Source organism: Ranitomeya variabilis, chromosome 2 (genome assembly GCF_051348905.1).
Source record: "Ranitomeya variabilis isolate aRanVar5 chromosome 2, aRanVar5.hap1, whole genome shotgun sequence".
Lineage (NCBI taxonomy): Eukaryota > Metazoa > Chordata > Amphibia > Anura > Dendrobatidae > Ranitomeya > Ranitomeya variabilis.
Window position 1 is genome coordinate 1100744833 of NC_135233.1, and position 241761 is coordinate 1100986593.

At 48.0% G+C, this 241761-nt stretch overlaps 4 protein-coding genes across 6 annotated transcripts; all 4 read right to left on the minus strand.

Annotated features, from left to right (window-relative positions):
* Positions 1-12031: 12031 nt before the first annotated feature.
* Positions 12032-19756, minus strand: LOC143808801 (uncharacterized). The gene is made up of 4 exons (XM_077291844.1): positions 19348-19756; positions 16261-16355; positions 15282-15382; positions 12032-13735 (listed from the first exon to the last, which is right to left on the minus strand). Exons 2-4 carry the CDS (start codon positions 16320-16322, stop codon positions 12777-12779), a joined length of 1122 nt encoding a protein of 373 aa, XP_077147959.1. The 5' UTR covers positions 16323-16355; positions 19348-19756; the 3' UTR covers positions 12032-12776.
* A 24282-nt stretch (positions 19757-44038) lies between these two features.
* On the minus strand, positions 44039-59312 carry LOC143804081 (olfactory receptor 2D3-like). The gene is made up of 2 exons (XM_077281818.1): positions 58348-59312; positions 44039-44594 (listed from the first exon to the last, which is right to left on the minus strand). Exons 1-2 carry the CDS (start codon positions 59310-59312, stop codon positions 44039-44041), a joined length of 1521 nt encoding a protein of 506 aa, XP_077137933.1.
* Positions 59313-76217: 16905 nt separating this feature from the next.
* LOC143804083 (olfactory receptor 10A7-like) lies at positions 76218-77147 on the minus strand. The gene has a single exon (XM_077281819.1). The coding sequence runs from the start codon at positions 77145-77147 to the stop codon at positions 76218-76220; it is 930 nt and encodes a 309-aa protein (XP_077137934.1).
* Positions 77148-99489: 22342 nt separating this feature from the next.
* On the minus strand, positions 99490-210562 carry ASXL2 (ASXL transcriptional regulator 2). Of its 3 annotated transcripts, none has more exons than XM_077291845.1 (11): positions 210387-210562; positions 146708-146790; positions 146506-146614; positions 137827-137980; positions 118396-118520; positions 116785-116920; positions 112868-113031; positions 108549-108645; positions 105342-105447; positions 104472-105081; positions 99490-103979 (listed from the first exon to the last, which is right to left on the minus strand). In XM_077291845.1, exons 1-11 carry the CDS (start codon positions 210465-210467, stop codon positions 101829-101831), a joined length of 3816 nt encoding a protein of 1271 aa, XP_077147960.1. In that variant the 5' UTR covers positions 210468-210562; the 3' UTR covers positions 99490-101828. The 3 variants fall into 3 exon arrangements, with proteins under 3 accessions (XP_077147960.1, XP_077147961.1, XP_077147962.1); XM_077291846.1 differs by having other exon boundaries at positions 118405-118520; positions 210387-210561; XM_077291847.1 differs by lacking the exons at positions 146506-146614; positions 146708-146790.
* Between the last annotated feature and the right edge of the window lie 31199 nt (positions 210563-241761).

Here is a 241761-nt window from a genome sequence, read left to right on the forward strand (position 1 = left end):
GATGGGTACCTGAGCTGACTGCCTAGTGTGAACACTTAGCACAAATCTTGTGCTAAGAATCTCATGTGTTTTTTCATAAATTTCACAAGCCATTATGCTGTTCACATTTCATATATTGCACATTTCCTTGCCTTAGCACAGTAAAATTGAGTGCAGCCATTATCTATTTGCTATGTAAGACTTCTGGTTATGCACCAGTTCAGACTAGATGGCTGTTCGGTCAGTTTTCCTATATTTACTATGTAATGCTTTTTCTGACTTGAACGCCCCACCCTTCACCATGCTGTGATTTTAACTACATCCAGACACAGTTGGTTCTGAGCTTCCTATAAAAGCAGGCTTTACCATGTTATTAGCCATAGGTAAGTGTTCACACTAGGCAGTCAGCTCAGGTACCCATCCGTTTTGAGATTACCTTGACGTTTGGTGGATGGGCTCACAACTTTTGGCCAAATCTTGTGCTAAGAATCTCATGTGTTTTTTCATAAATTTCCCAAGCCATTATGCTATTCACATTTCATGTATCGCACATTTCCTTGCCTTAGCACAGTAAATTTTGAGGGCAGCCATTGATCTATTTGCTATATGACTTTTTTTGGTTATGCACCAGTTCAGACTAGATTGCTGTTCGGTCAGTTTTCTTATATTTACTATGTACTATTTTTTCTGACTTGAACGCCCGCCCTTCACCATGCTGTGATTTTAATTACATTCAGACACAGTTGGTTCTGAGCTTCCTATAAAAGCAGGCTTTACCATGTTATTAGCCATAGGTAAGTGTTCACACTAGGCAGACAGGTTAGTTACCCATCCGTTTTGAGATTACCTTGACGTTTGGTGGATGGGCTCACAACTTTTGGCCAAATCTTGTGCTAAGAATCTCATGTGTTTTTTCATAAATTTCCCAAGCCATTATGCTGTTCACATTTCATGTATTACACATTTCCTTGCCTTAGCACAGTAAATTTTGAGTGCAGCCATTGATCTATTTGCTATATGACTTTTTTTTGGTTATGCACCAGTTCAGATTAGATTGCTGTTCGGTCAGTTTTCTTATATTTACATTATGCAGTAGAGCAGGGAAAATCAATCTCCCTGCTTTACCGTCCGGCCGCTATGGGGCCCCTGAGCAGGTGGGGCCCAGTGCCAGCAGTGGGTCCACCGCCCATCATCACAGGTTCAGCTGTATCGGCTGGATGCCGATACTGATGACCGCATTGATGAGAGAAGGAGCGCTATGCTCCCTCTCCCATCATCCCCCTACGAGCATCTGATGTCACCGACGCTGACACTCACAGGGGTCATGATGACGTCACTTCCCAGCGTCTGAGGTCTGGAGGTGTGTAGGAGCTCGGAGCAGCGTAGGAACCAGGAGAAAGAGAGGTGAGTATTCATTTATTTATTTTTATGGGGGCTGCCTTATACTACAGAGTCTGCCTATGGGGGGGCTCCCTTATACTACAAGAGTCTGCCTATGGGGGCAGCCTTATACTACAGAGTCTGCTTATAGGGGCTGCCTTATACTACAGAGTCTGCCTATGGGGGTATTCCTTATATTACAGAGTCTGCCTGTGGGGGCAGCCTTATACTACAGAGTCTGCTTATAGGGGCTGCCTTATACTACAGAGTCTGCCTATGGGGGCTTCCTTATACTACAGAGTCTGCCTGTGGGGGCTGCCTTATACTACAGAGTCTGCCTATGAGGGGATTCCTTATACTAGAGTCTGCCTATGGGGGGCTGCCTTATACTACAGAGTCTGCCTATGGGGGCTGCCTTGTGCTATTGTGTCTGCCTATGGGGGCTGCCTTGTGCTATAGGGTCTGCCCATAGGGGCTGCCTTGTGCTATAGTGTCTGCCTATGGGGGCTGCCTTGTGCTATAGTCTGCCTATGGGGGTTGCCTTGTGCTATAGTCTGCCTATGGGGGCTGCCTTATACTACAGAGTCTGCCTATGGGGCTGCCTTGTGCTATAGTGTCTGCCTATGGGGACTGCCTTGTGCTATATAGTCTGCCTATGGGGGGCTGCCTTGTGCTATAGAGTCTGCCTATGGGGGGCTGCCTTGTGCTATAGAGTCTGCCTATGGGGGCTGCCTTATACTACAGAGTCTGCCTATGGGGCTGCCTTGTGCTATAGAGTCTGCTTATGGGGGCTGCCTTATACTACAGAGTCTTCCTATGGGGGCTGCCTTATACTACAGTCGGCCCATTGAGGGCTGCCTTATACTGCAGAGTCTGCCTATGGGGGCTGCCTTATACTATACAGAATCTGCCTATGGGGGGCTGCCTTACACTGCAGAGTCTGCCTATGAGGGTTGCCTTATACTATATAGTCTGCCTATGGGGGCTGCCTTATACTATAGTTTGCCTATGGGGGCTGCCTTATACTATAGAGCCTGTCTATGGGGGCTGCCTTATACTACAGTCTGTCTATTGGAACTGCCTAATACTATTCAGCATCTGCCTATGGGGACTTCCTTATTCTATACAGTCTGCCTATGGGGGCTGCCTTATACTATAGAGCCTGCCTATGGGGGCTGCCTTATACTAGTCTGCCTTTGGGGGGTGCATTATACTATAGTGTCTGCCTAAGGGGGGCTTCCTTATACTACAGAGTCTGCCTATGGGGGCTGCCTTATACTAGAGTCTGCCTATGGGGGCTGCCTTATGCTATAGAGTCTGCCTATGGGGGTGCATTATACTATATTGAGGACTACCTGGTGCATTATACTATATGGAGGCTATCTAGGGGGCCATCATACAGTATGGAGATTACAGTGTGGGAGTCATTATACAGTGTTGGAGCCATGATATAGTTTGGGGGCTACTAAGGAGTCAGTATACTGTGTGGGTGGTACTATACAGTGAGGGGGCATTATAATGTGTATAAGAGAGCATCATACTGTGTATAGGGGAGCTGTACAGGGGGGAGACTCGGGACATTATTAAATGTAAAGTGGGCACTTATTGTTATAGGGGAACTCAGGCTACTGTGACTGTCAAAGGGGCACACAGGGCATTATTACATTCTAGGGGACAAAATATGGGCACTGTTTTCTAGAACACTTGCACCCAGCATATAATCCTAGAGGTTTTCTTCACCATCTAGAGGCACATAGAAACACACAGCAGGTTCAGTAATAGGGACACATACGGCAGCAGAGGCTCAGTATTGGGGTATCAGGTGCAGCAATAGGGACACATACGGCAGCAGCGGCTCAGTATTGGGGTATCAGGGGCAGTAATAGGGACACATACGGCAGCAGCAGCTCAGTATTGAGGTATCAGGGGCAGTAATAGGGACACATGCGGCAGCAGCGGCTCAGTATTGGGGTATCAGGTGCAGTAATTGGGACACATACGGCAGCAGCAGCTCAGTATTGGGGTATCAGGGGCAGTAATAGGGACACATATGGCAGCAGTGGCTCAGTATTGGGGTATCAGGGGCAGTAATAGGGACACATACGGCAGCAGCGGCTCAGTATTGGGGTATCAGGTGCAGTAATAGGGACACATACGGCAGCAGCGGCTCAGTATTGGGGTATCAGGTGCAGTAATAGGGACACATACGGCAGCAGCGGCTCAGTATCGGGGTATCAGGTGCAGTAATATGGACACATATGGCACCAGCGGCTCAGTATTGGGGTATCAGGGGCAGTAATGGGGACACATACGGCAGCAGCGGCTCAGCATTGGGGTATCAGGTGCAGTAATAAGGACACATACGGCAGCAGCGGCTCAGTATTGGGGTATCAGGGGCAGTAATGGGGACACATACGGCAGCAGCAGCTCAGTATTGGGGTATCAGGTGCAGTAATAAGGACACATACGGCAGCAGCGGCTCAGTATTGGGGTATCAGGGGCAGTAATGGGGACACATACGGCAGCAGCGGCTCAGTATTGGGGTATCAGGTGCAGTAATAGGGACACATACGGCAGCAGCTCAGTATTGAGGTATCAGGGGCAGTAATAGGGACACATACGGTAGCAGCGGCTCAGTATTGTGGTATCAGGGGCAGTAATAAGGACACATACGGCAGCAGCAGCTCAGTATTGGGGTATCAGGTGCAGTAATAAGGACACATACGGCAGCAGCGGCTCAGTATTGGGGTATCAGGTGCAGTAATAGGGACACATACGGCAGCAGCGGCTCAGTATTGGGGTATCAGGGGCAGTAATAGGGACACATACAGCAGCAGCAGCTCAGTATTGGGGTATCAGGGGCAGTAATAGGGACACATACGGCAGCAGCAGCTCAGTATTGGGGTATCAGGGGCAGTAATAGGGACACATATGGCAGCAGAGGCTCAGTATTGGGGTATCAGGGGCAGTAATAGGGACACATATGGCAGCAGCGGCTCAGTATTGGGATATCAGCAGGATGAGGAGTTTGGCAGGTTGGGAATAGATGGTGATGGCTGGATTATGAGAAGTGTAATGTGTCTTTGTTGTATTCTCTGCAGACGAGTCCTGGGTGGGAGAAGTTGTCATGTCGGTCTGGGCCAGATGGAAAAGATGGGAAAATTGAACGATTCCATCAGAAAGGATGTCAGCGGTAAGTCATTATCTGTAACTGTGCTGTGATCTCTTATATGTTCTGTAGGACTGGTATCTACCACTGACCATATGGCGGTAATATCCATGTTGGTCTTCATATAGAGATTATCTTCAGTAACAGCGCGGTCATCTGCTGAGGTTCTCCTCCACTATTAGGGTACGTCACCGAGTTGTAATCAAGGTTACCTGGTTAGGGGTCCACTAAGAAGCTTTGCCCCCCCCCCCCCCCCCCCACCTGAACCAAAACCCTAGCTACGCTTCTGGCCCTAACAGATCCATAGCAATCCGCTCAAAATATACCTTTAATAGGCAGAGGAACCCATCGACTATGGAAATTTGCTGTAGGACCGGTCGTATGACATTCTGGGCACGACTCACAAAACCTCTGAACCTCGGCATAAAACCTGCGTCAAAAGAACCACTACAGAATACGCTCGAGTTAATTTAGCTCTTAAGTACCTCCTCGCGGTGTGATTGGGGCACTGCCAGCTGGATTTATTTTTTAGTTGAGGTTTTTGTCAACCCTATATTACAATTCCTGGTTTACTGTCATATGAGGAAAAACTGCCTCAGCCTCAGGTTGCTGTGCCCATTTATCATTATTACCCATCCCCATCCCTTGGATAATGTGGGGTCCTGGAGCTGAGCTGTCCCAAAAGTACCCCGAGATACTTCCAGCTCCAGAATTGATGTGGTCTCCTCAACCTCTCCTGCCAAGACATCTAGACGAAACCTATCGGATTACATTCTTTCACTATGATGGGGTGACCCCTACGGCAGGTATCCCTAACTCGGGATCTTCGGGTTCAGTGCCCGGTTGTAAGTTTACCTTGGGAAGGTTAGTTTTGCTCTCCCATAATGACTAGTGATGAGCAAATATACTCGTTACTCGAGATTTCTAAAGCATGCTCGGCGGTCCTCCGAGTATTTTTTAGTGCTCGGAGTTTTAGTTTTTCTTGCTGCAGCTGAATGATTTATATCTGTTAGCCAGCATAAGTAAATGTGGGGGTTGCCTGGTTGCTAGGCATGCTTGAGAAATCTCGAGTAACGAGTATATTCGCTCATCACTAATAAGGACCAGAACAGGGGCAAGTCTCTTCCCAAATCAGTCCTGTAAAGAAGGGTCTTCATCCATCCCATTATATGTTTAATCTCCCCATACAGGGTGGAAAAGATAACCTCCGCCATCGGATACTCTCGGAGATTCCCATGTTGACACACAACCCCGGTTTCCCGACCATTGGGGTTTTCCCTGGCAACCAATGACCTAAGGAGTAGGGTCCCTAGGCTCCCCAAGTCCAAGAGAGTCTCTCCCTGGTACCTGTTTATGTGTACTTGCACAGATGGTGTTCTCTTTGTATGGTGTCTGCGTCCACGGTGCAGACAGTCTGGGCATTCATAGAAACTCATAAAGTAATTCCGCATTCCATGGGCACAGCAGTCAGGGGGCAGTAGACAGCCACATGCCCAGGCCCTTGGCACCACCATCACCTTCTAGCAGAGGCTCCTCTGGTCTGCAAGATTGGTTTAGGGGATACTGGGCTCCTCGCCTCAGTTTTGGCACAGTTTGGTCTAACACCAGCCAAGAGTCCCAGGCTTCTGGGCTTGTAGTGCCCGCGTGATACTCCCAGTGGTTCAGGGTCCCATACGAAGTTCTGGGTGGCCACATCACGCTCCATCAGGCTAACCACCTGATCTAGGTTGCCCAAGTCCCTTTGCCTCACCCAGCGCTGTATTGCTACTGGCAGAGTTCACATCAACTGGTCGACTACTAGCCTCTCTACTATCTGGGCTGTGCTGAAGGTTGCAGGCTGGATCTATTTTTTTACTAACTGCAATAATTCATACTCCTAAGACCCAGCGTGTCAGGTCTCCACAAAGGACCACTAGTACACTCATTGCACCAGTACATACGTGTTAACCACAGGTAAGGATCTCACCTTTGAGTTTCCCATAGTTTTGGGCACCCTCCCGGATGAGGTCAAAGTAAGACTTCTGGACGACTCCCACCAGGAACGGTACCACTATTTCGGCCCTATGGAAAATTGGCAACTCTCCTACCTCGCTGTGTGTTCAAACACGATCAGGAAAGCTTCCATGTCATCCTCCGGATCCATCTTTCTCAGGGTTGACCTGACTTTGTGCCAGGCCTCAGGACGAACCGGGGTCAGTGGTGGGGGCGTCTTCCTTCAGCTTTGCAATCTGTTGACAAATCAGGTTTCTTGGCTGCTGCTGGTCCAGCTGTTGCTGCAGCTGCTGTTGGTTCTGCTCCTGCAGCTGCTGTTGGTTCTGCTCCTGCCGCTGCTGTTGGTACTGCTCCTGCTGTTGCCGCTGCTGTTGGTATTGCTCCTGCTGTTGCTGCAGCTGTTGGCACTGCTCCTGTTATTGCCGCTGCTGTTGGTACTACTCCTGCTGTTGCTTCTGCTTCTGTAGGTACCGCTCCTGCTGTTTCCGCAGGTTGGTACTGCTCCTGTTGTTGCCGCTGCTGTTGGTACTACTCCTGCTGTTGCTGCTGCTTCTGTAGGTACTGCTCCTGCTGTTGCCGCTGCTGTTGGTACTGCTCCTGCTGTTGCCGCTGCTGTCGGTACTGCTCCTGCTGTTGGTACTGCTCCTGCTGTTGCTGCTGCTGTTGGTACTGCTCCTGTTGTTGCCGCTGCTGTTGGTACTGCTTCTGTAGGTACTGCTCCTGCTGTTGCTGCTGCTGTTGGTACTGCTCCTGCTGTTGCTGCTTCTGTAGGTACTGCTCCTGCTGTTGTCGTTGAAACTGCAGCTGCTCCTGCTGTTGCAGGAAGAAGGCAACGAAAAAAAACAAAAGGGAGAAAAAAATATACTGGCCAAGGGTCGCATGTGAAATACAGAACTGGTCCCCCAGAGTGACCAACTCTTTGAGCAGCTGATTTACACACGTATAGATCAGGGTCCTATACTGCCAACCCCCCCTGGGCAATCACTGATAGAATTGACCTTGTACGATTATTTAATTTTTTTTATATCTTTATCAAGGATAAAATTCCCGTCCAATATTTGGAGAAAGGCATTTTCTCCTGATAAGACGTCCGACCCGTGTAGACAAAACGCTGAACAAGGTACGGAACAGAATAACAACAATCTCATTGATAAGCCGGCGGCGGTAATCGGCATTTGTAGGGTTTTCTGTCTGGTATACTGTAGTGGAATCACATCGTACATACATGATACACAGCATATCACCCCATGTTCACAGGAACTGGAGGACACTGACCGAACACGGCAAAAGGAGACAAAGTCCAAGACCAAGTCTAGCTGAACTTACACATTAAATGGAGAGAAGTATGTGCTTCTTCCTCCAGGAGCTTTTCTAACCTCTGTTTAATATGGCCCCTCTGCATTCTATCAGATGCAGAAAGAGAGGTGTGATCCGTCACTGCACAGTGCTGCAGCTTTACACCACTCCATCCGATGCTCGGCGTTGTGCTTGGTGATGTACGGCTGCATGCAGCTGTTCAGCCATGAAGCTCACGGCGGGGGTGCAGTGTTTGTGCAGAGGAGGTCTGAACTCTGCAGTTATGGGGTCCTCAAGGCGGTGGTGACTTTTCTGCCCCTCAGCACCTGGCCCCTCGCTCTGTAACATTACAGGGTCTCCATTTCGTGGCTGAGTTGCTGCGGTTCCTTCCACTTCTCAGTAATATCACTCATAGGTGATGGGGGAAGAATCAGGAGGAAGAAATGTCATGGACAGACTTGTTACCCCGGTGGCTCCTATTACAGGACCGTGCTGGGATCAGTGAGCTCCACACCACCGGCCGCTCTGTCACGTTAGTAATGGCGGCATATGGGGACCTGAGGTTATATACAGTGGGTGGCCAGGACGCAGAAGTTATACACTAGAGGGCGAGGGGCCAGATGTTATATACTGGGGGCAGGAAACGCGAGGGGCTATACGTTCCACAACAGAGGATAAGAGGCCGGATGTTATACACAGGGGAGAGTGTGGGTCCGGATGTTATACAAGGGGGGGCGTGGGGCCGGATGTTATACACAGGGGGAGTGTGGGGCCGGATGATATACACAGGGGGGAGTGTGGGGCCAGATATTATACACGGGGGGAGTGAAGGGCCAGATATTATACACGGGGGGAGTGAAGGGCCAGATATTATACAAGGGGGCAGTGTGGGGCCAGATATTATACACGGGGGGCGTGGGGCCAGATGTTATACACAGGGGGGAGTGTGGGGCCGGATGTTATACACGGGGGGGCATGGGGCCGGATGTTATACACAGGGGGGCGTGGGGCCGGATGTTATACACAGTGGAGGGGGGAGTGTGGGGCCAGATATTATACTCAGGGGGAGTGGGGCCGGATGTTATACACAGTGGAGGGGGAGTGTGGGGCCAGATGTTATACACGGGGGAGTGTGGGGCCAGATATTATACATGGGGGGGCAGTGTGGGGCCAGATATTATACTCGGAGGGGAAGGTGGGGCCGGATGTTATGCACAGGGGGGAGTGTGGGGCAGGATATTGTACATGAGGGGCGTGGGGATGAATGTTATACACAGGGGGAGTGTGGGGCTGGATGTTATACACAGGGGGGAGTGTGGGGCAGGATATTGTACATGAGGGGCGTGGGGATGGATTTTATACACAGGGGGAGTGTGGGGCTGGATGTTATACACAGGGGGGGAGTGTGGGGCAGGATGTTATACACGAGGGGAGGGGCTGTATTGGAACTGAAGGCTAAAACTGGAATTCAGTTATTAAGATGTGCGGCCCAACACTTTCTCCACATCATGTGTCACGAGTCCCAATAATCTGCAGGACGTCTCGCTCTTGGGTGGGCAGCGTCTCTCCATACAGGAGCGGTAGAGCGATCGGAGGTTAGTACAAGATCAGTGCAAATTATAGAATCTAGATACCGCATTCAGGCATTGCATATTATATACAGTCATGGCCGAAAGTCACTGGCACCCTTGAAAATGTTCCAGAAAATGCGCAGCATGTGATGCTCGTTCAAACTCACCTGTGGCAAATAACAGGTGGAAGCAAAAGGATTTGCCTTTTTTTTCCCAATACACAAAAAGGAAACAATCATATGTGCAACAAAACATGGAGAAATGTGATAATGTTCTGAGAGAAATACTTCATTTTCTGGAACAATTTGAAGGGTGCCAACACTTTTGGCCATGACTATGTATAAGGCAGTGCCACCAGGAACGTCGGTGTAGTCCTTGCTTCACTAGAGTCACAGCAACCTCTGTGACGCTTTACTGGGGCATCCCCACAATTTAAAGTTACCCCCAATCTATAGGATAGAAGATAACATACTGAATGTCAGAGGCCTACCGATGACCCCTAATGATCCCGAGACCATAACTCTGGATCCTGAGAATGGGGTTCTGCGGAACTTGCATTGTTGGGTATAGCGGAGTGCTGTACTCCGTCTGTTTGATGTACCCATGGACCATGAATGGAGTGGAGGTTAAACTTGTGCACCTCTCAAAATGGGGATCCACAGAACCCCATTATCGCGATCGCTGGGGGTCACATTGCTTAGACATCCAGAGATAAGCAAGTTCCCCAATGCAATATGATTTCCAGACCAGTTGGGGATCTCCTGTCCCCAACTCAACAGTATCATGGGCATGTGGTACGGGCACAAAAATGCAGAATTCATATATGATGCTTCATTTCTCAGGATAATCGTTAATAACGAGGCAACTCCACCTGTTAATCTCTGATATATCAGCGCTGATCAGTACTCTCTCAGGAGTACAGATGTGATAACCTTCGGTCCGATTGTACCACAATCACTATGTGCACGGCGATATCATGTAAAACAGTATCATTGAACATACAATATGTTTTATTCTGCTTTTCATTTTACCAAGTGTCTGCCTGCAGTATTGGAGGCAGAAACACGAACAGTGATCACAGGCTGCATTGTTATCTGGAGGATTTTCTCTGCCTAAAAACTCATGTTTTAGTATGTCTTATATGTCAGATGAAGGATAAAGAACGACCAATTAATAGTTACTCATAGAACTTTTGTACATATACTACAAAGATATAATAAAAGCCATAACTTCTGCTCTGCCAGCGACACACAGTCTCAAAGGACAGAATCACGATTGACCCACGTAATCCTAGTCTACAGCTGCCCTGGTTTATATGTATGGGACCTTCCTCTACTGCCCTGGACACAAGCAATAGAATAGATTTTTACGATGCTGTTGATTCCTATTGTAAGTTTCGGCATTGAGAGATATTTTCCAGCTCGAGTCCTCATGGTTATCAATGGGTTTCTGGTGCCTGAACTGAACTTTGAAGTTAAGTTCTGACGGATACCAGAACCCGAACTTCCATAGGTCCACTTATCCCTAATTATAAGTTAAATGCAGAAAAAAAAAAGAAGTTATTAAGCCATTTTATTTTATGCCATAAGTGACAATAAATGCTAATATATATCATCAAATTATGACTGTGAAAAAGAATGCTATTGAGGTTATTAGGCTGAAGAAATCCTCTCATAAAGAATACAGCCTGTGATCACTATTAGTGTTTCTGCCTCCAATACAGAAAGTCCCGAGTTTGAGACCTGGTAAAAGAAAATAATTAGTAAAATTTATATGTATAGGATCAGTTCCTGAGCACTGTCAGACCCTTCCCCAAATACCCCATGCAGGAGAAATGACACCACAAGGAAAAAAGAGGCAGTGTCCTAAGTAAGAAAATCACACATGACATTAACTCAAAGACCTTGACCTTTCTGGACGTTGATGCTCGCCCTGTCTCTGCGGACCACCCTCCGGAGCAAGATCCTCTTGAATTTTGCTGGGTAAGTAGGACCTTGTGCATAGCAATAACCCAAAAAGAAATACTTTACTGGATGCTAAACTACCAAGGATTCTAAAAGTCATCAAATTTGTTTATATTTTTCCAAAATGGTTACAATCTATCGAATCTGAATCTTGGGGAATTTGCCTCAACAGCCGCCATTTTGCTGGATTTATGTGACTCGGAAGGTGATAAAAACCATAAAATATAATACTCGCCTATCCCCTCATGGGTTCCTGCAGTTTCCCACACACTCATCATGACGTCAGAACATGGATTGAAGTCTCGCTTGGCAAAGTGCAGAGGAAACTTGCACCGCAGCAAAGAGAAATCCAGAGGAGAACCGGAATGAGGGGCAAGGCGAGTACGACAATTTATTATTTGTCAACTTTGCTTTAAAAAATTGTAAAAAAAAAAAAAATCGGCTCATTCGATTTGCCGAAACAAAAACTCAATGCAAATTTGGTTTCCCTATTGAAATTTGAGCAAATATGCCAAATTTGAATATTGGCCGATTGGCTCATCTCTAAAAATGACTAAAATCGCATTTTACATTTTGTAAGGAAATATCTTCCTAAACTCACCCTGTGCATTAGCTATTTACATCTCGATATGAACCAAATCTGACGATCCAGTACTACGTCAGGCCCAGTGCACAAGCTCTTCTCAGTGTGTACACAGCTCTTTATTGTTGATCACAAACATACAGCAAGTAAATCTTCTACAGAAATTGTTCTAGAGCTGAAGATTAACCTGGGTGCAATCAGTCACGTGTGCCATCAGTGCTCATGTGAGGTAAAGGGGGCAAAAGACCCCCATACAAAGTCCGTGGAAAAGGTTGACCTTATTTTGATAAGGACGAGGTGGGTCGTTGTGTGGTTAGTCTTGTACCCCAAGTTCTACCCTACTAACACTCTAGTACCCCAACTGTGAATGTTAGTTCTAGACTACAACTAGAAGTTCCAAAAAGAACCAAAAAAAAATAAGAAAGCCCTTCTTGGGTCTTGACTGCCACCTTGAGGAGCATCGATCAGACTGACCTCAAGCTCAAACGTGTTCCAGAACCCAATGTGCCAAAACTATAAATGGGAGTCACTAGCTAATTATCCTAAAGGAACTGCACAAAGATCCTCTGAAGAAGAACATCAAACACCAGGACTGCCCAACTGTAAAAATAACGCATGCTGCATCCATCGTGTTACTTCAAAAATTGGAACATCACGAAGTTTCAGTCTTGAGTTTGGTCAAATTCATCCTTCTGTCTCCATACTTAGACTTGTGCCTTCAGGTCAAGACTGAGATAAGAACCACAAATATGTAATGACGAAGATTCTAAGCATCGAAGAAGATTTCCATCCTTCAGCCACCTAAAAGGTTGGAGAAACTGAACGAAGGGCCACCAAGGACATTAATTTATGAGGACACATGAGTGACTGGTGTAACTATCCCTATTACTAAAGTTTCTCCCGCAGCCTCCACATAGAAAAGTCTTAGTTTCCGAATGCATCTTCTCATGTGTCAAGCAACTTGGGGCACTGCAGAACTCTTTCCCACATATAACACAGGCATGGGTCTCATCTTCAGTATGGACACTCTGGTGCAAAAGAAGACTAGAATTGCTGCTGAAACATTTCCCGCACTGGGAACAGATGTATGGCTCCTCTCTCTGGTGGACATTTTGTTGGAAACCCTTCTCATATTCCGTACAAGCGAGGAGCTTTTCTTTGGAGTGCACTGTCCGGTGGACCTCCAGCTCAGAGTTATGGGTGAAGGACATGCCACAATAATCGCATACATACGGCTTCTCTTCCATGTGGGTTTTCATGTGAGTAGCAAGGTTGGAACTTTGACTAAAGCAATTTCCACATATGTTACAAGTGTAGGGTCTTTCTCCGGTGTGGGTTCGTTTATGTCTGGTTAGTTGGGACTGGAGCCTAAACCGCTTGTGGCATACAGTACAAGACCATGGTTGCCTTTCCTCATGGGCTTGCTTATGGAGATTGTACGCCGTCAAGTCTTGAAAAACTTCCCCACACTCCGTACAGGTCAGACTGCTGTCCTCCGAGTGGTTCCTCTGGTGTTTCCGATACCCTGATCGGGTGAAGAAGGTTTTGTCGCATTTATTACATTTGTAGATAGTCTCTGTCATCAACGTAATGTTCCCTGCGGAATCAATGGTACTTCTTTCTCTGGCTATCGACTTCTCGGGAGAGGACCTATCAGAACTTTGTACTCGGTCGCGTGGCTTGTAAGATCTTCTTCCGCGTTTGCTCACCATGTGTCGCAGATCGGATTGAGCTTGAAAATTTGATTGGTGGTTGATGGGTTTGACATCTTCATAGAGATCGATACAGCTTACTTCTTCATCTGCTGGGAAGAAATATGTCGAAGGGTGTCAGAAACAGGTGAGAAATGGACGCAACATAGAAATCCTAATGGTAGATTAATACTCAAAGTTTTTTATATAGAAACACACTAAAAAAATAAATTTGCAGAAATGATTTACTATGATTCCATTAAAGTAGTATTGAGTCTCCAGAGATTCCCTAGATTGGTGATAATTGTTAGATTGGTTTGGGTCCTCCTCTTGGGAACACAACCGATTTGTGCCCCCGTTCTATCTTGGTGTTCAAGACCACGGCTAGAAGGAAAGGAAAGAAGAAGCAGATCAGACACTTGAGATATTGACCAAGAAACCTGAGGGCAATGCCATAGAGTGCTGTAGACTTCACATGAGTAACATATCAGCTTCTCTTTGCTGCAAGAGACCCATGGGAAGAACAGATACGCAAGTCACCTATTCTTGTGATAGCTGGTTGTGACGACACATTTATTCTTAAAGACTTTTTATTTCAGTAGGCCCCGGGACATGAGCTAGAGTTCATATGAGAATGAAAGTTGACTTGTTTAATGGCTGCTGATTAAGATATTGTATCTATCCTAGTATTGTTCTACTGTCCTTGGGAAACAAAGGCACAGGATAATTGAACAGTGTTTGTTAATATGTTGATAACCCATTGGTGCTCTGCAAATATGAAGGACAATATATTCATGTTGTTTGCACACTCCAGCAGTGAGGGATGGCCTCTTACCACCTTCCCCCTAGCATGTGGTGGAATGCCTAAATGAAGTTGTGACCTATAAAAAGGAGGATCTGCTTGTGTTCAGAAAGCCTACATTACAGTAACCATGGCATTATGGCTCCAACTGAAGAAATACAAGCTGCCTCATTGACCATCACTGAACCCTCAAAGTCGTTTAGAGAATCCAGGTTGGGACAATCAAGTCACCTGGCCTCATACATCAATGGACTGTCAGATTCCTAAGCTTGTCGTTACCTCCTCTCGGTAGGTGCTCGACAAAAGTGGGGTGCCACTGCTGGGGTTAGTCGGCCCTGGAAGCCCCAATGTTGCAGCTGCTCTAATCCCGGTGAGCCAGCAGAAGGGTGAGACTCCGTAATGTGCACCATCTTGGGTATTTGCTGGCACTATTCTACGTGTTATTGTTTTTTGCTGGTTTAATAAATTATTGCCACGCTGTTTTACCCTCACCCTGTGTTGTTTGAGTAGGATTATGCCGACAGTAAAAGGAGAGCGGGAGTTCAGTGAGACGATCCCTGGTCCATGCGGTCTCAAGCCAGACTAGAGCACCCGCTGACCATCGTGTCTGCACAGTGGTGCTTCTCAACTATGTTTCCTACATCGATCCACCAATTATCACCAATCTGGTAGCTAGATGAAAATTTATGGAGACTGATATTCCACCTATTATTCGTAACTGGGCTCACTGATTTTTTCAAATGTGACAGTCACAGGAACGTTATGGTAGATTATGGCTACCACCTGTACTCCTATGCACCTGGGTAGTATGAAATCGAGTGACCAAAGACTAAATTCTGATCCGGTGGACCCACCTGAACTGTATGTTCTTTTGATAGACCTCCCGTGTGCATAGACATCCCAGACATCTTCTCCTTTATAATCACTCAGATGATCCAAGTCTTCAGGACCCAACCTTACACAAAGGAAGACAAGAGTCAATGAGAGGAGGAAAAGGATGGATTCCGAAGAAGACAGGGATGGACCAAACCAAATTTTATAGCTAGGATGACAAAGGCCGAGAAGAAAATGGATTGTAGGATGATTAATTGTGGTGGAACCATGAAGAATCATGGAGGATCTGACAGTGCAGGATCTCCAGGATGGGTTGTCTAGCTGAGTTCTCTTGGTGCCGGCCTTCACGTAATTAATACCCGATTATCTCATTTATGATCATCAGGCTGAGAAGATGTTCAGAACTTTGTACAACTACTTTCGTTCCCATTTTTACAACCTCTCCATATAAAACAGAGTTCTCACTCTGAAGATTCCCACACAAACATTGACCAAACCCACGGATTTTGGTAACCGTACGTAAAAGGGTGCCCCTGATGTCAGATGGGAAAAAAATGATCAAACATGTCGCATTACAACCTGCCCAATCCTTTAGTTTTCCAGCAAATAAACAGCCACCCAAAATGGGACAGTGGGGTCTCACAGTGGTGGAGAGGAGAATGTGGGATTATGGAAGAGCGGCCTCTATAGCACTACTCCTGGGCACCATGAATAGCATTGGTATGGGGGCACAGTGACCATCTATGGTGTGGGGTCATGGCGGCATACAGAGTTATGGGGGCACAGTCACTGACAATGGTATGGGGTCATGGCGGCTTACAGTGTTATGGGGGCACAGTCACTGACAATGGTATGGGGTCATGGCGGCTTACAGTGTTATGGGGGCACAGTCACTGACAGTGTTATGGAGACTCGGCAGCAGACCTCGGCATGAGGACATGTTATGGGCTGGTTGACGGATCTTCTTGGTGACGTCACTGTATATAGAGGAATAGTTACCAGCAGACGTCGGAGTCCGAGGAGTTCTCGTCGTGGATGACGTAGTGCGACGCTCCGGCCATGCTCCTGCCAGATCACCGTCACACACAGGAAGCCTAAAGACAGCAGAGTATAAAAGAGCAGCCGGACCCCCAAATAGTGACCCCCAAACCCAACAATACTGGCAGCAAGAGAGCAGAGAAATCCAAATAATCCACCATCACCAGGAAGTATAGAGTCTGCCGAGAGGTAAACCCACCGAGCCCTAGACCCCCAGGGACGGCATTATCACCTCGATGCTCTCTAGACCTCCAGGGACGGCATCATCACCCGATGCTCTCTAGAACCCCAGGGACGGCATTATCACCCCGATGCTCTGTAGACCTCCAGGGACGGCATTATCACCCCGATGTTCTCTAGACCCCCAGGGACGGCATTATCACCCCGATGCTCTGTAGACCCTCAGAGGGATGGCATTATCACCCCGATGCTCTCTAGACCCCTAGGGACAGCATTATCACCCCGATGCTCTGTAGACCTCCAGGGACGGCATTATCACCCCGATGCTCTGTAGACCCCCAGGGATACCATCATCACCACGATGCTCTGTAGACCCCCAAGAACGGCATCATCACCCCGATGCTCTCTAGACCCCCAGGGACGGCATTATCACCCTGATGCTCTGTAGACCCCCAGGGACGGCATCATCATCCCGATGCTCTATAGACCCCCAGGGACGGCATTATCACCCCGATGCTCTATAGACCCCCAGGGATGGCATTATCACCCCGATGCTCTATAGACCCCCAGGGACGGCATTATCACCCTGATGCTCTGTAGACCCCCAGGGACGGCATCATCATCCCGATGCTCTATAGACCCCCAGGGACGGCATCATCACCCCGATGCTCTATAGACCCCCAGGGACGGCATTATCACCCCGATGCTCTATAGACCCCCAGGGACAGAATTATCACCCCGATGCTCTCTAGACCCCCAGGGACGGCATTATCACCCCGATGTTCTCTAGACCCCCAGGGACGGCATCATCACCCCGATGCGCTCTAGACCCCCAGGGACGGCATCATCACCCCGATGCGCTCTAGACCCCCAGGGACGGCATCATCACCCCGATGCTCACTAGACCCCCAGGGACGACATCACCCCGATGCTCTGTAGACCCCCAGGGACGGCATTATCACCCCGATGCTCTATAGACCCCCAGGGACGGCATTATCACCCTGATGCTCTGTAGACCCCCAGGGACGGCATCATCATCCCGATGCTCTATAGACCCCCAGGGACGGCATCATCACCCCGATGCTCTATAGACCCCCAGGGACGGCATTATCACCCCGATGCTCTATAGACCCCCAGGGACGGCATTATCACCCCGATGCTCTATAGACCCCCAGGGACGGCATCATCATCCCGATGCTCTATAGACCCCCAGGGACGGCATCATCACCCCGATGCGCTCTAGACCCCCAGGGACGGCATCATCACCCCGATGCGCTCTAGACCCCCAGGGACGGCATCATCACCCCGATGCTCTATAGACCCCCAGGGACGGCATCATCACCCCGATGCTCACTAGACCCCCAGGGACGACATCACCCCGATGCTCTGTAGACCCCCAGGGACGGCATTATCACCCCGATGCTCTATAGACCCCCAGGGACGGCATTATCACCCTGATGCTCTGTAGACCCCCAGGGACGGCATCATCATCCCGATGCTCTATAGACCCCCAGGGACGGCATCATCACCCCGATGCTCTATAGACCCCCAGGGACGGCATTATCACCCCGATGCTCTATAGACCCCCAGGGACGGCATTATCACCCCGATGCTCTATAGACCCCCAGGGACGGCATTATCACCCCGATGCTCTGTAGACCCCCAGGGACGGCATCATCACCCCGATGCTCTATAGACCCCCAGGGACGGCATTATCACCCCGATGCTCTATAGACCCCCAGGGACGGCATTATCACCCCGATGCTCTATAGACCCCCAGGGACGGCATTATCACCCTGATGCTCTGTAGACCCCCAGGGACGGCATTATCACCCTGATGCTCTGTAGACCCCCAGGGACGGCATCATCATCCCGATGCTCTATAGACCACCAGGGACGGCATCATCACCCCGATGCTCTATAGACCCCCAGGGACGGCATCATCACCCCGATGCTCTATAGACCCCCAGGGACGGCATTATCACCCCGATGCTCTATAGACCCCCAGGGACGGCATCATCACCCCGATGCGCTCTAGACCCCCAGGGACGGCATCATCACCCCGATGCGCTCTAGACCCCCAGGGACGACATCACCCCGATGCTCTGTAGACCCCCAGGGACGGCATCATCACCCCGATGCGGCGACACTCGACGGTAATTCTGGTTTTTCCCTTATTTTTACCGCGCAGGTTATTTCATCTGATAGTTTCAGGCCTCGGGCTTTACCAGACACGACGATACCGAATACTTTGGTTTTGGGAGCGGGAAGCTTTTCACACTTTTGTTTTACTTTTTAATAATTTTTTAAAACTTTTTTACAAAATTTTAACTTATTTTTTTTAATAATTCGGGATGTTTTTTCTTACCGGCTTCTCTAAAGGAGGGAAAAAATCTGCAAATGTGATAAAAAAACACAAAAAAAATGTGAGAGAAAGAGGATGAATATGGATAATGAGGGAATCGGCGCCGGCGCTCTGTGTCACGGGGACGAGGCTCCTCACAGCTACAAACAGCCACTAATGTGGCACAAATCTGCGCTTCCCATAGATTTGTGTGGAGGAGGATCTGTGTGCAGGTGACTGCACAAAACTACAACTCCCAGCATGCCCCGACACCTAGGACTGCAGACCCCTGTATGGACCTGCATGTATCAATGCACAAAACCGACCACCTGAAAACTGTGCACCCCCCAAATAATGAGAGTAACTGACATCTGGGCATAATGAACAGATCGCTCAGCCCCCATACTCGGGACCCCGCACCTGCCCCCCAGACCTGCCCTCTCCTCCGGACCTGCCCTCCCCTCCGGACCTGCACTGGTTAATCCCCCTCCCCAGTCTGCAGGGAGCCCATCCCCCTCACTTACAGTGCAGACCCTCATCACAGGCTGGGGGTGCAGGGCTCCTGGGTATCTGGGGGTCCCCCGAGTCCGCAGACAGATCCTGAATGGTGCATGTGTCAGGAAAGGAAGGAGCAGCCAACCCAGGAACCAGATCCCAAACAATGGCTCCCGACCGCGGCATTCTGGGAAATGTAGTCTCGTGTGATCAGCAGGAGGAGGCAGGGATCAGCGTCAGGTCACAGCAGCTCCGATCTCTGCTCCCTCTGATCTCTGCGGCTCGGGGGTCTCTGCTCCTCCTGATCTCTGCTCCTCCTGATCACTCCGGCTCCCCCCGATCTCTGCGGCTCCTCCTGATCACTCCGGCTCCCCCCGATCTCTGCGGCTCCTCCTGATCACTCCGGCTCCCCCCGATCTCTGCGGCTCCCCCCGATCTCTGTGCGCTCCCCCCGATCTCTGCGGCTCCCCCCGATCTCTGCTGCTCCTCCTGATCACTCCGGCTCTCCCCGATCTCTGCGGCTCCTCCTGATCACTCCGGCTCCCCCCGATCTCTGCTCCTCCTGATCACTCCGGCTCCCTCTGATTTCTGCGGCTCCCCCCGATCTCTGCTCCCTCTGATCTCTGCTCCCCCCGATCTCTGCTCCTCCTGATCTCTGCTCCCTCTGATCTCTGCGGCTCGGGGGTCTCTGCTCCTCCTGATCACTCCGGCTCCCCCCCATCTCTGCGGCTCCCCCCGATCTCTGCTCCTCCTGATCACTCCGGCTCCCTCTGATCTCTGCGGCTCCCCCCGATCTCTGCTCCCCCCGATCTCTGCTCCCTCTGATCTCTGCTCCTCCTGATCTCTGCTCCCTCTGATCTCTGCGGATCGGGGGTCTCTGCTCCTCCTGATCACTCCGGCTCCCCCCGATCTCTGCGGCTCCCCCCGATCTCTGCTGCTCCTCCTGATCACTCCGGCTCCCCCCGATCTCTGCGGCTCCCCCCGATCTCTGCTGCTCCTGATCTCTGCTCCCTCTGATCTCTGCGGCTCGCCCCGATCTCTGCTCCTCCTGATCACTCCGGCTCCCCCGATCTCTGCGGTTCCCCCCGATCTCTGCTGCTCCTCCTGATCACTCCGGCTCCTCCGATCTCTGCGGCTCCCCCCGATCTCTGCTGCTCCTCCTGATCACTCCGGCTCCCCCGATCTCTGCGGCTCCCCCCGATCTCTGCTGCTCCTCCTGATCACTCCGGCTCCCCCGATCTCTGCGGCTCCCCCCGATCTCTGCTGCTCCTCCTGATCACTACGGCTCCCCCCGATCTCTGCTCCCTCTGATCTCTGCGGCTCGGGGGTCTCTGCTCCTCCTGATCACTCCGGCTCCCACCGATCTCTGCGGCTCCTCCTTATCACTCCGGCTCCCCCCGATATCTGCGGCTCCCCCCTATCTCTGCTGCTCCTCCTGATCACTCCGGCTCCCCCTGATCTCTGCGGCTCCCCCCTATCTCTGCTGCTCCTCCTGATCTCTGCGGCTCCCCCCGATCTCTGCGGCTCCCCCCGATCTCTGCTGCTCCTCCTGATCACTCCGGCTCCCCCCGATCTCTGCTCCTCCTGATCACTCCGGCTCCCCCCGATCTCTGCGGCTCCCCCCTATCTCTGCTGCTCCTCCTGATCACTCCGGCTCCCCCCGATCTCTGCGGCTCCCCCCGATCTCTGCTGCTCCTCCTGATCACTCCGGCTCCCCCGATCTCTGCGGTTCCCTCTGATCTCTGCTCCCTCTGATCTCTGCGGCCCCCCCGATCTCTTCTCCTCCTGATCACTCCGGCTCCCCCCGATCTCTGCGGCTCCCTCTGATCTCTGCGGCTCCCCCGATCTCTGCTCCTCCTGATCACTCCGGCTCATCCTGCTTATCTTATGGGACTAGTCCGAGCTGTGAATCATCAATGGAATAAAAGTCATTGGTCACCAGAGGAAAAGTTCTGTAACTTCATAGGAAACTGTCTGTACAATCCGCAAAATATCAAGCTATGGACTGTGAATAATGAAATCCCCTCCAGCCCCGATCATATACAGCTGAGGGATCGTTACAATGTGTCAGTCTGAAATCTGCCGCTAACGTATGATTGTCTAGACTGGACGCAATTGTAACAAACCCTCACCTGTGAAAGGAAAAATTCATAGAATTTTTGCATTTTCATTTTTCCATTCCTTTCTTCCAAAAGTCCTTTCTTGTAACTTGTAACCTGGAGTTTGAACCTTGTAGCTTGAGGATTGGAGTTCATGGCTTGGAGTTTGTGGTTTGTAGCTTGGAGTTTGAACCTTGTGGTGTGTAGCTTGGAGTTTGTGTTTTGTAGCTTTTGTTTTAGAGTTTGTAGCTTGGAGTTTGTAGCTTGTGGTTTGAAGCTTGGAGTTTCAAGCTTGTGTTTTAGAGTTTGAAGCTTGTGTTTTGAGTTTGAAGCTTGTGTTTTGGAGTTTGTAGCTTGGAGTTTGAGTATTATAGTTAGTGGCTTGTGGTTTGTAGCTTGGAGTTTGTAGCTTGTGTTTTGGAGTTTGTAGCTTGGAGTTTGTAGCTTGTGTTTTGGAGTTTGTAGCTTGCAGTTTGTGTTTTGTAGCTTGTGTTTTGAAGTTTGTGGCTTGAAGCTTGTGGTTTGTAGCTTGTGGTTTGTAGCTTGTAGCTTGTGTTTTGTAGCTTGTGTTTTGAAGTTTGTGGCTTGAAGCTTGGAGTTTGTAGCTTGTGTTTTGGAGTTTGTAGCTTGCAGTTTGTGTTTTGTAGCTTGTGGTTTGAAGCTTGGAGTTTGTGGCTTGAAGCTTGTGGTTTGTAGCTTGGAGTTTGTAGCTTAGAATTTGTAGCTTGTGTTTTGGAGTTTGTAGCTTGCAGTTTTTGTTTTGTAGCTTGTGTTTTGAAGATTGTAGCTTGGAGTTTGTAGCTTGTGGTTTGCAGCTTTGAGTTTCTGTTTTGTAACTAGTAGCTTGTGTTTTAGAGTTTGAAGCTTGGAGTTTGAAGCTTGCGTTTTGGAGTTTGTAGCTTGGAGTTTGTGTTTTGCAGCTAGTAGCTTGTGTTTTGGAGTTTGTAGCTTGGTGTTTGAGTCTTGTAGTTAGTGGCTTGGAGTTTGTAGCTTGGAATTTGTAGCTTGTGTTTTGGAGTTTGCAGCTTGGAGTTTGTAGCTTGGAGTTTGTAGCTTGCAGTTTGTAGCTTGGAGTTTGCAGCTTGGAGTTTGTAGCTTGCAGTTTGTGTTTTGTAGCTTGTGTTTTGAAGTTTGAAGCTTGGAGTTTCTAGCTTGGTGTCAGGAATCCCACCGTGCTGCCACCAATATGTCACGAATCGGGGTGACCTTTGGCCAGCACCCGGCTATCACGTGCAGGGGGCTTATCTTAGTTATCCCACCACTGCTACAATGTGATGAAAACACAAACAAGGCTATTGACCTTTACCGCAGGGGCTTATTTTAGTTATCTCACTGCTGCTACAATATCACGAACTGCAGGGATTTATGTATATCCCGCTTTCCAGTTCCACTTCGGAACTTGCAGCTCTCCGGCGCCTCCCTTATCCTCAGGTCAGTCAGGGAACTACACCTTGGATAATTAGTTGCTGGATGGGCCGCTTCACTGTGGACTGGCTAGCAGGCATGCTGCAGCGAGGGAATTATAAATGCTCAGGTCGCAGCCAGACAATAGCTTATAAAACCCCGCTCCTGCGCTGCCAGCGGCACCCACCTAGCCCAGAACACACTTTGCTGCCACCAGCTCAGATTTCTCACAGAGAGGGTTTCAGAGCCAACCCAAATTAGTAGCGTAACTACTTCAGGCACGTGAAAAGTCGCATAGAGCATGAAGAAGACGAACTAGTAGTTATATATTTTACTCCGAAAAGATAGACCTTTTGTAAACACTGCCTATTAAGATTTTACAGTATGAGACAAAGTATATACAAGGCAATCACAAAATAAACAGAGATTAAAACAGAAAATTAACGCTTACATGTGCTCAGATCATCCTAGCCAACCATGCTGGTGGGCGGAGCCAAATATCCCAGTTCATCAAGGAGTCTGGATAGTGTGAAATCCCAGGCAAGAAAGAATGCTGGACTCACTGGCAGTAACTTATACTGGTAGGCTGTGACATCACTAAAGGGGCTGGTTTACCTGCACCTTCCCCTCTCCTCAAAGATACAGATTTTACCAGCAATACTTATAACTCTCATATCTTGGCTTCAGAAAATGGCAGAGTCACAGCACACCCATCAGTCATCTTATATTAAAATTTCCTTTCTAACGATACCGCACTTGGACTAGTTGTTCCACACGGTTCAGGAGAAATCCGCACTTTGTACTCGTTGTGTTTAGCTGCTCGCGCTTACAGTGATTGACAGATCTACCGATGGGAATTCGCAATATGTACTCCTTATTTTCCTAGCCAATTCGGTGGCCAATATCTCACTATAATAGAACAAAGAACCTCTTGTGTTTTGAGAGAGACTATACAAGTTTTAGCTGGTACTAGATGGGAGGAGGGAGAAATGAGCAATGTAGGGAGATCGGCTTGCAGCTAGAAGCCATAAACATTCCTGAGGTGGGAGGGTATGAGGTTTAGGATTCACACACACACAGCAGCAAAAGCAAAGAGAGAAGGGGGGGTCAGAGCCCACAGTGAGCGTGATAACAGGGAAAATGAAAAGTCCCACTCCATTTTATACATTATCGTGACACCTCCTTCTTTTGGGTGTGAGCTACGGAGGCAGGACCTCTCGGTGCTCCTCGATGCACACCTCAGCAGGTACACCCCAGCGGGACAACCCATGTGCATTGCCAGGCTCTGGCTTTATGGTCTTCCCACCTACCCGGTGCCTCAGGTTGTGGACCTCACTCATGCCCATCTGGCACTTTCTGGGTTTGATAGTCAGTCTGGCTCGGTGAATTCGCCTGAGCACCTCCTCGAGATGCTGCAGGTGTTCATCCCAGGAGGAACTGAAGATGGCAATGTCATCCAAGTACGCCACCGTGTACTTCTCCAGTCCCTGAAGCAGGTGGTTGACCATCCTCTGGAAAGTGTAAAGGGCATTCGACCATGGACTCGTACAGTCCAAAGGGTGTTATAAAGGCAGACTTCTCCTGCACCTCGGGGCTCAGGTGAATCTGCCAGTATCCTCGACTCAGATCCATTACGGTCAGATATTCTGCGCCAGCTAACCTCTCAAGCAGCTCCTCAATGCGCAGCATTGGGTGCGCGTCAGAGGCTGTGATGGCATTGAGCCCCCTGTAGTCCACACAGAACCGGGTGGTCCGATCCTTGTTGGGCATGAGAACTACAGGTGAGGCCCACGCGCTCTTTGACCGTTGAATCACCTCCAGCTGTAACATCTCATCGATCTCTTGGCGCATAACCTGCTGCACCTGGTCGGAGATTCGTTAGGGTGTTCACCGTAGTGGGGCATAATTCCCGGTGTCCACCTCGTGGACCGCTCAGTCCTTCCAGGTCGGTTGGAGAACACGCCCCGGAAGGGTTCCAGCTTGGTCCGCAACTGCAATCGCTGGGGTTCGGTTAGTGAGGCGCTTCCACGTCTTCAATGGACCCAATGGCCTTGGCTTGGGCCAGCATGTCCAGGAGGGGGTCTTCCTCCCCGTCTTCGGGCAGGCTGCTGACCGGTAGGATGAAAGGTTCACGTTCGTGATGTTCCTTCATCATGTTGACGTGAAAGGTCTTTCGCCTACCCCGAGCATGATGAAGCGTGACCACGTAGGTGAGTGGATTGAGCTGTTGGTGGACGACGTATGGGCCTTCCCAGGCAGCCTGAAGCTTATCCTTCGTGCCCACACCTTTTGACCCACGTGGTAGGTCCGCTCCAGGGCGTTCTGGTGGTACCAGTGCTTCTGATCAGCCTGAGCCTGCGTCATGTTGTCATGCACCAACTTTGTCAAGGTCTGCATCTTGTCACGGAAGCGCATGATATACTCCACTATGGAAACTTCAGAAGGGTTCAGCTCCTCTTCCCAGGATTCCCTCACCAACCCCAAGGGGTCCCGGGACTTGCCTGCCGTACAGGAGCTCAAAGGGGGAGAACCCTGTCGAGAACTGCGGAACCTCTTGGTAAGTAAACAGCAGGTGTGGGAGGTACTGCTTCCAGTCGCACCCTTGGGTCTCAACCAGCATGCGTAACATCTGTTTGAGGGTACCATTTAAGCGCTCACACAAGCCATTGGTCTGTGAGTGATACGCACTCGATACCAGACGCTTCACCTTCATTTTCTTGCAGAGAGCCTCCATTAGGCGAGACATGAATTGGGTTCCTTGATCGGTAAGCATCTCCCTGGGAAATCCTACACGTGAAAAGATAGCCAACAATGCATCCGCCACCTTATCTGCCCTAGTTGAGGACAGAGCCACTGCCTCCGGGTACCGGGTAGCATAGTCTATCCCAGTAAGGATGTATTGCTTTCCAGGGCTGCTGGGGACGGCCAGCGGGCCCCCAATGTCCACCGCGATCCTCTGGAAAGGCTTCTCTATCACTGGCAAAGGGATCAGGGGAGCCTTAAGAGCAGGCCCCGCCTTCCCCACTCTTTGACAGGAGCGGCAGTAGTTTGACACATCTGTCCCCATCTTGGGATAATAGAAGTGTTGAGACAGCCGGGCCTTAGTTTTGCTGATCCACAAGTATCCAGCGAGCAGGATCTCATGTGCAATCTGCAACAACTCACTCTGGGATTGCTGCGGGACGACCAGCTGTCTTTCCCTCAACCACTCTTTTTGCAATTTTCTGGGTACTGTCTCACGGTAAACAACCTCCATCGTTCCCAGAACACCCTCTCCTTATCAGTCACGGAGGTGGGCGTCTCGACAAGTTGTCTCAAATTCTCTAGGCTCGCATCTGCACACAGAGCGGCCTGACACTCCTGGCTAGGGGAAGCCAGAAGCGACGTCAGGGTCCTTTCCCCACGGGAACCCTCTGCGACCTGCTCTGGGTCCACCTCTGGTTCAGTCACAATGATGACTGAGGAGTGTCCAGAAGGCAGACTGTTATCTGCGTTCCGGCACTCTGACTGCGGGTGACAGCAGCTACGTAGGCTGTCTCTCCGGGGATTTCCACAGACCCATCAGCCAGCGCTGCTATGGGTGCTACCTCCCCATCCACCCCCATTACCTCAGGAGCATTGCTACTTATGGTCCAGTTACCTTCCTCTGTGGCACTGGTCAATTGCATGGCATCACCTTCCTGACGGTTCCCATGCACCTCCCCATTTCCTTGAGCACCGACGCTTGCTCCTGTTAGGGGTTCCTCAGCCATCCCACCCTGCTGAGTGACGTGGCTGAGCACTCCTGCACCTGTGGACACATCAACTTTTGCAGAGAAATGGTTATCAGGTTCAGTTGGCACATTTACATCATTTTTAGCATCATTCCTAGGGAAAAAATGGTTATCAGATGCATCATTACTAGATAAAGCATGGTCAGGTAACACATGCGATTTCCCATTATCATCATCATCATTCGATCGGGGAGGAGAGTCAGGGACATAGTATGCAACCATCCTCCCCAAATCAGTCCCCAATAAAACATCAGTGGGCAAGTTATTGGACAGCCCCAGTTCCTTCACCCCACTCCCGGCACCCTGATCAATGAAAACCCGGGCCATCGGCAAGGGACAGTTGATGCCCCCAATCCCGGTGACAGTTAGGGTTTTCTCCGGAATGATCTCTTCAGGGGCTGCCAGTTCGGGTCGGATGAGGGTCCATTCAGCCTCGGTGTCCTTGAGGCCTGTAGCGACATGGCCCCCCCTGGTGACGTGCTGTACGTTGTCACATACCCTCCCAACGACCCCACCCACCAAAAGAACTGCTGAGTTAGGCCCTGGGGCCTTGGCTGGGGGGTTCCTCTGCTTGTCTGGACAGTAGGGACTGATATGACCAGTCCATTTGCAAACAAAACACTGGCGGTCGGTGGTAGGTCTGGTGCTGTTGGCAACGAGGACAGGGTCTCTGTTGTGTTGGCTGGCAGGGGCACTGGTGTTGGTTGCTGGCTTACCCCCTCTCCAGCTGGCGGTGACTGGCTTCCGCACTTCCGATTTACGGTTGGCCTCATAGGCATCTGCAATCTGCTCTGCTTTTGTCACGTCTTTAGGTTCTCTGTCCACCAAGAAGTAGAAAGAACAGCGCTCCAACCGGGTTGCTTGAAAAAGGCCGGATGTTCGGCCGAAACGTTGCTATTTTATCATGGCTGGAATAAAGACTCTCTTTTTTGGATAATAGCACCCGGTTGGAGCGCTGTTCTTTCTACTTCTTGATATACGTTTTCCCAGGAGGGTTCCCTGGACCTGGAACGAGCGCCCCCAAATAGTGAGTGCTGTTGGTCGACCTGTATATTATTTAGGTTCTCTGTCCATCACGAACTGTTGCACCTCAGCTGGGCAAAGATGTAGGAACTGGTCTTTGATCATCAGGACCCGCAGCTGTGCAAAGGTAGTCACTGACAGTCCTTGGGTCCACTGGTCAAAGTGGGTCCCGAGTCCATGTGCCACATCGCTGAAACTGTCGTGTGGGCCACGTTGGAGGTTCCGGAACTTTCTATGGTAAACCTCTGGTGTAAGCTGGTACTTGGCTATCAGGGCCTGCTTGATGGCCTCATAGCCACCATCCTGTTCTGGCAAGAGAGCAGCAACCGCCTCCAGAGCTTTGCCTTTTAGCCCTGGGGTCAGGTATCGGGCCCATTGGTCCCCAGGCAGCCAGTACTGTCTGCAGGCTTTCTCAAAGGCCCGCAGGAAAGTGTCCAAGTCCCCATCCTTTTCCATTACAGGAAAGTGCTCTGGCCAGGGTTTAGGGGTTGGAGCACTGTTGGGCTCGCCGCTGGACTGGGACGAACCCTGCACTTGGAGTCGGGCTAACTGCAGCTGGTACTCCCACTCCGCTTGCCACTCGGCTTGGGCCTCCCGCCAGGCTCTCTCAGCCTCCTGCTCGGCTCGTTGGGCCTCTCTTTCAGCTTGGGCTTCCTGCCGGTATTGCTGAGTCAGCTGCAGACATCCATCACGGTCGTCAGCGGGGAGTTGTTCCAAGGCCATCAGCAGGTGGGGGTCCAATTCGCCCTGGTTGCTAGTAGGGCCGGCATTCAGTGGTTGGACCTCGGCTGCAGCACCGTTTTTGCTTGTGCTGGCTTCTGCGGCCTCTGGGCTCTGAGGCCAGGCTTGGTCTGCTTCGAATTGCACGATTTCCGTGACCGTTTCAGCCTTGGATTTTCCACGGGAGTTCAGGCCATGGTACGTGCATGCCCCAACAAGAGTGTCCTGCTTCTGATGCGCGTACCAGGCTTCTCCTTTTGCAGCCATGGTTGCCAAATAAAAGATAGGATAGAAAAACAAAGAGAAAGGGAAGGGATAATTACCAGTACACACAATTGTCTCAAGACTAATAAACACTGAGTTTGTTCTCCAAACTTATTTGCGCAGAGTTCTAGCAAGAACTTAGCAAGTTTTTAGTGAGGAATGATTGCTCAAACCAGATCACTAATGCTCTATGATCCCACCGCTCTGCTACCAATATGTCAGGAATCCCACCGTGCAGACACCAATATGTCACGAATCGGGGTGACCTTTGGCCAGCACCCGGCTATCACATGTGCAGGGGGCTTATCTTAGTTATCCCTCCACTGCTACAATGTGATGAAAACACAAACAAGGCTATTGACCTATCAATTTACCGCAGGGGCTTATTTTAGTTATCCCAGCGATGGAACGGGGTTTTATAAGCTATTGTCTGGCTGCGGCCTGAGCATTTATAATTCCCTTGTTGCAGCGTGCCTGCTAGCCATTCCACAGTGAAGCGGCCCATCCGGCAACTAATTAGGTGTAGCTCTCTAACAGACCTGAGGGTAAGGGGGGCGCCGGAGAGCTGCAAGTTCCGAAGCGGAACTGGAAAGCGGGATATACATAAATCCCTGCAGTTCATGATATTGTAGCAGCAGTGGGATAACTAAAATAAGCCCCTGCGGTAAAGGTCAATAGCCTTGTTTGTGTTTTCATCACATTGTAACAGTGGTGGGATAACTAAGGTAAGCCCCCTGCACATGTGGTAGCTGTGTGCTGGTCACAGTTCATCCCCGATTCGTGACATATTGGTGGCAGCGGTGGGATCATAGAGCATTAGTGATTTGGTTTGAGCAATCATTCCTCTCACTAAAACTGGCACGGTTCTTTCCAAGGACCCTGCAGCAATAGTTTGGAGAACGAACTCAGTGTTTATTAGTCCCGAGACAATTGTGTGTACTGGTAATTATCCCCTTCCCTTCTCTTTGTTTTTCTGTCCTATCTTTTATTTGGCAACCATGGCTGCAATGGGAGAAGAATGGTATAAGCAGCTTAAGAAGGAAGCTCTTATTGCCCTTTGCGGGGTGTGGCTGATCGACGCCACAAACAAAAACAAACACCAACTGATCGCGGCTCTGGTGCAACAGGAAAACGGCCAGAGCCCAGCAGGAGCAGAACTCGGCCCAAACAGAGGTGGTGCTGCAGCTGAGGTCCAACCACTGAATGCCGGCCCTACTAGCAACCAGGGCGAATTGGACCCCCACCTGCTGACGGACTTGGAATAACTCCCCGCTGACGACCGTGATGGGCGCCTGCACCTGGTTCAGCAATACCAGCAGGAAGCCCAAGCTGAGAGAGAGGCCCAGTGAGCACGGCGGGTGGCCCAAGCTGAGCGGCAAGCGGAGCGGGAGTACCCGCTGCAGTTAGCCCGACTCCAAGTGCAGGGGTCGTTCCAGTTCAGCGGCGAGCCTAACTGCGCTCAGACCCCTAAACCCTGGCCAGAGCACTTTCCTGTGATGGAAAAGGACTGGGACTTGGACATTTTCATGAGGGCCATTGAGAAAGCCTGCAGACAGTACCGGCTGCCTGCGGACCAATGGGCCTGATTCCTGACCCCAGGGCTAAGAGGCAAAGCTCTGGAGGCGTTTGCTGCTCTCCTGCCAGAACAGGATGGTGGCTATGAGGCCATTAAGCAGGCCCTGATAACCAAGTACCAGCTTACACCTGAGGTTTACCGTAGAAAGTTCCGGAACCTCCAACTTGGCCCACACGACAGTTACAGTGATGTGGCGCATGGACTCGGGACCCACTTTGACCAGTGGACCCAAGAACTGTCAGTGACCACCTTTGCACAGCTGCGAGACCTGATGATCAAAGACCATTTCTTACATCTTTGCCCAGCTGAGGTGCGACAGTTTGTGATGGACAGAGAGCCCAAAGACGTGACTAAAGTAGAGCAGATTGCCGATACCTATGAGGCCAACCGTAAATCGGAGGCGTGGAACCAAGTCACCGCCAGCTGGAGAGGGGGTAAGCCACCAACCAACACCAGTGCCCCTGCCAGCCAACATAACAGAGGCCCTGTCCTCGTTGCCAACAGCACCAGACCTAAAACCAACTGCCACTGTTTTGTTTGCAAACGGACTGGTCATATCAGTCCCTACTGTCCAGACAAGCAGAGGAACCCCCCAGCCAAGGCCCCAGGGCCTAACTCAGCAGTTCTTTTGGTGGTTGGGGTGGTTTGGAGGGTATGTGACAATGTGCAGAATGTCACCGTGGGGGGCCATGTCGCTACAGGCCTCAAGGTCACGGGGGCTGAACAGACCCTCATCCGACCCGAACTGGCGGCCCCTGAAGAGATCATTCCGGGGAAAACCCTAACTGTCATCGGGATTGGGGGCATCAGCTGTCCCTTGCCAATGGCCGCCCGGGTTTATATAGATTGGGGTGCTGGGAGTGGGGTGAAGGAAGTGGGGGTCTCTGCAAACCTGCCCACTGATGTTTTGTTGGGGACTGATTTGGGGAGGATGGTTGCATACTACATCCCTGACACCCCTCCCCAATCTTATAATAATGGTAATGCTAACCCTGATGATGATGAGGATGATGATGGAAAATTGAATGTGTTACCTGACAATGCTTTATTGAGTAATGATGCATCTGATAACCATTTTTTCCCTAGGAATGATGATGAAAATGATGTAAATGTGCCAACTGAACCTGATAACCATTTTTCTGCAAAGTTTGATGTGTCCACAGGTGCAGGAGTGCTCAGCCACATCACTCCGCGTGGTGGGATGTGTTATGACCTGGTGGTTAGGAGCACCCGAAGTGACCTGATGGTTAAAATAGAAAACCTGGGACAAGCTCTGAGGAAGTGGTAACTCTACTGACCGCAATCCCTAATCCTATCACACACACTAGAAATAGCCGTGGAGCGTACCTAACTCTCCCTAGACGCCTCTTCACAGCCTAAGCCTAAGAGCTAACTACCCCTAAAGATAGAAATAGTAGCCTACCTTGCCTCAGAGAAATTCCCCAAAGTAAAGGTAGCCCCCCACAAATATTAACTGTGAGTTAAGAGGGAAGTGACAAACACAGGAATGAAACAGATTTTAGCAAAGGAGGCCGAATCTTCTCTAGAAAGACAGAGGATAGGAAAGGGAACTATGCGGTCAGTATAAAAAACTACAAAAACCACGCAGAGTGTGCAAAAAGACCTACACACCGACTCACGGTGTGGAGGTGCAGCTCTGCACCCCCAGAGCTTCCAGCTAGCAAGGAAATATCATAATAGCAGGCTGGACTGAAACATAGCATGTACTGAAAAATATATTCAAAAACCAATGAACAGCAAATGACTAGCAAGGACTTAGCTTCTGCTGGAGTAGTCAGGTCATCTGAGAATTCCAAGAGAGATCTGAACCAGTACTGAGACATTGACAGCTGGCATGAACTAACGACCTGGGCAGAGTTAAATAGGGAAGCGAGCAGAAGCAATAAACGAGGGCAGCTGAGAAAGCCAACCTCAAAGATCAGCAGTTCCACTCAAAGCCACCAGAGGGTGTCCAAGGACAGAACTCACCAAAGTACCATTCACGACCACAGGAGGGAGCCCAAGAACGGAATTCACAACAGGGATGGCTGAGGAACCCCTAACAGGAGCAAGCGTCGATGCTCAAGAAAATGGGGAGGTGCATGGTAACCGTCAGGAAGGTGATGCCATGCAATTGACCAGTGCCACAGAGGAAGGTAACTGGACCATAAGTAGCACTGCTCCTGAGGTAATGGGGATGGATGTGGAGGTAGCACCCATAGCAGCGCCGGCTGATGGGTCTGTGGAAATCCTCGGGGAGACAGCCTACGTAACTGCTGTCACCCGCAGTCAGAGAGCCCGAAACGCACATAACGTTCTGCCTTCCAGACCCTCCTCAGTCATCATTGTGACTGAACCAGAGTTGGACCCAGAGCAGGCCCCAGAGGGTTCCCGTGGGGAAGGGACCCTGACATCGCTTCTGGCTTTCCCTAGCCAGAAGTTTCAGGCCGCTCTCCGCGCAGATGCGAGCCTAGAGAATTTGAGACAACTTGCCGAGACGCCCTCCTCTGTGACTGATAAGGAGAGGGTGTTCGGGGAACGAGGGAGGTTGTACCGGGAGACAGTACCCGGAAAATCGCCAAAAGAGTGGTTGAGGGAAAGACAGCTGGTAGTCCCGCAGCAATCCTGGAGTGAGTTGTTGCGGATTGCCCATGAGATCCCGCTCGCTGGACACTTGGGGATCAGCAAAACTAAGGCCCGGCTGTCTCAACACTTCTATTGGCCCAAGATGGGGACAGATGTGTCAAACTACTGCCGCTCCTGTGTCACCTGTCAAAGAGTGGGGAAGGCGGGGCCTGCTCTTAAGGCTCCCCTGATCCCTTTGCCAGTGATAGAGAAGCCTTTCCAGAGGATTGCGGTGGACATTGTGGGCCCGCTGGCCATCCCCAACAGATCTGGAAAGCAATACATCCTTACTGTGGTAGACTACGCTACTCCGTACCCAGAAGCAGTAGCTCTGTCATCAACTAGTGCAGATAAGGTGGCGGATGCACTGGTGGATATCATTTCATGTGTAGGATTTCCCAGGGAGATGCTTACTGATCAAGGGACACAATTCATGTCTCGCCTAACGGAGGCTCTCTGTAAGAGAATTCAGGTGAAGCGTCTGGTATCGAGTGCGTATCACCCACAGACCAATGGCTTGTGTGAGCGCTTCAATGGTACCCTCAAACAGATGCTACGCATGCTGGTTGAGAACCAAGGGCGCGACTGGGAGCGGTACCTCCTACACCTCCTGTTCTCTTACCGAGAGGTTCCGCAGGCCTCGACGGGGTTCTCCCCCTTCGAGCTCCTGTACAGCAGGCGAGTCCGGGGACCGCTTGGGTTGGTATGGGAATCCTGTGAAGAGGAGCCAAACCCTTCTAAAGTGTCCATAGTAGAGTATGTCATGCGCTTCCGTGACAAGATGCAGACCTTGACGCGGTTGGTACATGACAACATGATGCAGGCTCAGGCTGACCAGAAGCACTGTTACGACCAGAACGCCCAGGAGCGTACCTACCACATGGGTCAAAAGATGTGGGTGATGGTCCCCTTACCAAAGGATAAGCTTCAGGCAGCCTGGGAAGGCCCATATGTTGTCCACCAGCAGCTCAACCCGGGCACCTACGTGGTCACGCTTGACCACGCTTGGGTAGGCGAAAGGCCTTTCACATCAACATGGTGTGAAGGCTCATCACAAATGTGAACCTTTCGTCCTAACGGTCTGCAGCCTGATCGAAGATGGGGTGAAAGATCCCTTCCTGAACATGCTGGCTCAAGCAAAGGCCAGTGGGTCCATTGAGGACGTGGAGGTAAGCGTCTCGCTAAACCGAACCCCAGCCGTTGCAGTTGCAGACCAAGCTGGAACCTTTCCGGGCCGTGTTCTTCAACCGACCTGGAAGGACTGAGTTAGCGGTCCACGAGGTGAACACTGGGAATCATGCCCCACTACGGCGCACACCCTATCGAATCTCCGACGTGGTGCAGCATGTTATGCACCAGGAGACTGATGAGATGTTACAGCAGGGGTTGATTCAGTGGTCAAAGAGCGCATGGGCCTCACTTGTAGTCTTCGTGCCAAAGAAGTATCAGACCACCCGATTCTGCGTGGACTACAGGGGGCTCAATGCCATCACAGCCTCTGATGTGCACCCATTGCCACACATCGAGGAGCTGCTTGAGAGGTTAGCTGGCGCAGAATATCTGACCATAATGGATCTGAGCCGAGGATACTGGCAGATTCCCCTGAGCCTTGAGGCGCAGGAGAAGTCTGCCTTTATCACACCCTTTGGACTGTATAAGTCCACGGTCATGCCCTTCGGCATGAAGAATGCCCTTGCCACTTTCTAGCGGATGGTCAACCACCTGCTTCAGGGACTGGAGAAGTACGCGGTGGCGTACTTGGATGACATTGCCATCTTTAGTTCCTCCTGCAGCATCTCGAGGAGGTGTGTAATAATTATAGGGGATAATTCAGGAGACTCTTTGCATGGAACAAGACAACAGGACACAGTTTTATAAGTGGTAAAGTTTATATTATCACACGGTGATTCAAGCAGGTGCAGAGAGAAACTCAAGTCCACAACACTTGGTGCAAATAATAAACGCAGCTTAGCAGTCAATAGGAAACTTCAGAGGTAGATGCAAACAAACGGAAAGTCTATGAAGCACAGTTATTCTTGAGGAAACTTGACACGAATAGATCCTTGACTTAGTCCAGACACAGATAGATATGCTATTAGGTAGTTCAAATCATATCTTAGCTCAACCAGGAAGGCCTGGTTAATAGTCTCAGGTTTTGCAGAGCAGAAACAGCTTACATGTCCAGCAAATGCAGATGGAAGTAACACGAGCAGCAGATGAAGGAGGATTACTGAACACTGGTGTATGCAGCAGGAACTCAGAGCAGAGTGGCAGGATCTCCAACACAGGTTCACAGGAGCAGGTGCAAGTGCAAGGCCAGGGAGTAATCAGGAGCTGGATGCAAAGCAGAATAATCTAGCACAGACTGAAGGCTGGGGTGGAGTTTTATAGCAGGAAGACAAGTGCACATGAGACCAAAGACGCCATGTTGGAAAAGGGCAGTAATGCACAAAAGGTAATAAAAAATGTTCAGAGTCCTGACATTACTCCCTCCTTAGAAGCGGCCTCAGGACGATCCTGGACCTAGTTTCTCAGGGAATCTCTGATGAAAACGAGAAATCTTTTGTTGGGCATTGATGTTTTCCACAGGTTCCCAAGAGTCTTCCTCAGGGGGATATCCCTGCCATCTTATCAGATTTTGGAGCCGATTCCTGCGAATCCTGGAATCAATAATTTCCTCCACCACAAATTGTTTTTGCCCATCAATCACCACAGGCTGCGGAGGTGGCACAACACGTCCCTGGAAGGTATTAGGAGATACAGGCTTTAGTAAAGATACATGAAAAACTGGGTGTACCTTCATTGTCCTAGGCAGCTTCAGCCGGCAGGCCACAGAGCTCACAATACCGTTGATCTTGAAAGGGCCAATGAATTTCTGTCCAAGCTTTTGTGAAGGAACATTTAACTTCAGATTCTTAGTTGCTAACCACACGGAATCTCCTACCTTGAACATGGGTGCAGGTTTACGGAATCTATCAGCCGATCTCTTATAACGTTCTTGAGCCGTGGTCAGGGATTCCTTCAGAACCTCCAGATTTTGTCTCATCGCAGTCAGCCTTTCCTCCACTGCTGGAACCGGAGAATTAATTGGAGACCTAGGTAAAATACACGGATGATAACCCAGATTGGCAAAGAAAGGTGTAAATTTAGTGGAGGCGCTCTGAGAATTATTATATGAAAATTCGGCTAACGGCAGCAACTCCAACCAATCATCCTGGAGATGGCTGACATAGCATCTTAGATATTGTTCCAGCGTCTGGTTGGTACGCTCAGTCTGACCATTTGTCTGGGGATTTTAAGCAGAAGAGAGACAGACATTAATATTGAGTGCAGAGCAAAACCCCTTCCAGAATCTTGAAGTGAACTGTACTCCACGGTCAGAGATGATCTCATCCGGCACCCCATGCAACCGAAAGACATTCTGTATAACCAAGTTCACTGTATCTTTAGCAGAGGGGAGACCGGTGCATGGAATAAAATGAGCAGCCTTAGTCACGCGATCAACTACCACCATGATTGTATTCATGCCCCCCGATGTAGGCAGCTCCACAATAAAGTCCATTGATATAGACCCCCAAGGGTGGGATGGAACAGGTAATGGTTGTAGAAGACCCGTAGGTGCCACATGAGGAGTCTTGTAACGGGTTCATACCTCGCAAGAGAGAACATAGTCCTTGGTATCCTTCAGGCAAGTTGCCCACCAGAAGAATCGGCTCAGGAACTCTTGTGTCTTCTGTACCCCCCTGTGACCAGCCAACTTGGAGTCATGTACCAACTTGAGGATCTGCAGACGGACGACCTCTGGGACGTAGATACGTCGATCTCTGAACCACATGCCACCCTTAAAGATAAGATTAATATCCACAGGTGGGTTGGCCAGAAATACATCACCTTCATAGGCCTCCCTGCACTCCTTCCACAAGTCCTGATCGTGGATAACTCCGATGAAATTGGTATAAGGTAGAATGGTCTTGGATGGGGCTCCAGGTACGGAATCCGCAGCATGGGTTCGGGATAAAGCATCAGCCTTCCCATTACGAGAACCTGGACGGTATGAGATAACAAAGTTAAATTAATTTAAGAATAAGTTCCAACGAGCCTGACGAGGAGAAAGACATCTAGTGTATCTAAGGAACTCTAGATTGCGATGGTCAGTTAGCACTATGATCTGTTGTGCAGCTCCTTGCACATGATGCCTCCATTCTTTGAAAGCCGCAATAATAGCCAGCAATTCCTTGTCTCCCACGTCGTAATTCTTCTCTGCTGAGGTTAGTCTATGGGAAAAGAAAGCACAAGGATGTAGCAGACCCTTCTCTCCAGTTCTTTGGGAGAGAATAGCCCCCAAAGCATTATCAGAAGCGTCCACCTCCACAATGAAAGGAAGTGTTGGATCTGGGTGTATCAACAGCGGTGCTGATGTGAAACAGATCTTCAGCCGATCAAAAGCTTCTTGAGCCTGTGATGACCACTTAAAGGGCTTTTCCTTCTTTGTCAAGGAAGTAATGGGATGGACAATATCAGAAAAATTTCGAATGAAGCGTCTGTAGAAATTTGTAAAACCAATAAAACGTTGGACCTCCTTAACATTCTTGGGTACCGGCCAGTCAAGGATAGCCTGAATCTTACCAGATTCCATGTTCAGCCCCTGGGGAGAGATGATATAACCCAAGAACTGTATCTCAGAACGATGGAACTTGCATTTCTCCGGCTTGATATACAGTTGGTTCTCTTTCAGATGTCTTAAAACAGTTTTGACATGTTCTTCATGTTCCTGTAGAGAGTCAGAAAAGATTAGTATATCGTCCAAATAGATCACCACAAACTGGTCCAACAAATCTCTGAAGATGTCATTAACAAGGTGTTGAAATGCTGCAGGGGCGTTACAAAGCCCGAAGGGCATCACAAGAGATTCAAAGTGTCCATACCGGCATCTGAATGCTGTCTTCCACTCATCCCCTGGACAAATACGCACCAAATTATAAGCCCCACGAAGATCCAGCTTAGAGAACACCTTAGCATGGCGGACTCTTTCCAGTAATTCGGGAATCAGAGGCAAAGGGTAACGGTTTCGTACGATTACCTTATTGAGTTCCCGATAGTCAACACAGGGTCTCAGGGTCCCATCCTTCTTCTTTACAAAAAAAATGGGTGCCCCTGCAGGTGAGGAAGAAGGACGTATGAAGCCTTTGGCCAGATTTTCATCAATATACTCCTTTAAGGCTTGAAGCTCAGGTGCCTCCAAAGGATATACGTGACCAAAAGGAATATCTGCTCCAGGAAGCAACTCAATAGAACAGTCATAATGCCTGTGTGGAGGAAGTTGATCTGCATTCTTCTTGTCACAGAGGTCAGAGAACTCTTTATATGCTGGAGGTAAAGAAGATACCTGTACATGTGGTTCCGTAGCCGTGGACTCAGGGACAGCTTCTGTTAACGCTGAGTTGCTCCTTGTTGGAAAGATAATCTCCTTTGTCTCCCAGTTGATAATTGGGTTCTGAGAACGCAACCAAGGAATGCCTAAAATCACAGGAAAATGAGGAGAAGAAATTAGCAAGAAAGAAAGTTGCTCCTGATGATTAGGCTCCAACAAAATTTCAAGGGGTACGGTCTCCTGATCCACAGGCCCAGAGATTAAAGGTGACCCATCCACTGTTTCCATGGTAATTGGAGAGGCTCTTTGATGAATTTTAATACCATGTTCCTTGGCAAATGCGATATCCATGAAATTGCCACCTGCACCAGAGTCAATCATAGCTGAACTGGAAATCCACTTTCCTGAACACAGGATCTTAATAGGGACAGAACAGTGAGAGTTCTTTTCCTTCAGCTCCTTGGGGTGTGAAGTCATAGAAAGTGAATGGAATACAGTGTTTAAAGGCAGGCTACATTCAGAGATGTCAGATTCATGATCACAGTTGTCATACTCCCCCACTTTCCGAGATGTTTTACCTGCAATCTCTTTGGAAGGAAGGGAAAAGTTAGAAATAAGGTTATATGCAGCAAATTTCTCCTGCCTACGCTCAGTAAGGCGAATGTCTATGCGCACACAATGCTGTATAAATGTCTCTAGTTCTTGTGTTGACTCTGAGCGAGCTAGTTCATCTTTTATAATACCAGACAGACCCCTTTTAAAAATAGGCAATTGTGCATAACTGTCCCAATTGGTATCTACCGCCAATCTCCTGAATTCAGTGGCATACTCAATAACAGAACGTTTAGCCTGGCGTAAAGACAACAAAGCAGATTCAGCATTTGCACGGCGATTAGGGTCATCAAACATTAATGCCATAGTGGCCAAGAAATCATCCAAGTCATTTAACCGTGGGTCACGAGACTCAATCATCAGATTCGCCCAGGCGAGCGCTCGTGAGGTCAGTAGCATTATTACACACAATACTTTGGATCTATCAGTAGGAAAACAGTCATCACGCACATCAAAATATAGCATACATTGATTCACAAAGCCACAAAATTTGTCGCGATCACTATTAAATCTGAATGGGGGCAACTTAGGTGGGCTAGCTGGTGGCGGTTGCTCAGAGGGTAAAGTCACTTGTGCAGCTATTTGCGTGCTTATGTCCTGAAAAGCCCGTCCATACTGGGACTCTATGCCAGCAAGTTTGTTTTCCTGGGCTGCCATGCGATTGCTTAAGTCCTGCAAAGTTTGTCCAAACACTTGTTGTGTTCAAAGCTTCCAAACTTCTTTTGCAGACCTTCCACATCTTTCTGCAGTGATCTAATTATGGAAAACACCTGCTCTAATCTGCTCTCTGCAGTCATTGTTCCAGCAGTCTCCTTTTTTTTATGGCTAGATTATCCTGTAATAATTATAGGGGATAATTCAGGAGACTCTTTGCTTGGAACAAGACAACAGGACACAGTTTTATAAGTGGTAAAGTTTATATCATCACACGGTGATTCAAGCAGGTGCAGAGAGAAACTCAAGTCCACAACACTTGGTGCAAATAATAAACGCAGCTTAGCAGTCAATAGGAAACTTCAGAGGTAGATGCAAACAAACGGAAAGTCTATGAAGCACAGTTATTCTTGAGGAAACTTGACACGAATAGATCCTTGACTTAGTCCAGACACAGATAGATATGCTATTAGGCAGTTCAAATCATACCTTAGCTCAACCAGGGAGGCCTGGTTAATAGTCTCAGGTGTTGCAGAGCAGAAACAGCTTACATGTCCAGCAAATGCAGATGGAAGTAACACGAGCAGCAGATGAAGGAGGATTACTGAACACTGGTGTATGCAGCAGGAACTCAGAGCAGAGTGGCAGGATCTCCAACACAGGTTCACAGGAGCAGGTGCAGGTGCAAGGCCAGGGAGTAATCAGGAGCTGGATGCAAAGCAGAATAATCTAGCACAAACTGAAGGCTGGGGTGGAGTTTTATAGCAGGAAGACAAGTGCACATGAGACCAAAGACGTCATGTTGGAAAAGGGCAGTAATGCACAAAAGGTAAGAAATGTTCAGAGTCCTGACAAGGTGCTCAGGGGAATTCAACGAGCCGGACTGACTATCAAGCCGGGAAAGTGCCAGATGGGCATGAGTGAGGTCCACTACCTGGGGCACCAGGTAGGCATGGGCACTCTAAAGCCAGAGCCTGAGAAAGTGGAAGTGATCGTGAACTGGCCCACCCCCAGGACCAAGAAACAGGTGATGTCCTTCCTGGGCACTGCAGGGTACTATAGGCGCTTCGTACAGAACTATAGTAGCCTGGCAAAACCCTTGACGGACCTCACCAGGAAGAAGCTATCCCACATCGTCAACTGGACCGACGGCTGTGAGGGGGCCTTCCAGGCATTGAAAACAGCACTGTGCAATGCCCCTGTGCCAAAGAAGGATCGGACCACCCTGTTCTGCGTGGACTACAGGGAGCTCAATGCCATCACAGCCTCTGATGTGCACCCAATGCCACACATCGAGGAGCTGCTTGAGAGGTTAGCTGGCGCAGAATATCTGACCATAATGGATCTGAGTCGAGGATACTGGCAGATTCCCCTGAGCCCCGAGGCACAGGGGAAGTCCGCCTTTATCACACACTTTGGACTGTATAAGTCCACGGTCATGCGCTTTGGCATGAAGAATGCCCCTGCCACTTTCCAGCGGATGGTCAACCACCTGCTTCAGGGACTGGAGAAGTACGCGGTGACGTACTTGGATGGCATTGCCATCTTCAGTTCCTCCTGGGATGAACATCTGCAGCATCTCAAGGAGGTGCTCAGGCAAATTCAATGAGCTGGACTGACTATCAAGCCGGGAAAGTGCCAGATGGGCATGAGTGAGGTCAACTACCTGGGGCACCGGGTAGGCACGGGCACCCTAAAACCAGAGCCTGAGAAAGTGGAAGCGATCGTGAACTGGCCCACTCCAGGACCAAGAAACAGGTGATGTCCTTCCTGGGCACTGCAGGGTACTATAGGCGCTTCGTTCAGCACTATAGTAGCCTGGCAAAACTCTTGACGGACCTCACCAGGAAGAAGCTACCCCACATTGTCAACTGGACTGACGGTTGTGAGGGGGCCTTCCAGGTGTTGAAAACAGCACTGTGCAATGCCCCTGTGTTGAAAGCAGTCGACAGTATTCGACCATTCTTGGTGCAGACCGACGCCAGCAAGTTTGGGCTCGGTACTATGCTCAGCCAAGTTGACTCGGAGGACCAAGAGCACCCCATGTTGTACCTGAGCCGTAAACTTCTGCTGAGGGAAGTGGCCTACTCCACCGTCGAAAAGGAGTGCCTGGACATAGTCTGGGCCCTGCAATGCTTGAAGCCCTACTTGTACGGTCGCACCTTTACTGTGGTGACTGACCACAACTCTCTGCGCTGGCTACAAGCCATGTGTGGGACCAACGGAAGGTTGCTGTGCTGGAGCCTTGCCCTCCAGCAGTTTGACTTCACCATCGAACACAAAACAGGCAGGGAGCATGGCATTGCGGATGGGTTATCCCGCCGGGGTGATCTGTTGTGAATTCCGTTCTCGGGCTCCCTCCTGTGGTCGTGAATGGTACTTTGGTGAGTTCTGTCCTTGGAAACCCTCTGGTGGCTTTAAGTGGAACTGCTGATCTTTGAGGTTGGCTTTCTCAGCTGCCCTCGTTTATTGCTGCTGCTGGCTTCCCTATTAAACTCTGCCCAGGTCGTTAGTTCATGCCAGCTGTCAATGTCTCAGTACTGGTTCAGATCTCTCTTGGATTTCTCAGATGACCTGTCTACTCCAGCAGAAGCTAAGTCCTCGCTAGTCCGCTTGCTGTTCATTGGTTTTTGAATATATTTCTCAGTACATGCTATGTTTCTAGTCCAGCTTGCTATTATGATATTTCCTTGCTAGCTGGAAGCTCTGGGGGTGCAGAGCTGCACCTCCACACCGTGAGTCAGTGTGGAGGTCTTTTTGCACACTCTGCGTGGTTTTTGTAGTTTTTAATACTGACCGCATAGTTCCCTTTCCTATCCTCTGTCTGTCTAAAGAAGATTCGGCCTCCTTTGCTAAAATCTGTTTCATTCCTGTGTTTGTTACTTCCTCTTAACTCACAGTCAATATTTGTGGGGGGCTACCTTTACTTTGGGGAATTTCTCTGAGGCAAGGTAGGCTGCTATTTCTATCTTTAGGGGTAGTTAATTCTTAGGCTGTGAAGAGGCGTCTAGGGAGAGTTAGGTACGCTCCACGGCTATTTCTAGTGTGTGTGATAGGATTAGGGATTGCGGTCAGTAGAGTTACCACTTCCTCAGAGCTTGTCCCAGGTTTTTCCATTTTAACCATCAGGTCATTTCGGGTGCTCCTAACCACCAGGTCCATAACAGTGATCCTGCTGAAGTGCGCATGGTGGACTACCAAGAGGTTCTGCCTCCGTGGCGCACACCAGATGGGGAGGTGTGACGATAATGTATAATATGATTTTTATTTTCACTTGTTATCACACACGCTGTGGGCTAGTCTGACCCCCCTCTCTTAGCTTCTTCTTCTCTGTGTGTGTGTGAATCCCAAACTTCTCATTCCCTCCTCCCAAAAGAATGTTTATGGCCCCTGCAGCTGCAGTAGACAATTCTCCGATCTAGTACCAGCTGAAGCTGGTATAGTCTCTCGCAAGAGACATGAGGTTCTTTGTTCTATTATAGTGAGATATTGGGCCACCGATTTGGGCTAGGAAAATAAGGAGTACATATTGCAAATTTCCATTGGTAAATCTGTCAATCACTGTAAGCGCTAGCAGCTAAACGCAACGAGTAGAAAGTGCTGATTTCTCCTGAACCGTGTGAAACAACTAGTCCGAGTGAAGTATCATTAGAAAGCTAATTCCAATATAAGTTGAGTGATGTGCATGGCGTTAGTCTGCTAGGTTCACATTCCAAGTTATGAGAATTATAGGTATTGCTGGTAAGTCTGTAGCTCGGAGGAAAGGGGAGGACGAGTGTAAATCAAACCCCGTTAGTGATGTCACAAGCCTGCAAGTATAAGTAACTGCACTCAACCCAGCCCTCACTCTTGCCTGGGACTTCACACCAAGAAGACTCCCTGATCAACTGGGACATTTGGCTCTGCCCCCAGCAAGGTTAGCTGAAATGATCTAAGCAAATGTGAGTTTTATCCTTCTTTAATCCCTGTTTATTTTATAATTGCTGTACATACTTTAAATTGTCTCATATTGTAAAATCTTTATATACCTTTTGTAAACACTGCCTACTTTTTGGAGTAAACTATAAAACTGCTAGTTCATCTTTTCCATGTTCAATGCAAATTTTTCACGTACCTGAAGTTAATTATGCTACTAATTTGAGTTGGCTCTGAACCCCTCTGTGGAGAAATCTGAGCTGGTGGCAGAGAAGTGTGTTCTGGGCTAGGCAGGTGAGCTGGCAGCAACAGAACTGGGTTTTATAAGCTATTGTCTGGCTGCCCCCTGAGCATTTATAATTCCCTTGCTGCAGCATGCCTGCTAGCCAGTCCACAGTGAAGCGGCTTATCCGGCGACTAATTATCCTAGGTGTAGTTCCCTTACTGACCTGAGAGTAAGGGGGTGCCGGAGAGCTGCAAGCTCCGAAGCGGAACTGGAAAGCCGGATATACATAAATCTCTGCTGTTCGTGATATATTGTAGCAGCAGTGGGATAACTAAAATAAGCCCCTGCGGTAAATTGATAGGTCAATAGCCTTGCTTGTGTTTTCATCACATTGTAGCAGTAGTGGGATAACAAAGATAAGCCCCCTTCACATGTGGTAGCCATGTGCTGGTCAAAGTTCATCCCCGATTCGTGACAAGTAGCTTGTGTTTTGGAGTTTGAAACTTGGAATTTGAAGCTTGTGTTTTGGAGTTTGAAGCTTGCATTTTGGAGTTTGCAGCTTGGAGCTTGTGTTTTGGAGTTTGAAGCTTGGAGTTTGTAACTTGAAGTTTGTAGCTTGGAGTTTGTAGCTTGGAGTTTGAAGCTTGTGTTTTGTAGCTTGTGTTTTGGAGTTTGAAGCTTGGAGGTTGAAGCTTGGAAGTTGTAGCTTGGAGTTTGAAGCTTGAAGTTTGTAGCTTGGAGTTTGTAGGTTGGAGTTTGTAGCTTGGAGTTTGTGTTTTGTAGCTAGTAGCTTGTGTTTTGGAGTTTATAGCTTGGAGTTTGAGGCTTGTAGTTAGTGGTTTGGAGTTAGTGGCTTGGAGTTTGTAGCTTGTGGTTTGCAGCTTGGAGTTTGTGTTTTGTAGCTTGTGTTTTGGAGTTTGTAGCTTGGAGTTTGCAGCTTGTGGTTTGCAGTTTGGAGTTTGAAGCTTGGAGTTTGTAGCTTGGAATTTGAAGCTTGGAGTTTGTAGCTTGGAGCTTGTGTTTTAGAGTTTATAGCTTGGAGTTTAAGGCTTGGAGTTTGTGGCTTGCAATTTGTGTTTTGTAGCTTGTGTTTTGGAGTTTGAAGCTTGGAGGTTGTAACTTGGAGTTTGTAGCTTGGAGTTTGAAGCTTGGAGTTTGAAGCTTGGAGTTTGTGTTTTGGACCTAGCAGCTTGTGTTTTGGAGTTTGTAGCTTGGAGTTTGTAACTTGGAGTTTGAAGCTTGGAATTTGTAGCTTGGAATTTGTAGCTTGGAGTTTGAGGCTTGGAGTTTGTAGCTTGGAGCTTGTGTTTTGGAGTTTGTAGCTTGGAGTTTAAGGCTTGGAGTTTGTGTTTTGTAGCTAGTAGCTTGTGTTTTGGAGTTTGTGGCTTGGAGTACGAGGCTTGTAGTTAGTGGCCTGGAGTTTGTAGCTTGGCGTTTGTAGCTTGTATTTTGGAGATTGAAGCTTGGAGTTTGTAGCTTAGCGTTTGTAGCTTGGAGTTTGAAGCTTGGAGTTTGTAGCTTGGAGTTTGAATCTGGGAGTTTGTGTTTTGTAGCTTTTGTTCTGGAGTTTATAGCTTGGAGTTTGTAACTTGTGGTTTGCAGCTTGGAGTTTGTGTTTTGTAGCTTGTGTTTTGGAATTTGAAGCTTGGAGGTTGCAGCTTGGAGTTTGAGGCTTGTAGTTAGTGGCTTGGAGTTTGTTTTGGAGTTTGAAGCTTGGAGTTTGTGTTTAGCAGCATTTGTTTTGAAGTTTGTAGCTTGGAGTTTGTAGCTTGTGGTTTGCAGCTTGGAGTTTGTGTTTTGTAGCTTGTATTTTGGAGTTTGAAGCTTGGAGTTTGTGTTTTGCAGCTAGTAGCTTGTGTTTTGGAGTTTGGAGCTTGGAGTTTGTGACTTGCGGTTTGCGGCTTGGAGTTTGTAGCTTGGAGTTTGAAGCTTGTGGTTTGGAGTTTGAAGCTTGGAGTTTGTAACGTTGTAACTTGTAGTTGGTAACTTGTAGCTCGTAGATTGCAAGTTGTAGCTAGCAGTATGTAGCTTGTAGTTAGTATTTAGTAGCTTGTATTTTGTAGCTTGTAGTTTGTAGCTTGTGTTTTGTATTTTGTAGCTTGTGTTTTGTAGTTTGTAGCTTGCGTTTTGTAGTTTGTAGCTTGCGTTTTGTAGTTTGTAGCTTGCGTTTTGTAGCGTATAGCTTGTATTTTGCAGCTTGTGTTTTGTAGCTTGTGTTTTGTAAAATGGTATCAATAAAAACGTCTGCTCAGTGCACAAAAAGTAAGTACTGAAAAAGCCTTTGGCAGAATTGACTAAATTATTTTTGCAATTTGTGTACCATTTGCCTTACATGGATCTACATGCTAAGTGTATCCGTCTATTACTGATAGCAGAATGAGTCAACTGAGCATCCATCAGGGAAGCTCATATTAATGGAACTCACCAGTTTCTCTGCTACATCCCATCTCTGGTCTGTAAGTCTTCTGTCGAGTGCAGTGAATTTGATTTGACATTGTAGGGCCTAGTCCGTGCAGAAGAAGCCAGAATCTGGAGAATAACTCCTCAGTATACAGAAGAAGACCACCCTTCCAGAGTGTGGAAAGACAAGAGCTGGGAGAACATCATTAATTTTTTATAATCAGGAATAATTAACACAAGGGTGAATTTTTTTTGTAAAATTTGGGGCAAATTCAATTAGCTCATTTCTAAGAGTCCACAATTCAGATGCAGATGGAAAATGTGACTATGTCCTGGGGATGTCCTCCTTACAGCTTTCTGGGGGTGTCCTCTTTACTGTGTCCTGGCGATGTCCTCTTTACTGAGTCCAGGGGGTGCCCTCTTTACTGCATCCTGGGGGTGTCCTCTTTACTGCATCCTGGGGGTGCTGTCATGGTTCCCAATGGCAGGGACTCAGGCAAAAACGGACTAGCTCTAGGAATGATGGAATCTCAGATGACCGCGACGCTGAACCTAACACGAAACTAATAGTAGCCAGAGGGTGTGCCTACGATTATCCCTAGACACCTCGCACCAGCCGGAGATCTAGTTACCCCCTAGTAGAGGAATACACAGACCTGGCTTGCCTCCAGGGAAACCCCAAAAGTGATAGTAGCCCCCCACATATAATAACGGTTAGGTAAGAGGAAAACACGTACGCAGTATGAATATAGATTCAGCAAAGAGAGGCCCTCTGACTAGATAGCAGAAAATACAAAAGAGGACTTCGCGGTCACCTCAAAACCCTAAACAGCCATCCTGAAATTACTTTAACTCCGTTATCAACTCATGACACTGGAGTAGTAATTTCAGATCACTAGAGCTTCCAGCAGCAAGAGAAATATAAATGCATGCTGGACAAACAAACACAAAAAATGCCAAAGATCCAACTTAGCTGAATTGCAGACTTGGAGCAGGTAACAAGCAACAGAGGTGCTCTGGTAACATTGATTGCCGGCACTAGAATGACTGAGAAGCCAGACTAAATAGGAAACTCCCAGTTTCCTGATGGGAACAGGTGCAAGACAAAAGTCAGCCAGTACCACCAGTAACCACCAGAGGGAGCCCAAAAACAGAATTCACAACAGTACCCCCCCCTTAAGGAGGGGGCAACGAACCCTCATGAGAACCACCAGGGCGATCTGGATGCGCCCTATGAAAGGCGCGAACCAAATCAGAGGCATGAACATCGGAGGCAGTCACCCAAGAATTATCCTCCTGACCGTATCCCTTCCATTTAACCAAATATTGAAGTCTCCGTCTGGAAACGCGAGAGTCCAAAATCTTCTCCACAACATACTCCAATTCACCCTCCACCAGCACAGGAGCAGGAGGCTCAACAGAAGGAACAACCGGTACCTCGTACCTCCGCAACAACGACCGATGGAAGGCATTATGAATGGTGAAAGATGCTGGTAGGTCCAAACGAAAAGATACAGGATTAAGAATCTCCAAAATCTTATAAGGACCTATGAACCGAGGTTTAAACTTAGGAGAAGAGACCTTCATAGGGACAAAACGAGAAGATAACCACACCAAGTCCCCAACGCGGAGATGATGACCCACACAACGATGACGATTAGCAAACTGCTGAGTCTTCTCCTGAGACAACTTCAAATTGTCCACCACATGACTCCAAATCCGGTGCAGTCTATCCACCACCGTGTCCACTCCAGGGCAATCCGAAGATTCCACCTGGCCAGATGAAAAACGAGGGTGAAACCCTGAATTGCAAAAGAAAGGAGAAACCAGAGTGGCAGAACTGGCCCGATTATTGAGGGCAAACTCTGCCAACGGCAAAAAGGCGACCCAATCATCCTGATCAGCAGACACAAAACACCTCAAATAAGTCTCCAAGGTCTGATTAGTTCGCTCCGTCTGGCCATTAGTCTGAGGATGGAATGCAGACGAAAAAGACAAATCAATGCCCATCCTGGCACAGAACGCTCGCCAGAACCTAGACACAAATTGAGACCCCCTGTCAGAAACGATGTTTTCCGGGATACCATGTAAACGAACCACATTCTGAAAAAATAAAGGAACCAACTCAGATGAAGAAGGAAATTTGGGCAAGGGTACCAAATGAACCATCTTAGAAAAACGGTCACACACCACCCAAATGACGGACATTTTCTGAGAAACCGGGAGGTCCGAGATAAAGTCCATAGAGATGTGCGTCCACGGCCTCTTCGGAATAGGCAAGGACAACAACAATCCACTAGCCCGAGAACAGCAAGGCTTGGCCCGAGCACAAACATCACAAGACTGTACAAAGGCACGCACATCCCGAGACAGGGAAGGCCACCAGAAGGACCTGGCCACCAAATCTCTGGTACCAAAAATTCCAGGGTGACCTGCCAACACAGAAGAATGAACCTCCGAGATGACTCTACTGGTCCATTCATCTGGAACAAACAGTCTCCCAGGCGGACAACGATCAGGCCTATCAGTCTGAAACTCCTGCAAAGCACGTCGCAAGTCTGGGGAGACAGCAGACAAAATCACCCCATCCTTAAGGATACCCGTAGGCTCAGAATCACCAGAGGAGTCAGGCTCAAAACTCCTAGAAAGGGCATCTGCCTTCACATTTTTTGAACCCGGCAAGTATGAAACCACAAAATTAAACCGGGAGAAAAACAACGACCAGCGCGCCTGTCTAGGATTCAGACGCCTGGCAGACTCAAGGTAAATCAGATTCTTGTGATCAGTCAAGACCACCACCTGATGTCTAGCAACCTCAAGCCAATGACGCCACTCCTCAAATGCCCACTTCATAGCCAAGAGCTCCCGATTACCGACATCATAATTTCGCTCGGCGGGCGAAAACTTTCGAGAGAAGAATGCACATGGTCTCATCACTGAGCAATCGGGACTTCTCTGCGACAAAACCGTCCCCGCTCCAATCTCGGAAGCATCAACCTCGACCTGAAAAGGGAGCGAAACATCAGGCTGGCGCAACACAGGGGCGGAAGAAAAGCGGCGCTTAAGCTCCCGAAAGGCCTCCACAGCCGCAGAGGACCAATTGGCAACATCAGCACCCTTCTTAGTCAAATCAGTCAGAGGTTTAGCAACACTTGAAAACCCAGTTATAAATCGACGATAGAAATTAGCAAAGCCCAAGAACTTCTGAAGACTCTTCAGGGAAGTAGGCTGCGTCCAATCACAAATAGCCCGAACCTTGACAGGATCCATCTCAACAGAAGAAGGGGAAAAAATATACCCCAAAAAGGAGATCTTCTGAACCCCAAAAATACACTTTGAACCCTTTACAAACAAAGAATTGGCCCGCAAAATCTGAAAAACCTTCCTAACCTGTTGAACATGCGACTCCCAGTCATCCGAAAAAATCAAAATATCATCCAAATACACAATCATAAATTTATCCAGGTATTTACGGAAAATATCGTGCATAAAGGACTGAAAGACTGAAGGAGCATTAGAAAGACCAAAAGGCATTACCAAATACTCAAAATGGCCCTCGGGCGTATTAAATGCAGTTTTCCACTCATCTCCCTGCTTAATCCGCACCAAATTATACGCACCCCGAAGATCAATCTTAGAGAACCACTTTGCCCCTTTAATACGAGCAAATAAATCAGTCAATAGTGGCAAAGGATACTGGTATTTGACTGTAATCTTATTCAACAGGCGATAATCAATACAGGGCCTCAGGGAGCCATCTTTTTTACCCACGAAAAAAAAACCTGCTCCTAAAGGGGATGAGGATGGACGGATATGTCCCTTTTCCAAGGACTCCTTAATATACTCCCGCATAGCAGCATGCTCAGGCACAGACAGATTAAACAAACGACCCTTGGGAAACTTGCTGCCCGGAATCAAGTCTATAGCACAATCGCAATCCCGGTGAGGGGGGAGAGAACTAAGTTTGGGCTCCTCAAAAACATCACAATAGTCAGACAAAAATGCCGGAATTTCAGAGGGAGTAGATGAAGCAATGGAAACCAAAGGTACTTCCCCATGAGCCCCCTGACATCCCCAGCTTAACACAGACATTGTTTTCCAGTCAAGGGCTGGATTATGAGTTTGCAACCATGGCAATCCAAGCACTAAGACATCATGCAAGTTATGCAACACAAGGAAGCGAATCACCTCCCGATGGTCAGGAATCATACACATAGTCACTTGTGTCCAGAACTGTGGTTTATTCCTAGCCAATGGTGTGGAGTCGATACCCTTGAGAGGGATAGGAACTTCCAAAGGCTCTAGGCTAAACCCACAGCGTCTGGCAAAGGACAAATCCATAAGACTCAAGGAAGCGCCAGAATCCACATAGGCATCCACAGTAATAGATGATAATGAACAGAGCAAAGTTACAGACAAAATAAACTTAGACTGTAAAGTGCCAATTGCAAAAGACTTATCAACCTTTTTTGTGCGTTTAGAGCATGCTGATATAACATGAGCAGAATCACCACAGTAGAAGCACAACCCATTTTTACGCCTATAATTCTGCCATTCACTTCTGGACAGAATTCTATCACATTGCATAATCTCCGGTGTCTGCTCAGAAGACACCGCCAAATGGTGCACAGGTTTGCGCTCCCGTAAACGCCGATCAATCTGAATAGCCATAGTCATGGATTCATTCAGACCTGTGGGCGTAGGAAACCCCACCATGACATCTTTAACGGCGTCAGAGAGACCTTCTCTGAAATTCGCCGCCAGGGCGCACTCATTCCACTGAGTAAGCACAGACCATTTTCGAAATTTTTGACAATATATTTCAGCTTCATCATGCCCTTGAGAGAGGGCTATCAAGGCCTTTTCAGCCTGAATCTCCAAATTAGGTTCCTCATAGAGCAACCCCAGTGCCAGAAAAAACGCATCCACATTGAGCAGCGCAGGATCCCCTGGTGCCAATGCAAATGCCCAATTCTGGGGGTCACCCCGCAACAAGGAAATCACAATTTTAACCTGCTGAGCGGAGTCTCCAGCGGAGCGAGATCTCAGAGAAAGATACAATTTACAATTGTGCTTAAAATTCAAAAAACGAGATCTATCTCCAGAAAAGAACTCAGGTATAGGAATCTTGGGTTCTGACATAGGAGCATGTATAACATAGTCTTGGATATTTTGAACCTTAGAAGCAAGAGCACTCAGGCCTGTAGCTAAACTCTGGATATCCATTTCTCAATAGCTGAGATCTGAGCCATTCAGGGGTTAAGAGGAGAGAAAAAAGCAGCAGATTGCAATTATGGCTAGACAGAACTTCTGAGTAAAAAAAAAAAAAAAAAAGTGTCAGAAACTTCTTCTTTTCTCTCTTTCTTCAGCCAATACCTTTAATACATTTAGGGCCGGCAATACTGTCATGGTTCCCAATGGCAGGGACTCAGGCAAAAACGGACTAGCTCTAGGAATGATGGAATCTCAGATGACCGCGACGCTGAACCTAACACGCAACTAATAGTAGCCAGGGGGTGTGCCTACGATTATCCCTAGACACCTCGCACCAGCCGGAGATCTAGTTACCCCCTAGTAGAGGAATACACAGACCTGGCTTGCCTCCAGGGAAACCCCAAAAGTGATAGTAGCCCCCCACATATAATAACGGTTAGGTAAGAGGAAAACACGTACGCAGTATGAATATAGATTCAGCAAAGAGAGGTCCTCTGACTAGATAGCAGAAAATACAAAAGAGGACTTCGCGGTCACCTCAAAACCCTAAACAGCCATCCTGAAATTACTTTAACTCCGTTATCAACTCATGACACCAGAGTAGTAATTTCAGATCACTAGAGCTTCCAGCAGCAAGAGAAATATAAATGCATGCTGGACAAACAAACACAAAAAATGCCAAAGATCCAACTTAGCTGAATTGCAGACTTGGAGCAGGTAGCAAGCAACAGAGGTGCTCTGGTAACATTGATTGCCGGCACTAGAATGACTGAGAAGCCAGACTAAATAGGAAACTCCCAGTTTCCTGATGGGAACAGGTGCAAGACAAAAGTCAGCCAGTACCACTAGTAACCACCAGAGGGAGCCCAAAAACAGAATTCACAACAGGGTGCCCTCTTTACAGCGTCCTGGGGATGTATTCTTTACTGCGTCCAGGGGATGTCCTCTTTACTGCATCCTGGGGATGTCCCCTTTACTGCGTCTAGCGGATGTCCTCCTTACTTGGTCCTGGGGATGTGTCATGATCTCTGCAGGCAGAGATCATAGCAAGCCTATAGAGGGACAAGCTCTCGGAAGATGGAACTATACTGACCATGAACTAAGCCTGCCGCGCAACTAGAAATAGCCAGGTAGCATTTCCTATTTATCGCTAGATGCCCAGCTCTGGCCTAAGACCTAAATAGCTAGCAGAGGGAAATATAAGACCTGGCTCACCTCTAGAGAAATATTCCAAAGAAGACAGTAGCCCCCCACATATAATGACGGTGAGTTCAGATGAAACAACAAACGCAGCAGGAAAATAGTCTTAGCAAATTTGAGGTCCGCTTACTAGATAGCAGAAGACAGATAGTATACTTTCATGGTCAGCAGAAAAACACTAACAAAACACCATCCAGAGATTACCTTAAACTCTGGCATTAACTCATAACGCCAGAGTAGCAATCCCTGATCAACGAGAGCTTTCCAGACACAGTAACAAAACTTCAGCTGTGAACTGGAACAAATAGGCAAAACGAAACATGGACAAAAGTCCAACTTATCTAGTAGTTGTCTAGAAGCAGGAACAAGCACTGAGAGGCATCAGATAACATTGTTGACCGGCAAGAAACCACCAGAGAAATGAGCTTAAATAGCGACACCCACTACTGATGGAACCAGGTGAAACAGGAAAGAGGATGACAAGTCCAATTCCACAAGCGGCCACCGGGGGAGCCCAGAATCCAAATTCACAACAGTACCCCCCCCTCAAGGAGGGGGCACCGAACCCTCACCAGATCCACCAGGGCGACCAGGATGAGCCCTATGGAAGGCACGAACAAGATCAGAAGCATGAACATCAGATGCATTGACCCAAGAATTATCCTCCTGGCCGTAACCCTTCCAGTTGACCAGATACTGGAGTCTCCGTCTGGAAACACGAGAGTCCAAAATTTTCTCCACAACGTACTCCAACTCACCCTCAACCAACACCGGAGCAGGAGGCTCAACTGAAGGTACAACAGGTACCTCATACCTGCGCAATAACGACCGATGAAAAACGTTATGAATGGAAAAGGACGCAGGGAGGTCCAAACGGAAAGAAACAGGATTAAGAATCTCCAATATACTATAAGGGCCGATGAACCGAGGTTTAAACTTAGGAGAAGAGACCCTCATAGGGACAAAACGAGAAGACAACCACACCAAATCTCCAACACAAAGCCGAGAACCAACACGACGATGACGGTTGGCAAAACGCTGAGTCTTCTCCTGGGACAACTTCAAATTGTCCATAACCTGCCCCCAGATGTGATGCAATCTCTCCACCACCGCATCCACTCCAGGACAATCCGAGGATTCCACCTGACCGGAGGAAAATCGAGGGTGAAACCCCGAATTACAGAAAAACGGGGACACCAAGGTGGAAGAGCTGGCCCGATTATTGAGGGCGAACTCTGCCAATGGCAAAAAAGCAACCCAATCATCCTGGTCAGCAGAGACAAAACACCTCAGATATGTCTCCAGGGTCTGATTAGTCCGCTCGGTCTGGCCATTAGTCTGAGGGTGAAAAGCAGATGAAAAAGACAAATCTATGCCCATCCTAGCACAGAATGCCCGCCAAAATCTAGACACAAATTGGGTACCTCTGTCAGAAACAATATTCTCAGGAATACCGTGCAATCGGACAACATTCTGAAAAAACAGAGGAACCAACTCAGAAGAAGAAGGCAACTTGGGCAGAGGAACCAAATGGACCATTTTAGAGAAACGGTCACAGACCACCCAGACGACAGACATCTTCTGGGAAACAGGCAGATCTGAAATAAAATCCATCGAGATGTGTGTCCAAGGCCTCTTAGGAATAGGCAAGGGCAACAGCAGTCCGCTAGCCCGAGAACTACAAGACTTGGCCCGAGCACAAACGTCACATGACTGCACAAAGACTCGCACATCTCGTGACAGGGAAGGCCACCAGAAGGATCTTGCCACCAAATCCCTGGTACCAAAAATTCCGGGATGACCTGCCAATGCAGAAGAATGTACCTCAGAGATGACTCTACTGGTCCAATCATCCGGAACAAACAGTCTATCAGGCGGACAACGATCCGGTCTATCCGCCTGAAACTCTTGCAAGGACCGCCGCAGATCAGGAGAAACGGCCGACAAAATTACTCCCTCCCTAAGGATACCTGTGGGTTCAGAATTACCAGGAGAGTCCGGGTCAAAACTCCTAGAAAGGGCATCTGCCTTAACATTCTTAGAACCCGGTAGGTATGACACCACAAAATTAAAGCGAGAAAAAAATAAAGACCAGCGCGCCTGTCTAGGATTCAGGCGCCTGGCAGTCTCAAGATAAATCAAATTTTTGTGGTCAGTCAATACCACCACCTGATGCTTAGCCCCCTCTAGCCAATGGCGCCACTCCTCAAACGCCCACTTCATGGCCAAAAGCTCCCGATTCCCAACATCATAATTCCGCTCTGCGGGCGAAAATTTGCGAGAAAAGAAGGCACAAGGCCTAATGACGGAGCAGTCGGAACCTTTCTGCGACAACACTGCCCCAGCTCCGATCTCCGAAGCGTCAACCTCAACCTGAAAAGGCAGATTCACATCAGGCTGACGCAACACAGGGGCAGAGGCAAAACGGTGCTTAAGCTCCTGAAAGGCCTCTACAGCATGAGGGGACCAATTAGCAACATCAGCGCCTTGTCTGGTCAAATCAGTCAGTGGTTTAACGACATCCGAAAAACCAGCAATAAATCGGCGGTAAAAGTTGGCAAAGCCCAAAAATCTCTGAAGACCCTTAAGAGAGGAGGGCTGAGTCCAGTCACAAATAGCTTGCACCTTGACGGGATCCATCTCAATGGAAGAGGGAGAAAAAATATACCCCAAAAAGGAAATTTTCTGGACCCCAAAAACGCACTTAGACCCCTTCACACATAAAGAATTAGACCGCAGAACCTGAAAAACTCTCCTGACCTGCTGGACATGAGAGTCCCAGTCATCAGAAAAAATCAGAATATCATCCAGATATATTATCATAAATTTATCCAGAAAATCGCGGAAAATATCATGCATAAAAGACTGGAAAACTGAAGGGGCATTAGAAAGACCAAAAGGCATGACCAAATACTCAAAGTGGCCCTCGGGCGTATTAAATGCGGTCTTCCACTCATCCCCCTGCCTGATCCGCACCAAATTATACGCCCCACGAAGATCAATTTTAGAGAACCACTTAGCACCCTCTATACGAGCAAACAAATCAGTAAGCAATGGCAATGGGTATTGATACTTAACAGTGATCTTATTCAGAAGCCGATAATCAATACATGGTCTCAAAGAGCCGTCTTTTTTTGAGACAAAGAAAAACCCAGCTCCCAAGGGAGAAGAAGATGGACGAATATGTCCCTTTTCCAAAGACTCCTTTATATATTCCCGCATAGCAGCATGTTCCGGCACAGACAGATTAAACAAACGACCCTTTGAATATTTGCAACCCGGTATCAAATCTATGGCACAATCGCACTCACGGTGCGGAGGTAACGACCCAAGCTTGGGTTCGTCAAAGACGTCTTGATAATCAGAGAGGAACTCAGGGACTTCAGAGGGAATGGACGACGAAATAGAAACCAAAGGTAAGTCCCCATGAATACCCTTACATCCCCAGCTCAACACAGACATTGCTCTCCAGTCCAAGACTGGATTGTGAGACTGCAACCATGGCAATCCCAGTACCAAATCGTCATGTAAATTATAGAGCACCAGGAAACGAATAATCTCCTGGTGATCCGGATTGATACGCATGGTTACTTGTGTCCAGTATTGTGGTTTATTATTAGCCAATGGGGTGGAGTCAATTCCCTTCAGAGGAATAAGAGTCTCCAAAGGCTCTAAATCAAAACCACAACGATTGGCAAAGGACCAATCCATAAGACTCAGAGCGGCGCCAGAGTCAACATAGGCGTCCGTGACAATGGATGACAAAGAGCAAATCAGGGTTACAGACAAAATAAACTTAGACTGAATGGTGCCAATGGAAACAGACTTATCACGCTTCTTTGTACGCCTAGAGCATGCTGATATAACATGAGTAGAATCCCCACAATAGAAGCACAATCCATTCTTCCGTCTAAAATTCTGTCGCTCGCTCCTGGACAGAATTCTATCACACTGCATACTTTCTGGCGTCTTTTCCATAGACACCGCCAGATGGTGCACCGGTTTGCGCTCCCGCAGACGCCTATCAATCTGAATAGCCATTGTCATGGACTCATTCAGACCTGCAGGCACAGGGAACCCCACCATAACATCCTTAACGGCATCAGAGAGACCTTCTCTGAAAGTTGCCGCCAAGGCGCACTCATTCCACTGAGTAAGCACAGACCATTTACGGAATTTTTGGCAGTAAACTTCAGCTTCGTCTTGCCCCTGAGATAGTGCCATCAAAGTTTTTTCTGCCTGAAGTTCCAAATGAGGTTCCTCATAAAGCAAGCCAAAGGCCAGAAAAAACGCATCCACATCGCGCAACGCAGGATCCCCTGCTGGCAATGAGAAGGCCCAATCTTGAGGGTCACCCCTGAGCAAGGAAATCACAATCCTAACCTGCTGAGCAGGGTCTCCAGCTGAACGAGACTTCAGGGACAAATAAAGCTTACAATTATTTCGGAAATTCTGGAAGCTAGCTCTATTCCCTGTGAAGAACTCCGGCAAAGGAATTCTCGGCTCAGATACCGGAGCATGTACCACAAAATCTTGTAAATTTTGTACTTTCGTGATGAGATTATTCAAACCCGCAGTTACACTCTGAAGATCCATTATTGTCAGGTGCACACAGAGTCATACAGAGATTAGGAGGAGAGAGAGAAAAAAGACTGCAGCAAGGCAAACTGGAGGAAAAAAAAAAAAAAAATTCCAGCAGACTTCTTATAACTCTCCTTTCTCAACCTGGGTCTTTAACACTTTATTGGCCGGTCAAACTGTCATGATCTCTGCAGGCAGAGATCATAGCAAGCCTATAGAGGGACAAGCTCTCGGAAGATGGAACTATACTGACCATGAACTAAGCCTGCCGCGCAACTAGAAATAGCCAGGTAGCATTTCCTATTTATCGCTAGATGCCCAGCTCTGGCCTAAGACCTAAATAGCTAGCAGAGGGAAATATAAGACCTGGCTCACCTCTAGAGAAATATTCCAAAGAAGACAGTAGCCCCCCACATATAATGACGGTGAGTTCAGATGAAACAACAAACGCAGCAGGAAAATAGTCTTAGCAAATTTGAGGTCCGCTTACTAGATAGCAGAAGACAGATAGTATACTTTCATGGTCAGCAGAAAAACACTAACAAAACACCATCCAGAGATTACCTTAAACTCTGGCATTAACTCATAACGCCAGAGTAGCAATCCCTGATCAACGAGAGCTTTCCAGACACAGTAACAAAACTTCAGCTGTGAACTGGAACAAATAGGCAAAACGAAACATGGACAAAAGTCCAACTTATCTAGTAGTTGTCTAGAAGCAGGAACAAGCACTGAGAGGCATCAGATAACATTGTTGACCGGCAAGAAACCACCAGAGAAATGAGCTTAAATAGCGACACCCACTACTGATGGAACCAGGTGAAACAGGAAAGAGGATGACAAGTCCAATTCCACAAGCGGCCACCGGGGGAGCCCAGAATCCAAATTCACAACAGGGATGTCCTCCTTACTTGGCCCTGTGGAAGTCCTCTTTACTGCATCCAGGGGATGTCCTCTTTGCTGCGTCCTGGGGTGTCCTCTTTACTGCATTCTGGGGATGTCCTCTTTACTGTGTCCAGGGGATATCCTCTTTACTGTTTGCAGGGGATGTCCTCTTTACTGCGTCTAGGGGATGTACTCTTTATTTCGTCCAGGGGATGTCCTCTTTACTGCGTCCTGGGGATGTCCTCTTTACTGCGTCCTGGGGATGTCTTCTTTACTGCATCCAGGGGATGTCCTCCTTACTACAAAGAGAATGTAGGATGACTGTCCCACCCTCGTGGTTAGTCAAACGTCTTGAGAAACAATGGAGTTGCTGCAAGTCTGGAGGATATTTAATACTAAGTCAATAGATGGCCAAAACATGACCATATGGACTTCATCCATCAACCCCCAAGGATTATGGGATCCTCCATCATCGTCAACATCTCACCGAGGTAGTTTACAAGGTCTTACCAGCCGCCCCACGGCTCGCTGCACATCCTTATTCCTCAGACTGTAGATGACAGGGTTTAACATTGGGGTGATGACCGTGTAGAAAACCGCCACCATCTTGTCTGTATCTTCGGTGGCTAAGCTCTTGGGTCGAATGTACATGAACATAGCTGTCCCGTAGAATATGGTCACCACCACTAAATGAGAAATACATGTAGAAAAGGCTTTGTATCGTCCAGAATGGATTCGGACAATGGAGACAAAAATCCTGAAATAGGAAATCATGATTAAACTAAGGGGGACACAGAGCAGCACGGTGCTCCCCACCAGCTTGACAATGTTATTGATGTAGATATCGGTGCAGGAGAGTTGTAGTAACAGTGGGACCTCACAGAAGAAGTGGTTGATTATGTTAGGACCACAGTAGGTGAGGCGATAAGTGAAATACATGTCCATGGATGAGATGATGCAACCGGTCACCCATGAAGCACCGATCATCCAGACGCACACAATGCTATTCATAATCGCATTGTATCGTAGAGGGTCACATATAGCAACAAAGCGATCGTAAGCCATGAAGGCCAGAAGAATACACTCCGTCTCCCCCAACCAAAGGTAAAAATAGACCTGCAGGGCACAGCCCATGAAGGAAATGGTCTTCTCCAACACAAGAAAGTTGACCAACATCTTGGGAACGATGATGGTTGTGTAGAAGATGTCCGAAAAGGACAGGCTGGACAGAAAGTAATACATGGAGTTGTGGAGGCGCGAGTCTGTTCTTACGGAAAGGATGAGACAAAGGTTAGCTACCAGAGTGAATGCGTAGATGATCAGGAAGATGTGGAAGAGTAAGACTTGGATTGAAGGGTCAGTAGAGAGGCCGAAGAGGATGAACTCTGTTACTGTGCTAGAGTTCCGAGGATATATGGTGAATATCGCCAAACTGTGGGAAAATATCAACATTTTTAAAATAAATATATATGAAATATCAGCATTTTAAGGATTATTAAAAGTGGGTTTCAAAAGCATTGATGGCTTCCATGACTTTTTTAAATGACTTTTTTTCATCAGTATTTACAAAAGAAAATCCCATGGCAGCCAATATGACTAGTGATAAAAATTCCCCATTAAATGTCACCTGCTTAACCCAGCAGGAAGTACAGCGGCGTCTAAAAATAACTAAAATTGACAAATCTCCGGGCCCGGATGGGATACACCCCCGAGTACTGCAGGAACTAAGTACAGTCATTGATAGACCATTATTTTTAATCTTTAAAGAGTCCATAATAACAGGGTCTGTACCACAGGACTGGCGTATAGCAAATGTGGTGCCAATATTCAAAAAAGGGGCAAAAACTGAACTCGGTAATTATAGGCCAGTAAGTTTAACCTCTACTGTGGGTAAAATCCTGGAGGGCATTCTAAGGGATGCTATACTGGAGTATCTGAAGAGGAATAACCTCATGACCCAGTATCAGCACGGGTTTACTAGGGACCGCTCATGTCAGACTAATTTGATCAGCTTCTATGAAGAGGTAAGTTCCGGACTGGACCAAGGGAACCCAGTGGACGTAGTGTATATGGACTTTTCCAAAGCTTTTGATACGGTGCCACACAAAAGGTTGATACATAAAATGAGAGTAATGGGGATAGGGGAAAATATGTGTAAGTGGGTTGAGAGCTGGCTCAGGGATAGGAAACAAAGGGTGGTTATTAATGGAGCACACTCGGACTGGGTCGCGGTTAGTAGTGGGGTACCACAGGGGTCAGTATTGGGCCCTCTTCTTTTTAACATATTTATTAATGACCTTGTAGGGGGCATTCAGAGTAGAATTTCAATATTTGCAGATGACACTAAACTCTGTAGGGTAATCAATACAGGGGAGGACAATTTTATATTACAGGATGATTTATGTAAACTAGAAGCTTGGGCTGATAAATGGCAAATGAGTTTTAATGGGGATAAATGTAAGGTCATGCACTTGGGTAGAAGTAATAAGATGTATAACTATGTGCTTAATTCTAAAACTCTGGGCAAAACCATCAATGAAAAAGACCTGGGTGTATGGGTGGATGACAGACTCATATTCAGTGGCCAGTGTCAGGCAGCTGCTACAAAGGCAAATAAAATAATGGGATGTATTAAAAGAGGCATAGATGCTCATGAGGAGAACATAATTTTACCTCTATACAAGTCACTAGTTCGACCACACTTAGAATACTGTGCACAGTTCTGGTCTCCGGTGTATAAGAAAGACATAGCTGAACTGGAGCGGGTGCAGAGAAGAGCGACCAAGGTTATTAGAGGACTGGGGGGTCTGCAATACCAAGATAGGTTATTACACTTGGGGCTATTTAGTTTGGAAAAACGAAGACTAAGGGGTGATCTTATTTTAATGTATAAATATATGAGGGGACAGTACAAAGACCTTTCTGATGATCTTTTTAATCATAGACCTGAGACAGGGACAAGGGGGCATCCTCTACGTCTGGAGGAAAGAAGGTTTAAGCATAATAACAGACGCGGATTCTTTACTGTAAGAGCAGTGAGACTATGGAACTCTCTGCCGTATGATGTTGTAATGAGTGATTCATTAATTAAATTTAAGAGGGGACTGGATACCTTTCTGGAAAAGTATAATATTACAGGGTATATACACTAGATTCCTTGATAAGGCGTTGATCCAGGGAACTAGTCTGATTGCCGTATGTGGAGTCGGGAAGGAATTTTTTTCCCCATGGTGGAGTTACTCTTTGCCACATGGGTTTTTTTTTGCCTTCCTCTGGATCAACATGTTAGGGCATGTTAGGTTAGGCTATGGGTTGAACTAGATGGACTTAAAGTCTTCCTTCAACCTCAATAACTATGTAACTATGTAACTATGACAGAAACGGCAAAATTCACACTTCTAAGCCTAAACGTCTCTCCACGCAATGGAGGATTATGGTCGAGCCTCAGGAAAGATGCAGGCCTCGGCATTGCATGGGGAACCACATTATCTGAAGATCAGCGATCTCTTATGTGCAGGCCAGAGTGAAGAGGTGGCCGTTATCCAAAATGTCCCTATTTGGAGAAGCCGAGAGTTGGCGGCTTCATTCCTGGTGGCCTGTAATGGGCTTGTACTGGTGATAGATGCAGTTCCCAGTGGGGTAAGGTTCATGTATCAGTTATTTATGGCAGATCCTGTTGACAACGATAATGAGTGGGATTAATCATTGTGTTCCTGGGTTATCCCTGGAGGCCTCGAGTGGCTTATTCCTTAATACGTAGTTTCTCCAATGTCCTAATGTGATGAAGGGTTTGGTAGTGAGATAATTTATCGTTGATGGTCCACGTTGGTCATACAGTGGTGCTTGAAAGTTTCTGAAGCTTGGAGAACTTTGAACTTTTTCTGCGTAAATCTAACCTAAAACTTCATCAAATGTTCACATCAGTCTTGAAAGCGGATAAAGAACCAAATTAATCAAACAAGTCAACGATGTTAGACTTTGGGGTTTTTTTTATATTGAGGGAAATGATCCAATTTTACATCTTTGACTGACAAAAGTATGTCACCCTTTGCTTTCAGTTTGACCTCTTTGTGCAGCAAGCATCCAAATGTTTGGCGGCATGGTGGCTCAGTGGTTAACACTGCAGTCTTGCAGCGTTGGAGTCCTGGGTTCAAATCCCTCAAAGCGGCAAGGAGTTTGTATGTTCTCGCTGTGTTTGCTCCCACACTCCAAACACATACTGATAAGGAATCTGGATTGTGAGCCCCAATGGGGACAGTGATGATGTCTGTAAAGTTGATTTATGATGATGATGGTGCTATAAAAGTGAGTGAAAAACAAATATTTCTGGCAATTGCGGTTTATTCCTGCACATCAGCTTATAGGAATTTTAGCCCAATCCTCCCTATGTTGGTAATTTCTCCATGAACTGCTTCTGTCAGATCGTTCCACAATATTTCTATATAGGATTAACCCCTTAATCCCCAGAGCTTTTTTCGGTTTTGCGTTTTTGTTTTTTGCTCCCCTCCTTCCCAGATCTATAACTTTTTTATTTTTCCCTCAATATGGCCATGTGAGGGCTTATTTTTGAGGGAAGAGTTGTACTTTTGAACGACACTTTGTTTTACCATGTTGTGTACTAGAAAATGGGAAAAAAATTCCAAGTGCGGTGAAATTGCAAAAAAAAGCAATCCCACACTTGGTTTTTGTTTGGCTTTTTTGCTAGGTTCACTAAACGCTAAAACTGACCTGCCATTATGATTCTCCAGGTCATTACGAGTTCATGGACACCAAACATGTCTAGGTTCTTTTTTACTTAAGTGGTGACAAAAATTCCAAACTTTGCTAAAAAAAAAAAAAAATTGCGCCATTTTCCGATACCCGTAGCGTCTCCATTTTTCATAATCTTAGGTGAGGGCTTATTTTTTGCGTGCCGAGCTGATATTTTTAATGATACCATTTTGGTGCAGATACGTTCTTTTGATCACCCGTTATTGCATTTTAATGCAATGTTGTGGCGACCAAAAAAACCCCCGTAATTCTGGCATTTCAAATTTTTTTCTTGCTACGCCATTTAGCGATCAGGTTAATCCTTTTTCTTTATTGATAGATTGGGCGAGTCTGAACGTGGCGATACCAAATAGGTGTATGTTTCATTTTTTTTATTGTTTACTTTGAATGGGGCGAAAGGGGGTTGATATGAACTTTTATATTTTTTTTAATTTTTTTCATATTTTTAAAAACTTTTTTTTTACTTTTGCCATAGTTCAATAGTCTCCATGGGATAATAGAAGCTGGGACAACTTGATTGGTTCTGCTACATAGAGGCGATGTTCAGATCGCCTCTATATAGCAGAATTACAGCATTGCTATGAGCACCGATCACTGGGTGGCGCTCACAGCAATTCGGCATCAACAACCATAGAGGTCTCAAAGAGACCTCTAGATGTCATGCTGATGCGCCGATGACCCCCAATCACGTGATGGGGTCACCTATGCACGCATTTCCGGCCCAATGGCCTGAAGCGCTTGTTAAATGTCGCTGTCAGCGACATTTAACTAGTTAATAGGTGCGGGTGGATCGCGATTCCACCCGCGCCTATTGCGGGCACATGTCAGCTGTTCAAAACAGCTGACATGTCCTGGCTTTGATGCGGGCTCACCGCCGGAGCCCATATCAAAGCAGGGGTTCTGCCATCGGACGTAGTATCCCATTCGAGGTCATAAAGGGGTTAAGGTCCTGACTGTGGCTCGGCCCTTCCAGAACTTTATCTTCATTCTTTGTAAAGATTATTTTGTAGAACGACTTGTGGCTTTGGGTCATTGGTTTGTTGCAGGACTTCTGTTCTCTTGAGACAGATCTCAATTTCCCTTGGATTTTCTGGTATAATTCAGACTTTAGCTGAGAGCCGTCTGGCCCAGATACAGCAAAACCTCACAATCCACAATACCAACACCAAGATCACAAATGTATGAGGTTTTATGTTGTAATTCAGTTTTCTTTCTTTCTTCAAACAAAACACGTCTCATAAAAACCAAAAGCTCTATTTTGGTCTCATCTATCCTAAAACATTGTTCCAGTAGCCTTCTGGCTTGTCCAGATGTGATCTTTAGCAAATTGAAGATTCTGAACAATGCTCTTTATGGAGAGCAGTGACTTTCTCCTTGCTTTTCTTCCATGTGCACAAATATTGTTCAGTGTCCCACTGATGATGGAGACTAACACTAGCTAATGTAAAAAAAAAAAGCCTTTAGTCACTTAGAGGTGACCTTGGGCTCCTTTGTGACCTTGCAGAGTACTATAAGGCCATGTGCACACGTTCAGGATTTTTAGCGTTTTTTTCGCTATAAAAACGTGATAAAAACGCGAAAAAAACGCTAACATATGCCTCCTATTATTTACAGTGTATTTCGCATTTTTTGTGCAAATGTTGCGATTTTTTCCGCGAAAAAATCGCATCGCGGAAAAAAAAGCAACATGTTCATTAAAAATGCGGAATTGCAGGGATTCCGCACACCTAGGAGTCTGTTGTGATTTTGCTTTTTGCTCCCTCTAGTGGTCATTAGTGATTTGACTCTGGAGCTTCTGTCTTTTCCTATATCCTCACCTGGGCCGTTAGTTCAGGGGCGTTGCTATATAAGCTCCCTGGACCTTCAGTTCAATGCCTGGCATCGTTGAAATCAGAGCTAATCTGTTGTGCTCTTGTCCTATGATCCTGGTTCCTGTATTTCAAGCTAAGTCTGCTTCCTTGCTTTTTGCTTTTGTTTTGTTTGGTATTTTTGTCCAGCTTGTTCCAATCTGTATCCTGACCTTTGCTGGAAGCTCTAGGGGGCTGGTGTTCTCCCCCCGGACCGTTAGACGGTTCGGGGGTTCTTGAATCTCCAGCGTGGATTTTTATAGGGTTTTTGTTGACCAGATAAGTTATCTTGCTATATTCTGCTATTAGTAAGCTGGCCTCTCTTTGCTGAACCTGGTTCATTTCTGTGTTTGTCATTTCCTCTTACCTCACCGTTATTATTTGTGGGCATTGGCTGATATTGATGCGTTTTTTCTGGCGCTCGGTTTACTTTATGAGGAACCCAATCTTGAGATTCAGGCAGAGAAAGCCTTGCTGGCTATGTCTCAGGGCCAGGACGAGGCTGAGGTGTATTGCCAAAAATTTCGGAAATGGTCCGTGCTGACACATTGGAACGAGTGTGCACTGGCCGCTAATTTTAGAAATGGCCTTTCTGAGGCCATTAAGAATGTTATGGTGGGTTTTCCTATTCCCACAGGTCTGAATGATACCATGTCCCTGGCTATTCAAATTGACCGGCGGTTGCGGGAGCGCAAAACCGCAAATTCCCTCATGTTGTTGTCTGAACAGACACCTGATGTGATGCAATGTGATAGAAAAACCGCAAATTCCCTCATGGTGTTGTCTGAACGGACACCTGATTTGATGCAATGTGATAGAATCTTGACTAGAAATGAGAGGAAAATTCATAGACGCCGGAATGGCTTGTGCTACTACTGTGGTGATTCTACACATGTTATCTCAGCATGCTCTAAACGTATATCTAAGGTTGTTAGTCCTGTCACCGTTGGTAATTTGCATCCTAAGTTTATTCTGTCTGTAACTTTGATTTGCTCACTGTCATCTTATCCTGTCATGGCGTTTGTAGATTCAGGTGCTGCCCTGAGTCTTATGGATCTCTCATTTGCTAAGCGCTGTGGTTTTATTCTTGAACCATTAGAAAATCCTATCCCTCTTAGGGGTATTGATGCTACGCCATTAGCAGAAAATAAACCGCAGTATTGGACACAGGTTACCATGTGCATGACTCCTGAACACCGCGAGGTGATACGTTTCCTGGTTTTACATAAAATGCATGATTTGGTTGTTTTGGGGCTGCCATGGTTACAGACCCATAATCCAGTCCTTGACTGGAAGGCTATGTCAGTGTCTAGTTGGGGCTGTCGTGGTATTCATGAGGATTCCCTGCCTGTGTCTATTGCTTCTTCTACGCCTTCGGAAGTTCCGGAGTATTTGTCTGATTATCAGGATGTCTTTAGCGAGTCCAGGTCCAGTGCATTGCCTCCTCATAGGGAATGTGACTGTGCAATAGATTTGATTCCAGGCAGTAAATTTCCTAAGGGAAGACTGTTTAATCTGTCGATACCTGAACATACCGCTATGCGTTCATATATCAAGGAGTCTCTGGAGAAAGGACACATCCGTCCGTCTTCTTCCCCTCTTGGTGCGGGATTCTTTTTTGTGGCTAAAAAGGACGGATCTTTGAGGCCTTGTATTGACTATCGGCTTTTAAATAAGATCACTGTCAAATTTCAGTATCCTTTGCCGCTGTTGTCTGACTTGTTTGCCCGGATTAAAGGTGCCAAGTGGTTTACCAAGATAGACCTTCGTGGTGCGTACAACCTTGTGCGCATTAAGCAAGGGGATGAATGGAAAACCGCATTCAATACGCCCGAAGATCATTTTGAGTACTTGGTGATGCCTTTTGGGCTCTCTAATGCCCCTTCAGTTTTTCAGTCCTTTATGCATGACATTTTCCGGAACTATCTGGATAAATTTTTGATCGTTTATCTGGATGATATTCTGGTTTTTTCTGATAATTGGGACTCGCATGTGGAGCAGGTCAGGATGGTCTTTAAAATTTTGCGTTAAAATTCTTTGTTTGTCAAGGGCTCAAAGTGTCTTTTTGGTGTACAGAAGGTTCCCTTTTTGGGGTTCATTTTTTCCCCTTCTGCTGTGGAGATGGACCCAGTCAAGGTCCGAGCTATTCTTGATTGGACTCAGCCCTCGTCAGTTAAGAGTCTTCAGAAGTTCTTGGGTTTCGCTAACTTCTACCGTCGTTTTATCGCTAACTTTTCTAGCATTGTGAAACCTTTGACGGATATGACCAAGAAGGGCTCCGATGTGGTTAATTGGGCTCCTGCTGCCGTGGAGGCTTTCCAGGAGTTGAAGCGCCGGTTTACTTCAGCGCCTGTTTTGTGCCAGCCTGACATCTCACTTCCTTTTCAGGTTGAGGTGGATGCTTCAGAGATTGGAGCAGGGGCCGTTTTGTCGCAGAGAGGCCCTGGTTGCTCTGTTATGAGACCTTGCGCCTTTTTCTCTAGGAAGTTTTCGCCTGCGGAGCGAAATTATGATGTGGGCAATCGGGAGTTGTTGGCCATGAAATGGGCATTTGAGGAGTGGCGTCATTGGCTCGAGGGTGCTAAGCATCGTGTGGTGGTCTTGACTGATCACAAAAATCTGATGTATCTCGAGTCTGCTAAACGCCTGAATCCTAGACAGGCCCGCTGGTCATTGTTTTTCTCCCGTTTTGACTTTGTTGTCTCGTATTTACCAGGTTCAAAAAATGTGAAGGCCGATGCTCTTTCCAGGAGCTTTGTGCCTGATGCTCCTGGAGTCGCTGAACCTGTTGGTATTCTTAAGGATGGTATTATCTTGTCAGCTATTTCTCCAGATCTGTGACGTGTGTTGCAGAGATTTCAGGCTGATAGGCCTGATTCTTGTCCACCTGACAGACTGTTTGTGCCTGATAAGTGGACCAGCAGAGTCATTTCCGAGGTTCATTCCTCGGTGTTGGCAGGTCACCCAGGAATTTTTGGCACCAGAGATCTGGTGGCCAGATCCTTTTGGTGGCCTTCCTTGTCTAGGGATGTGCGGTAATTTGTACAGTCCTGTGGGACTTGTGCTCGAGCTAAGCCTTGCTGTTCTCGTGCCAGCGGGTTGCTCTTGCCCTTGCCTGTCCCTAAGAGACCTTGGACACATATCTCCATGGATTTCATTTCTGATCTTCCGGTGTCTCAAGGCATGTCTGTTATCTGGGTGATATGTGATCGCTTCTCCAAGATGGTCCATTTGGTTCCTTTGCCTAAGCTGCCTTCCTCTTCCGATCTGGTTCCTGTGTTTTTCCAGAACGTGGTTCGTTTGCACGGCATCCCTGAGAATATTGTGTCAGACAGAGGATCCCAGTTCGTTTCCAGATTCTGGCGATCCTTTTGTAGTAGGATGGGCATTGACTTGTCGTTTTCGTCTGCTTTCCATCCTCAGACTAATGGACAGACGGAGCGAACTAATCAGACTTTGGAGGCTTATTTGAGGTGTTTTGTCTCTGCTGATCAGGACGATTGGGTGACCTTCTTGCCGTTGGCTGAGTTTGCCCTTAATAATCGGGCTAGTTCCGCCACCTTGGTTTCGCCGTTTTTCTGCAACTCTGGTTTCCACCCTCGTTTTTCTTCGGGTCATGTGGAACCTTCTGACTGCCCTGGGGTGGATTCTGTGGTGGATAGGTTGCAGCGGATCTGGAATCTTGTGGTGGACAACTTGAAGTTGTCACAGGAGAGGGCTCAGCGCTTTGCAAACCGCCGCCGCGGTGTGGGTCCCCGACTACGTGTTGGGGATTTGGTGTGGCTTTCTTCCCGCTTTGTTCCTATGAAGGTTTCCTCTCCCAAATTTAAACCTCGTTTTATTGGTCCTTACAAGATATTGGAAATCCTTAATCCTGTATCCTTTCGCCTGGATCTTCCTGTGTCGTTTGCTATCCACAACGTGTTTCATAGGTCCTTGTTGCGGCGGTACGTTGTGCCTGTGGTTCCTTCTGCTGAGACTCCTGCTCCTTTGTTGGTCGAGGGCGAGTTGGAGTACGTGGTGGAGAAGATCTTGGATTCTCGTCTCTCCAGGCGGAGGCTTCAGTACCTGGTCAAGTGGAAGGGCTATGGTCAGGAAGATAATTCCTGGGTGGTCGCCTCTGATGTTCATGCGGCCGATTTAGTTCGTGCCTTTCACGCCGCTCGTCCTGATCGCCCTGGTGGTCGTGGTGAGGGTTCGGTGACCCCTCACTAAGGGGGGGGTACTGTTGTGATTTTGCTTTTTGCTCCCTCTAGTGGTCATTAGTGATTTGACTCTGGAGCTTCTGTCTTTTCCTATATCCTCACCTGGGCCGTTAGTTCAGGGGCGTTGCTATATAAGCTCCCTGGACCTTCAGTTCAATGCCTGGCATCGTTGAAATCAGAGCTAATCTGTTGTGCTCTTGTCCTATGATCCTGGTTCCTGTATTTCAAGCTAAGTCTGCTTCCTTGCTTTTTGCTTTTGTTTTGTTTGGTATTTTTGTCCAGCTTGTTCCAATCTGTATCCTGACCTTTGCTGGAAGCTCTAGGGGGCTGGTGTTCTCCCCCTCGACCGTTAGACGGTTCGGGGGTTCTTGAATCTCCAGCGTGGATTTTTATAGGGTTTTTGTTGACCAGATAAGTTATCTTGCTATATTCTGCTATTAGTAAGCTGGCCTCTCTTTGCTGAACCTGGTTCATTTCTGTGTTTGTCATTTCCTCTTACCTCACCGTTATTATTTGTGGGGGGCTTGTATCTTGCTTTGGGGTCCCTTTCTCTGGAGGCAAGAGAGGTCTTTGTTTTCTTCTCCTAGGGGTAGTTAGATTCTCCGGCTGGCGCGAGTCATCTAGCGATCACCGTAGGCATGATCCCCGGCTACTTCTAGTGTTGGCGTTAGGAGTAGCTATTTGGTCAACCCAGTTACCACAGCCCTATGAGCTGGATTTTTGAATCTCGCAGACTTACACGTTCCTCTGAGACCCTGTCCACTGGGGTCATAACAGGAGTCCATTGATCTGCTTACTTCCCGCACGGGCTGTGCCCACCATGCGGGAAGTAAGCAGATTATTTGCGGTTGGTACCCAGGGTCGAGGAGAGGAGACTCTCCTCCACGCACTGGGCACCATATAATTGGTCAAAAAATAAGAATTAAAATAAAAAATAGTCCTATACTCACCCTCGATGTCTTCCCGCAGTGTTCCCGCCTCACCGCTGCACGCTGCCGTTCGGTTCCTGTAGCTGGTGTGCGGTGAAGGACCCTGCCGATGACGTCACGGTCCTGTGATTGGTCGAGACCGGTCATGTGACCGCTCACGTGACCGTGACGTCATGGAAGGTCCTGCGCGCACACCATCTATACGGAACGGACGCCGGTGAGGTGATCAGCTGTCTGCGGGTGAGTATAAGCATTTTTTTTATTTTTTTTATTATTTTTAAACATTCTATCTTTTACTATAGATGCTGCAAAAGCAGCATCTATAGTAAAAAGTTGGTCACACTTGTCAAACGCTATGTTTGACAAGTGTGACCAACCTGTCAGTCAGTTTTCCAAGCGATGCTACAGATCGCTTGGAAAACTTTAGCATTCTGCAAGCTAATTACGCTTGCAGAATGCTAAAAAAACGCGAAAAAAACGGAAAAAAAACGCAAAAAAAAAATGCGGATTTCTTGCAGAAAATTTCCGGTTTTCTTCAGGAAATTTCTGCAAGAAATCCGGACGTGTGCACATACCCTAAACCTTGCTCAGATCAGATCAGAGTGATCTTTATGGCTAACCACTCTTTGGGAGGGTAACATTGCTCTTGAATCTTCTCCACTTACAATCTGATTGTGATTTGTGGAGTCCAAACTTTCCAGAGATGGCTCTGTAACCTCTTCCAGCATCAACAACTCTTCTGAGGTTCCCAGAAATCTCCTTTGTTCATGCCATGATACACTTTCACAGACATGTTGTAAAGATCAGACTATGATAAATTCCACCTCTTTAAATCAAACAGGTCACCCACTCACACCCGATTACAATCAATGGGATGACAAATATCAAGCTCTAACTTCACCTTCATTATCTGTTAATCGTAAAGGTTCACATACTTTTGACACATATACATATGATAGCAGTTCATTTTCCTCCTAAAAATGTCTCCTTTGTTAGCTTTGGTTAGGTATCTACTTCTAGGACTTGTGTGAAAATTTGATGTAGTAAAATTTAGGGAGCAATAAGAAAATTCTGCAGGATTCAAACTTTCAAACACAGCTGTAAATTAATATCTATCCCCCGCTCCTGACTGAAGGCCAATATACGGTAATTTTATTTCCCATCATTAGTTGTTTGTTTGAGATTTTACTTTTTGTCCTGCAGCTTTTGACCCAGAATACGACCAGTCGCCTCTCCAGCCCTTCGTTACGATATTTACCCGACTTCTGCTCAGTGAAAAATGTGTAACTCGGCTCCCAGTCCCCATATATAATACCGTGGGTCTGCCTACTTGGTCCAGTGACCCCCCCCCTGGGACAAGAACCATGGTGTCACCACTACAGGTTCCATCTACTCTCCAGAGCTATATGCACTATTTTTTGAGGTACATATAAGATACCAAAATAAAATGATTTTGCAGTTTTGTCACATCGACTTTTTTTTATCAGAGGAACCTTAGTACTGGATTTCTCGTTGGAGCAAAAACTAGTCATTTTCTTTGGAAAGAAGCCTAAAACGATGTCCTATTGGCGTTTTCCTTTAGGGACGTTTTTCAGATAATTTTTGGACCTTGGGTCAACAACCTAAAATCTTAGTAAAGGCACTTACGTAAAGAAAACATGAACTGGTCCCACACAGGAAAAAATACAAATATCGTTCCTCATCCAGGTTTAGGCGTAGTCTCTTTGGAGCTTTTTCTGGATGAGTTTCCACCAGTGCTATCTTGTCAGAAGTTCTCAGTTTCTTTACATTCCTTGGTTTGTGTTGTATCAGTTTTCTCTCCAGTATATAACATCCTGCAGACTGTGATCTAACTCCCAACCTTCTCATTACTGGTGGCACGGAGCAGCTTCTACACTTCAGAGACTAAATCACTGGTGGCACCAAGATTCTAGGTCATTACGTCTTGTTGAGCCTCAGAGTATTTTTCTTATAGTCATTAATTTTAAGTGTAATAGGACAGATGGTATGCAGAAATGTTAGATCATCACTGGAAACATAACATCTTCTAAGGATGACCTTAACCTACGGCCAATATTGGGACACTGTAACGAGATAAGGATATGGTGCCATGGTTTAGATACTCAAATTGTGGTACCTCCTACAAGACCGGTATGGTGGGCTCTCTTGCTTCTTGATGCCCCATGATCAGCTATTAACTGGTGCCTGCCCGGGTGTCCAATGAGCAAGCAAAGTTAACTTCAGATTTCGAAAGAGTGAGCAAGTTCATCTGGTCATGTTGGTAAAAGTATCCAGTGATGGACACATGGAATTAGAGCATGGAAGTTACCGTTTTTTTTTCATTCCATGAGATGACGGACATATATGTGGCATAACTTTTGGTGAGTATCATAGATGTCTAGAATTTCGGATACGCAATAATGCCATTGTTGACACAAAAAAATTTGATGTTAATGTATGGAAACCATTGTTGCCCAAAGAAAAAGAGATGCAAAGTTGTAATAGTGGTCATCACACATGACACGGTGTCTGACACCATTGTTGATTATCGTGCTTCCAGTAATCCACAGACCTGAATAGGCTCGGGTCTTCGTTGCCCTCACGTTGGCCACACCGGCACCGCTTACTTCACGCAATCTTACACCGATGTCTCAATCTCTCACGCGGACCTTAACTTCTGCCTCTTCAACCCAGACTGTGCTGCCAATTGCTGAGTTTCTGGGACCCTGCTCTTAAATGCAGCCTCAACTTGTACGTTCACTCCAAAATTTCATAAAGTAGACAGGGCCACTATACATTAATTTCTTCATCTAGACCAGCCTAATTCAGGACTTTGCTTGCAGGCCATGACATCGGCCAGCTTTGCAACCTGTCATTTTAGGTTTTTTTTTTATAGTTTCTACTGACATAAGAGATTTTCCTAACAAACTATACTCTGCTACGTAGAGGCTGCCACGAAAGGTGGTGAGCTCTCTTTCAATGGAAGTATTCAAACAGAAGCTGGACAGACATCTGTCTGGGATAATTTAGTGAGTCCTGCATTGAGCAGGGGGTTGAACACGATGACCCAGGAGGTCCCTTCCAATTGTAACATTCTATGAAACCGGTTATGATCTGGTGGCCTAAGAGCAGCATGAGACGTACTCTGGAGAAGGTGGTACCTGTACTGACCGCAGACCCTGAACTTAACACCGCAACTAGAAGTAGCCGTGGAATGTACCTAGCACTCCCTGGACATCTCGACACAGCCGGAGGACTAATTACCCCTAGAGATAGAAAAGGGAAAACTATCTTGCCTCAGAGAAAATTCCTAAAGGACAGACAGCCCCCCACAAATATTGACTGTGAGAGGAGAGGGAAAAAACATACACAGACTGAAATGAGAATTTAGCAAAGGAGGCCACTTCTAGCTAAATAGAAAGGACAGGACAGAGTACTATGCGGTCAGTATTAAAACACTAGAAAATATCCACCACAGAAAATACAAAAACTCCACAGCTAACTAAAGATATGGAGGGTATATCTGCATCTCCAGAGATACCAGCTTGGCTAAACAAATCCTTATACAGACCAAGCTGGGCAAGACAAAAAACATGGAAAAGAACTGAACAATAAGGCCACAGCATGTGGACAGCAAAAAAACTCAAGGCCAGAACTTATCTTTGTTGAAAAGAACTGCAAAGCAGGAGAGACCAGGCAGAGATGTGAATCCTCCAGGAACAATGGACAACTGGCACTGACTAAAGGGTGAAGCAAGACTAAATAGCCCAGTCAGATTTGCAGAAAGTGAACACACCTGATAAATGCTGCGATTCAGAGACAGCAGCGCTACCACTTACAACCACCGGAGGGAGCCCAAGAGCAGAATTCACAACAGCAACCTTCAACTCTAATCCACCACTGGTTCTTCAAAGGGAATATTATTTCATGCAGGCCTAGGAGACCCTGAACAGCTAAGCCCAAGATTGATGGTATACTCACCAACCGTGAAAATGTACATCAAAAACTTGCAGACCTTACTCTTCCATGATCTGACTATGTCAGCCCTCCTTGGAGTCTTTGTTAGCTCAACAGTTGTTCTCGTACTTTGGCAGGTATCAAAAGACTGACTGTTACTTCCAAACAGAATACTGGTCTGAACAGGTGCATACGAAGAGCAGCAATCTCCATACATAACTAACAAATAAAGTTGTTCTAGCATGCAAACATTAAATATATCAAATTGGATTGGCATTACTGCTCTAGAAAATAGGAAAAAACGAAGATACTTAATGCGCAGTTTGGCCAATTCATCCACGCCCTACAGCCGCGGCAAGGCAATCTTCTTTTGCTGGGAACCTAATCTAATGTGAATCCTCTCCTGGACTGAGAGCCTACATTTAAAACATTTCCTGCTGTGATCACTATAGGCTGATGGTGGTGGTGGCCCAACAGCTGACCTGACAAACAAAACATTTATATGGCACAACATACAATGGCATGTAAAAAATATTTTTATCTTTTACATTTAAAGATTACAAAAAAGAAAAATGGGCCAATGCAAAAGTTTGGGCACCCCCTTTTTCAAGTATCACAGCTTGTAAACTCTTTTTGTAACCAAAAAAATAATTTTTCAATTCTTGTTTGAGGGATTTTCCTCCATTCTTCCTTGGAGAATTCCTCCAGTTCTGTGAGATTCCTTGGGCTTCTTGCATCCTCTGCTATTTTGAGGTCTCGCCACAGATTTTCAATGAGGTTCAGATCAGGGGACTGTGAGGGCCATTGCAAAACCTTCAGCTTGTGCCTTTTGAGGTCATCTATTGTGGATTCTGGCGTGTGTTATGAATCATTCTCCATTTGTAGAAGCCATCTTCTCTTCACCTTCACCTTTTTTTTACTGATGGTTATGTTTGCATCAAGAATTTGTTGAAATTTAACTGAATCCATTCTTCCCTCTACCTGTGAAATGTTCCCCGTGCCATTGGCTGTAACACAACCCCAAATCATGATTGATCCACCCCCATGCTCAATGGTTGGCGAGATGTTCTTTTTCTGAATTTCTGTGCCCTTTTTTCTCTGCACATATCTTTGATCATTGTGACCAAACAGATCTATTTTACCCTCATCGGTCCACAAGACTTGTTTCCAAAATTCATCAGGCTTGTTTAGATGTTCTTTTGCATACTTCAGATGCTCAACTTTATGGTGAGGATGCAGGCGAGGTTTTCTTCTGATGACTTTTCCATGAAGGCCATATTTGTGCAGATGTTTCTGAACAGTAGAACAATGTACCACAACTTCAGAGCCTGCTAAATCTTTCTTAAGGTCTTTTGCAGTTAAGCAGGGGATCTGATTTGCCTCTCTAGCAATCCTACAACCAGCTCTCACTGAAATTTTGCTTGGTCTTCCAGACCTTATCTTGACCTCAATTGTTCCTGATAATGGCCATTTCTTAATTACATTTCGTACTGAGGAAAGGGAAACTTTAAAATGCTTTGCTATCTTCTTATAGCCTTCCCCTGCTTTGTGGGCTTCCACCATTCTCAGAGTGCTAGGCAGTTGCTTAGAAGAACCCATGGCTGCTGTTTTTGGCACGAGGTTAGAGGAGGCTGGGTTTTTATAAAGCTGGGAAATTTCATCACCTGGCCTTTCCCAACGATGATAGTGAACAAGTCATAACCATAGCAGGCTAATTAAGGTAGGTCTGAAACCTTGATCAAAGTTATCTGAACACATAAATCTCCAAGGGTGCCCAAACTTGTGCATGAGCCCATTATCCTTTTTGTAATTTTTAAAATGTAAAAAATGATATTTTTTGCCTAAAATACAAAGGAAATGTGTCATCTTTTACTTGATGCTTTTTAGAGATCATTCCATTTCAACTTGCTTAACTGTTCACAATAAGAGTAATTTTGACCAGGGGTGCCAAAATTTTACATGCCACTGTATGTATATAGCATACCCAGTCAACGTTAACTCCTTACAGGAATAGGCCATAATAACTCATACATGGGCAATCTACAGGCTGCAAATAAACGGGGATCTCATTTTTGCCTATTATTGCTATTTGACTAATTCATTTCATTGCCGCGCACAATAGGTAACGTAGAATGGAAATACCATATGGTGTTTGTGGGTTCAATTTAGAAAATAAAGGCTTGGTGTGCAATCGTATGTCGCCCAAATAAATGCTAAATGTGCAATATTCTTACTTATATTTGGCTGGTAAGGTGAATGGACTGGTTGGCTTATATTTTGGGAAGCGTTTCTGATTTGTGGTGGCCTGAATACAAGGTCGTGTTTACACATCCAGGTGTCATGGTCTTTAGTTTATGGACTATCTACCTCCCGACCCAAATTCAGTCAGGAGACCCTCAGTCAGTCCATACATCGAGGTCATTACTCAGGCTGTGGCATAGGCATGTGTGAATCTGACCTAAGTAGGAAGGGCTACCTCAAAAGGACCAAGACCACCAACAGTACCGGAAAGACTTGTCCAGTCTGTGATTGGTTCCAAGCATAGTTCGCGAAAATCATTGAACCAGACTAGGATTACACAAGAGTCAGAGCCATTTCTAGCTAAAGTAAACCTTTAATGAACCAGAAGCATCGACTATGGGTCCGGCCTTACAGAACAGAGATACATTTCTTAATCTGTCTCAGAGCTCTTTGTACATCCTTATTTCTCAGACTGTATATCAAAGGGTTTAACATGGGGGTAACAACCGTGTAGAAGACAGACACCAGCTTGTCGGTTACCTCTGTGGATGAATACCTGGGCCTCATGTACATGAATGTAGCTGTCCCGTAGAAGATGATGACCACGGTAATGTGTGACACACATGTGGAGATGGCCTTGTGCTTTCGAGAACCGATTTTAACAAGAACTACAAAAATCTGCACGTAAGAAAAAAGAATAAGACATACGGGAACGATGAGCAAGATGGAGCTTCCTACCAAGGTTACAATGTTATTAACGGAGATGTCACTGCAGGACAACTGGAGCAATGATGGAGCTTCACAGAAGAAGTGGTCGATGGTGACAGGGCCACAGAATCTCAACTGATACATAAAGTACATATCCGAGGAGGAAATGATACAACCGACGACCCAGGAGACACTGATCATCCTGACACAAGACATCGTGTTCATAATCAAGCTGTAATGTAAGGGTTGACAGATGGCAACATATCGGTCATAAGCCATGAAGGCCAACAGGATGCACTCAGTTTCCCCCATAAACAGGTAGAAATAAACCTGAAGAAGGCACCCAGCGAAGGAGATGTTTTTGGAAGACAAGGCAATGTTCACCAACATCTTAGGAACGATAATTGAGGTGTAACAGATGTCAAGGATGGAAAGATTTGAAAGAAAGAAGTACATGGAGTGGTGAAGACGACTATCTATTCTTACCGCCACAACGAGGAGGAAATTCCCAAGAACAGTCGACAAGTAGAGCAGTAAAAATAAGTGGAACAAAAGCACTTGGATCTTTGGATTTTCTGACAGTCCAAGGAGGATGAATTCATCAGTCCTGGTCTTGTTGACAATTTCCATGCCAGTTAACGTTAGAAATGGAAAGAAACAGCTAAGAGATCAGAATCGTGCAAGGACTGAGGTCTGTATTTTGTACATGTATTTTTTTCATCTTTGTTTCCCAGATGACGACTCAACAACAGATCAAATTTCCCAACAATGGTCCAAGTTTGTTTTTTTCCCCCAAACAACGCAATTAAATTATTTATTCCTACAATGTAGAACATTTACAAGTAAGTTTGTTTTAAGAACCCCAAACTACTAAAAAAAAAACCAAGTAGATCAGCCGGTTACAGTCATCGATACTGAAAGCATTCAACTGTTCATCTTGCCAATTTAAAAAAAATACGCAGGTTTTTAATGTTTTTGCTTAGTTTATAATTGTAGTCATTGGCTTCTTCTCTATTTTTATACTTTCAGTTAATTAAGTTAATATTGAAGCTATAATAAGAATCTGCATTTTTGGTAGATTGAAACCTCCAAGATTTAGGAAGGTTATATTGTACTCAAGTTATAATAAAATTCTGCGAGGCTCAAGTGCAACACTGCTGAAAGTGAGATATGAGGCATTACGGTTAAAAAGTTTTAGATGGGTGGAAAAAATGCTTGGAAATAAAAATTATTTCAAAAATAGAAGTTTTAATAGATTATTAATATTAAGTAACAAAATGCAAAGTGAATGAACAAAAGAGAAATCTAAGTTCCATCAGCCTTTAGTGATGCCTCATCATCTACATCGCTTATTCTCAATCACTGGATCATAGTTTTTGAAGGAACTCGGCTGAAGGTTGTGCCAAGCATCTTGGAGACCTGACCCCAGATCTTCTGTGTATGAGGCTTGTGCGGATCCTTCAGACTCTTCATGAGATCCCAGACAGACGGGATGATGTGAGATCCGGGCTCTGTGGGGCTGAATCATTACTTCTCGGAATTCACTTGTTTTTAATGATGTTGGCTGGACGTTTGGGGGTTGTTGTCCGGCTGCAGAATAAATTTGGAGCCGCTGAGACACCTGCTTATGGTATCACATGATGGGTACAGTGTCTCCTGGATTTCTCAGCACTGAGAAAACCTACTGAATGACCATAGATGCAGTGCTCAGCCAAGGAAACTTAGTGTGGCAGATGAAGGACACGTCACTTCCCTTCGAAACCAGATGATGTCCATCAGTGCCATCTGCTCTAAACTGGCAGCAACCAGTGGGACCAGCTACACCTATATATTGTTCTGAAAAGCCTTGCCAGAAGTGGTCTTTTTGGAAGAATTTAGGCCAAACATCTTAATTTCAACAAGAAAACAAGACTATGAGGAGACAGAAGGATTCTGTACAAACCTCATTCACAGATCTGGGGTCAGTTCTCCAAGATGTTTGGCACAACCTCCTGCTGAGATCCTTTAAAAATTGACTTATAAGATGTGATGAAGACAATGGGTGGACACCAGATATTGATGATGGAGGAAACAGGAGCTCATCAGATCAAATGCTGATCATGGAGGTGACGAGTGGTCACCAGATACTGATGATGGCGGTGACGGGAGGTCACCACATACTGATGATGGAGGGGATGGGTGGTCACCAGATACGGATGATGGAGGGGATGGGTGGTCACCAGATACTGATGATGGAGGTGACGAGGGGTCACCAGATACTGATGATGGAAGTGACGAGTGGTCACGAGATACTGATGATGGAGGTGACAGGAGGTCACCAGCTACTGATGATGGAGGTAATGGTGGGCACCAGATACGGATGATGGAGGAGATGGGCAGTCACCAGATACTGATGATGGAGGTGACGAGTTGTCAACAGATACTGATGATGGAGGTGACAGGAGGTCACCAGCTACTGATGATGGAGGTGACGGGTGGTCACCAGATACTGATGATGGAGGTGATGAGGGGTCACCAGATACTGATGATGGAGGTGACGAGTGGTCACCAGCTACTGATGGTGCAGGTGATGGGAGGTCACCAGATACTGATGATGGAGGTAATGGTGGGCACCAGATATGGATGATGGAGGAGATGGGCAGTTGTAGCGCCCCCACTGTCGCAGGGCCGAGGGGTACCCGGTACCGGGCCTCTGAGTCTCTGTTCTGGGGTTGTCACGGTGGCTAGGCCCGGTCCGTGACCCTGCTGAGGGGCGTACAATAAAGGTGGAGGGAATGGTGATGATGTTGTGGTGGTGCGGTGCAGGTCGCAGTAAATAACGAGGACACCAGGTTGCAGTCTCTTTACCGAAGGTCCCAGGATCCTCAGTCCGGAATACGGTTAACCGGGCTGCGCAAGTCCGGCCGGTCCGATGGCACCTCCAGAGTTCCCTTTGCAGGTGGAAATCTGTGCCTACCTTCTAGCGCTTGTGTGTTGTGGTCCTCCCCTGCTGTGCTTACGGGATAGTCCCCACAACTGTTGTGTCTGTTTCTGAAGTTCCCTCACAACTCGATTATGATGTTCCTCTTCGTCCCCCAGATGATATGGCTAGGACGCACCCGTATGACGGGTAGGCTCGGAGTTCTTCCGGGACCCTAGCGTCGCCCCTCTCCTGTTGTTGCCCCCTGTGTCTTCGTAGGTGATTTGTGTGAGACAGCCCGCCTATAGCTGACTGTCCTGCCGTAGGTTTGAAGTATTGCTTGGAGCCTAGTACTTCCTCGGCGTTCCGGCCACCGGCTACGCGCCTCAGTAGGATGTTGCCTCGTCTTACAGCACGACTCCTACTGGTATTACTCCTTGTTGCGTTGATCTCGTTTCTCACTCAGCACAATATACCTCACTTCTTGTCCTTTCTTAGGGTACCGCCGCGATCGAGTGCAGGCGCGGTCCCGTAACGTTCTCTCTGTTCGCTAGGCCTCTGTCAGGATCCCACCCCTGACAGGGACCCCCCCTGAGTCTCTCCCCGCAACACCCTCTGCCACAGGGTGCTGCCTGTTCGATTCCCAGTCAGCTTCTGTCTAACTTTCTGCCTAACCCCCAGTTTTACCAGATTGTGAGGAGTGGCCTAATACATAGCGCCCTTAGCTCCCCCTGGAGACCAGACTGTGAAGTGTATTGGTGACTGTGATACCTGGTCAGAAGAACTCCTTCAGTGCCATCAGACGTACCATAGCCCCCCTTAGCGGCGGAGCATCAGTACTGCAATGACCAGGACTCTGGGGCGCTGCACGGTCACCAGATACTGATGATGGAGGTGACGAGTTGTCAACAGATACTAATGATGGAGGTGACAGGAGGTCACCAGCTACTGATGATGGAGGTGACGAGTAGTCACCAGCTACTGATGGTGGAGGTGATAGGTCACCAGATACTGATGATGGAGGGGATGGCGGGCACCAGATGCGGATGATGGAGGGGATGGCGGGCACCAGATATGGATGATGGAGGGAATGAGCGGTCACCAGATACTGATGATGGAGGTGACGAGTGGTCACCAGGCACTGATGATGGAGGTGACAGGAGGTCACCAGCTACTCATGATGGTGACGGGAGGTCACCAGATACTGATGCTGGAGGTGATGGCGGGCACCAAATACTTATGATGGAGGTGACGGGCGGTTCCCAGATAGTGATGATGGAGGTGATGGTGGTCACCAGATTCTGATGGGGGAGATGGGTGGTCACCAGATACTGATGATGGAGGAGACGGGCGGTCCCCAGATAGTGATGATGGAGGTGATGGTGGTCACCAGATTCTGATGGGGGAGATGGATGTCACCAGATACTGATGATGGAGGAGACGGGCGGTCCCCAGATAGTGATGATGGAGGTGATGGTGGTCACCAGATTCTGATGGGGAGATGGGTGGTCACCAGATACTAATGATGGAGGCTACGAGCGGTCACCAGATACTGATAATGAAGGTTACTTGCGGTCACCAGATTCTGATAATGGAGGCCATGGCGGTCACCAGCTACTGATGGGATTTACATTTCTCATTTGTTCATTGACTATGAAAATAGTCTTACTTTGCAGCTCATTTCTACACCTGGCTAAAATGTTTGCACAGCACTGTATACACAGAACTCTTATTCTGAAGAGTTACAAAAGAAATGGAGAAAGATCAGTGCAAGGAACTAGAGACTCCATATATGCCCAACAAAAGAAAACATGTATAAATGAACAGTTACATTACAAATATCCGCCTTATGTTTCTTGCAGAGACACATGGACCGCCTGAAGTTTGGGACAAGCCCCGAGTCACTACTCATGAGTTTTATTTGGTAGATCTTCACTTTGAGCACTTACTATATATATTAACCATTTATCTTTAGCAGATTAACGATCTTATATGTGGCACTTTACTGACACCGCCGCCCCGATATAAAACAGCCAAAATTCAGATCAGTCGATTATCCTTTTTCAAGACAAACCGTAATTTTACTACCATAGCTCATTTAATACTTAAGTTACAAAACAATATTCATTCAAAAAAAATTTGCCATTTAATTTGTCAAAATTTTATTTTTTTGCATTTTTGAAAATGAAAGGTAAATTAATAAAAAATAAAAAAAAGCCTCCTTTTAAATTCAAAGTTTAATGACGAAAATATTCACAATTTCCTTACTAGTAAAGATCAGTAAAATGATCATTCTTATTTTAAAAAGTCATTTATTTAGAAATTGATATTCTATAATAAATAGGCAATATTTAAAAATTCTAATATCAAAAATGTTAAATAAATGCTAAATAATGAAAGAATACAGGAATTTTTCATAACGTTATTAGGATTAGATTTCATTTTAGTTACTATAACACTGACATTTTTAGTGTAAAATATCCCAATCTTTCACGACACATTTAAAGTTTTCTAAATCCCTGAAAAAATGTCAAAACCAATTTTAAAAATTTGCAATATATATCTTAAAAATAAATAATGCTAAATCTAAGAAAATAATAGAGAATAACGTCCATACAGATGGCGGAGACTCGCCTCATAGATTATTTAGAATTTCCTGCAACTCTACAAATGGGAGATTCTGTATCAGTGTTTGGAGGTTTTCTCCAGTAAACCGCGTCTTATATCACCTTTCTACTGATTGTACAAAACATCCAGATTATTGCTGCAATTCCCAATATGGAAGAAAATTAATTTCCAGAGATTTCATTAAAAAATAAGCAAATAACTAACAAGATCCCTGAAGAATTGTGAATGGAGATGGTTCCTAAAGAGTAGAAGACTTGCCTGAAAAGTTTTTTTTGTTACTAAATATGTGTTTGAACATACAACTTTAAATTTTTTGGGGAAAAAAAATCCTCTTCCAGATCGGCCCTCTTCTACTTTAATGTTTCAGATCATAAAGATAACGAATCAACCTCTGTATCCCCCACGTTTGGCTCAGGAGGTGCACCAAACCGGTGTATCCTCCATACTGGCTCATATGGAGCACCAGACCTTTATATCCCCCAATATTGGCCCATGAGACGCACCAGACCTTTATATGCCCAGTATTGGCTCAGGAGGTGCACCAAACCTTTATATGCCCAGTATTGGCTCAGGAGGTGCACCAAACCTTTATATGCCCAGTATTGGCTCAGGAGGTGCACCAAACCTTTATATGCCCAGTATTGGCTCAGGAGGTGCACCAAACCTTTATATGCCCAGTATTGGCTCAGGAGGTGCACCAAACCTTTATATGCCCAGTATTGGCTCAGGAGGTGCACCAAATCTTTATATGCCCAGTATTGGCTCAGGAGGTGCACCAAACCTTTATATGCCCAGTATTGGCTCAGGAGGTGCAGCAAACCTTTATATGCCCAGTATTGGCTCAGGAGGTGCACCAAACCTTTATATGCCCAGTATTGGCTCAGGAGGTGCACCAAACCTTTATATGCCCAGTATTGGCTCAGGAGGTGCACCAAACCTTTATATGCCCAGTATTGGCTCAGGAGGTGCACCAAACCTTTATATGCCCAGTATTGGTTCAGGAGGTGCACCAAACCTTTGTATCCCCGAATATTAGCCCATGAGGTGCGCCAATACTCAGCTGAACAGCTGGGCCAGGCTGCGATGTTTTATAGACGCAAATGGAAGAGTGAAGACTTGAAGCAGTCAACTGGACCTCATCTTTATTTGACACTCACTCATTGAGGAGAATAATACAGGTCGGTATTTTTTTTTAGTATGGTCCATTAGTGCCCATGTTAATCCAACTTTCTAACTAAATGTTATAAAAAAAATTGCAGCCTTATTTCTACTGAGCTTCTCAGTTGTTTACCACTGACTCATGTAAACATTAGAGCTGCAGCTCGGTCCGTACAGGACTCATCCCCCAGAACATTATTCGGAGTCCGACGGACACAAGACTTGGTCATAAATAGCAGTATATTCTCATTCTCATTTAAAAGGAAACTTTACTAAAGTTAAAAGGACACAATTTCTTTGCTTTGAAGAAAACCTCTTAGCTCGTTCAGAAAAATTGGACACAGTAGGACCTCCGAAGGTGATAATCAAAGAAGGCTGAAGATACTATGTCTAAGAACAATCTTCATGGCATCAGGATTAAGCCAGGATTACAATATGGTGGGAAGCTAAATGAGCTCATGGAGGATGAATAGGAAGGAAAATAAGAAGTAGAAGAGTCTACTATGGGCTCATATGTTTTGGGGGCTTAGTATGGTCTGCATGAGAATTCCTTTCAAAAGGATTTTTCATTCTAGAATTCATTTCGGACGATCCAGTCATGATTCTAGGCAAAGTTCTCAAAACAGGAATGAAAGTTCCCATGAAAGTAAAAAAAAGTCTACAGTTCTGGAATTCCGACCCTCAGGGAAATTATGTATGATCATGAACATATTCACGACCTGAACAAATCCATTGTACATTTCCAGGAAGAATTGCTATATACAGTGCCTTGCGAAAGTATTCTGCTCCCTGGAACTTTTCCACCTTTTCCCACATATCAGGCTTCAAACATAAAGATACCAAATGTAAATTTTTGGTGAAGAATCAACAAGTGGAACACAATTGTGAAGTGGAACGAAAGTTATTGGTTATTTTAAATTTTTGGGGAAATTCAAAAACTGAAAAGTGGGGCGGACAACAGGGACGGACAGGGTGGAGAAATGAAGAGGAAACGCCACCCATCGGACCGGTAAAAACTCATTTAAATATCCCACCAATTTGAGGTGACAGGTTCCCTTTAAAAGGTATCAACTACTGAGGACTCTCATTTCTAAATATTTTTCAGGTAGAATTGCGTCATTCAGTTCTAGCTGTTCAATGAACAATCCTTACCTGCACGTGCCCATTACTTCAAGAGTCTCCTTTCCTGCATGTGCCCATTACTCCATGGGTCTCCTTAACTGCATGTGTCCATTGCTTCAGCGGTCTTACCTTCGTGTGCCCATTACTCCTGGAGTCTCCTTACCTTCATGTGCAAATTACTTCAGGGGTCTCCTTACCTGCATGTGCCCATTACTTCAGTGGTATCCTTACCTGCATGTGGCCATTATTTCAGGGGTCTCCTTACCTGCATGTGCCTATTACTTCAGGGGTCTCCTTACCTGCACATTCCCATTACTTCAGGGGTCTCTTTTCCTGCACGTGCCCTTTACTTCAGGGGTCTTCTTTCCTGTGTGTGCCCATTACTTCTGGGGTCTTCTTACCTGCGTGTGCCCATTACTTCTGGGGCCTTTTTACCTGTGTGTGCCCATTACTTCTGGGGTCTCCTTACCAGCGTGTGCCCATTACTTCTGGAGACTCCTTACCTGCGTGTGCCCATAACTTCTGGGGTCTTCTTACCTGCATGTGCCCATTACTTCAGTGGTCTCCTTACCTGCACATTCTCATTACTTCAGGGGTCTCCTTTCTTGCGTGTGCCCATTACTTCTGGGGCCTTTTTTACCTGCGTGTGCCCATTACTTCTTGGGTCTCCTTACCTGCGTGTGCCCATTACTTCTGGAGTCTCCTTACCTGCATGTGCCCATTACTTCTGGGGTCTCCTTACCTGCCTGTGCCCATTACTTCTAGGGTCTCCTTCCTGCATGTTACCATTACTTCAGGGGTCTCTTTACTTGCATGTGCCCATTACTTCAGTGGTCTCCTTACCTACATGTGCCCATTACTTCAGGGGTCTCCTTTCCTGCATGTGCCCAATACTTCAGGGGTCTTCTTACCTATGTGTGCCAATTACTACAGGGGTCTCCTTTTCTGCATGTTTTCATTACTTCAGGGGTCTCCTTACCTGCACGTGCCCATTACTTCAGGCGTCTCCTTACCTGTGTGTGCTCATTACTCCAGGCTCTCCTTACCTGCGTGTGCCCAGTACTCCATGGGTCTCCTTAACTGCATGTGCCCATTACTTCGGGGGTCTCCTTACCTTTGTGTGCCCATTACTCCTGTAGTCTCCTTACCTGCACATTCCCATTAGGCCAGGTTCACACTGCGTTGCTGGCGTCCATTAGACGGACTACGTTAGACGGACTACATTACACCGCGGCATAAAACGGTGTAACGCAGTCCGTTAACGCCGCCATTAATTCCTATGTTGGACACATCGCTAGTGCACACCCACAATGGGCGTGCGCTAGCGATGTGCCGTCATTGAGTGACGGACCCTGGGACGTGGGCTGCAGCGTTTCCGGGTCCATCACTGCTAGCGCAGATAGAGCATCTGCTAGCTCTATCTGCGCTAGCGCGATGGCATGTCGGCATTTGCGTTAACAGCAGCCCGTTAACGCATGTGTTGAATGGGCTGCTGTTAACGCACTGTGAACCTGGCCATACTTCAGTGGTCTCCTTTCCACTCTCCCGCACCTGAAATCCGCTGCCTCGTGGTAACACTCGACTCTGCCCGGTCCTTCAAACCGCACGTCCAAACTCTTGCCACCTCCAACTCAAAAATATTGCCAGGATCCGTCCCTTCCTCAGCCCACAATCTACCAAAACTCCTGTGCATGCCCTCATCATCTCCCACCTTGATTACTGCAACACCCTCCTCTGTGGCCTCCCTGCTAACTCTCTTGCACCGCTCCAGTCTGTCCTCAGCTCTGTTGCCTGGCTAGTCCACCTCTCTCCTCGCTTCTCCCCTCTGCAAATCCCTCCACTGGCTCCCAATTCCCCAAAGAATCCAGTTCAAACTACTAACACTGATCTACAAAGCCATCCACAACCTGTCCCCTCCCTAGATCTCTGAACTACTCTCCCAATATCTTCCCTCACATAATCTTCGATCCTCCCAAGACCTCCTACTCTCCTCCACTTATTCGTTCCTCACACAACCGCCTCCAAGATTTCTCCCGAATATCCCCCATCCTCTGGAATTCCACGCCTCAACACGTCCGATTATCCACCACCCTCGGATCCTTCAGACGGAACCTGAAACCCCATCTCTTCAGGAAAGCCTACAGCCTGCAATAACCATTCTGCCACCTCACCACCACCCAAGCTGCCGCCTCACCACCAGAGCTGCCGCCTCACCACCACCCGAGCTGCCGCACCCCGACCTTCTGTCTCTTCCCCATTATCCCATAGAATGTAAGTCCGCAAGGACAGGGTCCTCTCCCCTCTGTACCAGTCTGTCATGGTTCTCAATGGCAAGAGACCGTAGTAAAGCATACAAAAGGACTAGCTCTTGGAAGATGGGAACTCGAGCTGACTGTGAGCTAAACCTACCGCACAACTAACAGTGGCCGGGTAGCGTGCCTACGTTTTATCCCTAGACGCCCAGCGCCAGCCGGAGGACTGACTGACCCTAGCAGAGGAAAATACAGACCTGGCTTACCTCTAGAGAAATTTTCCCCAAAAGGCAGACAGTAGCCCCCACATATACGGTCGGTGATTTTAGAGGAAAATGACATACGAAGTATGAAGATAGGTTTAGCAAATTGAGGTCCGCTTACTAGATAGTAGGAAGACAGAAAAGGGAACTTCACAGTCAGCTGAAAACCCTTTCAAAACACCATCCTGAAATTACTTTAAGACTCTAATATCAACTCATGACACCAGAGTGGCAATTTCAGCTCACAAGAGCTTCCAGCCTCAGAAATATTCAAAAACAGAGAACTGGAACAAAAATGCAAAACAATCTTAGGACTACAAGTCCAACTTAGCTAATAGTAGTCTAGGAGCAGGAACATGCAACAGAAAGGCTTCTGGTAACATTGTTGGCCGGCATAGAAATGACTGAGGAGCAAGGCTAAATAGAAACTCCCACATCCTGATGGAAACAGGTGAACAGAGGAGATGAAGCACACAAGTTCAGTACCACCAGTAACCACCGGGGGAGCCCAGAAACCAAATTCACAACAGTACCCCCCCCTCAAGGAGGGGGCACCGAACCCTCACCAGAACCACCAGGGCGATCAGGATGAGCCCTATGAAAGGCACGGACCAAATCGGAGGCATGAACATCAGAGGCTGTCACCCAAGAATTATCCTCCTGACCGTAGCCCTTCCACCTGACCAAATACTGAAGTCTCCGTCTGGAAACACGGGAGTCCAAGATCTTCTCGACAACGTACTCCAACTCACCCTCAACCAACACCGGAGCAGGAGGCTCAACGGAAGGCACAACCGGTACCTCATACCTGCGCAACAATGACCGATGGAAGACATTATGAATAGAAAAAGATGCAGGGAGGTCCAAACGAAAGGACACAGGGTTAAGAATCTCCAATATCTTGTACGGGCCGATGAACCGAGGCTTAAACTTAGGAGAAGAAACCTTCATAGGGACAAAACGAGAAGACAACCACACCAAGTCCCCAACACAAAGACGAGGACCAGCACGACGACGGCGGTTGGCAAACTGCTGAGTCTTCTCCTGGGACAACTTCAAATTGTCCACCACATGCCCCCAAATCCGATGCAACCTCTCCACCACAGCATCCACTCCAGGACAATCCGAAGACTCCACCTGACCGGAAGAGAAACGAGGATGAAACCCCGAATTACAGAAGAAAGGAGAAACCAAGGTGGCAGAACTAGCCCGGTTATTGAGGGCAAACTCCGCCAAGGGCAAAAAGGCAACCCAATCATCCTGATCCGCAGACACAAAACACCTCAAATAAGTCTCCAAGGTCTGATTAGTTCGCTCGGTCTGGCCATTAGTCTGAGGATGGAAAGCAGACGAAAAAGACAAATCAATGCCCATCCTAGCACAGAACGCTCGCCAAAATCTAGACACGAATTGGGTTCCCCTGTCAGAAACGATATTCTCCAGAATACCATGCAAGCGAACCACATTTTGAAAAAATAGAGGAACCAGCTCGGATGAGGAAGGCAATTTAGGCAAGGGGACCAAATGGACCATCTTAGAGAAACGGTCACACACCACCCAGATGAAAGACATCTTCTGAGAAACAGGGAGATCAGAAATAAAATCCATGGAGATGTGAGTCCAAGGCCTCTTCGGAATAGGCAAAGATAACAACAATCCACTAGCCCGAGAACAACAAGGCTTGGCCCGAGCACAAACATCACAAGACTGCACAAAACCTCGCACATCTCGCGACAGGGAAGGCCACCAGAAGGACCTAGCCACCAAATCCCTGGTACCAAAGATTCCAGGATGACCAGCTAACGCAGAAGAATGGACCTCCGAGATGACTCTACTGGTCCAATCATCCGGAACAAACAGTCTACCAGGCGGGCAACGATCAGGTCTATCCGCCTGAAACTCCTGCAAGACCCGTCGCAAGTCTGGGGAAACAGCAGATAATATCACCCCATCCTTAAGGATACCTGTAGGTTCAGAATTACCAGGGGAATCAGGCTCAAAACTCCTAGAAAGGGCATCCGCCTTCACATTTTTAGAACCCGGTAGGTAAGAAACCACAAAATTAAACCGAGAGAAAAATAACGACCAGCGCGCCTGTCTAGGATTCAGGCGCCTGGCAGACTCAAGATAAATCAAATTATTGTGGTCGGTCAATACCACCACCTGATGTCTAGCCCCCTCAAGCCAATGACGCCACTCCTCAAAAGCCCACTTCATAGCCAAGAGCTCCCGATTACCAATATCATAATTTCGCTCAGCGGGCGAAAATTTACGAGAAAAGAACGCGCAAGGTCTCATCACGGAGCAGTCGGAACTTTTCTGCGACAAAACCGCCCCAGCTCCGATTTCTGAAGCGTCGACCTCAACCTGAAAAGGAAGAGTAACATCAGGCTGACGCAATACAGGGGCGGAAGAAAAGCGGCGCTTAAGCTCCCGAAAGGCCTCCACAGCAGCAGGGGACCACTCAGCAACATCAGCACCCTTCTTAGTCAAATCAGTCAACGGCTTAGCAACATCAGAAAAACCAGTTATAAATCGACGATAAAAATTAGCAAAGCCCAAAAACTTCTGAAGGCTCTTAAGAGAAGAGGGTTGCGTCCAATCACAAATAGCCTGAACCTTGACAGGGTCCATCTCAATGGAAGAGGGGGAAAAAATGTACCCCAAAAACGAAATCTTTTGAACCCCAAAAACACACTTAGAACCCTTTACACACAAGGAATTAGAGCGCAAAACCTGAAAAACCCTCCTGACCTGTTGGACATGAGAGTCCCAGTCATCCGAAAAAATCAAAATATCATCCAGATACACAATCATAAATTTATCCAAATATTCACGGAAAATGTCATGCATAAAAGACTGAAAGACTGAAGGGGCATTTGAAAGACCAAAAGGCATTACTAAATACTCAAAATGGCCCTCAGGCGTATTAAATGCGGTTTTCCACTCATCCCCCTGCTTAATTCGCACTAAATTATACGCCCCACGAAGATCAATCTTAGAGAACCACTTGGCCCCCTTTATTCGAGCAAACAAATCAGTAAGCAGTGGCAAAGGATACTGATATTTAACCGTGATTTTATTCAAAAGCCGATAATCAATACACGGCCTCAAAGAGCCATCTTTTTTAGATACAAAGAAAAAACCGGCTCCTAAGGGAGATGACGAAGGACGAATATGTCCCTTTTCCAAGGACTCCTTAATATATTCCCGCATAGCAGCATGTTCAGGCACAGATAGATTAAATAAACGACCCTTTGGAAACTTACTGCCCGGAATCAGATCTATAGTACAATCGCAATCTCTGTGCGGAGGTAGTGAACCAAGTTTAGGCTCCTCAAAAACGTCACGATAATCAGATAAAAATTCCGGAATCTCAGAGGGAATAGATGACGAAATGGAAACCAAAGGTACGTCCCCATGAGTCCCCTGACATCCCCAGCTTAACACAGACATTGCTTTCCAGTCGAGGACTGGGTTATGAGATTGCAGCCATGGCAATCCAAGCACCAACACATCATGTAGATTATACAACACAAGGAAGCGAATAATCTCCTGGTGATCCGGATTAATACGCATAGTTACTTGTGTCCAGTATTGTGGTTTATTACTAGCCAATGGCGTGGAGTCAATACCCTTCAGAGGTATAGGAACTTCCAGAGGCTCTAAATTAAACCCACAGCGTTTGGCAAAGGACCAATCCATAAGACTCAAAGCGGCGCCAGAGTCGACATAGGCGTCCGCGGTAATAGACGATAAAGAGCAAATCAGGGTCACAGATAGAATAAACTTAGACTGTAAAGTGCCAATTGAAACAGACTTATCAACCTTCCTAGTACGTTTAGAGCATGCTGATATAACATGAGTTGAATCACCACAATAGAAGCATAACCCATTTTTTCGCCTAAAATTCTGTCGTTCGCTTCTGGACAGAATTCTATCACATTGCATAATCTCTGGCGCCTTCTCAGTAGACACCGCCAAATGGTGCACAGGTTTGCGCTCCCGCAAACGCCGATCAATCTGAATAGCCATTGTCATGGACTCATTCAGACCTGTAGGCACAGGGAACCCCACCATAACCTCTTTAATGGCATCAGAGAGACCCTCTCTAAAATTCGCCGCCAGGGCGCACTCATTCCACTGAGTAAGCACAGACCACTTACGAAATTTTTGGCAGTATATTTCAACCTCATCTTGCCCTTGAGACAGGGCCATCAAGGCTTTTTCAGCCTGAATCTCTAAATGAGGTTCCTCATAAAGCAACCCCAAAGCCAGGAAAAACGCATCCACATTGAGCAACGCAGGATCCCCTGGTGCCAAAGCAAATGCCCAATCCTGAGGGTCGCCCCGGAGCAAGGAAATTACAATCCTGACCTGCTGTGCAGGATCTCCAGCGGAGCGAGATCTATCCCCGGAGAAAAATTCAGGTAAAGGAATTCTATGTTCAGATATAGGAGCATGAATTACAAAATCCTGTAAACTTTGAACCTTCATAGCGAGATTATCCAAACCAATAGCTAAACTCTGAGGATCCATTTTAATCAGGTGAAATCAGAACCATTCAAGGATTAGAAGGAGAGACGAAGGCTGCAGTAAGCAGAGATGCAAGTGAATCAACTAATGAGCAAACTCAGAAAAAAAAAAAAATTCTCTGCAGACTTCTTTTCTCTCCTTTCTTCTGCCAATTATTTTAACTCTGGGCCGGCCAAACTGTCATGGTTCTCAATGGCAAGAGACCGTAGTAAAGCATACAAAAGGACTAGCTCTTGGAAGATGGGAACTCGAGCTGACTGTGAGCTAAACCTACCGCACAACTAACAGTGGCCGGGTAGCGTGCCTACGTTTTATCCCTAGACGCCCAGCGCCAGCCGGAGGACTGACTGACCCTAGCAGAGGAAAATACAGACCTGGCTTACCTCTAGAGAAATTTTCCCCAAAAGGCAGACAGTAGCCCCCACATATATTGTCGGTGATTTTAGAGGAAAATGACATACGAAGTATGAAGATAGGTTTAGCAAATTGAGGTCCGCTTACTAGATAGTAGGAAGACAGAAAAGGGAACTTCACAGTCAGCTGAAAACCCTTTCAAAACACCATCCTGAAATTACTTTAAGACTCTAATATCAACTCATGACACCAGAGTGGCAATTTCAGCTCACAAGAGCTTCCAGCCTCAGAAATATTCAAAAACAGAGAACTGGAACAAAAATGCAAAACAATCTTAGGACTACAAGTCCAACTTAGCTAATAGTAGTCTAGGAGCAGGAACATGCAACAGAAAGGCTTCTGGTAACATTGTTGGCCGGCATAGAAATGACTGAGGAGCAAGGCTAAATAGAAACTCCCACATCCTGATGGAAACAGGTGAACAGAGGAGATGAAGCACACAAGTTCAGTACCACCAGTAACCACCGGGGGAGCCCAGAAACCAAATTCACAACACCAGTCTGTCATTGTAAATTTGTTTACTGTAAATGATATCTATAACCCTGTACGTAACCCGTTTCTCATGTACAGCACCATGGAATTAATGGTGCTATATAAATAAATAATAATGATGTGGCCAATACTTCAGGGGTCTCCTTTCCTGCATGTACCCATCTCTTCAGGGGTCTGTAAAACACCTGGTTATTGTTCTGTCCTAAAACTCATGTCCCCTTTGTGGTCACAATTGGTGGCTTCTGCTTTGCGGATCCTTTAGGAAATTGGAGCTTCAATAATCAAGCAGAACAGAATCAGAAGCTACTCAGGAACATCATCAGATCCTCCCATAAGATCTCACGATTTCTCCTCTTGTACATCTGAAGAGTCTGCAGGTAAGCGCTGCTCTCAGACATGTTTAACATCTACTGGTAGTTTCCTGCAAAGTGCCTCAATTAAATACATTTTTAAGAAGTTATCCAAGACCACTGAAGCTAGATATTTCTAATCTATGGTTCAAGACTACAGAACAAACTTTCATCTTTCCTCAGACACAAGGTGACCCCTGAAGTTATGGAAGAACCCTCCAAATGGCAGACTGTTTATATAGCTCAGGGATGAGTCCTACTTCCATCTTTTGTCTCTACCAAGCCCTACAGGACTATGAGCAGATTAGTCTTTTATCACTATCTTTATACAAAGTATAGTGCTCATGTTATCACCCCTACACTGCAGGAAAACGCCGAAATTACCTGCCCCAATACTAGCGCCGAGCACCATTTTTCCATTGGCTGCCGCACTTTGCTGTAATCCATGGAGGATTTTTATAGTAACTCAACAAACTCCTGTGACATAACCATCCAAGGACCAGTAAGGCTCTTCCTCAGGCACTTGTGCTGTATGACTATTCAGTAAGCTTTGTATCTGTCACCATGTGATTTCCATTTTGCTTCATCCTCTATTTCTCGCAGTTGGTTAATCATCTCTAACTCCTGTTTGTTTACCATATACCTGCATGTACCTTCTGGCTCAGACGTGCATCAACCATTCATCTGCTGAAAGCACAGTGTGTTGTAAGATAATAGCATAAAACTCTGCGCTTAACCATTTAACTGCTTCACTTACTGGACTGACTGCAGTTCCTCCGTATTATCCACACTCCCGGCTCGGTGTCTTGATGCTTCCTGCTCCGCCTGTCTACCTGTCATCTTGCCTATTCTGCTGCTCTTTTCCTCACCAATCCATGTTCCATCCGTCAAGTTCTGCCATCTTCTTCGGTCTGTGTCGCCAACCCAACCCTGACATATGGCTTAGAGAATCCATTGCACTATGTAATCCCTCAACAGATTGTCTGCCTGTTGTCATCATCACATCCTTCCTCTGTCTGGATCCTTCAAAACACTGAGCTTCTCACGTTTCCACCATGTACTAACCTACCTAAAACATATCTTTCCTCTAAGAGAGAATGCCGATTGTCTTAGTGTTTTTTTTTCCTTCACTACCTGAATTCAAAAATTTGAGTTCTCCGGTCAAGAAAAACTTGTATTGTTGCTCTGATTCACTTCTGTGTTGACTACTGCAACTGACCACTAAACAGTCCCCCCACTACAATCTTCCATTTATAATCCATCCAGCCTCATTTTTCTTCCCAACTGATAGCATAGATCACTCGACAATGTGCACATCACCGACCACCGTCCACCACCGCTAGCCACTGTACTGCTTTCCCATTCACTTTATAAACCTGTCTCCTACAATGCTCTTTCCCGCGCTGCACTGCCCTATATAGCTTTCATCTCCATAGTTATGGTCTCCCTTCTGCCACTGATCTAACACGAACATCCTCCATTATCTGATCCTCCCGCTCCGGTCTTCAAGACTTCTCTTGTGCTGCATCCGTTCCCTGGATTGCGCTACCCCAGGCAATCATATCTACTTTCATTGTCCACAGTTATAGACATGAATTAAAATCAACATTTTGTTAGGCAGACCGATCCAATTCCCTAATCTTTTCTTTGGTTTTCCCCTTTCTATAGGAATCTGATCTCTTCTTTCGATTTGCTTTCATATTATTTTTATTATTGCAGAAAACAACTTCATGTAAAATTGTTCTTCGACTATCAGGTTCTCTGATGTGGATGCGTAATTATTTGGATTCATAGCTGAGAATAAAGAAAAAGTTGTCAGGCCTTCACCGGCTTCAGCCAATATGTAGACAGAACCTAAAACGTGCGGTTACATTGCAATCTTTGGTTTCGTCTACGGGGCTTTTGCAAATACTGGGGTTTACTGGTTTAATAGTAGAAGTCCAGTTTTTGGAAATATCATAAGATAACATTGGTTATTCATTCTATTTTAGTCCTTTGCATAACTGTTCTAGTTCTTATAGATTTTTGTTTTTATTGGTCTCATTTATCTATTTTTTTAGCCTTTTCTTTCATCCATTGTTAGTTTTTCTTATAGACTTATTGTCGTCTTTCCTTTCTTCTACTCCTCTAATAATCATTATTACAGTCCAATTTTAAGTGTCAGTCCAGTCTTGTGCTCCAATAGTTCTATTACATTTCAAGATTTTCAGAAAGACTTTCTAATTCCTCTTTTTATAGTCCGTTTTAGTCCCTTTACAATTCTCCTTAAAGGTTTTCCCCTCTCTCCAATCCCAAAGTCTTCTGTGGCCATGATAATTTTAAGACGCTTGAAAAACACAAACCAGATTGCATCGGATTCTTGGTTAGTAGTACTGCAGACTGATGTCCTTAAGCTATAAAACTAAAAAAAAAAATTACTTAATTACTTTATTGTTTGCCCATTTTTTAATATTCAATTTCTGATGTTGATTTAATGTATCTAAGCCAACCTAATTTATAGGCAACCATGTGAAGGTAAGTTAGATGGATATTGTGGAAAAAATTAAAATCCATAAAGAGAACTCCAAAGAGGAGCCGCATCACCCTCACATTGAACATATGGGATTAATTATAACAGGGGAATCGAGAAACTAATTATAACTGGGGGAGAGAGCTGACACTTCAACCTCCATTGAATTAGGACCTCCTGCAGCGACAGGGTAATTACAACAAGCAGCTCTTCACTCAGAACCAGACACCAAGGCTGGGATTTGTTTACTCAGAGAAGTCCACATCCAATGCAAGAGCTTCCTCTGATCAAAGCACTGATCGGAGACCAGCTGGAGCCAGTGATGAATATTGGGGTTTGCATCAATCCGATATTTATGGGAGATACAGTACAGACCAAAAGTTTGGACACATCTCATTTAAAGATTTTTCTGTATTTTCATGACTTTGAAAATTGTAAATTCACACTGAAGGCATCAAAACTATGAATTAACACATGTGGAATTATATACTTAAAGGGCCACTGTCACCCCCCTCCAGCCGTTATAAACTAAAAGAGCCACCTTGTGCAGCATTAATGCTGCATTCTAACAAGGTGGCTCTTTTAGTTTTAGGTTCAAGTATACCCCAAATAAAACGTTTTTATACTTAGCCACAATTCCTGTCTCTAGCCAGGTAGGCGGGTCCTCACTCCCCAGCTTGGCCAGCTCCTCTGCCGTCACTCTTCCTGCGCTTTCGGCGCCACCTTGTTATAATGCAGCATTACTGCTGCACAATATGGCTCTTAGTTTATAAGGAAAAATAGTGAAAACCAGCTCACCTATTAGGCATTTGTTGTGGGGAAGCCCGGATACCGTGCAGTCATCACGTGGAACGATAAGATAAAAGGAAAAAGAAATCCAGCTTCCAAAAATATCAAAAGCACTTTGAAAAAGAACTCATTGTTCGAAACGCGTAGCCTGCTGCTATTCATTCTCCTGTGAACCATGTCATTGGACTTTGGATTTTATCTTCAATAAATTTTGATATTTTTGGAAGCTGGATTTCTTTTTGCTCTTAGTTTATAATGACTGGAGGGGGGTGACAGTGGCCCTTTAACAAAAAAGTGTGAAACAACTGAAAATATGTCTTATATTCTAGGTTCTTCAAAGTAGCCACCTTTTGCTTTGATGACTGCTTTGCACACTCTTGATGAACTTCAAGAGGTAGTCACCGGGAATGGTCTTCCAACAATCTTGAAGCAGTTCCCAGAGATGCTTAGCACTTGTTGGCCCTTTTGCCTTCACTCTGCGGTCCAGCTCACCCCAAACCATCTCGATTGGGTTCAGGTCTGGTGACTGTGGAGGCCAGGTCATCTGGCGTAGCACCCCATCACTCTCCTTCTTGGTCAAATAGCCCTTACACAGCCTGGAGGTGTGTTTGGGGTCATTGTCTTGTTGAAAAATAAATGGTGGTCCAACTAAACGCAAACCGGCAACTAAACGCAAACCGGATGGAATAGCAGCCGCTGCAAGATGCTGTGGTAGCCATGCTGGTTCAGTATGCCTTCAGTTTTGAATAAATCCCCAACGGTGTCACCAGCACAGCACCCCCACACCTCCTCCATGCTTCACAGTGGGAACCAGGCATGTAGAGTCCATCCGCTCACCTTTTCTGCGTCGCACAAAGACACAGTGGTTGGAATCAAAGATCTCAAATTTGGACTCATGAGACCAAAGCACAGATTTCCACTGGTCTAATGTCCATTCCTTGTGTTCTTTAGCCCAAACAAGTCTCTTCTGCTTGTTGCCTGTCCTTAGCGGTGGTTTCCTAGCAGCTATTTTACCATGATTTTACCATGAAGGCCTGCTGTACAAAGTCTCCTCTTAACAGTTGTTGTAGAGATGTGTCTGCTGCTAGAACTCTGTGTGGCATTGACCTGGTCTCTAATCTGAGCTGTTAACCTGCGATTTCTGAGGCTGGTGACTCGGATAAACTTATCCTCAGAAGCAGAGGTGACTCTTGGTCTTCCTTTCCTGCGGCGGTCCTTATGTGAGCCAGTTTCTTTGTAGCGCTTGATGGTTTTTGCCACTGCACTTGGGGACACTTTCAAAGTTTTCCCAATTTTTCAGACTGACTGACCTTCATTTTTTAAAGTAATGATGGCCACTCGTTTTTCTTTACTTAGAATTTGTATTATGACAAGAAAAAAGCAGCTAACAGTCTATTCAGTAGGACTATCAGCTGTGTATCCACCAGACTTCTGCACAACACAACTGATGGTCCCAACCCAATTTATAAGGCAAGAAATCCCACTTATTAAACCTGACAGGGCACACCTGTGAGGTGAAAGCCATTCCCGGTGACTACCTCTTGAAGCTCATCATCGAGAGAATGCCAAGACTGTGAAAAGCAGTCATCAAAGCAAAAGGTGGCTACTTTGAAGAACCTAGAATATAAGACATAATTTTAGTTGTTACGCACTTTTTTGTTAAGTATATAATTCCACGTGTTAATTGATAGTTTTGATGCCTTCAGTGTGAATTTACAGTTTTCAGTCATGAAAATACAGAAAAATCTTTAAATGAGAAGGTGTGTCCAAACTTTTGGTCTGTACTGTATATTTTTGGCATAATAGGGAAAGGACGAAAATAATGCATTCACTCATATCTCCGTAAAGCCAGCCGAATACAACCATCTTAATATCGGATCTGATGGATGATGCTATCCATGCCATGTTTTCATCTCTATAAAAAGGCAAAATCTTAAACATCTAAAACTTTTTCAATTTCTAACAGATAAGAGACATTTCCGGGACATCAGGTTTAGTATTTCTCTTTCGTTAATCCTTTTTACTGTATGTAATTGTATATACCCTATCACATCACATGGTATAGCACACAGGCAATCAGGAGGGACGATCATAGCAGGTATTTGGGCTCCTCAATATTCTTATTGTGATTCCGCCATGTTCCCTTCGGGTAAATATGTTTTTCCTCCAGATTTCATGGTGTCATTTGTAATCTTTTATTTTTCTTTGTGTTCTCTGGTTTCCTCCACATTCGAAAAAACATATTTAGAGATCCATTGCCACCATATAAAATGGTTTCCAATGTGTGCATGATATATTATAAGCTCCATATGGGCCAAGCATCCAGAATAAAATGGAGTCCATGTAATATCTGGAAAAGAGATTAAAATAAACTCGTACAACAGAAGCACATGCAGCTCACAAGAAGTTTTATTGGTTTTTTTTAACTGTTTACAAATACTTTCTAAAATAAAGAATATGCAGCGTGTATAAATTTCCATACACATCTATGTACAGGACTTTTCCAAAGCCTTACAATGATTTTTTTTAATTAAATTTTTGTAAAATTTTACATAAATTACTTTTATTCTTATAGTCTGAAAAAATAGGATTTATTCTCAATAAAAGGATTTCCTGCCTCCTCCTGCGCTGAACCCTATCATCTGATTACAACAGTCCCTTTATCCAGAAAATGTCGCTTTAAAAACATTCACACAAAAAAAAATAAAGGAGAAAAAATTAAAAAAAGGCCAATAAATCACAGCGGGTCGGATCTTCCCTGACAAATCCAAATCTTATTGCATTTGCGTAAAATAATAACATTTAAAAAAACATTTATCTTCTTCGCCGTGCTAACAGCATACCCTGTATATAAACTATAGAATCTCATATATATATACGTATATATATATTACTTCAAATATATTATATGTTTTGTATCCATATACATAGTGCGAATCTAAAAACAACTGGATTACCAACAGCCATTGAAAAATTGGGGGCTTCCAATGTAAGCAGAGTCGATGCTCCTCTTTCGAGCCGGTCTTGATCAATTGGTGGTCGAACCTATCGATGAACGCTTACCCTGAGTATCATCTCACCATACAAGAGGCCCAGTGGTCACTGCTTTGGCCGGCATCTACATGGTAATATGGACGTGATCATTGCTAAAGAACTAGAGCAGATCCCACCGGAGGTTTAGGCTTTTTACCGATGGGAATCTCCCCAGTTTTGGGCAAGACGTAAACGGACCAACGGTAAGTCTTCGCTACCGGCAAAAGGATGCAACCATCTCTACACACCCAATACCTAGCTGTGCTCGAACACCGTTTGCATTACCTGGAATATTTACGTAAAAAGCTAAAAAGTTGTTACAAAATTAAAAAAAACATACGTCCCGTCATCGGGGTGGTATTAATGAAGCGCAGGCAGCGGTGTAGGCTAATGAGATGTTTTATGCCTTCAGATCATTAATCATCAGACACTGTGACCAATAGTTGCCTACACAAGAAAGTTATCGATTCTCGAAGAAGCAAAAATCTAAAGTGCAAAAAGTTTTTTTTTTGTTTGTTTTTTTTTTAAAAAACCCTTGATTTTCCCCTAAGATTCTGGGCTGTGTAAATTATCTCAGCAGACTTCAAGATAAGAAATGTTTTTGTAACGTTTGACGGAAACGTACAGGACATGATTACGAATTCTCCAACAAGAACCCAATAATTGCCTTAAAAATGGCAAACGTCTCCCCCCCCAAAAAAAAATCAAATTCCAACAGGAGCCCCACCATGTTCCTCAACTGCAGGACCCCTCTATATATCCTATGATGGAACGATTTCACCCCAGTTGTGCTGCTGACACAGGATAAGTGGGGATTTTACTAAGAGGGGTACTTTCTATGCCATTCTTAAAACAGAAACTCGCTGGACAATGATAACAAAATGTATTAAATTACTCAACTTGGTGCATCCACTTTCTCCGAACCACAAATTGAAAAACAATGCCAGCTGCCACAAAACCACCAATTTCTGGCATAACTAATATTAAATCTGACAGACTAATAAATAAAAAAAAACCTCCAATTTTGACCAAAACAGCATTTCACAACCATCGCCACTTTTCTGTAATAAAATGATGGAAATAGTTTAATAATGTTCTCAAAATAAATTTAGAATCAACAATCCCCATAGGCCAATACTTTCATCCCAGATCCCATTCCAAAATTTCCTGCATAGATCTTTTAGGAGACGTTCGTTTCTTTGACCTGAAAATCATGCAGTTCCCAGGGTCACAGAAAAACTTTGCAGGTTACAAAGCTTGTGCACTAAAACAGCATACCCTGGGTTACCAATGAAGGGGTGAGATGGAACCCCATTACGGTTCCTAAATTACTGCACGACTCTAACATATGATGTAAATACTTTCCTTCAGTCATGTCACTGTGCTGACTCGTATACTTTGTACCCTTTCTGGAGATCTGTAGTACTGTGAACTGATGGAGAAATTATAGGTCTTTCTTCTACAGTGACTTACACTATCTTATGTTCCAGATATGTGGCCCAGGTCAGTGGTCTGAATCAGCACAAAGTATCTATCTCCTCTCTGTAGGGATGGAAAAACTGGCTTATTGGTCACATATGACCTTCAATGAATCAAAAGACTATGGATATTGTCATAACAGGAAATAGCCCCACATTTACTATTGGGTGCCCAAATGGACTGTCAGATACCGAAATGATAGGGGGTAGATTGGACATGCAAAACTAAGCAGCCTGAGCGTTAACAGGAAATCAGCTTAATTTTCCCTAACATAACCATATGGATATCAGACTGAGAGAAGATCTGCTCATAGATTCATCCAGTTTTCTATGGATTTAGTGTTATTGACAACATGGGAACAGCTCAAAAAAACGGCTATTTCCCATCTGTGAAGGCAACATTATTTACTGTTTATGATAATGAGACATAGGAGGACGGGGAACGCAGGTGAAAATCAGCAGGTAACGTTACACACCACGATCAGACACTATATAAACTCACTAAGAGGGGTCCCTTGGACTTTCCCTTCACCTCCTGAATACAAGGTCTCATTCAGTAGGCATCAGCCTTTGAGACCTTTAGGATCACTATGGCTTTCCATTTCAAAGCTTACCTTGACTCGGGAGCAAAAATAATCACAGTGTTTATGGAAATCTGCAGGCTTCACATGAGCTGAGCGCAGCTCAAGTCTTAAGTGCTTATATATTAACCAAAGTGCGGTTTGAACATCGGTAAGTTTCCGATCTTGATGCCCAGTTGCTTATGATGGTCAGGCCACAGCATGAACCACTGCATAGAACATGGTAAACAAGATGATCTTTCTCACCCTACACACAAAATCCTCCATACAGAGCATGGCGGTCTAAGTCAAGTGGTGGTCAGGCAGGTCCAGCTCACACGATGTGCACCTCCATAACTCATATGGTGGCCTGCCTGTTTCGATTCACTCCACACGGAAGCTTTGGCTTTTCCCATAACATATTCGACAAACCTACCGAGTTTCCATGTGGGGAACCTGTTGGGCACCGAGTTTAGGTAGTTTAATATTATTGCTTAGGTTGGGGACCCCATGCCTCCCATAGTGCATACACTAAAACAAGGGAGTGTAAAACTATTAGGTCGAAGACCTGGGACATATTGCTTCAGTCTTTGGAAATCTGGTCTTAAAATTTTGTAAAAAATAAAAATCAAACACTCATATTATTTACAGTATTAAGTGCAAACACGTCATGATTAATTAGGGTTGACGAGAACCCTACAATGTACCCGGTAAGATCTCCCAACGATAAAATATCGATGTCCCTTTACAAGGGTTTACCTTACATAAGAGGTAAAATATCTGTCCATGGTTATTGGAGATGGCTTCTTCCCAGAACATGATTCGGAGTCACCGTACCACAAGGCAGGAAACGCACAGTTTGGAGGGGCCGATGCAATCATCATGGCAGAACGCGCCGCAGCCCTTACACATGATCATAGCTTTCAGCCGACAGTAGCATTTGGAAGGAGACATTTCCATGCTGCTGTCATCGGTGTACGTCTGGACAGAGATGGGTTGTTCACAACCAGAGCTTACACTCTGACTGGAAGGGATTGTTGTCACCGTCACAGAGAAGGAAACAACATTGTCCGTATTAGCTGGACTGAAATCTCCGCCAGTGGGGATGGAGGACCTACTCAGGCCCTCTGGTGATGTGGAGATGTTGATTGTGCCACCATAGCCGGATCCGAGCAGACCAGCAGAATTCCCACAAGTCCTTGATGACTGCAGTAACTCGGGATGGGAGGAAGTGGGTGAAGCATGGATTCCGAACATATCACCGGCATTATGCTTCAACTTCACCCCCAAAACATTGGCCATTTTGGCCTGGGCAGCTTGTATCAGATCTCGGGCAATATCGGACTCGTTGTAAATGTTGCCTTTTGTAAGGATCTGAACAGTCTCCTTCACATCAAATGTTGGGAGGAATTCATTGTTTGTCATTACTTGGGGTTCGGTATTAGGAGAAGCTCGAGCTTTGGATGTGACTAATGGAGAGGAACAATCGTCAGGTTCGGCCTGATCCTCTCCATGGTGTGTAATCGGCTCCACTTTAGTCTCTCTGTTACCCACATGTTCAGGGTCAGTCACAGAGGTATTGACTGTGCTGTCCGAAGGAGCTTGTCTACACACCTCCGATACCCTACCGTATGTTGAGATGTTGAGCAGATAATGGCCAGACATGGCCGGCTTGGATGTTCTTCTTCCAAGAAAACCGAGCATGAACCTCTGAGAAATGTTTTCTCTCTGGGAGAAGCTTGAGGTTGTACTGAACTCTGCTGGATTGGCATTCTCTTGCCAAACCTTCTTGATCAGAGTCTGTAACACCTGCTCCTGGCTGGTGGCACCCTCCTCAGGACCTTGCATTTGATTGCTACCAGAGCTTGTCAAGTCTTTTCCTGAAAATAGTTGCCATATCCTTTGACCTGTAGGATGTTGCCGGTTGTGGCACAAGAATCTCTCCAACTGCTGAGCAGCCGCATTGGATGGTCGTTCTGCTTCCTCAGTTCCACAAGACTCCAAGCCTTTGATCACACCCTGCGGTCTTTCGGCTGACGTCACTTCAACTTTTGTTAGAGGCCTGGGCATGATTTGCTCTAATGGGACGTTCTTTCCTTGAAGAAGCTTAGTAACAAGTGGGTTATTTGCGGGAATGCTGGAGCTTAATTTGCCGAGCTGCCCAACACCCAGCCGTAAAGGTTTAACACTTGGGTTGTGTGCTTGGGTGGACGGTATCTTGTCAATCCCATGAGAGGTGGAAGGTGTCCTCGAATTTATGAAGGAAAGTGGCTGAATTGGGGCCATATTTTTAGCAGAAAAGGGTTGTGAGGCAAGGTTGTGTTGGCCCGCTTCTTCATTGTGTGTTCTCATTGTGCTTTGCATTGATGAGACGCCTGTGCCTTCAAGAGATGCAGCCCTGCCAGTCGTGAGGGTGCCTCCACCGGTCATGGTCTTTACAGCTGCAGAAACTCGCATGCATTTATCTGGCATTGGTGGTTCCTGAGTTAACATCAGATTGCTGATTGACCGGTAGCTTTTTGTACTTTCGGCGACACTTCTTGTGGTTTCAGTGGCTTTGAGTTGATGGGGAGTAGCCGTGAATTCGGGTTGTACACTGGGTTTTTGCAGTAACTGTGCTCTTGCTGGACTGTCAGCTGGTGCCTGCACTGGCTTCTGGACCTCCCTTTGATTTTGGTTATCGGGTATAGAGGATGCAGTTCCCCTTTCACTTCCCCCGCTTCCAGTATTTCCCAAGTCCAGTACTCTGTTCCTGATTTCCCCTCTAGGTCCACCTCCAGGTCCAGGTCCGGGGATGGAACATCCATGGGCAGCAACAGCCGCTGCTCTCTGTGCACGGGCCAAGCGAGCTTTCGCCTTGATGTCGGCAAGTGTGCGGGCTCCGGTTCTGCCAGGACTGGTACCGGTGGTGAGAAAGGTGGGCCTGGGAGAGACCTGGCTGCTAAGAAATGGCTTTGAGGAGAGCCATGCCACTGGGATCTAGACCGCAAAAGAAAACAAGCAGAGGGTTACTCTACGATACCGATATTTAAAAAAAAAGAAAAAAAATCACAAAAACGTCAAGTCTCAATGTCTACTAAACAATAAGGTGATAAGAAGGGGAAGTAGGACACCACTGCAGTATCGAGCACAACCATAAACATGCGGAGGGCACTGTACACAAGAAACTGGAGCACACAAGAAACTGGAGCGCACAAGACTCCTCACTCAGCTGATCGTCCCAGTGCCGTAGCTGGATCCTCAAACCTCAGATATCAATGGCTTATGCCTGGGACTTCAGCTATAGGGGGCATTAGACCGTTTTATTATTTTGTGGCCTAAGCTTATTTTAGCCTATTTTTTTCTAAGGAACATTGTTCTAAAGGATCCACCCCCGCTAGATTTCCACAAGGAGAATTAGTACACTCAGAACCCCAAAATACTTGACGGGAATGACCAAAATGTATTCCTGATCCACAACTCTGTTCTCACCTTGAGCGGCGGCACCTTCGGTTCGGGAGCAGGCCGCTGCGTCTCGGCGGGAGGCTTACATAAGGCACGAAATGACTGCTGGGACTGGAGGGGCTCCATCATACGTGGACTTTTCTCTGGAGCAGCCGGACTATTCTCTCCAACCTCTAGGCGTCTCTTGACCCCCGTGTGGATGGTCGTTGTCTTCTCTGGTGACTCTTCAGGTGGACTGTCATTACTCGTCATGGTGGTTCCTGGTGACTTTGCGGCAGCCGGGCTCGTCGGTTGTTGGCTCCTAGGCTCCTCGTTTTTGGACTCACAGGTGGATGGAGCCTCTGTGGAGGCTTCAGTTTCCGCCTTGACGTCTATGTTTCCGTCTTGCGGTGCCGTCAGATCAGTGATGTCCACGTTCTTTATCTCAGGCTCTCTGATGGCTTCTGTAACTTCGGGGATCTCAGTGTTGTCCTGGAGATCTTCAGGCTTCGCAGGCCGCTGCTCTTCTACGACGGGACCATGTGAGGAGTCTTCAGCAGGATCAACTTTGATGTGTGTGATGGGTGGTGGGGTATTGTCCTCGATCTCGTTGTTTTCGGAAGTCATCTTGCTCAGATCCTCCTCAGTCAGACCAGAGCTTCAAAGACAAAATCGGTGGACAGACGGTTAGAACAGCATACAGTAAAGTGTGAAGTGGTGGGTGGGGCTTGTAGCTAACAAGCTCCTCCCCTGCAGAACCCATGTATATCACATCAGTCTTATAACCAGCAATATCCACATTACACCTCCAGCCAGACTCCACCGCTTCATCTAAAAATCCCAATATCCATTTAATTTCTGTGTCTAAGATCTCTGCTTGCTGTCCAGAGAATGGAAACAACGTGGAGGATGACTTACTTCTCCCCATAGTATCTCTCATAAAACTGCTCCTTCCAGGACTCCATCTTCTTCTCCTTCTCGATCTCCTGTCGAATCCTCATCTGCATCTCTGGTGTAAATTCACCTGCCAGGCAAAATACAAGGAGAGACTGCTCACCCAGGAAAGAGACAGTCCAGGAGACTGCCAGGAGTACAGACACTGCTGGCCCAGGAAAGAGACAGTGCAGGAGACTGCCAGGAGTACAGACACTGCTGGCCAAGGAGAGAGAGTGCAGGAGAGTGCTGGGGGTGTAGAGACTGCAGACCAGGAAAGAGACAGTGCAGGAGAGTGCTGGGGGTACAGAGACTGCTCACCCAGGAAAGAGACAGTGCAGGAGTATAGAGACTGCTGACCCAGGAGAGAGAGAGTGCAGGAGAGTGCTGGGGGTGTAGAGACTGCTGACCCAGGAGAGAGACACTGCAGGAGAGTGCTAGGAGTAAAGACACTGCTGACTCAGGAGAGACACAGTGCAGGAGAGTGCTGGGGTTATAGAGACTGCTGACTCAGGAGAGAGACAGTGCAGGAGAGTGCTGGGGTAGAGACTGCTGACCCAGGAAAGAGACAGTGCAGGAGAGTGCTGGGGGTATAGAGACTGCTCACCCAGGAAAGAGACAGTGCAGGAGTATAGAGACTGCTGACCCAGGAGAGAGAGAGTGCAGGAGAGTGCTGGGGGTGTAGAGACTGCTGACCCAGGAGAGAGACACTGCAGGAGAGTGCTAGGAGTAAAGACACTGCTGACTCAGGAGAGAGACAGTGCAGGAGAGTGCTGGGGTACAGAGACTGCTGACCCAGGAAAGAGACAGTGCAGGAGAGTGCTGGGGGTATAGAGACTGCTCACCCAGGAAAGAGACAGTGCAGGAGAGTGCTGGGGGTATAGAGACTGCTCACCCAGGAAAGAGACAGTGCAGGAGTAAAGAGACTGCTGACCCAGGAGAGAGAGAGTGCAGGAGAGTGCTGGGGGTGTAGAGACTGCTGACCCAGGAGAGAGACACTGCAGGAGAGTGCTAGGAGTAAAGACACTGCTGACTCAGGAGAGACACAGTGCAGGAGAGTGCTGGGGTTATAGAGACTGCTGAACCAGGAGAGAGACAGTGCAGGAGAGTGCTGGGGTACAGAGACTGCTGACCAAGGAGAGAGACAGTGCAGGAGTATAGACACTGCTGACCCAGGAGAGAGTTCAGGAGAGTGCTGGGTTATAGAGACTGCTCACCCAGGAAAGAGACAGTGCAGGAGTATAGAGACTGCTGACCCAGGAGAGAGAGAGTGCAGGAGAGTGCTGGGGGTGTAGAGACTGCTCACCCAGGAAAGAGACAGTGCAGGAGTATAGAGACTGCTGACCCAGGAGAGAGAGAGTGCAGGAGAGTGCTGGGGGTGTAGAGACTGCTGACCCAGGAGAGAGACACTGCAGGAGAGTGCTAGGAGTAAAGACACTGCTGACTCAGGAGAGACACAGTGCAGGAGAGTGCTGGGGTACAGAGACTGCTGAACCAGGAGAGAGACAGTGCAGGAGAGTGCTGGGGTTATAGAGACTGCTGAACCAGGAGAGAGACAGTGCAGGAGAGTGCTGGGGTACAGAGACTGCTGACCAAGGAGAGAGACAGTGCAGGAGTATAGACACTGCTGACCCAGGAGAGAGTTCAGGAGAGTGCTGGGTTATAGAGACTGCTCACCCAGGAAAGAGACAGTGCAGGAGTATAGAGACTGCTGACCCAGGAGAGAGAGAGTGCAGGAGAGTGCTGGGGGTGTAGAGACTGCTCACCCAGGAAAGAGACAGTGCAGGAGTATAGAGACTGCTGACCCAGGAGAGAGAGAGTGCAGGAGAGTGCTGGGGGTGTAGAGACTGCTCACCCAGGAAAGAGACAGTGCAGGAGTATAGAGACTGCTGACCCAGGAGAGAGAGAGTGCAGGAGAGTGCTGGGGGTGTAGAGACTGCTGACCCAGGAGAGAGACACTGCAGGAGAGTGCTAGGAGTAAAGACACTGCTGACTCAGGAGAGACACAGTGCAGGAGAGTGCTGGGGTTATAGAGACTGCTGACTCAGGAGAGAGACAGTGCAGGAGAGTGCTGGGGTACAGAGACTGCTGACCCAGGAAAGAGACAGTGCAGGAGAGTGCTGGGGGTATAGAGACTGCTCACCCAGGAAAGAGACAGTGCAGGAGTATAGAGACTGCTGACCCAGGAGAGAGAGAGTGCAGGAGAGTGCTGGGGGTGTAGAGACTGCTGACCCAGGAGAGAGACACTGCAGGAGAGTGCTGGGGGTATAGAGACTGCTCACCCAGGAAAGAGACAGTGCAGGAGTATAGAGACTGCTGACCCAGGAGAGAGAGAGTGCAGGAGAGTGCTGGGGGTGTAGAGACTGCTGACCCAGGAGAGAGACACTGCAGGAGAGTGCTAGGAGTAAAGACACTGCTGACTCAGGAGAGAGACAGTGCAGGAGAGTGCTGGGGTACAGAGACTGCTGACCCAGGAAAGAGACAGTGCAGGAGAGTGCTGGGGGTATAGAGACTGCTCACCCTGGAAAGAGACAGTGCAGGAGAGTGCTGGGGGTATAGAGACTGCTCACCCAGGAAAGAGACAGTGCAGGAGTATAGAGACTGCTGACCCAGGAGAGAGACCGTGCAGGACAGTGCTGGGGGTATAGAGACTGCTGACTCAGGAGAGAGACAGTGCAGGAGAGTGCTGGAGTACAGAGACTGCTGACCCAGGAGAGAGACACTGGAGGAGAGTGCTGGAGTACAGAGACTGCTGACCCAGGAGAGAGACACTGGAGGAGAGTGCTGGAGTACAGAGACTGCTGACCCAGGAGAGAGACACTGGAGGAGAGTGCTGGAGTACAGAGACTGCTGACCCAGGAGAGAGACACTGGAGGAGAGTGCTGGAGTACAGAGACTGCTGACCCAGGAGAGAGACCGTGCAGGAGAGTGCTGGGGGTATAGAGACTGCTGACCCAGGAGAGAGACACTGCAGGAGAGTGCTGGGGGTACAGAGACTGCTCATCCAGCACAAAGACAGAACAATAGATTGCAGGGGTATAAAGACTGCTCTCCCAGTGCAGGAGACTGCTGGGGGTAAAGAGACTGCCTAGCCATCAGACCCTGCAGGAGAGTGTTGGGGTACAGAGACTGCTCACCCAGGAGAGTGACAGTGCTGGGGCGGGCATATTAGACCACTCTGTGTGTTCTCACCTTCGGACAGACGTTCCTTCCAGCTCTGAGATGCTGAAGTAAAAAACTCGTTATTAAGAGCAGAACTGTTCAGTCTCTGCAGTCCGTCAGGTCCGGCCTATGAGGAGAAAACAACAATGACTCCTCCCATGCACAAATTTGACTCCTCCCACCCATAAGAAAAACCCTCCCATGAAGAAGGACTCCTAAAACATGTAAGCAAAGGCAGTGCCATCTAGTGAGGTGACATCATACCGCCATATCAGTTATACCCAGACAGCGCCATCTAGTGTGATGGCATCATACCGCCATATGTTATACCCAGACAGCGCCATCTAGTGTGATGACATCATACCGCCATATGTTATACCCAGACAGCGCCATCTAGTGTGATGACATCATACCGCCATATCAGTTATACCCAGACAGCGCCATCTAGTGTGATGATATCATACCGCCATATCAGTTATACAGACAGCGCCATCTAGTGTGATGACATCATACCGCCATATCAGTTATACCCAGACAGCGCCATCTAGTGTGATGATATCATACCGCCATATCAGTTATACACAGACAGCGCCATCTAGTGTGATGACATCATACCGCCATATCAGTTATACCCAGACAGCGCCATCTAGTGTGATGATATCATACCGCCATATCAGTTATACAGACAGCGCCATCTAGTGTGATGACATCATACCGCCATATCAGTTATACCCAGACAGCGCCATCTAGTGTGATGATATCATACCGCCATATCAGTTATACACAGACAGCGCCATCTAGTGTGATGACATCATACCGCCATATCAGTTATACCCAGACAGCGCCATCTAGTGTGATGATATCATACCGCCATATCAGTTATACACAGACAGCGCCATCTAGTGTGATGACATCATACCGCCATATCAGTTATACACAGACAGCGCCATCTAGTGTGATGACATCATACCGTCATATCAGTTATACCCAGACAGCGCCATCTAGTGTGATGACATCATACCGCTATATCAGTTATACACAGACAGCGCCATCTAGTGTGATGACATCATACCGTCATATCAGTTATACCCAGACAGCGCCATCTAGTGTGATGACATCATACCGCCATATCAGTTATACACAGACAGCGCCATCTAGTGTGATGACATCATACCGTCATATCAGTTATACCCAGACAGCGCCATCTAGTGTGATGACATCATACCGCCATATGTTACACACAGACAGCGCCATCTAGTGTGATGACATCATACCGCCATATCAGTTATACCCAGACAGCGCCATCTAGTGTGATGACATCATACCGCCATATCAGTTATATACAGACAGCGCCATCTAGTGTGATGACATCATACCACCATATTAGTTATACACAGACAGCGCCATCTAGTGTGATGACATCATACCGCCATATCAGTTACAGACAGCGCCATCTAGTGTGATGACATCATACCGTCATATCAGTTACACAGACAGCGCCATCTAGTGTGATGACATCATACAGCCATATCAGTTATACACAGACAGCGCCATCTAGTGTGATGACATCATACCGCCATATCAGTTATACACAGACAGCGCCATCTAGTGTGATGACATCATACCGTCATATCAGTTATACACAGACAGCGCCATCTAGTGTGATGACATCATACCGCCATATCAGTTATACTCAGACAGCGCCATCTAGTGTGATGACATCATACCGCCATATCAGTTACACAGACAGCGCCATCTAGTGTGATGACATCATACCGCCATATCAGTTATACAGACAGCGCCATCTAGTGTGATGACATCATACCGCCATATCAGTTATACACAGACAGCGCCATCTAGTGTGATGACATCCCGCCATATCAGTTACACAGACAGCGCCATCTAGTGTGATGACATCATACCGCCATATCAGTTATACACAGACAGCGCCATCTAGTGTGATGACATCATACCGCCATATCAGTTATACAGACAGCGCCATCTAGTGTGATGACATCATACAGCCATATCAGTTATACACAGACAGCGCCATCTAGTGTGATGACATCATACAGCCATATCAGTTACACAGACAGCGCCATCTAGTGTGATGACATCATACCGCCATATCAGTTATACAGACAGCGCCATCTAGTGTGATGACATCATACCGCCATATCAGTTATACAGACCGCGCCATCTAGTGTGATGACATCATACCGCCATATCAGTTATACACAGACAGCGCCATCTAGTGTGATGACATCATACCGTCATATCAGTTATACACAGACAGCGCCATCTAGTGTGATGACATCATACCGCCATATCAGTTATACACAGACAGCGCCATCTAGTGTGATGACATCATACAGCCATATCAGTTACACAGACAGCGCCATCTAATGTGATGACATCATACAGCCATATCAGTTATACAGACAGCGCCATCTAGTGTGATGACATCATACCGCCATATCAGTTATACACAGACAGCGCCATCTAGTGTGATGACATCATACCGTCATATCAGTTATACACAGACAGCGCCATCTAGTGTGATGACATCATACAGCCATATCAGTTATACACAGACAGCGCCATCTAGTGTGATGACATCATACCGCCATATCAGTTATACACAGACAGCGCCATCTAGTGTGATGACATCATACCGCCATATCAGTTATACACAGACAGCGCCATCTAGTGTGATGACATCATACCGCCATATCAGTTATATACAGACAGCGCCATCTAGTGTGATGACATCATACCGCCATATCAGTTATACACAGACAGCGCCATCTCGTGTGATGACATCATACCGCCATATCAGTTATACACAGACAGCGCCATCTCGTGTGATGACATCATACCGCCATATCAGTTATACACAGACAGCGCCATCTCGTGTGATGACATCATACAGCCATATCAGTTATACACAGACAGCGCCATCTAGTGTGATTACATCATACCGCCATATCATGTATACAGTGAGACAACATCACTTGGTATGTTGATATGATATCACACCGTCCAATCATATACAGTGGATACATAAAGTCAACACACCCCTGGAAACATGTTAGGGTTTTGTGATGTACTAGAATCCTACCAAGAAAAATCATTTGAGAACTTTCCCCTCATTAATGTCGTCATAATCTGTACAAATCCACTGAGAAACAGCTGACAACACAGCAAAGGAGGTGGCCAAGAGGCGGACAGCAACATTAAAGGAGCTGCAGGAATTTCTGGCCGGTCCTGGTTATGTCCTGCATGTGACAACAATCTCTAAAAGTCTTCATATCTCTGGCCTTTAGGGTCGGGTGAGATGGGGGACAGAGTCTTTTCTTACAAAGAAAAAGATACAATCCCGCTGAAGACAAAACCTCCATTACATCTGCCAGAAGCCTGTGGGCAACGTGTTCTGATGGATGAGACCAGGGTAGCACACTGCGCAGCACCAGATCACCATCCCCACAGTGAGGCATGGTGGGGGCAGCATTGTTATTTGGGGCTGATTATTGCCAGCTGGAACTGGGACTTTAGTCAAGGGAGGGAATTATGGACAGTTCCAAATATCTGTCAATTCTGCCACAAAACTTTCATGTCTCTGCCCAAAAAGCTGAAGATGAACTTCAACCCATCAACGACTCTAAGCGACCTCCAAATCACCAAAGACAACGGCTTTACCAGAAAAAAGGCCAAGACATGACCTCAACCCAAGAGGCAATCTTTGGTGACCTGAAGGGGGCGCTGTACAGAGGAGATGCACCCGCAATCTGACAGATGGTGACCTGTTGCAAGGAGGAGCCGGCAAAGATGGCCAATTCTAGATGTGCTGAGCGATCGACCCTGACCCAAAAAGATTGAACGCTGCCAGAAATTCACAGGGGACTGTGACGGAGTAATAGCGTAGGACAGGGGTGGGGAAACTCATGCCCGCAGGCAATATACGGCCCTCAATAACCTGCTCCGATCCCCAGGCAGATTCCTGCGGATCATGTGCTTGGGCCGCCAGCCCCTTTATGTCCTCTTTTTTTTTCCACCAGGAAAGATTTCATTTTGTCTCTTGATGGATTTGTACAGATTATGGGGGACAATAAAAGTGGAAAAAGTTCTGAATATTTTTTTGTCTTGGTAGGGAATTTTTACATGACAAAACCCTGGAGTTTTATCAGGGCGTGAAGACTTTATATATCCACAATATACAGTGAGACAGCGCCATCTAGTGTGCTGACACTGTACTGCCAAATCCCCGGCGGCATGTGCCATATATAAAGGCTGCAGTTCTGTCCCCAGGACTCCCACGGGCAGGGTCACTGTGGACGCTGACATCTCACCAGACGGTCCACCTCAGGTAAGAGTCGGAGCAGCCGCTGCTGGCCGTCCCCCGGCAGCAGGGAGAACGTGTGCTTATTAATCAGCGCCCGCAGGTTCGTGTTCACCAGGATCGATTCCGGCGTCTCCACATCAATCTCTGCTCCTCGTGTCCTCCGCAACTGTTCTGCGATACAAAGGTGTGATACTGAAGCAGAGCTCCTCCAGGTGGCCCTACAGAGCCCCCTCCTCTCCCAACTGCCCTACACAGCCCCCTCCTCGCCCGACTGCCCTACACAGCCCCCTCGCCTTGCCCGATGGCCCTACAGAGCCCTCTCGCCTGACTGCCCTACAGAGCCCCTTCACCTCGCCCGACAGCGCTACGCAGCCCACTCGACTCGTCCGATGGCCCCACAGAGCCCCTCGCACGACGGCCATACACAGCCCCCTCGCTCGCACGACGTCCCTAAAGAGCCTCATCTAACCGCCCTACAGAGCCCCCTCGCCTCGCATGACGGCCCTACAGAGCCCCCTCCTCTCTCGACTGCCCTACACAGCCCCCTCGCCTTGCCCGATGGCCCTACAGAGCCCTCTCGCCTGACTGCCCTACAGAGCCCCTTCACCTCGCCCGACAGCGCTACGCAGCCCACTCGCCTCGTCCGATGGCCCCACAGAGCCCCTTGCATGACGGCCATACACAGCCCCCTCGCTCGCACGACGTCCCTACAGAGCCTCATCCAACCGCCCTACAGAACCCCCTCGCCTCGCATGACGGCCCTACAGAGCCCCCTCGCCTCGCATAACTGCCCTACAGAGCCCCCTCGCCTCACGCAACGGCCCTACAGAGCGAACTCGCCTCGCACGATGGCCCTACAGAGCCGCCTCGCCTGACTGCCCTATAGAGCCCGCTCACCCGACCGCTCTACAGTCCCCTCGCCTGACGGCCCTACAGGGCCTCAATGCCTCGCCCGACTGCCCTATAGAGCCCCCTCACCTCACACGACGGCCCTATATAGCCCCCTCACCTCACACAATGTCTCTACAAAGCCCCCTCACCCAACCGTCCAACAGAGCCCCCTCGCCTTGCACGACGGCCCTACACAGCCCCCTCGCTTAGTACAACTGCCCTACAGAGCCCACTCACCTCGCACGATGGCCCTACAGAGTCCTCTCGCCTCGCACAGCAGCCCTACAGAGCCCCCTCGCCTCACACAATGGCCCTACACCGCCCCCTCACCTCGCATGATGGCCCTACAGAGCCCCCCTCGCCCGACCACCCTACAAAGCCCCCTCACACAACAGCCCAACAGAGAACCCTCGCCTCGCACGACGGCCCTACAAAGCCCAATCGCCTCACATGACGGCCCTACAAGAGCCAACTCGCCCGACGTCCCTACAGAGCCCCTCGTCTCGCACGACGGGCCTACAGAATCCCTCGTCATGCAAGATGGCCCTACTAAGTCCCCTCGCCACGCATGACAGCCCTACAGAGCCCCCAAGCCTCACACGACGGCCCAACAGAGCCCCCTCGCCTCGCACGACGGCCCTACGCAGCCCCCTCACCTCGCCCGACGGCCCTACGCAGCCCCCTCACCTCGCCCGACGGCCCCACAGAGCCCCGTCACCTCGCACGATGGCCATACACAGCCCCCTCACTCGCACGACGGCCCTACAGAGCCTCATTGCCTCGCCCGACCGCCATGCAGAGTCCCCTCGCCTCGCACAAAGGCCCTACACAGCCAACTTGCCTCACACGATGGATCTACAGAGCCCCCCTCGCCCGACCGCCCTACAGAGCCCCCTCGCCCGACTGTCCTACAGAGCCCGCTCACCCGACCTCCTTACAGAGACCCCTCGCCTCGCCTGAAGGCCCTACAGAGCCTCATTGCCTTGCCTGACTGCCCTACATAGCCTCCTCACCTCGCACGACGACCCTACACAGCCTCATCGCCTCGCCCGACTGCCCTACAGAGCCCGCTCACCCGAACATCCTACAGAGCCCCCTCGCCTCTCCCGACGGGCCTACAGAGCCCCATCGCCTAACACAATGGCTTTACAAAGCCCCCTTACCCAACCGCCCTACAGAGCCCCCTCACCTTGCATGACTGCCCTACACAGCCCCCTCGCCTCGCACGACGGCCCTACACAGCCCCCTCGCCTAGTACAACTGCCCTACAGAGCCCCCTCGCCTCGCACGATGGCCCTACAGAGTCCCCTCACAACAGCCCTACAGAGTCCCCTCGCCTCACACAATGGCCTTAAACAGCCCCCTCGCCTCGCACGACAGCCCTACAAAGCCGCCTCGCATGATGGCCCTACAGAGCCAACTTGCCTCACACGATGGCCCTACAGAGCCCCTCTCGCCCGATGGCCCTACAGAGCCCAATCGCCTCGCCCGACGGCCCTACGCAGCCCCCTCACCTCGCCCGACGGCCCTACGCAGCCCCCTCGCCCGATGGCCCCACAGAGCCCCCTCACCTCGCACGATGGCCATACACAGCCCCCTCACTCGCACGACGGCCTTACAGAGCCTCATTGCCTCGCCCGACCGCCATGCAGAGTCCCCTTGCCTCGCACAACGGCCCTACAGAGCCAACTTGCCTCACACGATGGATCTACAGAGCCCCCCTCGCCCGACCGCCCTACAGAGCCCCCTCGCCCGACTGTCCTACAGAGCCCGCTCACCCGACCGCCTTACAGAGCCCCCTCACCTCGCCCGAAGGCCCTACAGAGCCTCATTGCCTTGCCTGACTGCCCTACATAGCCTCCTCACCTCGCACGACGACCCTACACAGCCACATCGCCTCGCTCGACTGCCCTACAGAGCCCGCTCACCCGAACGTCCTACAGAGCCCCCTCGCCTCTCCCGACGGGCCTACAGAGCCCCCTCGCCTCACCCGAACGTCCTACAGAGCCCCCTCGCCTCTCCCGACGGGCCTACAGAGCCCCCTCGCCTAACACAACGGCTTTACAAAGCCCCCTTACCCACCCGCCCTACAGAGCCCCCTCACCTTGCATGACTGCCCTACACAGCCCCCTCGCCTCGCACGACGGCCCTACACAGCCCCCTCGCCTAGTACAACTGCCTTACAGAGCCCCCTCGCCTCGCACGACGGCCCTACAGAGCCCAATCGCCTCACACGAGGGCTCTACACAGCCCCCTCGCCTAGTACAACTACCCTACAGAGCCCCCTCGCCTCGCACGATGGCCCTACAGAGTGTCCCTCGCCTCGCACAACGGCCCTACAGAGCCCCCTCGCCTCGCACGATGGCCCTACAGAGTCCCCTAACAACAGCCCTACAGAGCCCCCTCGCCTCACACAATGGCCCTACCAAGCCCCCTCGCCTCGCACGACAGCCCTACAGAGCCGCCTCGCATGATGGCCCTACAGAGCCAACTCGCCTCACACGATGGCCCTACAGATCCCCCTCGCCCGATGGCCCTACAGAGCTCCCTCGCACAACGGCCCTACAGAGCCAATTCGCCTGACAGCCCTACAGAGCCGATTCGCCTGACAGCCCTACAGAGCCGACTCGCCTGACAGCCCTACAGAGCCTACTCGCCTGACGGCCCTACAGAGCCGACTCGCCTGACGGCCCTACAGAGCCGACTCGCCTGACGGCCCTACAGAGCCCCTCGCCTAACGGCCCTACAGAGCCCCTCGCCTCGCAAAACGGCCCTACAGAGCCCCCTCGCCACGCAAGATGGCCCTACTAAGTCCCCTCGCCACGCATGACAGCCCTACCGAGCCCCCACGCCTCACACGACGGCCCTACAGGGCCTAGCCCAATAGAGGCTTACACCTCGCTAGAAGGCCCTTCCCTCGCTTTCCTAGATGGCCCTACACAGCCTCTCACCGAACCCAACGGCACTACAGAGCCTTGCACCTCGCCTGACGGCCATCAAAAACACAGACGTAGCACGCCGATGAGTACGCACTGTGAGCCGCTGCTGGTTTTGCTGGGGCGATGCTGCTGACAGTTTTCACACTTTTCAGCACGAGGTGTGGAGTGGACGGAACTGCGATCCCAGGTCTCCGCTGCTGCCGCTTCTTCTGCTGCTGCTGCATGAGCGCCTGCGGGAAAGATGGGGTGTACTGTATTATATACAACACGTACGGGTGGGAAATAATGGAGGACATAGGGGACATCTTCACTATCGCACTAAACCCTGAAAACAGGTAACAGTGCATTTTGTCGGTGTGGCCCGGCCGCGTCTCCTCGCACACGCGGTGCACTAGGACAAGGCGTCGTCACATTGAGGAGGTCCCGGGAGGAGCTCACACCTGCTCATGATCACATCCTCAAGACCCTCGCTCCAATCGAAGAACAAGGGCCGGGTTAAAACTAAATGGGTTTTAGCCACATGGAATATCAACAATCGGATCCGGTCTTGTGGGAGGACGGTGCGAAACCTCCTGTTCATAAACGCACCAGTTATCATTACTTATCACAACTTCAGAGGCACGGGAACGTTGTTCTTAGAGTTTATCACTCCGGCAGATGGCGACGCTTGCAGGCCGAGAGGTCAGCACCGATCAAGGGTCTGTGTCACAGCAGCATGGAAAAAACGATGTACTGGGTTGAGAGCAGGAGGTTCATAGAGGCGAAACACGGACCGGGGGGTGAAGTGTGCACAGAGCGGAAACGTGCGCAGAGGCGAAATGTGCACATATGGGAAACGTGCATATAGAGGAAACGAGTGCAGAGGGGAAGCGTGGACAGAGGCGAAACATGGACAGAGGCAAAATGTGCAGAGGGGAAACCATCAGATATGAAGAATGGAACATGGCAATACATGCTGTGCAGCAGGGGAGGACAGACATAGCACAGGCCAGAGGCCTCAGTGAAAGCGCAAACCACCAGAAGACATCTGCACGACATCGGGCTACGATCCGCACATTTGCCTACAGGTGTCCATGGACATCGCTCCGCCACAATTACAGACCATCATGGTGCAACACAAGACAGCGATGGCAGCTGGGATGCAGGTCTGTCCTCTTCAGTGTTGAGTATCACTTTGATCACCAGAGATTGGTCTGGAAACCCCAGCGCCATGAGGAGGTCTTCATGACGGAGCGTCACACCGGCCCCCTAGTCTCTGGACTAGCACCTCAGCATTACAGTGACTTAGTGGTGAAGCCAGAGGAGCAGCCTTTTCTCCATTGTCCTGGGAGCGGCCTTTATGCTCCCGTGGCTGCAGCGTCTCCAGACTTGTCTCCATTGACTGCATCAGGGACTTCATTGCTCGGTGATCGCACAGCAGCTGCCAGCAGCGGATCTTGATGATTTGACCAAGTGCAATCAGCGGCCGAACCTTCCTCAGACGACAATTAATGACCTCAGTGACAGCGTCTGAGGTCGGAGGTGCCGGGATTTCTGCACGTGGCTCAGACTCCAAGGTTGAGCAGTGAATATACCGCAGGATCCGGCCCCGGGGTGAACGGTGAGCGACTACTCCACTAGCACCAATATTGTTCTTACCCCGAATATGGACGATGAGAGTGATACATGTGGAAACCCCCCCAAATGTGAAGAGATAAATGCCCACCCGCGTTACCTGCTTCAGGGCCTTCTTGCTGAGCTTCTGAGATGGAGAGATGACTTTACCCGCAGGGATGGGGGGAGATGGACAGCTCGACTGGGGGGATGATGGCTGGGAAAAGCGAGATGTAACTACAAAAACAAATGAGAACAGAACAATGTGTTATGTCGCCAGCGAGGCACCGGATGAGGTACAAGAAAATGCAAGAGTATGGCGGAGCAATGAGCTAAGGAAGAGTGTGGAGAACTACAATTCCCAGCACTATAGGATGTAAATAAAAACACTATAATACTGCCCCTATGTACAAGAATATAACTACTATAATACTGCTCCCATGTACAAGAATATTACTATAATACTGCCCCCTATAAACAAGAATATAACTACTATAATGCTGCCCCTATGTACAAGAATATAACTACTATAATACTGACCCCTATAAACAAGAATATAACTACTATAATACTGCTCCTATGTACAAGAATATAACTACTATAATACTGTCCCTATGTACAAGAATATAACTACTATAATACTGCTCCTATGTACAAGAATATAACTACTATAATAGTGCTCCTATGTACAAGAATATAACTACTATAATACTGCTCCTATGTACGGAATATAACTACTATAATACTGCTCCTATGTACAAGAATATAACTACTATAATACTGATATAATACTATGTACAAGAATATAACTACTATAATACTGCTCCTATGTACAAGAATATAACTACTATAATACTGTCCCTATGTACAAGAATATAACTACTATAATACTGCGCCTATGTACAAGAATATAACTACTATAATACTGCCCCTATGTACAAGAATATAACTACTATAATACTGCTCCTATGTACAAGAATATAACTACTATAATACTGTCCCTATGTACAAGAATATAACTACTATAATACTGCTCCTATGTACAAGAATATAACTACTATAATACTGCCCCTATGTACAAGAATGTAACTACTATAATACTGCCTCTATGTACAAGAATATAACTACTATAATACTGCCCCTATGTACAAGAATATAACTACTATAATACTGTCCCTATGTACAAGAATATAACTACTATAATACTGTCCCTATGTACAAGAATATAACTACTATAATACTGCCCCTATGTACAAGAATATAACTACTATAATACTGCCACCTATATACAAGAATATAACTACTATAATACTGCCGCTATGTACAAGAATATAACTACTATAATACTGCCCCTATGTACAAGAATATAACTACTAGAATACTGCCCCTATGTACAAGAATATAACTACTATAATACTGCTCCTATGTACAAGAATATAACTACTATAATACTGACCCCTATGTACAAGAATATAACTACTATAATACTGTCCCTATGTACAAGAATATAACTACTATAATACTGCTCCTATGTACAAGAATATAACTACTATAATACTGTTCCTATGTACAAGAATATACAGTGCCTACAAGTAGTATTCAACCCCCTGCAGATTTAGCAGGTTTAATAAGATGCAAATAAGTTAGAGCCTTCAAACTTCAAACAAGAGCAGGATTTATTAACAGATGCATAAATCTTACAAACCAAAAAGTTTTGTTGCTCAGTTAAATTTTTATAAATTTTAAACATAAAAGTGTGGGTCAATTATTATTCAACCCCTAGGTTTAATATTTTGTGGAATAACCTTTGTTTGCAATTACAGCTAATAATCGTCTTTTATAAGACCTGATCAGGCCGGCACAGGTGTCTGGAGTTATCTTGGCCCACTCCTCCATGCAGATCTTCTCCAAGTTATCTAGGTTCTTTGGGTGTCTCATGTGGACTTTAATCTTGAGCTCCTTCCACAAGTTTTCAATTGGGTTAAGGTCAGGAGACTGACTAGGCCACTGCAACACCTTGATTTTTTGCCTCTTGAACCAGGCCTTGGTTTTCTTGGCTGTGTGCTTTGGGTCGTTGTCTTGTTGGAAGATGAAATGACGACCCATCTAAAGATCCTTAATGGAGGAGCGGAGGTTCTTGGCCAAAATCTCCAGGTAGGCCGTGCTATCCATCTTCCCATGGATGCGGACCAGATGGCCAGGACCCTTGGCTGAGAAACCGCCCCACAGCATGATGCTGCCACCACCATGCTTGACTGTAGGTATGGTATTCTTGGGGTCGTATGCAGTGCCATCCAGTCTCCAAACGTCACGTGTGTGGTTGGCACCAAAGATCTCGATCTTGGCCTCATCAGACCAGAGAACCTTGAACCAGTCAGTCTCAGAGTCCTCCAAGTGATCATGAGCAAACTGTAGACGAGCCTTGACATGACGCTTTGAAAGTAAAGGTACCTTACGGGCTCGTCTGGAACGGAGACCATTGCGGTGGAGTACGTTACTTATGGTATTGACTGAAACCAATGTCCCCACTGCCATGAGATCTTCCCGGAGCTCCTTCCTTGTTGTCCTTGGGTTATCCTTGACTCTTCGGACAAGCCTGGCCTCAGCACGGGAGGAAACTTTCAAAGGCTGTCCAGGCCGTGGAAGGCTAACAGTAGTTCCATAAGCCTTCCACTTCCGGATGATGCTCCCAACAGTGGAGACAGGTAGGCCCAACTCCTTGGAAAGGGTTTTGTACCCCTTGCCAGCCTTGTGACCCTCCACGATCTTGTCTCTGATGGCCTTGGAATGCTCCTTTGTCTTTCCCATGTTGACCATGTATGAGTGCTGTTCACAAGTTTGGGGAGGGTCTTAAATAGTCAGAAAGGGCTGGAAAAAGAGATAATTAATCCAAACATGTGAAGCTCATTGTTCTTTGTGCCTGAACTACTTCTTAATACTTTAGGAGAACCAAACAGAATTCTGGTGGGTTGAATAATAAATGACCCTCTGAAAAAACTTTTCCCAATTTAAAAAAAATAAATAAACAAAGAAATAACATTCTTTTTTGCTGCAGTGCATTTCACACTTCCAGGCTGATCTACAGTCCAAATGTCACAATGCCAAGTTAATTCCAAATGTGTAAACCTGCTAAATCTGCAGGGGGTTGAATACTACTTGTAGGCACTGTAGCTACTATAATACTGCCCCCTATGTACAAGAATATAACTACTAGAATACTGTCCCTATGTACAAGAATATAACTACTATAATACTGCTCCTATGTACAAGAATATAACTACTATAATACTGCTCCTATGTACAAGAATATAACTACTATAGTACTGCTCCTACGTACAAGAATATAACTACTATAATACTGCCCCTATGTACAAGAATATAACTACTATAATACTGCCCCCCTATGTACAAGAATATAAAACAACTACTATAATACTGCTCATATGTACAGGAATATAACTACTATAATACTGCCCCTATATACAAGAATATAACTACTATAATACTGCTCCTATGCACAAGAATATAACTACTGTAATACTGCCTACTATGTACAAGAATATAACTACTGTAATACTGCATATGTACAAGAATATAACTACTATAATACTGCTCCTATGTACAAGAAAACTACTATAATACTGCCTCCTATGTACAAGAATATAACGACTATAATACTGCTCCTATGTACAAGAATATAACTACTATAATACTGCTTCCTATGTACAAGAATATAACGCTATAATACTGCCTCCTATGTACAAGAATATAATGACTATAATACTGCTCCTATGTACAAGAATATAACTACTATAATACTGCCCCCATGTACAAGAATATAACTACTATAATACTGCCCCATGTACAAGAATATAACGACTATAATACTGCTCCTATGTACAAGAATATAACTACTATAATACTGCCCCTATGTACAAGAATATAACTACTATAATACTGCCCCCATGTACAAGAATATAACTACTATAATACTGCCCCATGTACAAGAATATAACGACTATAATACTGCTCCTATGTACAAGAATATAACTACTATAATACTGCCCCTATGTACAAGAATATAACTACTATAATACTGCCCCCATGTACAAGAATATAACTACTATAATACTGCCCCATGTACAAGAATATAACGACTATAATACTGCTCCTATGTACAAGAATATAACTACTATAATACTGCCCCTATGTACAAGAATATAACTACTATAATACTGCTGCCCCTATGTACAATATAACTATTATAATACTGATCCTATGTACAAGAATATAACTACTATAATACTGCTCCTATGTACAAGAATATAACTACTATAATACTGCCCCTATGTACAAGAATATAACTACTATAATACTGCCCCCTATGTGCAAGAATATAACTACTATAATACTGCCCCCTATGTACAAGCATATAACTACTATAATACTGCTGCCCCTTGTCACGATATGGTATGAAATATCATATAAGTTTAGTTCTCTTGCTAGCATGCTGTGGGCTAAGCCCCCCTTCTTGGAGTGACTCTGCAACAGCTTGTAGCTGCAAATTCCTGACTTTCAGCTCACAAGCCCTCATCCCCCTCGCCAAGGTATTTACGACCAGCATTTCCTGTAGTGGAAAGTGACCAGCTTTAACTGGATGAGAAACTTCCAGAATCATGAAAGTCCTTTGTTCTGTTTTTGTAAGATATTAGGCAAATCATTTAAGATAGGAACACAAAAATATATATTCTTACTTCCCCTCGGTGGAGCTATCCATCACTCTAAAGACGAGTTTCTAACTCCATCTGGTAAAGAAGTAGGGATTTCTCTGTAAATATACATCCCAAATAGGACATATTTGATCTCCCTAGAATGCTAGCGATAACACGAGATGAATGCTGGGTGGGGTATGATTATGACATGTTCGGTAGCGAAGTTACGGGCATCAGATATATTTAATGCCCAGTTAGTAAAACTGAAGAGGTAGGAGGGTTTGGAAAAGCCAGCCCTTTCTGTGAGGTCACAGGCTGTAGGTTTTAAGTGCTGGCAGGCATCCAAGAGAGGCAGATTTGAGTTTTTACCTGAAGAGCCCAGAGTGCACGTCCTGATGCACTGGGATAGATGGAAACTTCACTAGCCTGGTTGCCTGCAATGCTTTGAACAACTGTAAGTGTTATTCTCCTGTAATCCTTTGTTTTTTAATAATTACTTTGTACATATTTGCAATTGTCTCATATTGTAGCATCTTTATAGAACTTTTTATAAACACTGCACAAACTTTATGAGTATAATAATTAATACTAGACTCGTTCTCCTGCTCTAAAAACGTACCCTGTCTCTTGAAGGGAATTTACGCTACTGTTTTGGGTTAGCTTCGGACCCGTTTAATCGAAGCTGGTGGCGGCACTACCGTGTGCAGGCCTTTGGGTGACATTGCAGCGACTGCGGCATTGATAATTATTGTTCCTGCCTGAGTGGGAGTAGTTTATCGCGTCGCTGCAGCGTGCCCAATAGCCAGTACACAGCAGGCAGCCTTTCTGGCGACTAATTACCCTAGATGCAGTACCTAATCTGACCTGACAGTAAGGGGGGCGCCAGAGAGCTGCAAGGTTTAAGTGGAACTGTAAGCGGGATACACCTAAATCCCTGCAGTTCATGGTATATGGAAGAGCAGTGGGATACCTAAAATAAGCCCCTGCTGTAAACTAAGAGGTCAATAGCCTTGTGTGTGTTTTTTTTTATCACATTGTGGCAGTGGAGGGATAACTAAGATAAGCCCCCCCTGCACATGTGATAGCTGTCTGTTGGTCTAAAGTCACCCCAATCCGTGACATATTGGTGGCAGTGGTCAGGAATCCCTGGGGATTTTGTGACAAACTGCTGGCCGCGGCTAAGGGATCGTGACAATTGGTGGCAGCGGTGGGATATTAGAGCATTAGTGATTTGGTTTGCGCGATCATTCCTCTCACTAAAAACTTGCAGAAAGTTCTTGCGAGGACTCTGCGCAAATAAGTTTGGAGAAGGAACTCAGTGTTTATTAGTCATGAGACAATTGTGTACTGGTAATTATCCCCTCCCTTTCTCTTTGTTTTTCTATCCTATCTTTTATTTGGCAACCATGGCTGCGATAGGAGAAGCCTGGTACACACAGCAGAAGAGGGACACTCTTGCTGGGATATGCATGTACCATGGCCTGAACCCCCAGGGCAAGACCAAGACTCAAATGGTCGCTGAACTGGTGCAATGGGAAGCCTCTCTAGACCACTCTCAGAGCCCAGAGGCCGCAGAAGCCAGCACCAGCGAACATGGTGCTGCAGCAGAGGTCCAACCACTGAATGCTGGCCCTGTTAGCAATCCGGGCGAATTGGACCCCACCTGCAGGTGGCCTTGAAAGAATTCCCCACTGATGACCATGAGGGACGTCGGCAGCTGATTCAGCAATACCGGCAGGAGGCCGAGCCGAGCGAGAGGCCCAGCGAGCCGAGCGAGAGGCCCAAGCGCAGCGGGAGTACCAGCTGCAGATGGCCCGACTGCAAATGCAGGGGTCGTCCCAGTCCAGCCGTGAGCCCAGCAGCGCTCAGATACCGAAGCCCCGGCCCGATCACTTCCCTGTTATGGAAAAGGACGGGGACTTGGACACTTTTCTGCGGGCCTTTGAGAAAGCCTGCAGACAGTACCAGCTGCCTACACAAGAATGGGCACGATACCTGACACCAGGGCTGAGAGGAAAAGCTCTGGAGGCGTTTGCTGCCCTCCCTCAAGAACAAGATGGTGACTATGAGGCTATCAAGCAGGCTCTGATAGCCAAGTACCAGCTTACACCCGAGGTGTACCGTAAAAAGTTCCGGACCCTCCAACGTGGCCCACACGACAGTTACAGTGATGTGGTGCATGGACTAGGGACCCACTTTGACCAGTGGACCCAAGGACTGTCAGTGACCACCTTTGCACAGCTGCGAGACCTGATGATCAAATACAAGTTCTTCCATCTTTGCCCAGCTGAGGTGCGACAGTTCGTGATGGACAGAGAACCCAAAGACGTGACGAAAGCAGCGCAGATTGCCAATGCCTATGAGGCCAACCGTAGATCGGAAGTGCGGAAGCCAGTCACCACCAGCTGGAGAAGGGGTAAGCCTGCATCCAACGCCAGTACCCCTGCCAGCCAACATTCCAGAGGTCCTGTCCCCGTGGCCAACAGCACCAGACCTACCACCGAACTTCGCCAGTGTTACCACTGCAGGCAGCCTGGTCATATCAGTCCCAACTGTCCAGTCAAGCAGAAGAACCCCTCATCCAAGGCCGCAGGGCCTAATGCAACAGTTCTTTTGGTGGGTGGTGTGGTTGGGAGGGTGTGTGACAACGTACAGCACGTCACTGTGGGAGGCCATGTTGCTACAGGCCTCAAGGACACCGGGGCTGAACGAACCCTCATCCGACCCGAACTGGCGGCCCCTGAAGAAATCATTCCGGGGAAAATCCTAACTGTCACGGGGATTGGGGGCATCAGCTGTCCCTTACCGATGGCCCGGGTTTATATTGATTGGGGTGCTGGGAGCGGGCTGAAGGAAGTGGGGCTGTCTGATAATTTGCCCACTGATGTGTTGTTGGGGACTGATTTGGGGAGGTTGGTGGCACACTTCGTCATTGACACCCCTCCCCAATCTGCTAATAATGGTAACGTTAACCCCGATGTTGATGATGATGATGATGGGAGATCGCATGTGTTACCTGACCATGCTTTATCTAGTAATGATGCATCTGATAACCATTTTTTCCCTAGGATTGATGGTGAAAATGTTGTACCTGTGCCAACTGAACCTGATAATGATGTTCCTGTGAAAGTTGATGTGTCCATAGGTACAGGAGTGCTCAGCCACGTCGCTCTGTGGAGTGCGACTGCTGAGGAACCCCTAGCAGGGGCAAGTGTCGGTGCTACCGGAAATGGGGAGATACATGGGAACCGTGAGGAAGGTGATGCCATGCAATTGACCAGTGCCACCGAGGAAGGTAACTGGCCCATAAGTAACAATGCTCCTGAGGTAATGGGGGTGGATGGGGAGGTAGAGCCCATAGCAGCGTCGGCTGATGGGTCTGTGTTATGATCCTTAGTGGCTGAGGATCACAGATCTGACCAGCTAAGTAACTGAACATAGGACAAGCTCTAGGGAGGTGGTAACTGGACTGACCGCAATCCTGATCCTATCCAATACACACTAAAAGTAGCCGTGGAACGTTACCTGAAATCCTAGACGTCTCGTCACGGCCTGAGAAACTAACTACCCCTAAAGAGAGAAAGCAAAGACCTCACTTGCCTCAGAGAACATACCCCAAAGATATAGAAGCCCCCCACAAATAATAACGGTGAGTTAAGGGGAAAATACAAACGTAGAAATGAAACAGATTTAGAAAATGAGGCCCGCTAATCACTAGATAGCAGAAGATAGATAGGGTTTTTTACTGACCGCACAGTTTCCTATCAAAAATATCCACGCTGAGAGTTCAAGAACCCCCGCACCAACTAACGGTGTGAGGGGAGAAACTCAGCCTCCTAGAGCTACCAGCAAGCGAGGAAATCACATATTAGCAAGCTGGACAGAACTCATCATAAACAAGAAACATATTAAACACAGATGAGCAAAAAATGAACAAACAGAAACTTAGCTTCTCTTGGAGAGACTGATAACGAATGTAGTCAGGGGAAATCAGAATAGCACTGAATACATTGACAGCAGGCAACAACTAAAAGTCCAGGTGAGCTAAATAGGGAACCAACTAGCAGCTGACGAGACAGCTGATCTCAGCCACAGACCCGCAGAATGACAAAAAGAGCCACCAGAGGGAGCCCAAAGACAGCACTCACTCAGTACCCCTCGTGACCACAAGAGGGAGCCCAAGAACAGAGTTCACAACAGTACCCCCCCCTTGAGGAGGGGTCACCGAACCCTCATCAAAACCCCCAGGGCGATCAGGATGAGCCACATGGAAGGCATGAACCAAATCGGCCGCATGAACATCAGAGGCGACCACCCAGGAATTATCCTCCTGACCATAGCCCTTCCACTTAACCAAATACTGAAGCCTCCGTCTAGAAATACGAGAATCCAAGATCTTCTCCACCACATACTCCAATTCTCCCTCAACCAGCACCGGAGCAGGAGGCTCAACAGAAGGAACCACGGGCACCACATACCTCCGCAACAAAGACCTATGGAACACATTATGAATGGTAAACGATGCTGGGAGGTCCAAACGAAATGACGCAGGGTTAAGGATTTCCAAAATCTTATAAGGACCGATGAAACGAGGCTTGAACTTAGGAGAGGAGACATTCATAGGAACATGACGAGAAGACAGCCACACCAAATCCCCAACACGAAGTCGGGGACCCACACAGCGACGGCGGTTGGCAAAGCGCTGAGCCTTCTCCTGTGAAAACTTCAAATTTTACACCACATGGTTCCAAATCTGCTGCAACCTATCCACCACAGAATCCACCCCAGGACAGTCAGAAGACTCCACCTGACCCGAGGAAAAACGAGGATGAAAACCAGAATTACAAAAAAACGGCGAAACCAAAGTAGAAGAACTAGCCCGATTATTAAGGCAAATTCGGCCAATGGTAAAAAAGTAACCCAATCATCCTGATCAGCAGAAACAAAACATCTCAAATAAGTTTCCAAGGTCTGATTAGTTCGCTTGGTTTGGCCATTCCTCTGAGGGTGGAAGGCCGATGAAAAAGACAAATCAATGCCCATCTTAGCACAGAAGGTCCGCCAAAATCTGGACACAAACTGGGATCCTCTGTCAGACACAATGTTTTCAGGGATGCCGTGTAAACGAACCACATTCTGAAAAAACAGAGGAACCAAATCGGAGGATGAAGGCAACTTAGGCAAGGGCACCAAATGGACCATTTTAGAAAAACGATCACACACCACCCAGATGACAGACATTCTCTGAGAGACTGGAAGATCCGAAATAAAATCCATGGAAATGTGCGTCCAAGGCCTCTTCGGGACAGGCAAAGGCAAAAGCAATCCACTGGCACGAGAACAGCAAGGCTTAGCCCGAGCACAAATCCCACAGGACTGCACAAAGGAACGCACATCCCGCGACAAGGAAGGCCACCAGAAGGACCTAGCCACCAAATCTCTGGTACCAAAAATCCCAGGATGACCCGCTAACACCGAAGAATGAACCTCGGAAATAACTCTGCTGGTCCATCTATCTGGGACAAACAGTCTCTCTGGTGGGCAACGGTCAGGTCTATCCGCCTGAAATTCCTGCAGCACTCGTTGCAAATCTGGGGAAATGGCTGACAAAATCACTCCCTCTCTGAGGACACCAGCCGGCTCTGAAACTCCAGAAGAGTCAGGCACAAAACTCCTAGAAAGAGCATCAGCCTTCACGTTCTTCGAACCAGGCAGGTACGAGACCACGAAATCGAAACGGGAGAAAAACAACGACCAACGAGCCTGTCTAGGGTTCAGCCGCTTGGCAGACTCGAGATAAATCAGATTTTTGTGATCAGTCAAGACCACCACACGATACTTAGCCCCCTCGAGCCAATGTCGCCACTCCTCAAATGCCCACTTCATTGCCAACAACTCCCGATTACCAACATCATAATTCCGCTCCGCAGGCGAAAACTTCCTCGAAAAGAAAGCACAAGGCTTCATCACAGAGCCATCAGAGCTTCTCTGCGACAAAACAGCCCCTGCTCCAATCTCAGAAGCATCAACCTCGACATGAAAAGGAAGAGAGATATCTGGCTGACATAAGACTGGAGCCGAAGAAAACCGGCGCTTCAGCTCCCGAAAGGCCTCCACGGCCGCAGGAGACCAATTAGTCACATCAGAACCCTTCTTAGTCAAATCCGTCAAGGGCTTAACCACGCCAGAAAAATTAGCGATAAAGCGACGGTAAAAATTAGCAAAACCCAAGAACTTCTGAAGACTCTTAACAGATGTAGGCTGAGTCAAGTCATGAATAGCCTGGACCTTGACTGGGTCCATCTCAATAGTAGAAGGAGAAAAAATAAAACCCCAAAAGGAAACCTTCTGTACTCCGAAGAGACATTTTGAGCCCTTCACAAATAAAGCATTAGCACGCAGGACCTGAAACACCATCCTGACCTGCTCCACATGGGACTCCCAATGATCAGAAAAGACCAAAATGTCATCCAGGTACACAATCATAAATTTATCCAGATATTCTCGGAAGATGTCATGCATGAAGGACTGAAACACAGAAGGAGCATTAGACAGTCCAAAAGGCATCACCAAGTACTCAAAATGGCCTTCGGGCGTATTAAATGCAGTTTTCCATTCATCACCCTGCTTAATACGCACAAGGTTATACGCACCACGAAGATCTATCTTGGTGAACCAACTAGACCCACTAATCCGAGCAAACAGATCAGACAGTAATGGCAAAGGATACTGAAATTTGACCGTGATTTTATTTAGAAGGCGATAATCTATACAAGGTCTCAGAGAACCATCCTTCTTGGCCACAAAAAAGAATCCTGCACCAAGAGGGGAGGAGGACGGGCGAATATGTCCCTTCTCCAAAAACTCCTGTATATAACTCCGCATAGCGGCATGCTCTGGCACAGAAATTAAAAAGTCGTCCCTTAGGGAACTCATAGCACAATCACAATCCCTATGAGGAGGTAGGGCACTGGATCTGGGCTCATCAAATACATCCTGGTAGTCCGACAAAAACTCAGGGACTTCAGAAGGAGTGGAAGAAGCAATCGACACCAAAGGTGCGTCGCCATGAACTCCCTGGCAACCCCAACTTGACACCGACATAGCTTTCCAATCCAGAACTGGATTATGGGCCTGCAGCCATGGCAGACCCAACACGACAACATCATGCAAATTATGCAGCACAAGAAAGCGAATCACCTCCTGATGTACAGGAGCCATGCACATGGTCACTTGAGTCCAGTACTGAGGTTTATTCTTAGCCAATGGTGTAGCATCAATTCCCCTTAGCGGAATAGGGATTTTTAAAGGCTCCAAAATAAAACCACAGCGCCTGGCAAATGACAAATCCATCAGGTTCAGGGCAGCACCTGAATCCACAAAAGCCATAACCGAGTAGGATGACAGAGAGCAAATTAAAGTCACAGACAAAATGAATTTAGGCTGTATAGTACCAACGGTGACAGATTCAGCGATTTTTTTTTTAAGCGCTTAGAGCATGCTGAGATAACATGAGCAGAATCACCACAGTAAAAGCACAACCCATTTTGACGTCTATGATTTTGCCGTTCAATTCTGGTCAGAATTCTGTCACATTGCATAGACTCAGGTTTCTGTTCAGAAAACACCGCCAGATGATGCGCAGGTTTGCGCTCCCGCAAACGCCGATCAATCTGAATGGCCAAAGCCATTGACTCATTCAGACCCGCATGCGTGGGGAATCCCACCATAACATTCTTAATGGCTTCAGAAAGACCTTTTCGGAAATTTGCAGCCAAAGCACACTCATTCCATTGAGTAAGCACTGACCATTTCCTAAATTTTTGACAATACACCTCAGCTTCATCCTGCCCCTGAGAAAGAGCCAGTAAAGCCTTTTCTGCCTGGTTCTCCAGATTAGGTTCCTCATAAAGCACTCCAAGCGCCAGAAAAAACGCATCCACATTCAGCAATGCAGGGTCTCCTGGCGCCAGGGAGAATGCCCAATCTTGAGGGTCATCACGTAATAAGGAGATAATTATTTTAACTTGTTGAGCAGAATCACCAGAGGAACGAGGTCTCAAAGAAAGAAATAATTTACAATTATTCTTAAAATTCAGAAACCTAGATCTATCTCCAGAAAACAACTCAGGAATGGGAACCTTTGGCTCTAACATAGGACTGTGAACAACAAAATCCTGAATGCTTTGAACCCTTGCAGCAAGATGATCCATACTAGAAGTCAGACTCTGAATATCCATGTCTGCAGCTGAACTCAGAGCCACCCAGAGATTAAGGGGAAGAGAGAAGCTGGACAAACTGCAGCAAAGGAAAAAAAAAAAATATGCACTCCGGACTTCTATCCCGCTTCTGCGATGCATTAAACACTTTTAGGCCTGCTGTACTGTTATGATCCTTAGTGGCTGAGGATCACAGATCTGACCAGCTAAGTAACTGAACATAGGACGAGCTCTAGGGAGGTGGTAACTGGACTGACCGCAATCCTGATCCTATCCAATTCACACTAAAAGTAGCCGTGGAACGTTTCCTGAAATCCTAGACGTCTCTTCACGGCCTGAGAAACTAGCTACCCCTAAAGATAGAAAGCAAAGACCTCACTTGCCTCAGAGAAAATACCCCAAAGATATAGAAAGCCCCACACAAATAATAACGGTGAGTTAAGGGGAAAATACAAACGTAGAAATGAAACAGATTTAGCAAATGAGGCCCGCTAATCACTAGATAGCAGAAGATAGAAAGGAAACTGTGCGGTCAGTAAAAAACCCTATCCAATATATCCACGCTGAGAGTTCAAGAACCCCCGCACCAACTAACGGTGTGAGGGGAGAAACTCAGCCCCCTAGAGCTACCAGCAAGCGAGGAATCACATATTAGCAAGCTGGACAGAACTCATCATAAACAAGAAACATATTAAACACAGATGAGCAAAAAGTGAACAAACAGAAACTTAGCTTCTCTTGGAGAGACTGATAACGAATGCAGTCAGGGGAAATCAGAATAGCACTGAATACATTGATTGCAGGCAACAACTGAAAGTCCAGGTGAGCTAAATAGGGAACCAACTAGCAGCTGACGAGACAGCTGATCTCAGCCACAGACCCGCAGAATGACAAAAAGAGCCACCAGAGGGAGCCCAAAGACAGCACTCACTCAGTACCACTCGTGACCACAAGAGGGAGCCCAAGAACAGTTCACAACAGGTCTGTAGAAATCCCCGGGGAGACAGCCTACGTAGCTGCTGTCACCCGCAGTCAGAGTGCCCGGAACGCAGATAACTGTCTGCCTTCCGGACCCTCCTCAGTCATCAGTATGACTGAACCAGAGGTGGACCCAGAGCAGGTCCCAGAGGGCTCCCGTGGGGAAGGGACCCTGACGTCGCTTCTGGCTTCCCCTAGCCAAGAGTTTCAGGCCGCTCTGCACACAGATGCGAGCCTAGAGATTTTGAGACAACTCGCCGGGATGCCATTCTCCGAGACTGATAAGGAGAAGGTGTTCTGGGAAGGAGGAAGGTTGTAAAGGGAGACAGTGCCCGGAGAATCACAAAAGGAGTGGTTGAGGGAAAGACAGCTGGTCGTCCCGCAGAAATTCCGGGGTGAGTTGTTGCGGATTGCCCATGAGATCCCGCTAGCTGGACACTTGGGGATCAGCAAAACAAAGGCCCGGCTGTCTCAACACTTCTATTGGCCTAAGATGGGGACAGATGTGTCAAACTACTGCTGCTCCTGTATCACCTGTCAAAGAGTGGGGAAGGCGGGGCCTGATCTTAAGGCTCCCCTGATCCCTTTGCCAGTGATAGAGGAGCCTTTCCAGAGGATCGCGGTGGACATTGTGGGCCCGCTGGCCGTCCCCAGCAGCACTGGAAAGCGATATATCCTTACTGTGGTAGACTACGCTACACGGTACCCAGAGGCAGTAGCTCTGTCGTCAACTAGGGCAGATAAGGTGGCGGATGCCCTGTTGGCCAGCTTTTCACGTGTAGGATTTCCCAGGGAAATGCTTACTGATCAAGGGACCCAATTTATGTCTCGTCTAATGGAGGCTCTCTGTAAGAGAATGCAGGTGAAGCACCTGGTATCGAGTGCGTATCACCCACAGACCAATGGCTTGTGTGAACGCTTCAATGGTACCCTCAAACAGATGCTTTGCATGCTGGTTGAGACACAAGGGCGCGACTGGGAGCGGTACCTCCCACACCTGCTGTTCGCTTGCCGAGAGGTTCCGCAGGCCTCGACAGGGTTCTCCCCCTTCGAGCTCCTGTACGGCAGGCGAGTCCGGGGACTCCTTGGGTTGGTAAGAGAATCCTGGGAAGAGGAGCCGAACCCTTCTGAAGTGTCCATAGTGGAGTATGTCATGCGCTTCCGTGACAAGATGCAGACCTTGACGCAGTTGGTGAATGACAACATGACGCAGGCTCAGGCTGATCAGAAGCACTGGTACGATCAGAACGCCCGGGAGCGGACCTACCACGTGGGTCAAAAGGTGTGGGTGCTGGTCTCCGTACCAACGGATAAGCTTCAGGCAGCCTGGGAGGGCCCGTACGTCATCCACCAGCAGCTCAACCCGGTCACCTACGTGGTCACGCTTGACCACGCTCGGGGTAGGCGAAAGGCCTTTCACGTCAACATGATGAAGGCTCATCACGAACGTGAACCTTTCGTCTTACCAGTCTGCAGCGCACCCGAAGACGGGGAGGAAGACGCCCTCCTGGACATGCTGGCCCAAGCCAAGGCCGGTGGGTCCATTGAGGACGTGGAGGTAAGCGCCTCGCTAGATGAACCACAGCAGATGCAGTTGCAAACCACACTGGAACCCTTCCGGGTCATGTTCTCCAACCGACCAGCCAGGACTGAGTTAGCCGTCCACGAGGTGGACACCGGGAATCGCGCCCCACTACGGCGAACACCCTATCGAATCTCTGACCAGGTGCAGCAGATTATGCGCCAGAAGATCGATGAGATGTTACAGCTGGGGGTGATTCGACGGTCAAAGAGCGCGTGGGCCTCACCTGTAGTTCTCGTGCAAAAAAAGGACCGGACCACCCGGTTCTGCATGGACTACAGGGGGCTTACCGCCATTACAGCCTCTGACGCGCACCCAATGCCGCGCATCGAGGAGCTGCTTGAGAAGTTAGCTGGCGCAAAATACCTGACAATAATGGATCTGAGTCGCGGATACTGGCAGATTCCCCTGAGCCCCGAGGCACAGGAGAAGTCCGCCTTTATCACACCCTTTGGACTGTACGAGTCCACGGTCATGCCCTTCGACATGAAGAATGCCCCCGCCACTTGGTCAACCTCCTGCTTCAGGGACTGGAGAAGTATGCAGTGGCGTACTTGGATGACATTGCCATCTTCAGTACCTCCTGGGGGGAACACCTGCAGCATCTCGAGGAGGTGCTCAGGCGAATTCACCGAGCAGGACTGACTATCAAGCCGGGAAAGTGCCAGATGGGCATGAGGGAGGTCCACTGCCTGGGGCGCCAGGTAGGCGGAGGCAGAAGCTACCCCACATCGTCAACTAGACAGATGGCTGTGAGGTGGCCTTCCAGGCGTTGAAAACTGCACTGTGCAACGCCCCTGTGTTGAAAGCAGTCGACCGTTCTTGGTACAGACTGACGCCAGCGAATTTGGCCTCGGTGCTGTGCTCAGCCAGGTTGACTCGGAGGACCAAGAGCACCCCGTGTTGTACCTGAGCCAGAAACTTTTGCCGAGGGAAGTGGCCTACTCCACCATCGAGAAGGAGTGCCTGGCCATAGTCTGGGCCCTGCAGCGCTTGCAGCCCTACTTGTACGATCGCACCTTCACTGTGGTGACCGACCACGACCCTCTGCGCTGGCTAAATGCCATGTGTGGAACCAACGGCAGGTTGCTACGCTGGAGTCTTGCCCTTCAGCAATTTGACTTCACCATTGAATACAAAGCGGGCAGGGAGCATAGGAATGCCGATGGACTATCCCGCCAGGGCGAACCTACTGAGGTGCGCATGGAGGAATACCGTGGGGTTCTACCTCCCTAGCGCACGCCAAAAGGGGGAGGTGTCACGATATGGTATGAAATATCATATAAGTTTAGTTCTCTTGCTAGCATGCTGTGGGCTAAGCCCCCCTTCTTGGAGTGACTCTGCAACAGCTTGTAGCTGCAAATTCCTGACTTTCAGCTCACAAGCCCTCATCCCCCTCGCCAAGGTATTTACGACCGGCATTTCCTGTAGTGGAAAGTGACCAGCTTTAACTGGATGAGAAACTTCCAGAATCATGAAAGTCCTTTGTTCTGTTTTTGTAAGATATTAGGCAAATCATTTAAGATAGGAACACAAAAATATATATTCTTACTTCCCCTCGGTGGAGCTATCCATCACTCTAAAGACGAGTTTCTAACTCCAGCTGGTAAAGAAGTAGGGATTTCTCTGTTAATATACATCCCAAATAGGACATATTTGATCTCCCTAGAATGCTAGCGATAACACGAGATGAATGCTGGGTGGGGTATGATTATGACATGTTCGGTAGCGAAGTTACGGGCATCAGATATATTTAATGCCCAGTTAGTAAAACTGAAGAGGTAGGAGGGTTTGGAAAAGCCAGCCCTTTCTGTGAGGTCACAGGCTGTAGGTTTTAAGTGCTGGCAGGCATCCAAGAGAGGCAGATTTGAGTTTTTACCTGAAGAGCCCAGAGTGCACGTCCTGATGCACTGGGATAGATGGAAACTTCACTAGCCTGGTTGCCTGCAATGCTTTGAACAACTGTAAGTGTTATTCTCCTGTAATCCTTTGTTTTTTTATAATTACTTTGTACATATTTGCAATTGTCTCATATTGTAGCATCTTTCTAGAACTTTTTATAAACACTGCACAAACTTTATGAGTATAATAATTAATACTAGACTCGTTCTCCTGCTCTAAAAACGTACCCTGTCTCTTGAAGGGAATTTACGCTACTGTTTTGGGTTAGCTTCGGACCCGTTTAATCGAAGCTGGTGGCGGCACTACCATGTGCAGGCCTTTGGGTGACATTGCAGCGACTGCGGCATTGATAATTATTGTTCCTGCCTGAGTGGGAGTAGTTTATCGCGTCGCTGCAGCGTGCCCAATAGCCAGTACATAGCAGGCAGCCTTTCTGGCGACTAACTACCCTAGATGCAGTACCTAATCTGACCTGACAGTAAGGGGGGCGCCAGAGAGCTGCAAGGTTTAAGTGGAACTGTAAGCGGGATACACCTAAATCCCTGCAGTTCATGGTATATGGAAGAGCAGTGGGATACCTAAAATAAGCCCCTGCTGTAAACTAAGAGGTCAATAGCCTTGTGTGTGTTTTTTTTTTTTATCACATTGTGGCAGTGGAGGGATAACGAAGATAAGCCCCCCCTGCACATGTGATAGCCGTCTGTTGGTCTAAAGTCACCCCAATCCGTGACACATTGGTGGCAGTGGTCAGGAATCCCTGGGGATTTTGTGACAAACTGCTGGCCACAGCTAAGGGATCGTGACACCCCTATGTACAATATAACTACTATAATATTGCTCCTATATACAAGAATATAACTACTATAATACTGCTCCTATGTACAAGAATATAACTACTATAATACTGCCCCCTATGTACAAGAATATAACTACTATAATACTGCCCCCTATGTACAAGCATATAACTACTATAATACTGCCCCCTATGTACAAGCATATAACTACTATAATACTGCTCCTATGTACAAGAATATAACTACTATAATACTGCCCCTATGTACAAGAATATAACTACTATAATATTGCTCCTATATACAAGAATATAACTACTATAATACTGCTCCTATGTACAAGAATATAACTACTATAATACTGCCCCCTATGTACAAGAATATAACTACTATAATACTGCCCCCTATGTACAAGAATATAACTACTATAATACTGCCCCCTATGTACAAGCATATAACTACTATAATACTGCCCCCTATGTACAAGCATATAACTACTATAATACTGCTCCTATGTACAAGAATATAACTACTATAATACTGCTCCTATGTACAAAAATATAACTACTATAATACTGCCCCTATGTACAAGAATATAACTACTATAATACTGCCCCCTATGTACAAGAATATAACTACTATAATACTACTCCTATGTACAAGAATATAACTACTATAATACTGTCCCTATGTACACCCATACACAGAATCCATACACACATGCATACTGTCATCATACATACACACAGAAGTGTCTTACATAGTATGACACGTATACGGTGTAGCACATGTACTATCACACACGGTGGATGATAGGAGTGTGAGCCCAGCTTTCTCGCACCCCAGCAGGGCAGATCGGATGAGTTGCAGCACATCGCACCCTATGCAGGGTGTGTAGCAGAGCTGAGTGATGGCAGCAGCGTGGCGCTCTGTGCCTCTCACCTGGGGGCTGGTGACCTCGGTCCATCCTCTGTGGGGGGCACACAGTATGGGGGGCCCGGCAGGCCGCTCTCGGGGCCCTTGTGATACGTCGCCTCGTTCTGCTCTTATAAGGAAGTGGTGGTTTCACTGCTCGGCTTCCTGTTTCACACACGTCTGTGCATCGCACAGTGATGTCATCTGCACAGAGGCCGCCGCCTGCGCAGAGGTGAGGGGACGCGGGGGGCGGCGACCCGGTTACACCCCCCACCGGAGACCACACGTCTCTGACAACCATCACAGCAGCTCTGTTACAATGTGTCAGTACAGGCAGATTTCTCCAGCACTGGATGCAGAATGACAGCTCATGTCTGCACCGACACATTGTAACGAGCCCCGCAGCTCTCACATCTGCAGGCCGGAGAGTCACCTCCTCCTTACCTTTACTCTTCCAGCAGCTCCTCCGCCGCTCCTTACTGGTCGCACTGGTGCTGCTACTGGAGCCGCTGCTCTCCGAGCTCTGAGAATCCGACGGAGCGTCACTGCTGTCACTTGAGCAGTCCGAGAGGTCCGGCACCGCATCCGAGACATCCCTCTGTAAGAGAGGAGACACCGAGAGGACACTCACTGCACCGCCTGGAGAACAGCGAGCGCAGCTCTGGAGTATAATACAGGATGTAACTCAGGATCAGTAATATAATGTATGTACACACTGACTGCACCAGCAGAATAGTGAGTGCAGCTCTGGGGTATAATACAGGATGTAACTCAGGATCAGTAATGTAATGTATGTACACAGTGACTGCACCAGCAGAATAGTGACTGCAGCTCTGGGGTATAATACAGGATGTAACTCAGGATCAGTAATGTAATGTATGTACACAGTGACTGCACCAGCAGAATAGTGAGTGCAGCTCTGGAGTATAATACAGGATGTACCTCAGGATCAGTAATGTAATGTATGTACACAGTGACTGCACCAGCAGAATAGTGAGTGCAGCTCTGGGGTATAATACAGGATGTAACTCAGGATCAGTAATGTATGTACACAGTGACTGCACCAGCAGAATAGTGAGTGCAGCTCTGGGATATAAAAAAGGATGTAACTCCGGATCAGTAATGTAATGTATGTACACAGTGACTGCACCAGCAGAATAGTGAGTGCAGCTCTGGAGTATAATACAGGATGTACCTCAGGATCAGTAATGTATGTACACAGTGAGTGCACCAGTAGAATAGTGAGTGCAGCTCTGAGTATAATACAGGATGTAACTCAGGATCAGTAATGTAATGTATGTACACAGTGACTGCACCAGCAGAATAGTGTGTGCAGCTCTGGGTTATAATACAGGATGTAACTCAGGATCAGTAATGTAATGTATGTACACAGTGACTGTACCAGCAGAATAGTGAGTGCAGCTCTGGGTTATAATACAGGATGTAACTCAGGATCAGTAATGTAATGTATGTACACAGTGACTGCACCAGCAGAATAGTGAGTGCAGCTGTGGGGTATAATACAGGATGTAACTCCGGATCAGTAATGTAATGTATGTACACAGTGACTGCACCAGCAGAATAGTGAGTGCAGCTCTGGGGTATAATACAGGATGTAACTCAGGATCAGTAATGTATGTACACAGTGACTGCACCAGCAGAATAGTGAGTGCAGCTCTGGGGTATAATAAAGGATGTAACTCAGGATCAGTAATGTATGTACACAGTGACTGCACCAGCAGAATAGTGAACGCAGTGCTGGAGTATAATACAGGATGTAACTCAGGATCAGTAATGTAATGTATGTACACAGTGACTGCACCAGCAGAATAGTGAGTGCAGCTCTGGAGTATAATACAGGATGTAACTCAGGATCAGTAATGTAATGTATGTACACAGTGACTGCACCAGCAGAATAGTGAGTGCAGCTCTGGAGTATAAAACAGGAGGTAACTCAGGATCAGTAATGTAATGGATGTACACAGTGACTGCACCAGCAGAATAGCGAGTGCAGCTCTGGGGTATAATGCAGGATGTAAGTCAGGATCAGTAATGTAATGTATGAACTGTTGTGAATTCTGCTTTTGGGCTCCCTCCGGTGGTTGTAGGTGGTAATGCAGTTGTCCCTGAGTTGCAGTCCTGGTCAGGTGTATCTGCTGATTGCAGTTCTGACTGGGGTATTTAGGCTTGCAGGATTCATTAGTCCTTGCAAGTTGTCCATGGTTTTGGAGGTGTTGGTCCTTGTTTGGCTCCTTCTGCCTTGCTGCCAAATCAGCAAAGATAAGTGTCTGGTTTTGTTTTTGTGGCACACATGCTGTGTGGTTAATAATTCCTTGCTATTCATTGTTTTTTTTTGTCCAGCTTGATTGTGTCAGTATTTTCTCAGTCTTGTTGGATTCTCTGGAGTAGCAGATATACATTCCATGTCTTTAGTTAGATTGTGGAACTTTTTGTATTATCTGCCGTAGATATTTTTGGAAGGGTTTTAATACTGACCGCTTAGTAATCTGTCCTATCCTTTCCTATTTAGCTAGAGTGGCCTCTTTTGCTAAATCCTGTTTTCTACCTGCGTGTCTATTCTTCTCCTACTCACAGTCATTATTCGTGGGGGGCTGCCTATCCTTTGGGGTTCTGCTCTGAGGCAAGGTAGCATTCCTATTTCCATCTATAGGGGTATTTAGTCCTCAGGCTGTGTCGAGGTGTCTAGGGTTTGTTAGGCACACCCCACGGCTACTTCTAGTTGCGGTGTTAGTTCAGGTTTTGCGGTCAGTACAGTTTCCACCTACTCCAGAGAAAGTTTCATGCGGCTCCAAAGTCACCGGATCATAACAGTACAACTGGCCAATAATGAGTTAAATGCATCTCAGAAGAAGGGAAGAAAGGTGTCGAGTCATTTTTTTTTTCTGCAGTTTGCTTTGCCTTCTCTTCCCTCTTTTTCTCTGGGTGGCTGAGGAGTCTTGTGCCAGCATGGATGTTCAGGAATTAGCTTCTCTTGTAGACCAGCTTGCTGCTAGGGTACAGGGAATTTCTGATTATATTGTTCAGACCCCTGTTTTAGAGCCGAAGATTCCTACTCCTGGTTTGTTTTTTGGTGACAGGTCCAAATTTTTGAGTTTTAAAAACAACTGTAAACTGTTTTTTGCTTTGAGACCTCGATCCTCCGGTGATTCCATTCAGCAGGTTAAAATCGTCATTTCCCTGCTGCGTGGTGATCCACAGGATTGGGCATTTTCCCTGGAATCTGGGAATCCGGCTTTGCTTAATGTATATTCCTTTTTTCAGGCTTTAGGATTATTATATGATGAACCGAATTCTGTGGATCAAGCGGAGAAGACCTTGTTGGCCCTGTCTCAGGGTCAAGAGGTGGCAGAATTATATTGTCAGAAATTTAGAAAATGGTCTGTGTTGACTAAATGGAATGATGTTGCTTTGGCGGCAATTTTCAGAAAGGGTCTTTCTGAATCCGTTAAAGATGTTATGGTGGGGTTCCCCACGCCTGCTGGTCTGAGTGATTCTATGTCTCTGGCCATTCAGATTGATCGGCGCTTGCGGGAGCGTCGAACTATGCATGCTGTGGCGTTGACCTCAGAGCAGAGTCCTGAGCCAATGCAGTGTGATAGGATTCGGTCTAGAACGGAACGACAAGGATTCAGACGTCAGAATAGGTTGTGTTATTATTGTAGCTGCTATAGCAATTGGATATATTAAAACTTAGCCTTTAATAAATAGCATAAAATACATATACGCACAAAAGAATATCAGTGAGTTGATAGTGCCCTATACCCAAACACAGAACGAAAAAAAGACCAATATACAAAAACATATAAAGTTTTAAAACATTGACTGCACTATTATTTTGATTATCAGTGGACCAGAAGGCTGTCACTAGTCCTGATTTTTTTTATGTATTCAACACTCTCAAAGAGGTGCAAACAATGAGGTACTCCCTACTTTATTGGAGTCCACGTATCCTATATATTATAAATCAATCAAGAGTGTACATAGGCAATGGTTGCCTTTATTAATTGGCCAAACAAAAGCCACACACGTCTACCAGACCAATTAAATAGTGTCAGTCAAATGAAAAATTAGCAGCATGTCACTATAGGCTTCATAAGGCATAAGAATGCCTAATCCACTGGGCCACATCTAAAAGAACTCCTGCTTCCTCATCAATATTAGATAAGCGTTCACAAATGTGATCCAGTGTGCCAAGGCAATATCACTTTTTTTCTCTTAGAAGTACATACAACAAGTGCTCCAGGGCGCAATAACCAATATAAGCTGCGCCAAGCAAAAATAACCCACTACTGTAGTCACCGTGGTCATATCACCTTATCTTGGAGACACATAACATATACATAAAGTGCTTCAAAGGCACACCAATCAATGTAGAATGTGTCATAAAGAATAGAACCACTGCTGTGGATAGATCTCACCCGCATCTGGAGAGTCTACTTTGCCATAGTATGGACCCTCAGTCGGAAGAGATCAAGAAGTGAAGCCGTGACGATGGATAGCGTATCACTGATATTCTTTTGTGCGTATATGTATTTTATGCTATTTATTAAAGGCTAAGTTTTAATATATCCAATTGCTATAGCTTCTATATTTCTTTTTTGGATAAATTACCCAGCTGATTTACTGTGTTATTATTGTGGTGATGCTTCTCATGTCATTTCAGCCTGCCCTAAGCGTACAAAGAGGATCGCTAGTTCATTTACCATCAGTACTGTACAACCTAAATTTCTGTTATCTGTGTCCTTGATTTGCTCATTGTCATCATTTTCTGTCATGGCGTTTGTGGATTCAGGAGCCGCTTTGAACTTAATGGACTTTGAGTTTGCCAGGCGTTGTGGTTTTCCCTTGCAGCCTTTGCAGAACCTTATTCCTCTAAGGGGCATTGATGCTACACCTTTGGCTAAAAATAAGCCCATTTTGGACACAGGTGACCATGTGCATGGCGCCAGCCCATCAGGAAGATTGTCGATTTCTGGTATTGCATAATTTACATGATGCTATCGTGTTGGGTTTTCCGTGGTTGCAGGTACATAATCCTGTGTTGGATTGGAAGTCTATGTCTGTGACTAGTTGGGGTTGTCAGGGGGTTCATAATGATGTTCCCTTAATGTCCATCTCCTCTTCTTCCTCTTCCGAAATTCCAGAGTTTTTGTCTGATTTTCAGGATGTATTCGATGAGCCCAAGTCCAGTTCCCTTCCACCGCATAGGGACTGTGATTGTGCTATTGATTTGATTCCAGGCTGTAAATTTCCTAAGGGCCGACTCTTCAACCTGTCTGTGCCGGAACATACCGCCATGCGGAGTTATGTTAAGAAGTCTTTGGAGAAAGGACATATTCGGCCATCTTCTTCACTGATGGGAGCGGGATTTTTTTTTGTTGCTAAGAAGGATGGCTCCTTGAGACCCTGTATTGATTATCGCCTCTTGAATAAGATCACGGTCAAGTTTCAATACCCTTTACCTTTGCTTTCCGATTTGTTTGCTAGGATTAAGGGGGCTAGTTGGTTTACGAAGATTGACCTTCGGGGGGCGTATAATCTTGTTCGTATTAAGCAGGGTGATGAATGGAAAACTACGTTCAATACGCCCAAAGGCCATTTTGAATACCTTGTGATGCCGTTCGGGCTCACTAACGCTCCATCTGTCTTTCAATCCTTCATGCACGATATCTTCCGGACTTATCTTGATAAATTCATGATTGTATATTTGGATGACAATTTGATTTTTTCCGATGATTGGGAGTCTCATGTGGAACAGGTCAGGATGGTATTTCAGATTCTTCGTGACAATGCTTTGTTTGTGAAGGGGTCTAAGTGTCTTCTTTGGGGTACAGAAGGTTTCTTTTTTGGGTTTTATTTTTTCTCCTTCATCTATTGAGATAGATCCGGTTAAGGTTCAGGCCATTCATGTTTGGATTCAACCCACGTCCGTAAAGAGCCTTCAGAAATTTTGGGGTTTTGCAAATTTTTTTCGCCGTTTCATTGCTAACTTTTCCAGCGTGGTTAAACCCTTGACCGATTTGACAAAGAAAGGCGCTGATGTGGCGAATTGGTCCTCTGCGGCTGTTTCTGCTTTTCAGGAGCTTAAACGCCGATTTACTTCTGCCCCGGTGTTGCGCCAACCGGATGTTTCTCTTCCGTTTCAGGTTGAGGTTGAAGCTTCTGAGATTGGGGCAGGGGCTGTTTTGTCTCAGAGGGATCCTGTTGGTTCCTTGATGAAACCGTGTGCCTTCTTTTCCTGTAAATTTTCGCCTGCTGAACGCAATTATGATGTCGGCAATCGGGAGTTGTTGGCTATGAAGTGGGCGTTTGAGGAGTGGCGACATTGGCTTGAGGGAGCTAAGCACCGTATTGTGGTCTTGACCGATCATAAGAATCTGATTTACCCCGAGTCTGCCAGACGGCTGAATCCTAGACAGGCTCGATGGTCCTTGTTTTTTTCCCATTATGATTTTGTGGTCTCGTATCTTCCAGGTTCTAAGAATATTAAGGCTGATGCCCTTTCTAGGAGTTTTTCGCCTGATTCTCCTGAGGCTCTTGAACCCGTCGGCATTCTGAAGGAAGGGGTGGTCCTTTCTGCCATTTCCCCTGATTTACGACGGGTTCTTCAGGAATTTCAGGCTGACAGACCTGACCGCTGTCCAGTGGGGAAACTGTTTGTTCCTGACAGATGGACTAGTAGAGTGATTTCCGAGGTTCACTGTTCTGTGCTGGCTGGTCATCCTGGTATTTTTGGTACCAGAGACTTGGTTGGTAGGTCCTTTTGGTGGCCTTCTTTATCACGTGATGTGCGTTCCTTTGTGCAGTCCTGTGGGACTTGTGCGTGGGCCAAGCCTTGTTGTTCCCGTGCTAGTGGGTTGCTTTCGCCATTGCCAGTCCCTGAGAGGCCCTGGACGCATATTTCTATGGATTTTATTTCGGATCTTCCGGTTTCCCAGAGGATGTCGGTTATCTGGGTTGTTTGTGACCGGTTTTCTAAGATGGTTCAATTGGTGCCTTTGCCTAAATTGCCTTCCTCTTCAGATTTAGTTTCGTTGTTTTTTCAGCATGTGGTTCGTTTGCATGGTATTCCGGAGAATATTGTGTCTGACAGAGGTTCCCAGTTTATTTCTAGGTTTTGGCGGGCCTTTTGTGCTAGGCTGGGCATTGATTTATCTTTTTCCTCGGCATTTCATCCTCAGACAAATGGCCAAACCGAGCGAACTAATCAGACCTTGGTGACTTATTTGAGATGCTTTGTGTCTGCTGATCAGGATGATTGGGTGGCCTTTTCGCCGTTGGCCGAGTTTGCCCTTAATAATCGGGCTAGTTCGGCTACTTTGGTTTCGCCTTTTTTTTGTAATTTTGGTTTTCATCCTCGTTTTTTCTTCTGGGCAGGTTGAGCCTTCTGACTGTCCTGGTGTGGATTCTGTGGTTGACAGGTTGCAGCAGATTTGGGCTCAGGTGGTGGACAATTTGGTGTTGTCTCAGGAGGAGGCTCAACGTTTTGCTAACCGTCGTCGGTGTGTTGGTTCCCGGCTTCGGGTTGGGGATCTGGTCTGGTTGTCTTCCCGTCATGTTCCTATGAAGGTTTCTTCTCCTAAGTTTAAGCCTCGGTTTATTGGTCCTTATAGGATTTCTGGGATTATTAATCCGGTGTCTTTTCGATTGGCGCTTCCGGCCTCTTTTGCTATCCATAATGTCTTCCATAGATCTTTATTGCGGAAATATGTGGTACCCGTTGTTCCCTCTGTTGATCCTCCGGCCCCTGTGTTGGTTGATGGGGAGTTGGAGTATGTGGTTGAGAAGATTTTGGATTCTCGTTTTTCGAGGCGGAGGCTTCAGTATCTTGTCAAATGGTAGGGTTATGGCCAGGAGGATAATTCTTGGGTTTTTGCCTCTGATGTCCATGCTGCTGATTTGGTTCATGCTTTTCATCTGGCTCGTCCTGGGGGCTCTGGTGAGGGTTCGGTGACCCCTCCTCAAGGGGGGGGTACTGTTGTGAATTCTGCTTTCCGGTGGTTGTAGGTGGTAATGCAGTTGTCCCTGAGTTGCAGTCCTGGTCAGGTGTATCTGCTGATTGCAGTTCTGACTGGGGTATTTAGGCTTGCAGGATTCTTTAGTCCTTGCCAGTTGTCCATGGTTTTGGAGGTGTTGGTCCTTGTTTGGTTCCTTCTGCCTTGCTGCCAAATCAGCAAAGATAAGTGTCTGGTTTTGTTTTTGTGGCACACATGCTGTGTGCTTAATAATTCCGTGCTATTCATTGTTTTTTTTGTCCAGCTTGATTGTGTCAGTATTTTCTCAGTCTTGTTGGATTCTCAGGAGTTGCAGATATACATTCCATGTCTTTAGTTAGATTGTGGAACTTTTTGTATTATCTGCTGTGGATATTTTTGAAGGGTTTTAATACTGACCGCTTAGTATTCTGTCCTATCTTTCCCTATTTAGCTAGAGTGGCCTCTTTTACTGAATTCTGTTTTCTGCCTGCGTGTGTCTTTCTTCTCCTACTCACAGTCATTATTTGTGGGGGGCTGCCTATCCTTTGGGGTTCTGCTCTGAGGCAAGGTAGTATTCCTATTTCCATCTATAGGGGTATTCAGTGATCCGGCTGTGTCGAGGTGTCTAGGGTTTGTTAGGCACACACCACGGCTACTTCTAGTTGCGGTGATAGTTCAGGTTTTGCGGTCAGTACAGTTTCCACCTACTCCAGAGAAAGTTTCATGCGGCTCCAAAGTCACCGGATCATAACAATGTACACAGTGACTGCACCAGCAGAATAGTGAGCACAGCTTTGGAGTATAATACAGGATGTAACTCAGGATCAGTAATGTATGTACACTGACTGCACCAGCAGAATAGTGAGTGCAGCTCTGGAGTATAATACAGGGTGTAACTCATGATCAGTAATGTAATGTATGTACACAGTGACTGCACCAGCAGAATAGTGAGCGCAGCTCTGGAGTATAATACAGGATGTAACTCGGGATCAGTAATGTAATGTATGTACACAGTGACTGCACCAGCAGAATAGTGAGTGCAGCTCTGGAGTATAACACAGGATATAACATTGGTCCCAATCTTACGTGTGTGACCACAGCACAGGTGGTCTTTTGCAGATCTTACCTTCAGTGTGTAGACCCCCATCCTGCCCGGCACCTTGTAGAACATGCCCTCCTCACCACGGGAGTTAGTGTGTAGCATGGCGTTCAGACAGGCCAGGGGAGACGTGCCGCTGTAAGACAGTCACAAACATGAAGATGTAGAACCCGGAGAGCGGCACATACCGGTAGTGGACTGGGAGCACGGCAGGATCCTCCACACCAACCTGATCTCCTTCAGTCCTTCTCGCTGGATCACCTGCAGGATCTCTTTGTGGCTCATAGGAGTGTTGTGGTACTTCTCTAACACCTGAAGATGGAAAGAAGAAGGAAACAGTCAGCATAGAACAGTGCCCACCTCACCCGCGCCCCACTGATAATACTCCGCTACTGCTTCTCTCATCACTCCACAAAAGCAACAAGTATTTGTAACCTGTAAAGGAAATGAAACAGGGTTTTCTAATTAGTCTAAAAATATATACATGAACAGTGTGAGGTGCATTAGTATTCAGCCCCCTGCTATATCCGATGTCCCTAAATAAAATCCTGAGTGACTAGTCACCTCCAGAAGTCACATAATTAGTACACTGTGTCCCCCTGGGTGTGATTTATTCTCAGTATAACTACAGCTGGTCTGTGAAGGCCTCTGAGGTTTGTGTGAGAACATTAGGGATCCAACCGCATCATGGAAACCAAGGAGCTCACCAGACAGGTCAGGGATAAAGTTGTGGAGAAGAGTAAAGCAGGGTTAGGTTATAAATAATAACCCAAGATCTAAACATCTCACGAAGCACTGTCCAATCCATCATCCAAGAATGGAAGGAGTATGGCAAAACTGCAAACCTACCGAGACATGGCCGTCCACCTAACCTGACCTTCCAAGCAAGGAGAGCACCGATTAGAGAAGCAGCCAAGAGCCCCATGGTCACTGAGGAGGAGCTGAAGAGCTCCACGGCTCAGGAGGGAGAATCTGTCCACAGGTAACTATTAATCGTATTATTCACATATCTGGCCTTTATGGAAGAGCGGCGAGAAGAAGACATTTTTTGAAAGCCCAGGTCAGAAGAGACCAAATGAGAACTGTTTTGGCTAAATCGAAAACACTATGTGTGGTGGAAAACTAACACTGCACATCATCCTGAAAACACCATCCCCACCGTCACACATGGTGGTGGCAGCATCCTGCTGTGGGGAGGCTTTTCTTGAGCAGGGGCTGGGAAGCTGGTCAGAGGTGATGGGAAGATGGATGGAGGTAAATACAGGACAATCTTGGAGGAAAACCTGTTAGAGGCTGCAAGAGACTTGACTGGGGCGTAGGTTCACCTTCCAGCAGGACAACAAACCTCAATATCCTGCCAGAGCTACAATGGAGGGTTTAGATCAGAGCATATTCCTGTGTGTGACCGGTCCAGTCACCGTCCAGACCCAAATCCCAGAGAATCTGTGATAAGACGGGAAAATTACTCATCACAGACGTCTCCACCCAATGTCACTGAGCGAGAGCGAGGGGGAAAGAAGAAGGGGCAAAATGTCACCTCTAGATGTGCAAAGCATCCTAGAAAATAAAATTTGGTTTGTGGCTGTAACGTGAAAAAATGTGGGAAAGTTCAAGGGGTATTAAGACTTTTTCAAGGCTCTGTATGTCCGTGGATTGGAGAAAAATACGAATCTTCTACTAAATGTAAATTAAATATTGTGCTACAGTCACGGCAAAAAGTGTTGGCACCTTTTATATTGTTCCAGAAAATGAAGTATTTCTCCCCAGATAATTATCCTCATATGTTGTTATACAGGTTTATTTCCTTATTTTGTATTGGAACAACAGAAAAAAATGGCAAATTGGACAAAATTTCACATAAAACCCTCCTTAATATTTGGTTGCCCCCTTGGAATACATAACTGCAATCCATACTTCCTATAACCATCCACAAGCTTCTTCCTCCTCTCAGCCGGGATCTTGGACGTCTCTTCTTACAATCTGCTCCCGGTCTCATATTTCATCTTCTCCCAACAGTGATTGTAAGATCTCTCCACAGGGGATCAATGGGATTTAGATCCGCACTCATTGCTGACACTTCAGAACTCTTCAGTGATTTGTTTCCATCCATTTCTGAGGGCTCCTTAAAGTACGTTTCAGGTCATTGTCCTCCTGGAAGACCCATGATCTAGGACACAATCCCAGCTTACTCTGGACACTACATTACCACCCAAAATCCTTTCATAATCTTCAGATTTTATGATGTCAAGGCCTCCAGGGCCAGGGGCAGCAAAACAACCCCCAAACACCTCTGAACCTCCACCATATCTGATTGTAGGTACTGTGTTCTGCTCTTTGTAGGCCTCATTCTGTTTTCGGTAAATAGAATGATGTGCTTTACCAAAATGCTTTATTTTGGTCTCATCTGTCCCCAAGATGTTTTCCTACAAGCCTAGAAAAACTTTAGCTTACTCACGTTCATTTTGCCAAACTGCAGTCTAGTCTTTTTATGTCTCTGTGTCAGCAGAGGGGTCCTCATGGGTCTTCTGCCATAGCGTTTCATTTAATTCACATGTGGACGGATAGTTCCTACTGACACTGATGCCCTCTGAACCTGTGGGATAGCTGAAATTTCTTTGGACCTTGATTGGGGCTTATCCACCATCCGCACTATCCTGCGTTACAACCTTTCATCAATTTTTTTCTGCCGTCCACATCCAGGAACATTAGCTACAGTGCTATGGGTTGTAAATTTCTTGATCATGCTGCACTCTGTGGACAAAGGAACAACAAGATCTCTGGAGATGGATTGTAACCTTCAGATTGTTAATATTTTTCCACAATTTTGGTTGTCAAGTCCTCAGATAGTTCTCTTCTCCTCTTTCTGTTCTCCATGCTCAGTGTAGCACACACAGACACACAAGGCAAATACTGAGGCAACTTCAACCCTTTTTACTTGGTTTCAGGTGTGATTTTCATATTGCCCACACCTGTTACTTATCACAGGTGAGATCGCCCAAACATCACATGCTGGAAACAGTTATTTACCGGCAATTTTGGCAGTCCAACTTGGGGGGGTTTTGTGTGAAATTATGTTCAATTGTGTAACTGAAATAATTTTCTGAGAAAAATATCGAGGGTGCCAAAACCTTCAGCCAGGACTATACATTGCAGAGGTGAACTCACTATTCTGCTGGTGCAGTCACTGTGTACATACATTACTGATACAGAGTTACATCCTGTATTATACTCCAGAGCTGCACTCACTATTCTGCTGGTGCAGTCACTGTGCACATACATTACATTACTGATCCTGAGTTACATCCTGTATTATACCCCAGAGCTGCACTCACTATTCTGCTGGTGCAGTCACTGTGTACATACATTACATTACTGATCCTGAGTTACATCCTGCATTATACCCCAGAGCTGCACTCACTGTTCTGCTGGTGCAGTCACTGTGTACATACATTACATTACTGATCCTGAGTTACATCCTGTATTATGCTCCAGAGCTGCACTCACTATTCTGCTGGTGCAGTCACTGTGTACATACATTACATTACTGATCCTGAGTTACCTCCTGTATTATACCCCAGAGCTGCACTCACTCTTCTGCTGGTGCAGTCACTGTGTACATACATTACATTACTGATCCTGAGTTACATCCTGTATTATACCCCAGAGTTTCGCTCACTATCCTGCTGGTGCAGTCACTGTGTACATACATTACATTACTGATCCTGAGTTACATCCTGTATTATACCCCAGAGCTGCACTCACTATTCTGCTGGTGCAGTCACTGTGTACATACATTACATTACTGATCCTGAGTTACATCCTGTATTATACTCCAGAGCTGCACTCACTATTCTGCTGGTCCAGACACTGTGTACATACATTACTGATCCTGAGTTATATCCTGTATTATACTCCAGAGCTGCACTCACTATTCTGCTGGTGCAGTCACTGTGTACATACATTACATTACTGATCCTGAGTTACCTCCTGTATTATACTCCAGAGCTGCACTCACTGTTCTGCTGGTGCAGTCACTGTGTACATACATTACATTACTGATCCTGAGTTACCTCCTGTATTATACTCCAGAGCTGCACTCACTATTCTGCTGGTGCAGTCACTGTGTACATACATTACATTACTGATCCTGAGTTACATCCTGTATTATACTCCAGAGCTGCACTCACTATTCTGCTGGTACAGTCACTGTGTACATACATTACATTACTGATCCTGAGTTACATCCTGCATTATACCCCAGAGCTGCACTCACTATTCTGCTGGTGCAGTCACTGTGTACATACATTACATTACTGATCCTGAGTTACATCCTGTATTATACTCCAGAGCTGCACTCACTATTCTGCTGGTGCAGTCACTGTGTACGTACATTACATTACTGATCCTGAGTTACATCCTGTATTATACTCCAGAGCTGCACTCACTATTCTGCTGGTGCAGTCACTGTGTACATACATTACATTACTGATCCTGAGTTACATCCTGTATTATACTCCAGAGCTGCACTCACTATTCTGCTGGTGCAGCTGTGATGTGTAGTGCAGGGTGTGCACAGTGATGTGGGGTTATGGTGTATTTGGTGCGGGCACAGCAGGCGGCCATGTACCTGACATTACGGCGGTGATATTAATAGCGGCTGCTGACTAATCCCGGCTCTAATCCTGCGTCGTGCAGATATTCCCTAGAAGCCAGAGCTGCGGTTCCTACAGAAGAGAATTATCCTGGAAATTGTGGCCTCTGGGAGATAAGCCAGTGCCGAGAGCGAGCGTCATCCATCATCGCTACAATCTGTGCCCGCTACATATTATCCTTCTGATGTAGAGAAGTTCTGAGACTGACACACATTTTGCATTTTCAGTGTTCAGAGCTCCGGGGTGAGGGGGTTAATGCCGACATCCCTGGAGCGCTCCGGCGGTGAGGGGGTTAATGGCGACATCCCCGGAGAGCTCCGGCGGTGAGGGGGTTAATGGTGACATCCCTGGAGCGCACCGGCGGTGAGGGGGTTAATGGCGACATCCCTGGAGAGCTCCGGCGGTGAGGGGGTTAATGGCGACATCCCTGGAGCGCTCCGGCGGTGAAGGGGTTAATGGCGACATCCCTGGAGCGCTCCGGCGGTGAGGGGTTTAATGGCGACATCCCTGGAGCGCTCCGGCGGTGAAGGGGTTAATGGCGACATTCCTGGTGCGCTCCGGCGGTGAGGGGGATAATGGCGACATCCCTGGAGCGCTCCGGCGGTGAGGGGGTTACATCCATACCCCAGACACATGATACAGCGGTGACATATGGTGGTCTGCAGTGAGGTCTCCGCCATTAATCACGGCTGCCGATCTGTCTGCCGCCTCTGGAATGAGCCGCTGCCACTGTGACACGCGGGGACGATGGTGCCTCTCGGAGGTGTGACAGTGCGGGGCTGATGGGGTAAACGCAGGATGAATGGCGAAGTGATCCGCTGTGTCGGCACAGATAGGGGTCCTCACTGCCTCCATCAGGGTCCCGGACAGCGGCACTCATCACCGATCCTGACTCGCCACACAGGCAGCTTGCTGATGGTTTCCCTGCGGCAGAAGATCTTATTTCCTCCGCAGCCACATTAAAGCCGGACTGCGACCACGAGCAAGAAGACTAAAGATGTGACGGTGCTGCAGTACCTGGCACTGCCACTCTCCTCTGCGGCAGCCAAGACGGCACCGAGGGCACAACAGGAGGAAACAGGGCGAGGGACCGGAAGCATGGAGTCACAACGGAGGCAAAGATACCAGGCTCTACCTCTAGGGGGCAGAATGTACGCCGCACACAACACACACAGGCAGCACGGCCCGAACCACGAGTCCGAGGGGTTAATACTGAGCCTGACACCGTATACAAGGGCACTAGGGGTTAATACTGAGCCTGACACCGTATACAGGGACACTAGGGGATAATACTGAGCCTGACACCGTATACAGGGACACTAGGGGATAATACTGAGCCTGACACCGTATACAGGGACACTAGGAGATAATACTGAGCCTGACACCGTATACAGGGGCACTAGGAGATAATACTGAGCCTGACACCGTATACAGGGACACTAGGAGATAATACTGAGCCTGACACCGTATACAGGGACACTAGGAGATAATACTGAGCCTGACACCGTATACAGGGACACTAGGAGATAATACTGAGCCTGACACCGTATACAGGGGCACTAGGAGATAATACTGAGCCTGACATCGTATACAGGGACACTAGGGGATAATACTGAGCCTGACATCGTATACAGGGACACTAGGAGATAATACTGAGCCTGACACCGTATACAGGGGCACTAGGAGATAATACTGAGCATGACACCGTATACAGGGGCACTAGGAGATAATACTGAGCCTGACACCGTATACAGGGGCACTAGAGGATAATACTGAGCCTGACACCGTATACAGGGACACTAGGGGATAATACTGAGCCTGACACCGTATACAGGGACACTAGGGGATAATACTGAGCCTGACACCGTATACAGGGGCACTAGGGGATAATACTGAGCCTGACACCGTATACAGGGGCACTAGGAGATAATACTGAGCCTGACACCGTATACAGGGACACTAGGGGATAATACTGAGCCTGACACCGTATACAGGGGCACTAGGAGATAATACTGAGCCTGACACCGTATACAGGGGCACTAGGAGATAATACTGAGCCTGACACCGTATACAGGGGCACTAGAGGATAATACTGAGCCTGACACCGTATACAGGGACACTAGGGGATAATACTGAGCCTGACACCGTATACAGGGGCACTAGGGGATAATACTGAGCCTGACACCGTATACAGGGGCACTAGGAAATAATACTGAGCCTGACACCGTATACAGGGGCACTAGGGGATAATACTGAGCCTGACACCGTATACAGGGGCACTAGGAGATAATACTGAGCCTGACACCGTATACAGGGACACTAGGGGATAATACTGAGCCTGACACCGTATACAGGGACACTAGGGGATAATACTGAGCCTGACACCGTATACAGGGGCACTAGGGGATACAACTGAGCCTGACACCGTATACAGGGACACTAGGGGATAATACTGAGCCTGACACCGTATACAGGGACACTAGGAGATAATACTGAGCCTGACACCGTATACAGGGACACTAGGGGATAATACTGAGCCTGACACCGTATACAGGGGCACTAGGGGATACAACTGAGCCTGACACCGTATACAGGGACACTAGGAGATAATACTGAGCCTGACACCGTATACAGGGACACTAGGAGATAATACTGAGCCTGACACCGTATACAGGGACACTAGGGGATAATACTGAGCCTGACACCGTATACAGGGACACTAGGGGATAATACTGAGCCTGACACCGTATACAGGGACACTAGGGGATAATACTGAGCCTGACACCGTATACAGGGACACTAGGGGATAATACTGAGCCTGACACCGTATACAGGGGCACTAGGGGATACAACTGAGCCTGACACCGTATACAGGGGCACTAGGGGATACAACTGAGCCTGACACCGTATACAGGGGCACTAGGGGATAATACTGAGCCTGACACCGTATACAGGGACACTAGGGGATAATACTGAGCCTGACACCGGATACAGGGACACTAGGGGATAATACTGAGCCTGACACCGTATACAGGGGCACTAGGGGATAATACTGAGCCTGACACCGTATACAGGGGCACTAGGGGATACAACTGAGCCTGACACCGTATACAGGGGCACTAGGGGATAATACTGAGCCTGACACCGTATACAGGGACACTAGGGGATAATACTGAGCCTGACACCGTATACAGGGGCACTAGGGGATAATACTGAGCCTGACACCGTATACAGGGACACTAGGAGATAATACTGAGCCTGACACCGTATACAGGGACACTAGGGGATAATACTGAGCCTGACACCGTATACAGGGGCACTAGGAGATAATACTGAGCCTGACACCGTATACAGGGGCACTAGGGGATAATACTGAGCCTGACACCGTATACAGGGGCACTAGGGGATAATACTGAGCCTGACACCGTATACAGGGGCACTAGGGGATAATACTGAGCCTGACACCGTATACAGGGACACTAGGGGATAATACTGAGCCTGACACCGTATACAGGGACACTAGGGGATAATACTGAGCCTGACACCGTATACAGGGGCACTAGGGGATAATACTGAGCCTGACACCGTATACAGGGGCACTAGGGGATAATACTGAGCCTGACACCGTATACAGGGGCACTAGGGGATAATACTGAGCCTGACACCGTATACAGGGGCACTAGGAGATAATACTGAGCCTGACACCGTATACAGGGGCACTAGGGGATAATACTGAGCCTGACACCGTATACAGGGGCACTAGGGGATAATACTGAGCCTGACACCGTATACAGGGGCACTAGGGGATAATACTGAGCCTGACACCGTATACAGGGGCACTAGGGGATAATACTGAGCCTGACACCGTATACAGGGGCACTAGGGGATAATACTGAGCCTGACACCGTATACAGGGGCACTAGGGGATAATACTGAGCCTGACACCGTATACAGGGGCACTAGGGGATAATACTGAGCCTGACACCGTATACAGGGGCACTAGGAGATAATACTGAGCCTGACAACGTATACAGGGGCACTAGGGGATAATACTGAGCCTGACACCGTATACAGGGGCACTAGGGGATAATACTGAGCCTGACACCGTATACAGGGGCACTAGGGGATAATACTGAGCCTGACACCGTATACAGGGGCACTAGGGGATAATACTGAGCCTGACACCGTATACAGGGACACTAGGGGATAATACTGAGCCTGACACCGTATACAGGGGCACTAGGGGATAATACTGAGCCTGACACCGTATACAGGGGCACTAGGGGATAATACTGAGCCTGACACCGTATACAGGGGCACTAGGAGATAATACTGAGCCTGACACCGTATACAGGGGCACTAGGGGATAATACTGAGCCTGACACCGTATACAGGGGCACTAGGAGATAATACTGAGCCTGACACCGTATACAGGGGCACTAGGGGATAATACTGAGCCTGACACCGTATACAGGGGCACTAGGGGATAATACTGAGCCTGACACCGTATACAGGGGCACTAGGGGATAATACTGAGCCTGACACCGTATACAGGGGCACTAGGGGATAATACTGAGCCTGACACCGTATACAGGGACACTAGGGGATAATACTGAGCCTGACACCGTATACAGGGGCACTAGGAGATAATACTGAGCCTGACACCGTATACAGGGACACTAGGAGATAATACTGAGCCTGACACCGTATACAGGGGCACTAGGGGATAATACTGAGCCTGACACCGTATACAGGGGCACTAGGTGATAATACTGAGCCTGACACCGTATACAGGGACACTAGGGGATAATACTGAGCCTGACACCGTATACAGGGGCACTAGGGGATAATACTGAGCCTGACACCGTATACAGGGACACTAGGGAATAATACTGAGCCTGACACCGTATACAGGGGCACTAGGAGATAATACTGAGCCTGACACCGTATACAGGGGCACTAGGAGATAATACTGAGCCTGACACCGTATACAGGGACACTAGGGGATAATACTGAGCCTGACACCGTATACAGGGGCACTAGGAGATAATACTGAGCCTGACACCGTATACAGGGGCACTAGGAGATAATACTGAGCCTGACACCGTATACAGGGGCTCTAGGGGATAATACTGAGCCTGACACGGTATACAGGGGCACTAGGGGATAATACTGAGCCTGACACCGTATACAGGGGCACTAGGGGATAATACTGAGCCTGACACCGTATACAGGGGCACTAGGGGATAATACTGAGCCTAACACCGTATACAGGGACACTAGGGGATAATACTGAGCCTGACACGGTATACAGGGGCACTAGGGGATAATACTGAGCCTGACACCGTATACAGGGACACTAGGGGATAATACTGAGCCTGACACCGTATACAGGGACACTAGGAGATAATACTGAGCATGACACCGTATACAGGGACACTAGGAAATAATACTGAGCCTGACACAGTATACAGGGACACTAGGGGATAATACTGAGCCTGACACCGTATACAGGGACACTAGGAGATAATACTGAGCCTGACACCGTATACAGGGACACTAGGGGATAATACTGAGCCTGACACCGTATACAGGGACACTAGGGGATAATACTGAGCCTGACACCGTATACAGGGACACTAGGGGTTAATACTGAGCCTGACACCGTATACAGGGACACTAGGAGATAATACTGAGCCTGACACCGTATACAGGGGCACTAGGAGATAATACTGAGCCTGACACCGTATACAGGGGCACTAGAGGATAATACTGAGCCTGACACCGTATACAGGGGCACTAGGGGATAATACTGAGCCTGACACCGTATACAGGGGCACTAGGAGATAATACTGAGCCTGACACCGTATACAGGGACACTAGGAAATAATACTGAGCCTGACACAGTATACAGGGACACTAGGAGATAATACTGAGCCTGACACCGTATACAGGGGCACTAGGGGATAATACTGAGCCTGACACCGTATACAGGGACACTAGGGGATAATACTGAGCCTGACACCGTATACAGGGGCACTAGGGGATAATACTGAGCCTGACACAGTATACAGGGACACTAGGGGATAATACTGAGCCTGACACCGTATACAGGGGCACTAGGGGATAATACTGAGCCTGACACCGTATACAGGGGCACTAGGGGATAATACTGAGCCTGACACCGTATACAGGGGCACTAGGGGATAATACTGAGCCTGACACCGTATACAGGGGCACTAGGGGATAATACTGAGCCTGACACCGTATACAGGGGCACTAGGGGATAATACTGAGCCTGACACCGTATACAGGGACACTAGGGGATAATACTGAGCCTGACACCGTATACAGGGGCACTAGGGGATAATACTGAGCCTGACACCGTATACAGGGACACTAGGGGATAATACTGAGCCTGACACCGTATACAGGGACACTAGGGGATAATACTGAGCCTGACACCGTATACAGGGACACTAGGGGATAATACTGAGCCTGACATCGTATACAGGGGCACTAGGGGATTATACTGAGCCTGACACCGTATACAGGGACACTAGGAGATAATACTGAGCCTGACACCGTATACAGGGACACTAGGAGATAATACTGAGCCTGACACCGTATACAGGGACACTAGGGGATAATACTGAGCCTGACACCGTATACAGGGGCACTAGGAGATAATACTGAGCCTGACACCGTATACAGGGGCACTAGGGGATAATACTGAGCCTGACACCGTATACAGGGGCACTAGGAGATAATACTGAGCCTGACACCGTATACAGGGACACTAGGGGATAATACTGAGCCTGACACCGTATACAGGGGCACTAGGGGATAATACTGAGCCTGACACCGTATACAGGGACACTAGGAGATAATACTGAGCCTGACACCGTATACAGGGACACTAGAGGATAATACTGAGCCTGACACCGTATACAGGGGCACTAGGGGATAATACTGAGCCTGACACCGTATACAGGGACACTAGGGGATAATACTGAGCCTGACACCGTATACAGGGACACTAGGAGATAATACTGAGCCTGACACCGTATACAGGGGCACTAGGAGATAATACTGAGCCTGACACCGTATACAGGGACACTAGGGGATAATACTGAGCCTGACACCGTATACAGGGGCACTAGGGGATAATACTGAGCCTGACACCGTATACAGGGACACTAGGAGATAATACTGAGCCTGACACCGTATACAGGGACACTAGAGGATAATACTGAGCCTGACACCGTATACAGGGGCACTAGGGGATAATACTGAGCCTGACACCGTATACAGGGACACTAGGGGATAATACTGAGCCTGACACCGTATACAGGGACACTAGGAGATAATACTGAGCCTGACACCGTATACAGGGGCACTAGGAGATAATACTGAGCCTGACACCGTATACAGGGACACTAGGAGATAATACTGAGCCTGACACCGTATACAGGGACACTAGGGGATAATACTGAGCCTGACACCGTATACAGGGACACTAGGGGATAATACTGAGCCTGACACCGTATACAGGGGCACTAGGAGATAATACTGAGCCTGACACCGTATACAGGGGCACTAGGAGATAATACTGAGCCTGACACCGTATACAGGGACACTAGGGGATAATACTGAGCCTGACACCGTATACAGGGGCACTAGGGGATAATACTGAGCCTGACACCGTATACAGGGACACTAGGGGATAATACTGAGCCTGACACCGTATACAGGGGCACTAGGGGATAATACTGAGCCTGACACCGTATACAGGGGCACTAGGGGATAATACTGAGCCTGACACCGTATACAGGGACACTAGGGGATAATACTGAGCCTGACACCGTATACAGGGGCACTAGGGGATAATACTGAGCCTGACACAGTATACAGGGACACTAGGGGATAATACTGAGCCTGACACCGTATACAGGGACACTAGGGGATAATACTGAGCCTGACACCGTATACAGGGGCACTAGGAAATAATACTGAGCCTGACACAGTATACAGGGACACTAGGGGATAATACTGAGCCTGACACCGTATACAGGGACACTAGGAGATAATACTGAGCCTGACACCGTATACAGGGGCACTAGGGGATAATACTGAGCCTGACACCGTATACAGGGGCACTAGGAAATAATACTGAGCCTGACACAGTATACAGGGACACTAGGGGATAATACTGAGCCTGACACCGTATACAGGGACACTAGGAGATAATACTGAGCCTGACACCGTATACAGGGACACTAGGGGATAATACTGAGCCTGACACCGTATACAGGGACACTAGGAGATAATACTGAGCCTGACACCGTATACAGGGACACTAGGGGATAATACTGAGCCTGACACCGTATACAGGGGCACTAGGAGATAATACTGAGCCTGACACCGTATACAGGGACACTAGGAGATAATACTGAGCCTGACATCGTATACAGGGACACTAGGGGATAATACTGAGCCTGACACCGTATACAGGGACACTAGGAGATAATACTGAGCCTGACACCGTATACAGGGGCACTAGGGGATAATACTGAGCCTGACACCGTATACAGGGGCACTAGGGGATAATACTGAGCCTGACACCGTATACAGGGGCACTAGGGGATAATACTGAGCCTGACACCGTATACAGGGGCACTAGGGGATAATACTGAGCCTGACACCGTATACAGGGGCACTAGGGGATAATACTGAGCCTGACACCGTATACAGGGGCACTAGGGGATAATACTGAGCCTGACACCGTATACAGGGACACTAGGAAATAATACTGAGCCTGACACAGTATACAGGGACACTAGGGGATAATACTGAGCCTGACACCGTATACAGGGGCACTAGAGGATAATACTGAGCCTGACACCGTATACAGGGGCACTAGGAGATAATACTGAGCCTGACACCGTATACAGGGACACTAGGAGATAATACTGAGCCTGACACCGTATACAGGGGCACTAGGAGATAATACTGAGCCTGACATCGTATACAGGGACACTAGGGGATAATACTGAGCCTGACACCGTATACAAGGGCACTAGGGGTTAATACTGAGCCTGACACCGTATACAGGGGCACTAGGGGATAATACTGAGCCTAACACCGTATACAGGGACACTAGGGGATAATACTGAGCCTGACACCGTATACAAGGGCACTAGGGGTTAATACTGAGCCTGACACCGTATACAGGGGCACTAGGGGATAATACTGAGCCTGACACCGTATACAGGGGCACTAGGGGATAATACTGAGCCTGACACCGTATACAGGGGCACTAGGGGATAATACTGAGCCTGACACCGTATACAGGGGCACTAGGAGATAATACTGAGCCTGACACCGTATACAGGGGCACTAGGAGATAATACTGAGCCTGACACCGTATACAGGGGCACTAGGAGATAATACTGAGCCTGACACCGTATACAGGGGCACTAGGGGATAATACTGAGCCTGACACCGTATACAGGGGCACTAGGGGATAATACTGAGCCTGACACCGTATACAGGGGCACTAGGAGATAATACTGAGCCTGACACCGTATACAGGGGCACTAGGGGATAATACTGAGCCTGACACCGTATACAGGGGCACTAGGGGATAATACTGAGCCTGACACCGTATACAGGGGCACTAGGAGATAATACTGAGCCTGACATCGTATACAGGGACACTAGGGGATAATACTGAGCCTGACACCGTATACAGGGACACTAGGGGATAATACTGAGCCTGACACCGTATACAGGGACACTAGGAGATAATACTGAGCCTGACACCGTATACAGGGACACTAGGAGATAATACTGAGCCTGACACCGTATACAGGGGCACTAGGGGATAATACTGAGCCTGACACCGTATACAGGGGCACTAGGAGATAATACTGAGCCTGACACCGTATACAGGGACACTAGGAGATAATACTGAGCCTGACACCGTATACAGGGGCACTAGGAGATAATACTGAGCCTGACACCGTATACAGGGGCACTAGGGGATAATACTGAGCCTGACACCGTATAAAGGGGCACTAGGAGATAATACTGAGCCTGACACCGTATACAGGGACACTAGGGGATAATACTGAGCCTGACACCGTATACAGGGACACTAGGAGATAATACTGAGCCTGACACCGTATACAGGGGCACTAGGGGATAATACTGAGCCTGACACCGTATACAGGGACACTAGGGGATAATACTGAGCCTGACACCGTATACAGGGACACTAGGGGATAATACTGAGCCTGACACCGTATACAGGGACACTAGGGGATAATACTGAGCCTGACACCGTATACAGGGGCACTAGGGGATAATACTGAGCCTGACACCGTATACAGGGGCACTAGAGGATAATACTGAGCCTGACACCGTATAAAGGGACACTAGGGGATAATACTGAGCCTGACACCGTATACAGGGACACTAGGGGATAATACTGAGCCTGACACCGTATACAGGGGCACTAGGAGATAATACTGAGCCTGACACCGTATACAGGGACACTAGGAGATAATACTGAGCCTGACACCGTATACAGGGGCACTAGGGGATAATACTGAGCCTGACACCGTATACAGGGGCACTAGGAGATAATACTGAGCCTGACACCGTATACAGGGACACTAGGAGATAATACTGAGCCTGACACCGTATACAGGGGCACTAGGAGATAATACTGAGCCTGACACCGTATACAGGGACACTAGGAGATAATACTGAGCCTGACACCGTATACAGGGACACTAGGGGATAATACTGAGCCTGACACCGTATACAGGGACACTAGGGGATAATACTGAGCCTGACACCGTATACAGGGGCACTAGGGGATAATACTGAGCCTGACACCGTATACAGGGGTACTAGGAGATAATACTGAGCCTGACACCGTATACAGGGACACTAGGGGATAATACTGAGCCTGACACCGTATACAGGGGCACTAGGAGATAATACTGAGCCTGACACCGTATACAGGGGCACTAGGAGATAATACTGAGCCTGACACCGTATACAGGGGCACTAGAGGATAATACTGAGCCTGACACCGTATACAGGGACACTAGGAGATAATACTGAGCCTGACACCGTATACAGGGGCACTAGGGGATAATACTGAGCCTGACACCGTATACAGGGGTACTAGGAGATAATACTGAGCCTGACACCGTATACAGGGACACTAGGGGATAATACTGAGCCTGACACCGTATACAGGGGCACTAGGAGATAATACTGAGCCTGACACCGTATACAGGGGCACTAGGAGATAATACTGAGCCTGACACCGTATACAGGGGCACTAGGAGATAATACTGAGCCTGACACCGTATACAGGGGCACTAGGAGATAATACTGAGCCTGACACCGTATACAGGGACACTAGGGGATAATACTGAGCCTGACACCGTATACAGGGACACTAGGAGATAATACTGAGCCTGACACCGTATACAGGGGCACTAGGGGATAATACTGAGCCGGACACCGTATACAGGGGCACTAGGGGATAATACTGAGCCTGACACCGTATACAGGGGCACTAGGAGATAATACTGAGCCTGACACCGTATACAGGGGCACTAGGGGATAATACTGAGCCTGACACCGTATACAGGGGCACTAGAGGATAATACTGAGCCTGACACCGTATACAGGGACACTAGGAGATAATACTGAGCCTGACACCGTATACAGGGGCACTAGGGGATAATACTGAGCCTGACACAGTATACAGGGACACTAGGGGATAATACTGAGCCTGACACCGTATACAGGGACACTAGGGGATAATACTGAGCCTGACACCGTATACAGGGGCACTAGGGGATAATACTGAGCCTAACACCGTATACAGGGGCACTAGGGAATAATACTGAGCCTGACACCGTATACAGGGGCACTAGGGGATAATACTGAGCCTGACACCGTATACAGGGGCACTAGGGAATAATACTGAGCCTGACACCGTATACAGGGACACTAGGAGATAATACTGAGCCTGACACCGTATACAGGGACACTAGAGGATAATACTGAGCCTGACACCGTATACAGGGACACTAGGAGATAATACTGAGCCTGACACCGTATACAGGGGCACTAGGGGATAATACTGAGCCTGACACCGTATACAGGGGCACTAGGGGATAATACTGAGCCTGACACCGTATACAGGGACACTAGGAGATAATACTGAGCCTGACACCGTATACAGGGGCACTAGGGGATAATACTGAGCCTGACACCGTATACAGGGGCACTAGGAGATAATACTGACCCTGACACCGTACACAGGGGCACTAGGGGATAATACTGAGCCTGACACCGTATACAGGGACACTAGGAGATAATACTGAGCCTGACACCGTATACAGGGGCACTAGGAGATAATACTGAGCCTGACACCGTATACAGGGGCACTAGGGGATAATACTGAGCCTAACACCGTATACAGGGACACTAGGGGATAATACTGAGCCTGACACCGTATACAGGGACACTAGGAGATAATACTGAGCCTGACACCGTATACAGGGGCACTAGGGGATTATACTGAGCCTGACACCGTATACAGGGGCACTAGGGGATAATACTGAGCCTGACACCGTATAAAGGGGCACTAGGAGATAATACTGAGCCTGACACCGTATACAGGGGCACTAGGGGATAATACTGAGCCTGACACCGTATACAGGGACACTAGGAGATAATACTGAGCCTGACACCGTATACAGGGACACTAGGAGATAATACTGAGCCTGACACCGTATACAGGGGCACTAGGGGATAATACTGAGACTGACACCGTATACAGGGACACTAGGAGATAATACTGAGCCTGACACCGTATACAGGGGCACTAGGGGATTATACTGAGCCTGACACCGTATACAGGGGCACTAGGAGATAATACTGAGCCTGACACCGTATACAGGGGCACTAGGAGATAATACTGAGCCTGACACCGTATACAGGGGCACTAGGGGATAATACTGAGCCTGACACCGTATACAGGGGCACTAGGAGATAATACTGAGCCTGACACCGTATACAGGGACACTAGGGGATAATACTGAGCCTGACACCGTATACAGGGGCACTAGGAGATAATACTGAGCCTGACACCGTATACAGGGGCACTAGGAGATAATACTGAGCCTGACACCGTATACAGGGGCACTAGGGGATAATACTGAGCCTGACACCGTATACAGGGGCACTAGGGGATAATACTGAGCCTGACACCGTATACAGGGACACTAGGAGATAATACTGAGCCTGACACCGTATACAGGGACACTAGGGGATAATACTGAGCCTGACACCGTATACAGGGACACTAGGAGATAATACTGAGCCTGACACCGTATACAGGGACACTAGGGGATAATACTGAGCCTGACACCGTATACAGGGGCACTAGGAGATAATACTGAGCCTGACACCGTATACAGGGACACTAGGAGATAATACTGAGCCTGACACCGTATACAGGGGCACTAGGAGATAATACTGAGCCTGACACCGTATACAGGGGCACTAGGGGATAATACTGAGCCTGACACCGTATACAGGGGCACTAGGGGATAATACTGAGCCTGACACCGTATACAGGGACACTAGGGGATAATACTGAGCCTGACACCGTATACAGGGACACTAGGGGATAATACTGAGCCTGACACCGTATACAGGGGCACTAGGAGATAATACTGAGCCTGACACCGTATACAGGGGCACTAGGAGATAATACTGAGCCTGACACCGTATACAGGGACACTAGGGGATAATACTGAGCCTAACACCGTATACAGGGACACTAGGAGATAATACTGAGCCTGACACCGTATACAGGGACACTAGGGGATACAACTGAGCCTGACACCGTATACAGGGGCACTAGGAGATAATACTGAGCCTGACACCGTATACAGGGGCACTAGGAGATAATACTGAGCCTGACACCGTATACAGGGGCACTAGGGGATAATACTGAGCCTGACACCGTATACAGGGGCACTAGGAGATAATACTGAGCCTGACACCGTATACAGGGGCACTAGGGGATAATACTGAGCCTGACACCGTATACAGGGGCACTAGGAGATAATACTGAGCCTGACACCGTATACAGGGGCACTAGGGGATAATACTGAGCCTGACACCGTATACAGGGGCACTAAAGGATAATACTGAGCCTGACACCGTATACAGGGGCACTAGGGGATAATACTGAGCCTGACACCGTATACAGGGACACTAGGAGATAATACTGAGCCTGACACCGTATACAGGGGCACTAGGAGATAATACTGAGCCTGACATCGTATACAGGGACACTAGGGGATAATACTGAGCCTGACACCGTATACAGGGGCACTAGGGGATAATACTGAGCCTGACACCGTATACAGGGGCACTAGGGGATAATACTGAGCCTGACACCGTATACAGGGACACTAGGGGATAATACTGAGCCTGACACTGTATACAGGGGCACTAGGGGATAATACTGAGCCTGACACCGTATACAGGGGCACTAGGGGATAATACTGAGCCTGACACCGTATACAGGGACACTAGGGGATAATACTGAGCCTGACACCGTATACAGGGGAACTAGGAGATAATACTGAGCCTGACACCGTATACAGGGACACTAGGAGATAATACTGAGCCTGACACCGTATACAGGGGCACTAGGGGATAATACTGAGCCTGACACCGTATACAGGGGCACTAGGAAATAATACTGAGCCTGACACCGTATACAGGGACACTAGGGGATAATACTGAGCCTGACACCGTATACAGGGGCACTAGGAGATAATACTGAGCCTGACACCGTATACAGGGACACTAGGAGATAATACTGAGCCTGACACCGTATACAGGGACACTAGGAGATAATACTGAGCCTGACACCGTATACAGGGACACTAGGGGATAATACTGAGCCTGACACCGTATACAGGGGCACTAGGGGATAATACTGAGCCTGACACCGTATACAGGGGCACTAGGGGATAATACTGAGCCTGACACCGTATACAGGGACACTAGGGGATAATACTGAGCCTGACACCGTATACAGGGGCACTAGGGGATAATACTGAGCCTGACACCGTATACAGGGGCACTAGGGGATAATACTGAGCCTGACACCGTATACAGGGACACTAGGGGATAATACTGAGCCTGACACCGTATACAGGGACACTAGGAGATAATACTGAGCCTGACACCGTATACAGGGGCACTAGGGGATAATACTGAGCCTGACACCGTATACAGGGACACTAGGGGATAATACTGAGCCTGACACCGTATACAGGGGCACTAGGGGATAATACTGAGCCTGACACCGTATACAGGGGCACTAGAGGATAATACTGAGCCTGACACCGTATACAGGGACACTAGAGGATAATACTGAGCCTGACACCGTATACAGGGGCACTAGGGGATAATACTGAGCCTGACACCGTATACAGGGACACTAGGTGATAATACTGAGCCTGACACCGTATACAGGGGCACTAGGGGATAATACTGAGCCTGACAACGTATACAGGGGCACTAGGGGATAATACTGAGCCTGACACCGTATACAGGGGCACTAGGGGATTATACTGAGCCTGACACCGTATACAGGGACACTAGGAGATAATACTGAGCCTGACACCGTATACAGGGACACTAGGTGATAATACTGAGCCTGACACCGTATACAGGGGGACTAGAGGATAATCCTGAGCCTGACACCGTATACAGGGACACTAGGAGATAATCCTGAGCCTGACACCGTATACAGGGGCACTAGGGGATAATACTGAGCCTGACACCGTATACAGGGGCACTAGGAGATAATACTGAGCCTGACATCGTATACAGGGGCACTAGGGGATAATACTGAGCCTGACACCGTATACAGGGGCACTAGGGGATAATACTGAGCCTGACACCGTATACAGGGGCACTAGAGGATAATACTGAGCCTGACACCGTATACAGGGACACTAGAGGATAATACTGAGCCTGACACCGTATACAGGGACACTAGGAGATAATACTGAGCCTGACACCGTATACAGGGGCACTAGGGGATTATACTGAGCCTGACACCGTATACAGGGACACTAGGAGATAATACTGAGCCTGACACCGTATACAGGGGCACTAGGGGATAATACTGAGCCTGACACCGTATACAGGGGCATTAGGGGATAATACTGAGCCTGACACCGTATACAGGGACACTAGGAGATAATACTGAGCCTGACACCGTATACAGGGGCACTAGGGGATAATACTGAGCCTGACACCGTATACAGGGGCACTAGGAGATAATACTGAGCCTGACACCGTATACAGGGACACTAGGAGATAATACTGAGCCTGACACCGTATACAGGGACACTAGAGGATAATACTGAGCCTGACACCGTATACAGGGGCACTAGGAGATAATACTGAGCCTGACACCGTATACAGGGGCACTAGGGGATAATACTGAGCCTGACACCGTATACAGGGGCACTAGGGGATAATACTGAGCCTGACACCGTATACAGGGGCACTAGGAGATAATACTGAGCCTGACACCGTATACAGGGGCACTAGGGGATAATACTGAGCCTGACACCGTATACAGGGGCACTAAAGGATAATACTGAGCCTGACACCGTATACAGGGACACTAGGAGATAATACTGAGCCTGACACCGTATACAGGGGCACTAGGGGATAATACTGAGCCTGACACCGTATACAGGGACACTAGGAGATAATACTGAGCCTGACACCGTATACAGGGGCACTAGGAGATAATACTGAGCCTGACATCGTATACAGGGACACTAGGGGATAATACTGAGCCTGACACCGTATACAGGGGCACTAGGGGATAATACTGAGCCTGACACCGTATACAGGGGCACTAGGAGATAATACTGAGCCTGACACCGTATACAGGGACACTAGAGGATAATACTGAGCCTGACACCGTATACAGGGGAACTAGGTGATAATACTGAGCCTGACACCGTATACAGGGGCACTAGGGGATAATACTGAGCCTGACACCGTATACAGGGACACTAGGGGATAATACTGAGCCTGACACCGTATACAGGGGCACTAGGGGATAATACTGAGCCTGACACCGTATACAGGGGCACTAGGGGATAATACTGAGCCTGACACCGTATACAGGGACACTAGGGGATAATACTGAGCCTGACACCGTATACAGGGGAACTAGGAGATAATACTGAGCCTGACACCGTATACAGGGACACTAGGAGATAATACTGAGCCTGACACCGTATACAGGGGCACTAGGGGATAATACTGAGCCTGACACCGTATACAGGGGCACTAGGAAATAATACTGAGCCTGACACCGTATACAGGGACACTAGGGGATAATACTGAGCCTGACACCGTATACAGGGGCACTAGGAGATAATACTGAGCCTGACACCGTATACAGGGACACTAGGGGATAATACTGAGCCTGACACCGTATACAGGGGCACTAGAGGATAATACTGAGCCTGACACCGTATACAGGGGCACTAGGGGATAATACTGAGCCTGACACCGTATACAGGGGCACTAGGAGATAATACTGAGCCTGACACCGTATACAGGGGCACTAGGGGATAATACTGAGCCTGACACCGTATACAGGGGCACTAGGGGATAATACTGAGCCTGACACCGTATAAAGGGGCACTAGGGGATAATACTGAGCCTGACACCGTATACAGGGACACTAGGAGATAATACTGAGCCTGACACCGTATACAGGGGCACTAGGAGATAATACTGAGCCTGACACCGTATACAGGGGCACTAGGAGATAATACTGAGCCTGACACCGTATACAGGGGCACTAGGGGATAATACTGAGCCTGACACCGTATACAGGGGCACTAGGGGATAATACTGAGCCTGACACCGTATACAGGGGCACTAGGGGATAATACTGAGCCTGACACCGTATACAGGGGCACTAGGGGATAATACTGAGCCTGACACCGTATACAGGGGCACTAGGGGATAATACTGAGCCTGACACCGTATACAGGGACACTAGGGGATAATACTGAGCCTGACACCGTATACAGGGGCACTAGGGGATAATACTGAGCCTGACACCGTATACAGGGGCACTAGGGGATAATACTGAGCCTGACACCGTATACAGGGACACTAGGGGATAATACTGAGCCTGACACCGTATACAGGGACACTAGGGGATAATACTGAGCCTGACACCGTATACAGGGGCACTAGGGGATAATACTGAGCCTGACACCGTATACAGGGGCACTAGGGGATAATACTGAGCCTGACACCGTATACAGGGGCACTAGGGGATAATACTGAGCCTGACACCGTATACAGGGGCACTAGGGAATAATACTGAGCCTGACACCGTATACAGGGACACTAGGAGATAATACTGAGCCTGACACCGTATACAGGGGCACTAGGGGATAATACTGAGCCTGACACCGTATACAGGGACACTAGGAGATAATACTGAGCCTGACACCGTATACAGGGGCACTAGGAGATAATACTGAGCCTGACACCGTATACAGGGACACTAGGGGATAATACTGAGCCTGACACCGTATACAGGGGCACTAGGAGATAATACTGAGCCTGACACCGTATACAGGGACACTAGGGGATAATACTGAGCCTGACACCGTATACAGGGGCACTAGAGGATAATACTGAGCCTGACACCGTATACAGGGACACTAGGAGATAATACTGAGCCTGACACCGTATACAGGGGCACTAGGGGATAATACTGAGCCTGACACCGTATACAGGGGCACTAGGGGATAATACTGAGCCTGACACCGTATACAGGGACACTAGGGGATAATACTGAGCCTGACACCGTATACAGGGGCACTAGGGGATAATACTGAGCCTGACACCGTATACAGGGACACTAGGGGATAATACTGAGCCTGACACCGTATACAGGGGCACTAGGGGATAATACTGAGCCTGACACCGTATACAGGGGCACTAGAGGATAATACTGAGCCTGACACCGTATACAGGGACACTAGAGGATAATACTGAGCCTGACACCGTATACAGGGGCACTAGGGGATACAACTGAGCCTGACACCGTATACAGGGACACTAGGAGATAATACTGAGCCTGACACCGTATACAGGGACACTAGGGGATAATACTGAGCCTGACACCGTATACAGGGACACTAGGGGATAATACTGAGCCTGACACCGTATACAGGGGCACTAGGGGATAATACTGAGCCTGACACCGTATACAGGGGCACTAGGGGATAATACTGAGCCTGACACCGTATACAGGGACACTAGGGGATAATACTGAGCCTGACACCGTATACAGGGACACTAGGGGATAATACTGAGCCTGACACCGTATACAGGGGCACTAGGGGATAATACTGAGCCTGACACCGTATACAGGGGCACTAGGAAATAATACTGAGCCTGACACCGTATACAGGGGCACTAGGGGATAATACTGAGCCTGACACCGTATACAGGGACACTAGGGGATAATACTGAGCCTGACACCGTATACAGGGACACTAGGGGATAATACTGAGCCTGACACCGTATACAGGGGCACTAGGAAATAATACTGAGCCTGACACCGTATACAGGGGCACTAGGGGATAATACTGAGCCTGACACCGTATACAGGGACACTAGGGGATAATACTGAGCCTGACACCGTATACAGGGACACTAGGAGATAATACTGAGCCTGACACCGTATACAGGGGCACTAGGGGATAATACTGAGCCTGACACCGTATACAGGGGCACTAGGGGATAATACTGAGCCTGACACCGTATACAGGGACACTAGGGGATAATACTGAGCCTGACACCGTATACAGGGACACTAGGGGATAATACTGAGCCTGACACCGCATACAGGGACACTAGGGGATAATACTGAGCCTGACACCGTATACAGGGACACTAGGAGATAATACTGAGCCTGACACCGTATACAGGGACACTAGGGGATAATACTGAGCCTGACACCGTATACAGGGGCACTAGGAGATAATACTGAGCCTGACACCGTATACAGGGACACTAGGGGATAATACTGAGCCTGACACCGTATACAGGGGCACTAGGGGATAATACTGAGCCTGACACCGTATACAGGGGCACTAGGGGATAATACTGAGCCTGACACCGTATACAGGGGCACTAGGGGATAATACTGAGCCTGACACCGTATACAGGGGCACTAGGAGATAATACTGAGCCTGACACCGTATACAGGGGCACTAGGGGATAATACTGAGCCTGACACCGTATACAGGGGCACTAGGGGATAATACTGAGCCTGACACCGTATACAGGGGCACTAGGGGATAATACTGAGCCTGACACCGTATACAGGGGCACTAGGGGATAATACTGAGCCTGACACCGTATACAGGGGCACTAGGAGATAATACTGAGCCTGACAACGTATACAGGGGCACTAGGGGATAATACTGAGCCTGACACCGTATACAGGGGCACTAGGGGATAATACTGAGCCTGACACCGTATACAGGGGCACTAGGGGATAATACTGAGCCTGACACCGTATACAGGGGCACTAGGGGATAATACTGAGCCTGACACCGTATACAGGGACACTAGGGGATAATACTGAGCCTGACACCGTATACAGGGGCACTAGGGGATAATACTGAGCCTGACACCGTATACAGGGGCACTAGGGGATAATACTGAGCCTGACACCGTATACAGGGGCACTAGGAGATAATACTGAGCCTGACACCGTATACAGGGGCACTAGGGGATAATACTGAGCCTGACACCGTATACAGGGGCACTAGGAGATAATACTGAGCCTGACACCGTATACAGGGGCACTAGGAGATAATACTGAGCCTGACACCGTATACAGGGGCACTAGGGGATAATACTGAGCCTGACACCGTATACAGGGACACTAGGAGATAATACTGAGCCTGACACCGTATACAGGGGCACTAGGAGATAATACTGAGCCTGACACCGTATACAGGGGCACTAGGGGATAATACTGAGCCTGACACCGTATACAGGGACACTAGGGGATAATACTGAGCCTGACACCGTATACAGGGGCACTAGGGGATAATACTGAGCCTGACACCTTATACAGGGACACTAGGGGATAATACTGAGCCTGACACCGTATACAGGGGCACTAGGAGATAATACTGAGCCTGACACCGTATACAGGGGCACTAGGGGATAATACTGAGCCTGACACCGTATACAGGGGCACTAGGGGATAATACTGAGCCTGACACCGTATACAGGGGCACTAGGGGATAATACTGAGCCTGACACCGTATACAGGGGCACTAGGGGATAATACTGAGCCTGACACCGTATACAGGGACACTAGGGGATAATACTGAGCCTGACACCGTATACAGGGGCACTAGGAGATAATACTGAGCCTGACACCGTATACAGGGACACTAGGAGATAATACTGAGCCTGACACCGTATACAGGGGCACTAGGGGATAATACTGAGCCTGACACCGTATACAGGGGCACTAGGTGATAATACTGAGCCTGACACCGTATACAGGGACACTAGGGGATAATACTGAGCCTGACACCGTATACAGGGACACTAGGGAATAATACTGAGCCTGACACCGTATACAGGGACACTAGGGGATAATACTGAGCCTGACACCGTATACAGGGGCACTAGGGGATAATACTGAGCCTGACACCGTATACAGGGGCACTAGGGGATAATACTGAGCCTGACACCGTATACAGGGGCACTAGGAGATAATACTGAGCCTGACACCGTATACAGGGACACTAGGGGATAATACTGAGCCTGACACCGTATACAGGGGCACTAGGGGATAATACTGAGCCTGACACCGTATACAGGGGCACTAGGGGATAATACTGAGCCTGACACCGTATACAGGGGCACTAGGAGATAATACTGAGCCTGACACCGTATACAGGGGCACTAGGAGATAATACTGAGCCTGACACCGTATACAGGGGCACTAGAGGATAATACTGAGCCTGACACCGTATACAGGGGCACTAGAGGATAATACTGAGCCTGACACCGTATACAGGGGCACTAGGAGATAATACTGAGCCTGACACCGTATACAGGGGCACTAGGGGATAATACTGAGCCTGACACCGTATACAGGGACACTAGGGAATAATACTGAGCCTGACACCGTATACAGGGGCACTAGGGGATACAACTGAGCCTGACACCGTATACAGGGACACTAGGAGATAATACTGAGCCTGACACCGTATACAGGGGCACTAGGAGATAATACTGAGCCTGACACCGTATACAGGGACACTAGGGGATAATACTGAGCCTGACACCGTATACAGGGGCACTAGGAGATAATACTGAGCCTGACACCGTATACAGGGGCACTAGGAGATAATACTGAGCCTGACACCGTATACAGGGGCTCTAGGGGATAATACTGAGCCTGACACGGTATACAGGGGCACTAGGGGATAATACTGAGCCTGACACCGTATACAGGGGCACTAGGGGATAATACTGAGCCTGACACCGTATACAGGGGCACTAGGGGATAATACTGAGCCTAACACCGTATACAGGGACACTAGGAGATAATACTGAGCCTGACACCGTATACAGGGACACTAGGGGATAATACTGAGCCTGACACCGTATACAGGGACACTAGGGGATAATACTGAGCCTGACACCGTATAAAGGGTCACTAGGGGATAATACTGAGCCTGACACCGTATACAGGGGCACTAGGGGATAATACTGAGCATGACACCGTATACAGGGACACTAGGAAATAATACTGAGCCTGACACAGTATACAGGGACACTAGGGGATAATACTGAGCCTGACACCGTATACAGGGACACTAGGAGATAATACTGAGCCTGACACCGTATACAGGGACACTAGGGGATAATACTGAGCCTGACACCGTATACAGGGACACTAGGGGATAATACTGAGCCTGACACCGTATACAGGGACACTAGGAAATAATACTGAGCCTGACACAGTATACAGGGGCACTAGGAGATAATACTGAGCATGACACCGTATACAGGGACACTAGGAAATAATACTGAGCCTGACACAGTATACAGGGACACTAGGGGATAATACTGAGCCTGACACCGTATACAGGGACACTAGGAGATAATACTGAGCCTGACACCGTATACAGGGACACTAGGGGATAATACTGAGCCTGACACCGTATACAGGGGCACTAGGGGATAATACTGAGCCTGACACCGTATACAGGGACACTAGGGGATAATACTGAGCCTGACACCGTATACAGGGACACTAGGAGATAATACTGAGCCTGACACCGTATACAGGGACACTAGGGGATAATACTGAGCCTGACACCGTATACAGGGGCACTAGGGGATAATACTGAGCCTGACACCGTATACAGGGGCACTAGGAGATAATACTGAGCATGACACAGTATACAGGGACACTAGGAGATAATACTGAGCCTGACACCGTATACAGGGGCACTAGGGGATAATACTGAGCCTGACACCGTATACAGGGGCACTAGGGGATAATACTGAGCCTGACACCGTATACAGGGGCACTAGGGGATAATACTGAGCCTAACACCGTATACAGGCACACTAGGGGATAATACTGAGCCTGACACAGTATACAGGGACACTAGGGGATAATACTGAGCCTGACACCGTATACAGGGGCACTAGGGGATAATACTGAGCCTGACACCGTATACAGGGGCACTAGGGGATAATACTGAGCCTGACACCGTATACAGGGGCACTAGGGGATAATACTGAGCCTGACACCGTATACAGGGGCACTAGGGGATAATACTGAGCCTGACACCGTATACAGGGGCACTAGGGGATAATACTGAGCCTGACACCGTATACAGGGGCACTAGAGGATAATACTGAGCCTGACACCGTATACAGGGGCACTAGGGGATAATACTGAGCCTGACACCGTATACAGGGGCACTAGGAGATAATACTGAGCCTGACACCGTATACAGGGACACTAGGAAATAATACTGAGCCTGACACAGTATACAGGGGCACTAGGGGATAATACTGAGCCTGACACCGTATACAGGGGCACTAGGAGATAATACTGAGCCTGACACCATATACAGGGGCACTAGGGGATAATACTGAGCCTGACACCGTATACAGGGGCACTAGGAGATAATACTGAGCCTGACACCGTATACAGGGGCACTAGGGGATAATACTGAGCCTGACACCGTATACAGGGGCACTAGGGGATAATACTGAGCCTGACACCGTATACAGGGACACTAGGAGATAATACTGAGCCTGACACCGTATACAGGGACACTAGGAGATAATACTAAGCCTGACACCGTATACAGGGACACTAGGGGATAATACTGAGCCTGACACCGTATACAGGGGCACTAGGGGATAATACTGAGCCTGACACCGTATACAGGGACACTAGGGGATAATACTGAGCCTGACACCGTATACAGGGACACTAGGGGATAATACTGAGCCTGACACCGTATACAGGGACACTAGGAGATAATACTGAGCCTGACACCGTATACAGGGGCACTAGGAGATAATACTGAGCCTGACACCGTATACAGGGACACTAGGAGATAATACTGAGCCTGACACCGTATACAGGGGAACTAGGGGATAATACTGAGCCTGACACCGTATACAGGGACACTAGGAGATAATACTGAGCCTGACACCGTATACAGGGACACTAGGAGATAATACTGAGCCTGACACCGTATACAGGGACACTAGGAAATAATACTGAGCCTGACACCGTATACAGGGACACTAGGGGATAATACTGAGCCTGACACCGTATACAGGGACACTAGGGGATAAAACTGAGCCTGACACCGTATACAGGGGCACTAGGGGATAATACTGAGCCTGACACCGTATACAGGGACACTAGGGGATAATACTGAGCCTGACACCGTATACAGGGGCACTAGGGGATAATACTGAGCCTGACACAGTATACAGGGACACTAGGGGATAATACTGAGCCTGACACCGTATACAGGGACACTAGGGGATAATACTGAGCCTGACACCGTATACAGGGGCACTAGGAAATAATACTGAGCCTGACACAGTATACAGGGACACTAGGGGATAATACTGAGCCTGACACCGTATACAGGGACACTAGGAGATAATACTGAGCCTGACACCGTATACAGGGGCACTAGGGGATAATACTGAGCCTGACACCGTATACAGGGACACTAGGGGATAATACTGAGCCTGACACCGTATACAGGGGCACTAGGGGATAATACTGAGCCTGACACCGTATACAGGGACACTAGGGGATAATACTGAGCCTGACACCGTATACAGGGGCACTAGGAGATAATACTGAGCCTGACACCGTATACAGGGGCACTAGGGGATAATACTGAGCCTGACACCGTATACAGGGGCACTAGGGGATAATACTGAGCCTGACACCGTATACAGGGACACTAGGAGATAATACTGAGCCTGACACCGTATACAGGGGCACTAGGAGATAATACTGAGCCTGACACCGTATACAGGGGCACTAGGGGATAATACTGAGCCTGACACCGTATACAGGGGCACTAGGAAATAATACTGAGCCTGACACAGTATACAGGGACACTAGGGGATAATACTGAGCCTGACACCGTATACAGGGGCACTAGGGGATAATACTGAGCCTAACACCGTATACAGGGGCACTAGGAGATAATACTGAGCCTGACACCGTATACAGGGACACTAGGGGATAATACTGAGCCTGACACCGTATACAGGGACACTAGGAGATAATACTGAGCCTGACACCGTATACAGGGACACTAGGGGATAATACTGAGCCTGACACCGTATACAGGGGCACTAGGAGATAATACTGAGCCTGACACCGTATACAGGGACACTAGGGGATAATACTGAGCCTGACACCGTATACAGGGACACTAGGAGATAATACTGAGCCTGACACCGTATACAGGGACACTAGGGGATAATACTGAGCCTGACACCGTATACAGGGACACTAGGAGATAATACTGAGCCTGACACCGTATACAGGGACACTAGGGGATAATACTGAGCCTGACACCGTATACAGGGGCACTAGGAGATAATACTGAGCCTGACACCGTATACAGGGACACTAGGAGATAATACTGAGCCTGACATCGTATACAGGGACACTAGGGGATAATACTGAGCCTGACACCGTATACAGGGACACTAGGAGATAATACTGAGCCTGACACCGTATACAGGGACACTAGGAGATAATACTGAGCCTGACACCGTATACAGGGGAACTAGGTGATAATACTGAGCCTGACACCGTATACAGGGGCACTAGGGGATAATACTGAGCCTGACACCGTATACAGGGACACTAGGGGATAATACTGAGCCTGACACCGTATACAGGGGCACTAGAGGATAATACTGAGCCTGACACCGTATACAGGGGCACTAGGAGATAATACTGAGCCTGACACCGTATACAGGGGCACTAGGGGATAATACTGAGCCTGACACCGTATACAGGGGCACTAGGGGATAATACTGAGCCTGACACCGTATACAGGGGCACTAGGGGATAATACTGAGCCTGACACCGTATACAGGGGCACTAGGGGATAATACTGAGCCTGACACCGTATACAGGGGCACTAGGGGATAATACTGAGCCTGACACCGTATACAGGGACACTAGGGGATAATACTGAGCCCGACACCGTATACAGGGACACTAGGGGATAATACTGAGCCTGACACAGTATACAGGGACACTAGGGGATAATACTGAGCCTGACACCGTATACAGGGGCACTAGGAGATAATACTGAGCCTGACACCGTATACAGGGACACTAGGAGATAATACTGAGCCTGACACCGTATACAGGGGCACTAGGAGATAATACTGAGCCTGACACCGTATACAGGGACACTAGGGGATAATACTGAGCCTGACACCGTATACAGGGACACTAGGAAATAATACTGAGCCTGACACAGTATACAGGGACACTAGGGGATAATACTGAGCCTGACACCGTATACAGGGGCACTAGAGGATAATACTGAGCCTGACACCGTATACAGGGGCACTAGGAGATAATACTGAGCCTGACACCGTATACAGGGACACTAGGAGATAATACTGAGCCTGACACCGTATACAGGGGCACTAGGAGATAATACTGAGCCTGACATCGTATACAGGGGCACTAGGAGATAATACTGAGCCTGACACCGTATACAGGGACACTAGGAGATAATACTGAGCCTGACACCGTATACAGGGACACTAGGGGATAATACTGAGCCTGACACCGTATACAAGGGCACTAGGGGTTAATACTGAGCCTGACACCGTATACAGGGGCACTAGGGGATAATACTGAGCCTAACACCGTATACAGGGACACTAGGGGATAATACTGAGCCTGACACCGTATACAGGGACACTAGGAGATAATACTGAGCCTGACACCGTATACAGGGACACTAGGAGATAATACTGAGCCTGACACCGTATACAGGGACACTAGGGGATAATACTGAGCCTGACACCGTATACAAGGGCACTAGGGGTTAATACTGAGCCTGACACCGTATACAGGGGCACTAGGGGATAATACTGAGCCTAACACCGTATACAGGGACACTAGGGGATAATACTGAGCCTGACACCGTATACAAGGGCACTAGGGGTTAATACTGAGCCTGACACCGTATACAGGGGCACTAGGGGATAATACTGAGCCTGACACCGTATACAGGGGCACTAGGGGATAATACTGAGCCTGACACCGTATACAGGGGCACTAGGGGATAATACTGAGCCTGACACCGTATACAGGGGCACTAGGAGATAATACTGAGCCTGACACCGTATACAGGGGCACTAGGAGATAATACTGAGCCTGACACCGTATACAGGGGCACTAGGAGATAATACTGAGCCTGACACCGTATACAGGGGCACTAGGGGATAATACTGAGCCTGACACCGTATACAGGGGCACTAGGGGATAATACTGAGCCTGACACCGTATACAGGGGCACTAGGAGATAATACTGAGCCTGACACCGTATACAGGGGCACTAGGGGATAATACTGAGCCTGACACCGTATACAGGGGCACTAGGGGATAATACTGAGCCTGACACCGTATACAGGGGCACTAGGAGATAATACTGAGCCTGACACCTTATACAGGGACACTAGGGGATAATACTGAGCCTGACACCGTATACAGGGGCACTAGGAGATAATACTGAGCCTGACACCGTATACAGGGGCACTAGGGGATAATACTGAGCCTGACACCGTATACAGGGACACTAGGGGATAATACTGAGCCTGACACCGTATACAGGGGCACTAGGAGATAATACTGAGCCTGACACCGTATACAGGGACACTAGGGGATAATACTGAGCCTGACACCGTATACAGGGACACTAGGGGATAATACTGAGCCTGACACCGTATACAGGGACACTAGGAGATAATACTGAGCCTGACACCGTATACAGGGACACTAGGAGATAATACTGAGCCTGACACCGTATACAGGGGCACTAGGGGATAATACTGAGCCTGACACCGTATACAGGGGCACTAGGAGATAATACTGAGCCTGACACCGTATACAGGGACACTAGGAGATAATACTGAGCCTGACACCGTATACAGGGGCACTAGGAGATAATACTGAGCCTGACACCGTATACAGGGACACTAGGAGATAATACTGAGCCTGACACCGTATAAAGGGGCACTAGGAGATAATACTGAGCCTGACACCGTATACAGGGACACTAGGGGATAATACTGAGCCTGACACCGTATACAGGGACACTAGGAGATAATACTGAGCCTGACACCGTATACAGGGGCACTAGGGGATAATACTGAGCCTGACACCGTATACAGGGACACTAGGGGATAATACTGAGCCTGACACCGTATACAGGGACACTAGGGGATAATACTGAGCCTGACACCGTATACAGGGACACTAGGGGATAATACTGAGCCTGACACCGTATACAGGGACACTAGGGGATAATACTGAGCCTGACACCGTATACAGGGGCACTAGAGGATAATACTGAGCCTGACACCGTATAAAGGGGCACTAGGAGATAATACTGAGCCTGACACCGTATACAGGGACACTAGGAGATAATACTGAGCCTGACACCGTATACAGGGACACTAGGGGATAATACTGAGCCTGACACCGTATACAGGGACACTAGGGGATAATACTGAGCCTGACACCGTATACAGGGGCACTAGGGGATAATACTGAGCCTGACACCGTATACAGGGACACTAGGAGATAATACTGAGCCTGACACCGTATACAGGGGCACTAGGAGATAATACTGAGCCTGACACCGTATACAGGGACACTAGGAGATAATACTGAGCCTGACACCGTATACAGGGGCATTAGGGGATAATACTGAGCCTGACACCGTATACAGGGACACTAGGGGATAATACTGAGCCTGACACCGTATACAGGGACACTAGGAGATAATACTGAGCCTGACACCGTATACAGGGACACTAGGAGATAATACTGAGCCTGACACCGTATACAGGGGCACTAGGAGATAATACTGAGCCTGACACCGTATACAGGGGCACTAGGGGATAATACTGAGCCTGACACCGTATACAGGGACACTAGGAGATAATACTGAGCCTGACACCGTATACAGGGACACTAGGAAATAATACTGAGCCTGACACAGTATACAGGGGCACTAGGGGATAATACTGAGCCTGACACCGTATACAGGGGCACTAGGAGATAATACTGAGCCTGACACCGTATACAGGGGCACTAGAGGATAATACTGAGCCTGACACCGTATACAGGGACACTAGGAGATAATACTGAGCCTGACACCGTATACAGGGGCACTAGGGGATAATACTGAGCCTGACACCGTATACAGGGGCACTAGGAGATAATACTGAGCCTGACACCGTATACAGGGACACTAGGGGATAATACTGAGCCTGACACCGTATACAGGGGCACTAGGAGATAATACTGAGCCTGACACCGTATACAGGGGCACTAGGAGATAATACTGAGCCTGACACCGTATACAGGGGCACTAGGAGATAATACTGAGCCTGACACCGTATACAGGGGCACTAGGAGATAATACTGAGCCTGACACCGTATACAGGGGCACTAGGAGATAATACTGAGCCTGACACCGTATACAGGGACACTAGGGGATAATACTGAGCCTGACACCGTATACAGGGACACTAGGAGATAATACTGAGCCTGACACCGTATACAGGGGCACTAGGGGATAATACTGAGCCGGACACCGTATACAGGGGCACTAGGGGATAATACTGAGCCTGACACCGTATACAGGGGCACTAGGAGATAATACTGAGCCTGACACCGTATACAGGGGCACTAGGGGATAATACTGAGCCTGACACCGTATACAGGGGCACTAGAGGATAATACTGAGCCTGACACCGTATACAGGGACACTAGGAGATAATACTGAGCCTGACACCGTATACAGGGGCACTAGGGGATAATACTGAGCCTGACACCGTATACAGGGACACTAGGAGATAATACTGAGCCTGACACCGTATACAGGGACACTAGGGGATAATACTGAGCCTGACACCGTATACAGGGACACTAGGGGATAATACTGAGCCTGACACCGCATACAGGGACACTAGGAGATAATACTGAGCCTGACACCGTATACAGGGGCACTAGGGGATTATACTGAGCCTGACACCGTATACAGGGGCACTAGGAGATACTGAGCCTGACACCGTATACAGGGGCACTAGGAGATAATACTGAGCCTGACACCGTATACAGGGGCACTAGGAGATAATACTGAGCCTGACACCGTATACAGGGACACTAGGGGATAATACTGAGCCTGACACCGTATACAGGGACACTAGGAGATAATACTGAGCCTGACACCGTATACAGGGACACTAGGAGATAATACTGAGCCTGACACCGTATACAGGGGCACTAGGGGATAATACTGAGCCTGACACCGTATACAGGGACACTAGGGGATAATACTGAGCCTGACACCGTATACAGGGGCATTAGGGGATAATACTGAGCCTGACACCGTATACAGGGACACTAGGAGATAATACTGAGCCTGACACCGTATACAGGGACACTAGAGGATAATACTGAGCCTGACACCGTATACAGGGACACTAGGGGATAATACTGAGCCTGACACCGTATACAGGGACACTAGAGGATAATACTGAGCCTGACACCGTATACAGGGACACTAGGAGATAATACTGAGCCTGACACCGTATACAGGGGCACTAGGGGATAATACTGAGCCTGACACCGTATACAGGGGCACTAGGGGATAATACTGAGCCTGACACCGTATACAGGGGCACTAGGGGATAATACTGAGCCTGACACCGTATACAGGGGCACTAGGGGATAATACTGAGCCTGACACCGTATACAGGGGCACTAGGAGATAATACTGAGCCTGACACCGTATACAGGGACACTAGGGGATAATACTGAGCCTGACACCGTATACAGGGGCACTAGGGGATAATACTGAGCCTGACACCGTATACAGGGGCACTAGGGGATAATACTGAGCCTGACACCGTATACAGGGACACTAGGAGATAATACTGAGCCTGACACCGTATACAGGGGCACTAGGGGATAATACTGAGCCTGACACCGTATACAGGGGCACTAGGAGATAATACTGAGCCTGACACCGTATACAGGGACACTAGGGGATAATACTGAGCCTGACACCGTATACAGGGGCACTAGGAGATAATACTGAGCCTGACACCGTATACAGGGGCACTAGGGGATAATACTGAGCCTAACACCGTATACAGGGACACTAGGGGATAATACTGAGCCTGACACCGTATACAGGGACACTAGGAGATAATACTGAGCCTGACACCGTATACAGGGGCACTAGGGGATAATACTGAGCCTGACACCGTATACAGGGACACTAGGGGATAATACTGAGCCTGACACCGTATACAGGGACACTAGGAGATAATACTGAGCCTGACACCGTATACAGGGGCACTAGGAGATAATACTGAGCCTGACACCGTATACAGGGGCACTAGGGGATAATACTGAGCCTGACACCGTATACAGGGGCACTAGGAGATAATACTGAGCCTGACACCGTATACAGGGGCACTAGGAGATAATACTGAGCCTGACACCGTATACAGGGGCACTAGGAGATAATACTGAGCCTGACACCGTATACAGGGACACTAGGGGATAATACTGAGCCTGACACCGTATACAGGGGCACTAGGGGATAATACTGAGCCTGACACCATATACAGGGGCACTAGGGGATAATACTGAGCCTGACACCGTATACAGGGACACTAGGAGATAATACTGAGCCTGACACCGTATACAGGGGCACTAGGGGATAATACTGAGCCTGACACCGTATACAGGGACACTAGGAGATAATACTGAGCCTGACACCGTATACAGGGACACTAGGGGATAATACTGAGCCTGACACCGTATACAGGGGCACTAGGGGATAATACTGAGCCTGACACCGTATACAGGGACACTAGGAGATAATACTGAGCCTGACACCGTATACAGGGGCACTAGGGGATAATACTGAGCCTGACACCGTATACAGGGACACTAGGGGATAATACTGAGCCTGACACCGTATACAGGGACACTAGGGGATAATACTGAGCCTGACACCGTATACAGGGACACTAGGAGATAATACTGAGCCTGACACCGTATACAGGGACACTAGGGGATAATACTGAGCCTGACACCGTATACAGGGACACTAGGGGATAATACTGAGCCTGACACCGTATACAGGGACACTAGGAGATAATACTGAGCCTGACACCGTATACAGGGGCACTAGGGGATAATACTGAGCCTGACACCGTATACAGGGACACTAGGGGATAATACTGAGCCTGACACCGTATACAGGGACACTAGGGGATAATACTGAGCCTGACACCGTATACAGGGACACTAGGGGATAATACTGAGCCTGACACCGTATACAGGGGCACTAGGGGATAATACTGAGCCTGACACCGTATACAGGGACACTAGGAGATAATACTGAGCCTGACACCGTATACAGGGACACTAGGGGATAATACTGAGCCTGACACCGTATACAGGGGCACTAGGGGATAATACTGAGCCTGACACCGTATACAGGGACACTAGGAGATAATACTGAGCCTGACACCGTACACAGGGGCACTAGGGGATAATACTGAGCCTGACACCGTATACAGGGACACTAGAGGATAATACTGAGCCTGACACCGTATACAGGGGTACTAGGGGATAATACTGAGCCTGACACCGTATACAGGGGCACTAGGGGATAATACTGAGCCTGACACCGTATACAGGGGCACTAGGAGATAATACTGAGCCTGACACCGTATACAGGGACACTAGGAGATAATACTGAGCCTGACACCGTATACAGGGGCACTAGGAGATAATACTGAGCCTGACACCGTATACAGGGGCACTAGGGGATAATACTGAGCCTGACACCGTATACAGGGACACTAGGAGATAATACTGAGCCTGACACCGTATACAGGGGCACTAGGAAATAATACTGAGCCTAACACCGTATACAGGGGCACTAGGGGATAATACTGAGCCTGACACCGTATACAGGGGCACTAGGAGATAATACTGAGCCTGACACCGTATACAGGGACACTAGGGGATAATACTGAGCCTGACACCGTATACAGGGACACTAGGAGATAATACTGAGCCTGACACCGTATACAGGGGCACTAGGAGATAATACTGAGCCTGACACCGTATACAGGGGCACTAGGGGATAATACTGAGCCTAACACCGTATACAGGGACACTAGGGGATAATACTGAGCCTGACACCGTATACAGGGACACTAGGAGATAATACTGAGCCTGACACCGTATACAGGGGCACTAGGGGATTATACTGAGCCTGACACCGTATACAGGGGCACTAGGGGATAATACTGAGCCTGACACCGTATAAAGGGGCACTAGGGGATAATACTGAGCCTGACACCGTATACAGGGACACTAGGGGATAATACTGAGCCTGACACCGTATACAGGGACACTAGGGGATAATACTGAGCCTGACACCGTATACAGGGGCACTAGGGGATAATACTGAGCCTGACACCGTATACAGGGACACTAGGGGATAATACTGAGCCTGACACCGTATACAGGGGCACTAGGAGATAATACTGAGCATGACACCGTATACAGGGGCACTAGGAGATAATACTGAGCCTGACACCGTATACAGGGGCACTAGAGGATAATACTGAGCCTGACACCGTATACAGGGACACTAGGAGATAATACTGAGCCTGACACCGTATACAGGGGCATTAGGGGATAATACTGAGCCTGACACCGTATACAGGGACACTAGAGGATAATACTGAGCCTGACACCGTATACAGGGGCACTAGGGGATTATACTGAGCCTGACACCGTATACAGGGGCACTAGGAGATAATACTGAGCCTGACACCGTATACAGGGGCACTAGGAGATAATACTGAGCCTGACACCGTATACAGGGGCACTAGGAGATAATACTGAGCCTGACACCGTATACAGGGGCACTAGGAGATAATACTGAGCCTGACACCGTATACAGGGACACTAGGGGATAATACTGAGCCTGACACCGTATACAGGGACACTAGGAGATAATACTGAGCCTGACACCGTATACAGGGACACTAGGGGATAATACTGAGCCTGACACCGTATACAGGGGCACTAGGAGATAATACTGAGCCTGACACCGTATACAGGGACACTAGGAGATAATACTGAGCCTGACACCGTATACAGGGGCACTAGGAGATAATACTGAGCCTGACACCGTATACAGGGGCACTAGGGGATAATACTGAGCCTGACACCGTATACAGGGGCACTAGGGGATAATACTGAGCCTGACACCGTATACAGGGGCACTAGGAGATAATACTGAGCCTGACACCGTATACAGGGGCACTAGGGGATAATACTGAGCCTGACACCGTATACAGGGGCACTAAAGGATAATACTGAGCCTGACACCGTATACAGGGGCACTAGGGGATAATACTGAGCCTGACACCGTATACAGGGACACTAGGAGATAATACTGAGCCTGACACCGTATACAGGGGCACTAGGAGATAATACTGAGCCTGACATCGTATACAGGGACACTAGGGGATAATACTGAGCCTGACACCGTATACAGGGGCACTAGGGGATAATACTGAGCCTGACACCGTATACAGGGGCACTAGGGGATAATACTGAGCCTGACACCGTATACAGGGACACTAGGGGATAATACTGAGCCTGACACTGTATACAGGGGCACTAGGGGATAATACTGAGCCTGACACCGTATACAGGGGCACTAGGGGATAATACTGAGCCTGACACCGTATACAGGGGCACTAGAGGATAATACTGAGCCTGACACCGTATACAGGGACACTAGAGGATAATACTGAGCCTGACACCGTATACAGGGACACTAGGGGATAATACTGAGCCTGACACCGTATACAGGGGCACTAGGGGATAATACTGAGCCTGACACCGTATACAGGGGCACTAGGGGATAATACTGAGCCTGACAACGTATACAGGGGCACTAGGGGATAATACTGAGCCTGACACCGTATACAGGGGCACTAGGGGATTATACTGAGCCTGACACCGTATACAGGGACACTAGGAGATAATACTGAGCCTGACACCGTATACAGGGACACTAGGTGATAATACTGAGCCTGACACCGTATACAGGGGCACTAGGAGATAATACTGAGCCTGACACCGTATACAGGGACACTAGGAGATAATACTGAGCCTGACATCGTATACAGGGACACTAGGGGATAATACTGAGCCTGACACCGTATACAGGGGCACTAGGGGATAATACTGAGCCTGACACCGTATACAGGGGCACTAGGAGATAATACTGAGCCTGACACCGTATACAGGGACACTAGGTGATAATACTGAGCCTGACACCGTATACAGGGGCACTAGGAGATAATACTGAGCCTGACACCGTATACAGGGGCACTAGGGGATAATACTGAGCCTAACACCGTATACAGGGACACTAGGGGATAATACTGAGCCTGACACCGTATACAGGGACACTAGGAGATAATACTGAGCCTGACACCGTATACAGGGGCACTAGGGGATTATACTGAGCCTGACACCGTATACAGGGGCACTAGGGGATAATACTGAGCCTGACACCGTATAAAGGGGCACTAGGGGATAATACTGAGCCTGACACCGTATACAGGGACACTAGGGGATAATACTGAGCCTGACACCGTATACAGGGACACTAGGGGATAATACTGAGCCTGACACCGTATACAGGGACACTAGGGGATAATACTGAGCCTGACACTGTATACAGGGGCACTAGGGGATAATACTGAGCCTGACACCGTATACAGGGGCACTAGGGGATAATACTGAGCCTGACACCGTATACAGGGGCACTAGAGGATAATACTGAGCCTGACACCGTATACAGGGACACTAGAGGATAATACTGAGCCTGACACCGTATACAGGGACACTAGGGGATAATACTGAGCCTGACACCGTATACAGGGGCACTAGGGGATAATACTGAGCCTGACACCGTATACAGGGGCACTAGGGGATAATACTGAGCCTGACAACGTATACAGGGGCACTAGGGGATAATACTGAGCCTGACACCGTATACAGGGGCACTAGGGGATTATACTGAGCCTGACACCGTATACAGGGACACTAGGAGATAATACTGAGCCTGACACCGTATACAGGGACACTAGGTGATAATACTGAGCCTGACACCGTATACAGGGGCACTAGGAGATAATACTGAGCCTGACACCGTATACAGGGACACTAGGAGATAATACTGAGCCTGACATCGTATACAGGGACACTAGGGGATAATACTGAGCCTGACACCGTATACAGGGGCACTAGGGGATAATACTGAGCCTGACACCGTATACAGGGGCACTAGGAGATAATACTGAGCCTGACACCGTATACAGGGACACTAGGTGATAATACTGAGCCTGACACCGTATACAGGGGCACTAGGAGATAATACTGAGCCTGACACCGTATACAGGGGCACTAGGGGATAATACTGAGCCTAACACCGTATACAGGGACACTAGGGGATAATACTGAGCCTGACACCGTATACAGGGACACTAGGAGATAATACTGAGCCTGACACCGTATACAGGGGCACTAGGGGATTATACTGAGCCTGACACCGTATACAGGGGCACTAGGGGATAATACTGAGCCTGACACCGTATAAAGGGGCACTAGGGGATAATACTGAGCCTGACACCGTATACAGGGACACTAGGGGATAATACTGAGCCTGACACCGTATACAGGGACACTAGGGGATAATACTGAGCCTGACACCGTATACAGGGGCACTAGGGGATAATACTGAGCCTGACACCGTATACAGGGACACTAGGGGATAATACTGAGCCTGACACCGTATACAGGGGCACTAGGAGATAATACTGAGCATGACACCGTATACAGGGGCACTAGGAGATAATACTGAGCCTGACACCGTATACAGGGGCACTAGGGGATAATACTGAGCCTGACACCGTATACAGGGACACTAGGAGATAATACTGAGCCTGACACCGTATACAGGGGCACTAGGAGATAATACTGAGCCTGACACCGTATACAGGGGCACTAGGAGATAATACTGAGCCTGACACCGTATACAGGGACACTAGAGGATAATACTGAGCCTGACACCGTATACAGGGACACTAGGAGATAATACTGAGCCTGACACCGTATACAGGGACACTAGAGGATAATACTGAGCCTGACACCGTATACAGGGGCACTAGGGGATTATACTGAGCCTGACACCGTATACAGGGGCACTAGGAGATAATACTGAGCCTGACACCGTATACAGGGGCACTAGGAGATAATACTGAGCCTGACACCGTATACAGGGGCACTAGGAGATAATACTGAGCCTGACACCGTATACAGGGGCACTAGGAGATAATACTGAGCCTGACACCGTATACAGGGACACTAGGGGATAATACTGAGCCTGACACCGTATACAGGGACACTAGGAGATAATACTGAGCCTGACACCGTATACAGGGACACTAGGGGATAATACTGAGCCTGACACCGTATACAGGGGCACTAGGAGATAATACTGAGCCTGACACCGTATACAGGGACACTAGGAGATAATACTGAGCCTGACACCGTATACAGGGGCACTAGGAGATAATACTGAGCCTGACACCGTATACAGGGGCACTAGGGGATAATACTGAGCCTGACACCGTATACAGGGGCACTAGGGGATAATACTGAGCCTGACACCGTATACAGGGGCACTAGGAGATAATACTGAGCCTGACACCGTATACAGGGGCACTAGGGGATAATACTGAGCCTGACACCGTATACAGGGGCACTAAAGGATAATACTGAGCCTGACACCGTATACAGGGGCACTAGGGGATAATACTGAGCCTGACACCGTATACAGGGACACTAGGAGATAATACTGAGCCTGACACCGTATACAGGGGCACTAGGAGATAATACTGAGCCTGACATCGTATACAGGGACACTAGGGGATAATACTGAGCCTGACACCGTATACAGGGGCACTAGGGGATAATACTGAGCCTGACACCGTATACAGGGGCACTAGGGGATAATACTGAGCCTGACACCGTATACAGGGACACTAGGGGATAATACTGAGCCTGACACTGTATACAGGGGCACTAGGGGATAATACTGAGCCTGACACCGTATACAGGGGCACTAGGGGATAATACTGAGCCTGACACCGTATACAGGGGCACTAGAGGATAATACTGAGCCTGACACCGTATACAGGGACACTAGAGGATAATACTGAGCCTGACACCGTATACAGGGACACTAGGGGATAATACTGAGCCTGACACCGTATACAGGGGCACTAGGGGATAATACTGAGCCTGACACCGTATACAGGGGCACTAGGGGATAATACTGAGCCTGACAACGTATACAGGGGCACTAGGGGATAATACTGAGCCTGACACCGTATACAGGGGCACTAGGGGATTATACTGAGCCTGACACCGTATACAGGGACACTAGGAGATAATACTGAGCCTGACACCGTATACAGGGACACTAGGTGATAATACTGAGCCTGACACCGTATACAGGGGCACTAGGAGATAATACTGAGCCTGACACCGTATACAGGGGCACTAGGAGATAATACTGAGCCTGACACCGTATACAGGGACACTAGGTGATAATACTGAGCCTGACACCGTATACAGGGGGACTAGAGGATAATCCTGAGCCTGACACCGTATACAGGGACACTAGGAGATAATCCTGAGCCTGACACCGTATACAGGGGCACTAGGGGATAATACTGAGCCTGACACCGTATACAGGGGCACTAGGGGATAATACTGAGCCTGACACCGTATACAGGGGCACTAGAGGATAATACTGAGCCTGACACCGTATACAGGGACACTAGAGGATAATACTGAGCCTGACACCGTATACAGGGACACTAGGAGATAATACTGAGCCTGACACCGTATACAGGGGCACTAGGGGATTATACTGAGCCTGACACCGTATACAGGGACACTAGGAGATAATACTGAGCCTGACACCGTATACAGGGGCACTAGGGGATAATACTGAGCCTGACACCGTATACAGGGGCATTAGGGGATAATACTGAGCCTGACACCGTATACAGGGACACTAGGAGATAATACTGAGCCTGACACCGTATACAGGGACACTAGAGGATAATACTGAGCCTGACACCGTATACAGGGACACTAGGAGATAATACTGAGCCTGACACCGTATACAGGGACACTAGAGGATAATACTGAGCCTGACACCGTATACAGGGGCACTAGGGGATAATACTGAGCCTGACACCGTATACAGGGGCACTAGGAGATAATACTGAGCCTGACACCGTATACAGGGGCACTAGGGGATAATACTGAGCCTGACACCGTATACAGGGGCACTAAAGGATAATACTGAGCCTGACACCGTATACAGGGGCACTAGGGGATAATACTGAGCCTGACACCGTATACAGGGACACTAGGAGATAATACTGAGCCTGACACCGTATACAGGGGCACTAGGAGATAATACTGAGCCTGACATCGTATACAGGGACACTAGGGGATAATACTGAGCCTGACACCGTATACAGGGGCACTAGGGGATAATACTGAGCCTGACACCGTATACAGGGGCACTAGGGGATAATACTGAGCCTGACACCGTATACAGGGACACTAGGGGATAATACTGAGCCTGACACCGTATACAGGGGCACTAGGGGATAATACTGAGCCTGACACCGTATACAGGGGCACTAGGGGATAATACTGAGCCTGACACCGTATACAGGGACACTAGGGGATAATACTGAGCCTGACACCGTATACAGGGGAACTAGGAGATAATACTGAGCCTGACACCGTATACAGGGACACTAGGAGATAATACTGAGCCTGACACCGTATACAGGGGCACTAGGGGATAATACTGAGCCTGACACCGTATACAGGGGCACTAGGAAATAATACTGAGCCTGACACCGTATACAGGGACACTAGGGGATAATACTGAGCCTGACACCGTATACAGGGGCACTAGGAGATAATACTGAGCCTGACACCGTATACAGGGACACTAGGGGATAATACTGAGCCTGACACCGTATACAGGGGCACTAGGGGATAATACTGAGCCTGACACCGTATACAGGGACACTAGGAGATAATACTGAGCCTGACACCGTATACAGGGACACTAGGAGATAATACTGAGCCTGACACCGTATACAGGGACACTAGGGGATAATACTGAGCCTGACACCGTATACAGGGGCACTAGGGGATAATACTGAGCCTGACACCGTATACAGGGGCACTAGGGGATAATACTGAGCCTGACACCGTATACAGGGACACTAGGGGATAATACTGAGCCTGACACCGTATACAGGGGCACTAGGGGATAATACTGAGCCTGACACCGTATACAGGGACACTAGGGGATAATACTGAGCCTGACACCGTATACAGGGACACTAGGAGATAATACTGAGCCTGACACCGTATACAGGGGCACTAGGGGATAATACTGAGCCTGACACCGTATACAGGGACACTAGGGGATAATACTGAGCCTGACACCGTATACAGGGGCACTAGGGGATAATACTGAGCCTGACACCGTATACAGGGGCACTAGAGGATAATACTGAGCCTGACACCGTATACAGGGACACTAGAGGATAATACTGAGCCTGACACCGTATACAGGGGCACTAGGGGATAATACTGAGCCTGACAACGTATACAGGGGCACTAGGGGATAATACTGAGCCTGACACCGTATACAGGGGCACTAGGGGATTATACTGAGCCTGACACCGTATACAGGGACACTAGGAGATAATACTGAGCCTGACACCGTATACAGGGACACTAGGTGATAATACTGAGCCTGACACCGTATACAGGGGGACTAGAGGATAATCCTGAGCCTGACACCGTATACAGGGACACTAGGAGATAATCCTGAGCCTGACACCGTATACAGGGGCACTAGGGGATAATACTGAGCCTGACACCGTATACAGGGGCACTAGAGGATAATACTGAGCCTGACACCGTATACAGGGACACTAGAGGATAATACTGAGCCTGACACCGTATACAGGGACACTAGGAGATAATACTGAGCCTGACACCGTATACAGGGGCACTAGGGGATTATACTGAGCCTGACACCGTATACAGGGACACTAGGAGATAATACTGAGCCTGACACCGTATACAGGGACACTAGAGGATAATACTGAGCCTGACACCGTATACAGGGACACTAGGAGATAATACTGAGCCTGACACCGTATACAGGGACACTAGAGGATAATACTGAGCCTGACACCGTATACAGGGACACTAGGAGATAATACTGAGCCTGACACCGTATACAGGGGCACTAGGGGATAATACTGAGCCTGACACCGTATACAGGGGTACTAGGGGATAATACTGAGCCTGACACCGTATACAGGGGCACTAGGGGATAATACTGAGCCTGACACCGTATACAGGGACACTAGGAGATAATACTGAGCCTGACACCGTATACAGGGGCACTAGGGGATAATACTGAGCCTGACACCGTATACAGGGGTACTAGGGGATAATACTGAGCCCGACACCGTATACAGGGACACTAGGGGATAATACTGAGCCCAACACCGTATACAGGGACACTAGGGGATAATACTGAGCCTGACACCTTATACAGGGACACTAGGAGATAATACTGAGCCTGACACCGTATACAGGGATCGGTATTAACCCTCTGTGTGCCCCGTATACAGCCAGAGATCAGTATTAACCCTCTGTGTGCCCCGTATACAGCCCGAGATCAGTATTAACCCTCTGTGTGCCCCGTATACAGCCAGAGATCAGTATTAACCCTCTGTGTGCCCCGTATACAGCCCGGGATCAGTATTAACCCTGTTGTGAATTTGCTTTTTGGCTCCCTCTAGTGGTTACTAGTGATTTGACTCTGGGAATGTCTGCCATCCCTTGTATGCTCACCTGGGTCGTTAGGTCAGGGGTGTTCCTATATAAGCTCCCTGGACCTTCAGTTCAATGCCTGGCAACGTTGTAATCAGAGCTAATCTGTTGTGCTCTTGTCTACTGATCCTGGTTCCTGCTAGATTAAGCTAAGTCTGCTTTCTTGCTTTTTGCTATTTGTTTTTGTTTGCATTTTTGTCCAGCTTGTACATTATCTGAATCCTAACCTTGCTGGAAGCTCTAGGGAGGCTGGAGTTCTCCCCCCGGGCCGTTAGACGGTTCGGGGGTTCTTGAATTTCCAGTGTGGATTTTTGATAGGGTTTTTGTTGACCATATAAGTTATCTTACTACATTCTGCTATTAGTAAGTGGGCCTCTCTTTGCTAAACCTAGTTCATCTCTGTGTTTGTCATTTCCTCTTACCTCACCGTTATTATTTGTGGGGGGCTTGTATCCAACTTTTGGGGTCTATTCTCTGGAGGCAAGAGAGGTCTTTGTTTTCCTCTTCTAGGGGTAGTTAGTCCTCCGGCTGGCGCGAGACATCTAGCGACCAACGTAGGCATGTTCCCCGGCTACTTCTAGTGTTGGCGTTAGGAGTAGATATATGGTCAACCCAGTTACCACTGCCCTATGAGCTGGATTTTTGTACTTCGCAGACTTACTTGTTCCTCTGAGACCCTCGCCATTGGGGTCATAACAGTTTGCCAGGCCAGTATTAAATGTTAAATGCATTGCAGAAGCGGGATTATAAGAAAGAAAATTCTGAGTTTTTTTTTTCCTTTTTCTCATTTTTTTTTTTCTTTTCCCCTTTACCTCTGAGTGGCTTGTGTTTGCTGCAGACATGAATGTCCAGACCTTGATTACAGGTGTGGACCAGCTTACTGCTCGTGTGCAGGGCATACAAGATTATGTTTTCAGAAATCCTATGTCAGAACCTAAGATACCGATTCCTGAACTGTTTTCCGGAGACCGATTTAAATTTAGAAATTTCAGGAATAATTGTAAATTGTTTTTGTCCCTGAGACCCCGTTCATCTGGAGACTCCGCTCAGCAAGTGAAAATTGTTATTTCTTTTTTACGGGGCGACCCTCAGGATTGGGCCTTCTCGCTGGCGCCAGGAGATCCGGCATTGGCTGATATTGATGCGTTTTTTCTGGCGCTCGGTTTGCTTTATGAGGAACCCAATCTTGAGATTCAGGCAGAAAAAGCCTTGCTGGCTATGTCTCAGGGCCAGGACGAGGCTGAAGTGTATTGCCAAAAATTTCGGAAATGGTCCGTGCTGACCCAGTGGAACGAGTGTGCATTGGCTGCAAATTTCAGAAATGGCCTTTCTGAAGCCATTAAGAATGTGATGGTGGGTTTTCCCATTCCCACAGGTCTGAATGATTCCATGGCCCTGGCAATTCAAATCGACCGGCGGTTGCGGGAGCGCAAAACCGCAAATTCCCTCATGGTGTTGTCTGAACAGGCACCTGATTTAATGCAATGTGATAGAATCCTGACTAGAAATGAGCGGAAAATTCATAGACGCCAGAGTGGCTTGTGTTACTACTGTGGTGATTCTACACATGTTATCTCAGCATGCTCTAAACGTCTTACTAGGGTTGTTAGTCCTGTCGCCATTGGTAATTTGCAACCTAAATTTATTCTATCTGTAACTTTGATTTGCTCACTGTCATCGTATCCTGTCATGGCGTTTGTAGACTCAGGTGCTGCCCTGAGTCTGATGGATCTGTCATTTGCCAAGCGTTGCGGTTTTGTTCTGGAGCCATTAGAAAATCCTATCCCTCTTAGGGGTATTGATGCTACGCCTTTGGCAAAAAATAAACCGCAGTTTTGGACACAGGTTACCATGTGCATGACTCCCGAACATCGGGAGGTGATACGTTTTCTTGTTCTGCATAAGATGCATGATTTGGTTGTTTTGGGTTTGCCATGGTTACAGACCCATAATCCAGTCTTGGACTGGAAGGCAATGTCGGTGTCAAGTTGGGGCTGCCATGGAATTCATGGAGATTCCCTGCCCTTGTCTATTGCTTCTTCTACGCCTTCGGAAGTTCCGGCGTATTTGTCTGATTATCAGGATGTCTTCAGCGAGTCTAAGTCCAGTGCACTGCCTCCTCATAGGGAATGTGACTGTGCAATAGATTGGATTCCAGGCAGTAAGTTTCCTAAGGGGAGACTGTTTAATTTGTCGGTACCTGAACATACCGCGATGCGTTCATATATCAAAGGGTCTCTTGAGAAAGGACACATCCGTCCTTCTTCTTCCCCTCTTGGTGCGGGATTCTTTTTTGTGGCCAAAAAGGACGGATCTTTGAGGCCTTGTATTGACTATCGGCTTTTAAACAAGATCACTGTCAAATTTCAGTATCCTTTGCCGCTGTTGTCAGACTTGTTTGCCCGGATTAAGGGTGCCAGGTGGTTCACCAAGATAGACCTTCGTGGTGCGTACAACCTTGTGCGCATTAAGCAAGGCGATGAATGGAAAAACGCATTCAATACGCCCGAAGGTCATTTTGAGTACTTGGTGATGCCATTTGGGCTCTCTAATGCACCTTCAGTAAGACTCTGGGTATGTCAGTCATCCCTTGTATGCTCACCTGGGCCGTTAGTTCAGGGGTGTTGCTATATAAGCTCCCTGGACCTTCAGTTCAATGCCTGGCAACGTTGTAATCAGAGCTAATCTGTTGTGCTCTTGTCTACTGATCCTGGTTCCTGCTAGATTAAGCTAAGTCTGCTTTCTTGCTTTTTGCTATTTGTTTTTGTTTGCATTTTTGTCCAGCTTGTACATTATCTGAATCCTAACCTTGCTGGAAGCTCTAGGGAGGCTGGAGTTCTCCCCCCGGGCCGTTAGACGGTTCGGGGGTTCTTGAATCTCCAGCGTGGATTTTGATAGGGTTTTTGTTGACCATATAAGTTATCTTACTACATTCTGCTATTAGTAAGTGGGCCTCTCTTTGCTAAACCTAGTTCATCTCTGTGTTTGTCATTTCCTCTTACCTCACCGTTATTATTTGTGGGGGGCTTGTATCCAACTTTTGGGGTCTATTCTCTGGAGGCAAGAGAGGTCTTTGTTTTCCTCTTCTAGGGGTAGTTAGTCCTCCGGCTGGCGCGAGACATCTAGCGACCAACGTAGGCATGTTCCCCGGCTACTTCTAGTGTTGGCGTTAGGAGTAGATATATGGTCAACCCAGTTACCACTGCCCTATGAGCTGGATTTTTGTACTTCGCAGACTTACTTGTTCCTCTGAGACCCTCGCCATTGGGGTCATAACATAACCCTCTGTGTGCCTCGTATACAGCCAGAGATCAGTATTAACCCTCTGTGTGCCCCGTATACAGCCCGGGATCAGTATTAACCCTCTGTGTGCTCCGTATACAGACCGGGATCAGTATTAACCCTCTGTGTGCTCCGTATACAGCCAGAGATCAGTATTAACCCTCTGTGTGCCCCGTAAACAGCCCGGGATCAGTATTATCCCTCTGTGTGCCCCGTATACAGCCCGAGATCAGTATTAACCCTCTGTGTGCTCCGTATACCGCCAGAGATCAGTATTAACCCTCTGTGTGCCCCGTATACAGCCCGGGATCAGTATTATCCCTCTGTGTTCCCCGTATACAGCCCGGGATCAGTATTAACCCTCTGTGTGCCCCGTATACAGCCAGAGATCAGTATTAACCCTCTGTGTGCCTCGTATACAGCCCGGGATCAGTATTAACCCTCTGTGTGCCCCGTATACAGCCAGAGATCAGTATTAACCCTCTGTGTGCCCCGTATACAGCACGGGATCAGTGTTAACCCTCTGTGTGCCTCGTATACAGCCAGAGATCAGTATTAACCCTCTGTGTGCCCCGTATACAGACCGGGATCAGTATTAACCCTCTGTGTGCCCCGTATACAGCCCGGGATCAGTATTAATCCTCTGTGTGCCCCGTATACAGCCCGGGATCAGTATTAACCCTCTGTGTGCCCCGTATACAGCCCGGGATCAGTATTATCCCTCTGTGTGCCCCGTATACAGCACGGGATCAGTATTAACCCTCTGTGTGCCCCGTATACAGCCAGAGATCAGTATTAACCCTCTGTGTGCCCCGTATACAGCACGGGATCAGTATTAACCCTCTGTGTGCCTCGTATACAGCCAGAGATCAGTATTAACCCTCTGTGTGCACCGTATACAGCCCGGGATCAGTATTAACCCTCTGTGTGCCCCGTATACAGCCCATGATCAGTATTAACCCTCTGTGTGCCCCGTATACAGCCCGGGATCAGTATTAACCCTCTGTGTGCCCCGTATACAGCCAGAGATCAGTATTAACCCTCTGTGTGCTCCGTATACAGCCAGAGATCAGTATTAACCCTCTGTGTGCTCCGTATACAGCCCGGGATCAGTATTAACCCTCTGTGTGCCCCGTATACAGCCCGGGATCACTATTAACCCTCTGTGTGCCCCGTATACAGCCCGGGATCACTATTAACCCTCTGTGTGCCCCGAATACAGCCCGGGATCAGTATTAACCCTCTGTGTGCTCCGTATACAGCCCGGGATCAGTATTAACCCTCTGTGTGCCCCGTATACAGCCCGGGATCAGTATTAACCCTCTGTGTGCCCCGTATACAGCCCGGGATCAGTATTAACCCTCTGTGTGCTCCGTATACAGCCCGGGATCAGTATTAACCCTCTGTGTGCCCCGTATACAGCCCGGGATCAGTATTAACCCTCTGTGTGCCCCGTATACAGCCAGAGATCAGTATTAACCCTCTGTGTGCCTCGTATACAGCCAGAGATCAGCATTAACCCTCTGTGTGCCCCGTATACAGCCCGGGATCAGTATTATCCCTCTGTGTGCCCCGTATACAGCCAGAGATCAGTATTAACCCTCTGTGTGCCTCGTATACAGCCCGGGATCAGTATTAACCCTCTGTGTGCCCCGTATACAGCCCGGGATCAGTATTATCCCTCTGTGTGCCCCGTATACAGCCCGGGATCAGTATTATCCCTCTGTGTGCCCCGTATACAGCCAGAGATCAGTATTATCCCTCTGTGTGCCCCGTATACAGCCCGGGATCAGTATTAACCCTCTGTGTGCCCCGTATACAGCCCGGGTTCAGTATTAACCCTCTGTGTGCCCCGTATACAGCCAGGGATCAGTATTAACCCTCTGTGTGCTCCGTATACAGCCCGGGATCAGTATTAACCCTCTGTGTGCCCCGTATACAGCCCGGGATCAGTATTAACCCTCTGTGTGCCTCGTATACAGCCAGAGATCAGTATTAACCCTCTGTGTGCCCCGTATACAGCCCGGGATCATTATTAACCCTCTGTGTGCTCCGTATACAGCCAGAGATCAGTATTAACCCTCTGTGTGCCCCGTATACAGACCGGGATCAGTATTAACCCTCTGTGTGCCCTGAATACAGCCCGGGATCAGTATTAACCCTCTGTGTGCCCCGTATACAGCCAGAGATCAGTATTAACCCTCTGTGTGCCCCGTATACAGCCCGGGATCAGTATTAACCCTCTGTGTGCCCCGTATACAGCCCGGGATCACTATTAACCCTCTGTGTGCCCCGTATACAGCCCGGGATCAGTATTAACCCTCTGTGTGCCCCGTATAGAGCCCGGGATCAGTATTAACCCTCTGTGTGCCTCGTATACAGCCAGAGATCAGTATTAACCCTCTGTGTGCTCCGTATACCGCCAGAGATCAGTATTAACCCTCTGTGTGCCCCGTATACAGCCCGGGATCAGTATTATCCCTCTGTGTGCCCCGTATACAGCCCGGGATCAGTATTAACCCTCTGTGTGCCCCGTATACAGCCAGAGATCAGTATTAACCCTCTGTGTGCCTCGTATACAGCCCGGGATCAGTATTAACCCTCTGTGTGCCCCGTATACAGCCAGAGATCAGTATTAACCCTCTGTGTGCCCCGTATACAGCACGGGATCAGTGTTAACCCTCTGTGTGCCTCGTATACAGCCAGAGATCAGTATTAACCCTCTGTGTGCCCCGTATACAGACCGGGATCAGTATTAACCCTCTGTGTGCCCCGTATACAGCCCGGGATCAGTATTAATCCTCTGTGTGCCCCGTATACAGCCCGGGATCAGTATTAACCCTCTGTGTGCTCCGTATACAGCCAGAGATCAGTATTAACCCTCTGTGTGCCCCGTATACAGCCCGGGATCAGTATTATCCCTCTGTGTGCCCCGTATACAGCCCGGGATCAGTATTAACCCTCTGTGTGCCCCGTATACAGCCAGAGATCAGTATTAACCCTCTGTGTGCCCCGTATACAGCACGGGATCAGTATTAACCCTCTGTGTGCCTCGTATACAGCCAGAGATCAGTATTATCCCTCTGTGTGCCCCGTATACAGCCCGAGATCAGTATTAACCCTCTGTGTGCTCCGTATACCGCCAGAGATCAGTATTAACCCTCTGTGTGCCCCGTATACAGCCCGGGATCAGTATTATCCCTCTGTGTTCCCCGTATACAGCCCGGGATCAGTATTAACCCTCTGTGTGCCCCGTATACAGCCAGAGATCAGTATTAACCCTCTGTGTGCCTCGTATACAGCCCGGGATCAGTATTAACCCTCTGTGTGCCCCGTATACAGCCAGAGATCAGTATTAACCCTCTGTGTGCCTCGTATACAGCCAGAGATCAGTATTAACCCTCTGTGTGCCCCGTATACAGCACGGGATCAGTGTTAACCCTCTGTGTGCCTCGTATACAGCCAGAGATCAGTATTAACCCTCTGTGTGCCCCGTATACAGACCGGGATCAGTATTAACCCTCTGTGTGCCCCGTATACAGCCCGGGATCAGTATTAATCCTCTGTGTGCCCCGTATACAGCCCGGGATCAGTATTAACCCTCTGTGTGCCCCGTATACAGCCCGGGATCAGTATTATCCCTCTGTGTGCCCCGTATACAGCCCGGGATCAGTATTAACCCTCTGTGTGCCCCGTATACAGCCAGAGATCAGTATTAACCCTCTGTGTGCCCCGTATACAGCACGGGATCAGTATTAACCCTCTGTGTGCCTCGTATACAGCCAGAGATCAGTATTAACCCTCTGTGTGCACCGTATACAGCCCGGGATCAGTATTAACCCTCTGTGTGCCCCGTATACAGCCCATGATCAGTATTAACCCTCTGTGTGCCCCGTATACAGCCCGGGATCAGTATTAACCCTCTGTGTGCCCCGTATACAGCCAGAGATCAGTATTAACCCTCTGTGTGCTCCGTATACAGCCAGAGATCAGTATTAACCCTCTGTGTGCTCCGTATACAGCCCGGGATCAGTATTAACCCTCTGTGTGCCCCGTATACAGCCCGGGATCACTATTAACCCTCTGTGTGCCCCGTATACAGCCCGGGATCACTATTAACCCTCTGTGTGCCCCGAATACAGCCCGGGATCAGTATTAACCCTCTGTGTGCTCCGTATACAGCCCGGGATCAGTATTAACCCTCTGTGTGCCCCGTATACAGCCCGGGATCAGTATTAACCCTCTGTGTGCCCCGTATACAGCCCGGGATCAGTATTAACCCTCTGTGTGCTCCGTATACAGCCCGGGATCAGTATTAACCCTCTGTGTGCCCCGTATACAGCCCGGGATCAGTATTAACCCTCTGTGTGCCCCGTATACAGCCAGAGATCAGTATTAACCCTCTGTGTGCCTCGTATACAGCCAGAGATCAGCATTAACCCTCTGTGTGCCCCGTATACAGCCCGGGATCAGTATTATCCCTCTGTGTGCCCCGTATACAGCCAGAGATCAGTATTAACCCTCTGTGTGCCTCGTATACAGCCCGGGATCAGTATTAACCCTCTGTGTGCCCCGTATACAGCCCGGGATCAGTATTATCCCTCTGTGTGCCCCGTATACAGCCCGGGATCAGTATTATCCCTCTGTGTGCCCCGTATACAGCCAGAGATCAGTATTATCCCTCTGTGTGCCCCGAATACAGCCCGGGATCAGTATTATCCCTCTGTGTGCCCCGTATACAGCCAGAGATCAGTATTAACCCTCTGTGTGCCTCGTATACAGCCCGGGATCAGTATTAACCCTCTGTGTGCCCCGTATACAGCCCGGGATCAGTATTATCCCTCTGTGTGCCCCGTATACAGCCCGGGATCAGTATTATCCCTCTGTGTGCCCCGTATACAGCCAGAGATCAGTATTATCCCTCTGTGTGCCCCGTATACAGCCCGGGATCAGTATTAACCCTCTGTGTGCCCCGTATACAGCCCGGGTTCAGTATTAACCCTCTGTGTGCCCCGTATACAGCCAGGGATCAGTATTAACCCTCTGTGTGCTCCGTATACAGCCCGGGATCAGTATTAACCCTCTGTGTGCCCCGTATACAGCCCGGGATCAGTATTAACCCTCTGTGTGCCTCGTATACAGCCAGAGATCAGTATTAACCCTCTGTGTGCCCCGTATACAGCCCGGGATCATTATTAACCCTCTGTGTGCTCCGTATACAGCCAGAGATCAGTATTAACCCTCTGTGTGCCCCGTATACAGACCGGGATCAGTATTAACCCTCTGTGTGCCCTGAATACAGCCCGGGATCAGTATTAACCCTCTGTGTGCCCCGTATACAGCCAGAGATCAGTATTAACCCTCTGTGTGCCCCGTATACAGCCCGGGATCAGTATTAACCCTCTGTGTGCCCCGTATACAGCCCGGGATCACTATTAACCCTCTGTGTGCCCCGTATACAGCCCGGGATCAGTATTAACCCTCTGTGTGCCCCGTATAGAGCTCGGGATCAGTATTAACCCTCTGTGTGCCTCGTATACAGCCAGAGATCAGTATTAACCCTCTGTGTGCTCCGTATACCGCCAGAGATCAGTATTAACCCTCTGTGTGCCCCGTATACAGCCCGGGATCAGTATTATCCCTCTGTGTGCCCCGTATACAGCCCGGGATCAGTATTATCCCTCTGTGTGCCCCGTATACAGCCCGGGATCAGTATTATCCCTCTGTGTGCCCCGTATACAGCCCGGGATCAGTATTAACCCTCTGTGTGCCCCGTATACAGCCAGAGATCAGTATTAACCCTCTGTGTGCCTCGTATACAGCCCGGGATCAGTATTAACCCTCTGTGTGCCCCGTATACAGCCCGGGATCAGTATTATCCCTCTGTGTGCCCCGTATACAGCCCGGGATCAGTATTATCCCTCTGTGTGCCCCGTATACAGCCAGAGATCAGTATTATCCCTCTGTGTGCCCCGTATACAGCCAGAGATCAGTATTAACCCTCTGTGTGCCCCGTATACAGCCCGGGATCAGTATTATCCCTCTGTGTGCCCCGTATACAGCCCGGGATCAGTATTAACCCTCTGTGTGCCCCGTATACAGCCCGGGTTCAGTATTAACCCTCTGTGTGCCCCGTATACAGCCAGGGATCAGTATTAACCCTCTGTGTGCTCCGTATACAGCCCGGGATCAGTATTAACCCTCTGTGTGCCCCGTATACAGCCCGGGATCAGTATTAACCCTCTGTGTGCCTCGTATACAGCCAGAGATCAGTATTAACCCTCTGTGTGCCCCGTATACAGCCCGGGATCATTATTAACCCTCTGTGTGCTCCGTATACAGCCAGAGATCAGTATTAACCCTCTGTGTGCCCCGTATACAGACCGGGATCAGTATTAACCCTCTGTGTGCCCTGAATACAGCCCGGGATCAGTATTAACCCTCTGTGTGCCCCGTATACAGCCAGAGATCAGTATTAACCCTCTGTGTGCCCCGTATACAGCCCGGGATCAGTATTAACCCTCTGTGTGCCCCGTATACAGCCCGGGATCACTATTAACCCTCTGTGTGCCCCGTATACAGCCCGGGATCAGTATTAACCCTCTGTGTGCCCCGTATAGAGCCCGGGATCAGTATTAACCCTCTGTGTGCCTCGTATACAGCCAGAGATCAGTATTATCCCTCTGTGTGCCCCGTATACAGACCGGGATCAGTATTAACCCTCTGTGTGCCCTGAATACAGCCCGGGATCAGTATTAACCCTCTGTGTGCCCCGTATACAGCCAGAGATCAGTATTAACCCTCTGTGTGCCCCGTATACAGCCCGGGATCAGTATTAACCCTCTGTGTGCCCCGTATACAGCCCGGGATCACTATTAACCCTCTGTGTGTCCCGTATACAGCCCGGGATCAGTATTAACCCTCTGTGTGCCCCGTATAGAGCCCGGGATCAGTATTAACCCTCTGTGTGCCTCGTATACAGCCAGAGATCAGTATTATCCCTCTGTGTGCCCCGTATACAGACCGGGATCAGTATTAACCCTCTGTGTGCCCTGAATACAGCCCGGGATCAGTATTAACCCTCTGTGTGCCCCGTATACAGCCCGGGATCAGTATTAACCCTCTGTGTGCCCCGTATACAGCCCGGGATCAGTATTAACCCTCTGTGTGCCTCGTATACAGCCAGAGATCAGTATTAACCCTCTGTGTGCCCCGTATACAGCCCGGGATCAGTATTAACCCTCTGTGTTGTGAATTTGCTTTTTGCTCCCTCTAGTGGTTACTAGTTTTTTGACTCTGGTTTTTCTGTCATTCCTTTTATCCGCACCTGGGTCGTTAGTTAGGGGTGTTGCTATATAAGCTCCCTGGACCTTCAGTTCTATGCCTGGCAACGTAGTTATCAGAGCTAGTCTGCTGTGCTCTTGTCTACTGATCCTGGTTCCAGTTATATCAGCTAAGTCTGCCTTTTGCTTTTTGCTATTTGTTTTGGTTTTGTATTTTTGTCCAGCTTGTTCCAAATCTATATCCTGACCTTTGCTGGAAGCTCTAGGGAACTGGTGTTCTCCCCCCGGACCGTTAGACGGTTCGGGGGTTCTTGAATTTCCAGTGTGGATTTTGATAGGGTTTTTGTTGACCATATAAGTTACCTTTCTTTATTCTGTCTGTAACTTTGATTTGCTCACTGTCGTCTTTTCCTGTCATGGCGTTTGTAGATTCAGGTGCTGCCCTGAGTCTTATGGATCTCTCATTTGCTAAGCGCTGTGGATTTACTCTTGAACCATTAGAAAATCCTATTCCTCTTAGGGGTATTGATGCTACACCATTGGCAGCAAATAAACCGCAGTATTGGACTCAGGTTACCATGTGCATGACTCCTGAACACCGCGAGGTGATACGTTTCCTGGTTTTACATAAAATGCATGATTTGGTCGTTTTGGGGCTGCCATGGTTACAGACCCATAATCCAGTCCTGGACTGGAAGGCTATGTCAGTCTCAAGTTGGGGCTGTCGTGGTATTCATGAGGATTCCCTGCCTGTGTCTATTGCTTCTTCTACGCCTTCGGAAGTTCCGGAGTATTTGTCTGATTATCAGGATGTCTTCAGTGAGTCTGAGTCCAGTGCACTGCCTCCTCATAGGGACTGACTGTGCTATAGATTTGATCCCAGGCAGTAAATTTCCTAAGGGAAGACTGTTTAATCTGTCGGTACCTGAACATACCGCTATGCGTTCATATATCAAGGAGTCTCTGGAAAAAGGACATATTCGTCCGTCTTCTTCCCCTCTTGGTGCGGGATTCTTTTTTGTGGCAAAAAAGGACGGATCTTTGAGACCTTGTATTGATTATCGGCTTTTAAATAAGATCACTGTCAAATTTCAGTATCCTTTACCGCTGTTGTCTGACTTGTTTGCCCGGATTAAGGGTGCCAAGTGGTTCACCAAGATAGACCTTCGTGGTGCGTACAACCTTGTGCGCATTAAGCAAGGTGATGAATGGAAAACCGCATTCAATACGCCCGAAGGTCATTTTGAGTACTTGGTGATGCCTTTTGGGCTCTCCAATGCGCCTTCAGTTTTTCAGTCCTTTATGCATGACATTTTCCGGAAGTATCTGGATAAATTTTTGATTGTTTATCTGGATGATATTTTGGTTTTTTCTGATAATTGGGATTCGCATGTGGAGCAGGTCAGGTTGGTCTTTAAAAGTTTGCGTGAAAATTCTTTGTTTGTCAAGGGCTCAAAGTGTCTCTTTGGTGTACAGAAGGTTCCCTTTTTGGGGTTCATTTTTTCCCCTTCTGCTGTGGAGATGGACCCAGTCAAGGTCCGAGCTATTCTTGATTGGACTCAGCCCTCGTCAGTTAAGAGTCTTCAGAAGTTCTTGGGCTTCGCTAACTTCTACCGTCGTTTTATCGCTAATTTTTCTAGCATTGTGAAACCTTTGACGGATATGACCAAGAAGGGCTCCGATGTAGCTAACTGGGCTCCTGCTGCCGTGGAGGCTTTCCAGGAGTTGAAACGCCGGTTTACTTCGGCGCCTGTTTTGTGCCAGCCTGACGTCTCACTTCCCTTTCAGGTTGAGGTGGATGCTTCGGAGATTGGGGCAGGGGCCGTTTTGTCGCAGAGAGGCCCTGGTTGCTCTGCTTTGAAACCTTGTGCCTTTTTCTCTAGGAAGTTTTCGCCTGCCGAGCGAAATTATGATGTGGGCAATCGGGAGTTGTTGGCCATGAAATGGGCATTTGAGGAGTGGCGTCATTGGCTCGAGGGTGCTAAGCATCGTGTGGTGGTCTTGACTGATCACAAAAATCTGATGTATCTCGAGTCTGCTAAACGCCTTAATCCGAGACAGGCCCGCTGGTCATTGTTTTTCTCCCGCTTTGATTTTGTTGTCTCGTATTTACCAGGTTCAAAGAATGTGAAGGCCGATGCTCTTTCTAGGAGCTTTGTGCCTGATGCTCCTGGAGTCGCTGATCCTGTTGGTATTCTTAAAGATGGAGTTATCTTGTCAGCTATTTCTCCGGATCTGCGACGTGTGTTGCAGAGATTTCAGGCTGATAGGCCTGAGTCTTGTCCACCTGACAGACTGTTTGTCCCGGATAAGTGGACCAGCAGAGTCATTTCCGAGGTTCATTCCTCGGTGTTGGCAGGTCACCCGGGAATTTTTGGCACCAGAGATCTGGTGGCCAGGTCCTTTTGGTGGCCTTCCTTGTCAAGGGATGTGCGGTCATTTGTGCAGTCCTGTGGGACTTGTGCTCGAGCTAAGCCTTGCTGTTCTCGTGCCAGCGGTTTGCTCTTGCCCTTGCCTGTCCCGAAGAGACCTTGGACACATATCTCCATGGATTTCATTTCTGATCTTCCGCTATCTCAGGGCATGTCCGTTATCTGGGTGATATGTGATCGCTTCTCCAAGATGGTCCATTTGGTTCCTTTGCCTAAGCTGCCTTCCTCTTCCGATCTGGTTCCTGTGTTTTTCCAGAACGTGGTTCGTTTGCACGGCATCCCTGAGAATATTGTGTCAGACAGAGGATCCCAGTTCGTTTCCAGGTTCTGGCGATCCTTTTGTAGTAGGATGGGCATTGATTTGTCGTTTTCGTCTGCTTTCCATCCTCAGACTAATGGACAGACGGAGCGAACCAATCAGACTTTGGAGGCTTATTTGAGGTGTTTTGTCTCTGCTGATCAGGACGATTGGGTGACATTCTTGCCGTTGGCTGAGTTTGCCCTTAATAATCGGGCTAGTTCCGCCACCTTGGTTTCGCCTTTTTTCTGCAACTCTGGTTTCCATCCTCGCTTTTCTTCGGGTCATGTGGAGCCTTCTGACTGTCCTGGGGTGGATTCTGTGGTGGATAGGTTGCAGCAGATCTGGAATCATGTGGTGGACAACTTGAAGTTGTCACAGGAGAAGGCTCAGCGCTTTGCCAACCGCCGCCGCGGTGTGGGTCCCCGACTACGCGTTGGGGATTTGGTGTGGCTTTCTTCCCGCTTTGTTCCTATGAAGGTCTCCTCTCCCAAATTTAAACCTCGTTTTATTGGGCCTTACAAGATATTGGAAATCCTTAATCCTGTATCTTTTCGTCTGGATCTTCCTGTGTCGTTTGCTATTCACAATGTATTTCATAGGTCCTTGTTGCGGCGGTACATTGTGCCTGTAGTTCCTTCTGCTGAGCCTCCTGCTCCGGTGTTGGTTGAGGGCGAGTTGGAGTACGTGGTGGAGAAGATCTTGGATTCTCGCCTCTCCAGGCGGAGGCTTCAGTACCTGGTCAAGTGGAAGGGCTATGGTCAGGAGGATAATTCCTGGGTGGTCGCCTCTGATGTTCATGCGGCCGATTTAGTTCGTGCCTTTCATGCCGCTCATCCTGATCGCCCTGGTGGTCGTGGTGAGGGTTCGGTGACCCCTCACTAAGGGGGGGGTACTGTTGTGAATTTGCTTTTTGCTCCCTCTAGTGGTTACTAGTTTTTTGACTCTGGTTTTTCTGTCATTCCTTTTATCCGCACCTGGGTCGTTAGTTAGGGGTGTTGCTATATAAGCTCCCTGGACCTTCAGTTCTATGCCTGGCAACGTAGTTATCAGAGCTAGTCTGCTGTGCTCTTGTCTACTGATCCTGGTTCCAGTTATATCAGCTAAGTCTGCCTTTTGCTTTTTGCTATTTGTTTTGGTTTTGTATTTTTGTCCAGCTTGTTCCAAATCTATATCCTGACCTTTGCTGGAAGCTCTAGGGAACTGGTGTTCTCCCCCCGGACCGTTAGACGGTTCGGGGGTTCTTGAATTTCCAGTGTGGATTTTGATAGGGTTTTTGTTGACCATATAAGTTACCTTTCTTTATTCTGCTATCAGTAAGCGGGCCTCTCTGTGCTAAACCTGGTTCATTTCTGTGTTTGTCATTTCCTCTTACCTCACCGTCATTATTTGTGGGGGGCTTCTATCCAGCTTTGGGGTCCCCTTCTCTGGAGGCAAGAAAGGTCTTTGTTTTCCTCTACTAGGGGTAGCTAGATTCTCCGGCTGGCGCGTGTCATCTAGAATCAACGTAGGAATGATCCCCGGCTACTTCTAGTGTTGGCGTTAGGAGTAGATATATGGTCAACCCAGTTACCACTGCCCTATGAGCTGGATTTTTGTATTCTGCAGACTTCCACGTTCCTCTGAGACCCTCGCCATTGGGGTCATAACACCTCTGTGTGCCTCGTATACAGCCAGAGATCAGTATTAACCCTCTGTGTGCCCCGTATACAGACCGGGATCAGTATTAACCCTCTGTGTGCCCTGAATACAGCCCGGAATCAGTATTAACCCTCTGTGTGCCCCGTATACAGCCCGGGATCAGTATTAACCCTCTGTGTGCCCCGTATACAGCCCGGGATCAGTATTAACCCTCTGTGTGCCCCGTATACAGCCCGAGATCAGTATTAACCCTCTGTGTGCTCCGTATACAGCCAGAGATCAGTATTATCCCTCTGTGTGCACCGTATACAGCCCGGGATCAGTATTAACCCTCTGTGTGCCCCGTATACAGCCCGGGATCAGTATTAACCCTCTGTGTGCACCGTATACAGCCCGGGATCAGTATTAACCCTCTGTGTGCCCCGTATACAGCCCATGATCAGTATTAACCCTCTGTGTGCCCCGTATACAGCCCGGGATCAGTATTAACCCTCTGTGTGCCTCGTATACAGCCAGAGATCAGTATTAACCCTCTGTGTGCCCCGTATACAGACCGGGATCAGTATTAACCCTCTGTGTGCTCCGTATACAGCCAGAGATCAGTATTAACCCTCTGTGTGCCCCGTATACAGACCGGGATCAGTATTAACCCTCTGTGTGCTCCGTATACAGCCAGAGATCAGTATTAACCCTCTGTGTGCCCCGTATACAGCCCGGGATCAGTATTAACCCTCTGTGTGCTCCGTATACAGCCCGGGATCAGTATTAACCCTCTGTGTGCTCCGTATACAGCCCGGGATCAGTATTAACCCTCTGTGTGCCCCGTATACAGACCGGGATCAGTATTAACCCTCTGTGTGCCCCGTATACAGCCAGAGATCAGTATTAACCCTCTGTGTGCCCCGTATACAGCCCGGGATCAGTATTAACCCTCTGTGTGTCCCGTATACAGCCAGAGATCAGTATTATCCCTCTGTGTGTCCCGTATACAGCCCGGGATCAGTATTAACCCTCTGTGTGCCCCGTATACAGCCCGGGATCAGTATTAACCCTCTGTGTGCCCCGTATACAGCCCGGGATCAGTATTAACCCTCTGTGTGCCCCGTATACAGCCCGGGATCAGTATTAACCCTCTGTGTGTCCAGGATACCGCCCGGGATCAGTATTAACCCTCTGTACACATTAACCCCTCAGTGCCCGGTCCTCTCTGCCCGGGCTCGGACACCTGTGGCGGCTCCTGCTCTCTCTCACCGTCCTGGCGGCCTCTGCCCACGTCCTGCCCTTCTTCTTCCGTCGCCTCCTCCTCCTCTTCCTCCGGGCCGCGTCCCTCATGGTGTGGCCGGTTCCCCCCGGGACGGGCCGCGCTCACTGCCCCGCAGCTGCCATGTTGTCGGGGCCGTTACTGTAAGGAGAGGTCATGTGACCCTGCGTGACGTCACCTACTGTACAGCGGCGGCTGTCAAATGGGAGGGGAGGAGCTGTGTTTTGGAGAGGCGGGACCGCATGAGGGGGTGGAGTCACAGAGATGGCAGAGCAGGTGCAAACAGTCACTACTGCGCATGTGCAATATTTTAAGCGCGTGTTAAAGCAAAAGCTGCCTGTGCCGAGAGGAGAGGAGATCAGATACCGAGACTGGGACTGTCTATAACCGGTCCTGTATTATCCCCAGAGCTGCACTCACTATTCTGCTGGTGCAGTCACTGTGTACATACATTACATTACTGATCCTGAGTTACATCCTGTATTATCCCCAGAGCTGCACTCACTATTCTGCTGGTGCAGTCACTGTGTACATACATTACATTACTGATCCTGAGTTACCTCCTGTATTATCCCCAGAGCTGCACTCACTATTCTGCTGGTGCAGTCACTGTGTACATACATTACATTACTGATCCTGAGTTACATCCTGTATTATCCCCAGAGCTGCACTCACTATTCTGCTGGTGCAGTCACTGTGTACATACATTACATTACTGATCCTGAGTTACATCCTGTATTATCCCCAGAGCTGCACTCACTATTCTGCTGGTGCAGTCACTGTGTACATACATTACATTACTGATCCTGACTTACATCCTGTATTATACTCCAGAGCTGCACTCACTATTCTGCTGGTGCAGTCACTGTGTACATACATTACATTACTGATCCTGACTTACATCCTGTATTATACTCCAGAGCTGCACTCACTATTCTGCTGGTACAGTCACTGTGTACATACATTACATTACTGATCCTGAGTTACATCCTGTATTATCCCCAGAGCTGCACTCATTATTCTGCTGGTGCAGTCACTGTGTACATACAATACTGATCCTGAGTTACATCCTGTATTATACCCCAGAGCTGCACTCACTATTCTGCTGGTGCAGTCACTGTGTACATACATTACTGATCCTGAGTTACATCCTGTATTATACTCCAGAGCTGCACTCACTATTCTGCTGGTGCAGTCACTGTGTACATACATTACTGATCCTGAGATACATCCTGTATTATACTCAGAGCTGCACTCACTATTCTGCTGGTGCAGTCACTGTGTACATACATTACATTACTGATCCTGAGTTACATCCTGTATTATACTCCAGAGCTGCACTCACTATTCTGCTGGTGCAGTCACTGTGTACATACATTACATTACTGATCCTGAGTTACCTCCTGTATTATACCCCAGAGCTGCACTCACTATTCTGCTGGTGCAGTCACTGTGTACATACATTACATTACTGATCCTGAGTTACATCCTGTATTATACCCCAGAGCTGCACTCACTATTCTGCTGGTGCAGTCACTGTGTACATACATTACATTACTGATCCTGAGTTACATCCTGTATTATACCCCAGAGCTGCACTCACTATTCTGCTGGTGCAGTCACTGTGTACATACATTACATTACTGATCCTGAGTTACATCCTGTATTATACCCCAGAGCTGCACTCACTATTCTGCTGGTGCAGTCACTGTGTACATACATTACATTACTGATCCTGAGTTACATCCTGTATTATACCCCAGAGCTGCACTCACTATTCTGCTGGTGCAGTCACTGTGTACATACATTACATTACTGATCCTGAGTTACATCCTGTATTATACTCCAGAGCTGCACTCACTATTCTGCTGGTGCAGTCACTGTGTACATACATTACATTACTGATCCTGAGTTACATCCTGTATTATACTCCAGAGCTGCACTCACTATTCTGCTGGTGCAGTCACTGTGTACATACAATACTGATCCTGAGTTACATCCTGTATTATACCCCAGAGCTGCACTCACTATTCTGCTGGTGCAGTCACTGTGTACATACAATACTGATCCTGAGTTACATCCTGTATTATACCCCAGAGCTGCACTCACTATTCTGCTGGTGCAGTCACTGTGTACATACATTACTGATCCTGAGTTACATCCTGTATTATACTCCAGAGCTGCACTCACTATTCTCCTGGTGCAGTCACTGTGTACATACATTACATTACTGATCCTGAGTTACCTCCTGTATTATACCCCAGAGCTGCACTCACTATTCTGCTGGTGCAGTCACTGTGTACATACATTACATTACTGATCCTGAGTTACATCCTGTATTATACTCAGAGCTGCACTCACTATTCTGCTGGTGCAGTCACTGTGTACATACATTACATTACTGATCCTGAGTTACATCCTGTATTATACTCCAGAGCTGCACTCACTATTCTGCTGGTGCAGTCACTGTGTACATACATTACATTACTGATCCTGAGTTACATCCTGTATTATACCCCAGAGCTGCACTCACTATTCTGCTGGTGCAGTCACTGTGTACATACATTACATTACTGATCCTGAGTTACATCCTGTGTTATATCCCAGAGCTGCACTCACTATTCTGCTGGTGCAGTCACTGTGTACATACATTACATTACTGATCCTGAGTTACATCCTGTATTATACCCCAGAGCTGCACTCACTATTCTGCTGGTGCAGTCACTGTGTACATACATTACATTACTGATCCTGAGTTACATCCTGTATTATACCCCAGAGCTGCACTCACTATTCTGCTGGTGCAGTCACTGTGTACATACAATACTGATCCTGAGTTACATCCTGTATTATACCCTAGAGCTGCACTCACTATTCTGCTGGTGCAGTCACTGTGTACATACATTACTGATCCTGAGTTACATCCTGTATTATACTCCAGAGCTGCACTCACTATTCTGCTGGTGCAGTCACTGTGTACATACATTACATTACTGATCCTGAGTTACATCCTGTATTATACTCAGAGCTGCACTCACTATTCTGCTGGTGCAGTCACTGTGTACATACATTACATTACTGATCCTGAGTTACATCCTGTATTATACTCCAGAGCTGCACTCACTATTCTGCTGGTGCAGTCACTGTGTACATACATTACATTACTGATCCTGAGTTACATCCTGTATTATACCCCAGAGCTGCACTCACTATTCTGCTGGTGCAGTCACTGTGTACATACATTACATTACTGATCCTGAGTTACATCCTATATTATACTCCAGAGCTGCACTCACTATTCTGCTGGTGCAGTCACTGTGTACATACATTACATTACTGATCCTGAGTTACATCCTGTATTATACCCCAGAGCTGCACTCACTATTCTGCTGGTGCAGTCACTGTGTACATACATTACATTACTGATCCTGAGTTACATCCTGTATTATACCCCAGAGCTGCACTCACTATTCTGCTGGTGCAGTCACTGTGTACATACAATACTGATCCTGAGTTACATCCTGTATTATACCCTAGAGCTGCACTCACTATTCTGCTGGTGCAGTCACTGTGTACATACATTACTGATCCTGAGTTACATCCTGTATTATACTCCAGAGCTGCACTCACTATTCTGCTGGTGCAGTCACTGTGTACATACATTACATTACTGATCCTGAGTTACATCCTGTATTATACTCAGAGCTGCACTCACTATTCTGCTGGTGCAGTCACTGTGTACATACATTACATTACTGATCCTGAGTTACATCCTGTATTATACTCCAGAGCTGCACTCACTATTCTGCTGGTGCAGTCACTGTGTACATACATTACATTACTGATCCTGAGTTACATCCTGTATTATACCCCAGAGCTGCACTCACTATTCTGCTGGTGCAGTCACTGTGTACATACATTACATTACTGATCCTGAGTTACATCCTGTGTTATATCCCAGAGCTGCACTCACTATTCTGCTGGTTGTCATGATTCTCAATGGCAAGAGAACATAGCCCAGCATATATGAGAACTAGCTCTTGGAAGATGGAAACTATACTGACCATGAACTAAACCTGCCGCACAACTAACAGTAGCCGGGTAGCGTAGCCTGCGTTTTATCCCTAGATGCCCAGCGCCAGCCGGAGAACTACCTAATCCTAGCAGAGGAAAAGACAGTCCTGGCTCACCTCTAGAGAAATTTTCCCAAAAGGCAGACAGAGGCCCCCACATATATTGGCGGTGATTTTAGATGAAATGACAAACGTAGTATGAAAATAGGTTTAGCAAAATCGAGGTCCGCTTTCTAGATAGCAAGAAGACAGAAAGGACACTTTCATGGTCAGCAGAAAACCCTATCAAAACACCATCCAGAAATTCCTTTAAGACTCTAGCATTAACTCATAACACCAGAGTGGCAATTTCCGATCACAAGAGCTTTCCAGACACAGTAACGAAACAGCAGCTGTGAACAGGAACAAAATGCAAAAACACACAAGGACAAAAGTCCAACTTAGCTGGGAGTTGTCTAGTAGCAGGAACAAGCACAGAAGGCTTCTGATTACATTGTTGACCGGCAAGAAACTGACAGAGGAGCAAGGTTATATAGCGACTCCCACATCCTGATAGGAGCAGGTGAACAGAGGGGATGATGCACACAAGTACAATTCCACAAGTGGCCACCGGGGGAGCCCAGAATCCAATTTCACAACAGCTGGTGCAGTCACTGTGTACATACATTACATTACTGATCCTGAGTTACATCCTGTATTATACTTCAGAGCTGCACTCACTATTCTGCTGGTGCAGTCACTGTGTACATACATTACATTACTGATCCTGAGTTACATCCTGTATTATACCCCAGAGCTGCACTCACTATTCTGCTGGTGCAGTCACTGTGTACATACATTACATTACTGATCCTGAGTTACATCCTGTATTATACCCCAGAGCTGCACTCACTATTCTGCTGGTGCAGTCACTGTGTACATACAATACTGATCCTGAGTTACATCCTGTATTATACCCCAGAGCTGCACTCACTATTCTGCTGGTGCAGTCACTGTGTACATACATTACTGATCCTGAGTTACATCCTGTATTATACTCCAGAGCTGCACTCACTATTCTGCTGGTGCAGTCACTGTGTACATACATTACATTACTGATCCTGAGTTACATCCTGTGTTATATCCCAGAGCTGCACTCACTATTCTGCTGGTGCAGTCACTGTGTACATACATTACATTACTGATCCTGAGTTACATCCTGTATTATATCCCAGAGCTGCACTCACTATTCTGCTGGTGCAGTCACTGTGTACATACATTACATTACTGATCCTGCGTTACATCCTGTATTATACCCCAGAGCTGCACTCACTATTCTGCTGGTGCAGTCACTGTGTACATACATTACATTACTGATCCTGAGTTACATCCTGTATTATCCTCCAGAGCTGCACTCACTATTCTGCTGGTGCAGTCACTGTGTACATACATTACATTACTGATCCTGAGTTACATCCTGTATTATACCCCAGAGCTGCACTCACTATTCTGCTGGTGCAGTCACTGTGTACATACATTACATTACTGATCCTGAGTTACATCCTGTATTATATCCCAGAGCTGCACTCACTATTCTGCTGGTGCAGTCACTGTGTACATACATTACATTACTGATCCTGCGTTACATCCTGTATTATCCCTAGAGCTGCACTCACTATTCTGCTGGTACAGTCACTGTGTACATACATTACATTACTGATCCTGAGTTACATCCTGTATTATACCCCAGAGCTGCACTCACTATTCTGCTGGTGCAGTCATTGTGTACACACATTACATTACTGATCCTGAGTTACATCCTGTATTATATCCCAGAGCTGCACTCACTATTCTGCTGGTGCAGTCACTGTGTACATACATTACATTACTGATCCTGAGTTATATCCTGTATTATACTCCAGAGCTGCACTCACTATTCTGCTGGTGCAGTCACTGTGTACATACATTACATTACTGATCCTGAGTTACATCCTGTATTATACCCCAGAGCTGCACTCACTATTCTGCTGGTGCAGTCACTGTGTACATACATTACATTACTGATCCTGAGTTATATCCTGTATTATACTCCAGAGCTGCACTCACTATTCTGCTGGTGCAGTCACTGTGTACGTACATTACATTACTGATCCTGAGTTACATCCTGTATTATACTCCAGAGCTGCACTCATTATTCTGCTGGTGCAGTCACTGTGTACGTACATTACATTACTGATCCTGAGTTACATCCTGTATTATACTCCAGAGCTGCACTCACTATTCTGCTGGTGCAGTCACTGTGTACGTACATTACATTACTGATCCTGAGTTACATCCTGTATTATACTCCAGAGCTGCACTCACTATTCTGCTGGTACAGTCACCATGTTCTCGTGCACGCCAGAGGTCACTGGAGCGGATGTCACTGTGATTCGCATGCGCAAATCATCCCTGAATGCTCTGCCTGTAAAAGGGAGGGAAGGTGCTGATTGTGGAGGGGGTGCAGGGAGCAGGCGCTTGATTCCAGTGCCGCAGCTGCTAGTCACAGGTCAGTGTGACGCTGATAGGAAGGGGGTGACATAATGACAGGAGGCAGCGGTTTTGTGCAGACAGGAGGCAGAGGTTTCTTGCAGACAGGAGGCAGCGGTTTCTTGTAGCCTGGAGGCAGCGGTTTCTTGTAGACAGGAGGCAGCGGTTTCTTGTAGACAGGAGGCAGCGGTTTCTTGCAGACAGGAGACAGCGGTTTCTTGCAGACAAGAGGCAGCGGTTGCAGACAGGAGGCGGCGGTTTGTTGCAGACAGGAGGCAGCGGTTTGTTGCAGACAGGAGGCAGCGGTTTGTTGCAGGCAGGAGGCAGCGGTTTGTTGCAGACAGGAGGCAGCGGTTTGTTGCAGACAGGAGGCAGCGGTTTGTTGCAGGCAGGAGGCAGCGGTTTGTTGCAGACAGGAGGCAGCGGTTTGTTGCAGACAGGAGGCAGCGGTTTGTTGCAGACAGGAGGCAGCGGTTTGTTGCAGTCAGGAGGCAGCGGTTTCTTGCAGACAGGAGGCAGCGTTTTTTTGCAGACAGGAGGCAGCGGTTTCTTGCAGTCAGGAGGCAGCGGTTTCTTGCAGTCAGGAGGCAGCGGTTTCTTGCAGTCAGGAGGCAGCGGTTTCTTGCAGTCAGGAGACAGCGGTTTGTTGCAGACAGGAGGCGGCGGTTTGTTGCAGACAGGAGGCGGCGGTTTGTTGCAGACAGGAGGCGGCGGTTTGTTGCAGACAGGAGGCGGCGGTTTGTTGCAGACAGGAGGCGGCGGTTTGTTGCAGACAGGAGGCGGCGGTTTGTTGCAGACAGGAGGCGGCGGTTTGTTGCAGACAGGAGGCGGCGGTTTGTTGCAGACAGGAGGCGGCGGTTTGTTGCAGACAGGAGGCGGCGGTTTGTTGCAGACAGGAGGCAGCGGTTTGTTGCAGACAGGAGGCAGCGGTTTCTTTCAGGCAGTGCTATACATGTCCTGGGGTGACAGATTCCTCTTCCTTACATGCGCCGTACATACTGTATACTGCTCGGTTGGAGCTGCGTTCCTGCAAAGAGCAGTATATGTGCAGTGCATTGATCGTGTGGCCTCACGCTGCTGCGATAGGGTGCCGGTGTACACCCATGATGGGTGCTAGAACTGTTCGTATGCGTTTAACCCTTCTGATGCTACTGTCAATAGTGAAAGTGACATCCAGGAGATCGCACAGGGAGTGAGCTATTTGTCTGCTCCCAGCAGCACAAAGCGATGCCATCCCGTTGTGCTGATGGTCTCCATTGTGACAAATGTAGATGAAAATGGTACCAATAAAAATGTCAGCTCGTCACACAAAAAACAAGACCTCACACGACTCTGTGGGCCAAAATATGAGAAATTACAGCCCTCAAAATATGGTGATACAAAAACTAGTTTTCACAATATAAAGTGTCTTTTAGTGTGTCACAGCAGCCAAACATAAAAACCCGCTATAAATCTAGTATCGCTGTAATCGCACAGACCCGAAGTAAAAAGTCATCTAATCACTTTTACCACACAAGGAACAGTGTAAAAAATAAATAAAACCAATTCTTCATCTGTTTTGTTCATTCTGCTTCTCAAAGATCGCAGTAAGGCTCTGCGCACATTTATCCTGCACTCTACGTTGAGCGCTTACACCCGGGTTTCCATGTAAATCTTTGAAATATGTGATTCAGGCAAAACTACTGGTGGAAGATTCCCTATAATGAGGTAGCTGGAGGCACTGTGCACGCCATAGGACCTGTGATCCCGCGGTGACCGTCTTTTTAGGATTGCATAAACATTCCGTCCGCCACACAAAGGCCTGGAAAAGCGAAATGGCTCCTCACCCGACAAAAGAAATTCAGCAAATTCTCTGCTCCCAAATCCAAATGCCCCCCCCCCCTTCTGAGCCCCACACTGTACCTAAACCACATATAGCGTCCACGTTTGGCATTTCTGCAGTGATGAGAGCTCGCGTAACTTACGGGTGCGTGTCTCCAGAAGGACGGGCTGGGCATAACGTACTGGTGACTGACATTACTGGTTACTGCAACATACTGGTCACTATCACGTACTGGTTACTGCAACATACTGGTCACTATCACGTACTGGTCACTACAACATACTGGTCACTATCATGTACTGGTCACTACAATGTACTGGTCACTATCACGTACTGGTCACTACAACATACTGGTCACTATCACGTACTGGTCACTACAACATACTGGTCACTATCACGTACTGGTCACTACAACATACTGGTCACTATCACGTACTAATCACTACAACATACTGGTCACTATCATGTACTGGTCACTATCACGTACTGGTCACTATCACGTACTGGTCACTACAACGTACTGGTCACTATCACGTGCTGGTCACTACAACATACTGGTCACTATCACGTACTGGTCACTACAACATACTGGTCACTATCATGTACTGGTCACTACAACATACTGGTCACTATCACGTACTGGTCACTACAACATACTGGTCACTATCACGTGCTGGTCACTACAACATACTGGTCACTACAATGTACTGGTCACTACAATGTACTGGTCACTACAACATACTGGTCACTATCACGTACTGGTCACTACAACGTACTGGTCGCTATCACGTACTGGTCACTACAACGTACTGGTCACTATCACGTACTGGTCACTATCACGTACTGGTCGCTATCACGTACTGGTCACTACAACGTACTGGTCACTATCACGTACTGGTCACTACAACGTACTGGTCACTATCACGTACTGGTCACTATCACGTGCTGGTCACTACAACATACTGGTCACTATCATGCAGTGGTCACTACAACATACTGGTCACTATCACGTACTGGTCACTACAACGTACTGGTCGCTATCACGTACTGGTCACTACAACGTACTGGTCACTATCACGTACTGGTCACTATCACGTGCTGGTCACTACAACATACTGGTCACTATCACGTACTGGTCACTATAACATACTGGTCACTATCACGTGCTGGTCACTACAACATACTGGTCACTATCACGTACTGGTCACTATCACGTACTGGTCACTATCACGTACTGGTCACTACAACGTACTGGTCACTATCACGTACTGGTCACTACAACGTACTGGTCACTATCACGTACTGGTCACTATCACATGCTGGTCACTACAACATACTGGTCACTATCACGTACTGGTCACTATAACATACTGGTCACTATCACGTGCTGGTCACTACAACATACTGGTCACTATCACGTACTGGTCACTATCACGTACTGGTCACTATCACGTACTGGTCACTATCACGTACTGGTCACTATAACATACTGGTCACTATCACGTACTGGTCACTATCACGTACTGGTCACTATAACATACTGGTCACTATCACGTGCTGGTCACTACAACATACTGGTCACTATCACGTACTGGTCACTACAACATACTGGTCACTATCACGTACTGGTCACTATCACGTACTGGTCACTATCACGTACTGGTCACTATAACAGCAGTTTTCAATTTTCATTCTAAAGGAAACTTTTTGTGAAAAATAGTTAAATGTTTATTTTCGCCTTCCATATTCCATTAATTTCTGTGAAGCCCCTGAAGGGTTAATAAACTTCTTGACTGTGGTTTTGAGCACCTTGAGGGGCGCAGTTTTTAGAGTGGTGTCACACTTGGGTATTTTCTGTCATATAGACCCCTTAAAGTCACTATATGTGAGGTGGTCCCTAAAAAAATGGTTTTGTAAATTTTATTGTAAAAATGAGGAATCGCTGGTCAACTTTTAACCCTTATAACGTCGTAAGAAACAAAATGTGTCCAAAATTGTGCTGATATAAAGTAGACATGTGGGAAATGTTAGTTATGAACTATTTTGTGTGACATATCTCTGTGATTTAAGGACACAAAAAAATAAAAGTTTGAAAATTGCAAAATTACTGATTTTTTTTCACAAATAAACAGTCATAAAGTGAATTTATTTCAGTTCTTCAATACAAAAAGTGAATCTCCGATATTCCAAGTGTTTATTTCTGTTAATGTTGATTATTTTGGCTTACAGCCAATGAAAACCCAAACGTCATTATCTCAGTAAATTAGAATACTTTATAGCACCAGCTTGAAAAATGATTTTAAAATCCGAGATGTTCCCTACTGAAATGTATGATCAGTAAATGCACTCAGTACTTGGTCGCGGCTCCTTGTGCATCAATTACTGCATCAATGCGGCGTGGCATGGAGGCGATCAGCCTGTGGCACTGCTGAGGGGTTATGGAAGCCCAGGTTGCTTTGATAGCAGCCTTCAGCTCGTCTGCATTGTTGGATCTGGTGTCTCATCTTCCTCTTGACAATACTCCATAGATTCTCTATGGGGATAAGGTCAGGAGAGTTTACTGTCAATCAAGCCCAGTGATACTGTTGTTTTTACACCAGGTATTGGTACTTTTGGCCGTGTGGACAGGGGACAAGTCCTGTTGGAGAATGACATTTCCATCTCCAAAAAGCTTGTCGGCAGAGGGAAGCATGAAGGGCTCTACAATGTCCGTCTAGGCTGCGCTTACCTTGGTCTTGATAAAACACAGTGGACCGACACCAGCAGATGACACGGCTCCCCAAACCATCACTGATTGTGGAGACTTCACACTAGACCTCCAGCAGCTTGGATTGTGGCCTCTCCACTCTTCCTCCAGACTCTGGGACCTTGATTTCCAAATGAAATGCAAAATTTATTTTCATCTGAACACAACACCTTGGACCACTGACAACAGTCCGGTTCTTTTTCTCCTTGGCCCAGGTAAGAGGCTTCTGGCATTGTCTATTGGTCATGAGTGGCTGACACAAGGAATGCGACACTTGTAGCCCATGTCCTGGATACGTCTGTGTGTGGTGGCTCTTGAAGCAATGACTCCAGCAGCAGTCCGCTCCTTGTGAATCTCCTCCACATTACTGAATGGCCTTTTCTTAACAATCCTTTCCAGGCTGCGGTTATCCCGGTTGCTTGTGCACCTTTTTGTACCACACTTTTTCCTTCCACTCCACTTTCCATTAATATGCTTGGATACAGCACTGTGTGAACAGCCGGCTTCTTTAGACCTTTTGTGGTTTCCTCTCCATGTGGAGTGAGTCAATGACGCCTTCTGGACATCTGTCAGGTCCGCAGTCTTCCCCATGATTGTGGAGCTACTGAAACAGACTAAGGGACCTTTTTTTATTAACACTTAGGAGCCTTTGCAGGTGTTTTTTGTTAATTATTCTAATTTACTGAGATAATGACTTTTGGGTTTTCATTGGCTGTAAGCCATAATCATCAAGATTAACAGAAATAAACACGTAAACTAGATCACTCTGTGTGTAATGACTCTATAGAATATATGAGTTTCACTTTTTGTATTGAAGAACTGAAATAAATTCACTTTTTGATGATAATTCTAATCTTCTGAGAAGAACCTGTATTATGAATGGTGGATCCCGTGTTATCTACTGTATATAGAGGTGTTATCAGTCATTGTACAGGAGTAGGAGGAGGTGAGCTGTGACATCACCTATTGTAAATGGCGGATCCTGTGTTATCTACTGTATATAGAGGTGTTATCAGTCATTGTACAGGAGGAGGTGAGCTGTGACATCACCTATTGTGACTGGTGGATCCTGTGTTATCTACTGTATATAGAGGTGTTATCAGTCATTGTACAGGAGAGGGAAGTGAGCTGTGACATCACCTATTGTAAATGGTGGATCCTGTGTTATCTACTGTATATAGAGGTGTTATCAGTCATTGTACAGGAGGAGGAGGTGAGCTGTGACATCACCTATTGTGAACGGTGGATCCTGTTATCTACTGAATATAGAGGTGTATCAGTCATTGTACAGGAGGAGGAGGTGAGCTGTGACATCTCCTATTGTGAATGGGGGATCCTGTGTTATCTACTGTATATAGAGGTGTTATCAGTCATTGTACAGGAGGAGGAGGTGAGCTGTGACATCACCTATTGTGAATGGTGGATCCTGTGTTATCTACTGTATATAGAGCTGTTATCAGTCATTGTACAGGAGGAGGAGGTGAGCTGTGACTTCACCTATTGTGAATGGTGGATCCTGTGTTATCTACTGTATATAGAGGTGTTATCAGTCATTGTACAGGAGGAGGAGGTGAGCTGTGACATCACCTATTGTAAATGGTGGATCCTGCGTTATCTACTGTATATAGAGGTGTTACCAGTCATTGTACAGGAGGAGGAGGTGAGCTGTGACATCACCTATTGTGAATGGTGGATCCTGCGTTATCTACTGTATATAGAAGTGTTATCACTCATTGTACAGGAGGAGGAGGTGAGCTGTGATATCACCTATTGTGAATGGTGGATCCTGTGTTATCTACTGTATATACAGGTGTGTCACGGTTCACACTGTGGTGCCAACAATAGGTCACGGATCCCGGGGAGGATATCTTTATCGTCCCCACTACTCACACCAATTTGTCAAGAACCGAACCGGGGTGGTTTGGTTGCCCCTGGTTCCTTCTGAAGGGGATTTATCTACATCCCACTTCCCAGTTCCGGTTTGGAACTTGCAGCTCTCTGGCGCCCCCCTTACCCGCAGGTCAGTCAAGGAACTGCACCTAGGGTAATTAGTCGCCAGAAAGGCTGCCTGCTATGTACTGGCTATTAGGCACGCTGCAGCGAGGGCGATATAACTACTCCCACACAGGCCGGAACAATAATTATCAATGCAGCCATCACTACAAAGATTCCAAATCATACAGAACAAAGTATTCTGCCACCAGCTCCGATTCCACTAAAGGTAAGCGGGTCCGGAGCCAACCTAAATCAGTAGCGTAATTCACCTCCGAGGAAGCGACAGTTCGTTCATAGAGCAGGAAGAGACAGCTAGTAAATTATATATTTTACTCCATAAAAGATAGGCAGTGTTTACAAAGTATAAAAGATATTACAAAGAAGACAAATTCATGTGTACATTGCAGATTACAAAAAAATAGGATTAACATTAACACTTACAGGTCGTTCAGATCATTTCATATCAGCATGGCGGCCGTGTGCTCAGGAGATACATCCAGGTGCATTAGCACAGCTATGCCGAGCTGTTGTTAGCTCGCTTCCTGGACCAAGACTGAAGCACAACTCAGCAGCAGCGTAAGATGTTCCCTCTCCTCGTGACATCACTAAGTGGGCTGAGTAATGACATGCACTCTTTTCTCAGAATTTACGTTTTTGTAGTCCCCAGACAAAGGCATTCCTGGGAGGAGGGAGGGCTGCTGCACCTTGGTCTCCCATTACACTATATAGTAGGGGAGAGGGAGGGTAAGTGGCTTTACAGGATTGGTTGCCTCACCCTGCTCACACGTTAGTATCTAGTTGCACAGTGTCTCTGCCATAGTGCTTTGTTTGTGGTATGAGCTAATGCAGGGGGAGAAAGGGGGGTCCAAACTGCAGTGTGTGTGTCTGACATAGTACTTCCTAGAACTAATCTCACATTATGACATTTCTCACATTATCGTGACAAGGTGATATCAGTCATTGTACAGGAGGAGGTGAGCTGTGACCTGTTACTGGTCACTGTTCTCAGTATGTGGAATGCTTCCTTTCGTTCACAGTGAGGTTTGATGTTAGTTTGTTATATGTGATTATTTCCTAGTCGTTCCTGTAGGTTTTGGGGTCTGTGATGCCCTGCTGCTTTGGGGGTATTTAACATTGTTGCCCCCTTTCCCCCCCCCCTGATTGTCACTTCTGTAGGAGGAGGATCAAGGACTTTCCTCAGGCTTCCTTCTTGTGGTACATGAGGCCATGACTCTGCAGCTGTGCACTTGTCCAGCAGGGGGCAGCATCCTCCTTCCAGTCACTGCTTTGCCTCAGAGACTCTGCTTTGTCTTTTGCTCTTTGTTCAGAGCTGTCAGATATGATGGAGAACTGTTCTGTGTCCTCCTGGGTGGGACTGGTCACATACAGGTGTGGTGGTAAACAGGTGTGGTCGTATACAGGTGTGGTCGTATACAGGTGTGGTCATATACAGGTGTGGTCATATACAGGTGTGGTCATATACAGGTGTGGTCATATACAGGTGTGGTCGTATACAGGTGTGGTCATATACAGGTGTGGTCGTATACAGGTGTGGTCGTATACAGGTGTGGTCGTATACAGGTGTGGTCGTATACAGGTGTGGTCGTATACAGGTGTGGTCGTATACAGGTGTGGTCATATACAGGTGTGGTCATATACAGGTGTGGTCGTATACAGGTGTGGTCGTATACAGGTGTGGTCATATACAGGTGTGGTCGTATACAGGTGTGGTCATATACAGGTGTGGTCATATACAGGTGTGGTATACAGGTGTGGTCATATACAGGTGTGGTCGTATACAGGTGTGGTCATATACAGGTGTGGTATACAGGTGTGGTCATATACAGGTGTGGTCGTATACAGGTGTGGTGGTATACAGGTGTGGTGGTATACAGGTGTGGTCATATACAGGTGTGGTCATATACAGGTGTGGTGGTATACAGGTGTGGTCATATACAGGTGTGGTCATATACAGGTGTGGTCGTATACAGGTGTGGTCCCATACTGGGATGGTCGTATACAGGTGTGGTCATATACAGGTGTGGCCCCATACAGGTGTGGTGGTATACAGGTGTGGTCGTATACAGGTGTGGTCATATACAGGTGTGGCCCCATACACGTGTGGTGGTATACAGGTGTGGTGGTATACAGGTGTGGTCATATACAGTGTGACGGGGTGTACGGCAGAGCAGGAAGGGACAACAGGCCAAGGGATGATTCCACAGATTTATTATCAAGAGTGCCGGAACAACACATGCAGGTAGATCTACAGAGTTCACAATTAGTCCAACGGAACCGGTTCGGGGGCATCTCCCGATAATCCTTGTGCCAGCTAACAAAACAATAGTCCACACGAGTCCAAGCGATCACAAAACAATCCCTCGAACGACGAGATATGTCCTCAGCTCAAGTCTCGCCCCGTTCGCTTCCACAGTCACAGATGGACGTGGGGTCTTGCCTCAGCTAAGAATCCCCACTCCTTCTCCTTCCAAAGTCAACTCACATCTGATCTCAAAATAAGAATGGCTTGTCTGAGCTCCTGGGATCCGCCCATGAAGGGGGTAGGGGTCACACCTTCTATTCAATGGTTGAGTCCACCAGAAGATTCTATGCTGGTCGGCTCCTCTTAGTCTATGTAGTATGTACAGGTCCTTCTAAAAAAATTAGCATATAGTGTTAAATTTCATTATTTCCCATAATGTAATGATTACAATAAACTTTCATATATTATAGATTCATTATCCACCAACTGAAATTTGTCAGGTCTTTTATTGTTTTAATACTGATGATTTTGGCCTACAACTCCTGATAACCCAAAAAACCTGTCTCAATAAATTAGCATATTTCACCCGTCCAATCAAATAAAAGTGTTTTTTAATACCAAACAAAAAAACCATCAAATAATAATGTTCAGTTATGCACTCAATACTTGGTCGGGAATCCTTTGGCAGAAATGACTGCTTCAATGCGGCGTGGCATGGAGGCAATCAGCCTGTGACACTGCTGAGATGTTATGGAGGCCCAGGATGCTTCAATAGCGGCCTTAAGCTCATCCAGAGTGTTGGGTCTTGCGTCTCTCAACTTTCTCTTCACAATATCCCACAGATTCTCTATGGGGTTCAGGTCAGGAGAGTTGGCAGGCCAATTGAGCACAGTAATACCATGGTCAGTAAACCATTTACCAGTGGTTTTGGCACTGTGAGCAGGTGCCAGGTCGTGCTGAAAAATGAAATCTTCATCTCCATAAAGCATTTCAGCCGATGGAAGCATGAAGTGCTCCAAAATCTCCTGATAGCTAGCTGCATTGACCCTGCCCTTGATGAAACACAGTGGACCAACACCAGCAGCTGACATGGCACCCCACACCATCACTGACTGTGGGTACTTGACACTGGACTTCAGGCATTTTGGCATTTCCTTCTCCCCAGTCTTCCTCCAGACTCTGGCACCTTGATTTCCGAATGACATGCAAAATTTGCTTTCATCAGAAAAAAGTACTTGGGACCACTTAGCAACAGTCCAGTGCTGCTTCTCTGTAGCCCAGGTCAGGCGCTTCTGCCGCTGTTTACCTGGGGAATGCGGCACCTGTAGCCCATTTCCTGCACACGCCTGTGCACGGTGGCTCTGGATGTTTCCACACCAGACTCAGTCCACTGCTTCCTCAGGTTCCCCAAGGTCTGGAATCGGTCCTTCTCCACAATCTTCCTCAGGGTCCGGTCACCTCTTCTCGTTGTACAGCGTTTTCTGCCACATTGTTTCCTTCCAACAGACTTACCATTGAGGTGCCTTGATACAGCACTCTGGGAACAGCCTATTTGTTGAGAAATTTCTTTCTGGGTCTTACCCTCTTGCTTGAGGGTGTCAATGATGGCCTTCTTGACATCTGTCAGGTCGCTAGTCTTAAGGTACCTTCACACTAAGCGACGCTGCAGCGATAGCGACAACGATGCCGATCGCTGCAGCGTCGCTGTTTGATCGCTGGGGAGCTGTCACACAGACCGCTCTCCAGCGACCAACGATGCCGAGGTCCCCGGGTAACCAGGGTAAACATCGGGTTGCTAAGCGCAGAGCCGCGCTTAGTAACCCGATGTTTACCCTGGTTACCAGCGTAAAAGTAAAAAAAACAAACAGCACATACTCACCAGCGCGTCCCCCAGCCTCTGCTTCCTGACACTGACTGAGCTCCGGCCCTAACAGCACAGCGGTGACGTCACCGCTGTGCTTTCACTTTCACTTTAGGGCCGGCGCTCAGTAAGTGTCAGGAAACAGACGCTGGAGGACGAGCAGGTGAGCATGTAGTTTGTTTTTTTTACTTTTACGCTGGTAACCAGGGTAAACATCGGGTTACTAAGCGCGGCCCTGCGCTTGGTAACCCAATGTTTACCCTGGTTACCAGTGTAAAACATCGCTGGTATCGTTGCTTTTGCTGTCAAACACAACGATACACAGCGATCGGACGACCAAATAAAGTTCTGGACTTTATTCAGCGACCAGCGACATCACAGCAGGATCCTGATCGCTGCTGCGTGTCAAACGAAACGATATCGCTAGCGAGGACGCTGCAACGTCACGGATCGCTAGCGATGTCGTTTCGTGTGAAGGTACCTTTACCCATGATGGGGGTTTTGAGTAATGAACCAGGCAGGGAGTTTTTAAAAGCCTCAGGTATCTTTGGCATGTGTTTAGAGTTAATTAGTTGATTCAGAAGATTAGGGTAATAGGTCGTTTAGAGAACCTTTTCTTGATATGCTAATTTATTGAGACAGGTTTTTTGGGTTATCAGGAGTTGTAGGCCAAAATCATCAGTATTAAAACAATAAAAGACCTGACAAATTTCAGTTGGTGGATAATGAATCTATAATATATGAAAGTTTAATTGTAATCATTACATTATGGTAAATAATGAAATTTAACACTATATGCTAATTTTTTGAGAAGGGCCTGTACATTTGACTAGCCACCTGCTGTGAGGACGAATGGCTATTCCTTCACTAGTTGACAAAGCTTAATTACATTAAAGCTTAGGGCTGCAAGTATTGGGGGAAGGAGACATTGTTACAGGTGACTCCCAGCACAAGAAAATACATAAATTACAGCTAATAGAAACCAGAGAACAGTTACATACATCAAATGGCATATTATTCAAATACAGGACAGGGCAAAAGTACAGATCATGACAATCCCTTCCCCTCCCAATGTGTGTACGTACTAGGGACCTCCACAGGTCGCTGGTTAAGTACACACAGGCATGGCTGACCAGACTCAGGGCTCCTCTTGCCTGGACAGTCCATCTGCATTTTGGTGTTGGCTGCCTCTTCTATACTGTATGGTAAAGTTATAGGGCTGCAGAGCCAGGCTCCATCGTAGTAAGCGTCCATTGTCCCCAGAGACTCTGTTCAGCCAGATGAGGGGATTGTGATCCGTAACCACAGTGAATTCTCGTCCATACAGATACGGTCTTAGTTTCCTGAGGGCCCACACTACAGCCAGACATTCTTTTTCAACAGTTGCATAGGCCACTTCTCGGTCCAGCAATTTCTGGCTGAGGTAGGCAATGGGGTGCTCATCCCCAGCTGCATTCACCTGGCTGAGTACAGCTCCCAGTCCATAAGCAGAGGCGTCAGTCTGCACAATGAATCTCCTCTTGTAGTCTGGAGCAGCCAGAACAGGGTCACAGACCAGAGCGTCCTTCAGCCGGTTAAAAGCCTCATCACAGGCTGGAGTCCAGACCACCAGCCGGGGCATCGTTTTCTTGGTCAGGTCGGTAAGAGGCTTGGCCACCATGCTGAAATGAGAAACAAATTTTCGGTAATAACTGGCAGTGCCCAAAAAAGCCATAACTTGTTTCTTAGTTTGGGGTACAGGCCAGTCTCTAATAGCTTGGATTTTGGCAGGTTCAGGACGGAGCTTCCCTCCTCCCACTCTATGCCCTAGGTACTGAACTTCACCCATCCCCAATTGGCATTTATCTGGTCGAATGGTTAGGCCTGCTGCAAGAAGCAGGTCAAGAATAATGGCTACTTGGCTCAGATGTTCTTCCCACGTCTGGCTGAAGATTGCGATATCATCCAAGTAGGCACAAGCAAAGTCACCACATCCCCGGAGGATCTGGTCCACCATTCTCTGGAAGGTTGCAGGGGCAGTCTTCATTCCAAAGGGCATGTTTAGAAATTCATACAGACCAAAGGGGGTTATAAAAGCGGACCGTTCTCTCCCTTCCTCCGTCAGAGGGATTTGCCAGTAGCCCTTACTGAGATCCAAGGTAGTGACATATCGGGACCCAGCCAGGCGGTCTAGAAGTTCGTCAATACGGGGCATTGGGTACGGATCACTGACGGTATGGTCGTTTAGTCGTCGATAGTCCACACAAAACCGAGTACTCCCATCCTTCTTGGGTACTAACACCACAGGAGAGGCCCAAGGGCTATGGGAGGCCTGGATTACCCCAAGCTGTAACATCTCCTCCAGTTCGTGCTGCATGGTGTGTCGAACTGATTCAGGTACCCGGTAAGGAGCCTGTTGTATGGGACGGATACCCTGAGTGTCCACATGATGTTGGGTGATGGTGGTTCGACCTGGTTGGGATGAGAAAGCAGCCCGTCTCTGTTGAAGCACTCCCAGCATCTGTTTTTTCTGTAAGGAATCCAGGTGATCTCCCAGTGGAACCTGTTCCACAGTGGATGGGGCTCTCGCTGCTTCCACAAGATCAGGTAGGGAGTCCTCATCCTCTTGACCATCTTCTGAAGCCAGCTGGCAGCTTTCTATCATTGGAATGTTCCTGTCATGGTACTCCTTAATCATATTCACATGAACAGTCTTTTGTCTTAGCCCCTGATCATCTAAAGCAAGAAGATAATTGGTGTCATTTAGTTTTCTGAGAACCCGGAAGGGACCCTCCCATGTGGTCTGCAGTTTATTCTGCCGATGGGGAACAATCATTAAGACCTGTTGTCCTTCTACAAACTCCCGATAGCGTGCTTTACGGTCATACCATGTCTTCTGTCTGGTTTGAGCCATCCGCACATGACTCTGGGCAAAACTAGCAAGTTGAGCCAGGGTTTCTCGCAGCTTTAGGACATAAGGGACAACAGGGGCTCCTGTATCCTCAACTTGCCCCTCCCAGTATTCCTTGAGCAGGGTTAAGGGTCCTCGGACCTTTCTTCCATAGAGTAGTTCGAAGGGGGAAAACCCAGTGGACTCCTGGGGAACTTCCCGATAGGCAAACAAGAGATGGGGTAGGTACTTCTCCCAGTCTGAATCTCTGTCAGTGAAGGCCCTTAGCATATTCTTCAGAGTGCCATTGAATCGTTCACAAAGTCCATTTGTTTGGGGATGATACGGGGTCGTTCGGATCGCTCGTACTCCACAAGTGCGCCACATGCACTGGACCAGCTCTGACATGAACTGGGAGCCTTGGTCTGACAAGATCTCACTGGGGAATCCTACTCGGGTAAAGATGGTAACCAAGGCCTCGGCCACCTTGGCTGCAGAAATACTTGACAAGGCCACAGCTTCTGGATATCGGGTGGCATAGTCCACGACAGTGAGAATGTACTGCTTTCCAGATTTACTTGGCTTAGCAAGAGGTCCAATGATATCGACAGCTACTCTTTGAAAGGGTTCTTCTATTATAGGGAGAGGTTGCAGGGGTGCCTTTGGGTGATCTCCGGGTCGCCCTCTACGCTGACATATGTCACAAGTTCGGCAGAAATGCGCTACGGCTTGGGAAATCCCCGGCCAATAGAAAGTTTGAGTCAATCGTCTCTCCGTGCGAGTTTTGCCTTGATGGCCAGCAGTAGGAATGTCATGAGCAAGGTGTAATAGGGGAATTCTGTACTTCTGAGGAATAATCAGCTGTTTGCTATAAGTCCAGGGCTTATCTAGGGAGTCGGCATTGGTAACCCGATATAGAAGTCCATTTTCTCTGATAATTCTTTCCCCGTTCTCCCCTAGCTGCCCTATCTCAGCTCGAGCTCTAAAACTAGCAAGGGTGGAGTCAGTCTCTACCTCTTTTCTAAACTGAACTTTATCCCAAGTAACATTCATATTATCCCCACAAGAAGAATCACTCACCGGCTGTGACGGCGTTTCTGGTGGCCTCGTTTCCATGGATGGGTTGTACATGTCCACATCCGCTGCCCTCTTGGCTTGACTTCTGGTTACCGCACCGACAAAGTGGCAATGAAGATTTCCCACATCATTTCCTAGAAGAACATCTGCAGGGAGGCCGCTCATCACACCGACCATACATTGTTTGGCCCCAAAGCCATAATCCAGGGTCACACTCACTCTTGGAATATATCTCTGGGTGCCTCCAGCCAATTCAATAGCAATTCCTGGTCCCTTTTGAATTGCTTCTGGTTGAATTACTCGGGATCGGCTATGGTGAGGAAAGCCCCAGTGTCACGGAAGCCAACAACTTTTTGGCCATCCAGCACGACCTCCTGTAGATGTTTGTGCTGAAGCTCAGAAGAACAGGTGGCTGGGGCTCGCACCCCATAGACTCCTGGTAGGGGATCCAGGGTATCCGAGTCACTTGGCAAGTCATCAGGGACTATATCCAGCTCTTCTCCTGGTGAGGGGGTCTGTAGATAATGAACGGGCAAAGGCTGTCTGTAGCGGTTCTGCCTCCGAACACCTGGACATTGGAATTGCAGATGCCCAGACTGCCCACATCCATAACATCTGCGCTCTGGGATTCTTCCTCCATGTCGTATTCCCAAAGGTGGAGCAGGAGTAGTGCGAGGCACAGTCACACGAAGGTCACCATGAGTTGGTGGTCTAGTGGATGGTAAATATTGGAGGCCGAAGGACCAGGGGCTGCCAGCGTTGGTTGGCTGGTAGTTTTTTTCTCACTGAGTAGTAGTTTTTTCCACTGAGGCTTGATGGTGAGAACCTCATCAGCTAGAGCTGCAGCTTCCTCCACAGTGGCTGGTCTCCTCTCACGCACCCATTCCCGGATCTCAGCAGGGCACTTGAAGTAAAACTGCTCTTTTAGGATAACCTGGAGAAAGGTCTCCCAGGTTAAGGCCTCCTCTGCTTCCAGCCAGCGATTACATATTTGTTTGAGTCTGTGGGCATACATCTTGAAAGACACTTCCTCATCGCAGGCTAAAGTACGGAACTGAGTCCTGTAAGTGTCTGGTGTCACAGCATAATGTTCTAGAATAGTCAGTTTAATCTCCGCATACTCACAGTTCTCTCGAGGGCCCATAGCTCTATAGGCTGCGGCAGCTCCACCCTCTAAGAGCCCCACCAGATGTCGGACTCGCTCCCTGTCCGGGACTTCCATTAATCGACACTGATGCTCAAAGTCCTGGAAGAAATCCTCAATGTCGCCTGAAGCCTCATTAAACGGCTTGAAGTCTTTGCGGGACACTCTGGGGAGTTCCCTCATGGTGGGTGCTGGGGTTACAGTCTGTCTGGAGCTTCTAGCTGCTTCCAAAGTGATCTGCCTCTCCAGCAATGCCATCTCCTGAGCTCTGTCCTCGGCTCTGTGAATGGCCTCCCTCTCCCTCTCCTCGGCTCTGTGAATGGCCTCCCTCTCCTCGGCTCTGTGAATGGCCTCCCTCTCCCTCTCCTGAGCTCTGTGAATGGCCTCCTTCTTATCGGCTATGGTGGCCTCCTCTCCCAGCAATGCCAACTCCTCCTCGTACCATACAACCCACTGACTTTTTTGGGTATTTACCTCCGGCTGCAGTCTTTCCTCCATTTGCTGTGAGGATCCCTCCTCAGCGTCATCTTGCAGGCGAACTCCTTCCAAAGCCTCAATTAGCTGCTCCTTGGAGAGCCCCTTGTAGCTGACTCCCAGTTCACGGGCCTTTGTTTGTAAGTTCACCACAGTCCAGTTCTTGTACTCTGCAGTGCTGGTTCCCGATTTTGGGCCGTTGTCCTCCATTCCTTCTGCTCTGATCCCGCTGCTGCCACCAGTTTGTGACGGGGTGTACGGCAGAGCAGGAAGGGACAACAGGCCAAGGGATGATTCCACAGATTTATTATCAAGAGCGCTGGAACAACACATGCAGGTAGATCTACAGAGTCCACAATTAGTCCAACGGAACCGGTTCGGGGGCACCTCCCGATAATCCTTGTGCCAGCTAACAAAACAATAGTCCACACGAGTCCAAGCGATCACAAAACAATCCCTCGAACGACGAGATATGTCCTCAGCTCAAGTCTCGCCCCGTTCGCTTCCACAGTCACAGATGGACGTGGGGTCTTGCCTCAGCTAAGAATCCCCACTCCTTCTCCTTCCAAAGTCAACTCACATCTGATCTCAAAATAAGAATGGCTTGTCTGAGCTCCTGGGATCCGCCCATGAAGGGGGTAGGGGTCACACCTTCTATTCAATGGTTGAGTCCACCAGAAGATTCTATTCTGGTCGGCTCCACTTAGTCTATGTTGTATGTACATTTGACTAGCCACCTGCTGTGAGGAAGAATGGCTATTCTGCACTAGTGGTGTTTACAAAGCTTAATTACATTATAGCTTAGGGCTGCAAGTATTGGGGGAAGGAGACATTGTTACAGGTGACTCCCAGCACAAGAAAATACATAAATTACAGCTAATAGAAACCAGAGAACAGTTACATACATCAAATGGCATATTATTCAAATGCAGGACAGGGCAAAAGTACAGATCATGACATACAGGTGTGGTGGTATACAGGTGTGGTCATATGCAGGTGTGGTGGTATACAGGTGTGGTTGTATACAGGTGTGGTCGTATACAGGTGTGGTCGTATACAGGTGTGGTCGTATACAGGTGTGGTCATATACAGGTGTGGTCCCATACAGGTGTGGTATACAGGTGTGGTCCCATACAGGTGTGGTATACAGGTGTGGTCCCATACAGGTGTGGTATACAGGTGTAGTGTTATATAGATGCGGCCCCATACAAATGTGGTGGTATACAGGTGTAGTACCATACAGGTGTGGTGGTATACAGGGGTGGCCCCATACTGGGATGGTGGTATTCAGGTGTGGTCACATACAGGGGTGGTGGTATACAGGTGTGGTCCCATACTGGGATGGTGGTATACAGGTGTGGTCATATGCAGGTGTGGTCACATACAGGGGTGGTCATATACAGGTGTGGTCCCATACAGGTGTGGTGGTATACAGGTGTGGTGGTATACAGGTGTGGTGGTATACAGGTGTGGTCATAAACAGGTGTGGTGGTATACAGGTGTGGTCATATACAGGTGTGGTCTTATACAGGTGTGGTCATATACAGGTGTGGCCCCATACAGGTGTGGTGGTATACAGGTGTGGTGGTATACAGGTGTGGTATACAGGTGTGGTCGTATACAGGTGTGGTGGTATACAGGTGTGGTCATATACAGGTGTGGTATACAGGTGTGGTCGTATACAGGAGTGGTGGTATACAGGTGTGGTCATATACAGGTGTGGTGGTATACAGGTGTGGTCATATACAGGTGTGGCCGCATACAGGTGTGGTGGTATACAGGTGTGGTGGTATACAGGTGTGGTATACAGGTGTGGTGGTATACAGGTGTGGTCATATACAGGTGTGGTGGTATACAGGTGTGGTCATATACAGGTGTGGTCGTATACAGGTGTGGTCGTATACAGGTGTGGTATACAGGTGTGGTGGTATACAGGTGTGGTGGTATACAGGTGTGGTGGTATACAGGTGTGGTGGTATACAGGTGTGGTGGTATACAGGTGTGGTGGTATACAGGTGTGGTCGTATACAGGTGTGGTCGTATACAGGTGTGGTCGTATACAGGTGTGGTGGTATACAGGTGTGGTGGTATACAGGTGTGGTGGTATACAGGTGTGGTGGTATACAGGTGTGGTCGTATACAGGTGTGGTATACAGGTGTGGTCGTATACAGGTGTGGTGGTATACAGGTGTGGTGGTATACAGGTGTGGTGGTATACAGGGGTGGTCATATACAGGTGTGGTGGTATACAGGTGTGGTCATATACAGGTGTGGTCATATACAGGTGTGGCCCATACAGGTGTGGTCAGCGCTGTTCTTTGTGGGACGTCTCCTCTAGGATCAGTAATGTCGCACATCAACATATAGCAAAGCCTGGAAATGTGGGGATTATAGTGAGAGTCACACGGTGCTGTATATAGGGGATGTAGAGGAGTCCGGGCACGTGCACTGTGGGGAGTAAAGTATGTGCCCCCCACATCCACCTCCAGCATTTCTGACCTCCACCCACACACAGTAATATGGGGTCTCTCCTCTGGAGATGGTATGCCGTCTCTTGCTCTTCTGGGAAGGATTTCTGACACATTTTGGAGACGTCAGTGGGATTTTTTGCCCATTTGTGGGGTCAGACCCTGATGTTTGGGGGTCCGGACACACAATCTCCATTATTGGTTGGTGTCCGAGGTCTGTGCGGCCGCTCATATCCCCCTTCCCCCTCCATGTCTGTATGGACGTTGTGTACAGTCATGGGGGGCAATCGAGGGTCTTCCCCAAACTGTACCCAATTGTCCACAATGTCTTGTGCAGAAGAATAAAACTTCCTAGCACTGGAGCTGAGGGTCCGAGGCGGCCCCCTGATAACACACAGCATTATCCCCCTCCACCATCTGCACAGGGGGCACAATGCCGTCAGGGGGAACGTCCTCCTGGGATCACCAATCCCAGACCCCTCCAGATACAGAAGTGCGATCCGTCACTGCACAGGACATGTCTCCTCCGGACTGGGACATCGCATTCTCAGGCCCAGGCGGGTGATGATGGCGGCCCCCCAGTGAGCCCTCAGCCCCCAAGTAAAGGAATGGGTAACAGACTAAGGTGACAGGACCCCTAAATTACCCCTACCTAAAAATCCCAGCAAAAGTAAATACAAGTGATGTAGTTTAGGGGAGAGGGTCCGCGGGGGGAGAGGGTCCGCAGGGGCTCATGTACTATCAGTCATGGTTTGTGGAGCATTTATACAACACCGGGGACAATGGCGACATCATCCCTGACCTCCTCCATTATAATGTCCGACACAAGGACAGTGATGGAAAGTAATATGGCTGCAATGGGGGCTGGGCGGCGTCCATCACAGGCTCCGGCATCTGTCGGACGCCCTAATGGGATCTAAGCAGATAAAGGAGTACGTATGAGTGTTTGTAAAGCAGCACTCCTCCTCGTTGTCCTTCTCCTTGTCCTCCACATTCTCCTCATCCTCCTCCTTCTTCGTCTCCTCATTCTCCTCCTTCTTCTCCTCATTCTCCTCCTCGTCCTCTCCGTTCTCCTCCACATTCTCCTAATCCTCCTACACATTCAAATCTTCCTTGTACTCCTCCTCATCCTTCTCATTCTCTTCCTCCTCGTTCTATTCCACCGCCTCATCCTTCTCTTCCTCCTCATTTTCCTCCTTGGCCTCCTAATCCTCCTCTTTCTCCTCATCATCTTTCTCTTCCTCCTCCTTGCCCTCCTCGTCCTCTTCTTCGTCTTCCTTCTTCTTGCCCTCCTGTTCCTCCTCTTCCTCCTCCTTGCCCTCCTGTTCCTCCTCTTCCTCCTCCTGTTCCTCCTCTTCCTCCTCCTTGCCCTCCTGTTCCTCCTCCTTGCCCTCCTCTTCCTCCTCCTTGCCCTCCTGTTCCTCCTGTTCCTCCTCCTTGCCCTCCTGTTCCTGCTCCTTGCCCTCCTCTTCCTCCTCCTTGCCCTCCTGTTCCTCCTCTTCCTCCTCCTTGCCCTCCTGTTCCTGCTCCTTGCCCTCCTCTTCCTCCTCCTTGCCCTCCTGTTCCTCCTCTTCCTCCTCCTTGCCCTCCTGTTCCTGCTCCTTGCCCTCCTCTTCCTCCTCCTTGCCCTCCTGTTCCTCCTCCTTGCCCTCCTCTTCCTCCTTGCCCTCCTGTTCCTCCTCCTTGCCCTCCTCTTCCTCCTTGCCCTCCTCTTCTTCGTCTTCCTCCTCCTTGCCCTCCTGTTCCTCCTCTTCCTCCTCCTTGCCCTCCTGTTCCTGCTCCTTGCCCTCCTCTTCCTCCTCGTCCGATCACAGTGCTTATCCTCTTCTTATATTACAGTCTTCATGTTATACGGCTCTGTGCACTTACAGTCGGTCATTTCCTTACTCTCCGGCTACTTCTTCTTTGCCTTTTGGTCTATGACATCCCGTGATGAATCACTGACCAGCTGAATCCTATCAGTCCGTATTCATCTGTATCTGAGATGGTAGGAGATGCTGGGAGTTGTTGTTACCAGCTCTCAGCAGACTGCGGACCATACGGGACCCACAGTACTGATGAGAATTAGTATCACCAGTAACCGCTTACATCCAGGGACCTCATGGGCGACATCTTCTCTCAGTCTTTTCTTATCGTCTCCATCTTGTCCAGACGCCATGATGACTTCTCACATCCACAGCTCCTCTCTGCAGACGTCCATCTTCTCCAGTCTTCTGCAGCCGATCCCGACACCATCCCTTAAATAACCATTTTATTAAAATGAAAATATCTGTCCATATAATGAGCCTCCTACGGTATATGGTCACCACACTGTCCGCCTTTAGTAGCAATAACCACCACAACAGCTGCCCTTATGAACCACGGCTTTTACCATGGCTGTCCCCTCTCCATACTGTGCCCCCATTTCATGTTGCCCCTCTCCATATCCATTCTGTGCCCCTTTTCACACTATGCCCTCATACTGCTCACCACGCTGCCATCTTCAAACTGTAACCACTCCTCACACTGTCCCCCTACACAGTATGATGGTCACCACAGCCACCCATATGCTATGATTCCCCTCCACAGCCCCCTATACAATGATGCCCACCACATATCCTATATAGTATGATGTCCCCACAGCTCCCAGTATAATGTCCCCCACAGTCTCCAATGTAAATTGATCTCATCCACAGCCCCTCTTGTGATAGCTCCCGCAGCCATCCCGCCTAGCGCCCCCCCCCCCCGGGCACAGGAGGGGGGTGAGTGGTGTCGGTGATGGACACTGCTCCCCTGTGTGCCCACGCCCTGGACATTACTGTGCTTAATGCCTGTGGCCAGAAGGTGATGCCGGGCAGCTTCAGGCATTCAGCCATGTCACTTTCTTTTTTTGCCCCCAATGTGTGCCCCTCTCAGGAAGGCAGGAGGTAGTTCTCTAGGCGAGTGCCTACCCCTTGCCCCAGCACTGCCTCCAGAGTCCAGTGGTGGCAGCTTTACACCACTCCATCCAACATTTGGCGTTGTGCTTGGTGATGTACGGCTGCATGCAGCTGCTCAGCCATGAAGCTCCCAGTGTTAGCATTATACTTTTTGTGGGGGGAGACTGCACTATACTGTGTGGGGGGCTGCACTATACTGTGTGTGTGTGTAGGGGCTGCACTAAACTGTTTGTGGGGGGCTGCATTATACTGTGTGTACGGCTGCATTATACTCTGGAGACTGCATTATACTTTGAGGGGGCTGCTTTATACTCTGGGGGCTGCATTATATGTGTGTGGGGGGCTGCACTATACTGTGTGTTTGTGGGGGGGCTGCATTATACTGTGTGAAGGGGGTTGCATTATACTGAGTGTGTTTGTGGGAGTGTGGCCTGCATTATACTGTGTGTGGGGGGCTGCATTATACTCTGAGGAGTCTGCATTATATTCTGATGGGGGCTGCAGTATGCTCTGAGGGGGCTGCATTATACTTTAATAAGGACCATGGAGAGTGCATTTTACTATATGTACTACATAGGACCTGCATTGTACTGTATCGAGGACTATCTGTACCAATCATTCTTCCTCAGTTGGAGTAAGGGTTGGTGCAGACGGTCAGTAAACGATGTGGGTTGGACGTTGTGTACTTGTGCAGCGTCCAGATGTTACAACATAGGGGATGGGATTTCAAGAAATCCCATGCCCACTATATGTGCACAGATGCCTGCAGCTCACCCACGAAGACAGACATGCAGCGCGTCTTTCCAGACTGCAGCATGTAAATTTATCTTTATTTGTCTCCGCAAGATAAATTTCACCCGTACAATGTATTGGGTGCGGTGATTGCGCACAGTTCAATGAACACATGCGGAATCCCCTGCGTTCAATAGTCGGCAGCAGGCATGTGCTGCGTCCATAGCGCTGCCAATTACTGACCGTGTGCACGGACCCTAAAGAGGCCGGGAAACAAGCGTCGAACAACTTCAATATTGTTCATCACGCTCGTTTAACGGCCTGGACTCAGCGCTTGTAAATACAACAGAAATGTTTCTGTCTGGTGCGATATGTGAGAATTTGGGGCCCCACTTTAAATGTTTGCCCAGGTCCCACTTTGTCTAAAATCGGCCCTGTACACTGGAGTGTGAGGGAGCCGGATATTATACCCCGGGGTGCGAGATGCCCAGACTTTATACACCAGGGGCTGATGGGCCAGTTGTTATAGATGAGGGAGCCGAATGTTATACACTGGGGGTGATACACCGGGGAGCGAGGGGGCCGGATGTAATACATCGGGGAGCGAGGGGGCCGGATATAATACACCGGGGAGTGAGGGGGCCAGATGAAATACACCGGGGAGCGAGGGGGATGGATGTAATACACCGGGGAGCGAGAGCGAGGGGGCCAGATGTAATACCCCGGGGAGCGAAGGGGTCGGATGTAATACACCGGGGAGCGAGGGGGACAGATGTAATACACCGGGGAGTGAGGGGGCCAGATGTAATACACTGGGGAGCGAGGGGGCCGGATGTAATACACCGTGGAGCGAGGGGGCCGGATGTAATACATCGGGGAGTGAGAGTGTGGGATGGAATACACTGGGGAGCGAGGGGGCCGGATGTAATACATCGGGGAGCGAGGGGGCCGGATGTAATACATCGGGGAGCGAGGGGGCCGGATGAAATACACCGGGGAGCGAGGGGGCGAGATGTAGTACACCGGGGAGCGAGAGCGAGGGGGCCAGATGTAATACCCCGGGGAGCTAAGGGGTCGGATGAAATACACCGGGGAGCGAGGGGGATGGATGTAATACACCGGGGAGCGAGGGGGCCGGATGTAATACACCGGGGAGCGAGGGGGCCGGATGTAATACATCGGGGAGTGAGAGTGTGGGATGGAATACACTGGGGAGCGAGGGGGCCGGATGTAATACACCGGGGAGCGAGGGGGCCGGATGTAATACATCGGGGAGCGAGGGAGCCGGATGTAATACATCGGAGAGCGAGGGGGTTGGATGTAATATATCGGGGAGCGAGGGGGCCGGATGTAATACATCGGGGAGCGAGGGGGCCGGATGTAATACATCGGGGAGCGAGGGAGCCGGATGTAATACATCGGGGAACGAGGGGGCCAGATGTAATACACCGGGGAGCGAGGGGGCCGGATGTAATACATCGGGGAGCGATGGGGCCGGATGTAATACATCGGGGAGCGAGGGGGTTGGATGTAATACATCGGGGAGCGAGGGGGCCGGATGTAATACACTGGGGAGCGAGGGGGCCGGATGTTATATATCAGGGAGAGAGGGGGCCGGATGTTATACACCTGGGAAGCTAGGGGGCTGGATGTTATACACCGAGGTGTGAGGGGGCCGGATATTATACACCGGGGTGCAAGAGGGCCGAATTTTATACATTAGGGAATGAGGGGACGGATGTTATAGATGGGGAAGCCAAATGTTATACAAGGGGGATTGAGGGGGCCAGATGCTATACACCAGTGGAGAGAGGGGGCCGGATGTAATACACCAGGTGAGCGAGGGGGCCGGATGTAATACACCAGGTGAGCGAGGGGGCTGGATGTTATACACCAGGGGAGTGAGGGGCCAGATGTAATACACCAGTGGAGCGAGGGGGCCGGATATAATACACCAGGGGAGTGAGGGGGCTGGATGTTATACACCAGAGGAGCGAGGGGGCCAGATGTAATACACCAGGGGAGCGAGGGGGCCGGACGTAATACACCAGGGGAGCGAGGGGGCCGGACGTAATACACCAGGGGAGCGAGGGGGCCGGATGTAATACACCAGGTGAGCGAGGGCGCTGGATGTTATACACCAAGGGAGCGAGGGGGCTGGATGTTATACACCAGGAGAGCGAGGCGACCGGACGTAATACACCAGGTGAGCAAGGGGGCTGAATGTCATACACAGGGGGGTGAAGGGGTCGGATGTTAAGCATCAGGGTGAGAGGGGGCCGGATGTAATACATCGGGGAGCGAGGGGGTCGGATGTAACACACCAGGGAAGCGAGGGGGCTGAATGTCATACACAGGGGGGTGAAGGGGTCGGATGTTAAGCATCAGGGTGAGAGGGGGCCGGATGCAATACAC

Coding starts and splice junctions, on each gene's coding strand:
- LOC143808801 (XM_077291844.1), bottom strand. CDS start 16,322: ATGGCCGGAGCGTCGCACTACGTCATCCACGACGAGAACTCCTCGGAC. Junction 15,383..16,260: donor TCGGACTCCGACGTCTGCTG/GTAACTATTCCT, acceptor CCTTTGTGTAAG/GTTGGGTCCTGAAGACTTGG. Junction 13,736..15,281: donor CAAAAGAACATACAGTTCAG/GTGGGTCCACCG, acceptor TCTTCCCAGCAG/ATGAAGAAGTAAGCTGTATC.
- LOC143804081 (XM_077281818.1), bottom strand. CDS start 59,312: ATGTTGATATTTTCCCACAGTTTGGCGATATTCACCATATATCCTCGG. Junction 44,595..58,347: donor AGACCTTGTAAACTACCTCG/GTGAGATGTTGA, acceptor CTAAAACACAAG/CTCCAAGCTACAAACTCCAA.
- LOC143804083 (XM_077281819.1), bottom strand. CDS start 77,147: ATGGAAATTGTCAACAAGACCAGGACTGATGAATTCATCCTCCTTGGA.
- ASXL2 (XM_077291845.1), bottom strand. CDS start 210,467: ATGAGGGACGCGGCCCGGAGGAAGAGGAGGAGGAGGCGACGGAAGAAG. Junction 137,981..146,505: donor TGGGGGTCTACACACTGAAG/GTAAGATCTGCA, acceptor CCTCTCTTACAG/AGGGATGTCTCGGATGCGGT. Junction 103,980..104,471: donor CGAAGGTGCCGCCGCTCAAG/GTGAGAACAGAG, acceptor TTTGCGGTCTAG/ATCCCAGTGGCATGGCTCTC.